The following is a 249,490-nucleotide window of genomic DNA, read 5'->3' on the forward strand; positions in this document are numbered from 1 at the left end:
GTGCTCTTGCTGCCCATCCTGCGGCCGGAGAGGGAGTAGAGAACATCCCAGTGGGCCTCCACGGCATCCAAAAGTCACTTGAGAGACGCTTTTGCTGACAGAAACCATGCAACCTTTAGCCAAGTTAGCATGACACACATGTCCCAATCACGTCATTGGGTTACAATACTCCTTAATTAAGGCCCTGATATCCTACTTACAAGTGTCTTTATATAAAACACATCAGTCTTAATGTGAACGTTTTATTCCTGACATTCAGGAATCTGTCTGAAAAGACTGAACTTGAATGAAGAATTGAAAGACTAACAGTGCAGAATTCTGAACTTGAATTTTCCACACGTCAGGCGGGAGCGGACGCGGACTCGATCACTGCCGGTCATGGCCAGAGGTTGGGGCCAAGGCACATCGAGGCTAGCCATGCAGGAAGGTAGGGTGGGTGGTCAATGTGCGCCCCAGTTTTCGGACGAGTGCCTTGCTGCCCTCCTCAATGGGGTGGCAGCACTGCGGGAGGTGCTTGTCCCCGAGGACGGGAGGAGGAGGCCACCCCACTTGGCCAAGCATGCATTGGAGGAGGTAACGGAGGTCGTGAGCTCCCAGGACATGGCTCATGGACCCAGTGCCACAAGCACTGGGAAGACTGAGTTGCCTGTTGGCATCGTTCACTTCACCCATCATATAAGCTTCTCCCCCGCTGGCGGTCCACCCATGTCTGAGTGGCCTGAGTGCAATGAGTCATTGACGGCATGTGTCCTCAGCTGGGCGTTCCAGCTGATATTCCCTATGTCTTCGTCAGCCTGAGAAGGTTGTGATGAGATGGGTTCTGCACCCCCAGCATGTGGTGGACTGACACCCACATGACCGTGGTGGGGGCAATCTGGAGGATCTGCACCCAGGGCAAAGTGCTTGAATTCCAGGACATGTCAAAGTCAGGGTAATGACACAGTAGGAGGGGATGTTCAGGGTACTGTGGCACAGATGGATCTGTTACCCTCTGCGGTCCACGTCATTGTGCCTCCTTGCAACGGCAGGTACAACTGTGTGCTCCCAACTGTGATGAAAGCAGCATGTGGCGGGGGGTGGGGGCGGGGTGTGTGTGTGTGTGTGTGTGTGTGTGTGGCGGGGGGGCGGTGGTGGTGGTGGTGGTGGTGGTGGGAAAGGACACATCTGGCATATTTGTTATTTGTGTGAGTGCTGGCCAGCAGCAGGGGAAGGATGCACTGCACCCCTGCAATGGACAACTGGGCTTGGGGTGGGCCAGCCACCAGGAGATTGACGGTACAGATATCACTTATCAATGCTCTTTTTTCATTTCCAGGAGAAGAATTCTCATAACTATGCCGAGCAGCTGAGGACTGGTGGTGGGCAAGGCCAGATTTGCTGCTTAGCCATTTTGAGCAGGAGACCCTCGGCCTGGAGCGGCGCCATGCGCCCAGGTCCACTGTAGCTGGAGAAGCTGGGGTTCCACAGGCAGATATGTATGACCAGAACTCACATCATCAGTAATCTCCCAACATCCATGACAGTGCTGATTGTTGAGTGAATGACATAACTAACATGGCTTGCCCATTGCGTGTGGAATGATGAGGGCATGATGAGCCAGGGACAGGCATGTACATTGACATTGCCTGCAGGCTAACTGATCGAATGTCCTTACTCTTCCTTTCAGCATCAGTGGCGCAGAGCCAGGAGCAGGAGCAGCAGGGGACCCCCTCTGACACTTGAGGGACATGCATCATCAGAAGTGTCACACCATCTCTGCCAGGCAGGCACCAGCGCAGATACTGGCACCTCGGTGGGCATCATATCTTCGGCTAGTGTCCCGGGTCAGAGCGGTGAGGGCACTTCACAGTCACTGGAGGAGCTGGCGGAGACAGAGTGTGCTGATGGGGCCTGCAGTTGGAGGACTGCAGGGCCCCAGGCACATGCTCAGTCCATCACTAATGATGAGCCTCTGGAGTTGTTGCGATGCAGCCAACTCATGAGATGCAGCAGTGTGTGCGTGAACCTCTGGTGGAGATACATGAGGCTGTGCTTGGCTTGATGTCAGTGGTGGAGGAGTCTACGCGGACTATAGCCAATGCATTGAGCCTTATGGCTGAGCGGCAAGCTACCTGCATGGAGAGAGTGGCGACTCTCACGGAGAGGCAGCTCCAGGGACAGGATCAGGCATTCCTGGGGTTGCGCTCGGACCTGCAATCCCTCACAGTGGCATTGACCTCAGGTGGTCAGTGCCCATGTGGGCGGTGGTTTGGGCACCAGGTATCCCACCTCGATGCCCATCCATCTACGGTGAGCAGGGCGGGCCACACAGACCTCACATCGGCAGAGCAGCTGCTTGTTGTCTCTGCTGGAGCCTTTCAGGGCATTCTGGATGAGGGCGGCAGCTCCTCCGCCCCTCTGCCAGTGACTGTGGCACCCAATACAACTGCGACGACTGGGAGATGCCAACTGCGGAGCTGGCAGCTCCCTCCCAGGCGGGGCCAGCACAGGCTCAACGGGCCAGAGGACATCCGCCGAGGTCATCGAGGCCAAGAGGACAGCAGAGAGAGCAGGCTGTCTCAGATGCCATTGCCAGCGAGGGGGCAACACAAAGATGTGGCACCCACAAACGTAAAATGAAGGCACCTTAGGCACACCCTGGGTTCATCGCTGGTGGTTTTTTGTTGGCCCCGCTATGAGTCCCTGGCAAGCTGCACTTCGCTCGGGACTTCAGGTTTTGTTTGACTACATTTCTTCAGGCAGCACTCACGGTCATTAGTACCAGGCTTCACAGGTAGCACCATATCACTTGTAAGGACGCTCATGCTGGTCTCTACCTATCAGACCATCTATAAGGCAGGAGTGGCTTTTCAACAACTACAGGACTAGGGCCTGCTTGGGGAAGGTAGAGAAGTGGCCTCAGACAAGGGAAGAGGCTGCAGGGCGAGGGCTGTGCTGGGGAAGGGGGTGTGTAAGCCAGGGGATATGTGGGGGCACATGTTGATCTGTGCAAGTGGCCTCAAGATGGTGAGGGCTGAGGATGCAGTATTCAGAGGAGATGAAGCCAGATGGTGATGTGAGCGTCTGTGTGAGAGAGTGAGTGGCGATGTCTCTTGAGCTGGCAGTGAGTGAGATGCCAGTGAATGTGTGATGGGCTTGTGAGTGTGTGAGTTTAGAGTGATGCTATGGTTGCTTTACCCCAGCGGTAAGCACATGAGATCATTCATCTGCTTTCTGCACGGAATGGCTAACATCTTGTGTGCAGTATTGGCACTGACCACCTCTGCCACTGCCTCCCAAGCCAGAGTGGTGAGACTGATGGGCCTCCTGCGGCCAGAACAGGGGTGGATGGCATCACAGCAGGCCTCCATGGTGTCCAGAAGGCGTCCCAGGGCTGCATCACTGAATCAGGGGCTGCATTATTTTTGGCTTTTGGGACCATGTCTTTACCGGTGTCCTCTTAGGCTTCAAACATTGAGAAGTATGCATGCAGCCGCAGTTTAAGTATGGCATCGTGAGTGAGGAAGTGGCAAGGTAATGGTGTGGCGGGCAAATGAGAGGCCGCTCACCAACAAAATGACATGTCTCCTGTGGCTGGATAATTTATGAAGTGGGAATGGGACAATATGGCGTGAAAAGCCACCATTGCGGTCGGCGGGTAAAACGTCCTTTATCCCGCCTGCTACCGCACTTAGTGCAAATCTGGGACGGTTTCACCCTATGTCAATTTCTAAGGTGGCTGATGGAAAGAGGAATATAGGGATATGGGAAAAGAGTAGGCCAAGGGAATTAGTGCTATTGCTTGTGTGGAGAGTAAACATCAACACAGAATTGTGGGGTGACCAAACTGTGTTATAATTCCTATGTGATTCGTTGTAAAAAATTATCTTTCAATTTGTTTGGACAGCTGTATTCCTGTCTAGACTTATGTAGCTCATTAAAAAATAACTTGGTAAACTTGGTAAAATAACTGTGATAAATGTAGAAAAAATTGAATAATTTTGAAAAATATAAATATCTACCATTTTTCGCATGCGTGGCTTGTCAGGCTTTATAAACATCCCAACCCTACCCGGGGGTTGTGGCTATAATACTTCAGAGAAGCTGCTTCAGATCCTAAACAATTGGACTAAAATTTTCAGGAGCCACTGGACTCGTAATCAAATGGTATGGAGTCTTTATTTAAAATAATAAGTAATTGTCTTTACATTTCTGTTTTACATTTAGCATTCGGCAAGTGTCAATCACAGCAAATTTTCAGACTGAAGAGTGGGAGGAATAGAGTAATTCACTATTGGGTCAGTCAGGCCAAAACATAAAATTGGAACTAGAGAACAATGATTTGGTAAGAATTGGCCAACTTTACTCATTGCTAGTGTATTTTTCAAATTCAGTATACAGTGCATGTTAACAAATTTAAAATGTTGGTAAATAACTAAATACAAGTGATTTTCTTTGCGAATTGTTAATGAATATTTGTGCATCTCCAGGTGAGAAATGGCAGTGCAGGGGCAGAATTTTCTGCCCTTCGGGTGGGTGGTGCGGGAGCGGAAATGGGTGGGCACGGACCTGATCGGGGGTGCCGATTGGGTCCGCGCTGCCATTTTACGTGGGCAGGCCAATTAAGGCTCGCCCAGCGTGACGTGCGCCCAGAAGCGCTGTGCGCTCCTTGTGCGGGCGTGGGGAGGGGGTGTTGCCTGAGTCAGGAGTGCGCTCTTTTGTGCATGCACGTGAGAGAGCAGAGAAATCTCCCTGAGGCACCTTAAGGTTAAACAGTTTAATAAAGTGGTGAAAATTTTTTTATGACATGTCCCTCATATGAAACTGTCACATGAGCTGGGACATGTGCATTAATTTTAACAAAAATTTTTGTAAAAATTTAAAATCATTCATGAAACCTCATCCCGCCAATGGATGAGGCTCCATGAAAAATGCGAAGGCCGCCTGGGTTCTTCGCCTGCCCGCCAACCTTAAGGTTGGACGGACAGCCCAGGTAATTGCTTAAGTGGCTTTTTAAATGGTCTTAATAGGCCTTTGATGGTTCAGCGGGCGCAGAGCAGACTCAGCTGTGCGCCCGCCGAACTGAAAATCTAAATGATGCGCAGTGACGTCAGGACGCACGCCCAATGTCGCCCCACTTCATTTTATGCCTCAGCGAGTGGGCCCCGCCCCCGCTCACCGAGCTGAAGATTCTGCCCCAGGTATTTTTCTAAGGTGTTGACATCTAACCATTCATGTGTCAGTCACAAAACAAGTCAGAAACACAGAAAAGCTGCAATTCTAACAATGGGGCAGGAATCCTGTACCACATGGTTACACTGACTGGTCTGTAGTTGCTGGATTTATCTTTATATCCTTTTTTGAAAAAGGGTGTGACATTTGCAATTCTCGGGTCCTCTGGCAGGATCCCTGTATCTAAGGAGGATTGGAAGAATATGGCTGGTGCCTGCACAATTTCGTCTCATGCTGCCCTCAGTATCCTCAGGTGCTTCTGAACTGGTGTTGGTGACTTATCAATTTTAAATACAACCGGCCTTTCTATTACCTTTCTTAAGCTGCTGCACAATCCGTCTCCTCCAGTAACAGCAATTTTTTAGTGTCATTGATTTAAGAGCTCCCAAATACCAGTGGGAATCCAGTCAGGATCTCACCAAAACTTTTAAGTAATGCTGATTCCCTGGAAACGTTTCCTGGGTGTAAACTAAATAGATCATTTTAAAGAGGGTGTAGGAGCAGAACAATCTGGGGACGTATGGACACAAGGAGATGGCATGACAAGGTTATTAAAAACACGTGGGATTCTTGGTTTCACAAATAGTGGAAAGGGTACAAAAGTAAGGCAGTTATGTGAGATCTCTCAAAAATTGGTTGGGCCCCAGCTGGAGTATTATGTCCAATATGGGGCTCCACACTTTAGGAAGAATGCCAAGTCCTTAGGGGAGATGCAGAGGAGATCTATTAGAATGGCAACAAGGATGGAGAGGGTAAAGAAACTCAGGTTGTTCTCCTTATAGCAGAGAAGGTTAACGGAAGATTTGATAGAATTGTTTGAAACTACAAAAGGGTCTGATACAGTAAATAAAGAGAAACTCTTCCCAGTAGCAGAAGGTTTGGCAACTGCAAAACACAGATGCAATTAGCAAAAGAACCAGATAAGACATGAGGGGAAAATAATTTACACAGGGTGTTGTTATGATCTGAAATGAACTGCCTGAAAGGAGGTTGGAAGCAGATTCAATAAATAAAAGGGAAAAGTTTGCAGGGCATGGGGAGAGGGCAGGAGAAGGGGATTAAATGGATAGCTCCACCAAAAAACTGACACATGCATGATGGACTGAATGGCCTCCTTCTGTGCTGTATAATTTTGCGATTCTACAAAGTCAGTTGATCAAATGCAACTGATCACGATGGATTAGATTGGTGAGGATATCATAGCTCAATGATTTATTTGGGCTGCCCATCTGGTTCCTAACAATGCTAAATCCTATTTACTAATCCAGATTTAATCAGCCCTCCTTTAAAATCTGGCATGTTATTCTTTTCCAATAATCCTACTGGTAATCTATTCTATACCTCCTTTGTCCTCTCACGTGGGCATAAGAGATCCTATGGCACCACTCAAAGAAGAGCAGGGGAATTACCCCTGGCCAATATTTTATCCCTCATCCAACACCTAATTAGATGATCTGTTAATTTATTTTATTGCAGTTTGTGGGAGCTTGCTGTGTGCAAATTGGCTGCCACATTTCCTACATCAGTACTTAAAAAGTATTTAATTATTTATAAAGGACTTTGGGATGTCCTAAAGTTCAAAAGGCACTGTATGAATGTAAGTTTTTCTTTTTCTTGGTGAGATGTCTGAAGTAAAGATACAACTTCAAAATCAACGCCTTTGACTGCGTTGTTATGATTTCTTCACCAACTGAGAACACTGAACTGGTGATTTTATTTGTGCAGTCCTCAGTTCTCATTTGTGATCGCTTACCTCAGCATATTAGTACTTAATGCACAACCCAGATTCCCTGTCTTCTTTTTAATCAAGTTCATTGACTGTATGCTTATCTATGTTGACTCCATGTGGCAAATTCTCTGGCCATTGACTTAGCCCGTTCAGTTTTTTTCATATTATCGCACATCCGATAGGTTAACTGCCATTGCATCCAATTTGGTGTCTTGAATAAACTCAGACATCTTGAACAATATTCCATAAATCAAGTCATTTATAAAAACTATAAACAACAGTGGTCTAATTCCACTAATTTCTACTGATATGTCGTCAAACACCACCACTCCTTGCTGGTGAGCTTCCAGCCATGCACCAATCTAGAAAATACTTTGCCCCTGGGGCATTTGACCCCAAGGTCATGTATGAACTAATCTGGTGGTGGAACAGTACTAGAAGCCTTTTTAAGATTCAGGTAGATAACACCCACAAGAACACAAGAAATAGAAACAGGAGTATACCATGTGGCCTGTTGAGCCTGCTCTGCCATTCAATGTGATCATGGCTGATCACGGGCTTCAATTCCTCTTTCCTGCCTGCTCCCCATATCCCTTGATTCCCTTAAATATACTCAACGATGGAGCATCCACAACCCTCTGGGGTGGAGAATTCTGAAGATCACAACCCTTTGAGTGAAGAAATTTCTCCTCATCTCAGTCCTAAATGATCCACCCCCATATCCTGAGAATGTGTGTTCTAGATGCCCCAGCCAGCCGAAGCAACCTCTCAGTGTCCATCCTGTCAGGCCCTACCCTAAATCTGTAACATCCTCAAAGACAAATACAACCTGCTGTTTCCCTGCTAGCTTTTGCTAATAAGCCCTGTATTTCCAAGTGGTTCCTTGTGCTATCCTTCATCAGTCTCAAATACTCAACCACAAGAATTATGAACATACACAGTAAAGATTGCTTGTGCACATGGCTCTGTCCAACACTAGACTGGCCCCTAGTTGTGGTCATGTGTTGTCTTACATCACTGTGTGGGTGGTACTGTACTCAGTACCACATTAACCCTATATGTGCCAGACCCTTATATTACACCACACTCAAGTCTTTATCTAATATATTTCAAGTTATTTGTTTACCTCTTGTATTTACATCATTATTATTACCCCACCTCTCCCATTCAAGTCTCTGAGCTCATAGATTTAGTTGGCCTGGAGGCCTTATAATCCTTCCATATCTCATTTGCATTACTATTGGAGAAATGGTTAGATATGTCATTGCAGGTAAACTCTGTTGATTTGGAGATTGTTCTGGCATCTGGGTCTCTTTTTTGCCTCTGCTTCCATTCCTTCGTATTGAACCGTTCTTTGCCAATTTGGCAGTTATAGTGATAGGTGGTTGCTGTTCCATCCCACTTCTGACCGGGTGGATGAATGTTGTGTTCATCTCCATGTTGTTTTTCCTCTTCTATCATCATGTGGGCTGTCGTGATATCCTCTGTGATGCAAGATAGCCTTTCCCGTTATGAGGATGTAGTTTTTTAGTAAGCTTATCTTTGTGTTTGGCTGTGTGGTCTGCTATCATCAATGGATGGCTGCCACTTGGTTCCAGCATTGCCTGTTGCACTGTCATTCTGGCCAGGAGTTGCACCATTTGTTCTGTGGTGCTCTGCAGTTTTGACTTCACCAGCAGTCGTAGGAGCTGGAGGTTGAGGCTATTCTGGTTGTTGATTCCTGTTTACCCTCCACTGAAGGCATTGTGGTAACCACCTGAGTGGTTAGCTGGTCTGACCAATGAGGGTTTTCTGGCACCTGTAACGAAAATGGACAAACCTGCTCTGCAAAGAGAGAAGACGGTTCAGAGCTGATGTCCCAGTCAGGATATTCTTTCTTGTTTGAGCTCTTGGAAGCTTGCAGTTCTGTATAATTTACAGCAGTGATTATCTTGACATCTTCTACCATTTTGAGGAGATTCAAGGCTACACAGGCATCTCTATTCAAGAGAGAAAAAGACTGATTACAAATGACATACATCAGCTTGAAGATTTGTTTGCCGCTGTACCTTAGTGGTTCCAGAATCATTCCAAGACCGGAAGTCAGATTCCTCTGGGTCCATAGAGAGGTGTGTCTGTTGTTCAAAGCCAGGGGTCTCTGATCCATGCTTAAAAAAATTTAAAGTGTAGGTTCAGCTTTAAGAAGTTGCTGAAATCCTGGCCTTCTCTGTTCTTTAAAGCCAAATCCTTAGTCGCAATTCTTCCCAATTAATTTTTTTTGTTTCTTCTTGGAGCAAGTTCGATGCCATGAATTCAGACACTGACTTGGGAATCTCATTTTCCTAGCTGAGATTTCAAATGGCAATTTCTGACCACTGAACTATTTAAAAGTTTCTGAGGATTTGCTTTATCCTGGAATTTAAAAGCTTTAACTTACCGCTTCTAGGTCTGCTGACTCTGCACTATGGAAACTGAAGCTGGATTCCCAAGAGATCCTAAGGAGTCTTCTGCTGCAGTGAGGAAATTTAAATTTCTGCCTTCAGCTTCCAAGCATTTCTTTGGGGCTTTTCCCCAGCGAATTTCCTCTGCTTTTGAGCTTTCCTTCAGGTCAGAATGTTTCTTTGAATTTTCCTTTAGTCTTGCAGAATTTTAGTATTGCGCTGCATTTTTTGCAAGGTTTTGGGTTTTTTCCATTTACTGCCTCAATGTAGTAGGATGTTCCATACCATTTGGTAGGTGTTAATGAAGATTTTCTGTTCTTAAGTAGGTTAATTTTATGTATTTATTATCTACAAGAACTTTGTACATATATACAGTAAAGGGTTCAAGCTAGGAGCTCTCTCCGTGCTGGCTTGTGCACATGGCTCTGTCCAACACTAGACTGACCTCTAGGTGGGGGTCATGTGTTCTCTTACTTTACAGTACTCAATCCCATGTTAATCCTATATGTGCAGACTCTTATACTATAATTTCCACTGCCACTGATTAATGATCTCTGCAGCCTTCTGCTGCTCCTGATAAACCTAAAGAACACTTCCTTATTCTTCTTTAAATATTTTACTCATGTTCCTACTTTGGTCCATTCTGGTGCCAAGGATTAGTCTTTATCCCCTGGATAGAGACTGACTTTAGTCTGTTTCCAGTTTGCTTCAAGTCTTACAATAAGTCTTGTGTACCAACTTTAATGTTACAACTATAAACTATTCTAACCCTAAGCTATTTCTTTATAAACATTCATAACATTAACATTAATGGCATGCATTAGCAATGTTTTTGCTACCCCATCTCCCCCTTCAAGACCTTGACATCAGAGATTCAGGTGGTCTGGAGGTCTTGTACCCCTGCCATGTCTCGTTTGCTGCCTGGTCAGGAGAGTGGTAAGTTCTAAAGATTCTTGCTCTTGGCAGTGGTTTGGAGATTGTACTGGGATGTAGGCATAACTTCATTTGCTTCTTCCATTGATGGATGGTGCCCCATGCCTGGTCGCTAAGGATGGTTTGGCGGTGTTTGGCTGTAGTTAGTCATGATCGTTTATTTCTGGATGGACGAAACAGGTATTCGTCAGGTTGTCGGTGTTTTTTCTTCTTTCTTTGCCTTTTTAGAGGTCTGGAACCTCTTTGTGGTTGAGGGAGAGCCTTCCTGTGGATAGAAGAAGACCAGGTAGGTAGCTCACCTTTGTTTAGTTGTGTGGATTATGTGAGAGTGCTATCTGCTCGCAGCAGATGTTGTGGTTTTGGCACGTTGTCTGCGGGTTATCAGGTTTGTGCGATAGTTGGTGTGTCTACCTTCGCTGATGGAGGTAGAGGCTTCACTGAAGGTCGTTCAGCTCTGGCATCACTTCCACCTGGGGTGCTGTGGTAGCCTCATGCGCGGTATGTTGGTCTGGCCCTTAAGAAGGTTCAGGGGCCTGTAATGGGGAAGAACAGATCTGCTGTGTGAGAAGAGAAGAGAGGTTACAAATGAAGTCAACATTTGAATGTGTTTTATCCCCCTTCGGGGGGATGACATTCCAGCTGGATAGGGTCTGTGATTGTCTTCATCTCTTCTGCTGACTAGAGAAGATTGAGAGCTATGCAGTCACCCCTGCTGAGGAGAAAGAAGGGCTGATTTCACAAGACGTACATCAGCTCCATGGCCTGTTTATTGCCATACCTCAAGGGTTCCTGTATCATGCCGATGACCAGGAGTTGGAATCCCCTTGCACCATAAAGTGGGGTGTCCATCGTTCAGATCCAGAGGTCTTGAAGCCTCGGTTCCTCGTCAGATATGACTGTCACTCCTGCATCTGAATCTAACTAAAAGTTGGGTAGATGGCTGTTCACCAGAATGAAGAGCCGCATCGTCTAATGTTGCCCAAGAAGGGAAGCTGTGTGTCTTCTGGGTCACTGGCCTCAACCTTGTGGATGGCTTTCGAGCTGTCTGTACCGTTATGGGGTCTCGAAATGTCACTGAAATGTCCTTGTTTGTGGCAGTGGAAGCACTGGGCAGTACTCACAGGACATTGAGGTCACTCCACACTGCAGTACTGGCAAAGTCGTTCTGTAGGGTGGTTCAGGGCTGGCTTATCTGACCTGCTGGGTTTGTGTGGGTGGGGTGGGGTGGGGGTGGGGGGGGGGGGGGGGGTGGCCCCTGCCCATGAAGTGCTCCCTCCTCTGAGAATCGTCCTGTGTTGCTCCGAGAATCTACCCAGCTGGACAGCCTTGTTGAGAGTAAGACCATCTCTGGCTTGGAGGAGGTCAGATAATGAATTGTCCACTATATCAACCACAGTTCCATCTCGATGATTTTGGTCATATTCACACTCTTCTGCCATGTGGTAGAGATCACTGATGAAGGAGTCAGCAGGTTCCCCAGGCTGCTGGACTTTTCTGTTAAATTTGGCATGCCCTAGATCTTATTGGATCTTAGGTTGAAGAAAAGGTTGAAAGATTTTAAGACATTGTCAAATTGAGCAGATGACTCATCTATGGCTAGTCTTGGAATGATGTCATCTGCAATTGGCCCAATGGAATAAAGTAGTGTGCTAACCTGTTCTGCCTCCAATTTTTTATTTAATCCTGCAGCAGTGATGTATCTCAAAAGTCTTTTGCCCCAATAACTTAAATCCTGGGACTGACCAGGGCCTTAGGTGAAGCTCATTGGAGGTGGGAGTGAAGAATCGTGATCCATCTTTAAAATTCTTAAAGTGTAGGTGTAGCTTTAACAAAGAAGAGGGTCTCAAGATGTTGTCACTGGTTATCGATGAAAAAGGGATTTTTGCATGCTTCTCAGGTTTTGGTGCAAATTTCAAAATGGCAGCAGTGCTGTGATGAAGAAGGAGAACCCAAAATGGCTGCGGATCAGAGGGCTGCTGAAGGACTTCTCACTCCACGTCGGTGTGCTGCGAGTCATGAACGGGTCGGCAGGATGGAATTCTCGCTGGCTGGTAGGCCGAAGAATCCAGAGATACTCGACTTTATGAGAAAGGTTTTCTCTGCATTCTTGTTTTTTCTCTTGTTCTGTTCCAAACTCGAGCGCCATATAGTGAGGACACCGAGTCGGGGTTCGGGCTAGCGATGAAAATTAACAACAGCATTTCTGCCTGATTCTATTAGAGGGAGGATTCAAAGGACTGGCTAGCCTAGAAATTTAAAAACATTTTCTCTCACCCTGCAAACTGCTGGCTCTGCTTGGTTAAAGCTGAACTTCCACAGGGGATTCAGTGGCTATAAAATGGGATGTGAGGATCTTACATTGCTCCTGGAAGGCTGCCTAGCAGTGCTTTACATGATCCTTGTGTAAAAGCACAGCATACAACTTGATATGGAATTCATTGCATGACAGTGCACTCATTGACTTAGGGTATATGGGAAGGATTGGCTTTTGTGAGCTGGACCATGTCAAGGACTGTCATGCTGTGAAAGTGATGCATTTGCACATCTCTTAAGTCCTTAGCAGAGTCTATGAAGGGAAGATGCTATCATTGACTGCAGTGTCAAGAGTGACTAGGCCACTTTTCTGCCTAATGCAAAGGTTATCCAGGACAGAACCTTGTCAGGCTTCCGATGATTGTAGAATCCTGAGCGTTTGTAATGAATCAAATCATTGTCTTGGTGAGGCACTCTCTGCGAGAACAATGCAAACAAACCTCGCAGTTTTGCTGCAAGATATAGAGTTAAAGGTCACTGTGTCCTTATGTGTGAAGGGCAATTGGGGGTCAGTAGCAAGAAGATGCCCCTGCATTATGCATCGATGAGAGCTGGCGATGGGACAAATGGAACTCCTCCTTCTTGAAAAGTCCAAACGCAAAGCATGAAAGAACATTTGATTTGTCTGGGCCATCTTACTATGCTGGTGTCATACTTACATGATTGTGATTTGGCATTTCAGCCACTTAAAAGTTGCAATGCACACTGACGTGGTGAGGCCATGGGTGAAAGGACTGTATTATGTGTATAAAAGCAAAATACTGTGGATGCTCAAAATCTGAAGTAAAAACAGAAAATGCTGGAAAAACTCAGCAGGTCTGACAGCATCTTTGGGCAGAGAAACAGAGTTAACGTTTCGAGTCCATATAACCCTTCTTCAGAGCTAAAAAGAAGTAGCAATGTGATGAAATTTGTACTGATTAAGGGAGTGAAGCAGGTGAAGCGGGATAGAAGGCCAGCGATACATGGGGGCAGAGGAGAGGTGTCATGGAACAAAAAGACAAAGGGAGTGTTAATGGTAGTGGGAAGGGGTAAAGGAGGTGCTGATGATGGCATAAAGATAAGAAAGCAGAATGTGTTAATGGCAGCACAAGGGTCAGCGCTCTGTGAAAGGACAACATGGAACAAGTATCAGATGGCCCTTTTTGGGATGGGGTGGGGGAGGGCATGGTGGTTGGGGATAAAACCAAAAGGGATTAAAAAATGGGCAATTAAAAAATGGGGATAAAGCAATGAATGAATAAATAAAAAATATAAATCTGAGTAGATAAAAAATAAATCTAAATTTTAAAAAGGGGATTAAAAAGGAGTGAAGATAGAGGAGCGAGTTCGTGGTCTGAAGTTGTTGAACTCAGTGTTAAGTCTAGAAGGGTATAAAGTGCCTAATTGGAAGATGAGGTGCTGTTCCTCCAGTTTGCGCTGGGCTCCACAGGAACATTGCAGCAGGCCAAGGATGAACACATGGACATGAGAGCAGGATGGTGTGTTGAAATGGCAAGCAACAGGAAGGCCTGGGTCATGATCGTGGACAGACTAAAGATGTTTGCAAAGCGGTTACCCAGTCTGCGTTTGGTCTCCCCAAGGTAGGGAGGACTGCATTGGGAGCAGCGAATGCAGTAGACCAAATTAAAGGAGGTGCAAGTGAAGGAGGAAATGGTCCCTACGGAATGATGATGGAGGCTGAGGGGAAGATGCGTTTGGTGGTGGCATCATGCTGGAGTTGGCAGAAATGCCGGAGGATGATCCTTTGAATGTGGAGGCTGGTGAGGTGCTTAAGAATGTGTGCAAAGGGAGTGCCAATTACATTCCACAGCGGCTACATGTTGCCAAGGTTACTCTCCCTTCCATGGATGACCCCATTGTTAGGGCACAGAGCGACTAATACTATTTACTTGATCATTCCTGTTGTAAGGCGCTGGTTACAATTCGGTAGGTTTGAAGAAGTCTTCGTAGTCATACGTAGGTTAACTGTAAGTCTTTATTGACTCTTAAAACTAGTTACAGATGTACAGCAGGGGATACAAGCTAGGAGCTGTCTCCATGCTTGATGGTGCACACTGCACTGTCCAACACTGGACTGACCCTGGGTGCGGGTCATGTGCTCTCTTACATCACTATGTGGGCGGTACTGTACTCAGTCCTACATTAACCCTATATGTGCCAGACCCTTATACTACAATTGTGAACTTTCGGACCTCATGAGATGTTCAAGCTGAGAATGAAGGTGTTGGTGTGTCCCCTACATTGAAGACTGAAGGAAATTTTGATGATGAAAATTTGTCTTCAAATTAATCTTCCCGGAATCTTATAGTTACAAGGTTGTCAGAAGCATGTCTGCTGCATCATGCCCGTGCAATAGCATCCTCATGTGGCTGCTCTGAATCCTTGCCCTATTTCAGAGCCATCCCCTTCAATATCCTCATCATCCGATTAGGTATCCAGCTCCCCAAGCCTCCTTCAGGCAACGTATCTCCCCTTTGCAGAACAAGATTGTGCAGGGTGCAGCAAACAATGAAAATGCAGGACACTCTGTGGTGAGTATTGGAGAGCCCCACCTGATGTTTGATGGTGCACACTGCACTGTCCAGCACTGGACTGACCGTGGGTGCAGGTCATGTGCTCTCTTACATCACTATGTGGGCGGTACTGTACTCAGCCCTACATTAACCCTATATGTGCCAGACCCTTATACTACAATTGTGAGATTTCAGACCTCATCAGAAGTGTATCTTTAGAAGGCCAATTGTTTTCTCTATTAAGGGCCTTATCCTTGTGGCGGAATATGCTGCAGTGTATCTCTCTTCAGATGCACCATGTGGATGACAAATGGACATCATTAGCCGTGCCTTCTGGGACTACCATTTATCCATGAGAAGTCAACCCTCTAAGTGCTGAAGTCCCTCAAAGGTCTGTGGCACCTGTGAGTAGGTCAAAATATAAGACTTGTGACAGCTCCCTGGGTACCTAGCACAAACATGCTGGATCTGCTTTCTGAGATCACAAATTAGAAGGGTGTTCAAAGAGTGAAATCCTTCTCTATTTATGAATCTAACGGGCTGCTGCCAGGGAGCTTGCAAGGCCACAGGTGTGTAGTCGATGGCATTGTGCACTTGCAGGAAACCTGAGATTGCAGCGAATCCCACAGCTCTTACAGCCTGGCTTGCATCATCTATGTGGAATTCAACGTAATGGTGAGCGTAATTGAAAAGGACATCTGTCATCTTCCTTATGCAATTGTGTGTCGCCAATTGGGATATTCTGCAAAGATCCCCAGTGGAGCACAGGAAGAAACTGCTGGCAAAAATGTTCAGTGCAAATGTTCAAAGCAACTGGCATGGGATGTCCTCTAAGCCCTTGCGGCATGAGTTCCTCATGGACAACGTGGCAAATGTGGACTACCACATCCCTAAACAAGCCAAGGTACCTGCAGCACTGTCTTTCACTCATCTCCATGTATGAGCTGTGTCTTCTAGACCCTTAGTTGCATCACACATCTTTGTGGATTTTGCCCCTCCTTGGCAGCATCTGGGACTTCCTGGGGCCCTGCTGCCTCTTGCTCCTCAGGCTGATGGTCTTCCCAGAGCTGTGCCAATCGGTGATGAGCCCTTCTCATTGTAATCAAAGTTATCAACAAAGGCAGTGTTGCCTGCAACCTGCATTCTCCATTCCTCTTTATACCTGTGAATGAATAGAATTGAGACTTCATTGTCACTTCCCCTTGAGTGGTCTTCCTCCATGTCCAATCCAGAAATCCAGTCTCAAGCCCTTGACCTGCCCTCAGTTTAGACATGGCATCCCCAGGCCACCCCTTGCAGGCTAATAACATCCTGGAGCCTCAGACACAGCTGAGCATCCCCCTCAGCCATGACTGCACTATCACAGTGAGGGTCTTGATTAGGATCAATATACCCATGTGTTATAACCCTCAGTCAGCCTATTGTCAGCCTACTTCCAGTAGCCTAGACACTCTCGATACCCTAGCCTTGTACTTATGTCATGACTGTAAGCATGGTGCTTTGTAAGCCATGACCAGGTCACTGGGAATATTGAGGCTTGTAGTGTCCATTTAGCTTCTATTCAGCAGCCATGACCCTTGATTGTTTGATCTTCCTTCCCTTTTCACTCTATCAGGAACAGATGGCCAGTAAGACAAACTGCACTGCAGCACCAAAATTTAGTGGATTGTCACGTGAAAGTGCACTATTAGTAAAGGTGCAAAGCTCGTTCATTGGGCATTTGACCCTCAAATCCAGCACTCAGCTGTTCTCCATGGCAGGAAATTAATAGGGTGCCCCTTCAATCAACCCAAAATAATTGTGCTGAACACCTCCCACAGACTGCTCCCATATTGTTTTTCTCAAGCTTGTTTTTCCAACCGCATCATTGATCCCTGAAGACGAACATGGTGCTCATTAGATTTGTGAGTGCAACCAGCTTCCAACCATTCCTATCACCCACCAAGTTCCTCTCATCCTCCTCCATACTGACCGCCTTGAAATTCCCATCCCTCCTGTAACTATCCAGCTTCCCCCTGTTACCCTTGACGCCATCATTGTACAAGTTGATATCCCTGTTCTCCTCCCTGATCCTTTCAATGTTGATGTCCCCAAGCCCTCTCCTTCTCGAGGCCACACGCAACCTTACTTTTCGTAAAACCCCCCGAGGCCATCCAATACCCTACCATGACTTTTCAGCTGCCGACCTACAGAATACAGTTGCCTCCACTGGATGTTACTATGACCTCTGTTTCCCAGTACTGTAACTCTAACCCCCAGGACCAGATGCCTCAGCTCACTGGTCACACCCTACAAACTATTCTCTGCATGACTGTCATGCCCAGAGAGACCTCCCCATGGCCAAGACCGGGACCAAGATATACGTGCCACGCAGAGCTCTCTAACATGGCCCGTGGAGCCCCAGGACAACCTCTTAAATATACCTCTGACAGCATGGTCACAGCCCCACGATAATCTCTTAAATATGCCGTTGACAGTGTGGCCTCAGCCCCAGGACAGTCTCTGAACCTGCCCTGGACAGCCTTTTAACTTTTACCCACAGGCAGTCTTTCTCTCTTCCCCTCTGTTCCATCCTTCCCTATTCCTGCCCCTGTGTCACCCTCCCCTTTGTTCTTCCCACTCCAATCCTACCTCTGTCTCACCCTTCCCCTCTCATCACACTCCCCTAGTCCTGCCTCCATCTCACCTGTTCCTTCCCCCACTACCCAGTCCTTCCTACATCTCACCCTTCCCCTGTCAACATTCCCCGACTAGTCCTGCCTCCATCTCACTCTCCCTCTCATGCCTCCTGTGCCCAACCTTGGCGCAGCTTGTGCTAATGGCACCTGATATGCAGCAGTGATGGTACAAAAGGGAAGCAAAAACAGCGCCTATTAACCTCCAAGTCATGGATGAAGTGAAGCTCACCAGGTACGTGCCACTTATATACGGTTGTAAAACAGATGGTTCTAATTATCCACTGGTGGGGCACTTAAATTGGAGGGGGAATGTGATTCCGGCGAGTTGGCCTTTTAATGAGCATTCTCAAGATGCTAATGCATGCAGAGGATGTTCCTGACACTGCTTAGTGGGAAACTCGAATGCCTTTTATCCGCCTTGAAAGCTGGGAGAACAAAATTCCAATCTATTTTTCTGCCGGCAGTAAACTGATTTTTTTCATTGATGACAAATTAAGTCAGTCTGCCACGAGTCTCACAGCTGGTGGCAGCGAAAGATTCCACCCAATATCTTTTTGCCTGTATATTTTTCTTTAAGGACGTTTGGGGTCGACTAAATGTTTTTGCAGTGTAAAGATGGCCTAACAAAATTGATGACCACTAAACATAAACATTTAAAGCATTTATTGTGCTGCTGTTTAAATTAATTTGTTGTTAATTTCTGACTTGTATCTGAAACATACTTTCATTAAATTAGAAGAAATGCTGGGGAAGATTTCTTTTTGCATGTTTAGACAAAAAGGATCACTTATAAGGAACATAAACAGGAAAATTGGAAAGAAGACTGAGGGCAGAATCGTCCCAGATTTGCACAAATGCGGTAGTGAGCAGGAAAAAGAGCATTTTACCCACCGGCCGTAATGGCGGCTTTTCACACCGTGTCATCCCATTCCCAGCGTGTCCCACCTCATTAATAATGCATTCCTGGGAAACACGCTGGGTCATTGGCAGGGCAATCTTTGATTCTCCCATCCCACTGTCACCTCAGGCCTCTAGTAATCCAGGCGCCATAAGGGATCAGAAGCTGCTGCAAAGTCATGGTTGCCAAAGGGAGGAAACATGCTGCCTCCAAATTTAGCGACGCCTCCCTTGGGCACCTACTGGACGCTGTGGAGATCCGCTTTGAAGTTCTCTACCCCCACTCTGGGCGAAGACCAGCAAGAAAGGCCACCAATCCAGCATGGGAGGCAATGGCAGTTGTGGTCAATGCCAATGCCCTGAAAAAGTGGACAGCCACCCAGTGCCCTAAGAGGATGAACGATCTCCTATGTTCCGCCAGGGTAAGCCACTCTTTTCAACTCACACACTCACAAGCCCGTCACACATGCACAGGGACCTCACTTACTGCCAGTTCATGGGACATCACCATTCACTCTCTCACACACACCTTCATTTGCCCTGTGGATCGTGTCTTCAACCTCTCCATGGCACCACTCACCACCCACACATGCCAGGCATCCTTCTCATCTGGCCTGGCAGGCGTCCTGCTTACACTCTCTCCATCTGTCTTCATTTAGGACAAGCTGGCATACAACAAAAGAGAAAGCTTGCAGACTGATGGAGAAGTGCCTGACATCAAGGTCCTCACAGACTTTTAAAATAGTCATGCAGGATGATCTGGAATGTTCCTGTACTGACGGTGAGGATGGCAGTGCTCAAACAAGTGAGGATCCAACAGTGCAACATCCATCAGACAACCATACTGTGAGTGAGTTCCCCTGTTCTGTAGTCCCCTGCCATGCATGAATTATCTCTCCTTGTGTTTGCGGGCACATCTGGGAGCAGCCAAGGGGGTCCACAACCCAGGTTCTTGACTCAAGGCCCAAAGACACTTCGGAAGAAGAATCTGATGATACCTTAATTGAAGACCTATAATAGCACTCATCCACACCCTCCACCAGAGACACACACCTCAATGGGACCTAATTCTAGAGTAGCCTCAAGAGCACAATCTGGTGAGCTAATTGCACTTTCTGTTCCACAGCAGGGACTTCCCAGGTTTCAGGGAGGTTGCTGGAGGCCAGAAATCTGTTCAGTCCAAGTCAGATGAAGAGACTCTGTACTCGGTCATACCTCAGTTACTGGAGCTGTAAAGGCAAGCTCAGAAATATCAGGAAGGGATGTCTGCTGCACTCTTCAGACTGCAAGGGCTGAAGGAGGATCTGTCTGCCTTCACTCTTATAGTGGCAGCATGCCAACGCACTGAGGTCAACACTGGTAGGATGGTGGCCACCATGGAGACCTTGGTCCAGTACATTGGTTCTGCAGTACTGTGTGGGCTGAACTCTATCGCTGATGCAACAGTTGGCCTCCAACAGTGTCAACGCGAGAGGGGTGCAGGACAAATGGATTTCACTCCAGCTTCCCCTTCTCAAGGAGTCAGCCAGGGGCCCTCAAGCACCCAGCACCCATTGGGAGGAGAATCCGCAGATGCGCACCCCGGGGCCATTTGCCCAGGTGTCTCCAAGAGTGTCCAGCCCATCCAAGTCCCCTCTTCCTGTGACCTTAGCAGCTCCATCTCCACAGCCCGTGGAGGATGCCACTGCCACACAGCAAGACCCAAAAGCAGATTGGGACTCTCCAGGTCTCACCCCTTCAGAGGACGCCCGTCAAGGTCAGGCTCCCTCCACCTCCGCTGTGGAGATCGGGAGAGCACCAAGACATTGCGGCAGGGTTAGGAAGGATAAGAAGCTGTAACTGCACAGCTTGGGCATGGGTGTTAATCACTGGTACATAATGTTCATTATTGTAAATAAATTCCCAAGAATATCTCCTTGCCTATGGCTCCTTGTTATGATGAGCAGTGTTCGTGCCACTCAGATGTGAAACCTTGAATCCTGCACAATATAAAGGCAGTTGTCTCAGTCCAGGGCCTCTTCCCTGTGTAGTGTGTAACCTTCAGACCAAAGTGATGGTCCGGCTTCACATACACTGGACACATTAGTGATGCCTGCACCTCGATGGTCTTATCATTGCTGCCATAATGTCATGGGCAGGCGTCACCAAGTTCCGTCATTCTCATTGTGTGCTCTCAGCATCTTTGAGGTGGGGCCAGCCCCCCATCTCTTCAGCATCTGTGACCAGTGATGCTGTGCTCCTGAAGAGGTCAGATGCTGAAGGTAGACAGAAGATCAGGTGCATTTAAAGTTTCACAGCTGCGTCTCCATGATATGACCCTGATCACAGAGCGCAAGCAAGCTGCCCTCGGCCAGACAGGAGTCAGACATTCTCAGAGGCAATTGAAGATCTATGGAGTGCCCTCATTGCATGATGTCATCCTGGAATCCAGTGATTATTAGCGCCTACTATTAGCGTCTCCTTGAAATGAGCCTTATCACAGAGGATATGTGCACTGCCATCAATCACACAGGAGTCAAATATGCACAGATACTAGGTGAGGATGTCAGGACTGTCCTCAATGTACTTCGTCATTATCCTCCACGAATCTTTAGACTATGAGGGTCACCCGAGTGCTCCTGCCTCACCTGGACCATGCAATAGCCTCATCGCTAACACCCTCGCCTTGGAGGATCTCATCATCATCATCCCCTTCAACGATCCAACAGAGGGTGGTAGTGAGAAGTGACTGAGAAGCATTCTGGGAGAAGTCAGTGCAGTCACTGCAACTCAGAAGGGGATCGAGGAGGAGGAGGACTCTTGCACTCAACAGGATGAAGAGCATCCAACAGAGGGTGGTAGTGAGATGTAACTGAGAAGCATTCTGGGAGAAGTCAGCGTAGTCACTGCAACTCAGAAGGGGATCAAAGATGAAACACTGTAAAAGAATGGAATAGCCCCAAACATTACATTGCTGTAGTGTTTCCATCCCTCCCTCCTCCTCAAGCCAAAAAAAAAAGAGAGAGGGCGAGGCAGTACCTTCAGGAGTGCACCAGACCTGCTAGGGACACTCTTCTGAAAGTGGATTTTTAAAAAAAGCGGCTGATTGGTGGGTAAATCCTGGTGATTTTTTTTTCAATCTATTAAAGTAATTCATTACTTAATACTGAGGTAGGAGCTAAAAAAAAAGTATAGAGTAGTACTGTATAAGTATAATTAGTCAGGAAACAAGGTTCCTAGTTAACATAAATAAGGCCCCGAGCTAGTGTACTTTTTAAGGGAGTAATTAGCTTAATTGAGAGGGTCGTCATGGCAGGAGAACTCAGACCCATGATATGCTCCTCCTGCAGGATGTGGGAAATGAGGGACACTTCCAGCATCCCTGGTGACCATGTGTGCAGAAGGTTTATCCAAATGCAGCTTCTAGCTAACCAGAGTTTGGAGCTGGAGCTGCGGGTGGACTCATTGTGGAGTATCCGCGATGCTGAGCAAGTCATGGTTAGCATGTTTAGCGAGGTGGTCACACCATAGGTGAAGATTACACAGGCAGAAAGGGAATAGGTGGCCATCAGGAACAGTAAAAGACCAGGAAGGTAGTGCAGGAGTCCCCTGTGGTCATCCCCCTTTCTAACAGATATACCACTTTGGATACTGTTGTGGGAGATGGCCTTTCATGGGAAAGCAGCAACAGCCAAGTTCATGGCACGTGGGTGGCTCTGCTGCTCAGAGGGGCAGGAGGAAAACAAGTGGCAGGGCTATAGTGATAGGTGATACAATAGTTAGGGGCACAGACAAACGCTTCTGTGGCCGCAAAGTGAATCAAGGATATTATGTTGCCTCCCTGGTGCCAGGGTCCAGGATGTCATGGAGTGGCTGCAGGACATTCTGGGGAGGGAAGGTAAACAGCCAGTGGTCGTGGTACACGTTGGTACCAACTACATAGGTAAACTAAGGGATGAGGACCTGCAAGCTCAGTACAGGTAGTTAGGGAATAAATTAAAATGCAGGACCTCAAATGTAGTAATCTCAGGATTACTCCCAGTTCCATGTGCTAGCGAGAGCAGGAATAAGAGGATAGACCAAATGAACTCGTCGCTGGAGAGATGGTGTAGCCGGGAGGGATGCAGATTCTTGAGGCACTGGGACCGGTTCTGGGGCAGGTGGGACCTGTACAAACCGGATGGGCTGCACCCAGTTAGTGTCCTTTTGCTAGTGCTGTTGGGGAGTATTTAAACTAGTGTAGCAGGAGGATGGGATGCCAGGAGTAGGATCAGATAGGTCAGATTCAGATCAGAAAAATGGAGGTAGAACATTAGCTAGGGACGTTGTGATAGACATGAAGTTACAGGAGAAGCAAAGTTTACAAAGTGTCCAGCAAGGGAAATTGATGGGGTTAAAATATTTATACTTCAATGCAAGGAGTATTACAAACAAGGTAGATGAGTTAAGGGCACAGGTAGACACATGGCAGCAGGATGTCATTGCTTTACAGGGACCTGGCTAAAGGAAGGACAAAACTGGCAGCTTAATATCCCTGGTTATAAATTCTTCAGACATGATAGAGTAGGAGATAAGAAAGGGGGGGGGTTAGGACTAATGGTTAAAGAATCAATTCCAGTTGTGAGAAGGGATGATATACTAAATGGGTCAACAAACGAGTCTTTATGGATTGAGCCTTAGAAATAAAAAAGGGGCAGTCACACTACTGGGAGTATACTACAGACCCCCAAATAGTGAAAGGGAGATAGAAGAATAAATATGTAGGCAAATTTCTGCTTGTAAGAACAAGAGGGCAATAATAGTAGGAGACTTCAACTATCCTAATATCAACTGTGATTCAAACAATATAAGGGGCACTGAAGGAGAAAAATTCATGCAGTGTGTCCAGGAAAATTTTTTCAACCAATTAGTGACAAACCCAACGAGAGGAGATGCAATTCTAGACCTAGTCTTGGGGAACAAAGAAGGGCAAGCAGGTGAAGTGACAGTTGGTGACCATATCAGGGACAGTGATCACAATTCAGTTAGATTTAGCAGAAATGAGAAGGGACTTGGTTGAGGTGGACTGGACAGCACTGCTGGGGAATATAACAGTGGAAAACCAGTGGGAAGCACTAAAAAGCAAAATCCTAATTGTACAAAGTAGTCACCTACAAAAATAAGAGTGGTACTGCCAAACCTAGACCCTGTGGTTGTCTAGAGGAATACAGGGGAAGATCAAACAGAAAAAGAAAGTGTACGATAGACACAAAGAACTAAGCACTGCAGATAGCCTAGACGAATATAGGAAGTGCAGGACGAAGTAAAAAGGAAATAAGGAAATCAAGGAGAGGGTATGAGAAAAGATTAGCAAGTAAAGTTAAAGATAACCCAAAATGTTTTACCAATACATTAATGCTGAAAGGTTAGTTAAGGAAAAAGAGGGACCTATCAGAGATGAAGATGGAAACTTGTGTGTAGATGCAGAGGCTGTGGGAAGTGTTTTGAACTGATATTTTGTCTCCGTGTTTACAAAGGAAAGGGAGGATGTAGATATAGTAGTCCAGGAGGAACACTGTGAGATATTGATCGGGATAGTCATAAAGAGAGAGGAAGTACTCGAAGGGCTGAAAATTGATAAGTCACCAGGGCCAGCTGGATTGTTTCCGAGGCTGCTGAAGGGAGTCAGGGAGGAGATAGCAGATGCTCTGAGAATGATTTTCCAATCTTCACTAGATACAGGGGAGGTACCGGAGGACTGGAGAAATGCAAATGTAGTTCCATTGTTTAAAAAGGGATCAAAGGAAATGCCAAACAATTATAGGCTGGTTAGTCTTACATCGGTGGTGAGCAAATTAGTAGGATCAATCCTGAGAGATAGGATTAACTGTCATTGTCGAGGAAATCGGAGTGAACACTCAGACCCAGGAGGTTTGTCTCAGAAGCCTTTTATTATAATCGTGATATCACGGAGAGCCCAGCAGCCTACAACGGAACTAGCCAGCACTCTGACTAACACCTCTTTACACACATAGATATAGCAAAAGGTTCGTGACAGAAACTTGGGCAATTACAATAGTTTCAAATGGCTTCAAAGGATAGCGATCAGTGTTAATGATTTAACGATTAGACAGGACAATGTCAATGGTTTAGCAAATTGACAGGACAATGTCGATCGTTCAGCAAATAGATAGTGTTAATGGTTACATATCCTGGGCAATGCAAATACAATAGTTTTTTTCCTCTTAGATTTTGCCACTGTATCTGACATCTGGAGACCCTTACTCTGGGAAGGTAGCACTGGCCCTTTGATTTGCTAATTTATGCGCTGGCTGCGCAACTGTTTGGGGACATTCTACAGTAATTTCATTATACATTTATTTCAATTTCCTTTCCCAATTATACATGTAGTTTATTTCATTCACGATTATACGTGTATTTTATTTCATTCACAATTATACACATATTTTATTTCATTCACGATAATACGTGTATTTTATTTCATTCACAATTATACACGTATTTTATTTCATTCACAATTATACATGTATTTTATTCCTCCACAGTCATGTGGAAAGGCATGGACTAGTCGGGGATGGTCAGCATGGATTTATTAAAGGAAGGGCTTGCCTCACATACTTGATTGAATTCTTTGAGGAAGTGACAAGAAGGGTTGGTGAAGGTAGTGCAGTGGATGTTGTGTACATGGATCTTAGCAAGGCATTTGACAAGTTCCCACATGGCAGATTGGTCAGGAAAGTAAAAGCCCATGGGATTCAGGATAATGTGGCAAACTGGATAAAAGGTTGGCTTTGTAACAGGAAACAGAGAGTAATGATCGATGGATGCCCTTGCGAATGGAAAGTTGTCCCAAGTGGTGTTCCACAGGGCTCGGTGTTGGGACCCTTGCTGTTTGTGTTATATATTAACGATTTGGACGTGAACGTGGGGGGCACGATTGGGAAATTTGCAGATGACACAGAGATTGGCCGAGTAGTGGATAGTGTAGAGGATAGCCATAATCTCCAAAACAATATAGATGGTGGAGTGGGCGGTAAAGTGGCAGATGCATTTTAATATAGAGAAGTGTGAGGTCATACATTTAGGGAAGTCAAACAGTTACAGAGATTACACAATAAATGGGAATACACTAAGAGGGTTAGATGAAGTGAGAGATCTTGGTGTACAAATACACAGGTCCCTGAAGGCAGCAGTTCAAGTAGGCAAGGTTGTAAAGAAGGCATATGAAATGCTCTCCTTCATTGGCAGAGGTATAGAATATACAAGTAAGGATATAATGTTGGAATTGTATAAAACACTGGTGTTTAACTGGAGTATTGTGTGCAGTTCTGATCACCACATTACAGGAAGGAAGTAATAGCTCTGGAGAGAGCACAGAGGAGGTATACAAGAATGTTGCCAGGGTTAGAAAAGGTAGCTACGAGGAGAGATTGGATAGGTTGGGGTTATTTTCCTTAGAATAAAGAAGGTTGAGAGGTGACTTGATTGAGGTGTACAAAATTATGAGGGGAATAGATAGAGTGGACAGGATAAAATTGTTTCCCTTGGTGGAGAATTCTAGAACCAGGGGACATAGATTCAAGATAAGTGGCAGAAGGTGTAGGGGGGGCATAAGGAAGAACTTTTTTACGCAGAGGGTAGTGGGGGTCTGGAATTCGCTGCCCAAGTTGGTGGTAGAGGCAAAAACTCTAAACTCTTTTAAAAAGTACCTGGATCTGCACCTAAAGTGCTGTAAGCTGCAGGGCTATGGGCCAGCTGCAGGAAGGTGGGATTAGAAAGGGCGCCTGGGTGTCCTCGGGCTGGCATGGACAAGATGGGCCGTATGGCCTCCTTCTGTGCTGTAACTTTTCTGTGGTTCTATGGATGTCCTCCTCATTGGAGGAGATGTGCAGATCCTCCATCTCCTCCTCTGCCAGGTCATCCTCCAGTTGCAGTGCCAGGTTGTGGAGCACAAATCATGTGACGATAATGTGCAACACTCTATGGTGACTGAATTGCAGTGCTCCACCGGACCTGTTAAGGCACTGGAACCTCATTTTCAAAATGCTTATCGTTTGCTGCACCAAAGTCCAGGTTTTGGCATGACCCTTGCTGTACAGTCACTCTGCTGCAGTCTGAGGCTGCTGCATGGGCATCATCAGCCACATCTACTGTGGGTAGCCTTTGTCCCCAAGTAGCCAACCATGTAGCCTCTCTGGACCCTGGAAGATGTCAGGGAACTGAGACCTGCTAAGGATGCAACAGTCGTGGAAGCTCCCTGGGAATCATGCGCAGACCAATAGGATGTGTTTATGGTGGTCACACACCAGCTGAACATTCAGCAAGTTGAAGCCCTTATGGTTGACATAGTTGACTGCTTGTTGCCACAGAGATCTAATCACCACGTGAGTGCAGTCGATGGCATTGTGTGCCTGTGGAAAACCAGGGATCTGGACAAGTCCCAGTGCTCTTGCTTCCTGGCTTTCCTAATCCTGGGCGAAATGCACTAAGTTCTGTGCCTTTTCGAAGATGGCATCTGTGACCTCCTGGACACACTTGTGGGTGGAGGCTTGCAAGATCCAGCACAGGTCACCTGTGGAACCCTGGAAGGAGCCACTGGCGTAGAAATTGAGTACCACAGTCATTTCCAAGGCCACTGACAGTCGATGCTCTCCATGTCCCCATGACGCCAAATCCTGCAGCAGGTGATATATGTGACCGACCAGTTCCCTAGACATGTGCAGTCTTCGGTGACATTGGTTCTCAGTCATCTGCAGGAATGACAAGACCATGGGTCTAGGGAGGCGCCCACGAGTGACAGCTCGCTGTAGGTCTTCAGCTATGTGTACAGCAGGGCCTGCCGCCCATTCATCTTGAGAGAGGTGCTCCTCCCTTTGCCAAGCCTGGCACCTCTGCCACTCTTCTTCTTCTTGTCTGGTCTCTGTAAGCCATGAGGCATACTGCTAAGTCACCAGGCTCCATGATCCTGATGTTCTCCTCCTGCAGGATCAAAGTGTGAGACATGTGGGTTAGCATGGGTATCCTTAGAGCCTCTCTTGGTTAAGTCTAAAGGCCCCTTCACACATGCAGGAGAGTGTTGGCCAACACTTGTATGGCCAGTGTGTAGTGCACTTATTGGCTGTCCGAAAGCCCCACCCAGCCCCACCCAGCTCCACCCCACTCCACTTGACTGATTGGTGGCAGCTTCAGCCACTGGACTGCATGCTGTGTTCTCAGCTCAGGCGCAGGTATTCTCCTAAACCGCAATGCAAGGCTGCGCTGTTAGCTTGAACCATAATGGATACTGGTCTAAACCTTAATAAAGAGGGAGCACCTCTGCCAGTGACTGCACCATGGCCACCTTTTGCAAGAGGATTGTATAACTTGCCCAGTTGGCCAATTGCTCTGCTGCCCCCTAAAACACACATTAATTTGCAATCTGTGCCTGAGGAGTGAAAGGCCCTGGAGCATTTGGTGGCACTTTCATGTTTTTGTGTTGCTTGAGTGGGCAGAAAAGCTTCAGTGGCCCGGCTCCAAGAATGTCAATGGAGCTGCAGCTGAACGGTCTCAGCTGTGTAAGAATGCTCACTTTTGACAAGCTTTTCCAAGTGCATGGCCGCTTCCCTCACCAACCTCTTCCCTCACCCCCCACCACCCCCTGCCCTGGCATGTGCTTGAGTGTTCCCTTCAGTCTGTGTTGCCTTGCCCCCCTCAGCACCCCCTGGACTGACCCGCACTGGCAACCTTGCCCCAGCACCGCACTGAAAGCCAGCTGGGAAAAAGCGACTTGCCTGTGCCCCCCCCACGAATTTGTGATATTTCTTCCTTGATGTCCTACAGGTGATGCTACGCACGACTGTGTGCACTTACCTCCAAGTTCCGCCTGAAGTTCAGGTCGCCAGGTGCACACGTTTTGAAGGCAGTCGTGAAGCACGCCGTTCTGAAGTGATGCATGGTGGCGGGAAACACGGCCCAGCTTTCATTGAGTGGAGCAGACGATCACAAATTGGTTTCACGACAGCGTAAAAAATAATTTTTGGCCTTATTGCCATATTGTCCCCCTCTCACCTGCCATATTGTCCCCCTCTCGCCTGCCATATTGTCGCCCTCCCACCTGCCATGACGCCAACAGGGCTGGAAAATTCTAACCTGAACCTCAGTAATGTAGCCCACCCATATTTTCTCCTACTTAAATTAATGGGTGGAACATTTGAGTTGCCTGTCTGATTTTTCTCCATGTTGTCTGCAGAGGAGATCCTCTACATGTAAGTGTTATTAAAATCTAATTCGTAATCTACATCCCTCTGAAATAAAAATATATGACTGCATTGTTCATGCATAGTGGAGTGACATTATATAATACTGTTCCAACTAATATGCAGATCTCCCACTCCAACAGTATATTTTTCAAAAATAGCCAGTAAACACGTTGGGTCACCCATGAATTTGGATGAATATTTGAACAATCTAATTACTTTATTTACTTCTTACATGAAGATAGTCTCCCTTATTGGTTTAGCATCCCTCAAATGTAGTTGAATCTCCTCCATTCTACAAGTGAAGTGACAGGTGTGATTGTAAGCATGCTGTTGTGTGAAACTGGATTAATCTGGGGAGGGATGTGTGCCAGCAATTTGCTTCGATAGCTCACATTTGAATCACTGACTGTAACAGAATAGTAGGAATGCTACTTTACTTGAATGCAATTAGCAAAAATAATGGCAGACATTTTGCAGTTGAAACATAATTATCAGCACAACTCAAATCAGCCAGTGAACAGGAGGTAAGTTATCAACAGAAAGACTTTAATTGCTGCCTTATCACATGATGGACTATATTGTTAGTTCCTACTTTTTAATATGATATTCAGTGTTGTGCCATGTTACAGATTAAGTGGATCTATGTTAATATCTTAAGGATTTTGTTTTTACAGAGGTATTGTGAATTCTGCATCATAAGTAAATAATTAACTTTTTTATATTTTGAAATCACCTATTTAAATGGATTGTTTGCATAGTAAACACAGCATCTTGTTGAACTGGCTACATGAAGTGGATTAAATTTTATGAAACAGATTTTAATAGGTTTGTACTGAATTCCACAGCCAAAGATTGGCTTCTTCTCCTTCTGAGGAGAAGAAAATCAACCCATTACTCATGAAATCAGGGATCAGTAACTCCCTTTACAATGAAATGGCAGAAACTGAAGAGGTAATTAATTATTTTCATGTTATATCTGTGAAATGTGAAAAATATATCTGCAAATAATGTATGAGTTAATAAGTTTCATTCCAAATTAATTCTGTTGAGTAGACTTATTCCACTGTTTTCCATGTTGTATTTTACCTGCTATTTAAAATACATATGCATAAAATGCAACTTTAATAGGTATGTCATTTATAAATTTTTACCATAGAATACAGATCCAAGGAAGTCTTTTGGCACAGTGGATCGTGTCTCTCCCTCCAAGCCAGAAGCTTCGGGTTTAAGTCCCACTCCAGGACTTGATGGCCAAGGAAGCTGTGTTCATAATGTGGCCAAACAGGTTGAGAATCAAATTGTCATTTGGTAGTACAGATCTTAAGTATTGTTGAAAAAAGAGACATGCTATTAAAGCTTTTCATCTTGCACTCATCTGGATTGCTTGCAACAAATTACCAACTGTAAAGGGGGAAAAACAATTTATACTGCATGATAAGAGAGTGCTGATGGGTTGGCAAGTGGATTCTGATTGGTGGAAGCGTTGCCAAGGAGAATGCAGCATGAAACAGTTAACAAATTCAAACCAGGCAGGTCGACTCTGACTGGTCAAGCCATTGCCCTGGGGAATGAATCAGGGAATACTGAAAGCTTTTGTTTAGTTGAAAAAGGCACAAAGTGTGAACGTGTTTCTTCTGTCTGTGTAGGACAGGGCCCTGTGTGTGAATATAGGTGGCGTCTAGCATGCGTAAGTAAGCCACACCATGAGCCTAACTAACAGTCTTAAATTGGTTTTCAGTGTAATTGTCAGCACAATCAGGACTGTTTAGCAGGTGCTGTCTAATCGGGGAATCATATCATTGCTCGCTGTATATTGCACAAACTCATGAATGGGCCTAAGGCCGCCACTTTTGGTCCTGAAAAGTTCCCAGTTAATCTCACATTACCCTGGAAGAGTAAAGTGTCTCATACATTTGAGCAATAGTGGAAGTTAGCCATTACATGCTGTTAATATTCAATAGCAAAATGAGTGGTATTCTCCACCAACAGGATGCTGCCATCAAGCCAAAAAGATGTTCTGCCTATCACACAAATGAGCAATGTGGTATATGAATTTCAGTGCCGATATGATACCAGGTATATAGGCCATACGTTTCAATGATTGGTGGATCGTATCAAATAGCACATCTCTCCAGCTGTTCGCGACAGGCAAAGTACTGACCATACCCAACCAACTACTGCTTGCAAAACTCAAAACATAGTGTCCAACAGTAGATGTGATTTTACGATTGGACAACACCTGCTAAACAATCCTGATTGTGTTAAGAATTACACTGAAAACCAAATTAAGATTATTAGTCGGGCTCGCAGTGTGGCTTACTTATGCATGCTAGTAGCAACACATATTTACACACAGGGCCCTGTCCTTTGCAGATAGAATGAACATGTGCAAACTTTGAAACTTTTTCAGCTAAACAAAAGCTTAGGGAACAGTCATTCCCTGATTCATTCCCCAGGGCAAGGCGTTGACCAATCAGCGTTGGCCTGCCCAGTTTGAATTTGAACAAAGCTGGGCAGTTAACTGTTCCATACTACATTCTCCATGGCAACACCTCCACCAATCAGAGTCCACTTGCCAATCAATCAAACTCTCTTATCATGCAGTATAAATTTCTTTCCCCCATTACAGTTGGTAATTTATTGTGAGCTATCCTGATGAGTGCAAGATGAAAAGCTTTGATAGCATGTCTCTTCTTTCAGTAATACTCAATTTGTAAATCCTTCCAACTTATACCAATGGCAGGTGGTAAGAGCGGGAGAGGTTCCTGGTCAGTCATGTGATGTAAAGAAATTGGAGCCACTACCATCACTATCCATAGCTCCAGGCTACAACATACATTTAAAAATGTATGTTGACTCAGCAACTTGGACGCCTGAGATGGGGGCTGGGGGAGGGGTGGGGGCAGTTGGCTGCATGACTGGTGTGGATCAGATTGGCGCCAACAGCACAGGGTTCAATCCCTGTTCTGGCTGGGGTGGATTTGGGACCTGACTCCTTGCTCTACCCATGGCGGAGGTCATGGTGCCGTCTTCGGGCAGAGAACTCAAGAAGAAGAAGATAGGTCCTAACTAACAGAACCCACTTTACTGAAAACTTTACTGAAAACATGAATTCCCACCTTTAGTATGCAGAATTGTCAGTTCAGGACTAATAGTGCTGAACACATGTGAAGCAGAGTAGCTGAGACTGTGTGGCGCATTAGCCACTGGGCTGTGTTGGAAATAAATGGAGGAAATATTGCCATGGAGAGGAAAGGATACATATAGATATGGGAGGGGACAGAATGCAAGATGGAGGGACAAGGCCAATTACAATGTTAGAGCACAAGTCAAATGCAAGGGAGAGGGCAGAGAGGGGTGGGGAATTCATGGTAGGAGAGGGAGCTAAATGCATGGCAAAGTGACAAATGAAGTTAGGTGGTGAGAAAAGAAATGATAGCCAAGTGATGGTAGTGAAAAAAAATTAAGAGGAGACATGGGGGATGTTGAAGGCCACAAATAGTTATGTAAGTGACAACAGAGGGAAAGGAAAATGAATGGCAATGAATTGAAGAAAGAACAGTAGAGGATGGGAGTGGTGTTTTGAGGTGGAGAAAAGAGAATGCCAGCATATCTGCACATGGTGTTGCCAAAGAGCAGCATTTAGATGACAGAGATGAGGGGGCCTAAGAAAGGAAAATCTGGTGTTAATAACATGGGGCAAGAAAAGAAGCCGTTGCTGGCTACAACTGTATAGGTACTAAGGAACATTGCACTGAGTGGACAATGGAGAGAGTCATTGGATGAAGATGGTGTGGTCATCAAGTCAAAAATTGCACAGAGGACAAGCATGGATAATGCACCATGGTAACAGTGACAGAGATCCTGACTTTGTTTAGGGCTGTTGTGCTCTGGCAAGGACAGAATCCTTTGTAAAATCATCTGCCCTATAGCCCACCTCACTACACATAAATGAAGATGGATGGATGCTGCTATTCTCTTCAATTTCCTTTATTAGCATGCTAACCTGCAAGCATTCGAGACAGATACTAGATTGTGAATTCCTGGTGAGCAATGTTATTGCATCTCTGTGGAGAATTACTGAGACAATATCTCTTAGTTGTTTGGGCTCTGGAATTTAACTGATAACTTGCAGTGAAATTGTGTTCAATTAGAATCTGTAACCTCATAGGCCAGCACATTCTACACTCTCAGAGAGGCAAACTTAGTTCAGTGAGGAGTGTAGAAGAGCATGCCAGAAGCAGCACCAGATATACCTAAAAATGACCTGCCAACCTGGTGAAGCTACAAAGAGCATTATATGCATGCCAAACAGTGGAAGCAGCATGCGATAGACAGAGCTAATTGATCGCAAAACTGACGGATCAGATCAAAGCCCTGTCGTCTTATTGTTGTATGTAATCCCTCCATAACCCTGCCCCTCTCTATCTCTGCAACTCCTTCCAGTCCTACAGCTAGCCCCATACTCTCCAGTCATCTGACTCTGGCATATGTGCCCCAATCTATGAAATTCCCTTCCTAACTCCCACCCATCCCTCGCCAAGCCCCCCATATCTCCGTCTCTTCAAAGAACCTCCTTGAAGCCCAGTTCTTTCACCAAGCTTTTCGTCATCCCTTCCTTGGTTCGTCCCTCTTTTTTTACTGTGACTCCAGGAAGCACCTTGGGATATTTTTCTACACTGAAGGTGCTATACAAATGTAAGCTGTTATATTGGAGTTCTTTGTAAAATGGTACATTCATGGCACACAGAAAACTCGTATTTGCCAAATCATAAGGTTGGATGAGCAGTGAAAAATCACTGTTAACTAATACTTTAATAGCCTTAACAGCCTCTTAATTGTAGGTGAACGCGCTGCCGACTCTTGCGCGTGCCCACTGACCGAAATGTCGCGCAAGTGCGCGATGACATTGGAACATTCCCACGACGTCATAGCATGCTATTTTACCCCCCTTCAGGTTGGGCGCGCGTGGGATGTAAAATTTTGCCCGATAACTCAGAGACGATAAACCAATTGTGGCTAGAAGGACCAAGTTGCAGATGAATAATTCAGTCACCTGCTGGCATTGTGCTGGTGTTAGGATTGCCCCTGAGTCTTATAAATTCTATTTCATACATATATATCAATAACTCTGCAGTGCATTTGTGTAGTGCCTCATTCTGGTGTAACTTTTAATAAGCTCTTTTAGCCTTTTGGGGCCGATGACACCTGATTGCTCCACCTGTCTGATTTTACAGTTTTAATAGATTCAGATTGGTCTCAGAGATAGCAACAAATGTTAAATGAAACATATAATCCTAAAAATTGTAATTTAATTAAAACAGTTCTGAAAATACATTCTGCCAAGAAAATTTATAATCCCTTAAAAATCACAAATGGAGCTTTGAGTCATGTTATTACATTATTTGGAACTTTGAGTGTTTTATTTTTTAATAGAATTTATTAACATTATTTTAACATGTTTCCTTTGTTTTTTTTTTCTTTTTAAAATGTTCTGGATGCTAACTCTTTGAGAAGGTAGATCTTTTCCAGATCACACTGAGTAATTGAGCAATACAGACCTGGAAGGTACATTGTTCTATTTGCTGAGTTAGACACCGTACAAATTCTACAATTAGTTTCCATAGCCTGTGTAGGGAGGGGCACTAAACTAGAGCTCTTGATCCTGATTGTTATCCAGTGACCCTTTCTGGAAATGTACATTTGTAGGTCATTAGGTGGAGCACACAAGTGGGCTTAGCTAATGCTCCTGTAGTTGAATAACCTGCTAAAAACTGAGCATCTAGGTTCAGTGTGGTAAGGGAGCAGTGGCACCTATGGAACTGTACTCCAGGTTGCAGTCAACACATTTAGGGGAGAAGGGGAGAGGAGAAAATAGGTGGCACCTATGGAACTGTACCCCAGGCAGCAGTCAACAACTTCAGGGGAGAGGAGAAGATAGTTGCAAAGCGGAAGGAAAATTATAAAAAATGTAAACAGTATTTTAAAATTAATGGTTTTCGGAAGGAGCAAATGTTTGAGGCAGTTGTAAATTATTCTGTCCCACTCGCTTTTATGTAAGTTCTTTACTCAAAGTTTTGCCAGTAAGGATGTTATATCGTAACTAATTGAAGTACAGCTCAGAGGCAATACTGTTGTTTTTTTTAAGTGAATAACAGCTTAGGCCTGGCATGTGAGCCTAATTAAAAGTTTATTGTACACTTACTTGCTGTTGGAAACAATCAAAGCAGTTACGACAGAACTACTGCATTGTCCAAAAAAAAACACTCTGTGAAACTTGTTCAATGTATAACATTGACTTTCCATCCAGTTTTTCCACAGGCATGTATATTAGAAATAATATTAATTACATGAGCAAAGCAGCTTCAAATATGCAAAGTACTGCTTTTTTTAAAACCAATTAAAATAACAGATCTGCAAGGGAAAGTGAAAAATTGCCAATTGTGAGGAAAGAAATGAAAAAAGGGAACAATTTAGTAAAATAGCATATGAGCATTGCTGAAAAAAAGTATAAGTTTTTCATCTTGCACTCATCAGAATACACACAGGAGTACCAATATAAGGGTGAAAACAATAATTTATGATGTATGTGAAGAGAGTACTGATTGGTTGGCAAGTGGCATTGCCATGGAGAATGCACCACTGGATGGTGACTGACAGCTGCCAATCATTGTTTGAAATTTAAACCAGGCAGCTTGACCCTGATTGGTCAAGGCATTGTCCTGAGAAATGAGTCAGCGAATTGCTGTCACTTATTGTGTTTAGCTGAAACAGGCACAGTGTTTGTACAGGTTCTGTCCATCCGCAAAGAACAGGCCCCACATATTAATATATATGTACACGTAAATGCACCACATTGTGAGCCCAACTGACAATCTTCAATTGGTTGTCAGTGTAAATCTTAGCACAATGAGAATTACTTAGCAAATGTTGTCCAATCGTGGAATCACAAAAAATGTTGGACACTGTGTTTTGAGTTTTGCAAGCACAGGTTGGTTGGGTACAGTCTGTATCCTGCCCATTGCGAACAGCAGCTGGGACATGCTGTTTGATACGATCTGCCAGTCTTTGGGACGTAGCACATCACCTGTAGCATTGTTCCTGGATGGTCTCTGATCTGGAGCATGGCTCTTAAATTTAGTTGCTTAGCTACTAAGCTGTATTTTACTTGTCCTGAAAATTAAGGCCACGCTCAGGTACTCCAAGAGAAAATGGTCATTCTCTGAAGCCAGCCAGAAGCTTATTGTTGAGGGAGGTTGCTCTACATCTGTAGCTGTATGTAAATCCTCAAGTCCTTGCTGAGGAAGTCAGGCTATCAAGGTTAGACTTTTTTTCTACTTTTTAATATTTTTTACAATTTTAACATGGTGTTTTATGCATCACAAAAGCATACTAGATGCAAATATGTGTATGTATATTTTTGTGTGTGTGTATATGTTATAGAGCTTGGCAGTGCAATCCACTGAAACTACATTTTGCATTATGATATTTCTGCTTGGGGATAGGATTACTTTATAATTGCTAAAGGGACCTGGGTTGTGAAGGCAATTCCATCCTAATGTACAAATGGGAAACTGTAGTTGTTCAAATGGCCACTAGACGGTGATATTGTCCAATACTAAAAGGCATACAATTGGAGCAGCAAATTCTAAATGTTTTTTTTAGCATGCGGTAGGTAAAAGCACTGTAGAGAGATATTAGTTTGCAATATAAGTTTTAAACCAGTTTATTCAGCAGAGGATTTTTTAAAGAAGTTTTCATTTTCAGAATAACTCACTAAGATTAAAAGTTAAGAAGGGAAATATATTTAAACTTACTGTCACTGTTATTGAATGTAATATACATTGTGCATTATTATTTAATCAAAGCAAAAACAGTGTTCCAGGAGCAGTTTTGAAATTGGCTCCGTTTTGTTCAATGTTCCTCTGGTCTTTTAAACCTCTGGAATAGTAGCCTATTAGTGATTTTTCTCCAAAGAAATGTATAAAAATACAGTATTCTGTCAAATGTGTGCATTAAAATGAACTTAGAACCATCCTCACAATATCGATGAATAGCAAAACTTATTCTTATTAACCAACAGAGAGAGATTTTAAAACATTCAGAGTGTTTTATTAACGTGTATATAAATGCTGCTTTAATACCAATCTACATCAAGGTTTCCAGAGAAACTGAAGCAATTAACAATCATTTCATGAGAATAAGATTTTTCGAATCATATGACATTTTCAAAAAAAGTAATTGAATTTGAAGATTAATTGCCCAAAGGAATCATGTAGAATGAAGATTTGTAGCTCAATGTCTCAATTATTAGTGAGAAATGAATCACACTAATTTGAGACATTCTAAACTGACAGCATGTCTGGGGTTCCAAAGTTTAATAGCAATAACACAAGGTCATTAAAATAAGGTATATCATCATAACAATACATGCATTTCAAAAATGGTGGTATAAAATTTAGAGGTAATGTTATGACTTTGTGCTCAGTGGAAACATGGGCAATTCTGGCAAGCAGTATTCCCTGTTTGAGTACCAAGTCAGAAACTCTTAAAGTGACATCATCCTAATCTTGAGTAAATCAAAAACTTCTATAGAAAACAATTACTGCCTCAAAATAGTATTTGACTTAAAGCTTGTTAATGTAATCCAAGGTTCGTCATTTTTACCTAGTCAATTTCTTTGACTTTAAAATGATTGTTTAACCTAAATCTTTCAATTATAGAATTTTTCAAATGCTGCCCAAATACTTTGTAACTTTGTAAAACATAACATTATTATTGCACATATGTGTGCTATTAAATTACATTTGAATAAAGATTGGCTGTTTCTGACATGAATCTCAACCAGTACATGTTAAGCAGCAAAAGGTAATAGGTTACTAGATTTTGTATGAAAATATTAAAGCTCTATAAATACAACCATTGAAACAATCTGTTTTACATTTAATCTGTTTATTGCATAAAATGTTGATGAGTTGAAATGATCATCTGTTGCAATTGTAAACTTTTTCATGGGTTACATGTGGAGTTCTTAGTTCAGATTTCTGACAATCATGGTCATCTCTATTTAATCTTGTACTTGCAGAAACAGGAATCATGAACCTCAATACATGGTAGAGTGAAAATTCCAGCTGTTGGGAACAAAGCTGGGGCATAATTCCAAGGGAGAAGGCCAAAGTTGAAGTGGTTTTTTATCCAAAATATCTACTTGGACAAATTATGAGGGGAACTGGGGGAGGTTGGGGGTAGTGAGAGGGGAGCGGGGCAAGGTGTTGCATCGAAAACCAATCTTGGAGCTGTGAGGACATTTCCAAATTACCAACTTATTCTGGTTAGCCTCTGCAAGGCCAACACCTGTAGAAAAGAGATATGGCTTTTATTGGGGGCTTATCAAAGGCCCAAAAAAGGAAAAACAATACAAGGCTATCCCTCTGAAATGGGGGTAGGGCAGGTGGGCATTTTATAAATGAAGCAACCTCTTTTTGCTTAGGTGTGACTGGAGACTTGGGTGTCCCCACTCCGAACTGACAGATGCTGCTGTGAGCATTGCTCCATCAGTGGTCCTCCTCAAAGGTACTGCAGAATTTTTATCATATTATGTACAATGAATGACTGAGGTAAATTATAGATTTTTAGGTATTCCTGGGTTAATTAAGGGTCTGTATTTGTTGTGCTTTGCATTATACGCACATCGACCTCCACATATATTTCTCAGTTAAGAAAATGTGTTTCAGGCATCCTGGATCATTGATTATTTTGCACAATAAATGCATTTTTAAGTACCTTCCTTGTTCATGAAGAATCCCTAATTTCCCCAAAGTGGTGAACTGCTTACAAATGAAGTAAGCATTGGATGAAAAACAATGCAGAGACAGCATCACAGTCAAGACTTGTTGGTTATGTAACGTTCCTCCCCTCGCCCAAAAAAGCACTAATTGGAACATTTTTGTGTGTATATATAATTAATTGGAAAAACATTGTAATTATTGCACCTTAAGTCAAAGTGGCACAGTGCTTTAGTGCCCGACTGTACTGTGGTGTTGCTCAGTTCCTGGTCTTAGCTGTGCTGTTTTGATAAAGTTCCAGGTAGAGACATATTTTCCTGCAAGGAGGGGAGAAAATGAGCAAGAATCACCAAGAAAAGCCTTACTGCACTTCTTGATGGCTTCTTTTAAATTGGGAGAGGTGGAGGAGCAGACTGCTTACTTCCTCTCAGATGATGTAAAGTTTGACGAGACTTAAATGCTGGGGGGGGTGCAAAATCTCTTAAAGGTCGAAGTCTTAGCTTTGAAAATTAGAACTTTGAAAGCAGCATGGTCTTTCAATTAAAAATTATCCTCCAGACATAATGCTATTGATAGTTAATATGAACAGGAAATTGCATGAGAATTTAATGTCCTGTATTGAAACTGCACATTCTCAGCCCCCTATCATTCCTCTTACAAAGCAGCCAATCAATATGAAGTAGTGCATCTTTGGTTTTTTTCAAAGTAAACTTGTGACAGCAAAAGCAATTATGTGATTAGCCATGATCTTAAATAATTAACATTAAATGTTACAGACATGATGACCAACACTGAGCCAGTAATATCTGATCAACAGCTGTAAGTTAACTCTTTACAGACATGGTCAAAAGCGAAGGAGAATGGGTAATATAGTTTATGGAGAATATAATTGAACAAAGGCTAATTCTGCCCAAAGGAAATATAATCAGTATAATCTTTACTCTGAATCACCATATTTTATAGTAAATCATACAATAGTACTGTATTAAGGAAGAACAGGCCAATGCATTTCTGGACCATTCTAAAGATGAAGTCAATTCTAACAAGCTACATGTATCAAAAGCCAGATCTACGCAGTAGTGTAAAAGACAGTGGATAATTTTTTAAAAAGCAGACTTCTTACAGTGTAAGTGGTAACCATGGTATAGCTCTTTTTTTTATTTGTTCATGGGGTGTGAGCATCAATGACAAGTCTAGCATGTATTCCCCATCCCTAATTGCTCTTAAGAACAATCTTTGCATTTCTGAAAATAAGTTTATATACGTTAGCCTGGATTTTTCCTATGGCAGGCGGGCTGGGTGGGGGTGGGCGTGGAGGCAATCGCCGCCCACGATCGGTTGCATGCCGCCATTTTACGTGGACGGGCCAATTAAGGCCCACCCAGTGTAACGCACGCCTGGTAGTGTTCAGCACTACCTGTCCAGGCAGGGGGGAGGAGGGAGAGTTGGGGCCTACGCTCTTTCTCGCATGCACACAAAAGAGAGCAGCAATCTCCCTGAGGCACGGAGCTGCACATGAGTGTCACATGAGTTGGGACATGTTTGTGAAGCTGGGAAAATTTATTTATTTTATAAAAGCTTAACATGAAGGCCACTTGGGCTTTTCGCCTGCCCGCCAACTCCAAGGTTGGACAGGCAGCGTTCTAAAGTATTTAAATGAATCCATTAATGACCTTAATAGGCCCTTAACATTTCAGTGGGTGCGCAGCCAACTCCAGCGCGTGCCCGCCGAACGAAATATCGCGATGATGTGGGACGCAATCGTGATGTCATCACACGTCATTTTATGCCTCAGTGTGTCGGGCCTGCCCTCGCACACCGACCAGAAGATTCAGCCCATAATGAAGTATGTTCTTCACATCTACCACCTAGGTATCATATTTAAATTACTTAATTTGAATTACCTTCCTAATGGAGGTCTAAAAATTCAGCACCGCAAGGTAATTTTCATCATTACTGACTCTGTTATTTCAAAAGTGGTCGCTTGCAGTGCATTCTTTTAACATTATCTGGCCTTCTTTAAGATAGAAATATGTCTGACCAATAGATAAATTCTCCCATGATGCTAGTCAGCACACTATCATGAACACAACATTCCAGGGGATAATTTTGATACCCACTCATAGGGAAGCAATTAATGGAGGCAACAGGGCTCTCACCTGCAGGCTAAAGAGCCAGCAGGAGCCATGCTTAGTGAAGGCCCACCACATTAACTGCCACTCAGGCACTTAACTGGACAGCAGCAAGGATCAAGGACCCCAGGGGCAAAAGCCCAGCCTGCCGGGAGCCCCTGGCCAATCGCAGGTTGGCTGATCTATTGAACAGCAGCACCACTGGGGAGGTGGTGGTTGCTGCTTGTTACGATACCCATCTAAAGCTTAGTATCGTCGCTGGATCTCAGGCCATGGGAAGTGATGTAGGGTTGCGGGGAATGAAGTGGGTCAGCAGCAAGGGCAAGGGTAGCTCTCAGCAGTTCCCCTCCTTATCAATGCTAGTCCCTCCATCAGGCACTGAGAGTCTTTGAACAAGGGACCCCACCCCAACCCCGGGAATACACAAGCAACCCCACATGGATTTGCTTGTCATGCTCCCCACATGGCGAGATCTCCCCATCGTTGGGTTATTAACAGTGGAGTCAGGTGGGGCGGGGGGTGTGGTGGGGGTGAGGCATCAAATGCCCACTTCAGGGTCTCTACTGATGCTGAGGCCATCCATAGGCCTTCTAAACACAGGCTTAATTGGTGGAGGCAGGAAGACAGCCACCAAAGGGAGGTATTAAATTCCACCCATAGTTTAGCTTGTGATTGACTGGCAGCTCAGGGTAGCAAAACACAGTCATTTTTTCATATTTTCCAAAGTGTTTGAATTTTTCCACCTTGTTTGGTCCCCTTGCATACTGTTATTTTAATACCAAACATTCTTCATTGCCTTCTACTCTTTATGACCTTCTATTTTTCCATTATTTTCTTTTTTAACTTATAGGATCTTTTAAAGGTTCAGTTATTTTTGGGTGCCTTTAAATGTTTTCATATAGTATGCAACTTCAAAATATTAGATTATCATTTTGCAAAGGTTAGGAAGATGTTTTAGCTATTTATGATTGTTAATTCATTTGCTTTTAACAATGATGTTAAGTTTGTAACTTACATTTCTTCATTTTAGATATGAAGTGTGGCTTTTAGAATTCTTATTTCCACTGTTTTATCACAGCCTGACTTTGAGCACAGAAGTACAAAGATCTGTAACCCTCCTACCTACAATACTACCACAGTGATGCAAACTACCAGTATAGCTTAGCCTCCCCTGCCTGTTTTGTCACGGCAATAGCAAGGCTGATATAATAGAGACAAAGTGGATTTCAGTACCTAAGCTCTTCCACTGTAAATAAATTATCATGATGGGCTAAGATGGTTATTCAGTTTCAGAATGTTTGCCATAATACCTAATTTACAAAGGCAAAATACCATTTATTTTCAAGTTATTTTGGGCAATTTCATTTTTGCATGGCACTGTACAAATAGGCTTAAGACTTATAACACAGAACATTTCAAAATTCACCCCCAAGTGTGCCAATCACCCAGGCTACAATTTTCAGTTGATGGTACAAAAAAGCACAGCGTCAAGCTGCTTTGTAATGATATGAATGCTGTTACTCTGTGTGGGAAACAAGCATGACTCTACAACCCATATGCTGGATCATATACATCTTCTAGCACACAACAAAACATTTCACCCTTATCTCCTCCTCAGAACTAAGCTATAGATTGTTCTACCATATTAAGGTTTTGTGTGCCACAGGATAGTGAAACACGCAGACATTTATTATGTATGTTTAACATTTAATAATCTTTTAACATTTGTGGTACAAAAAAGTGCATGATATAATGTATGTTTTCTTTTATCATGATTTCCTCTTAGGTCAGTGTTTCAGTATAGCTTTTCAACTTTCCGTGAAAACTATCCAGTGTAAAGTTCCATCATTAGGACATTCACAACTACCACACTTCACATTGTTTTCCAGGATTCATTGGAGACCCCATTGGACAACTGAAATGTTCAGCAAAGTCTTTGGAATTTGATAATGTTCCAATAACCCGAAATTTGGCTGGGCTATGTGGATCTGTAATAAGGCCTTCATGTGCACTCTCTGGTGTACGCACTGAGCACCACACCTGTTAGGGTAACAGAAATTAAATCTATCAGTTACATATCTATCACCAAAGAAATTAAAAAGGCAAACAAAATAATAAAAGTACTATCATCTTGCATTACAAATCTTTTAACATTGATCATTTAAAACAATTTCACAGCAGAAATTTTATAACTGTCCATTAATTTTAATTACTATCATATTGGAATTACACTACTTGATTGTGATTTTACAAAGACTCAGGTATTAATGTATTTGCCAATTGCTTTTAGCCAAAGTTTACATTTCTTCTTACTTCACTTTGGACAATATTAAGCGTGCCTCAGTTTTTCACTTAAATACAGATTTGCTTCTGTTTTTAATCAGGATATTCAATGTAGCTGGTAATGTCAAAGCTTTTTCAAATCCCTTTCCCTCACAGTTGAAAATGGTAAGTGCTCTATAGATACCTCTTCAACTGATCCTTCCTATCCCTGTTAGAATAGCTGACAGAACAATTGTATACCTTAGACAGCATAATTGTGAAATGGTGTTATTTTTAAACAGGGTTTCAAAAAAAGATACTCAGGGTGGATTTTTGAAACATTCAATAAGATGATTTAAATATAGAGAATAAAATAAGTAAATCTTGTAAATTTATTGACTTTTCACAAAAGTAATTTCATGCTGTTATGATCCTGGCTGAGGTTACCATGGACAAGCCTGATCCCAGGGTGGAACCCAGCTTGATAGATCCTAACTTTTATTTGTTTGTTTAGATATGTGGAGAGGGGATACTGAACAGAGTCACCAGAGTCAACTAATGGACTTTTAACAAAAGAATAAAACATTTATTAAACAAGAAAAGATTAACTATATTACAATACTCCTTCACCCACAACTATACCTTTACAGATATATACAGATTTGTAAGGATAACCCAAGCAACATACTTGTGCAAACCCTACAAAAAAGAGCTGGTGGTTGGTCAAGTCAACAGCAGGCAATACTTTTTCTTCTCCATTCTGTTTCACCCATGTTTTGTAAGCCTGAAATTTGTATGGAATAGAGGTAAGCTTACAAGCAATTTACAAATTTGTCAAACAACATTGAGAATATGAACACGTACAGGAATGTAAGTATTTAGGAAAGAAAAGCTAGATCCATACTAGATTCATTCTCCCCTATTCAAAAATGCACGCTCAAGACATCTGCCCTCTCTAATGCCAACTGTCTCCCATTTCCATTTATCCTCTAAAATCTTTGGATATCTCCAAGCCCTGTGCCAATCTTGTCCAAAACTCCCTATTTGAATTCCTTCAGTCTGGCTTCCAATCAGTTCACAAGTCACTATATACCAAGCTGTTGTCCTTGCCATTCTCCTATGTGGATCAGGGTTGTCAATTTGCCACTGCCATCACATCAAGTGACTTGACCTTTTCCACCTGTGCTATGACGATATCATTGGCATCAAGTTTCAAAACAGGGTGCATAACACTGATGGCTTCACGTTGTTATGATCCTGGCTGAGGCTACCACTGGACAAGCCTGATCCCAGGGTGGAACCCAGCTTGATAGATCCTAGCTTTTATTTGTTTGTTTAGATATGTGGAGAGGGGATACTGAACAGTCACCAGAGCCAACTAATGAACTTTTAACAAAAGAATAAAACATTTAGTAAAAAAAAATTAACTATATTACAATACTCCTTCACCCACAACTATACCTTTACAGTTATATACAGGTTTGGAAGGATTGCCTAAGTTACAAAAACTATCTTATACTCTAATGTTCACAGTAAGTACGGCGACCTGTGGTCAGACACCCTGCACTCTGAAACCAAGTGACAGATGCCACCCTAGACAGTTGCTATGGCTCTCTCCAGACACTTGTGACACTGTGAGCCAACTAGTCTCACTGAACTTTGTCCTTCACACAAGGGTTTCCACTTTCCAAGAATTCGCCTTGGAATCTTCTCCAAAACTGGCACTTTCTCTCAGACAACTTCTGCAAGGGTTCACCTCCAGGGTTTCGAGCTCTTCTTCCGATGTTCCTCTCCCCTGGATCACCACATGCATTCAAGCTGTCTTCCGCATACTCTCTCTCACCAACTCAGCTGTCAACAGTACACCACTACTTTGTATGTCCATAACTGAAGATCTGTAATTCTTTGCAGTCTCTTTGGACCTTCCGTCCTCTTGCAAGTGGTTCTCACTTTAAATCTGCTTCCTGCAGGTTTGTAGCTAAATCTGAAGCTTGGGACCTTTCTCTCTGCCCCTCACTCTTAACAGGACCTTTTCCAGGTTCCTGTCCTTCCCAGTGACTAGGAGGTCTGCTTGGGACTTTCTCCTGTTCCACTCCTGAATTTTTGGGAGTTTTTTAACTCGGAAATCTGTCCCCTTTGCTCCAGTCTCTCCTGACAGCTGTCTTCAAAACCAACTGAACTCAAACAGCTTCCAAATCAAACTGCTGTTTCTAGTTCCTAATGTGTGTCTGTGGGAGTGATCTGCCTCTCTGGACCCCTGTTGCTATGCAACAGCCCAGTTTCTCTATTCTTGTTTGTTTAACTTAGCTGCAACAGACGTAAAACTGACTAAAAATGCAGGCAGCTTTTAAAGTGAAACTAAAACTCAATTTGACCTTTTCTTAACACAGAGATACAGAAAAACAAATCAAACTTAAACATTAAAGCTAAAACTCACTACTGACACCCACACTGACAAATATAACTTACTTTAACATAAAGATTCAGTTTCATCAGTCTGGACATGTGATTAACATGTCTGATTGTAGAATCCTCAATATTTCAAGTTACAGTCCGGATATTGTAACGGAGGTGGGCAAATGAAATGCAATAAATTCACATTAAAGTCACCCAAGTATCCTGAAATATTATCCTGGATACTTGGGAAGATACAACCACTGACAGACCATGAAGGCATCATGCCTACCAGGTCAGTTTGAATTAATCTGAGGCTGCAAAGTTGAGATCTGGCTGCGGAAACAGCTGGCATACAAGACAGCTCATCTATCCACCATATTTGGTTGGCAATGCAATGTGTATGACATCCAGGAGTGAGTTCTAATCCCATGAACAAACTCTCAGCCATTAAGACTAACTTATCAACCTGACTATTGTCATGACAGTGGGTTACAACCCAAATTACTTATGGGCATATTGAACTTTTTAAGGAAAACATGTGTATTTCAAAAAAGGACATACAAGCAAAGACACTGAACAAGGGTTTGCTGGGAATGTAAAGTAACAACTTCCTGAAAAATTTCTATGTGGATTATACTTGACCGACTAGTCCAGAGAGACCATGAATGTCACACCTAAAAAGGTGTTAAGGCCTACTTCAGACAGAGACACTTAAAAGGAAGTGATGAAATTCAAAAGACTGAACTTTGATCTCCTGTGGTTGTGGAGACAATGAAGACTGATTACCACATCTCAGCAGAAACCATCTCTTGTTGAGCTACGTCTCAGAATATAGAAAGGATCTGAATTGAAAGAAAATGACTCTGGGCAAAAGACATGCTTGTTTATTTTTCCCCCTTCCAGGAAAATACAAGGAAATGGTTTAGAAAGCTAATTGCAGACCTGATCTTTGTGTTCTAGTTTGGTGTGCTAGTGAGAGTCACAGCAGAAGATTGACCAGGCACCCCTTTGCAGTTTGAGGGCAAAGGCTCTCACCTCTCTGTTGCTGGGGGCAAGTCAGCAAAGCCACATTCAAAAAGGAAATAGGACAGCTTCTTCAGCTAACCTGCAGAACCAAGTGTTTCCAAACTAACTGCTAAACTGCCAAAGTCAGCTCTACTGGAATCACTCAATTTAACAGACACAACATTTTGCCATCTACACCTCATAGACAAGCCAAAGACCGATTCATATATCTCTTTTAACTTTTATTTTTTGACTCAACATCTCATTTCTGATCTGTGTGTATACGTGTTGCATTTTTATTATTTTTTTTCCTTGGGTTTTTAGTAACTAATAAACTTACTCTTTCCTTGACTCAAGAAAACCTGGCTAAGTTGGCTCCTTCTAAAGCATAAATACAATTGGACTGAGAAAATGTATCCACGAGGGAAGGGATCCCTTTCAAATTAACCTTGTTGTGACAAACCTAGAGGGTTGAATAAAGAAGGGGAGCCAGCTCATTCCTCCTTAACCGGGAGCATAACAAAATTGGAAACTCATTCGGGAAGTTAACAATTTAGGATATCTCATCTGGGATTATAACAAATTTGGGGGACCTCGCCCGGGGACTGGTCATAACACTGTAGACTCCATCATCACCCTTCTTGTAGGAGAAATCAGTGCACAAACACTGGGAAAGGTGGTCACTTCTAATAGCTCCCACAACCTTTGTTCTCCTAACCCATTTCGGAAGGAATCCTTAAAGCCTCTGGAAAGGCAGATGATGGGGGAGATGCAGAAGGCAAGTGGCAATTGTAGTTCATTGTTGCATTTAGCTTCACTTCCTTCTCAGCCTAATGCATTGCATATAATGTGATAATCAAACGATAATGTCATTCCTACTCTAACTTATTTCCTCAACAACCCATTCTATCTCTTTTTGCTGTAGATATGCCAACCCAACAGATGTTCTCTATCTGTAATTCCAGCTTTAAAGAGTAATAGGCCAGAAATTTGTCTTAGGTGGAAACACTGAGCAGGTGGCATCACATCAGCTGCCTGTTATATGCTACTTTTGATATTCAGCTCTATTAATGCAATGGAAGTGAAGATTGGGTGAGCAGTAAAATGGACAGGTGATTTTGTGCCACAGCCCAAAAAGAATTTCCACTGTTGTGTATCTGCTCTCTTAGAAATTGGGGGGGGGGGGGGGGGGGGGGGGGAGAGCGCTGGTGGTGGTGGAGGCAGTTGTATGGGGTTGGGCGCAAAGCTGATCAGCGTCCCCCAATCGGGGCTGCGCTGCCATTTTACATGGGCGGGCCAATTAAGGCCCGCCCAGTATGACATGAGTCCAGAAGTGCTGAGTGCTCCCTGTGTGGGCGAGGGGGATTCCCTGAGTAGGAGCTTGCGCTCTTTCGCGCATGTGTGTGATCACAGAAATTTAAATAAAGGAAATATTTTAAGACAGATCCCCTCACGTGGGTCAGAATTTTCCCCATTTTGGGGGGAGGGTTGTGCAGGTGCAGACAGGAGCCCAATAGGCACTCCCGATCAGGTCCACGCTGCCATTTTGCGTGAGCGGGCTAATTAAGGCCTGCCCAGCATGACACATACCCAGAAGTGCTGAGCGCTCTCTGTGCGGGCGGTGGAGGGGGGGTGATAATTCCCTGAGTCGGGGCCTGCAATCTTTCACGCATGCGTTAGTTTAAGTTTTCTAAAAGCTAAATAAAGGAAAGAAAATATTTTAAGACATGTCCCCTCATGTGACAGTGTCACATGAGCTGGGACATGTCAAGGAACATTAATGAAAAACTTAATTTAATTTATAAAAACTTCATGAAACCTCACCCCGCCCGTGGATGAGGTTCCATGAAAAATGCGAAGGCCACCTGGGCTCTTCACCTGCCCGACAACCTTAAGGTTGGACAGGCAACTCATTTAAGTATCTTAATTAGTTTTTGAATAGGCCTTAATGGGCCTTTGACAGTTCAGCGGGCACACAGCCAAGTCAGCTGCGTGCCCGCCAAACTGGAAATCCAAATGACGCACAGTGACACTGGATGTCACCGCGAGTCATTTTATACATCGGCAAGTGGGCCTCACCCCTGCTTGCTGACCCGAAAATTCTGCCCATGAGCTGGGACATGTTCATGAATTTTGATTAAAAATTTTATTTAGTTAATGAAACCTTATCCCGACCGTGGATGAGGTTCCATGAAAAATGTGAAGGCCGCCTGGGCTCTTTGCCTGCCCCACCAACCTTATGGTTGAACGGGCAGCCCTGTTAATTGTTTTAATGACTATTTAAATGGCCTTAATAGGCCTTAGTCGGCTGCGTGTCCACCGAACTGAAAATCTATAAGACGCACGGTGACGTCAGGACGCCTGCCCAATATCACCGCTGGCCCTCACCCCGCTCGCCAACCCAAAAATTCTTCCCTTTGTTGTTAATTCTCCCAAACATTTCCTACTTCACATTTCTCTGTAAAGAATTGGATTTGACACGTATCTCACCATTCGTTTAAACTGTCTTTCTGCTTTCATAATGGATTAATGAATGCTTAAATTGTACTTTACTAAACACTTTCAGAGAATGAATTTTATGTAAGCAATAGGTATGTTTACAAGGTATCAGTTGTTTCACATTTTTAAGTATAAATATATATAGATATATATATGGAAAAAATGATCAACCTACATGATAAGCAGCTTTGAGGCCACCATTGTCTGCAATGTTTTCGCCCAATGTCTGCTTTCCGTTGATATGTTCTCCATTTACTGTATACTGGTTATACTGGTTGACCATACACTCAGTTTTATTCTTAAAAGTTTCAACTGAAGAATTTTGCCACCATGGTTGTAAATTACCATCTTTGTCATATTCCCTGCCTGCACAAGAAAAGTTAAGAACATAAGAGCATAAGAAGTAGGAGCAGGAGTAAGCCATTCAGCCCTTCGAGCCCAATCCAGCAATCATTGAGATCATGGCTGATCTTCTACTTCAACACCATTTTCCTGCACTATCCCCATTGTTGTTATATAGAAAACATCAACAAAACATCACACAATTACTACAACAAAATGCTGCCACCTTGCAATTCTGTTCTTTTACGTGTCAAGAAATTGGGACAGAAAAAAATCCTGCCAGATTTTGCTCTTTGCTCACTAGTGAGAGCTTCTGATTGGAAGAAATTTCTTCCACCCACATCCTGTCCTAACATTATATTTATAATTATCTCAGCTGGGATCCCTGGCTTCCTTGTCAGTTACACCTCTCATTTGGCAAACAACAAGGATGTTTTGCACAAAGATGTACTTGCCATTCAAGTTTGGACCCTAATGCTTTTTACAATGGTGATTAATTCCAGATGGATCAATTGCCAATTTGAATATGAGGCCTACCTACAGCCAAGTGGTTATGGTACTGGGTTTGTAACCCCAAGATCAAGAGTTCAAATCTCACAATGGCAAACTATGAAACAATGTAACTTCATCTGAATAGAACAGATGGAAACGTGTTTGTACTCGAAAGAGTTACAAGGGAGCAGCAGCAATGGATGATTTTATTACATAAATCTTTTGTGAGCTTAGCCTTTGCTATCCACTATGGAGAGGTGCTGTGCTGCTCCAATATTATTTGGGGCCAAAGTGCCATGACTAGCATGGATCTCCACACCTAATACTTAAATAATCCCATTCTTGGAATTTGAGATGGGGTCATGGCAAGGCCATATAGGCACCACAAGTTTATGCCTGCAGAGTTACTGCCATTATGCTGCTGGAATTTCTGGGCTTGGATCTATTGTGTACCTTGGTCATCAAAAGCATGTGTTAATTCATGACCCATCACCACTCCAATGCCTCCAAAATTCAAAGATCTATTATTAAAAAGAAACAAAATATTGGTTATTTGATCTGATCTTTATGTGATTGACATTAAACAAAGATAGCAAGTCACAGAAAACACAAGGGGAAGTACTTACTTCGGACTGCTTCTGGCATAGAACGGTGCTTGCAAAATACCAGCAGGAAAGACTATCTCATTTTTTGTTGGCAGGTAATATGCATTTACTGTAGGAGGTGTCATGCTCCATCTATAGAAGGAAAGTACAGGAACCACAGTTAATTTCTGTATATTAATGTACAATACCAGTTACTTTCAAAGGAGAAAGCACTTTATTTATTTACATATTACTTTACTGCATCTTTCAGAAATGTTCCAATTGCTCTAGAGAATTAATTACATTGTGCAGCGATCATAATTTTGGTAAATTTTGTATAGGTTACTTTTCTTTAATGAACATTTTGAGAGATAAAATTTTGTATGCAAGGGGACTTTTGATGTCATGCAAAAAGATATAAAGATCTCATTTTTAGAAACACATCTTTATAAGTCACTCTCAGGGTGCATCCTGAAAAAAAAAGTTGCCTGAAGTTCAGTCTTCTAATTTTAGACACTTATTCCCATGAACAAATTCTGTCAAAACATCTTTATTTATTTCCAGCTCATATATTTGTTTAAATGTTAATGCAGAACTTAAAACAGTACTGATGACATAACAGTAAAAGTTTCACAGAAAATGTATTCAATATTTAAATTGCTTCAATAAACATGAACATTACTTAAACCCCTGACTTATATCTACACCTTGCAATATATACATGCAGGTGCAGATTTTATGAAACTATGCTCCTTGCACCTGGAGTGCATACTGGAAATTTGGGTGTGCGGGTCAGTGGACCCTACAGTAATTTCTGGCCATTAAAACATACAGAAAATCCTGCAGGGCCCACTGATCTCCAGAGCTCCACAGTGCTCCCAGCACATGAATCTGTCAAATCTATTCCTGTAATATTCTTCATAGATAAACAGCACATTGAAATGCCTCAGCAACTTTAAAAATCTTCAGTTTTATCAGAACATTTTCTGCAGAAAAATTACAGATATTACAAAATGTTCTGTATGTCACATTTTCTTGGTTGCAGTATTATTCAAGCAATCTAGTTAATTAGAACACAATTTAAAGAAAAGATTACAAGCAAAAAGGAACGTCTTTACTGATAGCATTCCTTACATGTTATTTTCTCCCATTTTTATACTTAAAGAAATAGTATTGTCATGGAAGGTGAACAGAAATTTCAGAACACCTACTGATCTCGGTTAGGTGTTTTCCGAAGCTGGTCAGCCATAATCTTGGCTGAAAAGTTGTAGAAATTCAACATATTTTGAAAGAACGAATCCTCTGATACTTCATACTGGTGCAAAAATGAAAAGATGCAAATTACTGGAAGATGATAAACAAATTTGAAGAATGATGCATGTTAAATTTAAATAGAAGTAACCTTCATTCGTAATTCACCAAATACCATTGACAATTCTTAAATAGTAGGGCAGATAATGTTGTCCTGAGCGGGGCCACTGAGACTGTTGGCTCCCCAGGTGCTGCATACACCTTCATCCCTATGTTGATCTCGCACATAATGAGAAATGAACTCGTTTGAATATTTTTATTGCACTTTGGTGTGCCAAGGTGGTTGGGGCCAAAAAGTTGGGACCTAACTGACAGTGAAACATTACCATTTGAGAAAAATACAGTTAAGGATATACATCTCCTTTCAGAGTTAGGCATTGATGACTCTGTTAAAGTCGAGGTAGTAAAGTGCTCCTAAAACAAAGGGAAGGCTCCAGGTCTAAAACTGCAATATGTTTAATGAAATACTTTACCACCAGCCCCTGCCCTGCATAGTCATTCAGCTGCACACAGTTCTTGGTGGAGCATGCTATTGGGATGCTGAAACAAAAGTCTTTATTTGTTGAGTTTTGTGTACAGTCAATGTGCAGGGTCTTAACATCTTAAGGGGGAAAAATTTGTTTGCACATTGCCACTTCCGCAGTCCATGGCAGTGCTTGCCCCAGGGAATTGACATAAATCTGGGTAGCGCTGCTACAAAAAAAAATTCTCCCACATAGTATTTCTCAAATATTTTTCATTGCCCCAATCAGACAGTAAGCTTTAGGCCTTCAAGCTAAATAATAAAAGGACCTCGGTACTCAAAGTACTGAAGCTTTGTCGGATTCACTGTCCCTTTAAGTTGTAGACAGAAAATCTTGGGAGCACAATGAACATTGCAATATTCCTGAAATTTGAAAAAAGCACGCAGAAACAAAGGAACTACTTCTGAAACATAAAATAGTGTTTCTCACTTTTGTCATGATTTGTACTCAAAGCTTGGCTTACCTGTGGTAAGTAGATGACAATTTTTTAAAAATAAAGCTATTTATAAGGTGATCAACACTGTGCAATTCTGGATTTGCTAACAAGATACTTGTATATCAATTCACACATAAGTTGGTTTAACATGCATAAATGCAAATTGATATTCTATTTCGTGCTGATAAAATTGAATGGAAACGTCCATATGTATATCAATATCTGGCAGCTTTTTTAATTGTACGTTTAGATAGTTGTAATTTTAAAACATTATCAAGTCATAATTGTGGAAATAGTCAATAAATGTGGTCATTTTCAAAAAAAAAATTTTGCCCATGGTTTGTACAACCACCTGCATTTACAATTGGTTGTGAACCATTGTTCAAGGTAGCAAGCAGTTTTCTATATATAAAAGCATAACTGCCATCTAATTACAAATCTCACAGAAACATTACATTGGTTCTGACCTTTCCCCATTAGCCAACGTCCATTTTGTTTAGTGAGATTAAGTTAAATATTCCTAAGGGCCATCAGACTGAATAAACGCTGCATTATTTACATAGAAATCTTTTGCGGACAAATTGAAATGTTTTGAAGACAGAGTAGTGCAAAGCAAAATAACAAATAAAATCAACAATGAAAGAAATTGGTTGTGTATCTCAGTCCTTTTAGGATATATTTACTCACGCCATCATAAACTTCATCCAGCTCCTTTGTATCTAAAATGAAATCTGGAAAACCTATCATGTCATAGATGGCATCAGCCTAACACAGAAGAGAAAAAAAAAAGCAAAAATGCATTAGTCAAGTCCTTGATGACATACAATGAAGTGACAATTTAAAACAAGTTGCAAACAAGTTCCAAAGTGTAGGAAATTGTTGATAGTATTTGTGCTGTCTGCCTTTATGAATAGAAAGGGCTTCCGTTCCACCTACGTACAGCTGCATTAAAGTTTTTCCATTACTGGGTTCTTCCAAGTGACAACAAGTATTAAATATCCAAGCCTGAAATTTGTATGTGCAAAATGCAAGGGCCTTGCATGAACACAAAGAATCACACACATTAATGCTTGCTAACCTGGCAGCTCTCATGATTTGTTCATTTTGTGATAAGCAATGAAGACCCCATTATTTGAAGGGTTGGTAAGACTGAATTAGTGACCAACAGGAGACAACTGTTGCCCTGGCAAATTAACTATTTGAATGAGGCACATGCAGCACTCAGGTCTTGATTTAGCATACCATTGAGATGCTTAAACAAAGTTTTATATGTGCTGACATATCTGAGGATGTATACAGTTCAGCCTGACCAAGGTTTTCTGCTTTACTGTGGTTTGCTGTGTTTTATCCAGCTTCACCCTGCAAAGGAGCACTGCCCAGGAGCAGAGTTAAGAGGAGAATAAGGCTGAAGTAGTGGCAGAAGAGGAAACTGTCCAGGAAGCTGTTGCAAAGCTTGAACTGGCATCCACACAAGGGCAAGAGGAGTCTCAGTTAACAGAATACCATTTCATTGATACACCTTGGAAATTTAGCAAAAACGGGGGCCCTGATCTAAATGCCAGCTGATACTCTGTAAATTACAAGAGCCTACACTTATATAGCATATATAAATTTCCCAAACTGCTTCACATGGAATGGTAGGTTGAAGGGCGTGCTATGTGACAGAGGGGATGGTTGAAGGAGGAAGCAATGTTGATAGGCCCAAGAAAAGAATATTCAAATTCTCTTAATGGTGAAGAGGTCAGGCACTTGGGAAAAGTTGCTCGAAATCAGTCCAGGCATCTCCCAGTGACTAGTATTCTGCATTGTCTGTCTCTTTTCCGAGCTAGCAAAAGCAATTCCATGTACCTGATAGCTAAAGGTTCATTCACTTGATCACCATGGCAAGAAATTTTAGGTCGGCGGGCGGGTGTGCGCCTGACCCCATCGGGCGTGAGATGGTGTCAGATGAGTGTCCCGATGTCATCCTGCGCTCGCGCGATATTTTGATCGGCGAGCGTGTGCAGAAGTCGGAAGCCTGCCCGCTGACAACAAAAAGACCAATTAAGGTAATTAAAGTTGCAATTATCTTTAGTTTTCCATTGCCCGTCCAACCTTGTCGTTGGCAGTTGGGCGAATCAGCCAGGGGGACTTTGCTTCAAACCTCATCCATGGGTGGGATGAGGTTTCCGTGATGAAATAAAATAGAAAGAAATTTCTGTGCACAGTATTTTCAGTAGCTAAATTTTCAGGTGATTTATAATGATGCATGGACACTTTCTTTCAGCTTCTGAAACCTTTATTTTTGATTTTTCAGGTCTTCAGCTCCCTGAGGCAGCTCTCTGCCTTCAGGGAGCTTTCATTCAGTGCTCCCCACCCCAGCAGTGTTGAGCATTTCAGCGCACATTTCACGTTGGCTGGCCATTAATCGGCCAGTCAACGTGAAATCCTGGTCAGGGGCCAATCGCGGTTGGCGGTCCATTCCGCGGCTTATCCCAGACCCGCTGATCCCGCTCGCCTGCCCACCTAAAAATTGTGCCATATGCGCACCGGCATGTAAAGCTAGAGGATGTGATAGGGATAGAGTGGGATGAAGCATTCAACACTTAGAAGCTTTTTAAAAACTAGTAGGGCATGTTTTCTTTCCAGTGAATCGTCAAGGATAGAGTCACTATGGGAAGAATTTCCAGGTCGGCGAGCAGGAGCGGGGCCCGCTCTCCAATGCGTTAAAATGACATGCTGTGATGTCGGGTGGGTGTCCCATCATCACCGTGTGTCATTTAGATTGGCTGCGCGCCCGCCGAACTGTCAAAGGCCTATTAAGGCCATTAAGAAAGTAATTGAAGTAGTTAAGAATGCTGCCCATCCAACCTTAACATCGACGGGCAGGCGAAGAGCCCAGGCTGCCTTCATGTTTTTCATGAAACCTCATCCACGGGCAGGATGAGGTTTCATGAAGGGTTTATTAATGAAATAAAAAATTTTCAAATGTTTGATAAACATGTTCCAGCTCATGTGACGCTGTCACATGAAGGGACATATCTAAATAATTTTTCTCTGTCTATAATAAAAACTTTCATTCCAAACTTAATCTCCCTGAGGCACAGATTTTTGCGCTCTTTTGCGTGCACGCAGGGTGGGCCTTAATTGGCCCGCCCACATAAAATGGTGGGCCCCAATCAGGTTCATGCCCGCCCCCGCACACAACCCCCTCGACGGGAGGAAATTTCTGCCCTATAGGTCTTACTGAACTTGGAGCAGTCCTGAAACTTTCTGCAGGTTCCAATACAATAGTTCAAAGCTACATGTGTTATGGCTAATTATTTGATAAGCCATTTTTAATTTTGCAGAAAGTTATTTTCTGCAAAATAGATTTACAATCATAGAATAGTTCACTGAATACTAGCCAAATAGTTTGTTTAAAGAAACAGTCTTTTATAAGTTCAGCATTAGGGTTGGATGTAAATAAATTTGGGGAATACTGACTTCAAATATCTTTTAAAGCACCTAACCTTATCAAATCTTTATTCTCTTAGCAAAAGTATTAATATGAAGGGTAGGTGAGATGCAGATTTGAGGTTACTATCAGATCTTATTAAGTGTGGGAGCAGGCTCAAGGGGCCGAATGGTCTACTCCTGCTACTTGTTCGTATGTTCAAATGTATTTTTATACAAATCAAGCTGTACAACAAACTATGCTAAATGGAACATTCTGAAACAAATTACAATTGCTACAAGTTTGTCATTTTTTGTTGCAGTCTGGATATTGAAAACAAAGCGAGTGAAGAGGCAGTCAGGAGTCTGAAAACAGCGTAAGAGCAGAGCAGTCGGGAGAGTGAAAACAGCACGAGTAGAGAGGCAATTGGGAGTCTGAAAGCAGCATGAATAGAACGGCAGTCGGGAGTCTGAAAACAGTGTTAGGAAGTAGAGACGGTTTAAGTTATATTGGTGTATGTGTTAGGTGTGAGTTTTAGCTTTAATGTTTAAGTTTGATTTGTATCTCTGCATCTGTGTGTTAAGGAAGGTCAAATTGAGTTTTAGTTTCACTTTAAAAAGGTGCTTGCATTTATGAGTGTTTTTACGACTTAAGTTAAGCAAACACAAGGGTAGAAGAATTGGACTGTTGCCTAGCCACAGGGGGCCAGATAGGCAGGTCCCCCCTCCCCCACAGACACACAGAAAAACTAAAGAAACAGCAGTTTGTTTTAGAAGTTGTTTGAGTGCAGTTGGTTCTGAAAGTCGCTGCCAAACAGAAGCAACTTGGAAGGGACAGATAGCCAGTCCCAAGCTAAAGAAAATACCCCAAAAATCCAGGGGAATGGAAGAGGGGAAAGCCCCAAGAAGACAGTCTAGTTAAAGGAAGGACAGGAACCTGGAAAATGTCCTGTTAAGTGAAGTTAAGAGTGAGGGTCAGAGAGAAAGGTTCAAGCTTCAGATTTAAAGAGACAAAAGCTGCAGAAAGCTGAGTTAAAATGAGAACAGCTTGCAAGAGGCAACAAGGTCCAAAGAGCCAACTGAAGGTCTCTTGTGATACAGTGGTGTATTGTTAATGCTGAGTTGATGAGAGAATGCGTGGGAGACAGCTTGAATGCACGTGGTGACTCAGGGGAGAGGAACATCAGAAGGACAGTTCAAAAGCCTGGAGGTGAACCCTTGTGGAAGGCGTCTGAGAGAAAACGCCGATTTGGGAGAAGATTCCGAGGCAAGGTCTTGGAGATCGGAGATTGGAAACCCTCGTGTGAAAGATGGAGTTCAGTAAGACTGAACATTGTCACTGTCATTATGACAAGCGTCTGGGGGAGTTGAGGAGAGATGCATGACATCTGGTTAAGGTGGCATGTGTCACTTGATTTCAGAGTGTGGTGTGTATGTATATAAATAATAGGGTGCCTATTGGTACATGGACTATATACTTTGTCCACAGTAAGTACAAGATTGCTCTTGTAACTCATGTTATCCTTATAAATCTGTATATATCTATAAAGGTATAATTGTGGGTGAAGGAGTATTGTAATATAGTTAATCTTTTTTGTGGAATAAATGTATTATTCTTTTGTTAAAGTTAATCAGCTGGCTCCTGTGAGTAGCTACTCTCCACATATCTAAACAAACAAATAAAAGTTAGGTACCACCAAGTGGTTCTCAGTGGGGCATCATAACAACAGCAGAAGTGGACAGCCAATCGGTGTTACTCACAATAAATTCTTGTGGTGGACAAATGAATCCAAAGCTCGTTATTTTTTTTATTTCAAGCTGGTTTATTCTCCATACAGCTCTTCAATGCTAGAAACTTCCTAATAACTCCAACCCGGAGTGTTCCGGCTGTTTCTGCTAATACTGTTTGGATGGGAGAGCCAATGCCCATCAACTGTTTTAATTAGCAATTGTCTTTAACAAGGTAATAGCCATGCAATGTGATTACTGATACATTGACAGGTTGCCCTCTTTTCTTTTTAAATTAAAGCTTTGAAAAATTAAAGAACATTATTTTCGAAACAATCAGAAGGAAATGAATTCATGTATTTTCACATTTATAGATCCAACATTTTCTTTACCAAATATATGTATAAATAATTATAAAGCATCATTATAACATAAGATGCCCCTCTTCCAAAACATTTAGTAAGTTCTTAGAGCAGGCATTTATTTTTGTATAAGTCTGATTGTTGGTGACCTGTGTCAACCCATTGTATCTTAGAGATCTCTCCTCTCTAACAATTCTTCTATGCTAGCTAGGTCTATTCTTAGCCACTTTTCAGTGACACTTTTCATTGAATGAACATTATCCTGGCATTATCCCAAAGAGACCAATTGTCAACATAACATTCTATGGATAAACTTTCCTCATATTGCCCCTTATATAATATTTCTGTCAGTACATTGGATAAGTAAACCCCCATATCAATCGCTTCTACTAATGTCAGATTTTCAGCTGCTAAGGTGCTTTTCATTACCCTTTTTATTTTCTTGGCCACCCAAGCCAGCAGGCAACATTTATCATTCTTTCCCACCAAGAATATGATAAACCCTGCAGTGCTAGAATACCCATCTGGAAGATTGGCATGTGAAGCATCACTAAAAATGACCAAACTCATATTTTCCAGTCCACCCAAGGCTGGAAACTTGAGTGTGCATCTTTCAGAATTTAATTTCTTTAATGTTTTCTTTACTCTCAGAACTTCCTCAACTGCAGCATGTTTCATCATAGTACTCAGCTCCAACACATCATAACTAGCATCAGGTATAGTCTGAGAGCACAACCAGTTCAACTGCCCAATCAAACTTCTCAATTGTTCTGTTTCTTCTTTGGAAGCAGGATCCTTTTTTTGTGAGGTTCCAACCTGACTTATTAGGATATGATTAACATTTTCTAGATAAGATTGTTGATTCAATGTCACTCCTAACTTGCTCTGCTTAATGTCTAAACCTTTGTATTTAAAGGCTCCTGAACCCTGACTTCTGACGTTGAATTCCTCCTTTATCTTTTCAATTACCCATTGCTCAAATTCTACAGTGCCTCCCCCCAGGAAATCATCAACATGGATGAAAAAATTCCAGCTAGTTTCTCCTTATGGTACCAGTTGAACATCGCGGGCTCTGCCTTTAACTGAATGTAACCTGTTTTCAACAGGACAGACCTCTTGCTGCATCATTCAATCCATAAACACACTTTGTTCAATTGCCACAGTTTTCCTTCTACATCACTGGCTTCTTTGGGTGGTTTAAAAAAAAACTTCCCTTTGAAACTTCTCCCCTATAAAAATGCAGCCAACATAATTCCAAAATAGCTTAAAAAAATCTTCAAACTCACTTTCCCTGCAGTAGGCGAGTCCATACTAATCCCAGAGTCTTTCTTCAAAGCCTCGGGCTATTAATCTCTCTTTAGCCTTATTCTCTGGGAGTACCTTTTCCATACAGATCCACCTGTGAGATAAAGCTGACTTGTCCTCCGTCAGGTATTTCAATATTCCTTCCAACTTGCCAACTCTTTGTTTGGTTTTCCGGTTTATTAGCAGCTACTAAAATCTCTCGGTCATAAGAACTTCTATTTCTATTGACATTCTGAGCTTGCTGTCTAGTCCTCGCTAAGCTACGGCCCTACTCCCATTCCTCCAACTTTCTGAACTACTTCCAAATGATCTTTCTACCATGTGAGCAGAATCCCATTCTCAAGTCCGTGAATTTTTTCTGGGGTCACGACCACTTTCTGGTCCACTGTCAGAGCTTACACCACGCTTTCTGGATTTCCACATTTTTACCTCCCAATTTGCTAATCGATAGGTCTTGTTTCCTGTCCATTTAGCTAATGTTTGTTTTTACCAGTGGCTTTTCTTGCTCTCCCTTTGATGGTGGCGTCCCTGCACACACTGGTCCCTTCTGACATGTATGTTACCTTTGTTCCTACTTTGGGTAGTGTCCTTTTGGACGAATAGCGTATCCTGTACTTCATGTGTTATTTTGTTCATTGTCAGTCAACCCTGTATCTGCCATAGTTTGCTCCTCATAACTGCCCAGTGTGTGTGTATGTGAAGTGCATGGTGCCTCCTTGCTTCCTATGTCCTGTTCAGCACCTGTAAAGGTATAATCAGTGCCAATTAACCTTGAAGAATATACCCTAACAGTATGATTCTGTGTTGCATAATTACTACTTTTCTATCACTTCCTATTACATTGCCAGGTCCTTTCCACTCTTTCCGGTTTTCCTTTTTGTAATATACCATGTCTCCTTGTCTAAAATGTATTCCCGATGGTCTTATGCAGTGTCATAGGGCTCGGCAAATTTTTTCCGAAGCCTCAGCTTTAATGAAAACTTTTCTGCCCGCATGCATGGCATTCAGATGAGCAGAAAAAGTGGAGCTAATGCTAGTCCCTTCTAGAGCAGGGGGAGCATCTGACAACACCAAAGGCAACTTCAGATTTCTTCTGTACACCAACTGGTACAGATTGTACCCCTCTACTATTTACAAAGAGTTCTTTGCGTGCACCGCCCATGCTAGCGCGGTTTGCAGTTTGCAATCTGGTTGATCAGCCAATATTGTATGTAACATGTCCTCCATTACTGCATGGTTCCTCTTACAAAGATGATGGGCTCTCAGCTGCTTCGTGCATAACTATGATGTTTAAATTTTCGCACATCTCAAAATTCTTCACTGGCAAATTCCCCACCATTATCTGTCAGAAACTTCATTGGTGTTCCTAATCCTATTCCTACTCGTTTCTCCATGACCTTATGGACAATGGTACTTTTGTCTTTACTACGTATTACAGTGAATAGGCTAAATCTGGTTGCCATGTCTATGAAGTGTAGTAAAAAAAAAATCCCTATGCTTGTCCCAAACTTTTAAGTCCATTGCCACTACATCGTTAAATTCCCTGGCTAGTGACAAGCTCACAACAGGACGCAGTGGGGTCTTGCAATATTTAAGAAAAATTTCACACTGAGCAGTGATTTGCTCAATAAGGTCATCGTGTCCTTTATCAACCAATCCTGCATCTCAAATTAGAGTCTTCCTTTTCTGTAGCGCCGGATGTGCAAACTGTCTATGTAACTTCCAAATGATCTTTCTGTCCACCAAATTCTTATCCCCAGCAATTAACAAAACTTCATGACCTTCTTGATGAGAAATCTCTGGCATTCTTAGGGGCAGACAGTAAAGACTTGACCGAGTAAAATGTAGATCCACATTTTTCCCCGCACATGACCGCTCCATCATTCTTCTTGCCTAGTGTCATCTGAGCCTTTTTCAATCACAGATCAACTTATCAATAGCGGTATCTCGCTAGAAACCACATCAGTACTGATAAACAGGCTGATCCCTGCTGTCCTACAAGGGGGGAACCGCCCTTTAGGAGGATGTTAATATTTTATCATCTCCCAAACTGAAGCAGGTAGAGCTTTCATATTCCGAGAACTTCCACCAGTCTGCCTCATTGAGACACCCCAGATAGCAGTTAAGCCAGTCTACGCTACACACTATAGAAGTGCAACCAGAACTGCACAGTTGAAGGAATTGACCATCAAGATACTCATCATTGGATCTAAACTCTCAGTGATCAATACAATTCCATCATGGCAGTCACTATCATCATTTCAGTCTCAGAAGAATCAGCCTTGTGGGTCACTTCAAAAACACAATTCTTTCGCTGTGGGAAGTTCATCACGTAATGATACCGGGAATCACATTGAAAACACTGATTAATCATTCCCCGTGCATTTTTTGGGTTTAAATGCTCACGGTCACCATCCCAGACGTGTTTTGTCCTCACTCTCAAATTGGCTGGGGTTATGACCATTTTCAGATCTCCTGTCATTAACCCCGTCTAATATTTGGTTGATCTCGAAATTCGGTCACCATAGGATCCTCCATCCTTTGGTTTCACGGAATAGTTGTTCGTATTTGCTAAGAAAATGGCTGGGTACGACTGTTTCCCCAGAAATTTTTATAGGGAAGCAGCCATTTGATCTAGGGAGAGATACTTTCTCCTGGAATTGTACCCCTGTTAGTACTAAAAGACAATCAACGTGGGAAATGCGAGCACAGTCCAGTAATTTAAATGCCAATACTGACTCCAGAATTTCAAGTTCAAATCGCTGCAGTCTCCTGTACCACTTATCAAAATCAATGATATATTCTTCCATGGAATGATCATCTAATTTCCTAAATCTCTCAAAGACTGTCCAAGTTTCATATGCTTCCACTAACTCACCCTTTAAATAAAACTTATCCAAAATTGTAGCAGAAGTACCAATCCCTCCATGATCCAAATCATCCACTTTCCACTCTGAAAATACCTTACTCCTCATCTTACTTTTGGCTGGTGACAATTACGCCAAAGCCATACTTTGCTTCTTCCAGGGTATGGAAGTAACCCAAGTCTACATCTCAACTTCAGCCTTCCATTGCTGATATGGTTCAGAGTCAGAAAAAATTGGTGGATATTCAAAGCTTGCAATTTTGCACCGTCCTTCTGCTATTCTGCAACTTAAATTGTCAGCAATAGTACACTTCTTTTCCCTCAGGGGATTGAGACAAAAAGCTTCATATACAGCAATCAATCACCAAAGCTTACAGTTCATCCTCTGCTACTATGTATAAATGCTTATGGTGGATGAATGAATCCACAATAAACGCTTATGGTGGATGAATGAATCCAAAGCTGTTTATTTTTACTTCAAGCTGGTTTATTCTCTATAACAACTCCTAAGTGCTACAGACTTCCCAGTAGCTTCCACCCAGAATGTTGCAATTGTATCTTTTTATACTGTTTAGATGGGGGAACCAATGCCTATCACCTGTTTTAACTAGCAATTGTCCTTAACAAGATAATTGCCATGCGGTGTGATTACGGATACATTGACAGTCAGGGGGCTTGGCCTAAGTAGCCAAGTGGTTATGGTACTGGGTTTGGAACCCCAAGACCAAGAGTTCAAATCTCACAATGGCAAAACTATGAAAAAAAAACTTCATCTGAATAGGAACAGATGGAAACGTGTTTGTACTCGAAAGAGTTACATTGACAGTCGGGAGTCTGAAAACAGCACAAGCGGAAAGGCAGTCAGGGGTCTGAAAACAGCAGGATTGGAGAAGCAGTTGTGAATCTAAAAACAGCGCGAGTGGAAGAGGCAGTCGGGAGATTGAAAACAACGCGAGCGGAGAGGCAGTCGGGAGATTGAAAACAACGCGACTGGAGAGGCAGTCAGGAGATTGAAAACAGCACAAGTGGAGAGGGAGTCAGGGGTCTGAAAACGGTGCGATTGGAGAAGCAATTGGGAGATTGAAAACAGTACAGTTTTTAAAAAGTGACATCACAGCAAAGAAGCAGTTTGGTTGCAGAAGAAGCTAGCTGTCTGATGGTTAAGGTTTATTCTGTTCCTAGGATTTAAATTAATATAGACACTGTAAGTTGTAAGTTGATGTAATTTGATTGGCCAATAAGTGCTTAGTCTTAGGGACAGTGTTAACAGACAGCTTAGGACACAGGAGTTAGGGTAGGTCTATAAATAAAACAGAACTAAACTTTAAAATAAAATAATTAAACACCTAAAACGCATACTAGTGTAGTTAAGAAATGGGTAACTTTTAGTTGTCAGTGATACTAGCATTTATTAAGCACAGCAAATAGTAGCATACATAGGGATTACCCTAAGTTAATCAAGAAAGTAATTAAATTAAATTAACCTAATAACATAAGTAACAATGGCAGGACAACTATTATGTTGCAGTTGTGGAATGTGAGAGCTTTTGGATGCCAAGGCAATCCATGACAAACATGTCTGCAGAAAATGTAAACAGCTAAAGGAATTCTGGATCAGGATGATTGATCTGGAAGCTGAACTGCAGGCACTGTGCAACAAAAGGGAGGGCAAGAAATACCTAGACACTTTGTTCTAGAAGACGGTCACACCTCTTAGAAGAGGGTCATCTGTTTTGTTCAGCAGTGAGGGACAGGAGGATGTGACTGTCAGTGAGGCAGGTAATGGGACCGAGCAGACAGTAGTGGAGGAGCCTCAGACTTTGCAATTGTCTAACAGGTTTGAAGCGCTCACAAACTATGTGGACGAAATCAAGGTCTATAAGGTGGATGAGCAGGCTGGCCATGGCATGTGGTACAGGAAGTCATTCAAATGGGGGGAGCAAATAGGGATGTATTGGTATTGTAGAATGTATTGAATGTAGAGGACAGTATAGTGAGGGGCATTGACACTGTCCACTGTAGCAAAGAGCGAAAGTTCTGAAGACTATGTTGCCTGCCCAGTGCCTGGGTTCGGGACATCTGCTAAGGGCTAGAGCAGAACTTGCAGTGGAGGGGGGAGGATCCAGTTGTTGTGGTCCATGTAGGTACCAACAACATAGGTAGGACAAGGAAAGAGGTTCAGCAGAGTCAGTATGAGGAGCTAGGCACCAAATTAAGAAACAACCTCAAGTAATACCTGTCCCACCCTCCTCTAACAGCTTATATTTCACCTCATTTTTATTTTTCTTTAGTTCTGATGAAGAGTCATACGGACTCGAAACATTAACTCTGTCTTCCTCGCCACAGGTGCTGTCAGACCTGCTGAGTTTTTCCAGCTACTTTTGTTTTTGTTTCAGATTTCTAGCATCCGCAGTATTTTGCTTTTATCTCACTGGGGCACTGACCAATACTGGGGAAAGTGGGGGCTATATCATTGGGACCGTCTATACCTGAACCATGTCAGGATGAGTGTTCTTGCGAGGGCAAGGGATCAAATGTAGGCAGAGTGATAAAGTAAAGAGTAGAGATAAGGTAAGAGAGGATGGTATTAATTGGGGAAATGATAAACAGACCATGATAGGAAGGGACAGAGAGTACAAGCCTAAGAGTAAACCAATAGATAAGGCTAGAGGTTACAAAAATAATAAAAGGACAAAACTTAAGACTGTATCTAAATGCATGTAACATTCAAAACAAGACAGATGAACTAATATTGGAAATAGAGATAAATAAGTATGATTTAATAGCCATTACAGAGACATGGCTACAAGATGGGATAGATTGGGATCTGAACATTGAAGGGTATGTAATTTTTGGAAGGATAGGGAGTTACCATTGATCAGAAACTGAACTGGACATATTAATACTGTGGCTACAAGAGCAGGTCAGAGTCTAGGAATCCTACTGCGAGTAATCCATCCCCTGACTCCCCAAAGCCTGTCCACTATCTACAAGGCACAAGTCACTTGCCCAGATGAGTGTAGCTCTAAGAACACAAGAAGCTTGACACATCCAGGACAAAGCAGCTTGCTTGATTGGCATCCCTTCCAGAAACATTCACTCCCCCCACCACCGATGAATGGTGGCAGCAGTGTATACGATCTGCAAGATGCACTGCAGAAACTCACCAAGGCTCCTTAGGCACACGTTCCAAATCCACAACACTGTCATCTAGAAGGACAAGGGCAGCAGATGCATGGGAACACCACCACCTGGAAATTCCCCTCCAAGCCACTGACCATCCTGACTTGGAGATTATCACCATTCCTTTACTGTCACTAGGTCAAAATCCTGGAACTCCCTCCCTAACAGCATCATGGGTGTACCTACACCACAAGGACTGCAGCGGTTCAAGAATGCAGCTCACCACCACCTTCTCAAGGGCAATTAAGGATGGACAATAAATGCTGGCCTAGCCAGCGACGCCCACATCCCGTAGGGGTGGCTCTGTTAATTAAAGACAACATTAACACAACAGAGAGGAATGGCCTAAGTGCTGGAAACCAGGATATAGAAACAGTTTGGGGAGAGATGAGACATGATAACAAGAAGTTGCTTGTGGGAATGGAGTACAGGCCCCCTAACATTAAAATCACGCAATAAGACAGGGTATCAAAGAAGAAATGGTGGGAGCTAATCTGAAAGATACGGCGATTATCATGGAGGTTTTTACTCTATATATAGACTGGAACAACCAGATGGGCAAAGGTAGCATTGATGAGGAATTCATAGAATGTTTTCAGGATAAATTCTCAGATCCCACATTCTGGAGCCAAGCAGGGAGCATACTACACTGGACCTGGTATTGTGCAGAGATGGGATTAATTAATGACCTCATAGTGAAGGCGCCCCTAGGTAGCAGTGATCATAATATGATTGAATTTTACATTCAGTTTGAGGGAGAGAAGTCTGAGTCTAACACTAGTATTTTAAACTTAAATAAGGGCAATTACACGGGCATGAAAGCAGCGCTAATAAAGTGAACTGGCAATTTAGGTTAAGGGATAGGTCAATAGAGATCCAGTGGCAGGCAGCTAAGGAGATAGTTCAGAATACTCAGAATAGATACATTCCAACAAGGAAGATCCACCATCCGTGGTTAACTAAAAAAGTTAAAGATAGTATCAAACTTAAAAAGCATATAATTGTGCAAAGATGGGTGGCTGGTCAGAAGATTAGACAGAATATAAAAAATAACAAAGAATGATTAAAAGATTAATAAGGAGGAAGAAATTAGAGTACGCGAGAATGCTGGCTATAAACATAGAGACAGACAGTAAGGGTTTCTATTGATATTTAAAAAAGAGAAGAGTTAACAAAGTGAGTGTTGGTTCTATAAAAAGTAAGTCTGGGGAATTAATAGTGGAAAATAAGGAGATGGAGAATGAATTGAACAGGTATTTTGCATTGGTCTTCACAATAGAGGATACAAGTAACATCCCAGAAATAGCTGTAAATCAGGAATTGGGAGGGAGGAACTCAACAAAATTACACTCATCAGGGAAGTGGTACTTAGCAAATTGTTAGAACTATGGGTTGACAAGTCCCCGGGTCCTGATGGATGTCATCCCAGAGTCTTAAAAGAAGTGGCTAGTGAGATAGTTGATGTGTTGGTTTTAATTTTCCAAAATTCACTAGATTTGGGGAGGGTTCCATTAGATTGGAAAATAGCTAATGTAACTTCTTTATTCAAAAAGGGAGGGAAACAGAAAGCAGGAAACTATAGGCATCTGTCATAAGGGAAGATGTTAGAAACAATTAAAGATGCTATAACAGGGCATTTAGATAAATTCAAGGTAATCAGACAGAATCAACATGGCTTTGTGAAAAGATGAATCCCTGGCTATGATGGATAGACAAGAATGGAACTAGGTTAGTGCAGCTGAATGACAGTGGAGAGACATTGGAAGAGGATGATGCAGTTAACCGTGTTAAAAGTTGCAGACAGGTTGAGAAAGGCAAGGAGAGATAGTTTACCACTTTCAACTAAAGAACTGGAAAACGAAGAAAACTACCTTTTATTCTTTATTGAAGGTAGTGCCATTAGCAAGGTGCCGTTAAAACAAAGTATATAACAGATATAACAGGCTATTATTTCTGTAGGTTATCAATTACAACATACTAGTTCTGTGTTTCAAGAAGTTTGAATTCTCTAGGAAAGCTGAACAATTTAAGAAACATGAACCTTTTCCTTAGCAGCTTGTCGGGTCTTGTCATCCATCCATGTAAGCTTTTCCAAACCGTCTTTAAATGCTGTTCGGATTTCATTGATCATTTCTTCTGCCTGGATGACAAAGCAGGGAGACAATTACACAACAGGCTAAATCATTGAATATTGAATGGTTACTGCACGGGAGACCATTCAGCCAATCATATCCATGCCAGCTCTCTGCAAAATCAACTCAGCTAGTCCCACTTCCCAGCCCTTTCTCCATAGCCCTGCACTTCTCTCTTCAGGTTCTTTTTTTATATCTGTTCACAGAATGTGAGCACCGTTGGCTGGGCCAACATTTATTGTTCATCCCTAATTTCACTCATGAATATGGTGGTGAGCTGCCTTCTTGAACCGCTGCAGTCCATGTGGTGTAGGTACACCCAGAGTGCTATTAGGAAGGGAGTTCCAGGATTTTGATCCAGCGACAGTCAAGGAATGGCGATATATTTTCAAATCAGGTTGGTGCATGACCTGGAGTGGAACTTGCAGGAGATGGTGTTCCCATGTATTTGCTGCCCTTGTCCTTCTAGATGGCCGAGGTTGCAGGTTTGGAAGGTGCTGTCAAAGGAGCCTTGGTGAGTTGCTGCAGTACATCTTGTAGATGGTACACACTGCTGCCACTGTGCATTGGTGGTGGAGGGATTGAATGTTTAAAGTGGTGAACGGATGCCAATCAGCAGACTGCTTTGTCCTGGATGGTGTCGCGCTTATTAAGTGTTGTTGGAGCTGCGCTCATGCCTTTATTTATAAACTCCAGAGTCCTGTATGCCTCATTAACCAATTTCTTAACCTCTCCTGCCGCCTTCAACGATTTGTGCACTTATAGCTCCAGGTCCCTCTGCTCCTGTACCCACTTTAGAACTGTTTCTTTTATTTATATTGGTCTTTTCACATTGTTCCTAACAAAGTGTATCACTTCACACTTCTCTGCATCAAATTTCATCTGCCACGTCTCCTCCCATTCCCCCAGCCTGTCTCTGTCCTCTTGAAGTCTATCACTATCCTCCTCACAGTTCATAATACTTCCAAGTATTGTGTCATCTGCAAATTTTGTAATTGTGCCCCACGCAAATCTAGATCATTAATATAGATCAAGAAAAGCAGTGATCCTAATACCAACCCCTGTGGAACCCCACTGCATACCTTCAGTCAAAAAAAACTGTTTATCACTACTCTATATTCAGCTAATTTTGTATCCATGCTGCCATTGTCCCTTTTATTTCATGCGCTTTAATTTTGCTGCTAAGCCTGTTATGTGACACTTTATCAAATGCCTTTTGGAAGTCCATTACACCATTACTTTCATCAACCCTCTCTGTTACCTCATCAAAAAACTCAATCAAGTTAGTTAAACATAATTTGCTGGTTTTCCTTAAGTAATCGACATTTGTCCAAGTGATTGTTAATTTTGTCCCAAATTATCATTTTAAAAGCTTTCCTACCACGGAGGTTAAACTAACTGGCCTGTAGTTACATTTTTATTTCTCCAGTCCAGTCCTTTGGCACCAACCCTGTATCTGAGGAGGATTGGAACATTATTGCAAGTGCCTCGCCAATTTCCACCCTTACTTCACTCAGTACACTCGAATGCATCTCATCGTTAACCTCATTAACATTCAAGAACATGTGAAAAGGACTCAGTAGAGTGCATACCTTTGCTACTCTGTGTTACCTCAAATTTAAACTACATTATAACATTTATGCACTTCTGGCAGATCTTTTGTCCCATAAATGTGAGTCTTTCTAAAACGATCAATAACATTCTAAATAAAACAACCCAGAACATTCATAAAAAATGGTCAATATTCCCTGTGCCCCAATGTTAATGGATCCATCTGATCAGCCCTCAATTTAACAGCTTAGCTCAGCTGACAGTGGAACTGAAAATCCAGATGGCTTGGACTAAAGCTGAAAGTGTAAATAGCACCAGAGCTATTTGTGTTGACCCTAAGTCAGTCAGTTTGAAGTTTCTGCAACAATTTAAATCCAACTAAATATTGCTCTAATTGGCATAAGTATAGTGCAATCTGTCTACTGCAAATCCTTGCCACCTTTTGGCCCAAGTTGGATGCAAGATCCACAGCTGCAGGGTGCTCATCAACCTTGGAACTAAACACTATGCATTGCCTTAACAGGGTCATGGCAAAAGTATATATAGAGATATCACAATTAGGTTTGAGTTATTTGATTTCCTGGAATTTGATTTCCTTTGGTGAAGATGCGGATCTGGATCCAGAACGTGGAATTATTTAATGGATTCATTAACATTGGGGCACAGGGAATATTGACCATTTTATACAAATGTTCTGGGTTGTTTTATTTAGAATGTTATTGATCGTTTTAGAAAGACTCACATTTATGGGACAAAAGATCAGCTAGAAGTGCATAAATGTTATAATGTAGTTTAAATTTGAGGTAACACAGAGTAGCAAAGGTATGCACTCTATTGAATACTTTTCACATGTTCTTGGATGTTAATGAGGTTTGTTTGATGGGTAATTTCCAATTTGCCATATGGAATAAAATAGTAAATTTGTTTATAATGTTTATGTACCTTTAGCTCAGAGGGAATCTTTGACTGACGAGTGTTAATTAGGTTTGAAACATAAGAATACTTACGATTACTTTGCTGTCTTTGTCAAAAGTAACTTTTACAAACAAAGCTCCCAAGGCAAATCCTAGGGTGTCATCTGTGTTTCCAATACAAGTCTGCCATCGAGGAGTACAGGACTGAAAGAGATCAGGTTTTAGTATCATTTGTGTTGCTTTAATGTATTTATTGAACGTAGCCTGAAATGTATGTGGTGTTATATAATATTTGAACTGATTCCTACAAAAATACAATTGTGCCATTTGGAATAATTTTAGAACAATGCTGATATCTTCTGATGATAAAGATTTATTAAGATTTGTCTTTCCTTTTGGACCAATTTACTAACACAGCTTAAATATTTTGTGGTTCCCAAGTAACTCCACAAAGCTTTTCATTGTGTTGTTTGTCAGTTTCCAAATAACATATTTGCTTTTGTAAGACTGCTGTGAGCAAATATCCTGTGGAAGACATTCCTGTCCACTAATTTTAGTTTTAAAAAAATGGACATTCAATACTGCTTTGGGCTTATATTTAATTTTTCACTAAAGCGAGTAAAAACAGGAATTCAAGTCCCCTTAAGCAGATAAGTCGCCAGCAATGACATCAAAGTTTCCCTTCTGTATATTCAGGAGGTCACCAGAGGCAATTTTCTCATAAATTGGCCTCTTATGGATTAGTCCTGAGCAGTTTACAATGTAAGCAAAGAAATTCATAATGCAGATAATAGATATTTAACAGATATCTAGCACTTAGGATTTATTTCAATTCTGATTAATTTAGTTCCCTGTATCCTATTGTAAAATAATAAAGGTCAATTATGAATCATTCTGGTCAATTGAATAGTTGAAAGGTCAATTAGCATCTAAAAGATCAAATAAATTTTCACTAAATGTATAATGACACTTTAAACAGGCCTTTGTATTCGTATGATAAAAACAAAAAACTGCGGATGCTGGAAATCCAAAACAAAAACAGAATTACCTGGAAAAGCTCAGCAGGTCTGGCAGCATCGGCGGAGAAGAAAAGAGTTGACGTTTCGAGTCCTCGTGACCCTTCAACAGAACTAGTCATGAGGACTTGAAACGTCAACTCTTTTCTTCTCCGCCGATGCTGCCAGATCTGCTGAGTTTTTCCAGGTAATTCTGTTTTTGTTTTCCTTTGTATTCATAGTTAACATTTAATTAAGCTGATCACCATGAAACAGGGCATGAAAGGATGTTATAAGCCACCTGGGTTTAAAACTGAAATATGGATGGGTTTCTGCTATAACATCCTGTTCTGAATTTTTTGAGGCTACGATTGTTTCTATGCAACATCAGACAAGTGCCTCTTAGTATCATAAGCCAAAAACTTCTATGAGGCTGGGTCAGACATAACATGAAATGCAGTGCATTATCTCTAGAGAATTTGTAAACTCTACAACCAGCAGACAAAACAAGGCAACTAATGGGAATGTTTTGCATCTAAAACAAAGAGAAAGTAATAATATGGCGCACTTTGTAGCTTAGTTCTCCAAACAGTTTTTGCTTGAGAAATAACTAAATTTACAATAGATTATTTTGAATAGTTTTAAGTTTCAATGGTTATTCTAATGAATGTCATTTTTTTTAGGTGCATAAATAAACTAATGTTCAATTTAATAACAGGCTCGCAGCCTGTTTCCAGAAGTAGTATGTGGGTGGTCTATCACATCCTTCAAAATTTTGCATTGTATAGAGCAGATTTTGGAGAATTCTGGTCAATTCAGAGTGTTATCCTGGATGCTTCTGCACAAAGTGTTCATTGTGGTAATGTTCAATAAATTTTAACGTTCCAATTTTTTTTGAAAGCTTGAGTGTGAATAAATACCAACACCAGTTAATTACCCCACATATATGAAACTCCATTCAACTGGATCAAACTGAATCATAACACACTTGAAAATCAAAAAGAAATTTGTAAATTAATGCTGTGATTTTGATCCAGAATAAATGTTAATTTATGGGGACTATGTACATAATACCATTGCCACTAGTAGACACAGTAACCAAAAAGTAATATAAAAGTAAAAAACTGCGGATGCTGGAAATCCAAAACAAAAATAAAAATAAAAATAACTGGAAAAACTCAGCAGGTCTGGCAGCATCTGCGGAGAGGAATACAGTTAACGTTTCGAGTCCGTATGACTCTTCAACAGAGCTAAGTAAAAATAGAAAACAGGTGAAATATAAGCTGGTTTAAGGGGTAGGTGGGACAGATAGAGCTGGATAGCGGGCCAGTGATAAGGGGAGATTGCCAAAAGATGTCACAGACAAAAGGACAAAGAGTTGTTGAAGGTGGTGATACTATCTAAGGAATGTGCTAATTAAGGGTAGAAAGCAGGACAAGCAAGGTACAGCTAGCCCTAGTGGGGGTTTGGTGGGGTGAAGGGAAGGGATCAAAATAGGCTAAAAGGTAGAGATAAAACAATGGATGGAAATACATTTAAAAATAATGGAAATAGGTGGGAAAAGTAAAATCTATATAAATTGTTGAGGGAAAAAAGGGGGTTCGGAAAGGGGATGTGGATGGAGGAGAGAGTTCATGATCTAAAATTGCTGAACTCAATATTCAGTCCAGAAGGCATTAAAGTACCTAGTCGGAAGATGGGGTGCTGTTCCTCCAGTTTGTGTTGAGCTTCACTGGAACAATGCAGCAGGCCAAGGACGAACATGTGGGCATGAGAGCAGGGTGGAGTTTTGAAATGGCAAGTGACAGGGAGATCTGGGTCATGCTTGCGGACAGACCGAAGGTGTTCTGCAAAGCGGTCACCTAGTCTGCGTTTGGTCTCTCCAATTTAGAGGAAACCGCATTGGGAGCAACGAATGCAGTAGACTAAAATGAGGGAAGTGCAAGTGAAATGCTGCTTCACTTGACAGGAGTGTTTGGGCCCTTAGATTGTGAGGAGAGGGGAAGTAATGGGGCAGGTGTTGCGCCTTCTGCAGTTGCATGGGAAGGTGCCATGGGAGGGGGTTGAGGTGTAGGGGGTGATGGAGGAGTGGACTAGGGTGTCCCGGAGGGAACGATCCCTGCGGAATGCTGCCAGGGGGGGTGAAGGGAAGATGTGTTTGGTGGTGGCATCATGCTGGAGTTGGCAGAAATGGCGGAGGATGATCCTTTGAATGCGGAGGCTGGTGGGGTGATAAGTGAGGACAAGGGGGACACTGTCATGGTTCTGAAAGGGAGAGGAAGGTGTGAGGGCGGATGCCTGGGAGATGGGCTGGACATGGTTGAGGGCCCTGTCAACCACCGTGGGTGGAAAACCTTGGTTAAGGAAGACATGTCAGAGGAACTGTTTTTGAAGGTAGCATCATCAGAACAGATGCGACAGAGGCGAAGGAACTGAGAGAATGGGATGGAGTCCTTACAGGAGGCGGGGTGTGAGGAGCTATAGTCGAGGTAGCTGTGGGAGTCGGTAGGCTTGTAATGAGTATTGGTAGACAGTCTATCACCAGAGATTGAGACAGAGAGGTCAAGGAAGGGAAGGGAAGTGTCAGAGATGGACCATGTGAAAATGATGGAGGGGTGGAAATTGGAAGCAAAATTAATAAAATTTTCCAGGTCTAGATGAGAGCATGAAGCAGCAACCAAAAAGTAATGCCTTATTGCATACGGACCTCAAATCATATTTTCTGAATATTTGGCATTATTTTTTCCATAAAAAAGCTGCCTTTCTGTAATATCCCATTTAGAATGACATCATTGCAAAGGATGTTGTTGCTTAACAATTTCAGCAACTTGTACTTACATTGTAACAGTTCCAAAGAACAGTCATGTTGGACTCGATACATTAACTTTCTCCACAGATGCTACCAGACCTGCTGAGTTTTTCCAGCATATTCTGTTTTTATTTCAGATCTCCAGCATCCACAGTATTTTGCTTGTACTTATATAGTGCCTTTAAGGTAATAAGTCGTCCCAAGATGCTTCATCAGGAACTGCTTCTCCAGTTCATGTTCAAGGCGTGCATATATATTTAGTTGGGGGTGCATTGTGTTTGGGCTATGAAAGTTTCTATAATTGACAGCCAGCACTCACTATATAGGTTCATATTTGGAAATCAGTCACATGCATAAGGTATCTGTGGCTGTTACAAATATAATTGTATCTCATGTGAATCACCATCTTCAGCAAAAGACCAGGAAGAAAAATCTTTAAAGAACACATCACAATGTATGTCTAATGAAAATATACAAAGGCAGGAATTGTTGCGGGCGGGATGGAAAATTTGATGGACAAGCAAAAGGTCTGTTGACTTCAGATGGGACAGAAAACTCCTGGCCAAAGTATTAAAAAAGTATGAATTTGTGTATTTCAGTCAATTTTCATATGAAGTCCTAAGTACAGCAAAAGAAAATCAAGTCAGATTATTTTGCGAGATGCAGGATTTAAGAATATTGGTAAATTGACATAATATTATTAATGCTACTAACCATCACACTGTGCAGACTGTGATAAGTGTGTGGCTTATTTTGCTGAATTCATACAGTTGAATATTGACTAGTGACTGACCTTGTAACTTGTACTGTGAGGCAAATAAATTATATTATAGAAGAGGAACAAGGGCCCCAAAAATTGCAACAATAGTCCAAAGATAGCAATAAAACCAGGACAATGGCAAGATAGCTGGACAAGCATAGTCAAACAAAATGACAGTCTTAAAAAACTTCCTTTCAAAAAGTCTTGTGTGAATGAATGTTAAATAAAATGACCATCTTGAATTCTTTGGAAAACAACTTATAAATAAAGATCTAATGAACAACAACTCAATGCATAGCATTAGGTTTCCACCAGAGTTGGGATGGAGCTGGTTGGGGGAGGTGGGCCACATAAAAACCTAACAACATTTGAGTTTGTGGCAGGGCAACAGTGAAGACTATCAAACTGTTAAGAGAACATCTAACTGTCAGAAGACTATGCAGCAGTTTAAAAACACCAAACTATTGGAAAATTGCCTAGCTGTCAAAGAACTTGAAGTGACCACACCATCAACTTCTGCTCTGAAAGCAAACAGGGAAATATTCTTTCAACCTCTAATATTGGTGCAGGAGCTGAATATTTTTTTGATCTCTGTATTGTTATAACTGAATTCTAATCTCCTGATACTTTTTATAATTGATTTAACTACTAATAAATGAGACATTGATTATCATTTGGTGACATGTCCGAGCCTGTTACAAGGGTCAGCAGACATCTAGCAATTGTAAACAGTTGGAAAGAACATCCATGCCAAACATTCATGCATGCATCAGAAATTATACTTCCAAAAAGATATTTGTTACAAAGTCCGAAGTGGCCATGTAATTTAGCGCTGTGGAACAGCAACTCCTATGCCAAAATATAACAGCTTACATTCCAAACTGATGAACATGACAAACAGACTCAATTGACAAGTTCTGGGACATTCGACCACAGTAACTAACATTTACTTTCATATTTCAAATATTTAATCTTGACTTCTTGATCATTTGCTTTTCAACGAACAAACTAAATCTCACCTTCTTTGTACCATAAAGGGTTTCCAGAAGCTTTTCCTGTGCATTTTCAAACCGCTGATCCAAGTTGGATGCTGTCTTCTGCACTAAATTCCATATCATGTAATTGTTCAAAATGCTAAGTGATGTGAAACATTGTTAAACATTTAATGATTTAATCTTTAGATGCAATATTTAATAGCACAAACTAAATCAGATAGCTGATTGCTAATTTTCTAAAGTATGTCAAAATTTTAATCTAAAACTGATGCACATAGGTATTATTTAAATATCTAACTTGAAATATAACTGTTTTAATTCAGTTGTTTTATTAATGTAAAACTCAAAATTCACATGACTCCTTCACTATTTGCCTTAATGAGAAAACCAGACACACAGACCATTCGGAGATGCAGAATCCAAATTATATTTATGACATAGCATTTACTATCACGTGACTTGATAATCTATTTACTGCAAAACCCTACAAAGCAGCAGTTATTTGCTAACGTAAACTAAGAAAACAACTAACATGTCATAAATAAATGTCTTGCATATGTATTTGAACAGTGTAATACGAAAAAAGTCACCCTTCTACAAAAATTCAGCATAGAGATTCTTTACAGGCTGCTAAACTGCAATCCTCACTGTGTTTATCATCAACATTTATAATTAGAAGTAATTTAATAGACCAGACTCTTGAGCAGTAATGGAAAAGTACAGTTGGCAGATGTATCTTTAGTTCATAGTAGATGATGCCTGGCAGACTGTGAATAAGCAGTTCAAAGAAGGAATCTGGGGAGATTCAGACCTACTGGGAAGCACAGTGCGGAGTAAATTACCTGTTCCTGTTCCTCATTGAAGTCGGAGTTTAAAATCAAACTGGGCCAATAAGCTCATCAAAATTAAGTGAATATTTCACTCCAGAAAATATCACAGAGTCAGCAATAGAAAAGTGAGACAGGACTGAGCTCAAATGTTACATCCTCATGTTGAAAAGCCTTCTGGGACCTGATCCTTAACCCTAATTGCAACTATCCCTCAGCACCTCATTGCTGCTGAGGAAAGTGTTGGGCAGGCGTTTAAGATCACAAAAATCTAAATTCTGCTGCATTTCTAGCCAATCTAATATTTACTGCACTGATTCAGGCCCTGAACGAGGCTTACAGTAAAAGAAGGCAGACTGCGTCTCCCAGCCCCTCGCGAGTCCTTGGGGCTCCCTAACCCCCCTACATATCCTAATCTTCAGGGAATGTTCAGCCCTTTGATCCTCCATTACAAGGAAGAATTCCCAGCTCTTTCCAACCTCTGATCGCATTGGGAAGGAGTCTCCAGTGCTCGCAACCTCAACACAAACAGGGATCCCTCAGCTCTTCCTATTCCTAGGTTGAAGCCAAGGGAATCCAATGACAACTGGGGACCGTTTCAACATGGCTACATTTTTGCTCCCGTTCGTTGGACAGTAGTTTTATTTAAATGGTTTTAATTGCAGGTCCTCCACATTACTGATCTGGCTAAGTGTGCCACCTGGTACCAGGCCACCCTCCCAACCCCTGTAACAATTGAGGTCTCATTGGCTGAGTGTATTTTAGAATGTATTGGCAAACAGCAATGGAACTGTAACTCAATGTAATTAACTGGCAACTGCAAGAAAGTCAAAAAAGACGTTCAAGGAGACAACTGTGAGTATATAAAAGAGCATAAAATCGCACAACTCCAAATTACTCAAAACAAGTACTGTAAAGAATAATCAAAGAGAATATACCCTCTGATAGAAAAGGGTTAGTAATGAAAAATGCGCACCATATACACTATTTTATACTCTGAAAGGGAGATTAGTTTGGTTTCATTTTTATATGTATTATTAAAATTGTTTCAAAGCTGAGTTCTGAGGAAGATTAAGAACAGTCAAATTACCACTTTGCTTTGGCTGTTTCAACTCCACTAAAACCAATAAAACTACATGGCTCAAAACTGGAGCAAGTCTGCACCATGTGTAGTTTATAACTGGGGCTAAGATAGCATCCAAGAAATCAATGCAGATACGGCATCAGGGTGAGATTACATGCAGTGAAATCATTTTCTATACTTTAGTTTGAGGCTCTGACCCACTCCTCAGATAGGTGAACTTTTACAGGTAACAAATATGTTAATAATTAAAACAGGCCACACTTCAGGTGCTCTGGTTGCTCTAAAACTCAGACGCTATTGCACGGGTGCGATGCAGCAGAAAATATGTTAATGCAGGCATAATCTGTGTCCCCCGATCCTCCAGTGGCAAATTCATGCCATTATTTTCTGGAAAGACAATTAGAATATGTTGCAGCTAGTTTAACAGCTGATTGGGAGTTGCATGGCCAATGTCTGTTACACATTGAAAGTATCAGGGCCTAACTCAGAACACGGCAACAGGTTCTTTAACAGTTACACATTTAAGAGCAATGGTTCAGATCTGATAACATGGGGGTGGGTTGCAGAGTGTCCAGGTTGGATTTAATCTGAGTTATGAGTCTGTCCTGAAAACATAGTATAAATGAAATAGCAAGTGCCCCGTGTGATTAGGGTTGTCTTCTCAACTGCATGCCATTCTTCATTACCAATGGTCAAACAAGGTTAGCACACAAGCTCAAATGTTAATACAATAATACTATAAGTTGGGGGGAAATCAAAACATGTTTGGCTATCAAAATATTTATTTTATTACTTAGCTGAGGTTAAGATTTCAATGAAGTTCTCAAAACAAGTAAGTAAAATGTTACCCTTGGGTAACTTACTGAGCAATAGAATGCTGATTTTTAAAATTGCATCTGAGTGTTGGTGGCAAGGCTGGCATTTATTACCCATCCCTATATGCCCTTGAGCAGGTGGTGGCAAGCAACATACAACTGAATGGTTTGCCACCACCTGGGCAGCGTCAACCACATTGCTGTGGGTCTGGGGTCACATATAGTCCAGGCCAGGCAAGGCCAGCAGATTTTTTTCTCTTTAAGGACATTAGTGAACCAGATGGATTTTTACAAATATCTGGCAGTTTCATGATCATTATAAATGAGACTGGCATTTTATTCTAGAATTATTGATTAATTAAATTTAAATTCCTCCAACTGCTGTGTGGGATTTGAATCATGGGGTGAATTTTACAGTCCCCCCTAGCGTATTTGAAGGTTTGGGGGGTGGGAATAAAATGAATGGCCTGCCCACCACCTTCCATCCCACCCCAAGCCTGTCTCTCAATGTGTCAGGCAGCCTGCCTGCCCTTGGATGTTTGAGGCCGTAAGTGGCCAATTAATGGCCGGCCGCTTAAGGGCCTCATTCTGCCTCTGCTGCAATTTCACTTGCAGCTGGGGAGGGCAGAAGCAAGGTGAGTAGCCTGACAGCTTTCACTGCAAAGGCTGCTGTCAGGTAGAAAGGGGGACAGCTCCTTTGGACAGGGGTAGTGGGGAGGGTCTCCTGTGCCCATCAGGGGCACCACTGCTCCAGGATTGTAACCATGCCCCCCCCACCCCCCAGCACCCAAATGCATTTTGGCTTCTAAAACTCTTCCCTGAAACCCCTCCCCCATCCTTGCTGGGGTCTGCCAGGACAGCCCAACCAAAATCCCTGACTTACCTGAATTCTGGGGTCCATCAATTCCTCATCTTTGCGGACTGCCTGTCATCTGAGCAATGGCACTACTTGATTCTGGCGCTATTGCGACTACAGAGCTGCTAGCCAATCTAATTGGCCATCAGCTCTCTAGACTATGACTTGCTCCCAGATGGGGGTGGAAATCCCACCCTAATCCAAATAAGACTGCCCCTCCCCCACATTTAATCGCTATGGGGCTACCGGTTTCTGGTTGGCACAGCGTCAACAGATTTCTTGGTCAGGGGTGCAGCTAATCCATCCCCCCATAAAATCCACCTCTATGTCTTTAAAGCATTAGTCCAGGCCTTTGGTTTACTAATCCGGTAACATTACCACTACACTACTGTACCCCTCCAGTGCCATTCTGTACTGATCTAAGCAGCTGAGTGATCACAATGCAGTAAATTCAGCAAACTCAATGTCACCATTGATGTTATTGGCAGGGGAGGGGAAGGCAGCAAATTATGAATGGCACATGTAATGGCATAAGTCACTCGCACCATATGGTGCTGGAATTTCTGCACTATTACTAAGGCATGCATTCTCAGTATTTTCAGGCCAAATGCCTCTGCAAGTTTCAGTGTTAAACAATTGGTGAGCAGTTACATTTAAGCAAAGGATCGACTTACTGCCCTATTCTTGCCGAGCAGCATTTTAACTCAGCGGCCTCAGGTGACAAATACACCCATTGAAAACAGGTGATTACTGCCTCTATATATTCAAATCAGGGTTCTATGATGTAGTGGTGTATTTTTAAATGGCTCATTTTGAAGTTTTGCCAATTGGGACACCCAATGAGGGAAAAAAAAACTTGTATCATTGGCTTCATAACGACTGATGGTACAACTGGAAGTTGCATGGAATGGTTCTGTCATTTGCAGGCACACAGGTCATTAGGATCTGTGTGCTATTGTGAATAATGTGCTTCAGAGACAGTTCTGCGCTTGATGTTCCCTCTGATTTTTTTGTCCCTTTTAGTTACCTTCATTAAGCACTCACTGCTCATCAGATGTGTTTCATTTACTCCTTTCTTAAGAACATGGGAAGAGCAAGGGGCCGTTCAGCCCTGCGAGCCTGCTCCACTCTTCAGTTAGATCATAGCTTCTCCATTTTACCTCCATAAATCTGTCCTAGGTTCACTATCCCTTAACACTTTATCGTAACAAAAATCTATCATTCAGTTTTGAATTTTTCGACGGGCTCAACCTCAGCAACATATTGAGTTAAAAACCAAAAACTGCGGATGCTAGAAATCCAAAACAAAAACAAAATTACCTGGAAAAACTCAGCAGGTCTGGCAGCATCGGCGGAGAAAAAAAGAGTTGACATTTCGAGTCCTCATGACCCTTCAACAGAACTGAGTGAATCTAAGGAAAGGGGTGAAATATAAGCTGGTTTAAGGTGGTTTGGGGGGGGGGGAAGAGAGAGAGAGAGAAGTTGGGGCGGGCGGTGATGTGGTTGTAGGGACAAGCAAGCAGTGATAGGAGTAGATAATCAAAAGATGTCACAGACAAAAGAACAAAAGAACACAGAGGCGTTGAAAGTGGTGATATTATCTAAATGAATGTGCTAATTAAGAATGGATGGTAGGGCACTCAAGGTACAGCTCTAGTGGGGGTGGGGTGGAAAAGCTAGCAGGGCATAAAAGATTTAAAAATAATGGAAATAGGTGGGATAAGAAAAATCTATATAAATTATTGGAAAAAACAAAAGGAAGGGGGAAGAAACAGAAAGGGGATGGGGATGGAGGAGGGAGTTCAAGATCTAAAGTTGTTGAATTCAATATTCAGTCCGAAGGGCTGTAAAATGCCTAGTTGGAAGATGAGGTGCTGTTCCTCCAGTTTGCGTTGGGCTTCACTGGAACAATGCAGCAAGCCAAGGACAGACATGTGGGCAAGAGAGCAGGGTGGAGTGTTAAAATGGCAAGCGACAGGGAGGTTTGGGTCATTCTTGCGGACAGACCGCAGGTGTTCTGCAAAGCGGTCGCCCAGTTTACGTTTGGTCCCTCCAATGTAGAGGAGACTGCATTGGGAGCAACGAATGCAGTAGACTAAGTTGGGGGAAATGCAAGTGAAATGCTGCTTCACTTGAAAGGAGTGTTTGGGCCCTTGGACGGTGAGAGAGGAAGTGAAGGGGCAGGTGTTGCATCTTTTGCGTGAGCATGGGGAGGTGCCATAGGTGGGGGTTGAGGAGTAGGGGGTAACGGAGGAATGGACCAGGGTGTCCCGGAGGGAACGATCCCTACGGAATGCCGACGGGGGGGGGGGGCGGTGGGGGGATGGTGGGTGGGTGTGTGAAGGGAAGATGTGTTTGGTGGTGGCATTATGCTGGAGTTGGCGGAAATGGCGGAGGATGATCCTTTGAATGCGGAGGCTGGTGGGGTGATAAGTGAGGACAAGGGGGACCCTCTCATGTTTCTGGGAGGGAGAAGAAGGCGTAAGGGCGGATGTGCGGGAGATGGGCTGGACACGGTTGAGGGCCCTGTCAACGACCGTGGGTGGGGAACCTCGGTTAAGGAAGAAGGAGGACATGTCAGAGGAACTGTTTTTGAAGGTAGCATCATCAGAACAGATGCGACGGAGGTGAAGGAACTGAGAGAATGGGATGGAGTCCTTACAGGAAGTGGGGTGTGAGGAGCTGTAGTCGAGGTAGCTGTGGGAGTCGGTAGGCTTGTAATGGATATTGGTGACAGTCTATCACCAGAGATTGAGACAGAGAGGTCAAGGAAGGGAAGGGAAGTGTCAGAGATGGACCACGTGAAAATGGTGGAGGGGTGGAGATTGGAAGCAAAATTAATCAATTTTTCCAAGTCCCGACGAGAGCATGAAGCAGCACCGAAGTAATCATCGATGTACCGGATAAAGAGTTGTGGAAGGGGGCCGGAGTAGGACTGGAACAAGGAATGTTCCACATACCCCATAAAGAAACAGACATAGCTGGGGCCCATGCGGGTACCCATAGCCACACCTTTTATTTGGAGGAAGTGAGAGGAGTTGAAGGAGAAATTGTTCAGAGTGAGAACAAGTTCAGCCAGACGGAGGAGAGTAGTGGTGGATGGGGATTGCTCGGGCCTCTGTTCGAGGAAGAAGCTAAGGACATATTGAGTATAGAGTTACAGATATCCATTCCCCTTTGTGTGAAGGATGCTTCCTGACATCACACCTTAACAGCAGGGCCAGGCAGAGATATCATGGGCCCTGGTGCTTCTCCCATTTCTGTGCCCCTCTTATCACCCTTATTAACCCTCCCCCTCAATCGTGCATGTTATTGTTTTAACCCCTTCAAGTTTCACTCATGAATTTTCTTTAATTTAAGCTCTTCATGCTCAATCATAGCCTCCATGTAATTCAAACATGCTTCTTCCGCATACTTCCAAGAAACCTTTGGTATGGGCCACTATGTGGCATCTGACACACTTTACATCAGAAGCATGTGCTGCAAACTCCATTCCAGAACTTTAACAATCCAACTTCAGCCCCAGCATTTGTTCCTTTCTATTTGTGAATCTTGCTAAGTGAAAACTGGGTGTCAAAATTCCTTACACAACACTGAGTACAAAAGTACTTCACAATAGCTGAGAGAAGCAATCTTGTGGGTTTGTGAAAGTTACTTTATAAACCAAATGGCAGGCAAAGTGGAACCAGGGCCATACCATCGAGGGAGGAGGTCCAGGAAGGGCCTTTTGGGATAAACTTAACATAGATGCACAAGGCACTATACCTTAACTTGCCCTCCAGCTGTGAAAGACACCCTATTGGCAGGCAAAGTGGAACCAGGACCACACCATTGGAGGAGAAGGTCAGGAAAGGCAAGGGTAAAGCCACCATCAAGAGAGGAGAGGATGGGAAGCCCCACACCATGGAGGGAAGCTATGAAGAGACAGGGTCACAGCTTTCATCGAGGCAGGAGGTCGGGAAGGGCTTTATAGGGGTAAAATCTAATGTCAAGGCACTAGGCGCTTTACCTTACCCTTGTGCTCCAGCCAGATCGGAAGAGTGAATAAAGTAACTTCTGCCATAACACCCACCAGAAACAGAACAGTCCACAAGGTAAGCAAGAAAGGAGGAGCTGGGAAATCTGGCGTGTCCAACTTGGCCTCGTTCAGAACAACAGCAGTCACTGGCCGAGTAGCCTATCAATCGGGATGGTCTATGCGTCAGATTGACCACTTTGGTCATGTCCTAGAGCATGGGCCCCAGTGTTTTGCAGCCTGAACACTCCCTTCTCCTGAGCCCTGCTTAACAGTCAAGCTCTATTTTTAAGGTTATGCCCCCTTGTTCTGGACTGCACACCCCCAACTTCCCCCCCAACCAACCAACTTTGCTTTCACCACCTATATTTCTAGCTGCAGTGCTAAAACTCCATGGCGTCCCAATGCTTGATGTAACTGCTTTTGCAGAGCAAGCAATTTTCTTCTCACGGCTGAGCCTCTTAATTCCATATCTTCATCTTGCTCTGTACAGCTGGGAGGGGACCTCAACCTTCAGCAGCTGCATCATGGGCTGTCCCTGCCACCAATAAATGCTGCTGCTCACTATTTGCAGATACCTCCAACTTGGAAAAGGGAATGCAAATTTGCTTTAAATAGGCCTCTGGCGGACACATCAAAAATAGCATTCTTAAAGTGGGCAGATTTTCCATTATGTCAGCCATTTAGTTGGGAAGTCTATATGTGAGATTAAAATAATGTCTGGGAGTCCCAGATCTGTTTAATGGAGAAGCAGCTGAGTTTATTCTCACCTGTTATCCACCCCCCAAAAACCTACCTGCAGTTAAAATCTTAATCTCAAATGAAAACATAAGGATGCTTTTTGGGGGGCGATTTTACTCAGCAAACTTCAGCTTTCAAAATCTAATCTGCACATTTTATATGTTAGCAAATAATTACACAACTACTTTATTAATTTCTGTTGCCTTAAGTTTGACTCTCTCTTATACAAATTACACAATCGCACAAAGCACTATGCACCAGCTAACAAGCTATCTGCAATTACCTCTTGTCAGTATTATTAATAAGATCTGACACCAACTGCAGATATTCCTTGGCATAGACAACGACTGGTTCAGTTTCATTCAGGTCCAGAGGCGCCAGTCCAAATGATAAATAATCCAACCAGTCAATGGTGGGTGCTAAATTCTGAAGTGGAAAAAAAACACAAGGAAGCTCCATAATTGAAAAACTGTGCAAAATATAAACAAGTTCTGTTCCATTTTGCCAAATTACCAAGTTGGTCCAAAGAGAAGTGAGTTTATTGGAGATAACAACTAAATAATTTCAAACTATTCATTCTACTTTTAATAATTATTGTTTAGTTAGTTTCCATTAATATACTGCCGTTATAAACAAATCTTGCCAACTTATTCAACATTACCCAAAACTCACCTTATTCCCAACTTCAGTCTGATATAATTCCTCTTTGATGTATTTGGGGACCATGAATTCCAATAGTGCCCCAATAGTTGCAGCCATCAAAATATCAGTAGAGAAGGTCAATGAAAAGACAGTCCCCTTCACCACAAATAAGCACAGGTACCATAGCAATTTAGTGAACATGCATAGCAAGAGTTGGCACACATTGAGCATGACAACCTGCACTGCAATGCTACTAAGCTGCTAATGCTCATAACACGGCTACATCTAACTCTCAGACCTCTCTCCTTTTTCTACACTAACAGGACAACTCCTCGATTATTGAAATAAAAACAGAAAATGCGGAAAAACTCAGCAGGTCTGACAGCATCTGTAGCGAGAGATTACTGATCTCCTAGATTATTGATCTGACCGACACAGAGTTCAAATTTCACTGCGGCAGGTGGGGAGTTTAAATTCAGCTAACTAAATGAAACTGGAATAAAAAGCTAGTATCAGTAATAATAACCATGAAACTACTGGGTTGTAATGAAATCCCATTTGGTTCATTATCATCCTTTAGGGAAAGAAATCTGTTATCCCTTTCCAATCTGACATTTATATGATTCCAAACCCACAGCAATGTGGTTGCCTCTTAGCTGCCCTCCGAAATGGCCTAGCAAGCCACTCATTTGTATCTAGCCACCATGAACAAGTCTAATACCACCCAGTTGGGCCACCCGACATTGAACTAGGCACTGGACATGAAAAATACCAAGCTCAGTCAGTCCTGCAAAGTCCTCCTCACTAACACCTGGGGACTTATATCAAAATTGGGAGAGTTGTCCCACAGACTACTCTGTGTCTCTCTCTCCACAGATGTTGTCAGACCTGCTGAGATTTTCCAGCGTGTTTTGTTTTCATTTCAGATTTCTAGCATCTGCAGTATTTTGCCTTTACTCAAGCAACAGTCTGATATAGTCATACTCACCAAATTATAGCTTTCAGCCAATGTCTCAGACTCCTTCATTACCACCCATGGGTATGTACTGTCTGGCGAACAAGACAGATCAACTGGCACAGCGGTATACTGTCAGGAGTGAGTGGCCCTAGGAGTCCTCAATGTTGGCTCCAGAGCCCTTGAAGTCTCATGTCATTAGCTCAAACTTTAGTGAGGAAATGTGCAGATTACCACCTAGTCCCTTCCCTCTTCTGATAAATCAGTACTCTTCCATGTTGGACACCATTTAGAAGAAGCACTTAGGAAATCAAAAGCACAGAATGTTCTCTGGGTAGGGGACTTCACTGTCCATCACCAACAGTGGTTTGGCAATATCACTACTGAATGAGCTGGTCATGTCCTCAAGGACATAGCTCAGACTAGGCCTGCAGCATGTGCTGAGAGAACCAACATGAGGGAAAAACCTATTTGACTTTATCCTCACCGATCTACCTGTCACAAATGCATTTATCCATGACAGTTTTACTGGACATGATCATCAGACAGTCCTGGCAGAGACAAAGTCCCATCTACACACCGAGGACACACTCCACCATCTTGTGTGATGCTACCACAATGGTAAATGGTATAGATTTAGAACAAATCTAACTCCTCAAATCTGGCCACTCATGAAGTGCTGTAGGCCATCAGTAGAAATAGAATTGTACACAACCACAATCTGTATCTTCATGGCCCAATACATCCATCACTCTAACATTACCATCAAGCCAAGTGATCAACCCTGGTTCAATAAGCAGCATTGAAGAGCTTGCCAGAAACAGCACCATGTAGGTATACCAAAAATGAGGTGCACACCTGATGAAGTTACAAAGCAAGATATATGCATATTAATCAGCAGAAGCAGCATGCTGCAAACAAAGTTAAATGATCCCACAACTAATGGATCAGAGCAAAGCTCTACAGTCCTGCCACATCCAGATATGAATTGTGGTGGACAATTAAGTAACAAATGAGAGGAGACTCCATGAACATCCTTAATGATAGGGAGTGCAACATGTGGGGGCAACAGACATGGGAAGATAGGACTTAGGAGCAGGACTAGGCCATTCAGCCCCTTCGAGCCTGCTCCACCATTCAATGGGATCATGGCTGATCTGGTTGTGGTCTCAACTCCATTTTGCTATCTACCCCACCATAACCCTTGACTCCCTTGTCTATCAGAAATCTATCTAACAGACAAGGCTGAAGCGTTCGTAACCAGCTTCAGCCACAAATAACAAGTGCATGATCCATTTCAGATGCCTTGTGGATTCCCACCATTTCACAAGCTAGTCTTCAGCCAATTTGATTTGCTCCATGTGATGTCAAGAAACGGTTGAGTGCACTGGATACAGTCAAGGCTATGGGCCTCAACAACATCCCAACTGTTGTGTTGAAGACCTGCACTCCATAACTAGCCCTACCATTAGCTAAGCTGTTCCAGTAGAGTTATAACACTGGCACCTAATCAACAAAATGGAAAATTACCCAAGTATGCTCTAAACACAAAAAAAGAGGAAAATTCAAATCCAGCCACTTATCACCACATCTGCCTACTCTTAATCATCAGTAAAGTGATAGATGTCATTGACAATGTTATCAAGCTTCTTTTACTCACCAGTAATCTGCATATTTATACTCACTTTGGGTACAAAAGGACCATTTGACTCCAGGCCATATTATAACCTTAGCCCAAGCATGGATCAAAGAGCTAAATTCCAGAAGTGAAGTGAGAGTAAGAACATAAGAAATAGGAACAGGAGTTGACCATTCGGCCCCTCGAGCTTCCTCCATTCAATAAGATCATGGCTGATCTTCATGTGTTTCGATTTCCACATTCCCATCTAACCCCAATAACCTTTGATTTCCTTGCCTAACAAGAATCTAACTACCTCTGCCTTAAAAATATTCAATGACCCCGCCTCCACCACCTTCTGAGGCAGAAAATTCCAAAGTTGCACAACCCTCTGAGAGAAAAAAAATTCTCATCTCTGTCCTAAAAGGTCAACCCCTAATTTTAAAAACAGTGCACCCTAGTTCTAGACTTACCTACAAGAGGAAACATCCTTTCGACATCCACCTTGTCAAGGCTGTTCAGAATCTTGTATACTGCAATCAAATTACCCCTCACTCTTCTAAACTTTAGTGGAAACAGACCCAGTCTGTCCAACCTTTCCTCACAAGACAACCCACTCATTCCAGGTATCAATCTAGTAAACCTCCTTTGAACCGCCTCCAATGCAACTACATCCTTCTCTAAATAAGGAGACCTAAACTACACACAATATTCGAAGTGCAGTCTCACCAATGCCCTGTATAACTGAAGCATAACATTCTTACTTTTATGTTCAATCCCTCTTGTAATAAAGGATAGCATTGCATTAGCCTTCTTAATTACTTGCTGTACCTGCATACTTTTTGTGACTCATACTAGAACACCAGATCCCTCTGCACTTCAGAATTATGCAGCCGTTCTCCATTTAAGTAATACTCTGCTTTTTTGTTCTTTCTGCTAAAGTGAACAACATCACATTTTCCCACATTAAACTCCCTTTGCCAGATCTTTGCCCACTCATTCAATCTATCTAAATCCATCTGCAACCTCATGTCATCTTCACAATATACTTTCCCGCCTATCTTTGTGTCATCTGCAAATTTATCTACCATGTCTTCACTCCCTTCATTTAGGTCATTGATGTAAATCGTAAAAAAGTTGAGGCCCCAGTACAAACTCCTGTGGAACTCCACTCGTCACATCCTGCCAATCTTAAAAAAAAACATTTATGCATATTCTCTGCTTTCTGCCAGCCAATCTTCTATCCATACTAATATGTTACCCACTACACCATGCAATTTTATTTTCTGTAATAATCTTTGATGCAGCACCTTATTTGGAAATCCAAGTACAGTATGTCAACAAGCTCCCCTTTATCCACTGTGCATGTTACACCTTCAAAAAACTTCAATAAATTGGTTAAACATGATTTTCCTTTCACAAAACCATGCTGACTCTTCCCTATTGCCTTGAGCTCTTCTAAGTGCCCAGCTATAACCTCCTTAATGACTGATTCTAATAACTTCCCTACAACAGACGTCAAGCTAACTGGCCTATAGTTTCCTGTTTTCTGCCTCCCTCCCTACTTGAATAGAGGGGTTATGTTTGCTACTTTCCAATCTGATGCAACCTTTCCAAAATCTAGGGAATTTTGGAGAATTAACAGCAGTGCATCTACTACCTCATTAGCAACCTCTTTTAAGCCCCTAGGATGTAGTCCATCAGGACCCGGGGACTTGCCAGCCCGCAACTCCATCAGTTTGCTCAGTTTCCCTGGTGATTTCAATTTCACCAAGTTCCTTTCTCCAGTTCACCACCTGATTTGCAGCTATTACTGGAATGTTTTTTGTACCCTTTATGGAGAGCACAGAAGCAAAATATTTGTTCATTTCTTCTGCCATTTCCTTATTATCTACTATTAACACCCCACTGTCACTCTCTAGAGGACCAACACTCACTTTACTTACTCTTTTCCTTTTTAAGTACCTGTAGAAAGTCTTGCTACTGTTTTTACAATTCTAGCTAGCTTCATCTCATACTCTAATTTCTTTCTCCTGATTAACCTTTTAGTCATTCTCTGCCATTCTTTATATTCTATCCAATTATCTGTCCTGTCACTCATCTTTGCGGAGTTGTATGCTCTTTCCTTAAGTTTGATGCTTTCCTTAACACCTTTAGTTAACCACGGTTTGTGGGTCCTCCCTTTAGAATTTTTCCTTATAGTAGGAATGTACTTATTCTGAATACTCTGAAATATCCCCTTAAATGTCTGCCACTGCTTCTCTATTGACTTATCCTCTAGCCTAGTTCACTTCAGCTAGCTCAGCTTTCATCCCCACATAGTTACCCTTATTTAAGTTTAGGATACTAGTCTTAAACCCACTCTTCTCCCTTTCAAATTGGATGATCATATAGTGGTCGCTACTACCTAGGGGTGCCTTTACTCTGAGGTCATTAATTAATCCTGTCACGTAATACAATACCAATTCTAATATAACCTGCTCTCTGGTTGGTTCCAGGACATGCTGCTCTAAGAAACTCTCTCGAAAGCATTCTAAGAACTCCTCATCCAGGCTACTACTGCCAATCTGATTTTTCCAGTTTATATGTAGATTAAAATCACCCATGATTATTGTCATTCCTTTGTCACAAGCACACATTAATTTCTCTTTGTCCTACACTGTGGCCACAGGGGCCTGTAGACCAATCCCGCTAATGATTTTTTCCCCTATTCCTCATCTCCACCCAAACCGATTCTACATCTTGATCTCCTGAACCAAGGTCATCTCTAACTATTGCACCAATATTGCTCTCTTTGATTAACAGTATTACCCTTCTACCTTTAGCTAGCTTCCTATTCTTCTTGAATGTCATGTACACTTCAATATTAAGGACCCAATCTTTGTTGCCCTGCAGCCATGTCTTCGTAATTGTTAACAGATCATATTTATTTACTTCAGTGCAGGCCATCAAATCATTTAATTTGCTATGAATGCAACGTGCATTCAGATAAAGCATCTTCAGTTTTGTCTTTTAGTTACCTTTGTAACATCTAGTCTTGATTGTTGATGTATTCTTAGGTTTTTTTCTCTCAGTGACTGTTCTAAACATCACAGTAGCATTTGACCAAGTGTAGCATCAAGGAGCCTGAGTAAAAGTGAAGTCAATGGGAATCAGGCTTAAAATTCTCCACTGTCTGGAGTCATACCTCTCAAGTAGGAAAATGGCTGCGTTTGAAGGCCAATTATCTCAGCTCCAGAACATTGCTGCAGGAGTTCTTAAGGGCAGTGTCCTAGATCCAAACATCTTCAGATGTTTGATCAGAAATTTTTCTGCTATCGTCAGGTCAGAAGTGGAGATGTTTACAGATGATTGCACAATATTCAGTTGCATTTGCAATTCCTCAGATAATGAAGCAGTCTGTGCCCGCATGCAGCAGGTTCTGGACAACATTAAGACATAGACTGTAATGTGGCAAATAATATTGTGATACAGAAGTGCCAGAAATGACCATCTCCAACAAGAGTGGATCTAATCTTAACTCCCCCTTTGATATTCAAGGGCATTACTATCACTGAATCTACTACCATCAACATTGTGGAGAGGGTTCACCATTGGCCAGAAACTTGCCTGGACCAGCCACATAAAAACCACCAGGGCTGTGATGGAATATTCTCACATTCCCAAATGTGCAGCATGCCAGTAGCATTCAAGAATTTAAAACCATCCAGCACAAAGCAGCCTGTTTCATTGGCGCCCCATCTACCACATTAAACATTCACCCCCTCCACCCCAACAAACCATTGCTGCAGTATGTACCATCTACATGATATACTGCAGCAACTCACTAAGGCTTCTTCGACAACATCTTCCAAACACTTTATCTCCTACCACTAGAAGGAGAAGGACAGAAGGTGCATGGGAACACCACATACCATCCTGATTGGAACTATACTGCCGTTCCTTCATCGTCACTGAGTCAAAAGCCTGGAGCTCCCTACCTAACAGCACTGTGGGTGTACCTACATCACAGGGACTGCAGGGGTGCATGTAATTGGTTCACCACCACCTTCTCAAAATAATTGGAAATGGACAATAAATGCTGGCCTTGCCTGCCACTCCCAAACAAAATGGATCAAAAAAAAAACTCAAGTCACTGAAGTCAAACAGACTGATGAAGATAACCATCACTGCATCTTACCCCGCCAAGCTCCAACGCATGATTTATATAGTGAGTTCAAGGGAATTCCATTTTTTTTATTCATTCATTTGAACTGAATCGTTTATTTGTAGGCCTGCATTTATTGCCCATCCTTAACTGCCCTTCCCCTTGTTCAGAAGGCATTTAAGAGTCAACCACATTGCTGTGGGTCTGGAGTCACATGTAGGCCAGACGAGGTAAGGATGGCAGACTTCATTTCTTAAAGGGAATTAATGAACCAGATGGGTTTTTACAACAATCGACAATGGTTTCATGGTCATCATTAGATTTTTAATTCCAGATTTTTATGGAATTCAAATTCCATCATCTGCTGTGGTGGGATTCGAACCCAGGTCCCCAGAACTTTATACTGGGTCCGTGGATTACTAGTTCAGCGACAATACCACTACATTATCATCTCTGCTAACTGAAGGGCCATCTCATGTCCTTTTGAAGAGAAACAAGAATGCGAACTTCTGCACCCTAGCCAATAAAAGAAAGATGACTGCAGCACACCAGCAATTGCTGAATTCATCAGACTGTCAGCCAGGAAATTTCCAAAACATTTCAGAGGCTATTATAAAGTCCATTGCCAACTTGTGGTTTCAATGACAATGGACATTACCATTTACCCCCACAAATCTAATGCCAAGGTTATATAGGGAAATTTGGATAATCCTTGCAGAATTTCTAGGCCCAAGTATTTTATAGTGCTTTCAAATCTGGGTAAATCATCTACTTCAAATACATCCTGAAACAAGGACAGACAATGGCTTGTTTCTGACGACCCCAGGAAGCATCTATTACATCATGCAGTTTGCAATGCTTATGTATCAGGGAAGGAGCAAACTCCATGCTTAGAAGGGGCAACATCTTCATCACTTTCCCGGCGGAAAGGACAAACAGAGAGCTTTCACAGAATGGCAGTGTTCCATGAAGGTAAAAATGGTATTCGTGTGGGCATCAGGGTTTCTTTAATCAATCTTACAGCCTTTAATAAGCAAGGACAGTTTGCATCAGTTAAATGAGGTAGTAGTTGTCCACAGAAACATTATTTTCTAGGTCTCTTGTTGTTATCCAGGAAATAGCCATGATGTTTTCAATTTGAAAAAGCAACTTTCAGAGGGTACAACAGTTACAAGCATAGGTTTGGGCCCCACAAGAAATGTGAGCAACATTAATGAGTATAATTATGCTCACCTTGCTCTTGATACCAATAAATTTCTTTCTCATTTGCAGCCAAGTATGATCGGCCTGGGTAACTGCATTGACTGCACGAGCAATCTCCCTCCATGGGAGCAAGTATCTGTGCTTTTGCTGGAAGATGTCCTTCAGCCTAAATAGGTTGTCTATTTCATTGCACCTCCTACAGCAAACTTCCAACTCTTCAGCATCAAATAGAGTTTTACCCACATGTCACTACTGAACAATTAGCCAACTTTCCTGCCATTACCACAAATTCCCACTTTTTATTGCAAGCTGCAGCATTCAAGAACTTCTTTTAAATCCAAATATTACAGGCTCCTTTGGCAAAAGCACTGATATTTGGAGCACATGGCATAACATGGTTTAATACAATTAACTGAAGCTTTGGCATGACAAATGCGGAATGACAGTTTCATTGCCACACGAGAAAAGTTTTATAATTGCCTTTCAATTTCCCAGTAATTTTATGGTGTCAATTTGATGTAATTGTTTCTTAAATTTCCAACTTATTGCTGTTGTTCAGAAATGCAACAGAAAATATCCAATTCAAACCAAGGCCATTGTACTTATGTACCTGCAAATCTGTAATGGTCATCTTGTGGTATATTTTCTCTTCGTCCCTACGTTCATCCTGTGGAACTGTGATATTTGCAAGAATAGTTTCAAACTCCAATATTTGCTGCATCTGAGTGTAGGTTGAATTACGTTCTCCTCCCAGAAGTACACACAGTTCAACCATATAATCCAGGTATGCATTCAGTACCTATAAAACATTTAAGAAAGTGCAGTACACAAGATAAAGCACATTGAACAAAATCAGGACATCTATAAATGTCCAAGACAACAACTCAATTGGCTACCACAGGCTTAGATCTCTCCACTGGGTAGAACTGTAAATGAGCTTGCCTAAAGTGAAGTATAACATTGGTAGGGGCTTCCATGATGCCAATGCTGCCATAGCATCTAGGTCAGTGTGTACAGTGACATCAAAGTATACAGCAGAGCAAAGTGTGTGGGGGGGGACTTCCAATTGGTGCTGCCATTGGTTTTCACCAAAGCAGCACTTTTCCCTCACTCGGTTCTTCTTCCTACTCCCCGATAGTTGAGGAGGAAGCAGAAAGCAGGCAGGCCCTGACCACCTCTGCTGCCAAAGTTCTATGCTAATAGAGACAGGAGGGAGAAATTCCACAAGACATCATCTCAACATCTGCTCCAACTGTACTGGCAAAAGGGGTCCAAAATAAGGAGAATTTTGCAGCAGCTGATTTACATTGGATTTCAAAGTCTGATATACAATGTCAGTGCCTGAACACTAAAACCAGGCTTACGATGTTTCATCATAGCTTCAGCTCCCAATAGTGCTCACCTCACTACTTAATGAAATTTCCAAATGGCACAGTTCATCTGGAAATACCTCTTCAGCTAAATTTTACAAGTCCAAATTCACATCACTTCATAAAATTATGTATACAATATACTTGCATACATAATCAAAAAATTGGACCTGTTATTTGACACAAGGGTTTTTTAAAAAACTTTCCATTCACTTGTTTACATATTGTAAAAATCTTATTGAATTTGGTCAGTTAGTAAGCAATTGGAAACTGTGTGTCAATTAAATAGTCACAAATTAAGGTAGGTCACCAACATATAATTCGACATATGCTCAGATCTACATATAGCTTACACATTTAAACCTAAATCAAAATAATTTTTACTACTCCTTGCACCCGCCTTCTCCTTTCCCCACTGCAAAAAACCTTTAAGATGAAAAGATATAAATAGAAATAAATTTGCATCTTAATTTTGCTATGATACATTACCTTTTCATTAGCTGTTTTGTTTAGGTAATAATCACGAGATGGAAGAAACAAGCCTGATTGATCAACCTGAAATAGAAAATAAAAGCCACAATTTTTTTAAGTCACTCATGGAATGTGGGAATCAATTCACTAACTGCTTGTCCCAAGTGCCCTCAAGAAGGTGGAAGTGAGCCACTTTCTTGAACTGCTGCAGTCCATATGGTATAGCTACATCCACAGTGCTGTTAGCTAGGCAGTTCCAGGACTTTGACCCAGAAGATGAGGGAATATTTCCAAGTCAGGATGATGTGTGATTTGGAGGGGAACTTGTAGGTAATGTTCCCATGCCTCAGCTGCCTTTGTTCTGCATAGTGACAGAGGTCACATGTTTGAAGCTGCTGTCAAAGACTTGGTGAGTTGCTGCAGTGTATTTTGTAGATAGCACACAGTGCCACAGTTACAGGGCCATAGTTGTGGAGGGAGCGACTGTTTAAGGTGGTGGACGGATGAAAATCAACTAGGCTGCTTTTTTCTATACGGTGTTGTGAGTGTTGTGCTCATCCAGGCAAGTGTAGAATATTCCATCACACTGCTGACTTGTGTCTTGTAGATAGATGGTGGAAAAGATTTGGGAAGTCAGGTGGTAAATTACTCACTATAGAATATTCAGTGTCTGACCTTTTCCTCTAGCCTTAGTATTTATGCAGCAGTTCCTGATCAATGTTTTTGATCAATGGTGACACACACTGTTGATGGTGGGAGAATTCAGCAATGGTAATACCTTTGAATATTAATGGTTGGTGATTAGACTCTCTCATGTTGCAGGTTGTGATTGCCCGGTATTTGTATGGCATAAATGTCATTTGACACTTCTCAACCAAAACCTAAATGTCGTCCAGATCTTCTGCATGCGGACACAGATTGCTTCATTATCTGAGTAGTTGAAATCATCAGTGAATATCCATACTTCTAACCGTACGATGGAGAGATGATTGATGAAGCATCTGAAGATGGTGGAGCCAAGAACACTGCTCTGAAGAAGTCCTGCGACAATGTCCTGGAACAGAAATGATTGGCCTCCAACAATCATAATCATCTTCCTTTGTGTTAGGTATGACTCCAGCTAATGGAAAGCTTTCCCCAACTCCCACTGATTTAAATTCTAATAGGACTCCTTGACTCACACTTGATCAAATAATGTCAAATGATGTCCTTTATGTCAAGAACAGTCATTCTCACTTCAACTCTGGAATTCAACTCTTTTGTCCATGTTTGGACCAAGACTACAATGAGATCAGGGGCAAATTGATCTTAGCAGATCCCAAACTGAGCAGCAGTGAACACTGTTGGTGAGAAGTGCTTGATCGCACTGTCAGCTGCACTTACTATCACTTTTTCATGTTTGAGATAAGACTGATGGGGCGGTAATCAGCTGCATTGAATTAGTCCTGCTTCTTGTGGACACGACATATCTGGGCAATTTTCCACTTTGTTGGGTAGTTGCCAACATTGTAGCTGTACTGAAACAGTTTGGTTAGAGGTGTGGCTACTTATGGAGACCACCTGTCCAGACAGGATGTTGTCAGGCCCCATAACGCGTAGCTGTTTCTTGATATCATGGAGAGTGAATTGAATTGGCTGAATACTGGCATGTGATGGTGGAGACCCCAGGAAAAGACCAAGAGGCATTGTCCACTTGGCACATCTGCTAAAGATGGTTACAAACACTTCAGTCTTGTTTCTTGCACTCATATGCTGGACCCCACCGTCACGGAGGATGGGCTTGTACGTGGAATCTCTTCTTCCAATTAGTTGCTTATTTGTCCACCATCATTCATGGCTGGATGTGGTATGATTGTAAGGCTTTGATATGATCCATTGTTTGTAGGATCACTTAGCTCTATTTATAGCATGCTGGTTCCATTGTTTAATATGCATGTAGTACTGTGATATAGTTTCACCAGGTTAGCACCTCATTTTAGGTACACCTGTTGGTGGTCCTGGCATGTTCTTTACTCTTCACTGAACCAAGGTTGAGTTTCTGGCTAAATGGTAATGGTAGAATAAGAGATATGCTGGCCATGAGATAATATAGTGGAACACTATTCTCCTGCTGGTGAGAGTCCACAGCCTCCAAAAGGACTGTACGGTGTCACCCTACTAATACTACCATGGATAGATGCATCTGTGACAGGTAGATTGTTTAAGATGAGGTCAAATAGATTTTTCCCTTGTGTTAGTTCTCTCACCATTTGCTGTAAGCCCAGTCTGGTGGCTACATCCTTGAGGACTCTGCTAACTTGGTCAGTAGTGGTGTTACTGACGGACATTGAAGTTTCACACAGAGGGTACATTCTGTTCCCTTTCTATACTCAGTGATTCTTTCAAGTGGCATTCAACATGGAGGAGTACTATTCATTAGCTGAGGGAGGGTGGTAGGTGGTAATTACCAAGATGTTTCCTTGCCCATGGTTGACCTGATGGCATGAGAACCCAGAGACAATAATGAGGATTCGCACAGTTACTCCCTCCTGACTACATACTCTTGTGCCACCACCCTCTAGTGGATCTGCTGGTGAGATGGGATATACCCAGGTATGGTGATGGAGGAGTCTGGGATGTTGGTTGAAAGATGTATTTATGTAAGTATGACTATATTAGACTATTGCTTGACTATAACAAAAACAGAATTACCTGGAAAAACTCAGCAGGTCTGGCAGCAGCGGCGGAGAAGATGCTGCCAGACCTGCTGAGTTTTTCCAGGTAATTCTGTTTTTGTTTTGGATTTCCAGCATCCGCAGTTTTTTGTTTTTATTGCTTGACTATGCTGTCCGACAGTTGTAAAGACCCCTCTAGTTCACTAATGTCCCCCAGATTTGGCACAAGTCTCCAGAAGTTAATGAATAGGAGTTTGTAGAGTTAACTGGGCCGGTTGTGTCCTTGACGTGTAAGGTGTCTAGGGTGATGCTAAGTGGTCCATTCAGTTTGATTTTTATTAGTTTGTAATAATTTGAATCAGCCAAATGACTTGCTCAACCACTTCAAATGGCGGTTAACAGTCAACCACATTGCTGGGGTCTGGAGTCACATGCATGCCAGACCTGGTTAAAAAATAATGGCAGATTTCCTTCCCTAAAATACATTAGTGAACCAGATGGGCTTTTACAGCTGTCCAATAGTTTGACATTGTTACTGATAGGAGTTTTTATTCCAGATTTATTTAATTAACTTAATTTAAAATCTCCCAGCTGTCATGATGTGATTTGAACTCATCCCTGGATCAATAGGAAAGCCAATGGATTACAAGCCCAGCAATATAAATGACTGTGCCAACATATCCACTCTACTGTTAAAAGTGTATTTGTGGAGGCATAAAAAGTGTGAAACCAGGAACCAGAACACAACTCATTGTAATTGGTCTTCCTATGATGCTCTTGCACATCTCTTAATTCCCCCATGTTACATTTATCCTATGTTGAACTGTAGATGGAAACTCACAGTTCAATATAATTATTCCTACTAATCATCATCATTTACTTGCTAATTGTACTAGGGCCAGGATTTTTAAGATGGTGGGGTCTCCCTTCCTGCCACCCAAAGAATCAGCGGGAAACACATCCTTCCATCTCTCACTAAGGAGAAAGTTCCACCTTAAAGAGTTGCTGGTCAATCTGATTGGTCGATAGCTCTCTAGTCTGTGCAGTGCCAGAAGCTGCAGTGACTAGAACTGGGACTGCAAGCAGTCCCTGGAGCCAAATGGCGGAATTGTCCCAGATTTGTGATTGCCGGTTTTCACACCATATCGTCCCAAACCTGCTGCATTAATTATGCATTCTTGAGAAAGTTGTTATTTCCACAATGGGGGGTCTCTCATTCGCCCACCACGCCTTCACCACTTAATCATGCTGGGTGCCATATTTAAAGTCCAGCCACATGCACACCTCTGTGCTTCCAGCCCAGGACTGCTGCACAGAAGATAGGATGGCCCTGAAAGGCAAAAAGACTGCAGCCCCCAGGTTTGGTGATATGTTCCTCGAGCACCTTTTGGATGTCATGGAGGCTTGCCATGATGTCCTCTACCCCAGATCTGGCCGCAGGAGGGGCAGAACTCCAGCTTGGTAGGCGACGGCAGTGGTGATCAGTGCCAATGCTGCACAGAAGAAGTTGGCCATCCAATGCAGATAGAGGATGAATGACCTCATCCATGCCACCAGGGTAAGGCAACCATTTCATCACTCTAAACTCTCACTCCAGCCCATCACACATTCACTGGCATCCCACTCACTGCCAGCTCATGGGACATCACCACTCAGTCTTTCGCACACACCCTGACATCTCCATCTGGCCTCCTCTGGAGACTGCATCCTCAATCCTCAGCATCTTGAGGCCACTTGAACAGATCAACTTGTGCCCCCCCCACACATACCCTTGGATATCCCCCTTCCCCAGAACAGCCCTCACCCTGCAGCCTCTTCCCTTGCTGAGGCCATTTCTCCCCATTCCCCAAGCAAGCCCTAGCTCTGCAGCCATACAAAGCCTTATGGCTGGACTGGTAGGCAGAGACCTGCCATGAGCCCCCTTAAAAGTGGTGCGGTACAGTCTGCGAAGCCTAGTGCTAATGACTGAGTGCTGCCCGAAATAACGTTGGCAAACAAACTTCAAAGTCCCTAGCGAAGTGCAGCTTGCCAGCTGCACATCGCTCATGTGCTGTCAGGAAACACGTTGGCGTGATAGGGTGTACAATCCAGCGTGGGGGATGAGTCCGGCAGGCTAACCTTATAATGATATGCAGACGTATTACAATGAGATTCCCAACGTCCAATGACTGGAGGTGCGACCTGCCATCTGAATGGATGATCGCAAACTGGTTTCATGACATTGTGAAATCGATTTTTGGCCTTCTTGCTATATGTCCGCTCCCACCACCAAATATGGCCGACACCAGCAGGCATGGACAATTCCGCCCTAAGTCCCAGGATTCCAGGGCCAGGTACGTTTTGGGGGTCTCAGGGTGGGGAGGGCAGGCAAGGTGGCTGGACTCCTTCCACCAGCCTTAAAATAGAAGCTGGGCAGGAGATGACCCTAAGTCGTCAATAATTGGCCACTTAACGGCCTCAATTGGGGCAAGGCCTCGCCCATCCGAGCATAAAATTCCAGAGAGGTAAGGGGGACCGGGTACCTGTCAGGAAGGCCATCTGACAATTTTATGCTCATCAACCCCCTCCCCCCTACCCACCTACAAACCCATTGGCGAGGGAATATAAAATTCTGCCCTAGAACTGAAAAATTATTAAAATATCTTGCAGGGATTATACAATTGATAGAAAGTGCTCTGAAATAGCTATTACGGGCAATAAATTCTTCCATCCTCTTTATTAAAATGAAAAAGTTATATTTCTTGAAGTGATCAAGATTTATCAATCGACAATTTATTAGAAATTGCTGAAATAGGCATACAAGAAGCAATTACTGTGATTAAGAAATTCAAGTTAAAATCCCTTGAACCGAGACTCACACTTGGTATTTCCCATCAGCAGCGTTTGACAATCTGTGCCAGTTTACATCATATGGAAACAACTGGTCTTTATTCAATCAACCATTGACATGAGATGTGCATTTATGAACACTACATTGCTTAATGCAATCTCCTTCTAATGAAGAACCAGTTTTGAGAGATCACCTTTTCACAGAAGAATGGGTAGTCTTAAATGGCAGATTCCACCGTATATGTTCATAAGTAAATGTGAATAAAAACAAAATACTGCAGATGCTAAAAATATGAAATAAAAACAGAAAATGCTGGAAAAATGCAGCAGGTCTGGCAGCATCTGAGGAGAGAGAAACAGAGTTAACGTTTTGAGTCTAATGCGGCTCTTCTTCAGAACTGGAGAGAGGCAGAAGTGTGATGGGTTTTATGCTGTTGAAAAAGTGAGGAGGAGCAGGTGGAGCAAAATGGAATATCAGGGATAGCTTAGAGGTCAGGAAAGATTAAATGGCAAAGATGTCATGAACACAAGACAAAGGGAGTGGTAACGGTATTATGAAAGACTAAAGAATATTCACAACAAATGTGAATATTTACACATTTTGCACTGAGTAATGTTGAACCGTTTCACACATTACTAGCCTACATACCTGGATGACATTGCTGTTGGAACTTTTGGAGTCTGCACTAACATAGACCGTGAAAAAGGGGACAGCTCTGTATGTCCCAGAGACCACTTTCAGCACTTCCATGAAGTTGTCTTTATCCCAAGGACCTGTGATATTCCAGCCACCTGTCTGCATTAGAGAGACAATGTTATGAACTTGATTAGTATAACTGATTTCTCTGATAACTGCCAATTCTTTCTATGTTGATGAGCAACAATGTAAGATGTGGGATTTAAAATTAACAAAAAAATTCAAGATATAAGTGGATTCAAGGGTAGAACTGGAGTGCAGTCTTTATACAGCTCTGATGTGCAGGGACACACATTACATGTCATGCATCTCATGATTCATTCACCACAGTTGCAGCTTGCTGCTGTCAGAGCATAGGTGAATCTTATTTAACGCCCACCACCAGAATGCAATGAAACACCCAATTAATATTCCACTGGAGGGCATAAGAACTATCAAGAGAAATGGGCTCACCCACTTGCCTGAAGTTTATTAAAAGCTGTAGTAGCTGAACACTTTGGCAGAGTACTTGTTCTATGTGGATTTTGTGTAATTGTTAAACTATTTCAGTCCTGCTATTGGTGGAAGAAAGGTTCCAAGGGCCTGCTGAATATCCTGCCCTACAAATTGGCAAGCTACCAGTGAATGTTGTACAAGTGCAGTCAGCTTGCCTATGAGTGTGTGCCTCTCTCTCACATTGCCTGAGACTTGGACTGAGCCGGAAACACATAACGTGCCTTCCTCATCCTCCCTCTATCAAAAAGCAGCTCGGGAGAGGAGGAAAACCCAGGCTGAAAGTCAACCTGCTTCTGACCCTGCTTTCAAATGAATTCCACCACGGCTGACATGCAATATGTGCTGCCAGAGGCAAAAGCAAGGTCGGTGTTACATAATCCCACCTCCTTAGTTTGGCCCCGGTCCCCACCCCTTTTCCTGGCGACCCTGGGGTCTAGTCTGTCTCTCTCTAGCTCTGCTTCTTAAGTGAAAGGGCAGAAAAAAAAGTTTTATTTGTGAAACCAGCTGCACATTTTCATGGGCATTTTTATTAATTACTCTTTTCTGAATTGTATTGCTTTGAGATTCATCTTTAATGTAATATGAAACCTTATTTTACCAAAATTTTATCATTGGCCTCTTGACTGAGAAAAAAATTGAAATATGGCCCCCCCCCTCCCAAAAAGATTGGTCAATCCTGAGCTAAAGGAATCCTATTTACATACCTCAGAAAGGTGTCTGTAAAGCAATTTATCTACTGCATAGTAATTAAACAAACATCATTTTTGGGGTATTTCATACGATGCGGACAAAAGTTCTATCACAAAAGTTATTTGCTTTCAGAGCCAAAAATCAAAGTGCTCAAGCACCAAGCAAAATATTTACTGATGCTAGGAATTAAAACTTCTTTGACATGGGAGGAAAAGAAAAACAGGATGTGTTGCCTTGGTCTTTCAGCAATAGGATAAAAACATTGAAATTTACATCCAAGAATGCCTGTGTGCAATAGTGGGATAAAATTCCACTGTGCCCGCTCCTGCCCTGTTTCAGGAGTACATTTCACAAAAATGAGCACTCGGAGACCATAATTTCTGTCAATTATGGCTCCAAAATTGCAACTGGAAGTGCATGGTTAAATTTTCACTCCAAAACTTTATTGGTTGACTTTCCCTGTTGCTGTCAACAAATGAATCTCAAGGGCTCATTTTTGAAATGGTCAAACTGGTCAACTTTGTGTCAACTGCAAGAAGGGCCAGAAAAGAAGTCAGATGTTGCAGAATGTAAACTCAAAGATAAAGCAGCTGTCCATATGCACATCATGGAAAGGTGCAAGGTGTGAAACATATATGCAACAAATGCTTTCCAAAGAGACAAGTTAATAAGGCAAAGAGAGGATTACAGACAAAGCAGGGTTATGTAAATTACATTATACTTAAAATAACACAATGTACTGCAGGAAGCAATTTCCTTTGGTACTATATGCTGCAAATCATCTTTGACTTAACTCACTGTGCACCCAAGGCAAACCTCTCCTCCTCTTCTTGCTCTGCTGCAATATATCTAATAATGTCCACAAACCAATGCTGAATAATATAAACAGTTACACTACTCACTTCTTCACATTTCCTGGTCACAAGGCTTAACAACAGCAGGACTGACCTGTGGTCAAATGTTCACTTTTCAATTTGTCACCCTCCACTGTTGTTCTCCACTATCCTCCTTCCGAGGATGTCAAGTAAGGGGAGTCCCCCAAGAAAAACCCATTGGCGCTAGTGCAGTGTAGGGCAGGGGGAGCAAATAAAAATAGAACAATGGACACAAAGGCTCAAGGAAATCTAAACACCAGAACAAAAAACAAATCAGGAGAGAAGTCATTTTTTTTGGAAATAGATTTAAAACTGCAGAATCTATTTACTTACTTTGTGCTTTAAATCAACTTCCACTTACAGCTGATTCCTCAGCAAATATCCTGGACACTCATTTGGAGCTGACAGCTGCATGTCAGAATCTCAGAAAGCAGGATGCAGCCATAGTTGCTATATTTTTTTGTGTGTTACACCAAATATTCTACTCGGGCATCATTGATCAGTCCCATAGTCTGGCCATATCCTCATATAATCCATACTGGGTTTACACCTGCCCAGTACCTAGGTAAGTGACAGTGAGGCCCAAAGATCAAACATACAACTCAGCGAAGTGCACCACTCGCTGGCCTGTAGGCAGGTTGAGTATATATTTTCTTTAACAAAGACTAGGTAAATGTATGCGCTACAAATTTAGAGGAATTTCAATATTTCTCTATTCTCCAAGATGCATCAAAACAACAAAGATACTTCTTGTTAGCTATCATTCAACATAACTTGATCCCTGAAAGAATGTAATATGGGAAAAAGAGCACCATATCAGTCAAACTGGTCCAGGAGCTCTGCTGGCTACAGGCTGTAGACTGACTACTTGGGCTCAGGCAATTTCAAATACATTCACAACCAGAGGCCAAGGCCAAAGAAAGCCACAGCCTTCTCAAGACCTTCAAATGGGTTTCAGATACAGCTTTCAATCAAAACTATCACTCCAGGCCTATCTTAGTTCTTTGATTTATGCCACATATATTTATATATCTATTTAAGAATGTATGAAGACATGTCAGAGCAAAATAAGGGTAACAAACTAATAATTTTAATTACATGAACAAACTGACTGTCATTTGCAGTATTCAGAATATGCTTGCAGAACAAGTCTAGATTTGCCTGCAGTTCTCAAGCGTTGAAGTAAAAAGTTTGGCCATTTAAACAATTTACATATTAACTTCTCTGTTATCCAACACTAGCGGAAACCCACACACAAATTATTTGCCTACCAACTTCCAGACTAAGGCGTATATTCTCGCACTGTAAACAAACAGTCCACAGAAGCCAATCTTAGCCCTATGTCCGAGACCTGAGAGAAGGTCTTACGAAATCTGTGACCCTCTGTGGCTATGGCCTCTGGTCGTGGATGTATCTGAAATTTCCCCAGCCCAGCTAGTCAGTCTATAGTCTGTAACCCACAATAAAAAACTCAATTCATAAACTAATCAAGTAAAAAAAATGCTTCATAAAAGCAAAAAACTGCAAATGCTGGAAATCCAAAACAAAAACAAAAATACCTGGAAAAACTCAGCAGGTCTGGCAGAATCTGCAGAGAGGAGCACAGTTAACCTTTCGAGTCCGAATAACCCTTCAACAGAACTAAGTAAAAATAGAAGAGAGGTGAAATATAAGCTGGTTTTGGGGGGGGGGGGGGGTACACGACACAAGTAGAACTGGATAGAAGGCCAGTGGTAAGTGGAGATAACCAAAAGATGTCACAGACAAAAGGACAAAGAGGTGTTGAAGGTGGTGATATTATCTAAGGAATGTGCTAATTAAAGGTAGAAAACAGGACAAGCAAGGTACAGATAGCCCTAGTGGGGGTGGGGTGAGGTGCAGGAATCAAAAAAGGCTAAAAGGTAGAGCTAAAACAATGGATGGAAATACTTTTAAAAATAATGGAAGTAGGTGGGAAAAGAAAAATCTATATAAATTATTGGAAAAAAAAAGCAGGGGGGAGGGGGTGCTGAATCAGAAATGGGGTGGGGATGGAGGAGAGAGTTCATCATCTAAAATTGTTGAACTCAACATTAAGTCCGGAAGGCTGTAAAGTGCCTAGTCAGAAGATGAGGTGCTATTCCTCCAGTTTGCATTGAGCTTCACTGGAACAATGTAGCAAGCCAAGGACAGACATGTGGGCATGAGAGCAGGGTGGAGTGTTGAAATGGCAAGTGACAGGGAGGTCTGGGTCATGCTTGCGGACAGACCAAAGGTGTTCTGCAAAGCGGTCACCCAGTCTGCGTTTGGTCTCTCCAATGTAGTGGAAACTGCGTTGGGAGCAATGAATGCAGTAGACTAAATTGAGGGAAGTGCAAGTGAAATGCTGCTTCACTTGAAAGGAGTGTTCATGTTTTCCTGTGTACACCCTAAGTCAAGACTTAAATTACACTCCAGCCTGTTGAGAGTAGAGATCTTACTGTCAGCATTCCTCACCCACAGAAAATTGTATGCAGTACAAAATGGGAGGAGATCTCGTTTGATGGAACTCTGCCCATTTTTTTTATTTGGAAAATGCAGGCTTATTAATTCACTGACAAATGAAATGGTTTCATAGCTATAATTTTAAAGCTATCCTTTTTTACAAAAGGGAGTCAAATTTGCCTCCCACCAGTCCTTCAGCACAATTTCTCTCTCCAATTCTGTAAATTGCCAGGTGGTGGTAAATTTCATGATTCAGGTTAGGGTAAAAAAAATGTTTTGTGTCTCTCTTTATTACTGTTCTTTAGACAGTTTTAATTGTGGCACCTGATTCGTACTGGATATTTTAAAAACATTTATAAAAATACCAGTGAATCTCCTGAGGCAGTACTTCTGATTGCAGGGCATGCACTATATTTTTTTTAAGTAAAGGAATATTTTACCATGTAAGTGCGATGTATTATTCTCTTGCCAAAGTATATGTGTTTGTCCCTTTAAAGCTACAACCTAACTGACAGTTAAACAGCAGTGAGTCTACACATTAGTAAATTAAGAGGCAACAGAAGTTGTGGCTCCAGCATTTTCAAATAGTTCCAAATTATTTGTGCATTCCAAATAATTTATAGCTTTATATTTTTATTAATTGTGACAGAGAAATTTAAATAATTTGTTGAATAAATAGATTTTGTTTTTGTAAAATACACTGTTTGACATGAGTACTGCCATAAGTCCCACACCGTCTGCAATTAATTGGCTGACACAATACAACTCATTAGCTCACTCTCTAGGTCTCCACCCCAAGTCTTCCTTGAAGGAAGATAAAAATTCATTGCAAAAGCTGGTAACCTGTCCCACAGGTCCATAGGATCTGGGAGAAGATGAACTGCCTAACATCCAATCTAATTCTGTCCTTACATAACTTGCAAATGTGATCCCTGGTTCTCCCTAACCTACTAAAACTAACCACATGAAGTTCAATAAGATGGGTCATTTCAAACTCCTACTATTTGAATACTTCCTGGGCACATATAAGACAAGGAACAACTCTCCTATTGTACCTAATTGCTATGGATGACATTAACAAACCCAATCATTTCTTTGTCAGTGCCTCCAGTACATGGCTGTAAGGTGTTTTTTAAACTTCTATGATCTTACTTTTATTTAAAAATAGCAGTTTAACATAAATTATATGAAATCCTTCCTGTGAAAAAATAATTGAAAATCATGAAACACAACACAATGAAAGAAAATCAAACTCAAAATGGAGCTCACTTCAGGATATAAAGCAGTCAGAAAGTTATAGTAATGCAATCTTTTCACAATAACAGAATTAAATCAATACTTCCAAAACCTTTTGTTAACATTTTAAATTGGAAGGAAAGTGTGTTTTGCTTGTAAAGTTATAATAGAAACTAAACAAAGTCTTAATGTTTATGACCTTTCTACTACTCCTAAATAAGGCTTACCCTATTAATGAGATCAATCAAAGGCTGTGCACCCAGCTCTTCAATTCTTTGCTCGTTCAAGCAGGACAGATAATAATGTTGGGCCTTCCGTTCTGCCTCACTGCTGGAATTAAAGGTGGAATTTTCTGTAAAGATAAAAAGGAATTATCATCAATCTAAGGAATGGTCACATAATTGGGTATGCATATATTCTGTCAGAATGATGACAGTTTCCTGAAAATGTTAATAGTTTTCAGAAACAGAATAGTTCAAAGCTTGAAAGAGAATTTTAAAACTACAAATGCCAAGTATACAACAATCTAATACATTAGCATTAGGAGAAACAATATAGCAATTTCGTTCATACTCCAAAATTGCTTTACATACCAAACTTATTTAATACACATTGATATTTGGATAGTCTCAATATATTTTTTCGGCACCAATTAAAGGTGAATATGCCCCCATAATAAAGCTGCCAATAAAGCAGCAAAGGTCCAGCAACGTGCAAAACAAGAGACAATGTGAGGTGCAACACAACTGTTTCAGTCCACATTCATATATTGTATATCTCTCTAAAAGCAGAGATTGGCCAGAGATGCCTGAGTTTATAGGAGCAAGACCGCTAAAGTCTTTAGGTACTGCAGATAACAGAGCTATACTGACCTCAGTAAGAGCAACATGTGAGAAGATTACATATACCCAAAGAAGACACAGGCAGGTAAGTTGTGTCAACTGTACCTGAAAACTAGGAGCAACATAAGTAAGCACTGTTAAAGATTATCAAGACACTTTGCATTTTTGCCTCAGATCCCTCACAAGCAACAACAGGAGACTTGATAAGAATGCCACTGATGATATATGTGATTCTTCAAGTACTTGTGCAACATCTAAGGCATTCATCAGCATAAAAGGATACTATCCTATGATTATCTAAAAGGTCTTCAACCACCACCAAATGTTAATGCTCATGAATATATGGTTCCTAGGGCTACTTGTTACAGCTCTATAAGCAATCATAGTAGAGAAATTGAATGGCTTCTAGATTGACTCAATATGTGGCTCAGGAAGATGATATGTCATTCTCAGCACCTAGCTAAGAGCAGGACAAACTACATTTAAAAGGCAGAAACATCTATCTCAATATTTGGAATGTACGGGAGCAAAGGTGTTCTGCAACATGATTTTTGACAGTTAGCAGAACAAGTGCATGCTACATGCTATAAACACAGCCAAAGAAGCATAAATCTGCTTATGGAATAAGATCTGCAATAAATTGAATTACATGAGAACTAAGAGGAACAAGAGGTGCTAAAAGCTCAGTAATTACTCGAAACAGCAGAATGAGTACCAGGCTCGAACTGAACAGTTCTCTGCTTGAAACCTCTCTTTATACTTAACCTGATAGCCTTTCTTTTTTTCTAAGCTAACTATTCTTCAGTAATTCATTTCATCTGGAAACTATTCATTCTGAAGAAAAGCAATGCCTGTAAAGTTGGAGGTGATGTGTCATGCTTTTATTGACGATAAGAGTGAAGATTTAGCATATTTTTTGTTTTGTGGTGTGCATGCCCCTTATGATATCTTAACCAAAATGCCACGACATTTCTACTCTATTACTCCTACATGGGCTACTGAAGGAGTAGGAGTAATAGCAGTATATTGAAACTTCCTGAGAAGATTGTTATGAAGCTGCCTGGCATTTAGCATATCCAGACCATCCCACTTTATGCCATGAACAACTTGTCCTATTCCTATTGTAGGGGCCAGCATTCATTTGGGTACTTCTGTTGGCAGTTACAGGCAAGAGACTACCAGTAACTGAAAGCCTCCTGTCTGTTTCTGTCTCCCTAGAGACCACGTCCTCATAGCAGCTACGTGTGCATTCAACATATTGTTGCAATGCAAAGCCATAGAATCTTTCCTTCATGATTGTCTTGATTCTATCTTCAAGCATGCAGAAGTTGACTACTATAGCATCATGAAACATCAATATCAAATGTCTCAAAATCATCAATGGAATTATTCCCAAGATGCTCTAATTGTGCTCATCAGCCAAATGTCCCCAGGCTCTCTTGGTGATGCCACTGCTGCTTCCAGTTACCGAACGGCAGTCTGCAAAGCACAAAGTCTTTGCTCCATGAAAGAATCTGCAAACATACAGAATAGTGTGCAGTATGGCCTGTAGAAAGGTGACTGAAGTACTGAATAGCTGAATTGAGGCTGGAATCACAAAACAACTCATCAGGATCAAGAATGAAGCAACCTCTCTATTCAGCGGCAGCCAGCCCTTCAACTTTTACTTCTGCCAGGTCCACACCCAAGTGAGTTGACTCACCTCGAAATCCTCCCCTAAATGTTTAATATCTTCAACAATGCTGGAGCCTGCTTCAGTTGGTGATTATGCTGAGTACTATGATAAAACTTGTTAGCAGCTGCTTCTTGGGTTTATGATATATCAGTAACAAGAGGATGGCACAATATAAGTGTATGTTGTTGTTGTGCACACAGTACAATGATTATTTCACACTGCAACACAGTCTTTGCCTTATAACTACTGAAATACATTAGAACAGAGAATGCAATTATAATAATTCTAACTTGAATGTGGAATAACTCTTCTGTAGTTTATGCATTATCCATGTCATTCACAGCAAGCAAACCCCATGATAGCATCTTCAAAGTGGGTAAGAGGTCTATACTGCTGAGACCCTCAAACCTCCAGGGAGGCATGGCTTACTGTTTAGGTGGGTAATTTTGGTAAGAGCATAAAAATGCTCCAAATGAGTGAACATCTTGGGCTATGTATCTTACCAACAATACTGTCTTAAAACTAAGTGTGAAGAACTCTCACACTTCTTTGTCATTAAGGTTGAGACCATTAGTTCAGCTCCCTCTGCTGCATCCTTCCTTGCCCCTTGCCCACCAAGACAAACTTTCTCAAAGGCCTCCCCCTACCCGTAAGTTTTAAACACACATTCCTTTCTTCAGTTTCCCTTTCCTCTCTCCCCATACTGTACTTTTTTATTCTTTCATGGGGTTTGGACATCCCCGGCAAGGCCAGCATTTGTTGCTTGAGGAAGAGATGGTATTACGACACAGCCGACAGTAAAGGCTGAGTTGTTCAAATCCCAGAAGGAAACTTGAAACAAATGTCATAATCCATTTTTGCAATTTGTATGTTTCGAGATGTGGGCTTTGAATTCAGTAGTGATAAGACCACCGAGTCTCAAGAGGTGTTTTATGAAACTAAATTAAACATTTATTAACGCAAGAAAAATTGTAAGCACATACATATATCTACAAAATTACTACTATAATAACTACAAAAATCCCCTAATTAATCTGACACTCAGTTACACCCCCATTAAAGTAACAGTAAAACTCATAGATTTTAAAAGACCCCAGGCAAAGCACATTTGGCCTTATGAATTCAAAATGAAGTTCCTTGCAGACACAGTTGCAGGTGTACAAGCTGGTTAAATCTTAAATGCTTCTGACAAGTGGTGAACTACCTCCTTGAACCACTGCAATCCACGTGGTATAGGTATACCCACAGTGCCATTAGGAAGAGAGTTCCGAGTTTTTGATCCAGTGTTAGTAAAGTAACAGTGATATAGTTCCAAGTCAGGATGGTGTGTGGCTTAGAGGGGAACTCACAGATGATGGTGTTCCCATGCATCTGCTGCCCTCGTCCTTCTGGGTGGTAGAGTTTACAGGTTTGGAGAGTGTTGTCAAAAGAGGCTTAGCAAGTTGCTGAAGTGCATCTTGTAGATGGTGCACACTGTTGCCTCTGTGCTCTAGCGGTAAAGAGATTGAATGTTTAAAGTGGTAGATGGGGTGCTGATAAAATGAGTTGCTTTGTCCTGGATTGTGTCAAACTTCAATGTTGTTGGAGCTGCACTCAACCAGGCAAGTGGAGCATATTACATCACACTCTGAACTCGTGCCTTGTAGATGGTGGACAGACTTTGGGGAGTCAGGAGATGCCTGTCCACAAGATCCACCTCCTGCATTCTTGACCCTATTCCAATTAAAATACTTAACAGCCAACTTTTCTTCTTGGCTCTGAATCTGGCTGGCATTCTAAATGGTTCTCTTTCTTCAGATGCTGTTCCTGTTATTTCAAACCAATTGTCACCAACCCCTCCGCAAAAGAATTAATCTTTAATGCAAGAGTTCATGATCTTATAAACTACCGCTCCATTTCTAACCTCCCTTTTCTCTCCAAAGTCCTTGAGTGATCCAAGTTTGAAGTCCTGTAAATCAGATTCTGCCCCTTCCACAGCACTAAAATGGCTCGAATCAAAGTCACAAATTACATCATCTATGACAAAAGAGTGCACTAATCTTCCTAGCTCTTCTTAGTGACTCTGTTGTCTTTGACACAGTTGACTACACCATCCTACTCCTACTTCTCTCTGTTGCTTGGTTTAGTACGACCATCCTCATTTGGTCCCACAATTTTCTATTCAATCATAGCTAGAGGATCTGCTGCAATGGTTCCTTTGCCCACCCCACACACTGGGCTGAATTTTCCCCCTGTTAGGGGGTTGAAGTTGATGGGCAGGCGCGTACAGGCCCGCTTCCGATCGGCACCCCCGATTGGAGGCACGGCGCCATTTTACATGGGCGGGCCAATTAGGGCCCACCCAGCGGGACATCCGCAGGGAAGCACTATGGGCTCCATGTGTGGGTGGGGGGGGGGGGATTCTTAAAATCAAGAGTGCGCTCTTTTGTGCATGCGCACGAAAAAGCTCACTCATCTCCCTGAGGCTAAGTGCAGCCTCAGGGAGATCGGCTCTACATGTGAAAAATATAAAAAGTAGAAAAATAAAATTTCCCTTACATGTCCCCTCATGTGACAATGTCATATGAGTTGGGACATGTCCATAATTTTTACACAATCTTTATTAAAATTTTTTAAAGCCTACATGAAACCTCATCCCGCCTGTGGATGAGGTTTCATGTTTTATCTAATTCCACCGGGGCTTCTGGCCTGCCCGCCAACCTTAAGTTTGGACGGGCAGGTCCTTTAATTGCTTAATTGATTGCTTAATTGGCCATTGACAGGTCGGTGGGTGCGCAGTTGATTTGGCTGCGCTCCCACCTTCATGAAAATTTAAATCAGGCGCAGTGATGTTGGGAGATCCCCCTGACTTCATCACGCATCATCTTACGTGTCGGTGAGCGGGCCCTGCCCCCCGCTTGCCGACTCGTAAAATTCAGCCCACTATCTCTGGAGTGCTCCAAGGATCCTTCTTGCTACCTTCTACTCCTTAACTGTGTGCTGACCCTCAGGAAATTCATCGCAAAATATGGTGTTAGGTTCCACAATACAAGATGACACTCAGCTCTACCTCACTACCGCATCTCTTGACCCTTTCACTGCGTCTGTATTGTCAGATAATCTGAAATCCAGTCCGTGATTAGCTGCAATTTCAACAACTAGAAATCAAGAAGGCCAAAGCCATTATCTGTGCCTTCAGTCACAAACTCCATAGCTCTGACACTGATTGTGTTCACTCCTTCGGCCACTTTCTCAGGCCGAACCCGACTGTTTGCAGCATCAGTATGCAGCAAGTGGTTAAGGGCTGAAATGCCCTGCCTGACAGTGTGATGGAGGCAGGTGCGATTGAAGCATTCAAAAGGGAATTAGACTGTTATCTGAAAATGAAGAATGTGCAGGGTTACAGGGAAAAGGCAATAGAACGGCACCAAAGGAATTACTCACTTGGAGAGCTTGTGGAGACATGATGGGTTAAATGGCTTCCTTCTGAACTGTAAGAATTCTGTGATGTGACTTCACCTGTATGGCCTGGGATGGAGGGATTATCTTATGAAGAAAAGTTAGAGAGGTTGGGCCTGTATCCTTTGGAGTTTAGAAGAATGAGAGGTGATCTTATTAAAAAATATAAGATCCTGACAGGGTGGACACTGAAAGGACATTTCCCCTTGTGGGAGAGACTAGGGGGCACAGTTTAAAAATAAGGGCTATCCCATTTAAGACAGAGCTAAGGAGGAATTTTCTTTCTCAGAGGGTCATGAGTCTGTGGAATCTCTTCCCCAGAGAGCAGTGGAAGCAGGAGTTATATAAATTCTTGACTGACAAGGGAGTCAAAGGGTACACCGGGTCGGCAGTAGAGTTGAGGTCACAATCAGATCAGTCATGATCCTATCAAATGGCAGAACAGGCTTGAAGGACTGAATGGCCTACTTCTGCTCCCAATTCATATGTACAGTCGTATGTATGTTCATGTTGAGCCTCCAAATCCAATACTTTCCCATCACAAAGACGGTCTACTTCAGTCAAATCTGCCTTATATCAACTGCCGTTTTTGTTAACTACATAATCTAATTGGTCTCCTGTTGACCTCCATACTCCACTGTCCATTAACTTTAGCAAAACTTTAACATAATTATTCTGTACATATCCTAAACTGCACCAAATCCAGTTCATCAACCACTCACTGATGTATTTTGGGTGCAAGTCCTCCAATGCCTAAAATTCTAATCCTCGTCTTCAAATCCCTTCACAGTTTCATTCTTCCATATCTCTGTAACAGCCTCCAGCTTTACAATACACCAAGAACTCTTGCACTCCTCCAACACTGCCATTATATGTATCCCTGATTAACTTTACCTCACAATTGGTGGCCATGTTTTCTATCATATAGACCCAAAGCTCTGGAATTCTCTCCCTAGGCTTTTCTCTTCTCCTTTGATATCTTCCTAAACTGTACCTTTTTGGCCAAGCTTTTAGACAGCCCTCCTATTAGCTCCTTATTTGGTTCAGTGTTAATACTTTGACTGATTACACTTCCTATGTAAAATACACTATATAAATGCAAGTGGTTGCCTTATACATAGTTTACTCAAATATAAAATATCTTAGGCTAATGCTCGGGAACTAGCTGAATGCATTATAATTGTCAGGTATATGAATAATTATAGTCAGCTATTAATCTTTAACTGTACTAAGTAATGGTCTTTAAGACCAGCTATGTTAGTTCTCAACTTTCTTTATTACTTCCCTTTGTATTGTATTACTAGTGCGTTAGGACACAAAGCACTCGAGCAAATACAATCGACCCCAGTGACTTGTTTTGATTGCATCATTATCTACCTACATGTAAGGTTACCTCAATAGATGGCATGCCGCAATTACTCAAGCTCATCTCACATTAGCAATTTTCTTCAAAGCTTAAATCATTTACAGCTTTTGCTGGTACATGTTCCAGTGCTGGCCTCTAGTGTGATGACCTTCCATGCTTAGATTACCAAGATAAAGTGCTGCCACATACTTCATGATTAAAGCATTGCTTACTCCTAGGAAAACATGCAGGGAAATTATATTTTTCTGGCAGGATTGTATATCACTTGCATGATGATGGAATAATAGTGCTTTTGATTTTGTCAATTAGAGGTTGAGTGTGGATGCGTAAATGACAGTGTGCTCCATGTAGGGGAAGCCCCAAATTTAGTTTAACTGTTGCTACTTGTGTTGCTGTTTGCTCCTAAAGCTCATGTGGCAAGTGCATGGTAAAATAAGGTTCATTTATCCTTCTGCCTGGAGATTTATTGTTGTATAAACAATGAGCTCAATGGTGACCTTCACTGTCATTGTTAAGTAAATTGTGGTTGGTTGACTCTCCATGCAAATCCTCTTGATTCTGATGGCATAGCAACAGCCTTCAAGCAGAGCCTAAAGCTCCTTGTGTACTGCTTCTCTGTCATGTTGTAAAAACTAACTGTTGTTACAGATCTATTGTCAAACTAATACAGGTAGTGTCTCAAATCTGGCTGCCTAGAAACTGGAATTTTATGAAAACTTTATGCTTTTATAATGTTCCATGCAACAACTCTAACTGACTAAAATTTTTTAAAAACTAACCTGAATATTCAGCTAGCCACTGCATTGGCACGGTGCGGCTCCAGTTATCAGTTTTGTGCAGCGCTTTATACCCTGCTCCAAGTGACCCTTGACCCCCACCTGGCCCGGTTTGACCCGAACTGTCTACAGTCTGAACTACCCGAACTGAAATCCAGCACGGCCTCAAAACCAGGGTTGCTGGATTTGAGGAACTGTATCTGTACCTGCTCCAGTCCAGAGCTTTCTTCACTCCTTGTGCTTTTGAGCCACCACCTCCTTCTCGTCGTGCACTGCAAGAACCATGGCCATATCCACTGTATTCTTTCTCTTAAACAGAAACCCCACTGTTCTATTCACTTCTGTCTCTCCTGTTTTCCCTTCAATAAGCTGGCAAGATATAATAATTCTCAAAATGTTATTGGAATGTGTCTATATATGTGTGTGTGTGTTTATGTGTGAGGCTTAATTGAATTAGTCTAGGTGCTTTGATCTAAGACAAGAGGTTAGGTTTGAAATGTTAATTAGGTAAACATGGGGAAGTTTAGAAACATAAGGTGCCAAGGGAACATTTGCATTTTGAAATAAGCCAGACTAGATTGTTTTGAAAGGAGGGGTGTAATGTGTCACCTAGCCAGGTGAAGTTCAGAAACAGTGTGTTTATTTTTCCCAAAGATTACAGATAAAACTTAGTGCTATGAGAGGGTTTTATTATCAGGGAGATAAAGTCCAAAGACATAGTGAAACAATGGGTATTTGCGTTCAAATGGAAGATATGTATAAAGAGAAGACTGTTTGTAAGGGAAGGCAATTTTAAGATCTTAAAAGTGTGTGAAAAGCCTTCAGCATCTATGCCTCAAACTACTGTCCTCAAAAGACTGAAGTTAAGAAAACTCACTTGGAATTCGACTTGTCCAGGGTATCATGTTTCTTTGCATGGCTCTTTTAAAATCTGTGTGTCTTACTGTTGCCTTAACAAAAGTGTAACTGGGAGTCAGATTGAATAGGGGATTTAGAAGTTATCATAGTAGTAATTTGTAGATTTATATATGTATTTAAAATCATTTCTCTTATAAAACTAGATTAAACATTTATTAATAAAAACCTATAAGACTTTGTGGTCTTATTATTACTGAATTCAAGGCACACATCTCAAATTTTATACAAATTGAAAATTAGTTGTGACAGTTGTTTCAACTTTCCTTCCAGGACTTGAACAGCTCAGCATTTACCATCAGTATGTCATAACATAAGCACACTGAGATAGTGCAGCTATCTCTCACAGCTTGCCAAAATATATTTTAAGGATATATTTTTAAGAATTGTTCCCTCTTTCAACAGTCTTTCCCACTTCTTGGGCAGAATTTTCTGCCTGTCGGGTGGGCGGGCCTGACCTAATCTCCGGTGAGCGGGGAGCCGATCCCCGCCAGTGAAGCGGGTCGCACCGCCATTTTACCTGGGCAGGCCAATTAAGGCCCACCCAGTGTGATGTCTGGCAGGAAGCGCTACGCGCTCCCTTTCTATGCATGGGCATGAAAGAGCACACATCTACCTGAGGCGAAGTGCAGCCTCAGGGAGATCACTTCCACTTTGAAAAATATTAAAAAATAGAGAAAAAAAAATTCTCTAACATGTCCCCCTCATGTGACAATGTCACATGAGATGGGGCATGTTCATAATTTACATAAAACCCTGCATGAAACTCATCCCGCCGCTGGATGAGGTTTCATGTTTTCTCCATTTGCCACTGGGGCTCCTGGCCTGCCCGCCAACCTTAAGGTTGGACGGGCAGGTCCTTTAATTGTTTAAATGATCCTGTCAATGGCCTCAATTGGCCATTGACAGGTCAGCGGGCCCGCAGCTGATTTTGCTGTGGGCCTGCCTTCCTGAAAATTTAAATGGGCTGGGATGACATTGGAGGTTCTGCCCGACATCACCCCGCATCGGCAAGCGGGCCAGCCCCCTGCTCGCTGATGGCAAAATTCTGCCTCTTGTTATATGACCTTACAACAACCCCTACAAATTAGAAGTTCCAGCATCACATTTACCCCCTTAAGAATTCACATATCCCTTGATCACTAGTGCCCACTGCACTGTATTTCTCCTCAAGCCTATCTGGAAGGCCATAACATCAGCACATCATATTTGTGCTTGAGCTAGATTTCCAATTCACTTACCAGAATTACCTGCAGAAATTGAACATGTAAGATACATTCAGAATGGCACAAACTTATGTACAATGACAGCTATAATTGGCCTGAATGGTAAAACTATGCTTTGGTTCAACAGAAGAAAGAATTTATTAAAACTATTTCCAATGATCTGTAATAAGCTAGAATTTGCTTTGATTCTGTTTCAACCAGTCCTGCCCTGATTCAATCATTTACACTTTCTCTCAATCTCTCTCATCAAAACATGGTAATGTTCCATTAGCATTTACACAGCAGTTTTAATTTTATACAGCAATGATGCACCCAATATTTGTTAAAGTCAGGTATTTGTTTTGGTTTTCTTCATTGTTTGACACTGTTCGAGAAGCAATACTGTAGCAAATATGCTCTATACTGAAGGACTCTGGATAAGTATTTCCAAGTCACTCAAAATATACAAAGTTTGATTTTTCTTAGTACTGGCAGGTCTGCAGAACTTTATTCAGGTCTCCTTCCGATGCACAGCTGAAAGGCCAATCGGAACATATCTGAAACAATGCTGCTGGACCACTTTTTAAACTGCCAAATGTGTGTTTAATAGGCTCAAACCAACAAATGTTGGTATGGCTGAAATAAGATAATGTGCCTCGACAGGCGTCATTAGGAGTGAAAAATATCTACTCTGTGGTACACAGGAAATGCAATGAAATATTTGAATGGAAAAGTTGCAACTGTTGGAAATCTGAAATAAAAGGAAAAATGCTGAATGTACACAGCAGTTCTTTTTAATTTTAAAAGAGGTATAGGGTGCGAAATTTGGATCCCTGGTGTCAGTGGAAACAGCTCTGCAGAAACTGATTGCCCTCCTGGGATTGAGTGTGGTGCCATAAAGCCACTTCCAGCAGAGCTTGTGCAACAACTTGAGAAGGGTACTCATGTGGGCATCCTGTGTGCGTGCTAGAAACTTTTGAACTCATCCTTTTTGGGATGATATTGGTTGCAGAAAGTGTTTGTGTTAACAGCAAGTCTTTATTAACTAATTGTAACTATATACAAATATATAGAAAAGGGTACAGGCATTGAACAATCTCCATCCTAAGGACAGAATTTTATGGCCCCATTTCAGCGAGGACGCAGCCGTAAAATGCAGTGGGCCATTATAAATCCCACTGACGACAGCAGGCACGTAAAATCCCACTGTCGTAAAATTCTACCCTAAGTCTTAACATGGCTCTGGTCAACACCACACTGACCCTAAGTCTAGGTCATGTGCCTTTTTTCATCACTGTGTGGGCAGTACTGTACTCAGTCCCACATTAACCCTACATGTACCAGACCCTTCTACTACAGTCCTACCATGAGTTACCTGCATCTCCTGTGCTCTACAGATAATTCTCCTCATCATAGAACCAACTGCATTGGAGTCCGTGGCATTTGACGTCATTGAGAACATTCAGGATGTTGGTATGTTCCTGTCTTATACCCCTTCTCAAATCCCAGCTCACCCTCAACCTGTTATCTGGCAGGGTGAGCAAGCTGCAGATGATGTTAACATGGACCTCTTATTTCCACTCCCACCCTTCTCTCATAGCAACTTTTCCCTACTGAATTTCTGCTTTTAGACACCCAAGAGCTGACACCTGCCCAGTCACAACTGCCCCAGGAGGCAAAACAGCAGCACCGATAAAGAGGCTTTGTCACTTGATTGGACATTTGCAGCCATCAGTTCAGAAACTGGCACTTAAGGGCACCATGCAAGTCCTCGGATGAATTCACTTGTGCCTCACCAAAGAACATGCATTCAGCTGCAAGAGGGCTCCCACACTAGCATTACTTAAAGGGTCAGGCATTCAAGTTACAAGTGAAAGCAGTTTTGAACAACTTCTGCTATTGCAAAGCCTCTGGAAATACAGTGGACTGTTTTTGAAGCTTTTGTGGTGAGCTACTGGATTTGACAGGGAGTGTTGCTGCATATTAGCTGATGGACAGAGAATTTAGTGATCTGCCCACACAGAGGCTGACACAGATATGGGGGCTGCACCAACTATGCCTCTTGGTCTGCAGGATAGCAGTGATATTGAACAAAAGCTGTGGAAAGAGCAAGCTCGGCACAATGCCCTCTGTCAACTTGGAGCTTGCATGTTTGTTGACAGTGGTGGGAGGCTGTCTCACAGGCACCCAGCATCTTGGTGTCCATGCTCACCAGGTGTATGCTGCCCCATCTGTCCTCATCCAAGTCCCTAGTAACAGAACTAATTTGCACCCTTCTGTGAGCTGGCAAATGAACCATCCTTTCCTCTGGTCTGGTTGCAGCCTACTCATGCCCAGTGACTCACTACTAATCCAGCCTCCAAGATACATAATGTGGAGAAATGTGAAGTTTTCCGTTTGGTAGGAGCAAGTAGAAAAGCAGACTATATTGAAAATGGTAAGAAACTGGGAGATGTTAGTATTCAGAGGGATTTATATGTCCTTGTACATAAATCACAGAAAGTTAACATGCAGGAATAGCAAGCAATTAGAAAAACAAATGGTACGTTAACCTTTATTACAAAAGGATTGGAATACAAGAGTAAAGAAATCTTACTGCAACTGTATAGGGCCTTGGTGAAACTACATCTAGAGTACTGTGTATAGTTTTGGCTTCCTTACCTAAGGCAGGATGTACTTACCTTCAAGGGAGTGCAATGGAGGTTCACTAGATTGAGTCCTGGGATGTGAAGATCATCCAATGAGGAAAGATTGAGTAGACTAAGCCTATATTCCGAGTTTCAAAGAAAGATGGGTAATCTCATTTAAACATGTAAGATTCTTAAGAGGCTTGAAGGGTGGACCCTGGGAGGATGTTTCCCCTGGCTGGGGAATCTAGAACTAGGGGTCATAGACTCAGATAAAGGAGTTGACCATTTAGGACAGAGACCAGGAGAAATATATGCATTCAAATGATTATGAACCTTTGAAATTCTCTAGCCCAGAGAGCTGTGAATGCTCAGTCATCAAGTGTATTCAAGTCAGAGATTGACAGATTTTTAGATAGTAAATTAATCAAGGGATATGGAGATAGCACTGGCAGGAAGTTGCAGCTGAATAAGATCAGCCATGACCTTACTGAATGGCGTAGCAGGCCCGTGGGGCCAAATAGCCTACTTGTATCCTTTTTAAAATTTTCTCATGTCCACTTAAGTCAAATCTTGGTTCCATTACACAGATTTCCTTGGATCAATTCAGGATCAAGCTTTAATACACCTTGGAATTACCGCCTACAAGTGGATTCAAAGGATGGGAGTTTATCTGGTTCACTGGAATGTAGGGATACAAGAGCTTTTATTAAGTAGCAAATAATAGGCCACATTTGAAACAATATGCTCTTAAGATTTTTTGTTAACTTTTCCAAAATTTGAAACATCCCCTCTGCCTGATCCTGAAGAAGTTGTTTCCCATCAAATGCATAATTTAAAAGCTTTACCTTCGGCTTGGCAGGTAAACCAGAGATTCTCAGCAGACACTTCTGTTAAATAAGATGTTACCTCAGACTGTAATTCCAATTTGCAAAAATATGTTTCTACTTGCTCATCAACTAAGTATGGTTAGATCTTGTTGACTTCGAATGCTATATACAATGAGATAAAAATAGTATGTCAGAGACAATTGTAATTGAGTGCTTCATTGCCCTCTAAGCAGATGTGGTTCTCTGAGATCATATGGAAACTATAACTTTTCTATTACATAACCTTGGAGAGATTCTAGTATTAGCTATTACTCTATCTGTAAGCTAATCAAATGTCGTTAGCCAAGTTAAAAGCAAAATATTGCGGATGCTGGAAATCTGAAACAAAAACAGAAAATGCTGGAAAAACTCCAGGTCTAACAGCATCTGTGGTGTGACAGAGTTAATGTTTCGAGTCCATATGGCTCTTCTTCAGAGCTCTGAAATGTTAATTCTGTCTTTCTCTCCACAGATGCTGTTAGATCTGCTGAGTTTTTCCAGCATTTTCTGTTGTGATTAGCCAAGTGTTGAGTACTTTCCAAACAGGTGGATATCATACACTGACCAGAGATTTTACAAACTAAAATGATTAATTACTTTACAAATTACTTATCAAACTATATTTGTATCAAATGCTTATAGACTGTTCACTCAAAAGATGTAATGGTCTTTGCATCGACCATTCCCTGTGACAAGCTACTCCCATTTTCCATCAACACTCGCATGTATAGAAATTTCTCCCAACATCACTCTTCCTTGTCTTAGTGACAGATTTAAATTAATGACCCATTATCACAGATTCATCAAACAGAGGAAACAATCTTTCATGTTTCTCCCATAAATTAAGTAGAAATATGAAAAAAAATCTGGCAATACAGAAATAAATTGAGTAATATCCATAATGTCTTTGGATATAAATTCTGCCAATTTTTACTTTCACACCCCTTTCAGTCTTGGCGTGATTGGAAGTGAAATGTTAAATGTTACACATGCTCGCATCACTGAGTCCTCTGTTCTACCAAATCCCAGAATTAAGAATGAATTGCTGAACTTAACCTGTTTTTTAAAATAAGTTTATGGTTTATGTCCCTGGTAAACAGATATCACTCCATGATGTTATACCTTAAAAGTATTAAGGACGCAATCAATAAATCAAATAAATACTTAAGCAAGTGTCAGCTCACACATTTCTAGACATCAACAACAGATAAACTATTAGCTCACTGAGAAAATAGGAAATACTCCTGTTTTTCATCTAGTCAATATTATCAATCATAAGCACCAGACTAACTTTATTTTACAACAGCTTGAGTAAGACCTATATTTTTGTAACAAAGATCCTAACTTCCCATAAAAGATGCCTGAACTCAAGAGTTAGAAACTAAATAAATTTGCTGAATAAAATGGCAAAACAATATCTGACATAAAAAAACACAATATGAAATTGATTTTTGAAATGTCAGTGATGTAGCAAGCAATTTAAAAAGACAGCTGGCTAGAAGTATCATTTAAAGCATCTGAGTATAAATTAAAAAGTGGTGTTCAGTAAGGATCACATTTTTATTCAGACACTGGAAAAATAGTGATTTTAACTTTATTTCTGATATTTTGTCCAGCTTCTCACCCTGCCTCTATTTTATTTTAAATTGCAGTAAACAGTTTAGGTTTCTTTTTAAAGCTTCAATAGATAATGTGAGCACAATCTCCAGAGGACTGGATTAGCACCATGGCAACGAGCAGTGAAGATTTCTTTTAAAGCCTAACAGAACTGCAATTGTCATCCAAGTAGGAAGCAACATGGTCCACCTGGCTCTCGTTCACTGTGTTGTATATAAAAAAGGATGAGAACACATTCACAACATTAAGTACACCATGCTTAACAGTTTATGGACAAATTGAGAAATCCATATCACAGTGCTTTCATTTGTTTGATATACAGTACACAAACTTTCCTCATTAGATCAAGCACCAATTGCCTCAGCCCAGAATGCTTGTGTGCAGATTAGCAATAGTTAAAGTTAAACAAACTTGAAAATACTGCAGGAAGAAAAAATACTGTGTTTACCAGTGTTGACTTGACACACAGGCCTGAACTTTCACCAAGTTGGGATAACTCAGAAGCCCTTTAAAAAAAGCGGGTGGGTCCCAATTCAAGGGTTCCCAACCCCAATCCCGGGCTGTCTGATTTTCAGGAGTGCCCTTAAAGGGCGAGGGCTGGTTCCTGTCAAAAACCCATATCCAACACTCCTGACCTGGCCGGCTCCGTTGCAGAGACAGGTCCTACTTCTCTGCAGCCTTCACTGAATCGGGCCAGGTTTTTAAAGAGTCATGGTTCACGGTCTCTCAGAGCAGTCATGAACCCTAGTCTGCACGAGGGGACCTTTTAAAAGCTAAGTTCAAGAGGTCCCCCTTATTCCCCCCAGGTCAAGCTATGCCTCCCCCACCTACCCCTCCCCCCGTCCCCCCACCCACCCCCGGCCAGCTCCTCATGCCCTACATGCCAAGCTCTGCCCTTCCACTCACCCAGTATGTTCCCTCATGCTGGATGTGCCAAACTATGGGACTTCCATGTCCATTGACTCACTATACACTGTCTAGAACCAATGAACCTTATAATGTAAAGTGGTATCTATAAAAGAAAGCTTAAAAAATGTAACTCATTCATAACATTTTCCTATGTTGAAAAACATGTCATTTCACTGCAAGCGAATACAAGTGTCAATCATCCAGACCCTTTTAAGGATCAGTAATGAAAACCATAAACCCCTGAAACCACAACTTGTGTAAACAAAACATTGCCAAATCAACAGCAGAGATCAGGCAGCCTGAGCTATCAATCAAGCAATGTTTTCTGTGGGGCACAGGTGTTTTAGTACTTAATGATTGTCTGGGCTCACAGCCAAGCATATATAATAGGGCTTTGCTTAGAGTTTAGACATAGGGTTCGGTGGTTCTCGACAGTGTATAGGAGTCAAGGGATACAAGTGCCACAGCTTGGCATAGGGAGTGGGGGAAGCGCAGAACTTGGCATGAAGGGTCATGGGGGAGTGGGTGATAGGAATGAGGTGGCATCGATGGGTTAGGGCGTGTGAGAGCTGGAGGGTTTTTGTGTTTTTATGTTAACTAGGACAAAGTCCCACAGCACCAAAGTGGGCCTTTTAAACTGCCCACCTGCACATCCGGCAGCCCCGTGACTGCCTTCAGACTTCTTCCCGGGTCGGCTGGCCTGACTCCAGCCCACACCCACCCCTTGGGAATGAAGATCCTGCCTCTGCGGGCACTTTCGCTTGAGGCATGTGGGCCAAACTAGGAATTTTCCCAACTCCCATTACCTGCCTCAATGATGAAAATCCTGGCACAGGATAGGCATGGTTTGCGATGCAGTATATAAAGTGTGAATGATATCAAGGCAAAAAAGCTCAAAAACATTGTTGGGATGCACATTATTGAGACAAAAGAAATTACATTCCAAACTCTATTAAATAGTCTAAATATAAAAAAACACATTTTATTTGAGTATAATCATTTCTAAGTAGCATATATATGCCAGAGTTTGATACAAATGTATAATATAAATGCTGCTATTAAAATGACACCTGCATAATTATTCACTTTCATTTTATTTTCATGTGAACTTAATGTACAAGATTATATTCTCAATGAAAATTATTTGCTGAATTTTGGTGTTTTAGCAGCCTACATTTCTGGTTTCAAAACTTTATGATCACAATGTTGCCACTTGTTAATACAACAATAATTCTGTAATATACTAAAGGAGTGGAGTAAGCTGGCAACACAGTTGAGTAGAATTCGAAAAATTCACATTACTGAAGTGCTGCATTTGTAAAATCAATGCATCAGTTCCACTTGAATGAAACTGATCTTGGATAATAGTAAGTTGGCAGCCCTTTTTTACATCTGGCTGATTTTATTTTTCACTGAGATCGCATATACCCACCCCTAGGATCACTGCTGAATCTCATTGTCTCAGTGAGCCTGTATGAACCAAAAAGTTGTGGGCAGAATCTAATGTGTTACCTTTATGCCTTTTATATCATTATCCAGTCCTGAAGCCAATGGTGGTGGCCGCCCGTGATATTTTAGACTGACTTTCAAGTGTCATTTGATTAATTGAGCGGCTGCTGTATAGAGATTCAATGGTTCATCTTTTATTTAGAAGTCAAGATCGCAAATCAGCTTAAGAAGCATTGCAACATAAAAGCAGGAGTAGGCCATTTAGCCCCTCAAATCTGTTCCATCATGCAATAAGATCAATGGCTGATCTGCAACTCAACTCCATATAAGCACAGTAAAACAAATACAACTTGCATTTCTATAATTGGGGATGTTTAAGGGCCAGAATTTGAGGTGAACAGAAATCACAAAGCATAGTGGGGCGAAAGGAGATTAGAGAGGTAGGGAGAGGCAAGGTAGGGAGGAATCTGGAAAGAAGGATGACATTTTAAAATTGAGGCGTTACTTCATCAGGAGCATATGTAGGTGAGCGAGTGCTGGGGTGATGGGTGAGGAGGACTCAGTGGTGGTAAGGACACAGGCAGCAGGGTTTTGGATGACCTCAAGTTTATGGAAGGTAGAATTTGGGAGACCAGCAGGAGTGCATTTAAATAGTCATGTTAAGAGCTAAGAAAGGAATGGATAAGGGTTTCAGCAGCAGATGAATTGAGGCAGGAGTAGAGCCAGCCAATGTTATGGAGGTGGAAATGGATAGTCTTAGTATTAGCGTGGATATGTGGCCAGAAGCTCATCTCAGAATCAAATATAACACTGAGTTTGTGAACAGTTTGGTTTAGCATCAGACAGTTGCCCAGGAGAGGACTGGAGATGGTGGCTAGGGAAAGTACCATCTTAGGTTACACCAGACTTATTTATTGAATTTTCTTTGACTTTTCTTCACTGACAAAGTAAATCTATTTATTTGAATAAAACATTGTGTTGTCCATTCATCATCATAAAATATCAATGGAGATGAAGGCACAGGACACATCATGAGTTTTTGCAATAAACAAACCAAATCCACTTTTTGATCCAATTAACTTCAAGAAGCAAAGAAATGTATGATAACTGTTTCTGAATCAATAAAAAGTGAATCTGGTAAAATAAAAAGCTCCTCTTTATTCTGTAATCAAAGCTATTTAGTGGCTTCAAATCAATTCGCCAACATTCACTAGTTAAATATAAGAATTGCTGGAGTGTTGGCAAGACGAGTGCAGATCATCAGTGCTAAGCAGTACACATGCCTCAATTGCTCAGCTCAAATGAATGGTGTAAAACTGTAAGACAGTCACAAGAAAATTTTTTCGATGTTACTGACTCCAAGATGTAAGAAGAACAATTTTCAAAATACCAGTCACCCCACAAAAAGCCTTCCTTTGAAGCTTCCAAATTTGAAGGGTGATGCTTAGCCTTGCAATTTTGTTGTGATTAATTTTAGGAAAAATAATGACAAATCACAGTAAAAATACCAAAGGTCAGGAAGATCATAGTAAAAAATCAATAGTCAGAGTTATGTTTTATGAGGTTGTTTTCCCTGATGCTGTGTTTGGGAGAAGTGGATCCTGCCCTCTGAGATTCATGTTGGTTACAGACTAATGCATCTGAGGCTTGATAGTTGTGGCTTGCTGCATATACCTTCGTATATTGAGAATGAGGAGAGCCTTGGTATGTTCCAAGGTGGTTAGATTCAGAGGAAGGTGATGTGGGAGTATTGCCAGCATTCAGTTTAGCAGTGCTACACAAATCCTGCCAGTGGTTTCTGAGAGCTACATTACTTCTGAGGTAAATTCAATGTATTTGATGCCTCTTTAGAGCAGTGGGAGGAGGGAGGAGGCAGGGGATAGCTGCAGAAATCAGAAGCTAAAGGCTTCACTGTGCATGCCTATTATAGATGGCAACATTGCTTGAAATGGGCTTATTCAATGTCAAAAGCATAATACTTGGATGCTGGAAATTTGAAACAAAAACAAAAAATGTTGAAAGTATTCAGTGGATCGGGCAGCACCTGTGGAGAGAGAAATGGGGTTAACATTTCATGTCTGTAACCTTTTGAAAGATTATTCCCCTGAAATGTTAACTCTGGTTTTCTCTCCATAGATGCTGCCTGATTTGCTGACTATTTCCAGCATTTCTGTATTCAAGTAACCTTGGCTTTGTCATAAATGTGGATGTGAATTCAATTCTTTGGGTACAATTTGGATGTACTCAGCATTTCCAATTATTTATTACAGACACACATGCACACTAACATGAGTACGCCTTAACATGAATACCACAGCCTCAGCCAAGTGCTACAGATGGGCAGCTCTTGGCTCATAAAATCCCAAGCAGCTTTAAATTGTAAAGCATGAATTCTGTGTGAATGCAAAATTACAAATGTACCCCAAAAGATGCAATCTAAATTCAATGCTATGTCAGAGTTAGTGTACCCATAGTTGTAATACTACTACAACTAGAAAGGCTGATTTCAAATCTGCTTGAGAAAAATAAAATGGAACTAGAGAGGTATAAAGATCACGAGAGTTTGAAAATTATAGCTTTCTGAGACCCATGACAGAAGTCTTGGGTCATGCCACAACAAACTGCAGTGCTGCTTTATAATACACCAGATCCGTGCCACAAGGTGGCCTCAAGCTGAAAAATAACTGATTACAATGCAAAGTACTTTCTACAACAGAATTCTAGTACAACTGAAGCAGTCCATTTCAAAATGCAGCAAGGCCTGGACAATATCCAGCCTTGGACTCACAAGTAGCAAGTAACATTTGCACCACAGAAGTGTCAGGCAATGACCATCTCCAAAAAGAAAGAATCTAACCATCGCCCCTTGACAGTCAATGGCATTACCATCACTGAATCCCTCACTATCAACATCCTTCCGGGGGGGGGTGGTGGGGGGGTTTAACCATTGACCAGAAACTGAACTGGACGAGCCATATAAATATAGTGGCAGGTCAGAGGCTAGGAATTCTGCGGCGAGTAACTCACCTCCTGACTCCCCAAGCCTGGGCACCATCTACAAGGCACAAATCAGGACTCTGATGGAATGCTCTCCACTTGCCTGGATTAGTGCGGCTCCAACACTATCCAGGGCAAAGCAGCTCGCTTGATTGGCACCCCATCCACAAACATTTACTCCCTCCACCATCGATGCACAGTGGCAGTGGTATGTACCATCCTAAAGATGCACTGCAGGAACTCACCAAGGCTCCTTCAACAGCACCTTCCAAACCGACGACCACTACCATCTAGAAGGTCAAGGGGAGCAGACACATGGGAATGCCACCACCTAGAAGTTCACCTCCAAGCCACTAACCACCCTGATTTGGAAATACAAAGCCGTTCCTTCAGTGTCACTGAGTCAAAAATCTGCTCCTCCCTCTCTAATAGCACTGTGAGCGTACCTACGCCACGTGGGCTGCAGCAGTTCAAGAAGGCATCTCACCACCGCCTTCTCAAGAGCAATTAGGGATGGGCAATAAATGCTGGCCTAGCCAACAACACACACATCCCATGGATGAATAAAAAAATACAACTTTTTGTAACTTAACTGTTTCAGTGACAAATATCCAGTATTATGGCAAATATCCAGTATTATGGCAATGTGATAAAATTTGCAGTAAGCATCCAGTGTCAAAAAGATCTAATAACGTTATTTTAAAATAGAATTCTAGTGGGGTCTATGTTTAAGTGTGTGTCTGTGTGTGTCTTAATTGGATTAAAGCCAGCTAGTCTGGGTGCTTTGATGTATAGTAGTTTTGGGATGTTAATTAAATAAACGTAAGGAGGGTAGAAGGTAAAGTGTAAATTTGCATTTATTAAAAGAAACCATCCCAAGACTGTGGGTGAAATCTTATACCTAGCTAGGAGACACCAAGCAATGCGTTTTTTTTTTCAGCTGACTAATAAAATTGGTGGGATGAAATGATGTTATTGTTAGAAGAGGTAAAGTTAAAAGCCTAGTGATACAATGGAAAATTTACATTCAAAGAAAAAGATATGTATAAAGAAGATTGTGTGTAAGGTAGAGGCATTTTAACATCCAACAGTGTGAGGAGCATCCAGCCTGTAAGCCTCAATTCTGTCTGCAAGAACCCAGAGCTGAAAGAAACTAATTTTAAATGTGACTGTCCAGGGTGTGCTTTGCCAGAGGTCTGTTAAATCTGTTTTAACTGTTGCCTTACCAAGGGGTGTAACTGAGAGTCAGATTAAATAGGATATTTTTGTATTTATTATAGTAGTAATTTTGTAGGTGTATGTATGTGTTTATAATCTTTCTTGTATTAATAAATGTTTAATTTAGTTTTATAAAAACCTCTTGAGACTCAGTGGTCTTATTACTATGAATTCAAAGCCTGCATCTTAAAACATACAAATTGCAAAAATGGATTATGACAATTGTTTCAATTTTCCCTCTGGGTGTTGAACAACTCAGCCTTTACCATCGGCTGTGTCATAATATCAGTCCTAAGCTGATAACTGGCAAGTAAAATTTAAGTCAACAAAAATGCAAGGCAATGATCATTTCCAGCAATAAAGATGAACCACGTCCCCTCGATGTATAATTACATTATCGCCAGGTCTTCCACCATCATCCTGGAAGTCATGACTGACCAGAAATTCAATTGGGCCAGCTGCATAAATGCCATGGTAACTGGAGACGTCAGAGGCTGGGTCTTCTGCTACATAGACTCACCATCTAAGCCTCCCAGCCCTGCAAGGCTACTCCACAATCTGTAAGGCACAAGTCAGGAGTGTAATTCTAGCTGAGAATAATGTCCATTTGTCTAAATTGGTGCAGCTACAGGAACACTCAAGAAGCTTGACAACATGCAGGACAAAACAGTTTGCTTGATCATCAGCCCATCCAAGACATGCTGCATCATGGGTTCAGTGTGTACTCTCTGCAGGATGCACCACAGTAACCTGGAATTTGGGAGCATCTTTACCACCCAGTGGGTTCAACAAGACCCACCACCACATTCTCTGGGCAATTAGAGATAGGTAATAAGTGCTACCTTGATAGTGACACCCACATCCCAAGAATTAATTTTTTTTTTAAATCTTAAGAGAACTTTTTCATTGTTCGAAGTGAAAAGGAACAGAAAGGAAAGCTGATGGGAAGTTTAAAAAGTTGAAGAAGAAAATTATAGTCAAACAAATAAAATGAAAATGTATTCTTTCTAAACATAGCCAGAAATTTCAAACTTTTATTGTAACTTTACAACCAATGACTCAGCAACAATTACTTTTCAAAGGCATCTCTCTTATCTGTTTCATCCAATCATACCTTGCTCACTCATCAAAATGTCAAAGATGAAACAGCCTTGTAAAGTCATTCATAATTTGAACAAGGTGGGAGACACTTTTAAAATTTTCTCAATACACCAGTATTTGTTGCCCATCTCTAAATGCCCTCAAGAAGGTGGTGGTGAGCGACCTTCTTGACCTGCTGCAGCCCATGTGGTATAGGTACACCCACCGTGCTGTTAGGAAGGGAGTTCCATCCTCATATCAAATATAAAAAAAAACTGCGGATGTTGGAAATCCAAAACAAAAACAGAATTACCTGGAAAAACTCAGCAGGTCTGGCAGCATGTACGGAGAAGAAAAGAGTTGACGTTTCGAGTCCTCATGACCCTTCGACAGAACTAGGTGAATCCAAGGAAGGGTTGAAATATAAGCTGGTTTAAGGTGGTGGTGGGGGGGGGGGCGGGTGCGGGGTTGGGTCGGGGGAGAGAAGTGGAAGGGGGTGGTGTGGTTGTAGGCAAAAGCAGTGGTAGAAGCAGATCATCAAAAGATGTCTCAGACGGCTGAACAAAAGAACACATAGGTGTCGAAGTTGGTGATATTATCTAATCGAATGTGCTAATTAAGAATGGATGGTAGGGCACTCAAGGTATAGCTCTAGTGGGGGTGGGGGGAGCATAAAAGATTTTAAAATATTTAAAAATAATGGAAATAGGAGGGAAAAAGAAAAATCTATATAATTTATTGGAAAAAAACAAAAGGAAGAGGGAAGAGACAGAAGGGGGGTGGGGATGGAGGAGGGAGGTCAAGACCTAAAGTTGTTGAATTCAATATTCAGTCCGGAAGGCTGTAAAGTGCCTAGTCGGAAGATGAGGTGTTGTTCCTCCAGTTTGCGTTGGGCTTCACTGGAACAATGCAGCAAGCCAAGGACAGACAGGTGGGCAAGAAAGCAGGGTGGAGTGTTGAAATGGCAAGCGACAGGGAGGTTTGGGTCATTCTTGCGGACAGACCGCAGGTGTTCTGCAAAGCGGTCGCCCAGTTCATCCGCCCTCACGCCTTCTCCTCCCTCCCAGAAACATGATAGGGTCCCCCTTGTCCTCACTTATCACCCCACCAGCCTCCGCATTCAAAGGATCATCCTCTGCCATTTCCGCCAACTCCAGCATGATGCCACTACCAAACACATCTTCCCTTCACCCCCACTGTCGGCATTCCATAGGGATCATTCCCTCCGGGACACCCTGGTCCACTCCTCCATCACCCCCTACTCCCCAACCCCCATCTATGGCACCACCCCATGCCCACGCAAAAGATGTAACACCTGTCCCTTCACTTCCTCTCTCATCACCGCCCAAGGCCCCAAACACTCCTTTCAAGTGAAGCAACATTTCACTTGCATTTCCCCCAACTTAGTCTACTGCATTGTTGCTCCCAATGCGGTCGCCTCTACATTGGAGAGACCAAACGTAAACTGGGCGACCGCTTTGCAGAACACCTGCGGTCTGTCCACAAGAATGACCCGAACCTCCCTGTCGTTTGCCATTTCAACACTCCACCTTGCTCTCTTGCCCACATGTCTGTCCTTGGCTTGCTGCACTGTTCCAGTGAAGCCCAACGCAAACTGGAGGAACAACACCTCATCTTCCGACTAGGCACTTTACAGCACTTCCGGACTGAATATTGAATTCAACAACTTTAGGTCTTGACCTCCCTCCTCCATCCCCACCCCCCCTTCTGTTTCTTCCCCCTTCCTTTTGTTTTTTTCCAATTATATAGATTTTTCTTTTGCCCTCCTATTTCCAGTATTTTTAAATATTTTTAAATCTTTTATGCTCCCTCCACCCCCACTAGACCTATACCTTGAGTGCCCTACCATCCATTCTTAATTAGCACATTCGTTTAGATAATATCACCAACTTCGACACCTATGTGTTCTTTTGTTCTGCCGTCTGTGACATCTTTTGATGATCTGCTTCTATCACTGCTTTTGCCTACAACCACACCACCCCCCTCCACCCACCCAAAGCACCCCCCCCCCACCAACCACCACACACCTTAAACCAGCTTATATTTCAACCCTTCCTGGGATTCACCTAGTTCTGTCGAAGAGTCATGAGGACTCGAAACATCAACTCTTTTCTTCTCCGCCGATGATGCCAGACCTGCTGAGTTTTTCCAAGTAATTCTGTTTTTGTTTTCCATCCTCATATCGTCAGTTTAATTTTCCATGGAGCACACAGTTTAAATTAAATTCAACATCTCCCTTTAGGAGCTGTTGGATTTCAGGGAAAAACTTGGGCAAAACCTATTTAAGTACAAACTTGTTGAAAAGTAAACAATGGACACCTTCCTTTCCTCTCCAGAGTTCTTGAATGTCTTGTTTCCTCCAAAATACAAGCCCAAACTTCCCACAACCTGAAATCTGAATCCCACAACCTGAAATTTGAATCCCTTCAATTAAGTTTCCACCCTGCAACAGTGCAGAAGCAGCCCTTATCAAAGTCGCAAATGACATCTGATGTGACTTTGACCGTGGTTAGCAATTTCTCCTCACCTGTCTGCAGACTTTGGCATAACTGATCACATCCACCTCATCAAACATCTCTTCTCCGTAATCCAGGTGAGCAATTACACAATATTTTGTTTAGTGGGCGCACGTGGGAGTTGGCAGCTCGCCCACCAACAATTAACAGGCCTATTAAGGCCATTAAAGTAATAATTAAATGTAATTTTTTGCTGCCTGTCCAACCTTACTGTTGGTGGGCAGGCGAAAAGGCCAAGCGGCTTTTGGGTTTTTTGCAAAACCTCATCTATGGGTGAGATGAGGTTTCGTTTGGTGCTTAAAAAGATAAATAAGATTTTTTTCAAACTAATTTCTAACATGTCCCTGTTCATTTGACAGGGTCACATGAGGGGACGTTATTAACATCTTTAAATTCTTTATTTTTAAAATGTTCAGCTTCCAGAGGCAGCGTTTCACGCTGGCTGGCCGTTAATTGGCTAACAAAGTGCTGTTTTTCTCCACTTGCCAAGGCAAAAGTCAGCACAAAATCAAATACAAGGTCCAGTTATACTTTTGAGTATACCACAACCCAGCAAAACAGTAGAACTCCCTTAAGGAACTCAGTTACATCTACACTGTGAGGCGTGTACTACAATTTAGGTAATTTCCAAGAAATTGCAGATTGAAGTATCTTGATTTCAAGGAAGGCTGCATACTTACAAGGAGTTTCAGACAGGTGACCTGCATTGCAATATTACCCAAGATATTCCATACACAGAAACTAATCATATGCAACATTATACTCATGCATCCCACGTTAAGTAAGCTACAAGTGAGCAAGTGTTAGTTGAATTAGAAAGTACTGAAAGCAATTTTCTATTTGCAAAAGATTCTGATAATGAATTGCAGCCAGACCATCGTGCACTCTAATTTGACTTCTGCGAAGCTTATACATTGGCTGAGAAAAGAATATTCAAAGGTCTGTTCAGTGATTTAGCAAAATGAAGAGCTCATTTGCACTTTACTGCTGCTAAATTACATCACACCTACAACAGACGTATTTGCTTTCTTTCTTATTTATGCTTAAAATGAATTAAATTTGTGAAAGGTAATAACTTTCCAGAAAGGCCCACATTGGTACACAATCAAGATTTACAAACTGCTGACCCCTTGCTTACTGGAGTTTGGGATCTGCATCTGGCATGATCAAAGATTCCTGTTGCAAATAACAGTTGGAAGGAAATTGCAACAGTGGCAAAAAGGGAATAACATGGATGTGAGCCAAAACAATACAGCACAGACAACGGTAAGACTGAGATATTAATCAGAACAGTTGGCACAAGGCATGAAAATGAAGTCAAAACATAATTTATACTGCAATTCACAGCTGAGGCTGCTATATTTTATGTTTAAAATAATAATTGTTGAAAAATGTTAAACATGCTTTGTGTCAATGGTAGTCCAAATGCATAATTGGACAGTTTATAACTGACTGATGATATTTTCTTAGGAATAAAGTTTTGAAATAATTTTCTTGCAAGCCTGAAGGACAGATTTTTAGACACTATATCACCAACAAGAACTCACATGCAGCAGATGATTCATCAGAAAATGACAGGAGCTGGTGATTTCATAAGCCACCTGTAATTTTCCAATGTCGCCCACTACATAAGGTCTCCAAAAGTTCCATGTATAAATTTTACCATTTAGACAAACAATGCATGTAACTACAGAAAAAAATACATACTTAATGATAGTAAGATTTAGTACTAAGAGGGTGCAAAAATCCAAGAGTCTTTTGGGGTACAAGAACAGTAGAGTTCTGTGTAGGGAATTGGAATTTTCCAGAATTAACTGCTCTTAAGTACATGAAAAATTCTGGATAGGCTGGCTGCTTGCAGATATGGATCAGGTGTGTAAATATTAGGGTAATGAGGGTAAAACCTATTGTCCCAGGAATTCTGTCATTTACAACAGAAATGCACCTGATTTATGTTATGCTTCTGGAAGAGTGGCAAGGTACCTGTATGACTTTCAAAACCAGAATACCAAGGTTTATAGGTTCTGAAGGCCACAAACTTTTTGTCTGAGGTTGCAGCTTTAAGTAAACTGATTGTAAAAATATCAGCTTGCTGTTAAAATATGAATGTGATGAGACAAATCACTTTTTAAGAAATGAAGTACTTTGCTTTGAAGTGTTGTAATTTGAAAACGTGGTAATCAATCTGCTGAGAGCAAGGTCCCACAAACAGCAGTGAGATAACTACCAGATAATCTGTTATGATGGTTTTGGTTGAGGGATAAAAATTGGCCAGGATATTATGGAGAACTCCACTGTTCTTTTTTGAATAGTGTTATGACAGTACATTCACCCGAAGGAAGATGAGACCTCAGTTTAACGTCTCATTCAAAAACAGCATCTCTGATATTTTTAACAGTCATGGTTCAAGGTATGTTTGTTTGGTAATTGTCCCTAAGGGACTTGCATACAAAGAAGTTACTAAGAAAAAAATTTTATTTTCTCCGTAAGAAATTTAATGGGATTGCAGGCTGTCATCAATTGTGGCTGATTAGTAACTATTTTCATTAGGGGTAGGATTTCTCTAAAGTTAATGTCTCCAAGATGATGTGTCTGGCAATGGTAATATAGCATACATACATATGGCAAACATAATGAGGCTTGGCTGAGAGCCCAAACAACAATTAGAGAACTACAACACCTAAGCCCCAGAGAAAACATTATTTGATTGACAGCTCTGCCTCTTTTATCTCTGCTCTCAATTTCGCAATGTTTGTTTACACAAGTTAAATGGTTTCAAGGGTTTGTGTTTTTTGTTATTGATACTTTAAAGGGTCTGGATGATTGACACTTATATTAGCTTGTAGTGAAATAATTTTTTTTCAACATAGGAGAAAGTTATGAATGAATTACTTTTTTAAAGCATTTTTGTACACTCCAATATACACTCATTGGTTCTATACAGTACATAGTGGGTCAATGGGATGGAAGTGCCATAGTTTCGCATTGGGGCATGAGGAGCCAGAGGGGGTGGTTGGAAGGGCAGAGCTTGGCATGGAGGCATGAGAGGCCATAGAGAGGGTGGGTGGAAGTGCAGGGCTTGGCATAGGGGGCATGAGGGGCCATGGGGCGGGGAGGGGGGGGGGGTAGGTGGAAGGCATGAGGTGACATGCTTAGGGTATGGTGGGTAAAGAGGCGTGAGGGTAAAGGTTGGAGGGGCCTTAGTGTTTTTATTTGGGGCAAAGTCCCAATGCACCACAACAGGCCTTTTAAACAGCCCACCTATGCACCCAGCAGCTCAGTAGCTGCTTCTGCACTTCTTCCCAGGATGGTTGGCACAACTCCAGCCCACACCTGACCCGACAATGAAGATCTTAACTTTGTGGGCACTTTCTCTTGAAGTAGGTGAGCCGAGCCAGGAACTTTCTTGACTCCCGCTACCCACCTCAAGGATGAAAATCTAGGCCATGATCTTCAAGTACTAGGTTGACACCAACAGGTTACTCGCATTGAGACAGAATGGCAATTGGCTAAATAATAGTACTCCTGCCTCTGAGTCAAAAGGATTAACCTTTACAAGATCACCAACTACAACTGTCATTACAAAGTAACATGAAACAAATAGAAAAAGGGCTTGGACAAAGTTTGTAACTTTCCAAAAGGCCATATTGTTAAAAATTTACAAAAAAAATCACTAATTTACTTTACCATTGGGTTAATGCAGTAACACTCCTGGGATTTGCATAAATATTATTATTTAATAATGGAGTAAATTAAATGATCCCATGCTCACAGTGCTCGAAAGAAAAATTGTATTCCAGTATTACATATTATTACCTACCAATGCTCTTCAAACACACAATTGCTGAATTTGCCTAATTTTTTTACTAAATACATTTTTCTTATAATGTAAAACATATGGAGAACTAATGCCAGTTAAGCAATGAAATAATGTCAGCTCATATGAAACCAAAGCCAGACAAAATACATAGGTGTTTAACAGACCTCAAATGATTTAAAACCACAAATACATATTGGCAGAATTTTACAAGTTGGCAAGCAGGGGGCAGTGCCCGCTCACCGACATGTAAAATGATGCGCGGTGATGTCAGGGGGAACTCCCGACGTCACTGTGCCCGATTTAAATTTTCAGGAAGGCGGTAGAGCAGCAAAATCAGCTGCGTGACCGCCGACCTGTCAGTGGCCAATTGAGGCCATTGACAGGGTCAATTAAGTAATTAAAGGATCTGTCCGTCCAACCTTAAGGTTGGTGGGCAGGCCAGCAGCCCCAGCGGCAACTAGAAAAAACATGAAACCTCATCCACAGGCTTTAAAAAAATTTAACAAAGATTGTGTAAAAATTATGGACATATCCCAACTCATAGTAAAGGGGCGTGAGGGTAAAGGTTGGAGGGGCCTTTGTGTTTATATTTGGGGCAAAGTCCCAATGCACCATGACAGGCCTTTTAAACAGCCCACCTATGCACCCAGCAGCCCAGTAGCTGCTTCTGCACTTCTTCCCAGGATGGTTGGCACAACTCCAGCCTACACCTGACTCGACAATGAAAATCTTAACTTTGTGGGCACTTTCTCTTGAAGTAGGTGAGCTGAGCCAGGAACTTTCTTGACTCCCGCTACCCACCTCAAGGATGAAAATCCAGGCCATGATCTCCAAGTACTAGGTTGACACCAACATTGTCATTGACATTGTCACGTGAGGGGACATGTAAGGGAAATTTTATTTTTCTGTTTTTGTCTTTTTTACATGTAGAGCCAATCTCCCTGAGGTAGCCCTTAGCCTCAGGGAGATGCGTGCGCTCTTTCGTGTGCATGTGCAAAAGAGCGCACTCTCGATTTTGGGAATCCGCCCCCCACCCCCACCCACACAAGGAACGCATAGCCCTTCCGTGCAGACGTCACGCTGGGCAGGCCTTAATTGGCCTGCCCACGTAAAATGGTGGCGCGCCTCCAATCGGGGGCGCCGATCGGAAGCGCATCTGTACACGGAGGAAAATTCAGCCCATTAAGAGGACTTGGGCACACATGCTAAGTTGTTATAGGTACAAAATGTATTCAAAAAGGCTAATGGCATATTATCTCTATCTCAGAAGGGTTGCAACACAAAGGAGAGGAGGTTATGTTTCATTTGCACAGATGTTGATAAGATCCCCTATGTTTAGTTCTGGACACTACACCTCAGGAAGGAGATACTATCCTTAGAGAGGGTACAGTGTAACTTTACCAAATGATCCCAGAGCTAAAGAGGGTTAAGTTATGAAGACAGGTTGCAGAAACTTCATTTGTTTTCCCGAGTTCAGAAGAATGAGGGGTGATCAAATTGATCAGTTTAAAATTTATACAAAGGTTTCAATAAAAATTAGACCTAGCCCATTCAGGAGCAAAATCACAAAACACTTTCTCACCCAATGGGTGTACAAATAGTCATTTGGTAGTACAGAACTTGAGTATTGCTGAAAAAAAGACACATCACAGATTTTCATCTTGCACTCATCAGGACACTCGCAAGAATACCAATATAAGGGGAAAACAACAATTTATACTGTATGTGAACAGAGTGTTGATTGATTTGAAAGAGGACTCTGATTGGTAGAGGCGTTGACATGGAGAATGCACCAGTGATGGTGACTGACAGTAAACTGCCAAACACCGTTTGTGGCTTGAAACAACACTTGGCAGTTAACTGTCAGTCACTATCATTGGTGTAGTCTCCATGGCAATGCCCCTAACCAATCAGAGTCCTCTTGCAAACCAATCAGCACTCTCTTCACAAACAGAATAAATTGTTGTTTTCCCCTTATATTGATATTCTTGCCAAGTGTCCTGATGAGTGCAAGATGAAATGCTTCGACCTGTCGCTTTTTTCTGTGACACTCAGGTATACAAATGTGGAACTCTCTCCCCAAAAAGACTGCGGGCAGAATCATCCCAGATTTGCAGTAAATGCAGTAGCAGGCGGAAGAAAGGACATTTTACCCACCAGCCACAATGGCGACTCTTCATGCCGTATCGTCCCAATCCCACCTTGTTAATTATGCAGCCACAGGAAACACGTCATCTCGCTGGCGGGCAGCCTCTGAATTGCCCACCATGCCATTACCTCACCGTTTCCTTATTTCCGGTGCCATATCTAAACTGCAGCCACCAACACAGTTCTCAATACTTGAAGCCCAGGAGTGCTCCAGTGAAGACATGGCCCAGAAAGCCAAGAAGAGTTCAGTCACCCATCACTGGAATGCCTTTTGGAGGCCCGCCACGATGTCCTCTATCCCCGCTCTGGTCACAAGAATTCCAGCAATCTCACCATTCTGGCTTGGAAGGTGGTGGCAGTGATGGTCAGTGCTAACACTGCACAGAAGAGGTTGGCCATCCAGTGCAGAAAAAGGATGAATGATGTCATCTGTAAGTCAACCATCTCATCACTCTAAACTCACACACTCACAAGCCCATCACACATTCACTGGCATTTCACTCACTGCCAGCTCAAGAAACACCACCACTCACTCTCTCACACAAATCTTCACATCTCCATTGGCCTCATCTCCTCTGGAGACTGCATCTCAGCCCTCACCCTCGAGGCCACTTGCACAGATCAATATGTGCCCACACACACACACACACTCTAGGATACTTCCCTTCCCCAGTAATGTCCTAGGCCTGCTTTTCCCTTGCCTGAAGCCACTTCACCCACTTCCCCAAGCAAGCCATAACCATTGAAAAGCCACCCGCGCCTTATGGCTGGTCTTGTAAGTAGGTATCTGCCCGTGAGCCCCCCTAAAATTGATGTGGTTCTGCCTGCAAAGCCTGGCACTGATGATGAGAGTGCTGCCCGAAGCAAGGTAGGCAAACAAGCCTCAAAGTTCTGACTGAAATGCAGCCTGCCAGGCGCGCGTCGCTTATGTTCAGTTATGAACGTCAACGTGATGCCCGGATGATTCAGCATGGGATGGGGGGGATGATTCTGGTGAGCAGGGCTTATAATGATATGCAGATGTATGAAAATGAAGGTCTTGACATTCGGCAGTGGGAAACACAGCCCGCCATTGAAGGGAGAGCAGACAGCAAACAGATGCCATGAAACCAATTTTTGGCCTTCCCGCCATATTGTCAACTCACACCTGCCACAACGCCTGACACCAGCGGCCACAGAAAATTCTGCTCTGTGGATGTTAGGAAAACTTAAATTTTCAAGTGCAACATTGTTACGATACGGCAGGCAGTATTTGCCAGGCTGACCAAATCCACAAGGGAAACTTAGCCACACTATCACAACGACTTTGCAATTTGTGCTTATTACGAGAAGGCCTGTGCACCGATGTCAGGAGTCCACTACCACCTTTAGAGATTTTAAAAATTAAATCAAAACATTTATTAACAAAAGAAGAACAAACTTAAACACACACAAGGTTGCAGTTACACTGTTATAACAATTCCCAAAATTTCTTCTTAACCAGACTCCCAACTACACAGCCCCTTTTAAGGCTACAGTCCAAATAAATACCAAATTTTTTATAAAGTCATTCAGCAATTTTACCACAAGCACTTACTGGACAATGGACTTCCAAAGGCTTTTAACAAAACTTTGGTTACTGGAACAGCAAATTTCTTCCAAGTGGCTACAGGCTTTTTCCCTAAGTCTGTTTCACAGTCCCCTTTCAAGATCTCACACAGCCACACATCACACAGCCTTCCACCCTTCTTTAAATATATTTCTATCTTTTTTGATTTGTAAATCCCATTGTTTCAACTTGTTGTTAGAAGTTACTTTTCCCAGAATATAAAATATCTTTCATGTTATCATTATGGCCAGAACTTTTGGGAAAAATCAACGTAATAACCTTGCCTTATTTATCTTGCCAGTTTTATCCATTTTCCCTGCCCCTTTGAAAATCAAATGAAATTTGCAAATTTCATTCACACCGTCTCTGCTGAGACCTCACCCCTAGCTTTACTCATCTCCAGTTCAAACGCCTATTTTACAGCTCACTTCCTTGATAATTTAAACCTTGCAGTCTAACAGTCTCTATTTTAATTAAATTAGCTACACAATGCATGCACGCACACATGCAGACACACACACAAAATATGATAGTTCCTTGATATCACCAACAAATTTTTATTAAGCAAGAATATCAAGGGATACAGATTAACAAAAGGCGAATGGAATTAAGGTTCAGATCAGCACTACAGAAATTCACCAAGGCTCCCTCAACAGCACCTTCCAAACCCACGACCACTTCCATCAACGCCTGGAAGTTCCCCTCCAAGTCATTCACCATCCTAACTTGGAAACAGATTGCCGTTCCTTCACTGTCGCTGGGTCAAAATCCTGGAACTCCCTCCCTAACAGCACTGTGGGTGTACCTATTTAACATGGACTGCAGCAGTTCAAGAAGGCAGCTCACCACCACCTTCTCAAGGGCAATTAGGGATGGGTAATAAATGCTGGCCCAGCCAGTGAAGCCCACATTCTGTGAATGAGTAATTTTTAAAAATCTAATTAAATGAGGGAGCTGTTGCAAGAGATTGCTTCAATGTCAGAGAGAATGTTCACCTAGAAGCACACTGAAAAGTCATTAGTCACACTGCAAAAAAGACATTCATCACTTGCTGATGACGTTATGATGCCTAAAAGTATTTTTGATTCATTCATTACCAACTTAGTTGCCAAATCCCATTATTGTCTTGTTATTTGTTCACCACAGGTTAAATAAGCCATACTAGTCACTATGAATGCGTGGTACAACTATCAATCACACTTGTCTTATATAATTAATTACTGGCTAGACAAAAAAGAAAACCATAATCCTTGAAATAAAAACCAAAGAATTTCTCCTCTCCATTTGGTATCCTAAAAGAATTGTTCCATAATGCCTTCAATTACTTTTCCATCGTTTCCATGCTTCCATAGTAGATGAGTCATGGAAAATCCCATACCATTGTCTGGCTCACTTGAGACAATGACTTACATATACTTCCTATAACCTAATATACAGTATCTGGTATTCATGGTCGTAGTAAGCCCATTAGGTAACTGCAGGTGCGCTCTTCACTTTTTCTTTCCCATATTCTGTTTTCATCAATGTTACAATGGAAAACTTTTAACTAGTCCTTTCTCATTTCAGATACTGCCAGACCTGTTGCACAGTACCAGAAAAGTCTCTACATATTATGGTTGCTACCTCTAATTGTCATATTCCCTCAATTTTGATCACATGACATTTGAACACATACCTTGGGGCAGAGAGTAAGCATGCGGGAGACCTTATGACCTAGAGTTTGGGAGAGGAAAGCAACTAACATTGGAATAAGAGCAGGAGACTGAAAACTCCTGGGCCAGGATTTCCCGGTCAGCGAGCAGGGGGCAGGGCCCACTCGCTGACACATAAAATGACGTGGGATGCCATCGGGTGGAACTCCCGACGTCACCAGCCCCATTTCAATTTTTAGCAAGATGGGGGCTCAGCAGAATGAGCTGTGCGCTCGCTGACCTGTCAATGGCCAATTGAGGCCATTGACAAACTCATTAAAGTAATCAGTGGACCTGCCTATCCAACCTTAAGGTTGGCAGGCAGGCCGGGAGCCCTGGCGGGCATTAGACAAAACATGAAACCTCATCCACGGGCAGAATGAGGTTTCACTTAGGTTTTAAAAAATGTAATAAAAGTGTCTTTGAAAGTGATGAAATGTCCCAAATCATGTGACAGTGTCACATGAGGGGACATGTCAGGGAAATTTTTTTTTCTGTTTTTAAGATTTTTTAGCATGGAGCCGATCTCCCTGAGGCAGCACTTAGGCTCAGGGAGATGAGTGTGCTCGTGTGCGAACTCTCGGCTCAGGGAATTCCTCCCCACCACCACCCCCCCACCCCCAACCGCACAGGGAGCGCATAGCACTTCCTGGCGGACGTCACATTCTGCCCTGATGTTGCAAAAAGGTCAGGAATAAAAGTATTATTCTGTACCAGTAGTAAATACCAGCAGCATGACACAGTTTGTTAGAGCACCATCATCATTCAAGGCATTTAGCCTCTTTTCACCTTCGCTATTGGCCAGTGCTTTTTTTCAATCAATACTACCTTTCAAGGTTAACAGCATACACACAAACAAAATCAGGCCTGATCAATGTTGCCCAGAATCATAGGCTTGAATGTCAGTTCATTATTATAAAACTATATTTCAGTTATATTTAAAATACAACAGAACAAATTTCTATTTCAAGGTTCTTAAACTTACAAAAGTAATGGTTAAGGTCCCAGGAGTCTTTTACTTTATACATTATTACTTCACCCACTCAGTCCTTCAGAGGTAATTCTCTCAGTAAATCTTATCATGGAACACTCAATTTTCATCCCATAGTTTATGTCTTTCAATGGAGGTGCACCCTATCCAGACTGCTTTGCATGGCAGAATATGCTTTATTTTTATTAGAAAAGTCCAGTATTTAGTCATGGTTGAGATTCATTACTTCAGAAGGGAGATGGAAAATTCATCCTGACCATGTGACATTTGGGCTGATGGACACAGCAGGAGGGATGCATCTGCAGCAGGAGACAATTATTGAATGGCAGAGCAGCCTAAAAGGGTCAAATGGAGAGGGAGAGAGGAGTGGATCTAAGACTATTATTTTAAAAGGGGCAATTATGATAGCATGAAGACAGAGCTGGTTAAAGTGAACTGGGAAATTAGGTTAAGGGATATGTCAGTAGATGTGCAGTGGCAGACATTTAAGAGGATATTCTGGAATACTCTAGACAGATATATTATAGTGAGAAAGAAAGACTGTAAAGGAAGGACACACCATCTGTGGCTAACTAAAGAAGTTAAAGATAGCACCAAATTGAAAGAAAACGCATAACTCCACAAAGATGTGTGGCAGTTCAGAATATTGGACAAAATATAAAGAACAGTAAAGCATGACTAAAAGGTTAATAAGCAGGGAGAAATTAGAGTACAAGAGGAAACCAGCTGGAGATAGATAAACGCATAATTAGAGCTTCTAACGGTATTTAAAGAGGAAAACAATAAGTAAAGTGAGCATTGGTCCTCTAGACAGTGAGAATTGGGAATTAATAATGGAAAATATGGAAATGGAGGATGAACTGAGCAGATAGTTTGCACCTTGACTTCACTGTAGAGGAGACAAATAACATCCCAGAGATAATTGTGAATCAGGAGGTGAAAGGGAGGGAGAAACTTAAAACACTTAGAATCAATAGGGAAAGGGTGCTGATAAAATTATTAGAACTAAAAGCTGACAGATCCCCGGGTACTGATGGGCTTCATCCTAAGGTTTTAGAAGAAGTGGCTGCTGAGATAGTAGATGCATTGGTTTTAATTCTCCAAAATTCCCCAAATTCTGGAAAGGTCCTATCAGATTGGCAAATAGCGAATGTGACTCCACTATTCAAAAAAGGAAGGAGACAGAAAGCAGGACAATTAGCTTAACATCTGTCATAGGAAAATTGCTGGAACCTATTATTAAGGAGGTTATCGCAGGGCACTTAGAATATCTCAATGCAATCAGGCAGAGTCAACGAGGTTTTGTGAAAGGGAAATCATGTTTGACTAATTTATTGCTGCTCTTTGAGGAAATAACAAGCAACATGGATAAAGGGGAACCTGTGGATGTGCTGTACTTAGACTATCAGAAGGCATTTGACAAGGTGCCACATCAAAGTTTACTATGCAAAATAAGAGCTCATAGCATAAAGGGTAACATATTAGCATGGACAGAGGACTGGCTTGCTAACAGGAAGCAAAGGGATAAATGGGTCTTTTCCAGGTTGGCAAGATGTGACAAGTGGAGTGTCACAGGGATCAGGGCTGGGGCCTCAACTATTCAAAATTTATATCAATGAATAGGATGAAGGAATCGAATTCATGGTAGCTAAGTTTGCTGATGACTCAAAGATAGGTAGGAAAGTAACTTGTGAAGAGGACATAAGGAGCCTGCAAAGGGACACAGATAGGTTAGGTGAGTGTGCAAGCATTTGGTAGATGGAGTATAATGTGGGAAATTGTGAACTTGTACACTTTGGCAGGAAGAATAGAAAAGCAGTATATTATTTAAACGAAGAGAGATTGCAGAACTCTGAGGTACAGAGGGATCTGGTTGTCCCTGTACATGAATCAAAAAAAGTTAGTATGCAGGTACACAAATGATTAGGAAGACAAATGGAGAGTTGTCATTTATTGCAAGGGGAATGGAATATAAAAGAGGGATGCTTTGCTACAGTTGTGTACAGTTGTACACTAGTGAGACCACAATTGTGTACAGTTTTGGTCTCTTTAAGAAAGGATAAAAATACATTAGAAACAGTTCAGAAAAGGCTCGCTCAACCAATACCTGAGATGGGTGGGAGGAGGGGGGTAGTATCTTACAAGGAGCTTAGAAGATTGAGAGGTGATCTTATTGAAACATATAACATCCTGAGGAAACTTGACAGGGTGGATGCTGAAAGGATGTTTCCCCTTGTGGGAGAGACTAGAACTAGGGGACACAGTTTAAAAATAAGAGATCTCCCATTTAAGATGAGAAGAAATGTTTTTCTCTGAGGGTCATGAATCATTGAACTCTCTTCCACAGAGAGGGGCGGAGTTGAGGCCACAATCAGATCAGCTATGATCATATTGATTGGCAGAGAAGGCTCAAGGAGGCAATGTCCTACTCCTGCTCCTAATTCACAAGTTCATATATCCTTCAGTTCCTACTCCTTATGTAAACTCCAGGAGAATTCTGAATAATCCAGGAATATTGGTAACCCTTGGATACTCAGCTGTAAACATCAACAATTTTTCATATAGCACTCGCCTCTTGTTGGTAAAACTTTAACACTTTCTCCATCACAGTTTGTTGATAAAACCTCTACGGTTATAAAAGCTGATATTCATTGTGAGAAATATCATAGGAGATTTGTAATGTATACTCAGTATAAAATCCAGAGATCTAATAGTGAAAGCAGTTACAGATGTATTGATTCAGTTTAAGGTCATGGTCTTTTTTTCCAACAGCTATAAATTGAAAAAGCTGAATGAATAACAAGTGTTTTGGAGAGATTGTGAGCATTGGGGTTTATGGTCTATGCACATGCCCATTAAAGTTAGTCATAGTTTCCAAGCTCAAAAGGAAAACCAGACCATATTCCCATATTGGGAGATAAGGAAAAAAACTAATTAAGAAACCATGCATTATGCTTCATCTTTGAAAATGCTACGCAAAGTACAGGAGGAAGAACAAAGACTTAACAGACCTTGAAGAAATGTCAAAAGCAAAATTCCAAGTTACATAAAACTGCTTAGCCATGAATTAAACATTTGCCCTCACTGGAAGCAATTTTTTATCAAGTCTCATTTCCTTTAAACTAGAATAGATTTCTTTCTCATCTTCTAACATAAATGTCAAGTTTTTTTTGGCTTTACTTCAACTTCACCGAAACTTGTTTTCCAAGAATGTTTTGTCAAATGAGAATTTCAGCCCATTTTAGTAGTTTTCTACATCATACTTACATGTATAAAAATGGACAAGATGTCACATTCCTATCAATAAACAAGTTATTTCAAACCTTTACTTTAAAAAGAATACTTTACAATAAATATATTTCACAGGTAAAAATGTTTTCTTACATTGAAAATTTAAGAGAAAAAATAAATTACGTTACACACAATCTGTACCACTTAGAAATATTCATATTTAGGCATAATAATTTCCATTAAGCAAAAGAAAATTAACAAGCACAGACATTATATTAAGAACATAAGAAATAGGAGTAGGCCATTCGGCCCCTCAAGCCTGCCCCGCCATTCAATAAGATCATGGCTGACCTGCCGCAGGCCTCAACCTCTCTTTCATGCCAGTTCCTCATAGCCCTCAACTCCCCAATATTTTAAAAATCTATCTACCCCCTCTTTAAATACTTCCAGTGATCTAGCCTCCACAACTCTCTGAGATAGAGAATGCCAGACATTCACTATCCTCTGAGTGAAGAAATTCCTTTGCGTCTCAGTTTTAAATGAGTGTCCCCCTATTCTGTAACTATGTCCCCTAGTTCGAGATTCCCCCACTGCGGGAACTTCTCAACATCTACCCTATCATGCCCCCTCAGAATCTTGTAAGAAAATGGGTTGACTTCCAATTGCATGTATTTATTGTTTCAAGCTTGGTAGGAATATACTCATGCAGCAACATCTTCATAGCTGTAATGACATAGCTTTTAGTTTATCTTTGATGTTTTTTTCTGACCTACGAATACTAAATAAAGTGAAAAGTGATGGAGCAGTGTGATGCTGCACACCTCCTAACTGGAGAAAACTTATGGAGGTGAAAATGAAGTACTGTGCCAAAAGATACAAGGCATAGTTTAGTTAGCTAGGGATTCAAAGATAGCTTTAGGCCTCCAGCTTTGGATTGTCACGAACTCTTTACCTATTCCACCAGATATAATACATTAATCAGCTGATTAATGATGTATGAAAAAGACTTGCATTTATATAGCACTTTTCATAACCATTGGATGTCTCAAAGTACTTTATAGCCAATTAAGTACTTTTTAAGTATATTCATTGTTGTAATGTAGGAAATGCAGCAGCCAATACGCGCACAGCAAGGTGATAATGACCAGACAACCTGTTTATGTGATGTTGACTGAGGGATAAATGTTGGCAGGACACCAAGGATAACATCCCTGCTCTTCTTTGAAATAGTGCCACAGGAATCTTTGTGGTCTCCTCTACATTGGAGAGACCAAACATAAACTGGGCGACCGCTTTGCAGAACACCTGCGGTCTGACCGCAAGAATGACCCAAACCTCCCTGTCGCTTGCCATTTTAACACTCCACCCTGCTCTCTTGCCCACATGTCTGTCCTTGGCTTGCTGCATTGTTCCAGTGAAGCCCAATGCAAACTGGAGGAACAACACCTCATCTTCCGACTAGGCACTTTACAGCCATCCGGACTGAATATTGAATTCAACAACTTTAGGTCGTGAGCTCCCTCCTCCTTCCAAACCCCTTTCTGTTTCCCCCTTCCTTTTCTTTTTTTTCCAATAAATTATATAGATTTTCCTTTTCCCACCTATTTCCATTATAAAAAAAAGGAAAAAAAAAATTTTTTTTTTTTTTTTACATCTTTTATGCTCTCCCCACCCCCACTAAAGCTATAACTTGAGTGCCCTACCATCCATTCTTAATTAGCACATTCGTTTAGATAATATCACCAACTTAACTTTAACACCCATGTGTTCTTTTGTACTATTGTTGTTGACATCTTTTGATGATCTGCTTCTATCACTGCTTGTTTGTCCCTACAACCGCACCCCCCCTCCACCTCTCTGTCTCTCTATCTCTCCGTCCCCCACACACACACCTTAAACCAGCTTATATTTCAACTCTTTCTTGGACTCGAACTCAAGTTCTGTCGAAGGGTCATGAGGACTCGAAATGTCAACTCTTTTCTTCTCCGCTGATGCTGCCAGACCTGCTGAGTTTTTCCAGGTAATTCTGTTTTTGTTTTTGTTTAGGAATCTTTTACATCCAGCTGAGCAGGCAGATGGGCCTCTGCTTAACATCTCATCTGAAAGACGATGCCCTCTGACAGTGCAGTAGTCCCTTAGTACTGTCAGTCTAGTGTCAGCCTAGATTGTTGTGCCCAAGTCCTGGAATGGGACGAATCTGTCACTCAGAGGCAAGAGTGCTACCAACTGAGCCACAGCTGACACCATATCAATTTTTTTCCTTAATTTGTCTATAATATTTTTTAAATGTGGTTCAGCACCAATAGCAAAGGTCCTGAATGGGTATGCCTGCTTAAGAAGTGCAAAATGAGTGTTAACAAATCTGGAAAATGAACAGAATTTCATCATGCAAGATTTCAATTCACTTAATGTGCCACCAATTTGACAGTCAGGTTTTGTACTGGCATCCAGTACAAAAGAATACATCAATTTGCAGATACATGAAAATTAGACCTAATGTTACTTTAACATACATAATTTCCTCTTGTTTATACCAAAATAACATTGCTATCTACTTGACCACATAAAATGGGTCCGAAGTTCCCAGTTCCGAAGAAGAGTCATATAGAACTCAAAATATTAACTTTGTTTCTCTCTCCATAGATGCTGCCAGACCTGATGAGTTTTTCCAGCATTTTCTGTTTTATTTCATACAAAATGGATGTTTGGGCTGTGGGGATGTGCATTTTATGCAAATAAATCAACTTCAGTAACTTCAGACTTAGGCTTTAGCCAGTTTTGCCATTTCCATTTCAGACTTGTCTTAACCCCATCCTCCTTCTTAGGCAGTCCCTTGGGATCGAGATTGTTTTGCTTCCACTCTGGTTCGATAGGCACTCGATTAGTCCCATGCGTGATTTGCAAACTACTATATGTGGGGTAGGTGGTACTTGGAGGGTCTGGCCGATGAGTTGCTGAGAGGTATATGGGGTCTCCCTGACTCGTCAACTTCACCTCTACGCATTCCTGACGAAGTCTCTCAATTTGTTCAGTGTCTTTCTGAATGAACCTTCTCCATTTTGGTCAGTTACAAGCCAAGGACTCCCAGAAGTCAGCAGGGATGTTTGACCTCTTCAGGGATGCTTTGAGGACATCCCTAAAGCATTTCCACTATCCTCCTGCTGATTTCCTACCACAACTGAGTTCTGAGAAGAGCAGTTGCCTGGGAAGTCTGGTGTCAGGCATATGAACAGCATTTCATGCCCAGCAGAGCTGGTTTTGAGTGACGGCTTGGGAGAAGACACTGTTGTACCACCTTACTTGCCACCGGATTTAGAGGATCTTGCTAAGGCACCGCTGATGGTACATCTCCAGTGCTTTGAGGTGCCTGAAGTAGACTGTCCAAGTTTCCAAAGCATATAAGAGCATGGGGATCACTGCTGCCTGGTAAACCACAAACTCAGTCTCAGGTTTGAGATCCTGGTTCTCAAATATTCTTTTTCTCAGGCTGACCTGACTCACTGAAGTTGAAGAAGAATTTCGTTGTGTATGTCTGCCTTCGTCGAAGGGAAGCTCCCAAGATATGGAAAATGGTCCACATTTTCCAGGATCTCACCAGTAACACCATACTGCCTCAGCTATTCGTATGTTCTCTTAAAAATTTTTAATTCCTTGAATTACACTTTTTCCCATCTTCTGATTAATATTAATGACTGTTTAACATCTACTATTTTCTCTATGAGCCCTTTAGAGATTATTCTATTTCTCTCTTGCGTGTGTGTTTTTCCCATTCCTTCATCATGTTTTTCTGTTCTCTTTATTTTTTTTTCCTCTTCGAGGGTTATACCTTAAGGGTTGATTTGTTAGTTACTGGATTGCCAACCCCTCAAGACTGGCTGGGAGTCTCCAAGCATTGAAACTTAAGCTCCAGAACACTGCTTCAAGCAGCCATGGTTATAAACAAATTGGATTTGGGGAAAAAAAAGCTGTTTTACAAACAGTCAAGAATCATCCAATGGATAATAAAGAATCTCTTCACTTTCCAGTTGCCATGAGAAGGAAATGCACCATGATAGGAACATAGTAACTGTTGAGGAATGTACTGTAAACTGTAGTGGTGAGGTAGTCTGGTGAAACCTCCTGGAATACTTCCAACCAGAGATGAGATCCCTATGCTATTCACTCTATGGATGCCGAACTGACCGGTTGACTGTTTTTACTACTGAACAGTCTGAATGTAGTTTCAATCCACCTAAGAGCATTCATGTGGTGCTGTGGGCCATCGGCAGCAGCAGAATTGTACTCAACCACAATCTGCAATCTCATGGCCCAGCATACCCCCCACTCCACCATTACCAGCAAGCCAAGGGATCAATGCTGGTTCAATGAAGAGTGCAGGAGTGCCAGGAGCAGCGTCAGCCATTCCTAAAAAAGAGGTATCAACCTGGTGAAGCTACAACACAGGACTAATTGCATGCTAAGGGGCATAAGCAGCAAGTGACAGACAGAGCTAAGCAATTCCACAACCAACAGGTCAGATCTAAGCTCTGCAGTCCTGCCACATCCAGTCGTGAATGGGCAATTAAAGGGGGAGGCTCCACAAGTATCCCCTTCCTCAATGACGGGAGAGCCCACCCATCAGTGCAAAAGTTAAGGCTGAAGCATTTGCACTGATCTTCAGCCAGAAGTGCTGAGTGGATAATCCATCTCTGGAGGTCCCCAGCATCACAGATGCCAGTCTTCAGCCAATTCTATTCACTCCACGTGATATCAAGAAATGGCTGAAGGTACTGGATACAGAAAAGGCTAAGAGCCCTGACAGAATTCTGGCAATAGTACTTAAGACTTCTGATCCAGAACTTGCTGCGCCCCTAGCCAAGCTGTTCCAGTACTGGCATCTGTGGAAAATTGCCCATGTATGTCTTGTACACAAAAGGTAGATCAAATCCAACCCGGCCAACTACCGACCCATCAGTCTACTCTTGATCATCAGTAAAGTGATAGAAGGGGGTCATTAACAGTGCCATCAAGTGGCACTTGCTTCGTAATAACTTACTCACTGACACTCATTTTGGGTTCCACCAGCTCCTGACCTCATTACAGCCTTGATTCAAACACGGACAAAAGAGCTGAACTCCGGAGGTGAGATGAGAGTGACTGCCCTTCATATCAAGGCAGCATTTGACTGAGTGTGGCATCAAGGAGTCCTAGCAAAACTGGAGTCAATGGGAATTGGGGGGAAAACTCTCCACTGGTTGGAGTCATACCTAGCACAAAGGAAGATGGTTCTGGTTGTTGGAGATCAACCATCTCAGTTCCAGGACATCACTACAGGAGTTCCTCAGGGTAGTATGCCAGGCCCAACCTTCTTCAGTTGCTTCATTAATGACCATCCATCCATCATAAGGTCATAAATGGGGATATTTGCTGATGATTGCACAATTTTCAGCACCATTTGCGACTCCTCAGACACTGAAGCAGTCCATGTCCAAATGCAGCAAGACCTGGGCAATATCCAGGCTTGGGTTGACAAGTGGCAAGTAACATTCGTGCCACACAAGTGCCAGGCAATGACCATCTCGAACAAGAGAGAATCTAACCATCGTCCCTTGACATTCAATGGCATTACCATCACTGAATGCCCCACTAACAACATCCTGGGGGTTACCATTGATCAGAAACTGAACTGGACCAGCCATATAAATATTATGGCTACAAGAACAGTTCAGAGGCTAAGAATCCTACAGCAAGTAACGCACCTCCTGACTCCCCAAAGCCCATCCACCATCTACAAGGCACAATTCAGGAGTGTGATAGAACACTCCTCACTTGCCTGGATGAGTGCAGCTCCAACAACACTCAAGAAGCTTGACACCATCCAGGAAAATGCAGTCTGCTTTATTGGCACTCCATCCACAAACATTCACTCCCTCCACTACCAACATACAGTAGCAGCAGTGTGCACCATCTACAAGATGGACTGCAAGAACTCACCAAGGCTCCTTCAAATGCACCTTCCAAACCCAAAAACACTACCATCTAGAAGAATAAGGGCAGCAGACACATGGGAACACCACCACCTGGAAGTTCCCCTCCAAGTCACTCACCATCCTGATTTGGAAACATATCGCCATTCCTTCACTGTCGCTGGGTCAAAATCCTGGAACTGCCTCCCCGATAGCACTGTAGGTGTACCTACACCACATGGACTGCAGCAGTTCAAGAAGGCATCTCACTCCCACTTTCTCAAGACCAATAAGGGATGGGCAATAAATGCTGGCCTAGCCAGCAATGCCCACATCCCATGAATAAATAAAAGAAAATTGTGCACAAACCTTTCTGATAAATTGCAACATCATAATCACACTTGAAGGTGGTATAAAAATGAGAAGGGGAAAATAGAATTCTAAAGCACTCAGAGGTGATTTTCTGAGGTTGGGGTGAAGATTTGGTCATGGCAAGTGGCAATAATAACTTTACTTTAAGATAGCTGTGCCAATCCTAACATGGGTATCACTGAAAATAGAAATATAGCTCACATTCCACGCAATAAGCACAATTTTAGTCAAACAAAATTAGCAGGAAGTAAAAGGAATTGTAAAAAAAATTAGAAACAGAGCTCAAATAGCTGGCCAAGTTTAAAGGGCTAGTTTTCTTGTACTCTGCCAGATCTGTTGGGCACTCAGTGTGTTCTACCTGAAGTCATCTGCATTCCAAGGTTCAAGACCACTTCATACACTCAAGGCACCTGGCACTGGACCATCCTTTAAATGGGAGATACATAATAAAGAAAACACCTTAAGAACAAGTGGTATCAGCAAAATTCCATGGTAACTTTCAACCTCACCAGGATTCCATTTTAGTAAACCGCTGAGACATTCTGGATATCAAATCCTGGTTCCTAACTCAGAAAGACAACTTCCACTCAACTCGAGGATCATTACTCTCTCTGCCTTTACCTACAGCAGCTTTTAAGATTTCATCACAAATATCATCCAAACCTGCCACTCTACCATTATAGGGTCTTGATTCTGAATTTTAGGGAGGGAGGGAGGCAGGCAAGGTATTTTGCACAAGCAACAGGGAGGCAATTCATCTGATTAATGGCCTATTAAGGCCTATTGTTGGAGACCAACTATAATCTCCAATTGGCCTCCAAGCCCCAGAGATGCCAGGGAAAGTTGCCTGAAGGTGGCCTCTTGGTGGCAGAGCGGGGTTGGGGCCAGCACTCCTGGCAGGCTTAGAGGCCCTCCCTGCCAACCTGGCTTCAGCTACAGCCACAGGCTGTCCTATGGAGGGACTGCCCCTTCACAATGGTGGCCAGGCTGCTGAAGGCTGTTTTTACTTGGAGAAAAGGCACCTCCATCTTGGGGTGGAAATTAATGTTTCAGGTGGTGGATGGGATACTGATCAACAAGCTGGTTTGTCCTGGATGATGTTGAATTTCTTGAGTGTTGCTGGAGCAGTATTCATCCAGACAAGTGAAGAATATTCCATCACACTCCTGACTTGCGCCTAGAGAGTGGACAGACTTTGAGGAGTCAGAAGGTAAATTACATGCCGCAGAATGCTGCTGTAACTACAAGAGCTGCTCTTGTAGTTACAGTCTTTATATGACTGGTCAAGAGCAGGTCAGAGGCTGGGAATTCTGCGGTGAGTAACTCACCTCCTAACTGCCCAAACCTTGTCCACCATCTACAAGGTACAATTCAGGAGTGTGATGGAATACTCTCCACTTGCCTGGATGAATGCAGCTCCAACAACACTCAAGAATCTCAACACCACCCAGGAGAAGCAACCCACCTGACTGGCACCCCATCCACTACCTTAAACATTCACTCCCTCCACCACTGATACACAGTGGCAGCAATGTGTACAATCTACAAGATGCGCTGGAACAATTCATCAAGGCTTTGCAACAGTCTCTTCCAAACCCACAACCTCTACCGTCTAGATGGATAAGGGCAGCAGATGCATGGGAACATCACCACCTGGAAGTTCCCCTCCACGTCACACACCATCCTGACTTCGAACTATATTGCCGTTCCTTCACTGTTGCTGGGTCAAATTCCTGGAACTCCCTTCCTAACAGCACACCAGCAGCTTCTCAAAGGCAATTAGGAGTGGGTAATAAATGCTGGCCTAGCCAGCAACACCCACATCCCATGAACAGTTAGAAAAAAGGTGAACTCGCAGGATGTTGATCATGGGGATTCAGCAATGGTAATGCTGTTGAATGTCAAAGGCAGATGGTTAGACTCACTCATTAGAGATGGTCAATACATGCCACGTTTGTGAAATGAATATTGCTTGCCACTTATCAGCCCAAGCCTGGATGCTGTTCACGTCTTGCTGCATACGGATAGGGACTGCTTCAGTATTTGAGGAGTGTGAATGGTATTGAACACTGTGCAATCATGAGCTACAACCCCACTTCTGACTTTTAAGTTAGAGGGAAGGTCACTGATGAAGGAGCTGAAGATGGTTAGGCCTAGGACACTATCTTGAAGATAATACTTTCTAACTGTACACGCCACCCACCTTTTGGTCCCTAACTCAGAAAGACGTCTTTTAAGTGAACTGGCAATTTCCTGCATGGAACTAGAGGACCATTGCTCTCTCTGCCCTATTTACTGACAGCAGCTTTTAAGATTTCATCACAAATAGCATCCAAACCAGCCACTTTATCATTAGCTATAGAATACAACCACTTGCATCCAGCTACAAAAACTGTCCAATTATGAATGACTAAAAAATTTTAACCATTGGAACAATGATTTAGGATAATTTGTGTGGAACAACACACAACCTTGTAGATGAACACAAACCCACTGATCCCATTTCATCTCTTTAATGACTTTGTTGGCTTCAAGGCTTCCTTCATCAGATTTTACTTCCTTTGTTCTGAAGTGGCTTCAAATAATATTTCAAATGCAAGTCTCCTTTCTTCACCTCCCTACCCCCACCCTCTCTGTTAAAACTCTCTCTCTTCAGATACTACAACAAGACCTTGCTAAACGAATGAACTGCAAACAGGATCCAGCTTCAGGTTGTTTATGAGTTCAGCTGCAGAGGCATGAAAATTATTGGCAACATCTGCCAATGAATCTGTCCTAATATCAGTCATACAGACCAGGCTGCATGTTTAAAATATCTTTTTTGTGTCCAGGTCCCTTGGGATGATTTCACTAAGCGGAACCTCATCAGCCTCAACTTGGCAGGCATGCTTATCACAAGGCCCAAATCTTTTGCAATACGGTTAGTCCACTGCAACTTTAAACGCTGATGAGTTAGTTACTGCTCTGCTTATTCAGATCAACACTAAATGAAGCAGTTTAACAATGCCCGTTTCGTAAGAGGCCTTAAGAATGCCTTTTTATATTTCTGATTGATATAGTTGCGCCAATCACATAGGGTGGGATTTTCACTTACGGGACTAAATCCCGTGGCAAGGATGGGGAGGGTCCTCCCCCCCCCCCCCCCCCCCCCCCCCCCCCCCCCACAAGAGATCAATGGAAATTCACGTGACCCTGGTCTCATTAATTATATAGTCAGGGGTTTTCTAAAGTATCACGCAGTGGAGCAAGCTGGATAGCGCACACCCCACCATCATATCCATGCACCATATTTAAAAGGTGCCCGGGCAGCAACTTACTAACAGGGCCAATACAGATGGCAAGAAGAGGAGAGGGACCTCCAGCGCCAAAGTTCAGTGACTCATTCATGGGCATCGTCCTCGATTAGGTGGAGGCCAGGAGGGACGTCCTGTGCCCAGCTGATGGGAAGAGGAGGCCAAGCAGAGAAACCAACCCTGCCTGGGGCCTCCAGCACTGATCAGCCCTCCAATGCCAAGACAGAATGAACGACCTCATCCACACCACCAGGCTAAGTGAACCCTCAGCTGCTCACATGAACCACTGAACCACAATGAATGGTGCAGGGGAAATAGGCCTCAGTGGCAATGCCATAAAGTCATGCCTCATAGCCCCACTGCAGTCCATCTACTCTGCAGGTGGAGAGGCTACTGTGCCTCCCCCACCTTTCCACACAGAGAGTTCACATGTTATCTGGAAGGATGGGTGGTGGGAATATGGGTGGGGGGAACGGGGCTCAGACATTGAACGCACCAGCAATCTCCCCAAATGACATGCCTCTCTGAGCCTTATTCGAAATCTGGATGGTCTCACCACTCTGGAGGGTGGTGGCCTTGAACTTTTCTGGACAACCTGCAGTGCATCCATGACATGCCACACAATCCTTTGGGTTATCTCAAAAACTGGAAGCACGAGAGAAACATGAAATTGTTATGTAAAACTGGGCACTAAATACAATTTCTGACAACTCCATTTTCTCTGTCCTCTTTGAGCAGAAGTTAAGCCATAACCAGTGAGAGAGAGAGAAGACAGGAGGGCACACCTGAAGGAAGTGGCAGAGCTCGAGATGCAGGCAGCTCAGCTGCAGTGTGGAATAAGACTAGGCCATTACAGATGGAGAGATTGGCATCCGGCCTCCAACCAGTAAGGATCCAAGAATGACATAAAAACCTCAGGGCCAAGGGTGGCTCTATGGAAGCAGCTCATACTGTCACTCATTCTCTCCTCTCTCCCTTACAGTGGCCACCAGGAAGAGGGCAACATAAAGCCTTGTCCAGCTGCAACCCAAGCCCAAGCCTGGAGTAACTCATGATCTCCCCACCTTCAACCCTCCCTCATCACTTTCAGCAATGTGCAGATTAATGTTGAGGTGCCCTTCCTCCCCAAGAATCCCATCCTGTTACCATTGACTTGCCCGCCCTCATCCTGCCCAGCCCTGGAATCCAAGTCCATCTCTGCGTCCCCATCCTTGGTGCCCTTTCACGTGACACTGTCACACCCTTACCCTCCCATCCTTCTGGCTCCCTCAGCCCCCTGTAACCCTCATCATGCCCTTCTACAACAGCTACCTTCAGTTTGTACCCCAGAAGTTCACCATTGACTCCAGCAAGCCCTCCCTTTGACCCCCTTCACACCTCAGCAGCCCCCTATACCCCTTCACATCTCTGTAGCAACCTCCATAACCCTTCTGACTTGCACACGCAATCCCCAAGCATCCCACACCTCCAACAGACCCTCGCCATCCAATGGTACCTCCTGCAGCCTTCCACCTGCAGCTGGAAGCTCCAATCCCTGGACAAAGTCTCTAGATGATGGTCCGATCCTTGGGCGAAGTGTCTGGATGGCAGTCTGATCCCTGGGCGAAGTTGCGGTGCCAAGAACAACCGCCTCCTCGATGTTGCTGTGCAGAGAAGATCCATGAGGTTGATGATCCATCTACCCAGTGCTGCACGTGTTGTTCCAGGGTCCAGTCACTGGAGGCCTACATCTTCTCTTCCTCTACACAAGCTGCCCAAGGCTGTCTTAAGCTAAGTGCCAACTTTTACATGCCACGTTGGTCCAGACAAGTTCTGGACCAGAATGATTTCCCACTGGTGTCACGGACGATCGAGGGGTGCAATTCCAGTTAGGTCGTCGTCTGCTTCGCATTAGTGGGATGCATTTCAGTTTCCCACTGGCCTCTGGCAGGAATGGTGACCTGCCATGGTGGGTGGGAGTGGAAGGTTCTGCTGTCATTTTACGCTGGTGAGAAACTGATTTTTCAGCTCCCGCCACATTGCTACACCTGCCCCCCACCCATCCCCCATTAAACCCATCGTGAGGTACTGGAAAATCCTGCCCATGGCCAAATTTAAGACTTCACAAACAACAAAAATTTTAACTAAAAGCAGTCAGGGAAGTTAACAGTGTTAAAATTAGTACAATGTTTTGATGATAGCTATGAATATCTTTACATATTCTTTCTGTATTCTCAAATTTCAAATTATTAACTTAGAATTTCTGCTTTGCAGGAAGGTTTCTAACAAAGACTTGCTGTTTAATCATGCATTAATATAGAATCTTAGTGCTGAAAGCTGTACTGAAAACCACTATAGAAAATAGGCCTTTATTTATTATGTGCACTCTAGGCATCTTTTACTGGTTACAAATGTCACAATGATTTATAACCGAGATTGTTTTACATTTAGCAATGCAGAAAATACTATAATAGCAGATTTTGCTACCATCATAAATAAAGCACAAAGTAATGCTTTAATTTCAAAAATTACTTGCTGTAGAGATGAGCATAAAGAGTAATGGATGCCAAAAACTACCTGCTTATTAAATTAATCTGTAATGAATGTACATACTAACAAGACAAAATCGCATATGGCCATATGTTGCCTTTTCAAAACCACATTCAGTAATTATTGTACCTTTTCTCTTTAACTTACCCAAAAGATGCTTCATGACCGCCTGGTTCTGGTCCCATAAACTATTAAAAGTATTCCAACGTGACCTTCCATCTGGCAATGGATTTTTCTTTATCCATCCACCACAGGCATATTGATAAAAGTCATTACAAGGGTCCACTGTACGGTCTAGGGATTCTGTTATCTTAGCAGCCACCATGATACAAGTTTCTGTCAGACAAATTTTACGTGAAGGATCTGCAAAAAGAAAAATACACATAGGATACCCTTTCACAAAACAAATTTCTAAATATAAAATGATAAATTAATCTTGAGGTCTGGGTTTTTTTTTCTCAGGAGGTATAATTAAATAAAATTAGAAAACTCTTGACATGACCTTCTTGTGATGCATCATTCAACTTAGCTAAGTTGGTTAGGATAGATAGATAGATTTAGGAAAGGAGAGCCAAGAAGCAAAAATGATATTTGGAAGGTATATTAAGTAGTATTGCATTTTATAAAATATATTTTGGGGTAATTTTTATAGTAATGTTCATATTACAATATATATCCAGGCTTAGATTACTGTAATATTAATGTTAGTTTCAGCATCACTTCTGAGCTGCAAAACAACAAAGATTTAAATTTCATTAAAATGCTGAAAGCCAAGGATAAGAGCAAGAAACAAATGAACTTCCATTATATATAGCATCTTTTATGATCTCAGGACCTTGCAAAGGGGTTCATAGCCAATGAAATGAAGTATAATCACTATGGTAATTAAGGTAACACAGTGATCAGTTTTCACACAAGAACCAAAAAACAACAATATGATAAATGACCAAATAATTTATTTTTAGTAGAGTTGATTAAGGAATAAATGTTTGCTGGGGCCCAGGGCAAACTCCCTTACTCTTCTTCAAATACTGGATGTGGCATCTTATAAATCAAGGACGTACTGAGCCTCAGTACAAGCAACCTTTGCCTGCCAGAAATACTAAGCAGATGCCAGTCTTCAACTAATTAGGTTAATTCTACATGACATACAAAAACAGTTGAATGCAATGGATGTAGCTTAAGTTAAAGCCCCCAACAACATTGCAGCTGTAGTGCTCAAGAACTAGTTACGCTCTCAGTTAAGCAGTGTCAGAGGTAACTACACAACGATGTACAAGAATGTCATGTCGATGAAGAGGAAGAAAAATCCAATCCAGCCAATTGCCAGCTCCCAGTCACCAACATGACAGAAGGATTCATCAACAATGCTATGAAGTGGCACCTGCTCACAAATAACTTCTTCATTGGTGCTCAGTTTGGATTCAGCCAGGTCTTCAACAATCCTCAAGAAACTTGATGAGCAATCTGTTTGATCACCAATTCATCCACTAGCCTAAAAGAGAAGCTCATTTTTTTTCAAATAAGTCCTCTCTAAAGCATCTAGTTCCTTCTTCACCAATCTTACCATTCCTTCCCCGCAAAATTCCCAAGTTGCATTCCTAAAGATTATAACCTAATATGTTTATTTTCCACCCCTGCCTAGTTTGCAGCCAAGTTTCTGTTAGTAGTATTTACCATCCTGCAACATAATAGCTTCTAATTCCCCTAGTTTATTTCCCAACTTTGTACAATGTATCTTTTTTAGTTATTTTTAAAACTGCTAGTTTTCTTCTGTATTTTTGTCCAAAATAACATCCGTTCTTATTTCAATAATGCCTCTGTTTATAATTGTTCAATTTTATTTTTCTCTTCGACTTGTTTTATTCTAGCTGCATGCTATCCTTTTTGTTAAATTACTTTTATTTGTATATTTACCTCACCTATTTCAATATTTTCTACTTATTCTGAATGTGTTTATGTTCCCTTGTACCTGAATTTAAATAACTCTTCACCTCCCCATTTATCCCTTTTACAAGTTGATTAACTCCCTACTTATTCAGATGTACTCCCTACTATAGTACCATATACTACTTGCATCTCTCCTAGAACTACCAACACCCCATAAAATGGAAATCATCTTCTTGATACCACTCTTTTAGCCATGTGTTGCGTTCTCTAATCCTGCCACAATTTCCTATTGTAGCACGTAGCTGATATTGTGATCCTTGTAGTCCTGTTCCTAATCTCTTGAATTTCTTTCGCGGGACTTCAAGCTTTCCCTTCTCTATATCGCTGGTTCTCACATGATGACCAGCTGCTCTCCTTCTTCCAGAACCTTTTTCAGTCTTGTAGATGTGTTTATCAAGTTATCACGTGCTACATAGAGCTCCCATACCCTCCGGGAATTTGTTACCATTCTTTATCAAATTAAATTCCAATTGAACTACTCTGTCTTTTCTACTCTGAATATCCACTCTGATCAAATTCCTGTTTTGAAAGTATTGTTCCTGTCTTAATCCATTATCAGTTAATTTTGTGCTGTGCTCTCTACCCAACATCAAAGCAGAAGCTTTTGTCCCAATAATATGCAAATTTAACAAGTGCATCCTTAGTTGTCAATTGCTATTTCTTATTCTAGCCATTCTGGAAGTTTAATTTCCTACAGTAGTGCGATGATTAACACATTTTTAAAAATTCAATGCCTGTTATTTTATGTAATTATTATCCTGATTAAAATACATGGGCTAATGAATCATAAAAATTACAGCACAGGAAGCAGCCTTTGGTCTATCTTAGCAGTGTCAATACTAACACAAATTTTCATCATAAATTATAGTCTATTAAGCACTGAGTTGGGATAGTTCAACCCATTTCACTTAGGATCTTCAGGCTATTGTATAAAGTATATACAGTAAAAGTCAGTTTTACAGAAATGTTCATATACAACAATGATAATTGACAGAAACCTACACCTACCCTCCCATACTGATGTAGAAAATCTCATGGCACATTTTGAAGAGGAACAGGGGAGTTGCCCTGGTGTGCTGATCAATATTAGTTCCTCAACCAACAGTGCTAAAACTGATCATCTAGTCATACCTCTCATTGCTATTTGTGGGACAGTGCTGTGCTCAAATTGGTTGCACATTTCCAACTTTACAACAATGACTACACTACAAAACTACTTCATTTACAGTTTAGGATGCCCCAAAGTTGTGAAAAACACCATATAAATGCAAGCTTAGGATTTGTTTTGCTTTTTAAAAAAGCATCCAGGATTTTTTTTAAAAGATGAATTTTAAGAGTAGAATGAAAGAGGAACAAAACTCATGCTCCCAATTTGCAGTAACAAATAGATTGTCATTCAGATCGATAATCAAATAAAACTGAACCTACACTAATGGTTTACTGAGTATTAGCTTACCTTGGGCATTTTTTATTACCAGAGTAATAATGCAACCAATGAGTGCCATGACCACAACCAAGAGGACTGCTAACAAGGTTAGTTCCAACTGTGTTCTTGTCCCAATTGATCCCAGAGAAAGCGATTTACCTTTTCTGAAACCAACCTATTGGAAATACAGTTAAAAAGTTAAAGACAAGTAGTGCTTTTCTTTTCAATATAAATTGAGTGAATGCCGTAGGAAAACAAGCCTTGAACAAAAGAAGCACGAAGAATAAACATTATTATAATTTAAACTAAAATTTACTTGTGAAAAAAGAATCAAAGTGTGTATTTACTTCACCACAAAGCCCACCAGAGAGAAAAAAAACTTTACTGAAATTCCTTAATCTTAACCTGTCCACCAGGGAAACTCCCAAATAGATTTGAGGGAACAAAGAAAATTAAAAACTACAATATGAAAAATATTTCATTGATCATAAATTTAAAATTTCTGTTATAGTTCATTTTAAGCCAATACTAAAAATAATTATTAAACGATGTTAGTACTTAACAGGCTATCATATTACAGGCTATTGATCTTAAACCGCTCCTCCCCTTCAACTTGTGTATTCAACTCAGAAAATATATTGTCAAAATGGGCAAGTGGAAATTATTTATTATTAGTAAAATTATTTCAAAATTGGAAAAAGACACATCACTGAGCACCAAATATCTTTAAATTTCAAGGGAATTTCGGAATTGGGATGAGATTAAACTGGCCGACATGCCACATTTTAACATCATCCAAAATTCTACTGTCAGTGTCCTAACTTGCACCAAGTGCCATTCACCCATCATTCCTTTACTCACTGACCTACAGTGGCTCCTGTTAAGCAATGCCTCAATTTTAAAGTTCTCATGCTTGTTTTCAAATCCCTCATGGCCTCCCTAGCTCTGTAATCTCCTCCAGCCCCTCCAAGATGTCTATATTCCTCTAGTTCTGGCCTCTTGAGCATTCCCAATCTTGATTGCTGCGGCACTGGTAGTCTGCAGCTACCTCGGCCCTAAGCTCTGGAATTTCCTCCTTAAACCTCTCCACCTCTCTTTCTTCCTTTGAGACACTCCTTAGAGCCTACCACTTCAATCCAGCCATCAACCACTTGCCCTATTATTGCCTTATGTGGCTTGGTGTCAGTTTTTTCTTTGTATGAGGCACCTTGGCATGTTTTATTATGTTAAATGAGCGATATAAATACAAGTTGAATGTTTTACATTAAATCTGAAACCTGTTTCTACTGGATAAGCCCCTAGTACCAAAATGCCCATTAATCAGCACTAATTTGACTGGCTCAAACAAATGTGTCAAGAATACCTGGCATGCAGAATGAAGGTGCCACTGGCACACCTGGTGTTCTTCTGGGGTTGGGGTACTATAGATCAAGCTTAAGCAAGCTTCTAATTTATGCCTGACCTGCACGTGATTGTGCTGTTACTTGGTGCATAAGACAATTTCAACATAAGAACATTAGGTATAGGAGAAGTAGGCCATTTAGCCTTCGAGCCTGCTCCGTCATTCAGTAAGACCATGGCTGATCTCATTGTGGCCTTAACTCCACTTTCCTGCCTGCCCCCCAGCTCCCCCGAAAACCTCAACTCACTTGTAGATCAAAAACCTGTCTAACTCAGCCTAGTCTTTATTTAATGACCAAGCCTCCACTCTCTGAAGTAGAGAATTCCAAAGGTTAATGACCTTCAGAGAAGAAATTCCTCATCTCCATCTTAAATGGGTGATGCCTTTTGTGTCCCCTATTTCTAGATTCCCCCATGAAGGGAAACATCCTTTCAGCCTCTACCCTGTTAAGCCTCCTCAGAATCTTATATGTTTCAATAAGATCACCACTCATTTTCCTAAACCCCAATGAGTATAAACCCAACTTGCTCAACCTTTCCTCATAAGACAACCTCTTCATCCCAGAAAGTTCAATTCACTAGCAATGAGATCTTCATGTTAATATAAATCCCACCTGTGGAACTCCAAAGTGGTAAGACTGAGAGCGCTTTATAGTAAAATGACGTGTGATGACATCAGGTGAGTGTCCCGACGTCAGTGCATGCCATCACGATATTTCGTTGGGCGGGTGCGCGATAATCTCCGATGCGCACCCACCATTAACTAACCAGCCACTTAAGGCCTTTGAGGCACCAATCAACAGCGATTTTTCAGCGCCTGCACAATCTTCGGGTCGGCACACGGCACAACAAACAAGCAGGTAGGACACATTTATATAAACCTCATCCATGGGCTGGATAAGAGGGCTCACTGGGGTCATGAGTGTACACTGTCAAATAGTGATTTTTCAAAGTTACTGATGCTTGCCTGTGTGATCTGCAATACTTCAAAATGCACAGCAGCTGCTTGGTCTGGACTCAACTTTCGGGTCAGCACTCTGCAGTGAGGATTCTTTTTTGGGCCTGCAGGCTTCAGGAAGTCTTCCCTCAGCCTGGGAAGGGAAGCTGAAGTGTCCACTGGGGGCATCTCCTATGAGGAGGAAGGGAGGGCTAGAAGGGGGAGGAGACCAGGCATGCACATTCAGCCTCCAGGGGAGCCACCTTTGGGAGTTCAGGCACAGGCACAAGGGGTACATGGCCAAGAGGCAGTCCAAAGTGGAAGGGGCTGCAGAAGACGCCACAATCCTGCTGCCAGGGTATACAGGTGGCGAAGCAGCTACCTCAATATGTCTGAGGTGCAGTGCCAAAGGAGGCTCCGTTTCTCAAGGGAGACAGTCAATTATATCTGTCAGATGATTGGGCCTGAGATCTCCGCGAACTGTGTGGGTGGATACCCCATGCCAGTGGCTCTAAAGGTCACAGCTGCCCTCAACTTCTATGCCACTGGCTCCTTCCAAGGGTCGGTGGGTGACCTTTGCAGTGTCTCCCAATAAGCTGTCCACACTTGTGTCAAGAAGGTTACAGACACTCTGTTCAGGCGTCCATTGACCTTCATGCTCTACAGTTGGGACCAGACAAGCCAGACACAGCGAGCCAGAGGCTTTGCAGCCATTGCTGGCTTCCCCCGTGTCCAGGGTGCAATAGATTGTACACATGTGACCAAGGCACCAGCAGGTGAGCCCGGTCCCTTCGTCAACAGGAAGGGCTTCCACTCCATGAACATGCAGATAGTGTGTGATCACAAGATGCTGATTCTACAAGTTTGTGCAAGGTACCCAGGCAGCTACCATTTCACCCACATCCTCAGACACTCCCAGGTGCCGGGGCTCTTCAGTGCTCCAGCCCGGCTTGATGGATGGCTGCTGGGTGACAAGGGCTATCCCCTCAAAAGGTGGCTCAGGATGCCTCTCCGCCAGCCAAGAACAGAAGCTGAGCAGCAGTACAATTGGAGCCAGGGCACCACAAGGGTTGTGGTGGAGAGAACCATCAGTCTTCCCAAGATGCGCTTCTGATGCCTGGACCGCTCAGGGGGCGCACTCCAGTACCCCCCAGATCGTGTCTCAGTGATAGTGGTTGCATGCTGTGCTCTCCACAATCTTGCACTGGAAAGGGGGGACACTGTGGACAATGAAGACGTAGACACATTGGCTGTGGCTGCACACGATGAATCCAGCAGTGAGTTCAAGGATGAGCAGGCACAGGGAAATGCTGAGGGGGTAGACGCTGACCTGGGCATACTCCGGGCAGGGACACCCAGGAGGCTTTAATCCAATGAACCTTCAGCTAGCACACCACATATGGACCTCCAGGACAAGCCTGGGCTGTATGCTCCATATTCGAGACCCAAGTGCAAAATCTGCCTGGTTAGGAACATTAACTAAGGTCCTTGTTCATAAAGCCGAATGCCCCACAAAGCACACATTACATTATTGGAAACCATCCACTTGCAGAACAAAAGAGGCAACCTCAGCCATGGTGACATGTCTGAATTTATTTTTGCAACCAAAGAAACTTAATGGAACAAAATGAAAATGGTGTTAAAAATCACACTAACTCATAAAAACCTCATTGCGGGCCAACACAAAAGCACCACTGATAAACCCATGGTGTGCCTAAGGTGCCTTATGTTTACATTTTCGGGTGCTACGTCTTGATGCTGACCCCTCGCTGGGAGTGGCATCTGAGACAGCCTGCTGACCTCGATGACCTTGGCAGTCGTCCTCTGGCCCATGGAGCCTGTGCTGGCCCTGACTGGAAGGAAGCTGCCAGTTCCACAGGTGCCATCTCCCCAGTTGTTGCAGCCTCACTTGGTGCAACAGTCACTGGCGGAAGAGATGCTGCCCTCATCTGGAGCATCCTGAGAGGAGCCCATAGAGACTCCAGGCACCTGCTGCAACAACGTGAGGCTGCTTCGGGCCTCCTTGCTCACCATGGATGGATGGACACCGAGCACGGAAACTTGGTGCCCAGACCATCTCCCACACTGACACTGACCAGCTGAGGTCAATGCCGATGTGAGGGCTTGCTAGTTAGAGCGCATCCCCAGGAAGCCCTGATGGGCTTCCTGGAGGAGCCTCTCCACAAAGGTCGCCACTCTCTTCATGGTGGACGCATGGTGTTCGGAAAGGAGGCTCATTGCTTCAGCGATAGTCCATTTAGACTCCTCCACCACGGACACCAAGCCTCATGCATGTCCCCCAGATGCTCCCGCACACCCAGCTGATTTCCTGCACTTGCTGCATCACGGACGAATCCAGAGGCACATCATCAGGCACCGACTGAGCATGCGCCTGGTCCTCTGCAGTCCTCCAACTCCTAGCACCATGGGCACTCTCTGTCTCTGCCAGCTCCTCCAGCGACTGTAAAGTGCCCTCACTGCTGTGCCCTGGGACACTAGCCGATGTTCTAATTCCCACCGAGGTGCTAGTATCTGCACTGGTGCCTGCCTGGCGGAGGCGGTGTGACGCTGCTGAGACTTCAGGGCCCTCAGGTGTGAGAGGGGGCCCCCTGCTGCTCCTCCTCCCGGCCCTGCTCCGCTGATGCTGAAAGGAAGAACAAGGACATTGCATCAGTTAACGTGGAGACAATGTCAACGTGCATCCCTGTCTCCACATCATTATGTACTCATCCTTCCATAAGCAGTGGTCAAGCCATGTTGCAAACTTCAATCAATGAACATTCAGCACTGCCATGGCTGCTGGGAGAACAATGAAGACCTCACTGCTGGGCAAACATACCTGCCCATGGCACCCCAGCCTCTCTGACACCGGTGGATCGGGGCGCATGGCGCCTCTCCAGATCTAGGGCCTCCTGCTCGAAACAGCTGAGAATCGCTAACTGTGCCGGCCTGCCGCCAGGTCTCACCAGCTCGGTGGCATTACGTGCATTCTTCTCATGAAAAGGAGAGAAGAGCATTGATTAGTGCTACTTGTACCTAGACTCTCTTCGCGGATGGCCCACCCCAACCAGAGTGAGACATTGCAGGGCTCATGTGTCTTCTCACCCCGTTGCTGTCTAATACTCACACAAAGATGATAGGCCTGTCCCCTCCCCCCAACCCGCTTGGCCAAATGCTGCCTACATCACATCAGGCACCAGGCTAACCTTCCATATCAAGGAGGCGCAAGCACATGGAGTGCAGAGGACAGCAGATTGATCGGTGCCACGGCAATTTGAAGCTCCCCTCCCAGTATGTCATCACCCTGACTTTGGCATGTCCTGGAGATCGAGCCCTGCACCTAGGTGCAGCTCCTCCAGGTTGCCCCCAAAACAGTAATGTGGGTCTCAGTGTACCACTTGCTGTGGGCGCAGAACCCATCTCATCACCACCCTCTCAGGGTGCCCTCAGCATGGCCAATACCTGCTGGTCCACCCAGCCAAGGACACATGCGATGTAGTCACTACACTCAGATTTGGCTGGGGTAGGTGTGTGCGTATGTGTGCCGGTGGGGGGGGGGGAAGCCTACCTGCTGGGTTAAGTGACCCATGCCAACATGGCACTCACCCTTCCTGAGCATAACAAGTCATTGCAGCACTGGATCCAGGTGCGCCACACCACATCACAGGAGCTCACCACCTCCTCCCAGGCACGTTTGGTGATGTGGGGGTGCCTCCTCCTCCTGTCCTGGGGTACAAGTCCTCCCGCCGTGCTGCTACCTCCTCGAGGAGGGCAGCAAGGCGATCACTGGAAAAACATGGGGCACGTTGCCTGCCCCCACACCCCCCGCCTCCCTCCCCTCCCCCAACCCTCCTGCCTGGCCTGCCCACCAGCAGCGCTCTAGGGAGCCCTTCTACTGGCCATGATTAGCAGCCTTTGAAAAGCTGCAGCAACTTTTTAAAACAAGCCACCGGGTCACCATCGGACCCAGTAGTTATTGCAAACCCGCCTTAATCGGCTCACCCGCGTACAATGGCAGCGTGGATCCAATCGCGGGTGGCGATCGGGTCCATGCCCACCCTCCTCCCAGCCAGCCAGAAAATTCAGCCCCATGTTTTCAGCAGGGGTCACCAATCACAAAAACATGGTGAGAGATCTTGAAGCTTCAGCCCATTAAAAACATCAGCACAACCAGAATTTAGCCAATTTCAGAAGCAGATAAGTAAATACTTCAAAAGTTTAGTTTCTCAAAGTGCACACGCGCACGGCAGAAAAAGCCCAAAATATTTCAGCGATTAGGGTCTTCATTTTGCTTGCAAAGAAACATAATAAATTGTCTTCTGTTTACTGTTTTCTCCACTGATTGCATCAGACATCACAAAGAAGAAATTGTTAGTCACTATCTTTTAAAACCAAAAGAAAATGTATAAACAAAGGATACAATGTGGCTGTTCTTGATTATGCTGTAGCAGTAACAGCACTTTCCTGTATACATTGTTACTGAAGAAACTGAGATAGCGTGCATACCATATCATCAAACAACTTCCTAAACATTCATCATGTGTACAAATAAAGGAAATGAGTGCTGAGTTCAACAAGAAACCATGATTTAATGAAAATATCAGTTTAAATCAGTAAATTCTACAAACCTCCACACTTTCTGGGGAGACATTTCCATCTGCTGCAGTATCTGTGGGATCATCATCTTCAAAAGTTGCACGCTTATAGTTAGACATCTGTGAGGTTAAGAATAAAAATTAATTTCTTGGTTAAAGGTAAATAAGTTTTAGTTACCAGAAATATTATATATGGCTGCATTTTTTACGCAATCTATATATAGTATTCATGAACCATGCTCAAAAGCTTTGCAAACAACTGACTGATTATTAGAATGATAGAGTTAAATTGAAAATCCTTCTCACATTCTTATATTCATAAAGGGTTTAATTTCAAATAAGACTGCTCAATATCAAAACTACTGGTCATATGCAGCAGGCCAGTCAGCATTTGTAGAGAGCAAAGATAAACGAACATTTTAAGTAGAAGTCTTCTTTAGAACAGAGAACAGAAAGGGAAACAAGTGCAAAATGCCTGAAAAAAAACTTGCTAATAAAAGGAGCAACAAGTCACTTGATGATATAAAAAATAATCTGAATGAGGTAACCGAACAGCGTTGAAACAACAAAAGAGCATGCAAAAAGCTAAGGTAGCGAGTGGCACATCCAAGGAAAATGGTACCAAAATTATAGAACCATAGAATGGCTACAGCACAGAAGGAAGACATTTGACCCATCATGTCCGAGCCGGCTCTCAGCAAAAGCAACTCATTTAGTCTCACTCCCCCCGCTTGTTCTCTGCAGCCCTGCAATTCTTTCCTCTTCAGGTAATTATTCAATTCCCTTTTGAATGCCACAATTAAACCTACCTCCTTCACACACTCGGGCAGTGCATTCCAGATCCTAACTACTCACTTTGCAAAAAAGATTTTCGCGTCACCTCTGGTTCTTTTGCCAATCACTTTGCCCTCTGGCTCTCGATCTTTCTGCTAATGGGAAGTTTCTCCCCTATCTACTCTGTCCAGACTTTTCATGATTTTGAACAGCTCCATCAAATCTTCTCCTAATTTCCTCTTCTGTAAGATCAGTCCTAGCTTCATCAATCTTTGCAGGCACCTTAAGTCCCTCATTAAGGAACCATTGTCATATATCCATTCTACACCTGTTCCAATGCCTTCATACCCTTTCTAAAGCGTGGTGCCCAGAATTGGCACAATACTCCAGTTGAAGCCAAACCAGTGTTTTATGAAGGTTCACCGTAACTTCCTTACTTTTGTAATATATGCCTTAATTTATAAAGTCCAGGATTCCATATGCTTTACTAACCATTTTCTCAACCTGCCCTGCCACCTTCAATGATTTGCACACATATACCTATGTCCCTTTGTTCCTGCACCCACTTTAGAGTTGTATCCCTTATTTTGTGTTTCCTCTTTGTCTGCCAACCTAAATGCATCACTTCACATTCTCTGCATTAGATTTCATCTGCCACATGTCTGCCCATTCCACCAGCCTGTCGATATCCTCTTGAAGTCCATCACTATCCTCCTTACAGTTCACAATACTGCCACATTTTGCATCATCTGCAAATTTTGAAATTGTGCCCTGCACAGCCAAGTATAGGTCATGTACATGGATCAAGAAAACCAGCGGTCCTAATACCAACCCTGGGGTACCCCACTATATACTGTTCTCCAATCCAAAAATAAACATTCACCACTACTTTGTTTCCTGTCACTGAATGAGGGAAATTGAGGAATGGAAAACCCACAAAAAAAACTTACAAATGTATGTCCAAAATGAAAACTGGAATGCAGGTACACCAAGGTTATATCCCCCTCTCAATACTCAGCTTACAGTGATACAGAACGATCAGGAGAAAAAAATGAGATTTAAGGGACGTTTTGCTAAGCACTCCCAAAGAGGAACAGCAGTTGCAACGAGTACTTCTGGAAATGGGTGAGTTAAAATCGGGATAATATTTGTAAACAGAATGATTATATTCAAAGCAGATACCCAATTTGCATTTAGTCTTCCCACGGTATGGGAAATCACATCATAGACAGCAAATTCAGCACACTAAATTGGGGGAAGTACACGTAAATTACAGGTCTCACATGGAAGGGGTGTGTAGGGCCCTGGACAACGGTGTGTGAATGAACAAGTGTTTCATGAATGAACAAGGAAGTAACCATGAAAGAATAGCTGTAAGTTGAACAAGAATATCCTGTACGAATAAACTCTGCAAAAGATAGGATGGGGACTATAACCAGCCCCATCACAGTGGGACCTGGGTGTAAAATGCGGCAAGCCATTTTAAACTCCATTGACTTCAGCAGGAATGTAAAATCCTGCTGGCATAAAATTCCACCCCATGATACTGCGCTATCAGTGGTAGCTAAACATCAATTTTCAGCTTTTTTAAAAATTCATTTATGGATTGGGCTTCGCTGGCTAGGCAAGCATTTATTGCCCATCGCTAATTGTACATGACTAACATTCCCTCCTGGAAGTGGGGCAGAATTTTACCTTTGTCAGGCAGGCTCGGCGGGGCCAGACGTCAATTTCATGCTGGCGGGCCAATTAAGGCCCACCCAGCGTGAAACGTGTGCTGCAGCACTCAGTGCTACCTGTTCGAGGGGACAGGGGAGGAGGGCAAGCAGGGAACTTTGTGCATGGGTGCGGCTGCGTGCTGGAAAAGCTCTCTGAGACACCGAGCTGCCTCAGGGAGATGAAGCGTTCTGAAAAACAAAAATAAAGATTTTTTTAAATGTTGAAAAATATGCCGCTCATGTTATGGGACATGGACATGTTATGAATGAAACGTAGAAGTTTTTATATTATTTTTATTTGCTGTTGGAAACCTCATCCTGCCTGTGGATGAGGTTTCCTAAGAAGTGCAAAGGCTGCTTTGGCCTTTTCACCTGCCCGCCAACTGTAGGGTTGGATGGTCAGCGAAAAATTTAAGTTAATTAATACTTTAATGGCCTTAATATGCCTTCTAATTGTCGGCAGGCGTGCTGCCCGTTCCCACTGACCAAACTATCTCGCGACGGCGCGTTGAGGTCCGGATGCTCACCCAACATCGTCGCACATCATTTCATGCTCAAGTGGGTCAGGCCTGCCGAGGTGAAAATTCTGCCCGTGGAGCTTTGTGGCTTGAGAGAGCTCTGTACATGGGCGCTTCTGTCAGTGCATAAAGCTTCTCTCTCACCCGGGAGTATGGGCAAGAGTGTACTCATTTGCAAAATCTCTTCTTTAACTCTTTAGGTTATAAAGTGCTCAAAAGGTCAAACAGCACTTTATTAATTTCACTTGGCACAGCAATAGAAATGCACTCCAAACCAAAGTGGTGTGAGATTGGTTACAGCTGCTTTCTAGAGTCAGATCAAGACCTAACTCTGGAATTAGCCTAATATTGGCCAGGATTTTCCATGCCTGCCGGCATTGGGCATGTTCGGTGGCATGAGCAGACAATATGGTGCGATTGGTTTCACAATGGTGTGGAACCAGTTTGCAAACGTCTGCTCAGCCCACCGATGGCGGGTCACATTCCCCATAATCAGGCATCAGGAACCTCATTGTAATTCATCACCATATCATTATTAGGCGGAGTCGTCCTCCCCTGCTGGATTGTCCACCCACATTGGCTGGAAAACACACCGGTGTAGAGCATGTCTTGACAAGTGTGACGTGCAGAAATTGGGACTTACCCGCCAGGGCCTTGCTTACATCGTGGACATCCAGGGAGCAGAAGATGCTGGAGTCCGACAGCAGCGGCTCACTAGAAGATCGTCCATGGCATGCTGGGTGGGTTCTCAAGGACATGGCTCTGCTGCGAAGCAGCTCATGGAAGTTGGATAGTCATCACTGATGCTCACGATGGATGATGGTTGAGGGGATGGAAGAGGAAGCTGTGGGATCGGCTGGGAGAGGAAGAGGTGTCGGGGGTGGGGGGAATGAACATGCTGGTGTGGTGAGGTTGGGATGGGGGGAATTAAGGCATTGGGGAATGAGTTTGGGAAGGGGGGAGTGAGATTGGGGGGGATTGAAGGTGTTGGGTGGGGGGAGGGAGAACAGGGGAGAAGAAAGCAACTGGGGATGTAGGTCTAAGGGTGTGGAAGATGTAAGGGAAGGAGTTCGAGTGGGGAAAGACAGTGCAGAGAAAGGAGGGTGTCTGGGGGAGGAAGGGGTGCGGGGAGGGGAGGGAGTAAGAGTGGAGGAAGGAGTCAAGAAGGGGTTAGGAGTAAGGCTGGAGGAAGAAGTGAGGCTGGAGGAAGAGGTAAGGCTGGAGGAGCAGGGAAAGACTAAGGGTGGCGAAGGGGTAAGGGTGGAAGAAGGAAGGGGGACTAAGCCGGGGCAGGTGGTGGGCTGGAGGATGGGAAGACCGTGCACTGGAGGGATCAGATAGGTTCATGCCTGCCTCTTGGGCAACAAACTGAGGGTGTGCGTGATATGGAGGAAGGGTGAGAGTGACCGAGGGCACAGTGAGGCGGTGGCATGGGAGGGTAAGGGTTTGACAGTAGTGATTGAAGAGATGGTGAGGATGGTTGGTGGGGACCCAGAGGCAGACATAGACCTTGGGGGTGGGAAGGACAGGGTTGGGGTGATGAATGTGGATGGGAGTGGGATTTTCAGGAAGGAAGGGACCGTGCATGTTCACCTGGACATCCCCAAAGAAAAGGGATTGTGATAGGTAACAGAGGGGAGGTGGAAGATGATGCTAGGAGGGTCAACTGTAATGGGGAGAGGAAATGGGTGACTGGGGGGAAAAGAGAGGGGAGCTGACCAAAAAGTGAATCCAGACCATGCTGTCCAAATTGAAAGTGAAACGAGAGTCATGGTGGGCAAGATCAGGTGCTGCATGGGACTATGATCATTGGGTGGGCGGGGATGTAAGTCAGCTCAGATGGACAACTGAAAGCGAAACCCAGCAGGCAGCATTCAAAATGCTCAGGACATGGAGATGAATGAGAAACGTGAAGGATCCACTTGCGTAAGTGTGCTTGTACAAGGCTCCAAAAAGCCCTGCCACCCACACACACTTTTCCCTCCAGAATCACTCGTGGGCCGGCTGCTCCCTCTCCGGTGACAGAGGATGAAGTTGAGGGGGTCACAGGCAGAGGGGACTCAGAGGGAGAGGACAACCTTTGAGATTCCTCAGTGGATGACCCAGGGGCATTCAGTATAACTCCTCCTCCACTCGGGTGCCCGAGGAGCCTGGCCTGACTCCTTGAGAGGAAGGAGGGATGTTAAGGTGCCCCGTTTCCCTCTCACATTGCCAATGCAGGAACTCACCCATGATCACCACGATGGGAGTGCAGTTCTGCGTGCATCTCTGCTGGACCAGGATCTCCATGGCGTCCGCCATAGAGACCTTCATATTCACACATGTGGGCACCACTGCATCAGAGGAAGCAGACGCATCCTCCTGCTCACATGCCACTCTGTTGAGGGCTTCCAACAGCTCTGAGTGATGGACCCAAGCCTTTTGCTGACTTTCCACAATGAGTTGAAAGACCAAATTCAGTGGTTCGTCATCTGATTCGGACCTTACAGATGCCTCCTCCCCAGCAGTTCTCCAAGTGCCGGGGAGCTCGGCTGAACCTGCCTCCTTCGGCTGCAGACACATATCTATGCGGTGACCACCAGATTGTGAACCCGAGCCTGCTCTAGATCTAGGTCCCACCATGGTGTGTGTCTCTGTGTTGGTGGAGGGTGTAGTTAAGCGCTGTGATGGGTATTCCAGGCTGCTTATTTCCATCTCTTTACTGGAGGAGCTGTCCTCTTGGCTACAGATGAGGATGTGGGTGAAGCTGAGGGACTGGCTGGCTGAGAGTGTTGGTCCATTGGCAGAGCTCCCTGTGAACCAATGTAGAGATCATTAGTGCATGACAGCAGAGTCAAAAGCAAGAGAAACAGCACTCACAGTTGCGTTGAGAGAGGGATGATGTGGTGCAGGATCCTCAAATGGGCGTTTGCCGCCAACTTCATCATCACCGCAGGCAGGGACCACATCCTCACCAGTCAGCATGACGTACGCTCTTCAAAGTGAGTGTGAGGCCTAATGTGGGAACTCCATCCCCCAGTCTGGGGCCTCTTCCCGCTGACATGAGCCAGCTTCTCCTGCATGGGGGCAGATGGAGGGAATGTGAGCAGGACACATGGCACTGCATGGAATGTTTGTGTGGTGTGCAGAGCCATGGACAGAATGAGCTCAAGAGGGTATGAGCCTGATGGAGATGTGAGGGTGTGTGTGAGGGTTAGTGGTGTTGTCCCTCAAGGTGTGAGATCCCTGTGGATGTGTGATGGGTTTGTGAGTGTGTGAGTTGAAAGTGATGAGAAGAGTGAGTTACTCTGGGGGAACAGATGAGACCATTCATCCCGTAGTGGCAAAGGTGGCTGTCCTCTTTTGCAGGGCATTGGTACTCACCATCGCTGCCACCACCTGACATGCTGGCTTGGTGATGCCGCTGCCTGTCCTGTGGCCAGAGGACATCACGGCAGGTGCCCAAATGGCATTCCGGTGATGCGTCATTAAATCTGGGGGCTGCAGTCTTTTTGTTTAATTATGAACATCTACCCTGCAGCAGTTGTGGGCTGGAAGCACTGAGATGTGGTGCGCGTGGCTGGACTTTAAATATGGTGCCAGGTGTGCTGAAGCAGCGAGGTGATGGCGTGGCAGGCAAATGAGAGCTCGCCCACCATGGAAATGGCATGTTTCCAAGGAATGCATAAATAATGTGGCGGGTTTGGGACGATACGGCATGAAAACCCACCATCGTGGCCAACGGGTAAAGCCACCTGCTACTGCAGAGTGCAAATCTGGCATGATTCAGCACAATGGGCTGAATTTTGTGCTGATCGGGCGGAAATCACACAAGATTACGTCAGACGAGCGTCCCGACATCATCCCGTGCTCGCGCAATATTTCAGTTGGCAGGCGCACGCAAAAGTTGGAAGCGCGCCTGCCCACAATTAAGAGGGCAATTAAGCCCATTAACGGCACAATTGTCTGTCATTTTACCTAGCCCCTCCAGCCTTACGGTTGTCAGGTGGGCAAATCGGCGAGAAGGCCTTTGCAATTTTCATCAAACCTCATCCCCGGTCAGGATGAGATTTCCATGATGAAATTAAATATACATAAATTTCTGTGGAAAACCATTTCAAAACATAAATTTTCAGGTTTCATTATGATGCATGGACATTTTTTTTCAGCTTTTGAAACCTTTGTTTTTACTGTTTCAGGTCTTCAGCTCCCTGAGGCAGCTCTTTGCCTTCAGGGAGCTCTCTGGCAGCACGGGCCTGCGCCCGCGTTGATGTCATCACCTAGATGTCATCACTCTTCCTGCCCCCACCACGGTAGTGCTGAGCTTTTCAGTGTGTGTTTCACGCCGGCTGACCGTTAATTGGTCAACCAGTGTGAAATTGCAGTCGGGGTGGTGGGGAGGGGATCACGGTCAGCAGTCCATTCCCCAGCCAATCTCTGGCCCACCAATCACACCTGCCCACCGAGCTGAAAATTCAGGCCATTGTTTCATAGCTGTAAAGCAGCTTCCATGTCACATCAGTGGAAATGTGTCACTCTGACTGCATTCTAGCACAGAGACATTGGGCTCAATTTTTCTGGCTGGGAGCTTGAAGAATACCTAAACTTTAGGTAGAACAGGCAAGAAAAAAAGCTTAGAGATTTGTAATGCAAGATCTCTTCCACCTGGAGTTCCTGGGCTTCATGAAAGATGCTGGCATGGCCCTCCAATAGATGGTCAAGTGTTCTGGTGGAAACAAGGTAGGAAAGGGCATTCGCAACTTACTTTCCTGTAGTTTCTCTTTTCATGAGCAGACAGAAGAAACAGCCTAAAGACCTTGCACCCAACACTTTCCAATCAGAGAATCCAGCAGAAACATGCAGTGGTGTGTAGACAAGTCCCTTTTATTTTTAGGGATGTCAGATTTGGAATGAGCTGGTTGTCTTCTACATTCTGTTCTTTTTACAGCATCCAGGAGATATTGACACTCGCAGCAGCCAATTTCCTTGTCCACTTCCTGGCATAAGGTCCTGTCAGTAGGATCATAATAACATAATCCACCAAATTCAAGGTTCCAAAGCCTCAAACAGGTGCAAGGCCACCATGAAAATTGAACTCTATAATTTACAGGAGTACACAGCCATTCTTCATTCCAACAATTTTGCAGCAATCTCTACCAAGTCCCTTGAACACAATGTACTGATTCAGCAACAGAAGTACATTTTTTGAAACAATTCACTGTTTGCAAGCGTCAACAAAACATGCAAGAAAATGGAAATCCAATGTATGAAAAGCTTATGGCAATAAAACCTACTGGAACACCGAAGGTCCAAGAAGCACTGACAATAGCATTGTGGCTTTATGCAGGTACTCACTGCAAACCTGTTGAAAATGACTTGCTTGTGGATTAAGCCAAAAACTAGCAAGAAAGAAAGTTAAGAGTCAATTCTGTCTGACTGCAACTCTCTTTGGTTTTGAATGCAGGATTGATAACAACTGGAATATCGGTTGTGCTGTCAAGCTTCTGATAACAAAACATAACTTAAGATGTAAAATATACAACTAAATGAAAGTGCAAGCTTTTTTATAAAAATATTTTAAATGTACTTGAGTATGAAAATTAAGAGTACGTTACTGTATTTCCTGTATCATTTTTCAGTAGACAGTATTCCTCCACTTTTTCCTTCTTTATAGGCTGTGTTTTTTTCTAATGTTTTAAAGTTAATATTTGTTTTAAAAGCAGAAAGTGATTGATTTTGTTTGGCCTAAAGATTGACTTCACAAGGCTTTCTAATGTAAATCATGAATCTTTTATGATGATAGGTTTCAACAAGTTTTTTTTCCACAAGAATTTGCTGGTAAGGATGTTCTGGAACATGTAAATCATAAATCTTAAATAATAGTAGGCTTCAGCAAGATAATTAAACTTGCATTCTCTTTTCAATTTTTTTATGGGAGGGGTCAAAGAGTATTTAATTTAGTTCCTCACTCCAAAGACATTTGTTCTCCTGCAGACTTCCATAACTTTGATCCAGCAAATTGCCAACATAGGCACAATCATTAATCGTCTTTTTCTGTGCTCTAATTTCACATGCTTAACTATCCTACTTTCCTCTAGCCATGAAACTAGAGTTTAGGTTACAGATTTCTCTACACAATGAAAACTTGCATTTATATAGTGCCTTTAATGTAAACAAAAAACCCAAGCCATGGCACCTCTGTGCAATCAGACAGAAATGGATGCCAGGTAGTGTCCTAGGCCCAACCACCTTCAGCTGCTTCATCAATGACCTTCCTTCCATCACAAGGTCAGAAGTGGAGATATTCACTGATGAGTGCATAAGTTCAGCACCATTCACAGCTCCTCAGAGAGGTGAAACAGTCCTTGTCCAAATGCAGCAAGACCTGGACAATATCCAGGCTTGGGCTGACAAGTGGCAAGTAGCATTTGCACTACACAAATGTCAGGCAATGACCATTTCCATCAAGAGAGAATCCAATCATCACCCCTCGATGTTCAATGGCATGACCATCGCTGAATCCCCCACTATCAACATCCTGGGGTTTACCATTGACCAGAAACTGAACTGGACTAGCCATATTAATTCTGTGGCTACAAGAGCAGGGAAGAGGCTAGGAATCCTGCGACGGGTAACTCACCTTCTGATTCCCTAAAGCCTGTCCACCATCTACAAGGCACAAGTCAGGAGTGTGATGGAATACTCCCCACTTGCCTGGATGAGTGCATCTCCCACAACACTCAAGAAGCTTGACACCGCCCAGGACAAAGCAGCCTGCTTAATTGGCACATCCACAAACATTCACTCCCTCCCCCACTGACGCACAGTAGCAGCAGTGTGTACCATCTACAAGGTGCACTGCAGGAATTCACCAAGGCTCCTTCAACAGCATCTTCCAAACCCATGACCATCTAGAAAGACAAGGGGAGCAGGTTCATGGGAACACCGCCACCTGGAATTCCCCTCCAAGCCACTCACCATCCTGACTTGGAAATATATCACCGTTCCTTCGCTGTCGCTGGGTCAAAATCCTGGAACTCCCTTCCTAACAGCACTGTAGGTGTACCTATGTCACATAGACTGCAGTGTTCAAGAAGGTAGCTCACTGCCAACTTTTCAAGGGCAACTGGGGATGAGCAATAAATATTGGCCCAGCCAGCGAAACCCACATCCCATGAATGAATTTAAAAAGTCAGAGGAGCAATTAAGAGGGAAGACTAAAAGCTTGGACAAACAGAAAGATTTTCAAGAGGAGTTAAAAAGAAATGGGAAGTCTAGAGGGTAGGAAAGGGGAAGCAGAGGAATTTCTGCATTTTGAGTCCAGGTAGCTAAAAGCATCACTGCCAATTGAAGGACACAGGGGAGGTTACACACAAGAGGCCAGCATCAGAGGAATGAAGAGTTTGGAGTTGGGAGAATTGTAGGGCTGGAGGAACTTGCAGGGATACAGAGGAACAAGGTCATAAAGGATGAGAATCTTAAGTTGAGATGTTAAGGGACTGAGATTTGGGGCAGGATTTTTCTGTTGGTGTGTGGGGGCAGGCCCGACACGCCGACGCGTAAAATAACGCGCGATGACATCGGGAATGCATCCCAACGTCATCATGTTGAGTAACAATGTTTCAGTCAGCGGACACGTGCCAGAGTCAGCTGCGTGACCACCAATATATAAACGGCCTATTAAGGCCATTAAGGATTTAATTAAGGTTATTATAAATGCTGCCCATCCAACCATAAGGTTGGCCGAGAAAAGGTCAAGCGGCCTTCGCATTTTTTAGAAAACCTCATCCACGAGTGAGATGAGGTTTCCTAAAGCTTTTATTAAATAAATTTTAAAAATTTCATTAAATATAAAAACATGTCCCAACTCATATGACACAGAAACATAAAGGGACATGTTTAAACCAATTTATAAACCTCTTATTTACTTTTTTTGTACCTCAATTCAATCTCCATGCCTCAGAAAGATTGAAGCGCTGTTTCGCACACGTGCGAAAGAACACTGGCCCCAACTCTCCCTCCTCCCCCCGCCTGAACAGGTAGTGCTATGCGCTACCAGCCACATATTACGCTGGGCAGGCCTTAATTGGCGTTGGTAAAATGGCGGCGCGGAGCCAATCAGGCAGCAATCGGCTCCATGCCCACCCCTGCCCATGATATGAAAAATCCTGCCCTTAATGTAAATCATAAAGGACCTTGCAAGTCTTCCTGGTAAGTACATTTCTGATCAAATAAATCTAGCAGTAAGCTACATTTATTTCACACGCATTCGCTGGTAAGATGTTGGGCGAGTAGAATTTAGTGTGGTATAGGATACAGTCAGCAAAATTTTGGATGAGCTGGAGTTTATCAATGTGGTTTTTCAGTGAGTAAATGTGCAGCTGAATTCAAATAGCATTAGCCATGGATTTGTCCCTTATTCAAAATATGATTGGATAACTTTGCTTTTATGTAGTGCCCCAACAAGTAAATTAGTTAAGCAAGTATTCTCAATTATTACCACCACCAAATAAGACTGTTTTATCATCCTTGTGTCAGCACAGTGAAACAATTTTTCAAAAAAATGAAATATACTTCTCAATATTATGATCCACAAAACAGGAGAGAATAATAAACGCCGTGCACACCACATTTCAACAAATTCCCAACAAAGATCACGTGGTCACAGACAAGGTAGAGTTTTTATTTTGCCAGAAGCATGAGCAAAGAAAAAACACGCACAATTGTCAAATAAATAAGTTGCCCACCACCTGCAACAAGAACAAATTGTGCTATTGTACAGGAAAGTGCTCAATGGCCACAGCTTCAGACCGGTGTACATATATTTGAGATCATCGCTAGTGGTCTGCTAATTTGAGTCCTTGGAGCTGAAAATGCCGTTCAGCTCATTAGTCTTCAATTTTGCAAGTCTGTAATTGCCTCCAGCCCTACAATCCTGAGATTGCTGCACTCCTCCAATTCTGACCTCTTCAGCATCCCCAATTTTAATTGTTCCACTATTGGCAATTGTGTCGTCAGCTGCCAAAACCCTAAACTCCTGAATTCCCTCCCTAAAATTTATCTCTCTGACCAAACTTTTGGTCATCCACATTAGTATCGCCTTATGTGGTTCAGTGTCAGTCTGTTGAATAATCCTCCTATGAAACGCCTTGGGATGTTTTAGGTGCTATATAAATGCAAACTGTAGCAGTTGTTATTGTTGGTGACATATTGACCAGACTATTCGAACTCCATTTTCCAGAATGCACATGTTACATGGCCAGGCAGAATGTTATCACGTCCATCACCGTTCTTGGAAATTAAATGTTGGAAAGCTGGACCAGGTGATTCATTGTGGGATTGATTCTTTAGCTAGCGTTTTACTTGAAGATCTAAAATAAAATTCTAAAGATTTGTATTCGCACTTTAGTAAGAAAACATTACGTATGCCCTTTGAGATTAAAATATCATCAACCCACGCGTGCTGTTAAATTATAAACAAAAGGCACCTCCCCAACAAAATTAGGAGCGCGATTATGTGGTATCTGACTGTTTCGCAAACAAAGCTGGTGCATTTTTAAAACTTTTAAATATCATCGCAACGTCGGCAGCAGAGATAAGAGACCAAATCTGATTGGAATTTCAGAGCATGGTATCTTTGCTCGAGATCGAAATACGAATGGGATAATCTAAACGATTAAAAGTTTATTACCATAAGCGGTGTCACAAAACTTTCCTCTGAAGACAGCTGCATCCGGAACACTAAAAGGCAAAGCGAGAAGCGATTGACACCGCACAGCTCCTAATTAGCCCTTTCCCGCCGTCTTCATTGCTGCCTGCCGGGCGGGTTCACAGAAAGCATTCTGTGAGGTGGCGGAGATTCCTGAACCGTCGAATTATCCTAAACTGCCTATCGCGACGAAGGCAAGTCCTTTCCCTCACCGCACCAGGTTTTCCGAAAAATGAAAGACAGCCCACCAGGCTTGTGTATGTGTGAGAGAGAGGACGGCCGATCATTCGCTGCTGCCAACAGCGGATCAGACACTAACTGCATTCCATAAACATCCTTCCTGTTACCGCATGTTTACACAGAGAGGAGAGCCGAGGGGAGGGGGTGGAATAACCTGTGCAATCATCGCCATCAAATGCATGAGGATGCATTCGCATGCGGCAGGCTGTCGTCCCCGTCCCCCCCCCCGATTGGGTGGGCGAGTGTACCGAAAACATGGCACTAGGAGACATTCGCAAACATAAATAAAGTCTTCAGCAACAGCAGCCGGCAGGGAAGACCCAGGCAACGCTACTGACACCGGGGGGCGGGGGGTGGTAGGTGGGTTCGGATTTGGCCGGGGGTGGGGGCTGCTTTTTTATTGTTTCCCTCTGGAACGAAGCACGCGGTTGATCCCCGGTGGGTGGGGTGGTGGAGAGAGAAGACCGATTCATGGGTTGTAAGGCATGACCCGCAACTGAGGATATAAACAGACGGGACAATAAGAACATGTTTAAAGTACAAGCAGTTGACGGCAGCAACTGACTGGAAATACGAGAACTGGTCCCGCTCTCCGGTTATCGCCGAGGGAGTCAGCCAGGGAAACCAGGACTGGGTGGGATTTCTTTACAATCCATCCTCTGCCTGATAAATTTTCAGTTCAGCCCAAAAGATTATGTCGACGAATGTTAAAATATCTTCCGAAAAACTATGCTCCCTTTGTAAAGAAATGTCCCCACAGTGTTTTATTTTAAAAACTTGCACAGATGGACAATTCTGCTGTTCATGTGAAAGCTCAACCCTCATTGCATTATAGTGCTTTATTATCTTATATAAAGATGGCAAGTTATCAGTTAATGTACAAGAGTGAATGGTCCCAGTGACAGATAGGAGATGATCGCTCCACTTAACATCTTGAAGTGTCAGAGGAACTCCGGGTGCAACAAATATTGTACTCCAGGTACCGACACGAGGGGAAAAAAATCAACAAATTCCTCGCACCCAGCTCTTATGTCGAAATAAGTCACACTGGTCCCAAAATATTGTGTGGGTTTGGTTTGGCCCAATGCCTTTCATTAACTTGAAGCAAACAACAGTAAGAGAGGAAACCCTTCCCTTTTCCCGGCTCCTCAGACTCATCCAATGGGCTGCAAAGCGGAGCACAGCACCCTGCAAATTATTTCTCCTCTTTAAGGGCGGATGCCCTCAGTAGAGGGAAGTACTAGACACGGTGAGTCCTTGTTCACTTGAACAATGGGTAATTCGACCACAAAATAAGTTAAAACTTCAAAACTCTAAGTAAAATTTTGGAGATTGTGCCCATTAAAATTGTCCAACCTGGGAGGTGAATTTAAATGTGAACATTTAACACTATTATTCCATTCTTCTGTGAACTTTATAATGGAAGTGTTTATTTTAAGTGGGTTAAAACTTCTGCAGACACCACAAAGAAATAACTTTCATGCCAGCATTGGTACATTAATACTACCACAGTCCTTTAGGAAAGGAAATCTGCTGCCCTTACCTGGTCTGGTCTGGCCTACATGTGACTCCAGACCCACAGCAATGTTGTTGGCTCTTAAATGCCCTCTGAACAAGGACAATTTGGGGTGGGCAATAAATGCTGGCCCATTCAGTGACACCCACATCCCATGAATGAATTTTTTAAAAGTTGATTCCGTAACCGTACCTTTTGTGAGCTTATGAAGGAGCAGATGAGCAGGAAACCCAGACCATTCGCGATACTAGGTTTATGGGCCTATAGGGCTTCCAACCTGGAGAGGGGGTGAGAAAAATACTGTAGAAGTCATAAGTGTGCTTAACACAGAGAATATACCATGAAGAATGATACAATACTCAATTCGGTCCATCCAAGGAAAGACAAACAGCCAACTAGAGAGGGAGCTCTTCCCTCCATCATGTACATTGATAATTATTTTTGAAAAGTGCTCTAACGGGAATCATGACAGTACAGGATTTCTCTCAAAGTTCACTGCTACCAGTGTGATGTACTGCCACTAAAATGAACAGTAAATTTTTATTCAGCATTCTAAAAGGAGGAAATAGTCCCACTTTTAATGCATGCAATCCTAAAACATTTGATAAGCTTCAATGTTGAATGGGCTGTATCCAAAAAGTGTGTGTACGAACATAAGAACAAGGAGCAGGAGTAGACCATTCAGCCCATTGAGCCTGCTCTGCCATTGAATAAGATCATGGCTGATCTGATTGTAACCTCAAATCTGCATCCTGCCCACCCCCGATAATCTATCACCCCCTTGCTTACCAAGAATCTGTCCACCTCTGCCTCAGATATATTCAAAGATTCTGCTTCCTCCGCCTTTTCAGGAAGGGCGTTCTAAAGGCTCACGATCCTATATATAAAGTCTTTCAGACTACAGAGCTAATTTATATTTACAGTAAAATCCTGATGAGTCGAATCCCAGGAAATCCACCCATAAATTTGTGTTAAGTGGAGCTTTGTGGTAGTCGAGATGGCCCCATTCCCACATGAAATGCATCTCTATGTAAACTGAAATGAGCATAGAAAATGTTGGAAAAACCCAGCTGATCTGGCAGCATCTGTGGAGGGAGAAACAGAGTTAACAATCTGAGTTCATATGACTCTTCTTAAGAGTTTCTATGTAACCAGATATGCCTACAAATGTGGTCACGTCAAAAACAACAGATTCAAATACCAAATGAAAACACATAAAGCAGTAAGTGTGTGAAAAGTCTTTATTCAATTTGTTCACACCTTACAATGATCTGACCTTGTAAAGGGCCAGAATTTTGTATTGATAGTTAGCTCTGGATAAATTCTGTAATCTTTTTCTGCATAGTGTGCTGCCTTCAGGCATGTCTTGAAGCATATTAGCAGACATTGCTCAATGTTGGGATTGGCAGCTGTTCTCATCTTCTTCCTTGCTGGAGAGAATTTCTGCTTGTCAAGCTGTTCCAAGATGTTTGCCTTGTGTTTCATAATGGTGGACAAATTTGGTGGTGGTATCCAATTTCCACTTCACGTCACAGTTTCCCACTTGCTGTATCAACTTCACTTTCTCTCAGATCAACAACACTTTCAACTTTCTTACAGTTTTAGCCATACTCACAGGCGTTGCACATCCTTTCACAGGGAGATCTCAATGTCAAATGATGGTTTGCCCAGCAGTCCATGATTTCATGCCCTTGTGTGATCTAACTCCACTCTGATTGGTCAGTGCTGTCATATGACAAGCTTAGACAAGTTCATTGAATCCGGCGTTAGGAGCGTAGAATTTCAGCTTATCACAGGCATCATTCTATGAGATTTGCTATTCTGCCGATGGGAATGGTTGATGACTTTGACATAACCGGAATTTCTTGTCATCCAAATTTGACTCATTGCGATTTCAATGTATATAGCACCTTTAACAGATACATGTCCAAAGGTGTTGGAAGACTATTACATTACATATGGCTAACAAATTGTTTTCACTATAGACCTTGTGTAAACAACAGCCTTTCATAAGAGGAATTTATGGGAACACACCAAGGCTGTTTAGCTTTATATTATGGAATGAATTAAGGTTGTGGATTCAAACCCTCAACCCTGGGCTTTGGTTGTTATAATAAACTTATTTCTGTGATTTGCAGGATGATAGGTTACTATTGCTGCTCTGAGCTGAAAGCTTCATTGGGTTTAAACTATAAGAAATCAAATTTGTATTTGTTTTTGTAAAATATTTTAGCATATTGAGCCTGCTCTGCCATTGAATATTGATATGTAGCAGGAAGATTATCACCAACTTTACTAAAATGTAGGGCAAATAAAAATGTTGAATATTTTATCTTATGCTTATCATTTCAAACCCTTAAGAGTTATTTAAACCTTTGTTTTCAAGATGTTGGAGCAGATTTTCAATTCATGGTCATCCTTTAGTTCTGGTAAATGGGTGCCAAACCTTCATATTTTGCATAGGGATCTCTCGTGCCTGATGTCCACTGGTAATGTGCCTGATGCCATTTTGAGTTGTGCACATTCTTGACCTCCAGAAAGTCCATCCATCTTTTCTAACTTTCTGAGCACTGGATTCACCTATCCTAAAATCATCTTTAAATCCTGTTTGGAGCAGTCATGAACAATATTGTGCCAGTGTTCTTTAAGGGCATCTTCAGCTGTAGTTGGGTAAGCAATTGATTTTTTTTTTGAAAGCAGATGGACTTTCATATTTGTTTCTGGGTGTGTGGGCTGCTGCAGACAACTGTAACAATTGTGGTAAGTTTGCTTTTGGAGCCGGGGGACAGTTTTAGCCTGGGCTCTGTACAAATGTCCTTTAGCAACATGGGTGTGCTACTTGGCTTTCCATGGTGATTCGAGGGCCAGGAGCAGAAAGAGAAGCAAGCAAGAGTGTAGACCTGCAGTAGCTGGGGAAAGAGGGAGAATGAGAGGATGACACAGGAGATTTTAAGCCAAACGAGTTTAAGGAGACAAACATTGATTCTCACTTAACTGGACATCCAATGTGCCCAGTTGATGCACTTCACCAGAAAGATTATTACAGTGTTATGCAGCATCAACTGCAGCCCAGCTCCAGGTGACACACTTCATTGTCAACGGCTCTGAAGGTGACCAAGACCCTGAATTTCTACACCTTGGAATCATGCCCGGCTACAGCAAGTGGCTTAAGCAACATTGCAGTGGATGCACTCTTCGCCAAAGCATATGACTTCATCTCCTTCCAAATGGAGGCAGCAAAGCAGGAGGACCTGAGTACAATTTCTGTCCCAGTGTTGCAGGATTTGCCTAGGTGTAGGGTATAGATTGTACCCACAGCTCTTGCATGTTCCATATAATCATTACATGAATTATAGTCATTTGGTAGTACAGAACTTGAATATTGCTGAAAAAAGAGACATTTTTGTCAAAGCTTTTCAGCTTGCATTCATCAGGACAATCCGCAAAGAAATACCATATTTATACTGTATAAGAAGAGAGTGCTGATTTGTTGACAAGTGGGCTCCTCTGATTGGTAGAGGTGCTGCCATGGAGAATGCACCAGTGGGTGGTGACTGGCAGTTAACTGCTGAGCATTGTTTGATAATTAAACCAGGCAGCTTGACTCTGACTGATCATGAAATTGTCCTGGGGAATGAACCAGCGAATAGCTGTCACTTATTTTGGTTAGCTGAAACAGGCACAATATGTGTACATGTGCTTTCTGTCTGCAAAGAACAGGGCCCTGTGTAAGCACAGCATATAATATGTAACGTTGTGTTTAAACCTAATCATGTCGTGTCTAACGGTGTGCTTTAAATAAGAGCTAATAACTAACAGAGTAACCTTACGATTAGGGGGTGACATCAAGGTTAAGGGTAAAGTTCAGAAAATTGCTGTAATAAAGAAAATGTAATTATAACTTGTGCAAAACATCTTGTGTTGGTTGACTGGAGTTGAAAACTAGAAACAGAGATTGAAAGAGGAATGAGTGGTTGAACGTTGGAAAAGAAACAGATAAAAGATAAGGGCACCAGACATATGTGGTAACATGGACCAGGTTTCTCTCTGAGCAAGGCTGCCAATAATAACGGTAAGAGGCGACGTGAGCAAGCGAGTTCAGCAGAGCCAACCAGCTGTAGTGGGGACGCTACACACACGCCTTTACCACCACCGCCCCCCCACACTAGGCCAGATGCCAGTCAGGGAGGACCGGCCGCGAAAATGAGGTTCAAGTTACATACGCAGATAGCTGCAAGTCGAAATAGACATGATAAAAATCTGCAGCACACGAGGGATAAGCTAGCTAGCTTGGAAATGGTCTGATCCATCACTTGGAGACAGAGACAACAGACTGATCATCCCATCTCGCAGCATCGGCGGAGAAGAAAAGAGTTGACGTTTCGAGTCCTCATGACCCTTCAACAGAACTGAGTGAATATTAGGAGAGGGGTGAAATATAAGCTGGTTTAAGGTGGGGGATTGGGGGAGAGAAGTGTGGGTGGGGTTGGTGTGGTTGTAGGGACAAGCAAGCAGTGATAGGAGCAGATAATCAAAAGATGTCACAGACAAAAGAACAAAGAGGTGTGGAAGGTGGTGATATTATCTAAACGAATGTGCTAATTAAGAATGGATGGCAGGGCACTCAAGGTACAGCTCTAGTGGGGGTGGGGTGGAAAGACTAGCAGGGCATAAAAGATTTAAAAACAATGGAAATAGGTGGGAAAAGAAAAATCTATATAAATTATTGGAAAAAACAAAAGGAAGGGGGAAGAAACAGAAAGGGGGTGGGGATGGAGGAGGGAGTTCAAGATCTAAAGTTGTTGAATTCAATATTCAGTCCGGAAGGCTGTAAAGTGCCTAGTCGGAAGATGAGGTGCTGTTCCTCCAGTTTGCGTTGGGCTTCACTGGAACAATGCAGCAAGGCAAGGACAGACATGTGGGCAAAAGAGCAGGGTGGAGTGTTAAAATGGCAAGCAACAGGGAGGTTTGGGTCATTCTTGCAGACAGACCGCAGGTGTTCTGCAAAGCGGTCGCCCAGTTTACGTTTGGTCTCTCCAATGTAGAGGAGACCGCATTGGGAGCAATGAATGCAGTAGACTAAGTTGGGGGAAATGCAAGTGAAATGCTGCTTCACTTGAAAGGAGTGTTTGGGGCCTTGGATGGTGAGGAGAGAGGAAGTGAAGGGGCAGATGTTGCATCTTTTGCGTGGCATGGGGAGGTGCCATAGGTGGGGGTTGAGGAGTAGGGGGTGATGGAGGAGTGGACCAGGGTGTCCCGGAGGGAACAATCCCTATGGAATGCCGCCAGGGTCGGTGAAGGGAAGATGTGTTTGGTGGTGGCATCATGCTGGAGTAGGCGGAAATGGCGGGGGATGAATCATCCTTAAAGTGAAGCCATTTCCGCCAACTCCAGCATGGTGCCACCACCAAACACATCTTCCCTTCACCACCCACCCACCCCCCGGCGGCATTCCGTAGGGATCGTTCCCTCCGGGACACCCTGGTCCACTCCTCCATCACCCCCTACTCCTCAACCCCCACCAATGGCACCTCCCCACGCCCACGCAAAAGATGCAACACCTGCCCCTTCACTTCCTCTCTCCTCACCGTCCAAGGGCCCAAACACTCCTTTCAAGTGAAGCAGCATTTCACTTGCATTTCCCCCAACTTAGTCTACTGCATTCGTTGCTCCCAATGCGGTCTCCTCTACATTGGAGAGACCAAACGTAAACTGGGCGACCGCTTTGCAGAACACCTGCAGTCTGTCTGCAAGAAAGACCCAAACCTCCCTGTCGCTTGCCAGTTTAACACTCCACCCTGCTCTCTTGCCTACATGTCTGTCCTTGGCTTGCTGCATTGTTCCAGTGAAGCCCAATGCAAACTGGAGGGACAGCACCTCATCTTCTGACTAGGCACTTTACAGCCTTCCAGACTGAATATTGAATTCAACAACTTTAGATCTTGAACTCCCTCCTCCATCCCCACCCCCTTTCTGTTTCTTCCCCCTTCCTTTTGTTTTTTCCAATAATCTATATAGATTTTTCTTTTCCCACCTATTTCCATTATTTTTCAATCTTTTATGCCCTGCTAGTCTTTCCACCCCATCCCCACTAGAGCTGTACCTTGAGTGCCCTGCCATCCATTCTTAATTAGCACATTCGTTTAGATAATATCACCACCTTCAACACCTCTTTGTTCTTTTGTCTGTGACATCTTTTGATTAACTGCTCCTATCACTGCTTGCTTGTCCCTACAACCACACCACCCCGCCCCCCCAACTTCTCTCCCCCCAGCAGCACTCCCCCCCCCCGAACCTGCTTATATTTCACCCCTCTCCTAATATTCACTCAGTTCTGTTGAAGGGTCATGAGGACTCGAAACGTCAACTCTTTTTTTCTCCGCCGATGCTGCCAGACCTGTTGAGTTTTTCCAGGTAATCCTGTTTTGGTTTGGATTTCCAGCATCCGCAGTTTTTTGTTTTTATAAACTGATCATCCCTCTTGCTCTTTTATCAGATAAGGTTCCTGACAACCAGAACCAGTAACGATTGTAAGAATAAGAATTTGCCAATGAGCCAATAAAGTTCAACGTGATTTTATTCAAATCTGCTTAATGTGGTTGAATGGGATTTGACTTTGGGCGATTGATATCAAGAGTAAACCTATGAACCTGGGAGGGTACTGTCATAAGGGGAGGATAGCTTACACCTGCGTATTCAAATATGTAGCTTCTAGTACAAGCAATTGCGCCACTCTGGGAGCCCAACTGACCATCTTAAATTGGTTGTCAGCGTAACTGTTAGCACATTGAGGATTATTTAGCAAATGTTGTCCAATCGTGGAATCATATCTAATGTTGAATGCTCTTTAAAAATTCATTAATGGGATGTGGGCTTCGCTGGCTGGGCCAGCATTTATTGCCCATCCCTAGTTGCCCTTGAGAAGGTGGTGTTGAGCTGCTTTCTTAAACCGCTGCAGTCCACATGGTGTAGGTACACCCAAAGTGCTGTTAGGAAGGGAGCTCCAGGATTTTGACCCAGCAACAGCAAAGGAATGATGATATATTTCCAAGTCAGGATGGTGAGTGACTTGGAAAGGAACTTCTATGTGGCGGTGTTCCCCTCTATCTGCTGCCCTTGTCCTTCTAGATGGTAGTGGTTGTGGGTTTGGAAGGTTTTGTCAAAAGAAGCCTTTTGGCGAATTCCTGCAGTGCAAAACTCAAAACTGTATTTTGAGTTTTGCAAGCATGGGCTGGTTGGATACGGTCCATACCTTGCCCATTGTGAACAGCTGAAGGGGCATGTTGTTTGATATGATCCATCAATCTTTGGGACATACGGCCTACATACTTAGCATCACACTGGCATTGAAATTCATACACCACGTTACTCAGGTGAAGCTAGCTACTGTGCAGTTGCAACACAAGTGTTATTTGCCACTAACAGGATGCAGCTGTCAAGCCAAAAGGACGTTCTGCCTATCATACAACTGAGTAATGTGATGTTAGTTATGTAGGCCATATGTCCCAAAGACTGTGGATCATATCATACAGCATGTTCCTTCCACTGTTCACAATTGGCATGGCATGGACCATATCAAACCAGCTCATGCTTGCAAAACTCAAAGCACAGTGTCCAACATTAGATGTGATTCTGCGATTGGACAACATTTGTTAAATAATTCTCAGTGTGCTAAGAATCAATTTAAGATTGTCAGTTGAGCACTCAGTGTTGTGCATTTGCGGTGACTTGAAGCTATGTATATTAATGCACAAGGCCCTGTTCTTTGCAGACAGAAAGAACATGTACACACATCATGCCTGTTTCAGCTAAACAAATTAAGTGCCAGCCATTCGCTGGTTCATTCCCCAGAGCACTGTCTTGACCAATCAGAGTCAAAATGCCTGGTTTAAATTTCAAACAATGCTTGGCAGTTAACTATCAGTTAACATCCACTGTGCATTCTCCATGGCAATGTCTCTACCAATCAGAGCGCACTTGCCAACCAATCAACACTCTCTTCTCATACAGTATAAATATGTTGTTTCCCCTGACATTGGTATTTTCTTGTAAATTGTCCTGATGAGTGCAAGACGAAAAGCTTCAACAAAAAATATCTCTTTTTTCAGCAATACCCTGGATTATACACAAACAGGCTTCCACTTGCTGAATGTGCAGTGAACATGCAACAAAAGGAAATGTATTATGCAGGTCTTCATGTAGCTTCCTGGAAATTGTCATGGCGTCTTTATCCTACGGCAGTTCTCAATTCCCCCCTCTCTTCCAAACAGAACACTGAGTATCTGGCTGGCTGCTGGAGAACAAGGGATATCCCTGAACACAAGGTTCATGGCACCTGTAAGGAACCCTAGCAGACACAGAGAAGCAATGCAACCAGAGCCATGGCTCTACCAGAGTAGTGATTGAGCAAACCGTAGGCACCTCGGAATAAAGATCTCATTGTCTGATCAGTCTGGAGTCATCTGCAAAGTAGCCTTGAGAGATAAAGTTTCACTGTCATCTGTTGCATGCTCCATAACTTTGTATGGCCAAGGAGGAAATCTGAGCCCCATCTACGGCAGAAGATATAGAGATGCAGAGGCAGAAAAAACAGTGAGATGCTGAGAGGAAGTAAGGGCCACCAATCTTGCCAGCTGCCAGCCTTGGTATTTCTGTCAAATCACATGGCACAGTTAACAAACACCTAAGAAACTATGCATAACAAGAATTTGGTGTAAACAATGATTTTAAATTATATATAATTATATAAGCTATAGATCACACTGTCTTGGGTGCTTTTGTGCCTACTGTCGGGCTCCCATCATTATCTCAGTGGCTACAACATGGTAGGTAGAAGACTAGTATCCATTCACTTGAGATGACCATAGTGGGTGACCTCAAAGATATCTGGCCTGAGAGAACCTGGTTACAGAATGCAGCACATTAACTGGGGCGGTCTAGCCAGCTAGTTTTCTGGCAGCAGCACAGGCATTGGTTGGGGGCTTGGAAGGGGAGCTGGAATGCAGGCATCCTGAAAGAGGATAGTATATGCCTTACTCATGGCAACACTGCCAATCACATGGAACTGCACCTCAGTTCTACCATTCTATGTGAGAACAGAGTGTAGAATAATGTGACATTTTGGAAGACCTATTCTACGCTTTCCTTTCCACAGAGAAAGCTGGAGGAGATGATGCAACCCATCACAGTTTGATCTTCCAAGGCTCTCACCACTATCTTGCTGCAATGTGCATAGAAGTAACCACGTGTTCCATGGTTCACTGCATCAATTCCATATGATACACACTATCCACACATATGTTAAAGCTGTGGACTCCTTCACACTGCTCAACATTGAACGCAACCTTCTGCAAGCAATGTATTGCACCGAGCAGCTGGTGCACAGCGATCAGTCTTTTTTTTACAGGCTGGCCATGGAAGTTTCCTCAATACCATGTGTCACCCAGCGAGAATGCAAACTCACCCTCTGACAAGTTATTTCCTGGGCCATCTTTTCTTCCTGAACTTGCTCCTGCATGCTTGTGCTCAGTATCAACCAGTAAAGACCTGTCTAACTGACTCTCTAAAGTAAATCCCACCCACTTTATTATGAACACCTAGACAATGATGTCAGTTTTAGACATTGGAGATTATCATGATGCCTCTTCTGTCTTTCTTTGCTATGTTCCTTCTAGCTCTTCATAATAGACTTCTAAATATTTTAGCATTGCAGCCTTCAAGCCAGGTGACACTTGTCTTGTCCACTGTTTCAAAACAGACTAACTAATAGTGTGTAGCAAGATATTATCATTGTATTTGATAGGCAAGAACAATTAATAAGCTCTACTGAAAGCTCAGAGACTTATTGATAAGTTTAAACAAATCAATTGAGCAGATTTTAAATGAATATTTCTCTTCAATAATCCGTTGGATTTTGATTTTATTCACAAATAACAAATTATAGTGAGGTGCTCGTGTTTATTTCCATTAAAATTTCAGATTTCCAGAGGATTGAAATATTATTTACATTGTAGAGTATCAATTAAGCTTTAATGATTAAATTTGATCAATTTTTACTTCGTACTGCAAGATATGGGGCTCCAGTATGGATATCTGTACCTATACTTTTTTCCACAATAGCCAAGGGCTTTTTTTGCTTGTTTGCAGCTGTATATATGTGTATGCTAATCTCAGATACAGCATACATAAGGTGGCTTGAAGACCCTAGCCTATGTTAGTGATGCATGTCCTGTAATAAAGGGGAAGAATTGACTCTAGGCCCTAAGAATGTGATGGAGTGCCAAAATGTGTAATGAGTGGCAGTGTAATTATATGTAGTTGGAGGGCATTAATTAGGGTTTCACTTGAGCACATTTAAAGGGACACATACTAAAATGTGTGATGAGGTTGAATTAGGAGGTGTTTGCTTGTAATATTTCACTCTGTAAATTAATGTAAGACTGAGTAAAAATTGGCACTAGAATCATTCTTCACCAGCTGGCTTTCTGGAATAGAACAATAAGTGTGCTTTTTAAAAAAACTATGATCAACGCCTGCTTGGCCCCTATGGGGCAGATGACGCTGCAGCAGAAGCCGCAGCCCAGCAGCAGGTAAGTTTTTGCTGTTTGGTAAGAGATCGTAATGGAGATTAGGGGTTGGTGGGGGGGCAGGGGTGAGATGCATATGGGGAGGCAGTGATATCGCAGGGGGAATCTGATCATGTGGGAAGTTCTGATCCATGGCTGGGGTGGGGGGGCGGGGGGGATCAATCTCAAGAAGGGAAGCAGGTTTGTTTAGGGGACTGGAAGGAACTAACCTGCTCTTCCTGGCCCACAAGCAGTGCTGGAAAAGCATTTACTTCTTCCACACAGCAGTCTTTGGCTCCCGCTAGCTGTCAGGTTTCCCAAGAAGGCATGCAGCCTCACTAAATTATTAAATAAGCACTTTACCCTCTAGGTGTGGGTTTATTGCCTGCCTCTTCCTGTCCCATTCCATTTTGTAAGTGAGCAGGTTGGGTTCAGGTTTGAGATATTTTAGAAATTTTAGATCCCACCCGATTCAAACCTACTGGTTTTGGGGGTTAAAATTGTCTGATTTGAATATATTCTCCTTGTTCATTTACTTCTACTGCCCATTATTGTTTGCCTCTGACATTTTATAATGTTGCCGTTTTTTTGAATATCCAGATCACAGATGAAAAACCATCACCATGTCTGAATCCCCAAATGAAGCTACTGAAAAATCCACATAGGTTAAGTTTCAGTTCACTCAAGACAGAGTGATGAATCAATTTTAAATTGGATGCATTGGGGTTACTGGAAGCTAATATAAGTCAATAAGGACAACGGTGAAGGCTAATGGACATTATCCTTAGAACACTGACTGGCAGGATTATTTGGAGACAATGAATATTAGTTTCATCTGACAGGTCCAACACTTCAGGCTCCATGAATTAGGCTGGTTTGCTAATTTTGCTACATTAGCCTGAATTTCTGCATACATACCAATGGGCCAACAATGGATTATCAGGCCTGAGGATCGACTTAGTTCCAATCTTTCATCAGCAGATAATTCTTCTTGGACAACTTGGCCCAAGGAGACACCAATTACCTTGCTCCAAGGGGGATTGTTATATGATAGCAATATTAGTAAGATGCAGCAAAATATTCACAGGCCTTTCTAGGACTGCACTTTGACCTACTACCTGGAAAATTTAATCATCAAAATCTCATAGCGTGCACTTTTTAATTATCCTCAGGATAGCGCAAGATGCATTTTACCTTCTCTTCTTTAGTTTTCAATAATAGCATTTGTAGTATGAGTTATTTGCCAAAGACTGAGTTACACAAATTTAAAGGAAGACTCCGGAATGATGGCCTTTTGGGTACTTGTTAGGAAAGTGATACTAGGGTGGAAAGAAGTGCTGAGTGAACTGGCCAGGGATTGGTATCATGATACCTACTGTTTGCAATTTAATTCAACAACTTCAATTTAGAAGCTAAATGCAAACTATATTTGTAGCTGATACCAAAGTGGGGAATAGAGATTGTCTAATCTGAACAAGAAACTAAATCCTACAAAACAAGTTTGACAGAATATGTAATTCAGTATGGATAATTATAAATAAGTGCATGTAAGAAGAAAAATTATATCTTATATACTTTAAGAATAGTCTTGAGTTAGCTAAAGGGAAGCTAAAAGAGATTTGAGCCTTGAAATTATGCTGTGAGATACTAATGTAAAACATAAGAACACAAGAAATAGAAGCAGGAGTAGATTACACAGCCCATTGTGCCCACTCCGTCATTCAATGTGATCATGGCCAATCTGGGTCCTCAACTCCATTTTCCCGCCCGCTCCCTTAATTCCCCAAGGGGCCAAAAATCTGTCTATCCCAGTCTTAAGTATATTCAGTGATGGAGCATCCACAATCCTCTGAGAACTCCAAAGATTCACAACCCTTTGAGTGAAGAAATTTCTCCTCATCTCAGTCATAAACGATCAGCCCCTTAGTCTGAGACTATGTCCCTGTGTTTTAAATTCCCCAACCAATGGAAACAATGTCTCAGCATCCACCCTATCAAGCCCCTTCAGAATTTTGTAGGTTGCAATGAGACCGCCGCTCATCTTTCTGAACTCCAGAGAATATAAGCCCAATTTACTCAACCTCTCAGCATATGTAATTCATCCCAGAGACCGATTTAGTGAACCTGTGCTGTACTGCCTCCAATGCAACTATATCCTTTCCTAAATGCTGAGACCAAAACTGTACTCCAGATGCAGTCTCACCAAAACCTTCTTTATTCTTGTACTCCAATCCCCTTCCAATAAAGGCCAACATGCCATTTGCCTTCCTAATTACTTGCTGCACCTGCATGCTAACTTTCTGCATTCCTCGTACAAGCACACCCAAAAAGCTTGTATCAAATTCCTCTCTCCAATACTTTAGCAGAAATGTTAAACAATTTGGTTTAAATTGGTCCATGTTTCCCTCAAATTAATAAAGAAGAATTTCAGACGAACACATGAAACATTCCTACGTTAATACCTCAAGGCATAATTTCAGGGATCTGGAATATTAGTACACTCAGCACTCGATAAGTCTAGTCACTGTGGAACAGTAATCTGCAAAGTAAATGGAATACTAAATAATATAGCCATAACAGTAGTCTACAGGTTTAAAAATGTAATGCTAAAACCGTATAGCAGTCTGGCAAGACTGCATCTTGAATATTGTGTCATATTTCGGTCCTAGAGACATGACTGAGACACTTAAGCCCTGGGAGTGATATAGAGAGGACTAAAAATCCATTCCCTATTCTCAGAGGACTCAATTATAAGGAAAGACTGGGAAAACTTAGTTTATTCAATCTGAATGGGAGCAACTAAGAGGAAGCTTCAAGGAGATGTTTAAGTTAATAAGAGAATAGAAAAACTAAGTCTGGAACACAATCTCAAGTCATTTATTCATAGCTTCTTGCCCAAAAACTAAAGCCAGTGTCTGGTGTTATGATTTATATCAAATAGCTCCTCAGGAGTACAAGATGTTGACAGGAGATGTTGGACAGGGTTTTAGGTCAGGACCCCAAAGTCAGAGTCAAATGGGAGTCAAGACTTCGCACTGTGTGGTAAATAGTCACATGGCAGTGATTTTCAATAAATTGGCCAGAGAGGCTTGAGCAGGCCCATGAAGCTGGAGGGGCAATAGGAGGTCTTCCAGCACAGAAGGAGCTGCAGCCTGCCATTCAGTTAAGAGAGAGAGGGCACTCCAAAGGTAACCTCTCTGTAACTTTTAAAAGTTTTAAATTAAAAATGGCCATAACAACTGGGCCACCATTTGAAGGGAAAACCTGTGGGTGGCCTGTAGCCACAGCTGTGGCAAGGTAGACAGTGAGAGCCTCAAAGCCTGCCTGGAGTGCTGGTCCCCTAGTCTGCGGCCGGAAAGCCATCTCTAGGCAGCTGGCATAGCTCCCGACACCTCACGAGACATGCAGGCTAACGGGTAAATTCCAGTCAGCCTCTGACAATGAGCCTTAACAGGCTAGTAACACCTCTTAATTGGCTACCCGCCACTCGTGAGCAAGTAGCCCCTTGGCCATCTATCCCGCCTATGGATAAATGGTCCGCCGGTGGGATGGTGCCAGCAAACTAGCATGTTGATGGCAGCATGAATTTTTGTGCACGCTCTCCTCCATACTTGCTCCCATATGGGGACAAAAATCTCACCCCCTGCATCAGGTAGTGTTCAAGTATGTGTTTAGGCTTTTTGCATTCACATCAGTGAGTAGCGGGCCTTCAGTCAGAAGAGACAGAAACAGGTGTATGGTCCTGGAGTCCCATTGCATGGACATAATTCACCACCCAAGGATCTGAAATCCAGGAGGATCTTTGCATCTGGAAATCCATTACCCCAAATATCACACTGTAGGCAGTAACAAACGGGCAAGAAATGCTGATGATCTTGGAAAACTTGGTTTCTTTGGGATAACAATCTCAAGTTAAACCATCAGTCAGACAAGGGGCTGAAAATTCAGTTTCTAATAATTTCTTATGATCTTACTCAGTTCAAATTATTACAGGGCAAATTTACACCCCACTATATAAGGGAGGGAAAGAGAAAACAGGGAACTACAGACCTGTTAACCTTACACAGTAGTAGGGAAAATGCTTGAATCCGTTGTAAAGGATGTGATAAGTGGACACTTAGGTGAGCTGATTGGGCATAGTCAACATGGATTTACGAATAGGAAATCACCTATTGGAGTCTTTTGAAGATGTTACTAACAGAATTGATTAGGGGAGGATGTACTGTACTCAGATTTTCCAAAGGCTTTCGATAAAGTCCCCCACAGGACGTTGGTTAACAAAATTAAAGCACTTGGGATAGGAGGTAATATACTGGCATGGATTAAGGGTTGGTTAACAGGCAGAAAACAGAGTAGGAATAAATGGGTCATTCTCACGTTGGTAGGCTATGATTAGTGGGGTACCACAAGGATCCGTACTTAGGCCCCAGCTGTTTACAATATATATTAATGATTTGGATATGGGGACCAAATACAGTATTTCCACGTTCACGGATGATACAAAGCTAGGTGGGAATGTATGTTGCGAAGAAGATGCAAAGCAGCTTCAAAGGGATTTGGACAGACTTATTGAATGGGCAAGGACATGGCAGATGGAATATAATGTAGAAAAAATGAGGGGAGGAACAGATGTATAGAGTATTTCTTAAATGGTGAAAGATTAGAAAATGTAGATGTACAAAGGGACCTGGGTGTCCTCGTCAATAAGTCACTGAAAGCTAACATGCAGGTGCAGCTAGCAATTAGGAAGACTATTGATACGTTAGCCTTTATCACAAGAGGATTTGAATATAGGAGTATCGAAGTCTTGCTTCAGTATAGAACCTTGGTTAGACCGCACCTCGAGTACTGTGTGCGGCTTTGGTCCCCTCAGCTTAGGGAGGATATTATTGCCATAGAGGGAGTGCAACAAACGTTCACTGGACTTGTTTCCAGGGTGGTGGGTATCATGAAAGTATAATAATTTTCATAATGTTTTTCTGGTTTATTATAAAGTAGGTTTATAGGGGTAAATAGTTAGGTCTGTCTGTGTGATTTAATTACATTTTGTAGCCAAGCAGACTGCAAGTTGAAGGTATCAAAAGAAGTAAGGTGTCTTTAATATGCTAATAGGTAGATATGTTTGGTGTCTTAGCATGTAAGGTGTGAAGGGAATTTGCATTTTTAGATAGATGAAGGGGGATTTGAATTTCAAAAAGGTTAATGAGAATAGTAGCAACACGAAAAGATTTATAAGAAAGGTAAAGTTCTAAAGACATATGAAAACAATGGAATTTACATATTAAAAAGGGAGAAACATGTATAAAGGAGAATGAGGATATGTGTCAGGGAAAGGCATTGTAAGATCTAACAGAAGTGTGAGAAGCCTCCAGCATTTGGCATAAACCTGCTGTCTACAGGAACTGAAGCTGGAGAGAGCCATTTTGAATTCCAATGTCCAGGATATTGTGTTAATTTGCTGGATCTGTTTAAAATCTAAAAGTCTATTTTTGAACCGTTGCCTTAAAGGGAGTGTAACTGGGAGCCAGGTTAATTAGGCATTTTAGAAGTTGCATAGTAGTAATTTGTAGATCTATGTATGTGCCTGAAATCTTTTCTTTTGTTAATAAATATTTTAATTTTAGTATTTTAAAAAATCTCTAAAGTCTTGGTAGACTAATTACTTTTGAATTCAGAATATGCATCTCAAAATAAATACAAATTGCAAAACCCGTTGTGATATCGCGATCAAGTTTCCCTCGTGGATTTGATCCACCTAGCACACATCATCTGCTGCATCATAACAGCGGGACTGTCCTATGAAGAGAGATTGGGGAAACCGGGCCAGTATTCTCCAGAGTTTCGAAGAATGAGAGGTGATCTCATTGAAACCTACAAAATACTTAAAAGGGATGGACAGGGTAGATGCAGGTAAGATGTTTCCCCTGGTTGGGGAGTCTAGAACCAGGGGACACAGTTTCAAAATAAGGGGGAAACCACCTGGGACTGAGATGAGGAGAAACATTTTTACTCAGAGGGTTGTGAATCTTAGGAATTCTTCACCTCAGAGGGCTGTGGAAGCTCAGTCATTGAGTATGTTTAAAGCAGAGATTGACAGATATCTAAATATCAATGACATAAAGGGATATGGGGATAGTGTGGGATAAAGGCATTGAAGTGGATGATGAGCCATGATCATATTGAATGGCAGAGCAGGCTCGATGGGCTGAATGACTTGCTCTTGCTCCTATGTTCCTTTTAAGACTTTGGCGTGGCCTCCTTTGAGGGGCATTGCAAAATGTTATGGTCTAATTGATATATCTGTAATAGTGTATTTTTCCTGATGCCAATCTGACAGAGAAGGAGACTTATGAAAAGGTCCCTTCTCCATCCCTCTAAGAAAACACTGCCACTCATCCATAAAGCATAAATCAGCAATATCTTGATAGTTTTTAATTGATTTGAGCTACAAAATTTCTGTTAAGCAAAGAAATTGTCAGAGGTGAAAACAGACATCTCAGATATTAATAAATATTTCTCAAATTCGATCCTTGAGATTGGCAGTAACAAACCAAACCAGAACTTTATTGTCATTACTCTGATTCTGTTTTTTCTGATAACATCAGTTCAGCCAAGCTGCTCCTTACCATACCAGTTCCAATTCCTTGCTACACTAATTTGCCTTCAGCAAGAAATTAGACATTATCACTCACAGATACGTAAATCAACTCACTTACTCAATTTTCTCTTCTCCTACAGTTCCCTATATTACTGTATCACCTGCTTTTATCTTTACTTTCTTAGCTTTTAGTTTTAAATGTCTTTCCTTGTTAACTCTTTATTAGAAACATTTTTTATACCTTCTGCATTCCTGTTGAACAAACATCAACTACATACTGAATATTGTTAGTATGTCACCTGAATTTTTCAACTCCAATACCTCAGCGCGAGAAAGCTTGTCGTCACATCCTAAGGATACACATTAATTTATATTGCATTAGGTAGAATGATTTATTTCATACCTTAATGAATACTGAATAATTCTGATGCATACATATCTCAACACAACTGCTGTAAGTAAGAGTGCCCAATTAAACAGTCCTGCCACATACAGGGAAAAGCTCATTTTAAGAAAGATTTTGAAAATGTTCACATGCCTCACAAAATCAGATTCTTTTGGCAATCAGTAAACATTGTTTCATTCATTCATTCCTGTGGTCTTCTCAATTAGTAGCTTTGGGCAAACAATGATGTCTCTTGTCCTTTTTCCTCATCTAAATTCAGCTTGTTCCTCCACTTTTACTCCTCACTTTTATCTTCAGCTTTCCAAGAATTACATTCATTTGCATTTTGCTTGCATGACTAACCAAGCCAACTGTTCAGTATTTTTTTTTGATTCAGTGCGACCCTTTTCATCCAATTCATGTAATACTGTGGAACATCCAAAGAGGTTTCCATCCTTGCAGCTTTTAATTTTTTTAACTAGTACTGGAGCATGGGAAGTGATGAGGAAAATTTATTTTCGCAATTTAAAGGTTTCAACAGAAAGGCAAAACTGCAAAGGGAATAAAAGTGTACAAGATGTTCAATGTAGAAGCAGAGAAATGCTTACTGCTAAAAAATAGACCAGTATTTTATAAAACAACAAGCTTGCTATAAGGGACACTACAGAGCAGGCCTGACATGTTCCTCTGTAATGCATCCATTTACATGCTGGAAGCAGAACTTCACCTGGACTTGTGAAATTCAGTATGAGACCTGATTTACTTAATTTACGTAAGAAAATGTGAAAAATTGGATCCACCACAAGCAGAGACATGCAAAATTTATCTTCCTGTGATTAGTCTGTTGCTATTCCACTGAGACAATAAGTTTTCTCTCATTTAGCTTCTATCTGTAAATCTATAGCCAGGAACAGAACTGGTTCCTGACATTTACACATCAGGACTAAACATAGAAACATAGAAAATAGGAGCAGGAGTAGGTCATTTGGCCCTTCGGGCCTGTTCCACAATTCAATATGATCATGGCTGATCCTCTATCTCAACACCATACTCCTGTGCTCTCCCCATACCCCTTGATGCCTCTAGAGTCCAGAAATCTATCTAGTTCCTTCTTAAATATATTCAGTGACTTGGCCTCCACAGCCCTCTGTGGTAGAGAATTCCATAGGTTCACCACCTTCTGAGTGAAGAAGTTTCTTCTTATCTCAGTCCTAAATGGACTACCCCATTTCCTGAGACTGTGACTCCTTGTTCTACAGGCCGAGGAAACATCATCCCAGCATCCATCCCTGCCAGAATTTTATGTACTTCAATGAGATCCCCTCTCATTCTTCTAAAGTCCAGTGAATACAGGCCTGGTTGGCCCAATCTCTCCTCATATGACAAACCTGCCATCCCAGGAATCAGTCTGGTGAACCTTCGCTGCACTCCCTCAATGGCAAATATATCCTTAGGTAAGGAGACTAAAACTGCATAAAATACTGCAGCTGTCGTCTCACCAAGGCCCTGTACAGCTGCAGTAAGACATTCTTGCTCCTGTACTCAAGTCCTTTTGCAATGAAGGCCATTTTACCATTTGCCTTTTTAATTGCATAAGGCTCATTAGCAGGCACAGGGATTGCAATGCACAATTATCCTGTGCCTGATGGAAGTGATGTAAGCAGCACAAATAATGTGTTTTGCCTGCTCATCTGTATGATTGTGGCATGTAGCCCAGTGCAAAAATGTGCTGCTAAGTGGCTGCATGCTGAGCAAGGGGCCCAGGCTCGTGCAAGGCTAGCACCAATTAAAGCTGATCTGCATTTCTTAAAGGCAAGGCACAATCTGATTGCAACAGATACTAGAAGTGGATTGGAAAGACCTTCTGAGCAGGAAGAAACTGGAGCAGCAGACCAGAGAGAAGGCTCCTAGTTTCTCAGATGTAGCGCTTGAGGCCTTATTGCTGGAGGTGGAAAGAAGGGAAGAGGTCATCTTCTACACTGAACCAGGATGCTCTCCAGACCAACACTATGAAGGTGGTGGGTACAGGCAGCCATTGAGGTCAGTGACAACAACCTAGTTGGTTGATCAAGTAATGGAAAAAGTTAAATGGCCTCACACAAGTGGTGAAGGTCAGTGAATACATCTTCAAATAACATCTCCTACACAGTGCACCACTAACCTCATACAATGGACTATTACCCCATCACTCCATCCAGCAACAGTCTCTGGAAGTCAGGGTTGATGCCTAACATGGTATGCTCCACCTCACCCTCACACTTGAAATGCTGCTGCAAGCCTCAAAAACAAACTCCACATACTCCTGCTATTCAGCTATAACAGGCACATCACCCTAACACATTGCAACACACTCACTGGCATTCTTCCCTCTCTTTCAGGACAAGGTGGCACATATCAGGAGGCAGCAGCAAAGGACTGATGGGGGACAGGAATGCTGTAGGACCTCATCCCTGTGGAAGACAATACTCGGCCTTGCCATCACTGAGGCCATGACAGCTGGCATTGCTGAAGCCATTCAGGTGACAGTATGTTCATGCCTTTTATCCAGAAAAAATAAAAAAGCAGAGTATTTTCTGAATGATGAGAGACTGGGAAATGTTTGATCTGGGTGTCCTTGTACATGAATCACAGAAAGTTAGCCTGTAGGTACAACAAGCAATTAGGAAGGCAAATGATTGTTAGCTTTTGTTGTTGAAGGATTAAGCACAGTAAGTCCTCACTTAAAGATGTACCTGCAGTTATGCTCTGTAAAATCTCGACTTTAAGTGAAACAACTTTAAATGAATAATAGGTTTCCATAGGAATCAATGTTAAAACCAGAGGTAGGTTCTTTTGGACATTTTTCGCCCAGAAAAACCTATGTACAAGTTGAAATACTGTACCATACATGTGCAAAACAGTGCAGTCCTGGCTGAAAAAACTTAAAATAAATCTCAAGTATAAAAGAAATACAGTATAAATTCAATTTAGATAACACTCACCAGTATTTCTTTCTTCTTAGGCAGCCCCTCAGGTTTGGGGTTGACTTGCTTCCACTCCGGTTGGATAGGTTCTGTGATGGCGGATAAGTCCTATGCACGATCTACAGCCTCTGCTACTGCAAATGTGGGTCAGGTGTTGCTCGGAAGATCAGTTAGATGAATTGTTTGGAGGTTTTTGCACACTCTACGCCGCACTGACGTCTCCTCTGAATGTTTCTGATGAAGTCTCTCTGGGCTCGGTAACTTCCTGAATGAACCTTCTCCCATTTTGGTTGGCCAAGGATCGGTGGAAATGTTTGAATTCTTCAGGGAGGCTTTTAAGACATCCCCAAAGCATTTCATTGGAGATGGTTTTGAGAGATTAGCAACTCAATGCTATGTGTTGGTTTGCCGCCTTCAGCAAATGCCTCTCTCACTAGCTCTGATATGGCCTCTCTGCCTTAACCTGCTGCAAAGTTGAATAAGACTTGGCACTCCAAAATTAATCAGAACATTGTAGAATCAGGCACTGGAGGGTAAGTGCTGCACGCTGCGTTTTTCACCCAAACAAGCCCTGCGACATGGAAAGCAATTTTACCTGCGTACAAATACCTCTCTCTCACAAACTTTAAAATGGCCTCTCTGCCTTCCAATGTAAAGCTCCACAAGAGGTACATCTGGGGCTCTAAAATTAAAATCAGCTTGCAGAGTCATTTCTGTACAAAAGTGAGCACCCTAGGCTTCAACTTCTTCCTTTTAAGAGAACCTGTTGGTTTGGATATTCTTACTTGAGAACTTTGCTTCAGAGTTGCTTGAAAAAAAAATTGCAATTCCCTTGAGTACACATGAACACCTCCAGTCGCACTCGCTTTAAAATGGTGCCGATTGGGTCATGGGAGCTGACATCACATCAGCACAAAATGACCAAGCAAAATGACGATGCGTCATGACACATAACGAAGCAAAATGATGGCGTGTGACGATGGTATGTAATGACACAAAATGACAATACGCAATGATGATGCAAAACAATGCAAAAGATACAAAACGACGGTAAATGAAAATTGAAGATGCAAATTGGGAATACTGGCCCTAAAAATGACACAAAATAAAGCAGAACAACTTAAAGTGAAGCAATTTAAAATAGAGGCTTACTGTATAAGAGTAAAGAAGTCTTGGTACAATCATACAGGGCATTGATGAGGCCGTCCAGCAATCTGTGCTTTAGAAAATTACTGGAATTGCTGAGGTACTGCCCCGAGGGAGCAGCAGTGGCTGTATGGTACACAAACCTTTTGTCTTCTGTCAGGAGAGCAGTCTTTGTGCTCCCAGCTGTTACTGGTTAGCCAGCCCAGACTGCTGTCACCATGCCAAGGTAGTACAGTCAAAAGTTGGGCCTCAAGGCCCAGAGCTGCTCGAAGGCATACTGCAATGTCATTTGTAGTCCATCAATGGAGGTCAGCAGGCTTCCAGCAGCAGTGCTGCAGCTGCTAGGGTAGCACTGTGTAGGAGCACTAGGACAGGCAACAACACTCACAAGACAGGCACTAAAGGAAAGCACAAAGAAAAGTATATGTATAGTATATGTATTATTGGATGTGTTGTTATATAAAGTTGTTATGGAATTTTTTTTGTGTTGTCTTTTTTTTCAGGACTTTGTCCAAGAGGACAGCCTATTGGAGCAACAGTGATCTGGGGACCTTTTCAGGGAAACTGGAGTCTGATGCAATGCTCACAGTCAGCCCGTCCAGAGGGTTGATGTCCTGGATATCTCCTCCCTTCCTCGTCTTCCTTTTCATACTGGAGTCTGATGAGATGCTCACGGACAGCTATCCAGAGGGTTGATGTCCCAGATGCCTTCTCCTTTCCTCCTCCTCTTCATACTCTTCCTGAGGTGGTTGTTGAATGCCTGGTGACAATGGCTATGCCCTCATGATTTCTAGGTTGTGGAGGACACAGTAGACCATCACAAAATGTGAGATATGCTCCAGTGAACACTGGAGGCCACCCTTGAGCTGTTAATTAGCAGAACCATTGTTTGAAGCTAATGGTCTGCTTCCTGATGTTCTTAGTTGCAGCATGGCTGCCATTGTAGGTGTAAGGTCCATGCGTGGTCAGGTTAGAGCAGGGAACCCTTGCCACTGAACAACAACCCTCTGGTTTGACATGGCTCAAAGGTGGCTGAAACAGCTGATTGGTACAAGATGAAAGCATCATGACTGCTGCCAAGATAGCAGAAATTCACCAACATGAGGATGTGGCCATCGTCACACACCAACTGCAGCTGTGATACATCTCCACATTGAGATGTGGTGCCTACACGTGTGTATAATCAATGGCTCCCTGTATCATTGGGAAGCTCCCTATCCTGGCAAAGCCATGTACTCGCTTCTCCTGCTTCTCTCTGTTTAGAGAGAAGACAATGAAGTCCAACTGTCCTGGCATACAGGGCCTTGATGACATCATGAAAGCTGCAATGGATGGTGCACTGAGAGACATTAGCGATGTCACTAGCTCCAGCCTGGAAGGATCTGCTGCCATAGAAATTGAGGGCCATGATGCTTTTGACAAGCCACCTGCAGCACCATCCTCGCCCTGCTCTGCAACTGCAGGTCCAATTCCAGGAGGTGACATGGTACTGTGACCATCTCTTTGATGAAACAGCCACAGCAGGTGCTGCTTCTGGCTGAGGTGGAGATAGCAGAAATGCTCTATGAAGAAACAAGGTGGCTAAGGCTTCCTACTCCTTCTTTTCCTCCTTCCGTCTGTCATGCTGCAACCTAGAAGAGACTCAACATTGGCTAACAGGCTGTCTGAAGGAACTGCTGTGAACTTCTCCAACAACATAATACTGTTCTTCCACTAACCCTGCAGCAGCAGTAGAAAGTCAAAAGCACCTCACCTGAATGCGAAATGATTATCCCTTTAAATAGCTCGGCTGGATGGAGGAGGGTGGTTCCTGCAGTGGAATGCATGGCAGCTGTGTATGTTCAAGAAAGGGCATTAATACGTGGCAAGATCCAAAATGGCATATTGTACACCAAATCAGCATTAGATGCTGACCAATGTCACAATCTGACTACTTTACGTGTTACCAGCACAGGCACAGAACACCCTTCAAAACATTGCGATCAGTGTGCACCATGCTAGAAATCATCAGGACATTTTTTTTTGTCTCCCAACTTCCACAGTACTGAAAGTAGCAGCACCTGAGAGCAACATTTTACATTCCACCTATTATAAAATAAAACAAAATACAGTAAAAACATCTGGCAGGCACTGTTGCAGTGTGTTTCCCTGATTTCACTGACTGAAGCTTCCTGTAGCAGCAAATCAATAGATTTCCAGCAGGAGAAAAACACACACTGTTAATTTCACATTGGTCCAAGTATACTGACTAATTATAGAACTGCAACAGAAGCAGTCATGGAAAAAACTGAAGCCTGGAGCTAAAGGAGTAATTTTATGACTACATACTGCTAACGTCTAATGATTTATTAATTTGCAGCTGATTTTAACACAACCAGTTTTAAGCAGATGAGCAGAGGTGTGAGTCAGAAGCTCATCTCATAGTCAATGGCAACCAGGTTATTTTAACTCCCGGATCTCATTCTAATTCTGCTGCTAGCTTCCCACCTGTTCCGGTTGGGAAATTGGTAGTAAGCAGAGGAAAGTCATGTGGCCTGGAGACCCCCACAGTGTGACCAAGTGGAATTGACTGCCGATGCTGTGCCATGGGTTCTTGTAATCAAGAAGAGAGGGTGAGACCATGGCAATGTTGGTTTAAGCTTTCAAACTGGGCCTAGAGCAGCAATCTTGGTCCTCCTAGGCCTTCAGGTGTACAGTAGCATAGCAAATAGGTTACTGGACTAGTAATCCAGAGGCACAGACTAATGATCCAATGACTTGAGTTCAAATTCCACCACTGCAACCAGAGAATTTGAATATAGTTAGTTTATTCAATAAATCTGGAATAAAAGGCTAGCATCAGTTATGGAGATCATGAAGCTTCTAGATTATTGTAAAAATCCATCTATTTACCAATGCCATTTAGGAAGGAAATCTGCTGTCCTTACCTGGTCTGGGCGAAACCTGACTCCAGGCCTGAAGCAATAGGCAGGACTTAACTGCCCTCTGAAATGCTCTAGCAAGCCACTCAGTTGTATCAAACTACTATGAGCAACAAGAAAAAGAATTAAACTGTGCAGATCACCCAGCACTGACTTCAACACTTGATTCAGTGACACCTAAGGCATACCCAGTCAACCCTGCAAACTACTCTTCACTAACATCTGGGAACCAGTGTCAAAATTTGGAGAGCTGTCCCACATACTATTCAAGGGAAAGATTGACATAGTCATACTTACAGAACCATACCTTACAGCCAATGTCCCAAGCTCCTCCATCTCCATTACCATCCCTGAGTATGTCCTGTTCCACCAGCCCGAGACCATCCAAGGCAAAGCAACCCACTTGATCGACACTACATTCACCAACTTAAATAACAATTTCCTCCACTATCAATGCACAGCAGTGTGCATCATCTACAAGGTGCACTGCAGCAACTCACCAAGGCTTCATCTGTAGCACTTTCTAAATGCACAACCTCTATCATCTGGAAGTAGAAGTGCAACAGCTGCATGGAAACACCATCACCTGCAAGTTCTCTTCCCCAAATCACACATCGTTCTGTCTTTGAAATATATCACTTTTCCTTCATCGTCTTTGGGTCAGAATCATGGAACTCCCTACCTAACAACTCTATGGGAGTACTTTCACCTCATGGTCTGCAGCAGTTCAAGAAGGCGGCTCACCACCACCTTCTCAAGGGCAATTAGGGGCAGGCAACAAATGTTGGTCTTGCCAGTTACACACAATAATAAAAAAATGTACCTTTATGGGCCCGATGCTCCTTGAAGTTGTGTGGGCCTGATGAAAAACTCACTAGAAATTCCTGCTCAAGATGCTGATTGCAAACAGGTCCCAATAAGATCATCTGATCCGGACATGCATATGTAAAAAAGGGCTCCACTGTCTTTGGGCAGGTGTCTTTGCTACCTGCTTGGTTAAGCAAGCTAAAATCATAAACCTTCAGGTTTCCAGTGTCTTGAGGGCTGATAGGTAAGCTGAGCAAATTTATCTATCTACAGTTTCCAGTTGGCAAATAGGGTTAAAATCATCTACTTGTTTTCGATTTCAGGTTTTAAATCTTAACTCAACAAATGGTATTCAGTCCAGAATGATATAGTTGCAGCAGTCTCTTTTTCTACATGTTCTACACATTAGATGAATAATTCTGCACCCCAAGAGGAAAACTCCACATGAAGAGAACATAGGTTGAAGATGAGTTACAGAAAGAGAAAGTAATCACTTTAATTAAATGGTTTTGTCTTGTTACTTCAAAATTAAAATGGGTTCAGAGTATAATTTTTTAAGAGCTATTTCTCTAGAATTATTATGGAATCATGGCAGATGAAGTTCAATTCTGGTGCACAAGTTAGACAGTGGAAAATTTCCTCACCACCCCCACCCCAACCCTCGATACACAAAGTGCAGATGGTGGGAAACCTATATCACCCCCTCATTATAGCAATGCATATGATGTGAAATCTCCCCTTCCCTGTTGTACACACCATCCCATTCTCCTTCCCATTGGTATCAACAATGAGATAACCATTTATTAGTACATCCTGTCAGCAAATTGTTTACAGAACCATAAAAGGACTGAATTGACCGACCAATCAATACTTTGTTCGCTAATAGAAAATGGTGTTTCATCAGTAGTCGCTCAATTGAACATCATGGCTGTTAAACAGTAAATTGTTTTCATTCAGTGCATTTATATATTTGGGCATATTGATGTTTTTCCTAAGCATGTACGTTTTAGGCAATAACTAAGTACAATGCATATTGATCTTTCCCTGTGCCATTTTCTACACCTGCTTGAAATGAATTGTTTGTAGCAGATGTAAACAAGACTGCATGTTTCATATATACTATTACATAATTTTAGGGGATTTTAATTATCCTAAATACATAAGGCCACAGAAAATGCTTAGGGGATTGTCATCCTTCCAGCTTTGATTTCTGTAGACTGGCCTGAAGAGCAGCTTTTATGTCCCAAAGCCATAACTCCAGCTCTAGCCTCACTGACTGCATGATGGCCCCACCTCAAGCATTCAAGCAGCAGTCCAGATACACCAACTGAGGGAGATGAAAATAGCAAGAAAAAGGCAATGTCACATGGTGACACATAGACCATAAGACATAGGAGCAGAAATTAGGCCATTCGGCCCATCGAGTCGGCTCCACCATGCAATCATGTCTGATAAGTTTCTCAATCCTATTCTCCCCGTAATCTTTGATCCCCTTACCAATCAAGAACCTATTTATCTTAGTCTTAAATATACTCAATGACCTGGCCTCCACAGCCTCGTGTGGCAATGAATTCCATAGATTCACCACTCTCTGGCTAAAGAAGTTTCTCCTCATCTCTGTTCTAAAAGGTCTTCCCTTTAATCTGAGGCTGTGCCCTCGGGTCCTAGTCTCTCCTACTATTGGAAACGTCTTCCCCACGTCCACTCTATCCAGGCCTTTCAGTATTCTGAAAGTTTCAATCAGATCCCCCCTCATCCTTCTAAACTCCATTGAGTATAGACCCAGAGTCCTCAAACGTTCCTCATATGTTAAGCCTTTCATTCCTGGGATTGTTCTCATGATCCTGCTCTGGAACCTCTCCAGGGCCAGAACATCCTTCCTGAGATACGGGGCCCAAATTTGCTCACAATATTCTAAATGTGGTCTGACCAGAGCCTTATAAAGCCTCAGCAGCACATCCCTGCTTTTATATTCTAGTCCTCTCGAAATAAATGCCATAATTGCATTTGCCTTCCTAACTACCGACTCAACCTGCAAGTTAACCTTACCTGGACTAGGACTCCCAAGTCCCTTTGCACTCCAGATTTCTGAATTCTCTCCCCATTTAGAAAATAGTTTATGCCTCTATTCTTCCTACCAAAGTGCATGACCTCACACTTCCCCACGTTGTATTCCATCTGCCACTTCTTTGCCCATTCTCCTAACCTGTCTAAATTCTTCTGCAGCCTCCCCGCCTCCTCAATACTACCTGTATTATTATATATTATATATTTTTATATATTATATATATAATTAATAAATATATTATAATTATTATATAATTACTATGTATTATTATATAGAGCAGGAGTAATTTGACTCCTGCTGCGTACAAAGATGGCGGTAGGGATGGTGGTGAGATGGTGAAAGGACTGGCAGTGGGGGGGCTGAAGGTCAATGAGGAGCATAGGTGTTAGGGTATCAGAAGACTAGTTTTAATTATAAACAGTAAGGGAGCATTAACCCCATGTGCTCAAAGTGATTTCCATGTATGTCATGGCAAAAGTGTGTAAAAGTGTACAAACTGCACATGCAACACTATGTAAGATGTCTGTATTAACATGCCGAATAGCCCATACAGTGCAACAGTTAGAAAGTACACAGTAACAAGGCATTTTTTGTGGGGAGGGTGGGGGAAACTGGTCTGAATGCAATTGTACCTTCCAGAGTGGCATCTATGGTGCTCACAGATACTTTGAACAGTTTTTTGCATTTGTCTTCGCTATAGAGAATATAAGTAACATCCGAGTAATAGCTGTAACTCATAAATTGGAACAGAAGGAGGAGCTCAAGAAAATTACAATCACAAGGGAAGTAGTATTCAGCAAATTGTTGGATCTGTGGGCTGACAAGTTCCATCGTTCTGATGGACTTCACCCTAGGGTCTTAAATGAAGTGGCTAATGAGATAGTTGATGCGTTGGTTTTAATTTTCCGAAACTCCCTAGATTTGGGTAAGGTTCCATTAGATTAGAAAATAGTGAATGTAACTTCTTTATTCAAAAAGAGAGGGAGACAGAAAGCAGGAAAGTACAGGCCAGTTAGCTTAACATCTGTCATAGGGAAAATGTTGGAAGCAATTATTAAAGATGTTATAACAGGACACTTCGATAAATTCAAGGTGATCAGGCAGAGTAAACATGCTTTTGTGAGAGTGAAACCACGTTTAACCAACTTATTGGAAGTCTTTGAAGAAGTAACATGTGCTGTGGATATAGGGGAAATGGTGGATGTACTGTACTTAGATTTCCAGAAGGCATTTGATAAGATGCCACATCAAAGGTTATTGTGGAAAATAAGCGCTCATGGTGTAGGGGGTAAAATATTGGCATGGATAGAAGATTGACTGCTAACAGGAAACAGAAGAGTATGCATAAATGGGTAATTTTCTGGTTGGCAAGATGTAACTGATGGTGTGCCACAGGGATCAGTGCTGGGGTCTCAACTTTTTACAATTTATATAAATGACGGATGAAAGGACCAAAGGTATGGTTGATAAATTTACTGATGATACAAAGATAGGTAGGATGTGAAGAGGTTGTAAGGAGGCTAAAAAGGGATGTAGATAAAGTGAATGGGCAAAGATCTGGCAAATGGAATATAATTTGGGAAAAAGAGAAATTATCCATTTTAGCAAGAATAACAAAAAAGAAGCATATTATCTAAATGGTGAGAGATTGCAGAGCTCTGAGATTGAGCGATCTGGGTGTCCTAATGCATGAATCACAAAGGTTAGTATGCAGGTACAGCAAGTAATTAGCAAAGCTAATGGAATGTTATTGTTTATTGTGAGGGGTATTGAATACAAAAGTAGGCAGATTATGCTTCAGTTATACATGGCATGTTGAGACCATATCTGGAGTATTGTGTATAGTATTGGTCTCCTTATTTATAGGAAGGATGCAAATGTGTTGGAAGCAGTTAAGAGAAGGTTTATGTTATGGCACAGTGGATGGTAAATGCTGAGCTGCCCAAATCCCAGAGGGAAACTTGAAACAGCTGCCAAAATGATTTTTTTGCAATTTGTACAGTATGAGGAGCAGTTCTGAAATCAGGAAATTATGTCCCTGACTACTTGTGATGATTTTATAGTAAAGTAAGCATTTATTAAAAGAATAAATAAAAACAAATAAAACACATTTGCACTTAAACACACAAATGGCTTCACACAGTAAACAGTACTTTAAAACAGTTCCACAAATCTATCCTTAAAGATTTTAGAATCTATAAAAGTCCAGTAATTTTTACCACACAGTGCTTTTTCCTTGGGGTATCCTCTGAGGTTAGCAGCAACTGGTTCTTTCAGTCTGGCCTTGTTCACTTTGTCTTCTGGGAGCTCTGACCAGCTACCCTGCTGTCTTCTGGGAGATCTAAGCAGCTACCTCCTCACATTGGCTTCAGTATTTCCTCAAATGCATTCCTTCCCTTTGATCTCTCTATTTTCTCAACCAGTCTCTTCAGAAATGCTTTCTTCCCAGAATTGATTAAATTGTTCTTTAGTTTAGCTCTTAGACTTGTAAGAACAAATTTACCCCATCTTTACCTTAATTCCTCACACCTTCTTACAACCTGCATATACCCACTTTAACTAAAGCAACTATTCCTGTTATTGCTTCATGTAAAACTCTGATTGAAGTTCCTCTTAGTTCATTAAGATATCAAAACCACTGTTGACTTTAGACCCTTGCAGTCACTCTAGCTCTTAATCCAATTACCATATCTACAACCCCAACAGCCTGACTTCCAGTACATAAGAAAATGTGCCAGGGTTATTACCAGAAGGAAAGTATTGTAATTTCTTGTTTTCTTGACACACGACTAATACCTGGAATGGGAGGAGGAAAGGTTGACCAGGCTAGACTGGAGTTTAGAAGAGTAAGAGGCGACATGATTGAAACATATCAGATCCTGAGGGTTCTTAATAAAGTGGATGTGGAAGGGATGTTTCCTTTTGTGGGGGAGTCTAGAACTAGGGGTCATTGGTTCAAAATAAGGGGGTCACCCACTTAAGACAGAGATGAGGAGAAACGTTTTCCCTCAAAGTGTTGTGAATCTTTAGAACTCTTCCTCAAAAGGTGTTGGAAGCAGAGTCTTTGAATATTTTTAAGGCAGAGCTAGACAGATTCTTAATAAGCAAAGGGGTGAAAGATTATTGGAGGTAGGTGGGAATGTGGAGTTGAGGTTACAATCAGTTCAACCATGATCTTATTGAATGGTGGAGCAGGCTCGAGGGGCCGAGTGGCCTACTCCTGCTCCTAATTTGTATATTATCGTATCACACATAAATTCCTTGCTACACACCCTAACAACACCATAGTTTAAGACTTCCAAGACCTATATGGAACTATCTTATCTGGTTTCAAGTGACAGTATTTTGGCAAACCAGGCAGCATGTCAGCAGGTCCCTATTCGCTCATTGCTGCTCCAACAAAAGACCTACAGCTAAAGGAAGGGATCCAGCCACTGCATAATCTGGGCCGGGATTTTCTTAAGAACAGAAGTTTCTACAGTATTCTACAAATGGATGTACATCCACAGCAGCACTTGGGTAGTGCTAAATGGAGAGGAAAGTCAATTAAATGAAAATAGGGCGGGCTCTGCAATGGGCAGGCGATACACTCTGCCAGCTTACCACCCAGGTAGCACAGTTGAAAATTAGCACCAAATGTTTATAAGATGCATTCAATCAACAAATTCAAGAAAATTTCAGTCATATCTAGGCCAGAATATGTATTGAGTTTTAAAAGAGATATCAGAGCAACCATCAAAGCAGCAGTATAAGCTGTTCTTCCTGTGGGTACAGCTTATTAGCAAATCCCATAGCAAACCCAGTGCTTAAACAATGTGCAATAGTTTTCCACTGTCAGCCATAGAATGCTGGGTACAGCAAGTCATATTTGTGGATATTTTTGGCATCACTAAATTATCTCTGATGTGATTTAAGCTGTTTTTAAGAAATGTCATGCAATATAAATGTATTGCTGAAAAAAGAGACATATAAGCTTTTCATATTGCTTGCTGTTTCATGCTACTACCATGCAGTAGCAACACGAGTGGTATTTGCCACTAACAAGATGCTGCTGTCAAGTCAAAAAGACGTTCTGCCTATCGCACAAATGAGTAACGTGGAATATGAATTTCAGTGCCAGTGTGATACTAGGTGTTTAAGCTGTACATCCTAAGGACTGGCAGGTCGTATCAAACAGCATGTACCAGGCGCTGTTCACAACGGGCAGGGTACAGACCGTACCCAACCAGCTCATGCTTGCAAAACACAAAACACAGTATCCAACATTAGATGTGATTTTGCAATTGGACAACATTTGCTAAATAATCTTCAGTGTACTAAGAATTACTATGACAACTAATTTAAGATTGTCAGGCGGGCTCGCAGTGTGGTGCATTTGCGTGTGCTGGAAGCTGCACATATTAATACACAGGGCCCTGTTCTTTGCAGACAGAAAGAACATGTACACACATTATGCTTGTTTCAGCTAAACAAAATAATTGACAGCCATTTGCTGATTCATTCTTCAGGGCAATGCCTTGGCCAATCTGGATCAAGCTACCTAGTTTAAATTTCAAACAATGCTTGGCAGTTAACTGTCTGTCACCATCACTGGTGCATTCTCCATGACAACACCACTTGCCAACCAAACAGCACTCTCTTCACATACAGTATAAATTGTTGTTTTTCCCCTTGTGTTGGTATTCTTAAGAGGTGGCCTGATGAATGCAAGAGGAAAAGCTTAGACATGTCTGTTTTTTCAGTAATACTCAAGTTCTGTACTACCAAATGACTATCAATACAAATGTAAAACAAAAACAGAATTACCTGGAAAAACTCAGCAGGTCTGGCAGCATCGGCGGAGAAGAAGAGTTGACGTTTCGAGTCCTCATGACCCTTCGACAGAACTTGAGTTCGAGTCCAAGAAAGAGTTGAAATATAAACTGGTTTAAGGTGTGTGGGGGGGGGGGGGGGGGGGGGGGCAGAGAGAGAGAGAGAGAGAGAAGTGGAGGGGGTTGGTGTGGTTGTAGGGACAAACAAGCAGTGATAGAAGCAGATCATCAAAAGGTGTCACCAACAACAGAACAAAAGAACACATAGGTGTTAAAGTTGGTGATATTATCTAAACGAATGTGCATTTCCCCCAACTTAGTCTACTGCATTCGTTGCTGCCAATGTGGTCTCCTCTACTTTGGAGAGACCAAACGTAAACTGGGCGACCGCTTTGCAGAACACCTGCAGTCTGTCCACAAGAATGACCCAAACCTCCCTGTCGCTTGCCATTTTAACACTCCACCCTGCTCTCTTGCCCACATGTCTGTCCTTGGCTTGCTGCATTGTTCCAGTGAAGCCCAACGCAAACTGGAGGAACAACACCTCATCTTCCGACTAGGCACTTTACAGCCTTCCAGACTGAATATTGAATTCAACAACTTTAGACCTTGACCGCCCTCCTCCATCCCCAACCCCTTTCTGTTTCCCCCTTCCTTTTGTTTTTTTCCAATAAATTATATAGATTTTTCTTTTCCCACCTATTTCCATTATTTTTAAATATTTTTAAATCTTTTATGCTCTCCCCACCCCCACTAGAGCTATACCTTGAGTGCCCTACCATCCATTCTTAATTAGCACATTCGTTTAGATATCATCACCAACTTTAATACCTATGTGTTCTTTTGTTCTGTTGTTGGTGACATCTTTTGATGATCTGCTTCTATCACTGCTTGTTTGTCCCTACAACCACACCAACCCCCTCCACTTCTCTCTCTCTCTCTCTCTCCGCCCCCCCCCCCCACCCCCCAACACACCTTAAACCAGCTTATATTTCAACTCTTTCTTGGACTTGAACTCAAGTTCTGTCGAAGGGTCATGAGGACTCGAAACATCAACTCTTTTCTTCTCCGCCGATGCTGCCAGACCTGCTGAGTTTTTCCAGGTAATTCTGTTTTTGTTTTGGATTTCCAGCATCCGCAGTTTTTTTGTTTTTATCAATACAAATGTGTTGAACCCTATTGTCTGAGCTAGACCTTTGACTGGCTGCTTACAAAATTACATTTTTTACTAAAATTAAGTGTATTTGTGATCATAGAAAGTGAGTAGTTCTCTGACAAAATGAGGCTAGATTCAACAATTGAACCCCTTTTTCATATACATACATATGCAATTTTGGATGAAATGTTAAACCAATTGATCAATTTACCAACATTTGCAAATTTGGGGTGGTTTTATGTCCTAGGGTCACATCTGGTAGGAACTACGCTCAATCAATGCAAACTTATCAGTTGGAGTGGGTTCAAGTAAGGCCTAGTGGCGAAGAACAGTGTTGATTCCACTGTTATGCCAAAGTAACAAATTTCACAGTACGTGCAATATGACCTAATCTGTGAAAATAGCATTCACAGCAAATTGCACCAGCCAATACTGACTCAAGTATATATTAATCTCCAACATGTGTAAAAAATAAACTGGGTCAGTTCTGGGCAGACCCAGGCTGTATTTTTCATGACAGCAATTTACATTTAACTAACTAACTTCAGTTTCCCGTTTGCTCTTTCAGATGTAAGTGAAAAATCCCATGGCATTATTTAGAATAAGAGCAGGGGATTTATCCCTGGTGTCCTGGTCAATAATTATCCCTCAACCAACATCAGAAAAAAATATGTTCTGGTCAATATCATAGGCTGTGTGTGGGAGATTTGCTCTGCATAAATTAGCTGCCTACATTAACTCTGCCTTAAAAATATTCAACTCTCTGCTCCCACCGCCTTTTGAGGAAGAGTTCCATTTCCTACAACAGCGACTACACTTCAAAAATACTTCATTGGCAGCAAAGCACTTTGGGATGTTCAGTAATGAAAGGCGCTATATAAGTGCCAGTCTTTTTTTGTTCTTAGGATATGCATAATGCTGGCAAAGTTGTATATATTGTCCACTCCTAATTGCCCTGAGAAGAAGGCGGTGGTGGGATTTCTCCTTGAACTGACGCAGTCCTTGCAATGATGATGTTAGGTATGAAATTCCAGGATTCTAATCCAGCAATTAGGAAGGAACATTGATGGAGACCCAAGTCAGAATGGTTTGCAACTTGGAGAGAAACCTGAAACAAATGGTGTTTCCATGACTTGCATTAAAATCCCCCCATGGCACTGCAAACACCTAAGTTCTCTGAAGCCTCCCATGAGATAGAACTGGAATACATGAGGAAGGAGAGAAGATCTTTTTCCAAGCTATGGAAAAATTACACTTAAAATGGGCATTCACTTAAATTGAAGAGAGGCAGCAGAAATTGTAAGTTTCAGGAGCATCACACCCAAGACCTGGGTTCAATGCAGGAAACATTTCAATGACCTGACAAAAGCAGCAGAGGTGAGTACAGTTCTTCATTTCACCTACCTCAGAATAACAATTGACATTAGTCCATTCCCCCGTACCCCAGCACTCTGAACAATTTCCTACTCTGTATCACCATTATGCCACCTCTCATTCTCAATCCAAACACTGAGAGCAGCCTGGTCTATATTCTCATAAGGCAGCTTTTTCCAAACATGGGAATTCTCTGATGATTCCTTCTTCACTTCGCATTCCAGTAACTTTCCATCCAATCATGCATCTTGCTCCTTCCTCTCAACATATGTACAACAAGCACAAACCTCACATGTGCATTACCTTTTCACTACCCATTCACTAACTCCACTCTCTCTTCTTTAAGGAAAGAAAATGTGCACAACAAGGTAGAGGAGCAAGGTAGAGAGTAAGGAGTATGGGAGAGAAACACGCAGCATCATGATCCCCTCTCAGCTGGGGCGGCAAGCACCTGAAATATGTGGCCCCTGAGAGCTAACTACAATGGAGATTTTGAGGATGGGGGCTTATCTGAACAGACTCTGGTTATTACTGTGAGAAATGGAGGTTATTCTTTTTTGTATTTTTGGGAAATATTGTGTTATTCTGTAATGAAGGCTGTGTGTCTGTGTGTGTGTAAATGGTTTAATTAAGCTGGGCAGAGGTTACTAGGAGACAGGTTGTCTAGGGAGGTTGAAAACATAAAAGGATAGAGGCATTAGGTTTGAGGTACAAGTGAATAGGTTGGATCTAACATCTGCATTTTAGATATGTTGAGGGTTTGTTTGGATATATAACGGAAGTCAGAGGTGATGAGAAACATGTTTGCATCTTGCAGGAGTTCCACAGGTAAATAGAAGAGGGCACATTACATTTTATTGACCTGAAAGCAGAGGGAAAAATACAAACTTGAAAGATTTTATATTTTGAAGGATTTAAATTTCAAAGAGGTGTCAGGACAATGGAACCTGAGATGAAAGGGGGAAAAAGGTATTTTGGAGTTACTGTGGAAAACTATTGGTAGCTGTTGAGCTTTTGGGAGCTGGAGCTGCTGTTACTGTAGCTCTAGACTGGGAGAAGATGCAGTTTGAATCAGCCACTCAGTTCAGCCAGAAAAATCTTGGGCTGCAAAAAGCAGTTTTGTTCTGAAGTCTTGGATTTCCACAGCAGAGTAGAAGAGAGTTAGAGGTCATGTGGTACGCTTTTATTGAAGCTATAGCAGTTTGCCTTGGGTAATATCACTAGGTTTTTATAGTTAAACATCCATAAGGGGATGTTGCCTGGGTCTGACCAAGTAGACAGTCTTTTTGAGGGAATGTTTTGTAAGACTAATTTTTAACTGTGCAACTGTAGTCTTGTGTGTTTAAGTTTTCTTTTATTCTTGTTAATAAAACTTTTACTTTTATTTTTTTAAATCCCAAAATTGCTACTAGACTTCTTGCTGCTGAGATCAGTACATCTTCTTCTCGGTTTCAGAATATACAAAAAAGGTATGGCTCATAAGGCAAGTTTCCCTCTGTTGTGCAGCAATTAACATCGGCAGTGGTCATAACATTACCTATACCTCCATATATGTCAGACTGTCAGTGCCAGGCTAACTCTTATTCCTTTTCTCTTTCCTTTGCATCCTTCTCAACAACAAGGCCCTACAGAAGAACAGCCATTGGAGGAGGATAATCCTTCTGAAGAAACAGTCATATGCTGCCTCACTCCCAATCACCAGTCCAAAGTTTGGCATCTGGATGGTTAGTGAGTAAGTTATAAGATCTGCATGTGATAAAGCATCCAGCAGTACTGAGTGGCAGCTACCAATGGAGGCAGGGTCAGCCCAGGAATCAGCTCATTGAGGGCATATTGCCCTCCAAGCTTTGCTTTGCAGGACAGGGTTAAGGATTTCATGGACCCAACAATGGTAGAAAAACTGTTTGCCAGATATCAGGTACATCAGGTATTGGGAAAGAGTTACAGTGTCATAGCTAAGAATATGGAGAAGTCGACTTTCAGCTTGTGTAGTATCATCTTGTACATCATCACAAATCTGCAGTTTACCTTAGACCCTGTGGCCAGATCCATGGACTCATCAATTAGACCCTCACAACAAGAGTCAATGTCACCAGCCTTTGCAGCTTTGGTGGACTCTGCCTTGGACTGACAGGTGAGGCAAATAGAGAGATCCTTTGAAGATGTCATTCAATTCTTACATCCCAGATCAGTGGGACTGATGAGTGTCAGCAGCCCCACAGGAGTGGCAATGGCTCGACAAAAGTGATGCGTGTTGCCTATTCTCAGGATGTCAGCACATCTGCTCCCTCACCACCCCCTCATCTAATCTTCACAATGGTGCAAGAAAGCCAGCTGGGCTGGAACTGGGAGCTGCCAAAGTATAGCAATCTGCAGCTGGGCTCTCTCAGTTTAAGTGCGATTCAGAGTTACCTGGCATAAGCATTTCCAGAATTCCAAAAGGGGCAACTGTTGACTTCCATCAGCTTTTCTGAAGCCCTTGGGGGCTGTTAAGGGTAATAGAGCGAGAAAACCCTTTTTTTTAAAGAAAAGCACTATGGGTTAACATTTGGATGAGAGATGAATATTGTATTTGCCACAGATCTGGCACTTTGGTCTGCAATATTTTATCATAGCAGCTTCCACTTCTGCATTGTCAGAGTGTCATGCAGTTTTAGGTACAATCAGTGCCTTGGTGGCACCACCAGCAGCATTATCACAGAGCAAACTATTGTGTTGTTAAAGCAAAAGTCCAGACATGATGAGGTTGTGGAATTGTGTCCTCATCCTCATGTTTCTAGAAGGCTGAAATAGTGCGGTGACAGGTAAGTGTTGCAAAATGCTTGTAAGTCTGGCAATGATTTGCATGATTATTCTGCACACATCAGCTGCACATTAATGGAATGATAACCCTGTTAATGAAAGCTGCTGTCTGATCTTCATATGCCTTGATGAGTACATGAATGAGTCTGTAATGTAATGGACAAAATGAAAGTGAGCCACTGGTGCAAATTACACAGCTTTCTCATTCTAAGTGCTGGAGTCCATGGGAAAGGCGATGTCTTAGTTGGCCCTGGCAAATAGAACATTTGTGACCTGCTTAATGCAGCTGTGCAGTGCAGACTGGGAGGTCCAGATGCTGTCCCTTGTTACAGCCTGGAAGGAGCCTGACGCAAAAAGTTAAGCATAGTGGCAGCTTTGACAGCCACTGATATGCCATGGCTAGCAGGCAGAAGGTCCTGGTGCAGGAAGTTACATAAATGAGCAACATGCACCTTAGTCATTTTAAGGAACGTGACTCCTAGCCTATAAACCCTTTGAGATGGGTAAGGATTTCTACAAGAAGCATCCCCATTTTCTGACAGACCCATCTGCTGCTAATCCTAGTTGTTGAAAGAGTTGCTGCTGCTGCTGCTTCACTTTCTCCAACTGTTCTTCCAGGCAAAGCAACGAAACAAAAAAGGTCCTCATGACAAGCTGTAATAGCTGGTACATACAGGCTCAGATCTTCCGTTCCTCAGAGGACTGTAACCTGGAGGTACCCCAGAAGATGCGTTAGGGGAACCTTCAGGAGTCCCCATGCAAGAGCTGCATGGGAATTGCCCGGGAAGTTTCAACTTCCATTGGGCAATTATCCTGCATCTGGAACCATCCGAAACTCTTATTTAAAGTCAGAGACTAAAGTTAGATAGTTCCAACTCTCTTAGCAGAAGTTATCCAGGAAAACTTAGAAAATTTAGAAAAACCAATTCTAACTCCTGGATAACTTTACTACTAACACCTCGATCCCCTACTGAATCCCCCAAATACTTCACAACCCCCTGAACCCCACCACCTGATCACACCTACAACTTCCCCATCCCTCGGCTACCCTCCCAATCCTAACCACACCCCCACCCCTGACCACCTGACTACCCCACATCCCTGACCCCTTACTACCCTCCCAGAGCCCCAACTCCACCCCACCCCCTGACCCATCCTACTCACTTACCTTAAATAGTTACCTTCTCTCCTATCAAAGTGGCTGGGACATTTAAACTTACTGGTTTACAGCATCTAGTGCTATAAAAAGGGGGCATGGCTTAGTTTCCTTGACAATTCTACACTGCACTGAAGGCTCGTGGAGCAGCTGCAATGTACATTTCTCACCAGGCCCGGGTCAGAAGTCAGGGCCAGAAATGCGCAGCTCCAGATTAAGGTAAGTAAAGAGGAGCAGAGTGGCAATCCGATGGTGATTCAGTCCATAATTTATGACATTTTTAAGTGTGATGCGTAGTAGTGTGGCAAGAGTTTGACCAGCATGATAGATGAGCACAAGACCTTTGACTTTACTGAGAGATATATCCAATTTTTTATGAGTTATTGGTGTTGATCCATCTCAAGGATTGCATGGGAGACTGTGAAAATATGGAAAACAAATAAAAAAAGAGAGTCAGGAAAAATTTGCCAGGCTTCTTGTTCCAAGTGTGTTAATTTTAGTTCATCTGAAAAAAATACATGGCTTCAAGCCCCTCTCTGGATACTTGGGTACATTATCTAGGATGATACTTCAGTGCAGTATTGATACAACACTGGAGGTACCAACTCTCAGCTGAGACTTTGAACCATGGTCCCACATTCCCTCTCAGACAAATGTGAAAGATCTCATGGCACAATTTGAAGATTAGCTCTCAATCAAAAACACCAAAAAATATGTTATTTGATCATTACACTGGAACCTTGCTGAGTGTAAATTAAATGGCATGTTTCCCCATATTGCAATGGTTATTACATTTCAAAAATTGAATTTGCTGCATAGCACTTTAGGCCATCCTGCAGCCATAAGAAATGCTATAGGAATATGAGTTCACTCTTTAATTTGAAAATCAGTGCAATTGATAAGTGCAAGTACAGGTACTGGATAAAGACAGGATTGAATCTGACCAGTTCTGTCGAAGGGTCATGAGGACTCGAAACGTCAACTCTTTTCTTCTCCACCGATGCTGCCAGACCTGCTGAGTTTTTCCAGGTAATTCTGTTTTTGTTTTGAATCTGACTGTGATGGCACCTGTACTGTAATGGGTTAACAGAATGGATATGCTAATGAATGGTGTAGATGGTGATGTACACTGACATTAATCAGTCATGTGCTAAACTTTCCAGGGACAGGATGGAATACACTGTGCTCTGGAGCAACACATCTACTCCGTAACCTGTTTAGATATGGTGTTAATAAACTAGGTTAAAGCAAGTACTAGAGTACAACTGCAGTCTGCCTAAGGCATACCAGTCACCAAGAACAATGCCAAGAGTCCACAGATCATGGGGTTATCCAAAACAGCACCCATAATTGAATAGTGTGTCAATGTTCATTGTCTAAACTCGCACGTAAGGAATCACCACTTGGGCACTGGCTGCTGGTGTCTGTGGAACAATACCCAAATCTAAATCACCACTGTCAGGGGAAAAGGGGAGAAAAGGTGGAAGAAAAATGCTTACTGCTTGCAACCTCCCATTGTCTGTGACCTGCAGGAATCAAGGAAATGAACAAGCCAATACAGTGTTAAAAATTATATCAAATGTAACCTTATAAGCAATCAAGTGTCTGTCTTTCTAACAGGGAGCAGAGAAGTATGCCCCAGGAGATAATGCAACAACATAGTCCAAGCATGTAAATGTAGGGATTTTGAAACTGAGAAACATAAAAATTAGTGTGGTAGAGTGATGCAAACAGACATACTGCATGGAAAGACAATAATAAAATTAATTAAATATGACAGTGCGGAAGGACTGATTACAAAAATAAAAAAAAATGTTTGAAACTATATATGTTTTAAAGAGAAAGTTAAATGTGAAAAAATGAGATTAATGAGTCCAAAGCCCTGCAGTAATTCAAACAATTTTGGTTGTCTGGCAGTCAAACCACTGATGGACCACTATTTTATGCCAATATATCATTGAAAGGAATGAGAGAAAAGTGAGATTAATAGAAAAACTGGGCTCTGAATTCTAGTTTCGTTCTCCTGATCTGTTACTGGAACTTTTGCAGATCAGTAGTTCCCCAGAAGAAATGGTATAAACGGCCATTTTTAGTCAATCACACTGTTTCTCCAGAGATTTCACCAATCTCCCGGTGGGGGAACCCTGAAGATATGCCAGAATTGAAAAATATGATGCAAGACCACAAATAATAGAAAAGGGGTTAAAAAGTAGAGAATGAGTGAACCCTGGCTATTGTTGCACATGTCTTGGTGTTGAACATACAAGGCTAACACAAGTTTGGGAACACTGCCAACCTAGCTATCTTCAAATCAGTATATTGCACACTGTATGGACAGATCAGAAGAGATTGATAAAAAGCACATTTTAAAATTAATTGTTGTTTTAATTTATTTGTAGCAGGCATACTTCCCTACTGATCTACAACTGAGACATTTCATTGCCCTTGCCTAGAACATCAGACTGCCCTGATCTAGGTCTTTCCATTATGCTGAAGGTAGATGTGCATTGTATAGCTAATGAGATAACACTGACTTGGCTCAATTTCTCTTTAAAAAAAATGTCTGCAGGTAATAGAGGTTTTTAAAATTATGAAAGATTTTGGTAAAGTGGATGCAGAGAAAATGTTTCCTCTTGTGGTGAACAGCATAACCAGAGGCCATCGCTATAGGGTAGTCACCAAGAAATCCAATAGGGGATTCAGAAGAAACTTCTTTACCCAAAGAGTAGTAAGAATGTGGAGATCATTACCACAATGAGTGGTTGAAACTAATAGCATTGATGCATTTAAGGGGAAGCTAGACAAGTATTTGGGGGCAAAGGGAATAGATGGCTATGATGGTAAATTTAGATAAGAAAAGGTGAGAGGAAGTGGAGCATAAACACCAGCTGGGCCAGTTGAGCCAAATGGCCTGTTTGTGTGCCATATATCCTATATAATCTTGCGCAATCCTGTGTACTGCCAAATACCAAGTCTGAGAATACACAATCCAAGACATAACCATCGCCCTTTGACATTCAATGCATTATCATTATCACAGACCCCATCAACAACATTCTGGCCACTGACGAAAAGCTTAATTTGACCAGCTATGTAGATACCATGTTACTAGAGGAGGTTAGGTTGGGTATTCTGGAGTGAGTGGCTCATCTCCTGACCCCTCAAAGCCTTTCCACCATCTACGAAGCACATGTCATGAATGTATTGGAATACTCTCCACTTGCCCAGATAGATGCAGCACCAATAACGCTCAAGAAGTTCAACACAATCCAGGACAAAACAGTCCACTTGAGCAGCACACTGGCTTAAACATCCATTCCTTACAACATCAGCATACTATCTACAGGATGCACTGCAGAAACTCATCAAGGTTTCTGAAACAGCACCTCCTAAACCCACAACTTTCAGTCCCTGAAAGGACAGGATCATCAGGTGCATGGGAACACAATCACCTACAATTTCCCTCCAAGTCACAGACCATTCTGACTTGGACATATATCGCTGTTCTTTCATTGTTGCTGGGTCAATTACCTTGGAGCTCACAATCTGACAGCATTGCAGGGGTACCTTCACCAACATGGACTGCAGTGGTTCAAGAGGGTTCACAGCATTCTCAAAAGGCAACAAGGGATGGCCATTAACTGCCAGCTTTGCCAATGACACCCACAACCCAAGAATGAGTTTAAAAAAAAACACAATTCAGGCTTAATTAACATTGATTTGTTTTCAGAAAGCAGCAGCTGCAGCTCCAGATGGTTGAACCACTGCTTAATGGACTCAAGTATGTGTCCATGCTTTGGACAGGAACCAATGCAATTTCATATTTTATGGTCAATTGTGCTGCTCATCAAGTCACTCATGAGGGATTTTTGATGACTGCAGAAACCAAGCTGTCAGTAATATAACAACCAACCAGTAACTAGCATCCTCTCTGGCTGGTTGATAAGGGGGATCAAAGTAGCCCCAAGACAACACACCTGTCAATAGTACTTTGGATTTAAATTAACTCTCTGCGGCAGACTTGGGAACCCAATACACAAACCAACCAAGTATGTCATACTGCAGGGCAGGTTTGTTGATTAACCAAGCAATCTGGTCCACTAATGGAACCAGTATTTGTATATTTGTATCTTGGTTTTACACTCTTCATGTTTATTTTAAAATCTGTTTTGGACTTTGTACAGCCAGGACCCTGGATTAGCATTTGTCATTTGCAAGGAGTTCAAAGGTTTTACAATTTGTTTGGTCTGATTAACTTTGTGAAGAACAACATTGCTAACTGCTTATAAACCATCTAGATTCTGGGTACTGGCAGCTGTGAATTGGAATCCAAGGAGAAATCCCCCTGGCATATCAATTCTTACCCTCTGGATTAAGCATTTTCCTGTGTTCTCCTCTAGAGCTAGACTTGTCATCAGGGGTTTTACTTTGTGAAACAGACTCTGAACCACTCTGTTTAGGTTTCAACTCATTGATTTCTATTTTCTTCCATTTCTTTGTGTTTTTTAGTGCCCAGGTCTATGAAGAAAGTCTCAACCAGACACATATCTGAATTCTTCTGCATAATAATGAAATTCACATCACCCTGTTTAAATTCAGGATTATTTTTAACTATCAGCTCTTATCCATGATTTAACCCTTCAGGTTTCTTTTCCAGGAGATGCAGGCTTTGTGCAAGCAGTTCATTTTTCTGTCAAGTAAAATCCTCTTTGGCTGTTTTAAGAACTTCATTGAGGTCACGTCCATGTTCAGCTAAGAAAACTTGATACTGCTTTTTATTCAGTTCATGACTTTTTAAAATTTATTTTTTTACTCCCATTACATTTGAGCTTTGTCTAATTCCTTTCCAGTAAGAGCGATTGATTGCCTCTTCATTTTGAAGTTTTAATTTACATTCAAGAAGACATATTCTTTTTCGTAGCTCTATAGAGTCAACACTGGACTCAGCTTTTCCACTCTCCTTCAAAACACATTTTTCCTCCTTTTCATCATTAGCTTTCAGTACTGTTGCCATCTGATTTGCCTCATCTTGCTCATACTTTTTCTGCATTTTTAATTCAGATGGCTTTACATTGTCTCCAACAGCCATTAACTTTTTCTTTATACCCTAATGCTCCAATGTCATTTTTAAATTAGCAGGCTGAGTTTATGACGCTGTGAACACATCTTTAATCGAAATGTTAATTTTAGTAGCAGGCTTACAAATGGTGGTTGGGTTTTTCATGTCACCCAGCTTTTCCTGTACAATTTCAGTTTCAACAAGCTTAATTTCTCCAAATTACTGGAGATGGTATATTTTATACCCAGCCAAATCGTTTCCTAACAAGAAATCAACACCTTCAACAGGTAAAATAGGCATTCACAGTAACTGGACCAGTGACTAAGCCACATTTTAAATAAACCTTATACAAAGGAATGGGTAAACAATTTCCATCAATTCCCTGAATCAAAACCTGTTTATTCAGCAAAATTTTTGAAGACAGCATTATGCTACCTGCCATCATCGGTGACTGTGTTGATGTAGTATCACTAAGGATAATAAGCGATTTGCCTGCTTTACCAGATGAATATGAGGATACTTAACCCTTGGGAAAAAAATCTCTATAACTTTCCCTCATCCGATGCATCCTCTATGTAAATGTGGGGGAGACTCCTTGGGCAGGATTTTCCCCCCATCGGCGGGGGAGTTGAAGTGCGAGTGCGCAAGAGGCGTGCCTCCAATCGAGGCCCCCAATCGGGGGTGCGCCGCCATTTTATGTGAGTGGGCCTGTGCAGGCGGGAGGGGGGGATTCCCTGAGCTGAGAGTGCGGTCTCATTTCCCTGAGGCTAAGTGCTGCCTCAGGGAGATCAGCTCTACAATAAAAAATATTAAAAATAGAGAAAAAAAAATTGCTGACATGTCCCCTCATGTGACACTGTCACATGAGTTGGGACATGAGCATAACTTTGTAAAAAACTTTAATTAATTTTTTTTAAAAACTGTATGAAACCTCATCCCGCCAGTGGATGAGGTTTCATGCTTTTTCTGAAGCCTGCCAGGGCTCCTGGCCTGCCTGCCAACCTTAAGGTTGGATGGGCAGGTCCATTAATTAGTTCAACAACTCTGTCAATGGCCGTAATGGGCCATTGATAGGTCGGTGGGCACACAACTGATTTTGCTGCATCCCTGCCTACCTGATAAGTTTAAATGGGGCGCGGTGACATCGGGAGTTCCGCCTGACGTCACTGCGCATCATTTTACAGGTCAGCAAGTGGGCCCCGACTCCTGCTCGCCGATGGAAAATCCTGCCCCTTGTCTGTTGTGAATTTTACCAGGATATTATCAACTGGGGAAACATCCCTTGACTGGACAAGTGTGATAGGCTTGGTCTTTAACTTCCAGCATTCATCCTACACATAGCCTTTCTTGTGACAAAAGTAGAATGTCAATCCACTTGAACTAAACTTGTCCTCCGAACCTTCACTCCTATTAACTCAAGAAGGGGTTAGGTCTTTACCTTTTCCCTTTTTTTCAGCAGGGCCTGACCCCTTTCATCATCAACCCTCCTCTAATTCCAGTTTCTTTGGAAGGTTCCAAAGTGGGGCCTGTTAGCAATCATCTTATGAGTTAGTTCATAATCATCTGTCACTACTGAGGCTTCCTCCACCAACATCATCTCCCTAAGGTTATCGACATTGTGTTCCACCTTCATCAATCTACACCTCCTATTGATCACCATTTCCTTTTCCCTAGCAAATTCTGCATAGGTCTGGCCCAATCTCTTTCTCAAATTTCTAAATTTCTATCTCTAGGCCTCTGACAACAAAACATAAGTGTTGAGTACAGAGAACCATAACTTCTTCATAATCACATGAGTGCTCTGCTGAAAGAGATGAGTACATCGCCAAAACATTCCCTACCAAAATACTTTGTAAGACCATAGCCCGCTGTTCTTTTGGCCAATTCAGATTTGTGGCAATTTTCTCAAAGGACACAAAGTACATCTCCAATCTCTCCTCACTAAATTTAGGTACTAAGTGAAAATTCTTCACAAATCATAGTTAAGGGGCGTTCTCTCTGAGTAGGCCTCATTTCTCATTAACTCAAGCTCTTGTAATCAGAACTCAAGCTCTATTTTGAGTTTTCTCATTTCTCTCTATCTCTTTCCTCTCTTTCCACATCTCTTTTCTCTTTTCCTAAATTCTCTCTTTCTAAGTCAATCTTTCTTAGTTCCATTTCTTTTTCAATTCTGGCCAACTTTATCACTAACAGAACTGGTTCTTTCTTCCTTGAGCCCCAGGTGCCTGGTGAATTCTTCAAGGACCCCATCTGTCTTAGCTCCATGTCATGAAAAAGTAATAATTTTCCTAATATTAATTGTGATTTGTTGTAAAGGTAGATTAATAGCGGGATTTCAGGTAGTTTATCTGTGTGAGGTTGTGTGTGTGGGGGTTTTAATTGAATCACAAACAGCTAGCCATTTGAGTTATCAAAAAAAATCTAGGTTTGAAATGCTAAATACATAAACATGGCTGAAGTTTTAGAATGTGAGGTGTGAAGAACATTTTCATTTTTAGATAAACCAGAGCAGTGAATTTCAAAGAGATGGTAAGGTGTTACATCTAGCTAACAGAAGCTAACCAACCAGTGTGTTTATTTTTCCCAAAGATTACTGATAATATGAGTACTATGGAAGATTTATATTATGGAAAAAGTAAAGTTGCAAAGACATATTGGGACAATGGAACTTACATTAAAAAGGGAGAAATCTGTATAAAGGAGATGAGGTTATATGTAAGCAGAAGGAATTATAAGATCTAACAAGTGTGAAAAGCCTTCAGCTTCTATGTACCAAGCTGCTGTCTCCAGGAACCGAAGCTAAGAGAATTCACTTTGAATATCACTGAGCAGGGTATAGTGTGCTTTGCCTGGTTCTGTTGAAATAACCAGGTGGTGAGTTACTTGCACTGAATTCCCAGCCTCTGACCTGCTCTTGTAGCCACAGTATGTATATGACTGGTCTAGTTCAGTCTCTGATCAATGACAAATCCAAGGACGTTGATAGTGGGGAATTCAGCGATGGAAATGCCATTGAATGTCAAGGGCAGATGGCTAGATTCTCTCTTGTTGGAGATGTCATTGCCTGGCACTTGAGTGGCATGAATGTTACTTGCCACTTATAAGGCCAAGCCTGGATAGTGTCCAGGTCTTGCTGCATTTGGATACGGACTGCATCAGTATCTGAGGAGTTGTGAATGATGCTGAATATTGTGCAATCATCAGCGAACATCCCCACTTCTGACCTTAATGATGGAGGCAGGTCATTGATGAAGCAGTTGAAGATTTTGGGCCTAGGACACAATCCTGAGGAACTCCTGCAGTGATATCCTGGGACTGAGATAATTGATCTCCAACAAACAAAACCATCTTCCTTTGTGCTACATATGACTTCAACCAGTGTAGAGATTTCCCCCTGATTCCCATTGATTTCGGTTTTGCTTGGGCTCCTTGATGCCTCACTCAATCAAATGCTGCCTTGATTTCAAGGGCAGTCACTCTCACCTGTCCTCTTGAGTTCAGCTCTTTTGACCATGTTTGGACCAAGGCTGTGCAGTGGTCAGGAGTTGAGTTACTCTGGCGGAACCCAAACTGAGCACCAGTGAGCAGGTTATTACTCGTAAGTGACACTTGATGCACTGTTGATGACACCTCCCCTCACTTTGTTGATGTTTAAGAATAGACTTATGGGGTGGTAATTGACTGGATTGGATTTGTCCTGCATTTTGTGCACAGGACATACCTGGACTATTTTCCAAATTGTTGGGTAGATGTCAGCGTTGTAGCTGTACTGGAACATGGAGCTTGGCTAGGGGCGTAACTAATTCTGGAGCAAAAGTCTTCAGTACTATTGCTGGAATGTTGGCAGGGCTCATAGCCTTAGCAGTATCTAATACCTTTAACGGTTTCTTGAAATCACCTGGACTGAATTAAATTGGCTCACAAATGGCATCTGTGATGCTGGAGACCTCTGCAGGAGGAAGACTTGGGTCATCCATTTGGCATTTCTGGTTAAAGATGGTTGCAAATGCTTCAGCCTTGTCCTTCATACTGATGTGCTGGGTTCCCCCATCATTGAGGAGGGGGATATTTGTGGAGTGTCCTCCCCTCAGTTACTTGATTAATTGTCCAACTATTCATGACTGGATGTTTATAATCTCATATTTTGATCGTAATGTCCCATAAGCTAACACTTGTAGTGCAGGCCTTGCACTAGCCCAAGTGACACGTAGTGAATGCCAATGAATCTTCTAGGGTCAGCTAATTACAAATTCATTTCAAACAATCCAATAGTTTTTGGAAGTTGGAAGGAGGGGTGGGGAGGGTCTATTTTAAGGAAAGTTACTTTTCAAAGGGAAGTGAGTTTTTAGTTGCCAAAATATTTAGCAAAGTTGTAATTAATTATATTATGAGTAGTCATGAGAGGATGTTGAAGGGCTTTGGCCAGATCCATTGCCGGCAGGATTGCTTTTCTCAATTTATAGTATGCTGCTTCCACTGTTGAAAATGCACACAGTACTGTGTGCTAGGATCACTTGTTTGGTATCTCATTTTCAGACACTCCCGTGCCGGACTCAGCATGCTTTTCTATGCTCTTTATTGAACCACGCTTGACCAACTGGCTTATGGTGATTGAGGAGTGAGGGATATGCCAGTTCATGAGGTTAGAGGTTATCTGCTACTGATGATGGCCTATGGTGCCTCATGGATGCTCAATTTTTAGTTGTTAGATCTGTTCTTAATTTATCCCATTCAGCATGGTGGTAGTGACACACAACATAATGGAGGATGTCCTCACTATGAAAACAGAAACTGGTACCTACAAGGATTGTGTGATGGCCACTCCTACTAATGTTGTCATGGACAGATACATCTGTTACATATAGTTAGATTGGTGAGGACAAGGTCAAACAGGTCATTGTCTCATGCTGGTTCTCTCATCACCTGCCACAGGCCCAGTGTGGCAACTACGTCCTTCAAAACTTGGCCACCTCAGAGCATGGTGACACCACAGAGCCACTTGTGGTGATAGACATCGAAGTTCCCACCAAGAGTTCATTCTGTTCCCTTTATACCCTCAGCTTCCTCCAAGTTTTGCTCTAAATGGAGGAATATCAATTCATCTGCTGAGGAAGGGTAATAGATGGCAAGCTACATGATGTCTCCTTGTCCATATTTGATCTGAAGCCATGAGCCATCATGGGGTCCAGAATCAATGTTGAAATTTCCTAGGAGGCCTTCTCGCCCCAACTGTATACCACTGTGCCTCTGCCTGGCATGGGTTTGTCCTGCTAATGGACAGTACATATCCAGGAATGGTGATGAAGATATGATTCTGAGAGTATAACAATGCCAGGCGTTTGCATTACTTGTCAGTGAGACAACTCTCTCTGCTTTGGGATCAGTTATCAGATATTAGATAGGCAGCTTATTGAAGATGGATGGGAGATCTCATGAAAGAAAGGCATCATTCCAAAAGCTAACATAAATGTTAACAGAAATGTTGCTTTGCTGAACACCTTGGGTTTGCTACTGAAAACTTAATTAGATATCAAGGCTATTGGAGATATTCTCACAAACATAGGGGAGTAGATTTTCAACTTATCAGTCAGACACAAAATTCGTGTTGAGTTTTCTACCCTTTAGAAACCACCTAACTTTCTTCGCACCAATGCCTAGCTCATATTATGTGATATTATGTAATATAACGATACCAGTGCATGACTGAATGACACCAGATAGGACACTGACAAGGACAGTGTGAATGGCGAATGGCCTAATTAAGCAGATGCACTCTCTCTTCTAGCAGGCACTGGATTAGGTTAGTGTTGGATGTGTTAAAGGGACTGAAACTGTCCCTGGTGACTGATGTTTTGTTTTTCCTCACCCTCTTTTTTTCATGGTGCATACCACAAACGTGCCAGAAGGATTGGATTACAAGTGAAGGGTCTTCTCATTGCTTAGCAGCACATGTGAACTCTATTCCTTGTGTGGTATGTCATCTGTTTGTCTTTGCCAGAGGGTTCAACATAGTCAATGCCTCATCAATATTATATTTCGATTGCATCCTCAGGCTGGATGCAGTGCAGCTGAATGAGAATGATTCACCAATGGAAATGTGAATAACATTGTTTCATTCCTGATTTTGTGTAACCAATGTGCTGGAAAAGTTGAAGGATTGCTACTGGCGCCATTGAGTTACAAAACAGTTTATGTATTTCTGATGCATTGGATTAAACACACATACAAAACTTTATTCATGAACAAAGACTGCTAAAATTAAACATCTGAACAGTGCTTCAAAGTACTTATTCCTGAGAATATGATTTAATTTACACTCATTTCAAACCTACCCAACTGCTGTGACTCTTGAAGTGGTTAAGAATTTTGAAGATCATGCAATCAACCTAAGAATTATTTCTTCTATATTTCATGGCCTCTTTATAATGTTTTAAATCGTTGTTTTTATTTTATTCCATTTTTTCCTCTAGTCTTCTTTAAGGCCATAATTCCACTTCTTACAATCCTGTAGGGCTCATGGAATTTTGGAAACTTGGTTCAAATTTTTTGAGATACCAGAATCCATGCATGTACTCAAACTTCCACTGTTTGTAGTGGAGTCCACATCAGCTCTTCTGTTGATACCCTTATTGCCTCTAGACTTGCCTTTTCTAATGCTTTCCTGGCTGGCCTCCCATCTTCCAACCTGCATTTAAATTTAAGCTCATCCAAAGCTCTGCTGCATGTATCCTAACTCACAACATCACTTTCGTCCATTACCTCTGTGTTGGCTGAAATACATTGGCTCCCAGTCTGGCAAGGACTAAATTTTAAATTCTCATCCTTGTTTTCAAAGCCCTCCATAGCCATATCCCTCCCTATCTCCTTCAGCGCCACAACCCTCCAAGCTCTCCTCCAATTCTGGCTTCTTAGTCTTCTATTCTCAAGAGAATTCAAGAACGTAACCTGTCCTCATAATCTATACCTTTAGCCCCAGTATCATTCTGGTGAATCTGTGCTGCATCCTATCAGCCTTGGGGTGTGGTGCTCAGAAGTGAACGGAGGTGAAGCTCAAATTGAAAAGGCAATCACATGTTACTGAATCAAATATCTTTTGAACATTAAATTGGGACTACAACAACAATAAGATAAAAGCAAAAAACTGTGGATGCTGGAAATCCAAAACAAAAACAGAAACAGAAGTACCTGGAAAAACTCAGCAGGTCTGGCAGCATCGGCGGAGGAGAGCACAGTTGACGTTTTGATTCCTCCCCTCCCTCCCCCAAACCAGCTTATATTTCACCCCTTTCCTATTTTTACTTAGTTCTGTTGAAGGGTCATGAGGACTCAAAACGTCAACTGTGCTCTCCTCCGCCGATGCTGCCAGGCCTGCAGAGTTTTTCCAGGTATTTCTGTTTCTGTTTTTGACTACAACAACAATGCCCTGCAACAATATAGTGCATTCAACATTATAAGATGTCCGAAGGCACTTCTCTCTAGACTTATGACACAAATTTGGCAGATTTGGCAAATTAAGACGTGAACAAAAGCTTACTCAAAGAGGTAGGTCTTAAAGAGCATCACAAAGGAGGGGAGAAAGATGGAAATATTTAGAAAGGGAATTCCAGAGATTAACCCTAGGCAACTGAAGGCACGGCTGCCCATGGTGGAGTGATGAACATCAGCTATGTTCAAGAAGTCAGAATTGGAAGAACAGAGATCTCACAGGATTGTAAAGCTGGAAGGAGTTACAGAGATAGGGAAGGACAAACTAGGTTACAGAGATAAAGAAAGGCGAGGCTATAGAGGGATTTTAAATTAAGGATGAGAATTATAATATTGAGGCGTTGCTAGACAGGAAGCCAATGTAGGACTGTAAACAGTGGTGAACTGAACGTGGTGCAAGTTAGGATGTTGACAGTAAGTGTTTTAGAAAATCTGCAATTTAGAGAGGGTACAAAGTGGGAGGCCAAACAAAAGAACATTGAAATATTCAAATTTAATGGTAACAAAGGGCATCTATCAATATGGCAAGAAAGAGATACCCTGTGAATTGCCAGTAGCCACAGGTTGCCGGACGATTTGCACTTCATGAAAACAGCAGCTTGCCCTCAACCTCCCCGTGTTTTCATGAACTTACTGCATTTAGTAATTAGTTATCAAATAAACTCACAGCAGACTCTTAGGACTGCAACTTATCAGTGCAAGGCCTTTTTAATGAGGAAATTAAATTCCTGCAATGTCACTTAATCTCTCCAAAAGGGAATGTTTTAAACTGTAGTGTCTTATTTTTACAGATACTAAGTAATGTTAGAGTTTTTAAAACTTCAAATTTAACATCTTTATAGGTTTTTCTTGCTTTTCTCTTTTTTTTCCTACCTCTTAACCCAACCTTTCTTTCCCTCTCTTTATTTTTCTTTCTGTACCTGATTTGGTTCTAATTTACATTCATTTTTTACTTTCTTAATCCTTAAATCGCAATTTTAAGGAGATGGACCATTGATCCCATCATTCACTGAGATCCCAGATGTCATATTGCCCCCATTACCAGCTCGCACCTCCAACAGCGTGCAGGACAAAACATTTCAAGGTGAGGGGAAAGTTTAACTAATGGAGTGTACTGTAAATGTTGTACTCAAGCAAAATCTGGGCTAATATTAATTGTTGCACATTTATGCCAATCTCAAGAAACAAATGTGCACTGAAAATCTCTTCCATGAAGGCTCAGAGCATATGAAAATAAACTGTAGAGTTACTCTCTTTCTAATTCAGAGACTCGCAAACTCCAGTCTTTTTTTAAAAATTCATTCACAGGATGTGGGCATCATTGGCAAAGCCAGCATTTATTGCCCATTCCGAATTCCCTTGAGAAGGTTGTGGTGAGTGCCTTTTAAACCACTACAATCCTTTTGTTGTAGGTACACCCTTTTTGGGAGGAAGTTCTAGGATTTTGATCCAGCAACAATGAAGGAATGGTGATATATTTCAAGTCAGGATGGTGTGTGACTTGGAGGTGGTGGTGTTCCCATGCACCTGCTCCCCTTGTTTTTTTTTATATGTATAGTTGCTCTTGAGATGTGAACATCTATGTCAAGGCCCACATTTATTGCCCATCCCTAATTGCCCTTGAGATCTTATCCCTCTTTCCCCTTGTGTTGGAGAACAATTTACTAGACTGCTGTGAAACTATGTTAGCCCCTTTGAATACCGTATCTGCAGCTAAAATGTCAAAGGTTTGAGCCTGCACAATAGCAAACTATGTTTCATGGGTGTAGTCTGAGTTTGCATGGTATCTAGCTGACCTTGCATGACTTGAATCTGAGCTTGCAATCCAGCACTCAGACGTTGGGTAGCTTTTCCTTGTACTGCAATGCAAGTTGAGACATCAGCCATCAGAACCTACATAATGGTTGAATCTGCAAATGTTCTCATGGAGTTGGCCACCACTTCCATACTGGAGAGGATAGGCTCCAAGGTCTGAACAAAACCCCATGCCAAGTTGGTGCCAGACTCTTCCATACTCCTGAACAACCACAGGCTATTAGGCCTGCTAATGCACCAAGCATCTCACTGTGCATAATCATCAACCTTCTGCTGAAGGCCACCCCATCAAAGTTCTTAAATGAATCCTCTGCAGCAGAACAATTATGTGACCTTGCCCTCCGGCAAGCTGTGCTACCTTCGCTCCTGCACTGGTTGCAGGTCTCTGAGGCCCAGTGTCTCACCACATGCAGATCCCACCTCCAAGCTATCCTCTAAAGAATGCAAAGTGTCAGTATCTGATGTGATGGCTGCAAGTATGACAGTGAATGATGATGTTTCTTCTTCATCACTGTCTTCCTGCTCTTCCACCTCTTGCTTGTCCATTATCACCTGGCCTGGTTGCAATCCTTGAGTATTTGAAAGGAGAAAGGTACAAGGGTATGATTGTGGTGAGGGGAGGGATGGAAAAGAAAGAGGTGCATGTTTACATTATTTGCAGCTTGTAATTAAATCAGAATAAATTGTCGAAAGAGGGGGAAAGAGGTGGAGAATTAGGTATGAGCACTTTCAATGGTTTCAGTCTCCCCACAGTCTACAGCCTCAGTCATGGTGACTCCAATGATGGCAAGGACCGTCTCCTTCATGGTGGTAAGGACATATAGCCATATCCAAACCCTGACAATTAGATGCTTCATGCCTCACCTTGTCCTGCAAGAAAGAGGGAAATGTGTCGGCAAATGTGGTGCAATGTGATTGGCTGATGCGGTTATCATGATTGAATAGTTGGCACTATTAGTGCAAGCTGTGAGATGTGGGTGTGAGGCTTAAAGCAGTGCTAAGTGTGTGAGGGTGAGGTGAAGCTCCAAATGTTAGGTATGAGTCAGATTGATGGAGAGTTTTGGCAGCTGAGTGATAGAAGCGTGGTGAATTGAGCAGTGTGTGAGGCTAGTGGTGCAGTTCATGGGATATGGCATTTTAAGATGCATTCATTGTCATTAACCACACATGTGAGGTCATTGAACTTCTCATGGTTTACCATCGAGTCAAGATTGCTGGCATTAACTGCAACAGCCATCTGGTTTCACTGCCTTTGCAATGTATGTCACGGGGGGCGGGGGGGGGGGGGGCTCCTGTGGATAGAGGACATCTCTATTTCTCTCCATCTCCTGCACCAAGGCCTCCATGGGAGCAGCTGAGAACACTGGCTTTCTCCTGCACTACCATTACTTTTACTCTTCCTGTTCAGATTTTCTTCCCCAGTCACTTCTCTTCTCCAGCTAAAATGTTTACACCTTTAAGAGGTGCAGCTGATTTTAAATAGTCCAGGTTAAGTTTAAGTGATGGTAGCCTTACACACACTTGGGGCTCCCATTGAGGCATGCAATCACTGAATAGCCCATTTAGCACTGGACTGCATACAACAATCATTCAAATTTGCAGGCAACACAAAAGCAAGGAGCACAACTTAACCACACATTACGATCCTCCCATCTGTTTTTGGGAACTATCCAATTTTGCCCTTTGGTGTTTTTCAGATTAGCACCTTCACTATTCTTGCATTAAGGTTAATTAAATACCATTTCCTCTGATAATATTGATTATGTATTATGTCATCAGATAGACCCTAGAGCAATATTTTACTAAAGTGCGCATTATTGCAATATATAGATGCTTTTGGACTGGAGGAGGATTGTTAGGAGTAGCACCAATTCTCAAAAGCTTTTAATATTAGTAAGTGGGGGTGGGGGGGAGAAGAAATCGAAATTTATACAGCAATGAATTGTCTTCAAACTAATAGTTTCAGTATTGTTGATTGTGCTAAGTGTTGCGTAGTTCTCACAAAAATAAATTCTGCGCAGTAATTTCAGCTGAATGTAAAACATTTTTGGGAAATATATTATGTTAATCAACATCTTTTTCCAAGCCAATAAACTAGTACAATGTTTATCATTTATATATTACCATGGTAGCACATGACATAGTACTTAAAACACTGTTTAAAGGAACACAGGAATGTGCAGGACTAATTCAATCCACCAGGCTAATCCCAAAATCTAGAAATTTCATAAACCACCAATCAAACCTATCATTGGTATGTTGTTTCCAAATCTATATCTTAGCTGTATTGTTTATAGGGTAAATAAATATCGCTTACAATAAGATGTTCATTTACTAACCCAAGATATCTAATTGACGTGCAGCTAAATTAATATTTGGGAAGAGGATAAAAAATGAAATATCTATTTGCAACATGTAGGTATTCAAAATTGAGCAGGAAAAGCACACAAGTCCCAAAACCTATATAATTTATTTAATCCAGCTGGTATTATACCGATCCTGTAAAAACAATTAATCAAAACATACTGGTGATACATACCAAGCTAGAATAAATTTATAGATTGGGTTCCGTGGCTATAAAAATACAAAACAAAAACTGGCAATTATCAAAACGGTCACCTGTTACACAAATATCATCAGTGATTTTTTGTTTTCACCCTCCAGATATTATACGAGCTTACTTTGACCTTAGAGTACCTACCTGGTTGCTGAAGAGGGGAGCAGAAAGCTTCTACGACGTTAAGGCAAAATAAATGTAATAAGCTGACCGGTGTTTCTGTTGGAATGGAACACGTCTGTTTACACGGAGCTCGTTGCATGCCAACCATATTCTCGGACCAGGGCAGTTTGTACCGAGACTGGATTCGTGAAATTAAGATGTATGTTCGAAAGTGCTTATTCTCATCTCGAATTTGTATTAGAAGCTGTAAAGGAAAATTGCCAATATAGCTTCTTCTCTCTCTCCTCCCCCCGCCCCGATTTCTACATCAGCTCAAGATTGATCTGTTTTACATATAAAACAATTCTCTCTGCGGTCTAGCGATTTGAACTACGGCCCACTTTACAACTATAAATTAACAGACCGCGACTGGAACACATTCTTCCTGTTTGTACAAAGATCGACAACAATGCTGCATATCATTTTCGTAAAAGATCATATTTGAAAACATTTCAAAATGAAGCCAAAACACATAAAGCAGAAACAACAGAAATACCCATGTTCCCAGTACTTTTCCATTAAATCTTACTGGCGCCTTTTTATCATGAATTGTCATTGTAAACAGTATTTATGGGAATCGCATGATTACTTAAATACAGCTTACAGTTTAAATTTAAAACAAATACGCACAAGATTTATTAGAAGCACGAGAAGCTAGAAAGACGAGAAGCTTTAATTTTCGCGTTATTTTCACTTGGAGAATTACTCTCCAATATGCACGATCACATATGGCTTGTTCTGTTCACATTGACTATCACTGTACATATAAGTGTCAACAAAGCCGGGTTAGAACTTACGTTACTGCTGAGATTTTGTAGAGCCACGTTCATCCTGGAAATGTATTTTGGTCTATCACGCCTCAAACGTTTCGGCGATTAAACCATCAGTAAGTGACATGGCTTAATGTATAATCGCAGCCGACGAAAAGCTGTCCAGAATTTATTTATACATAGATAAAATAAATAGGGATTTTTTTAATTTTCAAAATCGGCGACGTGCTGTTGATAAGTGAAAAGGAGGATGCAAAGAATGAGGATGGCCGCGCCTTGGAGGCCCAGCAGTCTGCTGAGGTGCTCTTCCAATCACATATTGCGCACCGGTTACTATGACAAGAAATCTATTGTAGCTCGGAGATGGCCGGCAAAACATCAGGTGTGGCAAAAGCATATGCAGTTTAATATATACACTCTGGTCATGATATATTCAGTGTCAACGCAACTAGAATTTCCATTTCGTTTTTAGTTTGGTGAGCATTCAGCTTTCATGCAGATGAGGCTAAGACATGTAAAGTGATCAACAGCTAAATACTGACACCGTAACGCTAGTAGTAAGCTCATGGGCAGTGAGGTAACTCAGATCCGCTAAGAACTCCGACATGAGCAGAGGCGCTTCTTTATTAGCACCTGGTCAGTGAGTTGAAATATAATTGGTACTTTAGAATATTCTTTTGACAAATGACAACCTTAATCTCACACCCCAAAAAAGACTCTGCGAATGCTTCGTTAGACCAATTACAACGAAATTGACGCCCGAAAGTAATGTGTATTTTTTTTGCCCAGTACTTCCGTTTTTTGGCTGGGCGGGGGGTGGTGGAGTTGTACCCGGGAGATACCCCATAAGCTGTACTGGGGCACCCCACAGAAGTCCCCACGCAATGACTGCACGGTAATTGCCCGGGAAATTTAAACTTCCGATGGGCAATTACACTGCACTGGGAACCATCCAATACTCAGATTTAAATTAGAAACATTGGTTTCAACTTTCTTAACAGAATAGTTAGCCAGGTAAGTTAGAAGCATTAAAACCACTTCTAACTCTTGGGTAACTATAGTAGCGACTCTTCCCCTGATGTCACCCCCCACTACAACCCCCTGTTGCCACCCCCCCCCTCCCCCCATTACAAATTGCTCTTAACAACAGTTAAGAATCAACCACATTGCTGTGGTTCTGGAGTCATATGTAGGCCAGACCAGGTAAGGATGGCAGATTTCCCTCCCTGAAAGACATTAATGAACCAGATGGGCTTTTGCAACAATCAATGATAGCTTCGTGGTCACCATTACTGAGACTAGCTTTCAACTCCAGATTTTTTTAATTAATTGAATTAAATTCCATTCATCATCATTATGCAATTTGAACCCATGTCCCCAGAGCATTAGCCTGAGCCTCTGGATATCCAGTCCAGTGGCAGTACCACTACACCATCATCTCCTCCTTAAGATAATAACTTGAATTTATATAGTACCTTTCATTAACACAGGACCTCCCAAAGTGTTTTACAGCCAGTGAAGTGCTCTTGAAGTGTGGTCACTGTTATATTAAAGGAAAAACAGTCTATGGTTTGTCCAGCAGACATCAGTCACCCGCATGGATCAAGAGATACAGACGTTACTTAGATCTTTATAAAAACAAAAAACTTCAGATGCTGGAAATCCAAAGCAAAAACAGAAATACCTAGAAAAACTCAGCAGGTCTGGCAGCATCGGCGGAGAAGAACAAAGTTGACGTTTCGAGTCCTCATGACCCTTCAATCAGTTCTGTTGAAGGGTCATGAGAACTCAAAATGTCAACTTTGTTCTTCTCCGCCGATGCTGCCAGACATGCTGAGTTTTTCCAGTGTTTCTGTTTTTACTTAGATCTTTGACCTGAACAATGAGGTAATCCAGGAGGTGTCAATGCTTTGATCTAGGATGCCTCCATGTGGTTTCGTATTTGTTCTTCTGGTAAAAGAGGGTGTTTGTTATAAGGAGGCTATGCTGAGCATACTCTCTCAGCAGGAGGAGCTATTTGCATTGGCTTTTCCCATCCCATTTTTCCCAATGATTCCACTCAAGACATCAGAGTCTCCCATAGGATGATCTTTTCTTCTTCTTTAACATCTACATCGGAGTCAAAGGTCAGGACATAAGCACTGCTGATTGTGGCATGTTGGTCATGGCTGAGCTACACTGAACAAGTATCCTTCTTGAAGCCAGCTCCACAAGCATTCAAGCAAAGTTCCTGCAAAATCAACCTCAATGGTCTGGACACCATGTCTGGATGGGACGTCCTGCCCCATGTGTCAAATGATCTGTGGGTTGAGAATCAGCCTATTCAGTCACATGAAGACCCAGGGCAGAAACTCACGACCCTGAGTAGGTGTTACCCTGGAACTGAGGGACAGTCCCCGCTGCTGCCAACTGGAAACACAGTAGTTAATTTGTGCACAGTAAGCTCCCACAAACAGCAATATGATACTGACCAGATGCTGTTTTTGTGGTGTTGAGTGAGGCATAAATATTGCCCATAACACCAGAGATAACTCTCCTGCTCCTCTTGGAAATAGCACCAACTTAACCTCTCATTGGAAAGAAGGCTAACTTCGAGAGGCAAAAGGGAAAATCTTTGGTAAGTACCTGAATTAGCATCTAACTGAAAAACAGGTTAACTTTCAGGTTGCAACCCTTCAGCAGAACTCAGTATTGCGATGAAGAGACACAATGGAAACATTAGCCTTAATTTTCTCTTTCAAGTCTCGGTTGTTTGTTCATTTCCACAATAAATTTGAAACCACTTCTGATTTAGACAGAGCTTTTTTATGTTTTTAATGCAGAGAACTATTTAAAACCAATATTAAATGGAACTGAACTATGCAGAAGATTGTGAGTGCAAGGCAATAAGAAAGACAACATGAAAATTGTAAGTAATCAATAAAGGCCATGTTGGTGACATGTAAATGACATAGTTTAAGATTGAAAATTCCATTATTGAATTTAGCAGAAAAGAGATTTATGTTGAACCAGAGTCAATCCAATGGATTGAGTATTGCAGTTTAACAGGGCTTTTCTGTATTGAAAATCTATAAAATTGTCAGAATAACGCCTATTTTAGTTTTCATGTGTTGGAATATAGTATGGAAGTTATAATCAATATAAAAGGCTAGGACTGTGTCAGGTCCATAATAATTGGTCATGACCAATAGTAACAATAATAGCTTGTGGCAGAAGAGACTAGAAATTACATTACTTTCATATTGATTTCAATGTTACACAGAAAGGCATTACACTTGAACAAACTACATGAACAGGGCATTGTGTAAAATTTTAACTGATGCATGAAATCATAATCTTTTGTGAAATAAATAACATTAACTTAGTTTTCTTTTAGCATAACCTCTTATTCAATAAGTAACCAGCAACTCCCTGCAGCATTAAAAATATTTAAATGAAAGTAATGATGTGCAGCGAGCCGAGATTTTCAAATATATAATAATTAGAGGGGAAAACATGTTTGCAATCAAACTATTAAATAGACAGTTATCTTTTTTTTAGAAGAGTTTCCTGGTCAGCCAGATCCTGCAGAAGGCAATGGCAAACCACTGTAACACTATCCCAAGCATGACCGTGGCCCAACACATGGAAGTCCATGGTAGCTAACGCCCTCTTAGGGCAATGTACCTGAAGGGAAGAGAAAGATCTTTTCAGAAGGCCAGCCATCTCTGTATAAAATTGTTTTTGTGGATGCCCTATCTACTTGTTATTCGCAAAAAGACAGATGCAGTAAATCGTGTATGCGTTCAAAGACGTTTTTAATATTCATCGTGATTTATAACCAAACGTTTTCCACTCGTCTAGTATTATGTCATTTTCCCTCTTTAATTTCAGAGCATTATACATATATTATGATTTCATCAACTATCAAAATGTGCCACGTGCCTTCATACGTTTGGAAAACCGTTATTTCCTTTTATTTACAATAGAAGTGCTGCTTATGCAACTAGTGTTCAACTTGAAGAATCGGAGCGACACCTTAAGGACATTTCCGGAATATGCAAGTTCTCAATTCGCCTCATTGCAAATGTCCAAAATTTTCCGGTAACTATTCAAAAAAAGTTCTAATAAATTAGATCTCCTTGAGTCTCTACACAGATTTGTACAATGAAGTGTTTTAAGTACAGAATAGTAATTGATGTAGCGGCGTTTCGGTCTACATATATATGTATTAACTTCTTCTTCAGCTGTAAAGATGAATTCCCTGTTACAGCAAAATATTAAAGAACCAAGTATATAGCACTTTTCACGGGCTTAGGATAGCCAAGCGTTTCGCAGCCAATAAAGTACTTATTAAATGTAGATACTGTTGCATGGAAACCGATCAGCCAAGGTGCCTATGGTAAAGTCCCACAAACCGCAGTGAAATAAATGACGAGATCATCAGTTTTATAAATGTTGGTTGCGGAATATAGGTTGGCTGGAACTACTCAATGACAGAACCTCCACAGCCCCCTGGTGTGGAGAATTACAAACATTCACCATCCTCTGAATGAAGAAATTTCTCCTTATCTCAGCCCTAAATGGACTACCTCTTTTTCTGAGACTGTCCCCAGGATTCTAGATCTCCTCCACCCTTACCCCAGCCTGGGGAGACATCCTTCCTGTATATATCCTGTGGCCCTGTAAGAATTTTGTATGTTTCAATGAGATCACCACTCATTCTTCTAAACTCTATAGAATACAGTCTCAATCTCTTCAATCTCTCCTGATAGGACAATCCTGTCATCCCAGGGATCAGTCTGGTGAATCTTTTTGTACTCCCTCTATGGCAAGTATATCCTTCCTTAGGTAAGGAGACCAAAACTTCACACAATACTCCAGGTGCGGTCTCACCAAGGCTCTGTACAACTACAGCAAGACATCTTTGCTCCTGCACTCAAATCCTCTAGCAATAAAGGCCAACATACCATTTGCCTTCCTAATTGTTTGCTGCACCTGCATGTTAACTTTCAGTGATTCATGAACAAGGATGCCAAGTCCCTTTGGGCATCAACACTTCCCATTCTCTCACCACTTATGCTGCATTCTGATTTTCATACCAAAGTGGATAACTACACATTTTGCCACATTATATTACATCTGCCATGTTCTTGCCCACTCACTTAACCTATCTAAATTCCCTTGAAGCCTGTTTGTATCCTACTTCTACTCACAATTCATATTCCCACCTAGCTTTGTGTCATCAGTAAACTTGGAAATATTACTTTTGGTCCCCACATCCAAATGATCAGTATAGATTGTGAATAACTGAGCCCAAGCACAAATCCTTGCGCTACCACACTCATCACAGCTTGCCAACCTGAGAATGACCTGCTTATTCCTGCTCTCTATTTTCCGTATCTTAATCAATTCTAAATCCATGCCTATATATTACCTCCAATCCTTTGTGCTCTAATTTTGTTTATTAACCTCTTGTGTGGGGCCTTATCGATAACCTTATGAACATCCAAATGCACCACTATGGCTCCCCCTTATCTATTGTTCTAGTTGCATCCTCAAAAGCTCCAACAGATTTGTCAAACATTATTTCCCTTTCATAAATCCATGTTGACTCAGTCCAATCATACCATTATTTTCTAAGTGTCCAGTTGACACATCCTTTATAATAGATTCTATCAATTTCACTGTGACTGATGTCAGGCCAACAGGCCTGAAGATTCCCATTTTCTCTCTCCCTCCTTTCTTAAATAGTGAGACACATACTACCTCTTTTCAGGAATGCCCATCGAATTACAAGCCAATCAAGCAGTGTCGAGGACACCAGTGGGTCTTCCCCTGGAATCAAGACCTCATGGACAGAAGTCTCACCTGCCAAGTGCTGCCAGCCAATCAGAGGTCAGCAGCTCTTATGCTCAGCAGCACCACTGCGGAGGCCATGGCTTCTGCCTGAAGGACATGCACCTGAGTCCCAGGGTCATGGAGCAACTCAGGATGCAGGAAAGAAATGTTGGGGGTGTGGGGGATGGAGACACTGGGAGAGGGGTGTAGGGGTTTGGCAGCAAGGGCATGGGGTGGCTCTCAGCAGCCCCCCCTTCCTGATATCGAGTTCCTCGGTAAGGCACTGAGTGCTTTTGACCGAGGGACCACCCAGGCCCCCCCACAAGAGGTGACAAGCTGGCCGCACGTTGCATGCTGACAGGCCCACTTGCCACTTGGTTAATACCAGTGGTAGCAAGATGAGTCCCTTAAGTGGCCTTAAGTGGTCATTAATTGGCCACTTAAGGACCTCAAAAGGCAGTAGGGCAGAAGATCAACAAAGGGCCTTCCTGTCCAGAATTTAATTCCATTGGAGGCGGGAAGGTGGCAGGGTTCTGGTACACCCTCTGCCTAATTACATGCCTTTCCTGCCTCCAAAATCACTACCAGCAAGAGTGCAAGATTCCACCTGTTAACTCTGTTTCTCCCTTCGCAGAAGCTGGCAGACCTGCTATGTATTTCCAGCATTTTCTGTGTTTATCTCAGATTTCCAGCATCCACACTTTTTTTGCTTTTGTATTATGGAATTTTTTATGCCCACTTTATTCAAAGGATAGAAGATTTGTCATGAAAATATAATAATTTTCATAGTTTTTTTGGCTTATTGTAAAGTAGGTTTATGGGGGTAAGTATATTTGGGTCTGTCTGTGTGTGATTTAATTACATTTAGAGTCAAGTAAACTTCAAGCTTTAACTCATCAAAAAGAAGCTAGGTGCTTGATATGCTAATAAGTAAACGTGGATGCTGACTTGCATGTAAGGTGTGAAGGAAATTTGAATTTTTAGGTAAATGAAGGGAGATTTGAATTTTAAAGGGATCTTAGTCTGTTTACAACTAGCCAGATAAGCAAGGCTAAGGAATGTGTTTATTTTTCCCAAAGGTTACTGACAATAAATAGTAGTAACATGAAAGTTTTTATATTGCGAGGAAGATACAGTTTCAAAGACATATGAAACAATAGAATTTACATATTAAAAAGAGAGAATGAGGCTATATGTCCGGAGAAGTCATGTGAGATCTAACAGACGTGTATGAAATAGCCTTCAAGAGGCCTCCAGTCTTTGTGCATAAGCCTGCTGTCTACTGAAACAGGGTATTGTGCGACCCTGTTTGTTTATCACCATCACTTTTTAAATAGAATAATGAGTATTCATTCACTGGGCTTTGTTGAAGCTGGAGAAAAGCCATTTGAAATTCCACTGTCCAGGGTATTGTGTTAATTTGCTGGATCTGTTTAAAATCTATTTTTGGACTGTTGCCTTAAACGGGGTGTAACCGGGAGTCAAGTTAGTTAGGAATTTTAGGAATTATTATAGTAGTAATTGTAGTCTTATGTATGAGTTTGACATCTTTTATTTTGTTAATAATTATTTTAATTTATTTTTTTTAAATCTCTAAAAGTCTTGGTGGACTTATTATTTCTGAATTCAGTGCATGCACCTTGAAATAAATACGAATTGCAAAACTGTTGTGATAGCATGACCAAGTTTCCCTTGTGGATTTGGTCTGCCTGGCACACATAATCTGCTGCATCATAGCATATTGGAAAGTGCAACATTTCCACAATACTGCACTTGCAATATCATCTTAGATTATGTGCTGAAATCTCTGGATTAGAGCTTGAAGCCGCAACCTCTGACTCAGAACCAAGAGTGTGACTACTGAACTAAAGTTGACACCTATATGGCCAAAAATTCTTCTCCCTGAGGTTAGCTATATACTGTATCATTAAGGATCATGAGACATAGCTGGGTTACAGATTTGTAGAGCAGCTAAACAGAAGATGGATGCCAGATATTAACTGGATGTAATCCATCAGGTGGAATTGACCAATAATTTTTCAGGGGCAAAGACATTATTAATTTTCTTACTGCATCACTTGTTGTAGTTGTACAAATATTGTATGTGTTAAGCCACTAGTGTTTCTCTTTACATAATTTAAAAAACTGAAATTATGACTTTCATATCAGAGCAAAACTAATAACAGTTTATTAAAATTGAAGGCAAAATTATTATAGATATATAGTAATGTTACAACATTGGGCACATCTGTCATGTACATTTTTCCTGCAGGTAAAATGCTGATGTCTATTGAAGTCAGTACCAAATATCTATTTTAATAATCCCCGTATGACTCAGATTCACTGGTGAATGTGAAATGAAGCTATCAGAAAAAGGCTAAGACCGCTCACACACAAGATATAATGGAGATAATAATGATCTTTAAATGATCTCGGTAGTGGTGCGGGAGGGCATCTATATCAGTTAGTTTGTTTCTTTCCAATATCATGTTTTTTGATGGCATTGGCATAGAGCTCCATCTCTTTGATTTCAAGGATGACAGATCAATATCTCCAGACCTGACCAAGGGAATCAAGGTAAGAGTACTGCAATTTTCCTCTATTCATTTTGGTATTGTGTGACCCTGTTTGTTTATCACCATCACTTTTTTAAATAGAATAACAAGTCTTCATTCACTGGCTTTATTTATAACTCTTTCTCCTGGAACTACCAGAGAAGTGATCCTTTCTAACTCAAATGTCTTAAGTTACACGGTATTTCTAACACTTGGTCATTTCAATTATATCAGCTGTCTGCTGCCAATTGGGAGATTCTCCTTATATGATTGCCTTCACATACTGCTTTTGATATTGTTCCAAGAGAAACTGACACAGAATGACTGGGACAGCTTCCCATTGGGAGACTCCATATAAGCAAGCAGACATGCATGAAGAACAGGGCAGCAAGGAAAGCAAGCAACTGTGGAAGTCAAAGAGATAAGATTCATGGGACTGTTGCAGGTGAGTGGATGCAGTGCAGTACCTGTTCCTACTATACCACTACAAAGGTAAAGAGCTTCAATAATACTCCAGGCTATCTCTGTCTTATCGCAATATCTGGTTGCTTGCACACTGAGAATGGATGTTATGTTTAAAAATATTTTTGGGGGATATTGTGTTATTCTGGAAAGAAGGGTGTATGTGTCTGTGTGTGTGTGTGTTTATGTGTGTGTGTGATTTAATTAAGCTGGGCAGAGATTAATAGGAGTCAAGTTGTCTGCGGGCTTTGAAATATGAAAAGGATAGAGCTGTTAAGTTTGAGGTACAAGTAAATAGGCTAGATCTAAAATTTCCATTTTCAGGTAAGTTGAGAGCTTGTTTGAATATCAAAGGGGAGTCAGAGGTACCAAGAAACATGTTTTCAACTTGCAGGTGTTCCATAGGTAAATAGTAGTGGGGATATTATATTTTATTGACCCAAAAGCAAAGACAAGATAGGGACATAAAGTATTTTTATATTTGAAAGGATTTGAGTTTCAATGTGTGTGAGAACAATGGAATAGGAGATGAAAGGGGAATAAAAAAGATATTTTAGAGTTACTGTGGAAAGCTTAGCTAGAGATAGCTGGAGCTGTTTGAGCTGTTGTGCTGAGAGCTGTTAGCTCTGGGTTGGGAGAGGATACAGTTTGAACCAGCCATCCAGTCAAGCTAGTTGGGCTGCATCAAGCAGTTTTATTCTGAAGTGGATTCCACCACAGAGTGGTTGAGGATAGAGATTATGTGGTATGCCTTTGGTAAAGCTAAAGCAGTTTTGCCTTGTGTAATATTACTGGGTTTCATAGTTAAACATCTATAAGGGAGTCCGTATGACTCTTCATCAGAACTAAGGAAATATAGAAATGAGGTGAAATATAAGCTGGTTGAGGGGGGTTTGGACAGGTAGACCTGGATAGAGGGCCAGTGATAGGTGGAGCCAAAGACGAGATTGCCAAAGATGTCATAGACAAAAGGACAAAGGGGTATTGACGGTGGTGATATTAGCTAAGGAATGTGCTAATGGTGACATTAAGGGTAGAAAGCAAGACGAGCAAGTGACAGATAGCCCTAGTGAGGGTGGGGTGGGGGGAAGGGATCAAAGTAGGCTAAAAGGTGGAGATAAAACAATGGATGGAAAGAAATTTAAAAATAATGGAAATAGGTGGGAAAAGAAAAATAAATTTTAAAAATTATAAATTATTGGAAAAGGGGGGATCGGAAAGGGGGTGGGGATGGAGGAGAGAGTTCCTTAGCTAATATCACCACTGTTAACACCCCTTTGTCCTTTTGTTTATGACATCTTCGGCAATCTCTTCTTTGCCTCCACCGATCACTGGCCCTCTTTCCAGCTCTACCTGTCTCACCAACATCCCCCCCACACCCCCCAACCAGCTTATATTTCACCTCATTTCTATATTTCCTTAGTTCTGATGAAGAGTCATACGGACTCAAAACGTTAACTGTGTTCCTCTCCGCAGATGCTGTCAGATCTGCTGAGTTTTTCCAGCTATTTTGGTTTTTGTTTCAAATTTCCAGCATCCTTCTTTGCTTCTATATAAGGGACCGTTGCCTGGAAGGTGTTTACTTGGGGTTCGGCCAAGTAGAGAGTTTTTTGGGGGAATGTTTTGTAAGACTAACTTTAATTGTGTAACTAGAATTTTGTGTGCTTAAGTTTTCTTTTATTCTTGTTAATAAAACTTTTACTTTTAATATTTGAAAATCCCAAAAGTGTTACTGGATCGTTTACTGCTGAGATTGGCGTCATTTCTTCTCGGTTTCAGAAT

General features: G+C 42.2%; 1 protein-coding gene across 1 annotated transcript; it reads right to left on the reverse strand.

Annotated features, from left to right (window-relative positions):
- Window positions 1-42,521: 42,521 nt before the first annotated feature.
- Window positions 42,522-180,984, reverse strand: LOC121271826 (endothelin-converting enzyme 2-like). The gene is made up of 19 exons (XM_041178127.1): window positions 180,498-180,984; window positions 167,851-167,937; window positions 160,915-161,059; window positions 157,656-157,871; window positions 106,608-106,732; window positions 100,574-100,720; window positions 94,460-94,525; window positions 93,211-93,399; window positions 84,319-84,461; window positions 75,722-75,836; window positions 70,232-70,342; window positions 67,583-67,681; window positions 53,371-53,448; window positions 51,624-51,727; window positions 50,455-50,565; window positions 50,282-50,349; window positions 49,170-49,360; window positions 43,782-43,877; window positions 42,522-42,871 (listed from the first exon to the last, which is right to left on the reverse strand). The coding sequence occupies exons 1-19, from the start codon at window positions 180,537-180,539 to the stop codon at window positions 42,695-42,697; spliced, it is 2,310 nt and encodes a 769-aa protein (XP_041034061.1). The 5' UTR covers window positions 180,540-180,984; the 3' UTR covers window positions 42,522-42,694.
- Between the last annotated feature and the right edge of the window lie 68,506 nt (window positions 180,985-249,490).

Source organism: Carcharodon carcharias, chromosome 2, assembly GCF_017639515.1.
Source record: "Carcharodon carcharias isolate sCarCar2 chromosome 2, sCarCar2.pri, whole genome shotgun sequence".
Lineage (NCBI taxonomy): Eukaryota > Metazoa > Chordata > Chondrichthyes > Lamniformes > Lamnidae > Carcharodon > Carcharodon carcharias.

What these genes read in the sequence shown, in the direction of transcription:
- LOC121271826 (XM_041178127.1), bottom strand. Translation starts at nt 180,539, where the DNA reads ATGCAGCTGTCTTCAGAGGAAAGTTTTGTGACACCGCTTATG. An exon ending in CCAACAGCAATGTCATCCAG is followed by an intron (nt 94,526 to 100,573) that starts GTATGTAGGCTA and finishes TTTCTATTTCAG; the next exon opens with GTTGATCAATCAGGCTTGTT. An exon ending in GACAAGCTGCTAAGGAAAAG is followed by an intron (nt 53,449 to 67,582) that starts GTTCATGTTTCT and finishes CTTCTGTGTTAG; the next exon opens with GCTGATGCCATCTATGACAT.